Source organism: Mesoplodon bidens, assembly GCF_964165515.1.
Source record: "Mesoplodon bidens genome assembly, chromosome: X".
Taxonomy (NCBI): Eukaryota; Metazoa; Chordata; class Mammalia; order Artiodactyla; family Ziphiidae; genus Mesoplodon; species Mesoplodon bidens.
Genome location: NC_138163.1, coordinates 82,121,391 through 82,375,274, shown reverse-complemented (window position 1 = coordinate 82,375,274; position 253,884 = coordinate 82,121,391). Strand labels below are relative to the sequence as shown.

The window sequence follows — 253,884 nt, the reverse complement described above, 5'->3', positions numbered from 1 at the left end:
GGAGTTCCTGCTACTTCCTCTGGGATCTTGCTCCAATTATGACTCCTTTCCATCTCCAACTGTTTCCGCTCCTTTAGCTCCTCCCCCTTCTTTTCACTCTGCTGCCTGCTCACCAGGAACTGAACAGTCCCCCAGCTCTGCTCTCACTTACTGACCATTTGCTCGTTCAGCACAAGCTTATCCAGTGCCCGGAAGCTCTCAGGGTCAGCCAGGACCTCCCAAGCATGACTTTCAAAGACTCCTCTCTCAGCCATAGCGTCAGAGAAAGATGAACATGCCATGTCCCCCACTCCTCGCGGTGACTCCGTTCCTCCCTGGAGCCCTATGGCTGCAAGGAAGACTGCTTCACCCACTCTTCTCCCCCATCCTAAGTGCCACCATTTTCCTAGTCACCTAAGCTCAAAATCTGATTTCTCTCCTTTGGTCATCATAGCCAATCTCCTACCAAAACTTGATTCTTTACAGTGTCCGTTCAATTTAGCGCTTTGTTTTCATTATCACTGTCCCTATCCTTGCAGTAACAAGAGCCACAAATCAAACAAAGACAGTCCCTGCCCTCAGGGATCTTCCAGTCTAGGGGGGGGAGGCAACAAACAAGTAACTAAGGATATAATTAATTACCTGTTATACTAAACGCTGTGAAAGAAAGAAATAGGATGCAGCAATAGAGGGTAATATAGCGAGGGGCCCTGCTTAGAGACGGCTTCTCTGAGGAGGTGGATGTTCAGGTCAGACCTATAAGGTCAGCAGGGCTAGCCTGGTGGGGTAGGGGTGTGGGATGTAAGCAAGCGAAGTACTGAACACCCTCTGCAGGCCCCTGATCTGCTTTTCCCCATTATCTCCTGTATTTCTCTATAAACCAATCTAGACTACTTGCCTTTTCACCTGTGAGCAAAGCCTCTGTCTGGAACGTTTCCAGTCCCAATCTCTATGAAACCCTTCAGGTTTCAGCTTCAATGGCATTTTTCATGATGACGTCACTGGTCTCTCCAGAAGAGCCTCCCCCTCCCTTCCTTTGCACCACTTTAGCAGTTTATACGAACTTACTCTGTTCTTCCTCATCCATAACATACTTCAACTAGACAAAAAGCTTCTAGAAGGCTGGGATTGCGTCTGGTGTATCTTTGTATCCCTCACAGAAGCTACTACATGCTACATGCTCAATAAAGGACTGTTGAATGAGCTCCCCCTCTCTGGGCCTCACTATCTAAAACAGGAGGAAGTTGCACAGATGACCTCTACGGCCTCTTCTGGCCCTTAACGCTTATTGACAATGATAAAATAGAATTCTAAAGGACATGTACTGTGCGGAATCCCTCACAAAAAGAAAGTTCGTGCCTGTGTGGACTTGCAGTTGGAAAAAAACAAATGAACAGTGATGCAGGTGATGTGAACGGCTTAAATACAGCTGCCAAAGAACATGGCCCAAGGTTTACACATGATCACACGTTACACACAGAGGCTAGGTGCCTGCTGGAAAGGAGGGGGCAAAAGGAGCCACAGGAGATGTGTGGACTAGGACACGGGAAATTTCCTTTTCCCAGTTGGGTGGAGGCGCACGATCCCAGGACAGCTTTAAATAATAGAAAACTGTGGTAGAAGAGAGCGCTGCTTCCTATTACTTACCGTTGCACAAAGAAATGGCGCTAGGGAAATATGGGAATGGAGGTGTCAAACGTGCCACTAGATGCCCTCCTAAGGAGAGTGTAGGTGCCCCACGGTGGCAAACAGTAGTTCCTGGTGGTGATTCCCACAAGAGCATGAGGGCCGGCAGCTGTGAGACGCCAATCAGGAAGTACTTCCTGGTTCCGAGGCCCCTGCAGGCAGTGATGCACCAGGTTTGGCTTTTAGTCAGAACAATTGCTGGCTTTGTGTTTGTTAAATTAAATGTGAGCTTATCAACTTTCAACTTTTCTTGATGCATTAAAAAGGTTCCCAGGCCTTTGCCTTATCAGAGAGGTTGAAGTTTCCTAGGCCGAATGAGGGGAAAACTGCAACAAAAAACAAACAAACAAACAAACAAACAAACAAAAAAACAACTCAAAAGGTGAAGGTAAAAAGATCCTAAAAAAGCCAAGGGGGAACCCACCCTCCTTGCTGTTAAGTAGAGGAGACAAAAATGGTGCTTGCTCTCTGGGGTCTGCTAGAGTTCGCCCCACTATTTCTAGAGAAGAAATAACAACAGGCAATAGAGAAAGTAAAGGGGACTAAAAACCAGAGTCGAGACTCTGATGAGCAGAAGACTGCGAAACAACAGAAAAGAGTTAAAAACCCCACATCACTCTAGCTGCCCCATAAAGGTAGGAAGCCTTTCCTGGGGCTGGAAAATTCAGATCTCCTGGAGAAACAGAATGACAAGAGGGTGTCAAGAGTTAGTGGGTGGAGGGAAACACGTGACCCTGCTAGAGAGCAAGAGCGGAATAATAATTGCAAACCTTCAGAAGCACTTACTGGGTGTCAGGCATCGCTCTACCAGCTTTGCATGTATTTACTCTTATTTACTCTTTACAACAACTCTAGGATTGTTATGGAAGCTTTATAGACAAGAAACTGAGGCCTGGAGAGAGGTTAAGTACCTCACCAAAAGCCATCCCGCTAGTAAGTGGGAGAGCAAGGATTCGAACCTGGGCAGTTTGGTCCCGGGTTATGCCAGCATGCTGTGCTGCTTTGTCTATTTCTTACCACTTCCCACCTCGGTATTTCTTTGCAGTCTGGCTTTTGCCCTCACCACTCCATTGAAACTGCTCTCAAAAGTCATCATGGCTTCCAAGTCACCAGATCTGATACCTTCATAGAGGTATACAAAGCTCTCTGCCATATTTGATGCTGTTGAAACATCCTCTCCACCCAGACCTGAAACCTTTGCATCATCTCTATGTCTCTCTAATAGTCTTCACGTCCACCATCACTGTTTTCACTGCTATTACCCCAATCTGATTCTTCATTATTTTCATTCATTCGACAAACACATAATTCCACATGTCAGGCCCTGGGGATACAACGGTGAGCAAAGCAGATAAGTCTCTGCCCTTATAGAGCTCACTGTGGAGGAGAGAGACAGGCATCAGACAGTCACGCAAATAGATATTTACAAAGTGATAAGTGCTGTTCACAAAAAGTATGGGGCTTTATAAAAGGGTGAAATAGAGAAGTTACAATGACCTCAAAATTAGTCTACCTCTAGACTCTCCCTTCTCCAATCCACTGCACCCACTGTTGCCCTGATTAATGTTCCCAGAGTCTGTCTCTGACCACACCACTCCCCAGCTCAAATTCCTTCCATGGCTTACAGAATAAAGTTCAAACACCTTAGCCAGGTATTGGAGATGCTCCATAATCTGGTTCCAACCCACCTTTTAAAGCTTTCCCCCAGTACTCACCCTCAAGTACTCAATGCTGCAAGTAAACATTCATCGTTCCTTGTATGGAAAGACTACATGCCTTTGACATGCTGGTTTTTTGTTTGTTTGGTTTGGTTTGGTTTTTTGCCTAGAATACCCTTCCCCTTGTCCCCTTATGTTCAAGTACTATACATCTTTAAAGTCCAGTTCAACCTTCTCCACAAAGCATTTCCTGATCCCCTCCTTTGAAATCCCAGCACGTTTCCCCTACTTTTATAGCATTCACGTTCTGTCTTTAATATTATAAGCACTGTAATATAATAAGTGTAAGCCTAACCAGTTCCTTTCCTGTAAGCTCACTGAGGGTAGGATCTGGGTCTAAACCACAATTACTCATTGGCTGGATGGACAGATGAATGAATGAATGAATGAATAGTTGGTGGTTTCATGACTGACAATGTGGAGGGGCCATAAGTATGCAGACATAATACAAATATTTTCTTTGATCACGTATTTTCATTGCAGTTTAGCAGAGAGCCATGGGAAAGCTATCAAATCAAACAAATGCTGCCCATTTCCACCTTCCTCCACCTCTTGATCTAACATGTGGACCTCCTGTAGGTGGAGAAACCATCTCCAAGGACTATGAAGTTGTGCCCAGAAAATCCAAGGATGTGATGGACCAGGTGGTGTTTTGGGGTTTTTTTCTTGCAAGAGAAAACCGGTACTTTAGAAAAGAATAGATGGATGGATGGTGAAATAGTTGCCTGTAGAGATGGAACTGTAGAATAGGATTTGCTTTGTCTGGACCATTGTTTAAAATACTGGATTGCTGGGCTCTTGGCTAGGGACAGAGTTCTCTATGATAACTGGGAAAAATGTGTTTACCCAGAGCCTTGCTGATCTGATACAGAGAACTGTAAATTGAAAATGGAGGAGAAAGGAGAAAAATGACCTGATGATATTATAAAATCAATTACAATGGATGATATCAGATATGACAACAAGAACAGCACTGGAAGAGGTGCCTGTTCAGTCTTAGGAGAATACATCTGGGAAGAGTCATAAATAGAACTTACGGCTTAAGCTGTTTTCTGTATCAATACACAGCACGTGCATTGGGTTGAACCACATGAAATTGCCAATATTCCATGGTTTTGACCTACAAAAGTGGCAACTTCATATAGTTCAACCAAAGATTATGAGGTAAACTTGAAGTTTTAACTCAAGGAAGTAAATATCACCTAAGAGATATCATTAAGACTTGGAGGAATGAAACTTACAACTGGAATTTGGTATCAGGAGGAGCACATTGTAAAGAAGAAAGGTGCCCTTGAGAATGGGAGGTGGTATGGTGCTATGTGCATAGATATCCACAAACGTGAGGACAGAGTCCTCTACAGAGTTTTGGTGAAGTTGAAAGGAGAAAGGACCAGGAGTAATAGAGTGTAAGTATGTCACACAGCACTTTACAAAATGGGAGAAATGGATGATGTACTCCTGATGCAGATCACAAAAATGGCATTGGGCAAGATCTAGCAGCAGTGAGGGACTTTGTGCAGGGCTTCTCTTGCTTCATTTGCTTAAAAGAAGAACATTTCCAATTTTTTTACTTGTCTTGCTAACCATATTGCCCCTTAAAAAGTAAAGAAATCCACAAGAGAACTGTTTGTTCTCCATGACCTAATTCTGACCAATAACAAAGAACTGATTGGCGAAGTGGAAACTTAAAGAGCAACCGTATTAGCTCAGGGCTTGTGAGAGCATAAGGCTGGACATAGTAAGGTATTTTGCCCTAGAATTTAAGAAGGCAGACTTCAGATGTTTCAGAGAAAAGAAAGGTATCATGAGGGCAAAGAGCAGGGGTCCCGTAGATCTAGCTTTAAATCATGGCTCTGCCATTTACCTGCTGTGTGACCTTGATTAAGTGACGTAAACTCTCTGAGCCTCAGTTTCCCACAGGAATGACAGAGAAGGGAGGGACGAAGAAAGGAAAGAAGGAAGGAAGGAATGGCAACAATAGAATGACACCACCTCCTTCCTGGGGTTGTGACAACAGTTAGATGGGATGGCACACATGAAGGGCTCAGCTCTTAGTAGGGGTGCATCAACTGTTAGTTTTCTTGCACTTTCTACTTAACCGCCCTCCCAAAAGGGTTGAAAAGCTCTTAGAAACTAAATTCTGACCATATAATTGTGAAGTATTTTAATGAAGAAGTAAAAGTATGGAAAGAAAATGATGTAAATGAGGGAGTTCTTTGATGATGAGACATTAAAAAGGTGGAGAGAGGGCATCTGACCACAGATGAATATAAAGTAGTAACACGGAGCTGTCAGAATAATATCGGGGAGGCCTGACCCGAAATGAGCTAATTCTAAGAGTAAGAACAAGAGGCTGTTTTCAGGTTTTGTTTACGCCAAGAAGCAGATCGAGGAGGCCTTAAAAAGTCTGCAAGTTGGGGCAGATAGTATGTTTCGTTTTAATTAGAATTAGTTTTTAAGGACTTCCCTGGTGGCGCAGAGGTTAAGAATCCACCTGCCAATGCAGGGGACACGGGTTCGAGCCCTGGTCCAGGAAGATCCCACATGCCACGGAGCAACTAAGCCCGTGCGCCACAACTACTCAGCCTGCGCTCCAGAGCCCACAAGCCACAACTACTGAAGCCCACGTGCTGCAACTACTGAAGCCCGTGTGCCTAGAGCCCATGCTCCACAACAGGAGAAGTCGCCGCAATAAGTCCGTGCACTGCAACGAAGAGTAGCCCCTGCTCGCCACAACTAGAGAAAGCCCACGTACAGCAACAAAGACCCAACGCAGCCAAAAATAAAAATAAATAAAATATTAAAATTTTAAAAAGAATTAGTTTTTGAAATTATAAATGTAATATAAGCACATGTAAAAATAATTCCAGGGTATAAAATGAACAATGAAATGGTGTAATGTTGCCAGACAACAAAGATAAAGAGGACCTCTTTAATTCCTCCTTTGCTCTGGTCTTCTCCGCCATACAAACTCTGTCCATTAGACTGGAAAGGGTCAAGCAGACATTGGTAAGAGGGACCTGAGGATCACAGTAAATACGAAAATTGTAAGAAAGCCTCAGGGTGCTTTAAATGATTTTGAGTCTCCTGGCCCAGACAAATTGTATTCACGGTGTTGAGAGAACCTGTTGATGAGATCACTGCACTGGTGTTTGTAACCATGGGGAATAAGAAAGATGCTGGAAGCCTAGAGAGAAGGACATATGTTCCTTTTTAAAGGGAGGATGATAGGTTTCCCAGGCTTTAGACAGGTAGATTTCCTCTTAATCCCAGGCAAATTTCTATACGTTATGGGAAAGGATGGTTTGCACGAGACCCGGAAGGGAACTAGTGATCACAAAGGATTTATAAAGCCCTTTACCTAAGAATAGCGCAAGACAGACTAAGCTCATTTTCTTTTCTGAAATGAGGTGAGTATATGTAAGTGGGTAAAGCAGGGGAACATGGTAGACACAGTGTACCAGGATCCTAGCAAGGCATTGACAAAATCACTCGTGTGTGACTTTTTCCTTGTGAAAAAGTTGGGAAAATGTAGACAGTACAATTATGGAATGGGTGAGTAGTGATCATCCCAAAGTCTGCTAGTTAGAAGAACAAAGTTTATTTATATACTAATTTATTATCTGACACACCCACTCGGATGTAAGCTCCTCAAAGGAGAGACTTCGTCCTCTATTTTGCTCATGACTTTATCCCCAGTACCTATAACCGTGCCCAGTGCATAGTAGAAAGTACTCAGAAAGTGTTTGTTTGTTGCATGAATGCATGAACTTGTGGGTAGGACTGCAAGGCCTGTCACCAAGCTTTGTCTCAGCCCTCCCCTATTCAGTACGTCTTATCACCTATTTGGACAAAGACATTAGGTGGCACACTGATCAAATATGCAGATAATGTGGGTCTGAGTGGGATAACACTGTAATAGACGCTGTATCCAAAAAGAACAACTGGCGAGAGCAATTTAATAGTGATAAACGCACTTAAACAGACTGGAAGTAAAAGCTGAGACATCAGTTAATAGCAAGATGTATGAAAAGAAGACTTCGAAGTTTTCATTCATTCTTTTAACCAATATTTGTTGAAAGTGCCAGGCACTGTGCTAGACACTGGGATATACAGTGGTGAGGAAACATACTGTCTGCCCTTCTGCAGCTTAAAGACTATTGAGGGAGACAGATGTTAATCAAATCAGTCCACAAGGAAATATATGTTTATAAACTATGAAGAATACAACAGAGCACTAAGAGAGCACATGACAAGAGAACCTGACCTGGTGGAGGAAGGTTTCTCTGAGGAACTGACCCTTGAGCTGACTTCTCAAAACTAAATAGGAGAAACACCAAGGTGAAAGCAGGGGAGAGTAAACAGTAAGTCCCATGAGTCAACAATATGAAATGCCTGCTTGAATGGAATGTGGTTTCTTGGTCTTCCCCTTGGTGGGGGCTCAGCGGGGAACTCAGCTTGCTCACTCCCCTGGCTGGAAGCTCGGCTGATGACTTGGCCAGTGCTTGCCAGGGCTTCTCGGCTGAAGGGGCGGCGGCCCTCATGGTCACGACGGTGGGGTCAGGACTGAGGCATGACTGGGCGATTATTCTCAAGCAGGGAGATGATTGAGCAAATAAGTGAATATTTGAGGTTAATAGGAGCCAGATTTCTCAATGTTGGAAGAGATAGTTGCAAATATGGAAAGGGAGGAAGGCTAGAATGAACCCTCTGGTGTTGGACTGAAAATGGAGGTATCAGTATGAACTCGGTTTTATGTATACATATATGCACGTATAGGTATATACACATCCACACATTTATTTCCTAACTCGGTCCACTGAGAGGCTCTAGAAACAATGGCACCCCAGTAATAATGAGTACACCTAGCACCCAGATCTTGGATACTGCCATTCTCCATTAAAAGGAATGAGGGCTCCTTGGAGAAGTAACTGATTCCAGTGCAGGAGCAGGGAAAGTACAAGATGAGCCTGGAACATCTTACTATGTCACAAAGTAAGGAAGTGTTCAAAGAATGATGGGGACATGTCAAAAGGACACAGGAGCCAGCTTTGAGCATCAAAATAGTGGTAACAGTGGATTATAACTCATTGAATAAGATAGGAATCCATTAGTCTGTACTAAAACATATTTTAAAAATATGAATAAATAAGTAGGGGGGAAGAAAATGCTCTCCTTAACAAACGCCAATAAATGAAGACGGAATGACAGAAATTTAAAAATCAACATTTAGCAACCATCACAGTAAAAAGGAATTCCAGCAAGAGTCATCAATGGATGCTAAAACTAGTGAGTGGGAGTTCAATGAGGAACAGGGTATTTGGTCTCAAGGCGTCTTCCACAAAATACTTCCTAGTTACTTATGAATTACTAATATGGTAGACACCGTCTTAACTTTAACCATCAGTGGGACAAACTGACATTGTCTGTCTGTTGGTATGATGCACTGAGAACACATCTCTTCTGTGGTGTGCCTACCAAAAATGCATAAATTAATCATTAGGAAACACCAGACACACAGAACTTGAGGTTCATGTTACAAAGTAACTGGCCGGTACTCTTAAAAAATGTCAAGGTCATGAAAGATCAGGAAAGACTGAGAAACTGTTTCCATTTGCAGGAGACGAAAGAGACATGACATCTAAATGCAACTTATGATCCTGAACAACTTACGAAGGACTTTATTAGGACAATCAATGAAATTGGAATGGAGCCTGTAGATTAGATGGTAGACTTGTATTATTATTAATTTTCTAATTTTGATGGTTGTACTGTGGTCATTTAGGACAGCGGTCCCCAACCTTTTTGGCACCAGGGACCAGTTTCGTGGAAGACCATTTTTCCACGGATGGCGGTGGGGGCGCCGTGGGCGGGGAACGCGAGCGATGGGGAACGGCAGATGAACCTTCGCTCGCTCGCCCATTGCTCACCTCCTGTTGTGCAGCCCGGCTCCTAACAGGCCGCGGACCAGTTGTGGTCCGCGGCCCGGGGGTTGGGGACCCCTGACTTAGGAGAATAGTATCCTTGCTTTTAGGAAATACACAATGCGGCATTAAGGGGTAATGGAGCAAGAAGTCTGTAAATTAATCTCAAATGGTTCAGAAAGAAATACACAAAGAGAATGATAAGGCAATGTGGTAAAATGTTAACAAATGGGGAATCTGGGTAAAGGGTATGTGGCAATTTGCACCTTTTCTGTAAGTATGAAACTATTTCAAAATCAAAAGTTAAAAAATGTTAATATAAATCAACTGGGGGAAAAAAAGCCAGTGTAATCTTACGGTACACTAATGCAAGTCTAGCCAGAATGAGGCTGCTGAACTCTGTGTGGGTCAGACCTCACTGGAACGTGGGCCTTGGCTCTGGGAAAGGTGAGGTGACTACATCATATGAGGAACAGCTGAGGGGGTCTGAGGATGTTTAACCAGAAGACAAAAAAGTCAGGAGGATGGGGGACAGAGGAAACAAACTTGTTACAGGGAGACAAATTTCTGCTCAGTATGAGGAAGGGTATTTTACCAATTAGCAAAAAAAAAGGCAGATTGCGGTGTCTCGGGAGTTCATCACAGGCTATGTTCTGATACAGACTGCACAACCAAGTCTCAAGGATGTCATCGATTTCATGAAATCTGATCAATGCTGGGCCCAAAGACCACTAAGGTCCTTCCGATGAAGAGTCTATGGTTCTCTGTTATAACCTTCAGGTAATGTGAATTTGAGCACTACTCGAATAAAATGCAACCTGTGTGGGACTGGGATGAACATCCCCTTTTGTTCACATGGGGCATGAATCATCTTGCTCTCACATGGTGTGTGTGTGTGTGTGTGTGTGTGTGTGTGTGTGTGTGTGTGTGTGTGTGTGTGTGTGTGTGTGTGTGTGTGTGTGTGTGTGTGTGTGTGTGTGTGTGTGTGTGTGTGTGTGTGTGTGTGTGTGTGTGTGTGTGTGTGTGTGTATACACACACACATGTATATATAATGTTCCTTAGCTCCTTAGCACTTTGGAAAAAAATAATTTGTCCCCCAGAAATTAGCTGGTCACAGCAGTAAAAGTCACAATGCTTTTATTTTAGAAAATGTCATTTAACAACATGAAAATAGGGCAGGAGAAAACAGAAACAAAAACTCAAGAGTAACTTTGGCAAGAATTTAAATATTCAACATCTCAGGACCACAAATCTTCAAGTCACTGTCAGCTTGCTCTGTTCCAGCAGTTCTCACTCTTCATTAACAAGGGGGTCATATTTCTTTATTTAATGTTGCCACAAGCTCACGGTACAGAACATGCATCTGGGAAAGAGAACAGCAAATAGATTTCTTGAGAGGAAAGGAAATGTGGGAAATCTTCCCAGACCCATGGTGATGGCATGAGAGTCCAACCTTTACCTTCTGAGACCTGAGGCACCACTCTGGGAAGAACATACAGTACTCACCTGGGGCAAAGGGATCCCATGACACTAGGTCTGTTCACTACAGATAGGCAGAAGAAGGGAGGAAGTACTTAAAACATAAAAGATCCTTTGCTCTTATTTGATACAAAAACTTTTTCTCTATCAAGCTTCTCCTGGTTAGCTAAGGGCCCAGAAGTCTGCTACTCAAAATAGTTCCTGCAGAAAATGTCTTTTTAAACAGTCATTGTTTGCACAGAGGCTGGTCCTTCCCTACGTGCACTGGCATTGACAGGGATGCATCTTTCCAGAGCCCACTCTTGGCATTCTTCTTAATTAGATTCCCTTTTCTATTCCTAAGTTTGCCTTGTTCACCATTCTTCCTGGTTTTCACTATAAAAAAATACTGTTTATAGTCCCATAACTCTTGCACTTCTGTGGAACCACTGAGAGGAACAACGTCAAGATCCTTTCCTAGCCAAGGAAGGCAGGGTTGTGTCCTTAACGAGAGCTATGTAGAACCTCTCTGTCCCTGAGTCATACCATCCACCTGTAGCCCTCTCCCTCCTCACCTGAGTTTCATAGTTTCTCTTAAGGGAGCCAAGGTGGTCAAGGAAACACAGTGCCAGGCCACACCATTTTTCACTAGACATATACTTGTTGCTGCTGTACATAAATATTCCAATATTCCAGGACTTGATCATCAGCCAGACAATCTCCACTTCTGGGTAGCCGTTCTGAAATCCAAGGACAGTGGGTTTACAGTTATTACTGTCACAATCACTGTAGCCCTGACTCTATCAGGGCTGCATCCCAGTATTATTAAACAATGGGTGCTCTGCTGACACTGAGGAAGGAGCCCGCGGCCCCCACGAGCAATCCTGTGCTCCTGGAGAGTAGGAGGAGACCACCTTGAAAGTCTGTCAGCTGTAGGATGCTCCATAGCATGACCTCATGAAGTGACATATACACTAAAAAAGCAATGAAGCCCTCTTGGACTGAGTTCTGTCTTTCTGGAGCAGGAGAAAAACCTGTATCCTGTTTGGGGCTTCCCTTGTTGCTGTCCTCAGTCGATTATCTCCCCAATACCTATCTCTAATTTTCAGAGAAGGTTGTGAAGCAGCAGTTTTATTGAACCTCTTAATTTCCTTGACCTGAATCAGTCTGTGTTTGGAACAGAAATTATATTAATCTTTATTTTTTGCATATGCATAGAGAGATTTATTTTAAGGAACTGGCTCACACAATGTAGGGGCTGGCAAGTCTGAAATCTGCAGGGTAGTCCAGCAGGCTATAAAATCAGGTAAGACTTGATGTTGTGATCTTGAGTCTGAAATTTGTAGGGCAGGTCAGCAGGCTGGAAACTCAGGCAGAATTTCTGTTAGAATCTTGAGGCAGAATTCCTTCTCCGGGAAACCTCAGATTCCACTTTGAAGGCAAACACTGATTATGGGGTGTAATCTGTTTTATTGTACTTCAAGTCAACTGACTGTAATTTAAAAATGATCTTTAGTGTTGACGGTATCTACCTAGCTATGAACACAGGGCACATTTCTAAGTTGGTCCCTTTGTCTTTTAACATGGCTGATCACAAGATTTTGCGATAGCAAAAAGGATTAGTCTAAGGAGCTACTTTTGCCGTTCTTGTAGAGGAGATGGACCACAGAGGGAGCACTTGTGTGCTCATTCCATGTTAAAGTCCTTCATCTACACAAGAGGTCTCAGGCCCTTGAAGGGGGACATGTGACAGAAGACCTGGGCAGCAGGTTCTTGAGAGTGTCAATGACATTGTCTCAGCTGTCCTTTCACTCATGTGGATCTATAAAAAATTACTATGCATAAAACACTATGAGAATGAGCGTGCTAAGAGTGACAAGACAAAGCTCTTATCCTAAATGACACATAATGCCTCTGGGGAGACAAGGCATCCACGTATAAAGAGGACCACACCAGGAGTGTGATTAAAGGCTAGTCAGAGTGACACAGGCATTAGGTGCTCCAGCTCAGTCAAACAAATGAGCATTGGGCTGGCACAGTCAGAGGTCTAGTCTCTCTGCTTGAAATGCCAGCCCCCCACCCAATCTTTATCCACTTGGTAACTTCTACCTTTTCTTCAAATTAACAAACGGAGTTAGTTATTCCTTTCTCTCTGTTCCCACAGCAAGCTTTACATTCCTCTAATACAACTTATATCACATTGTTTTGAAACTGTGTATATATGTATCTCCTCCAGGCTGAGCTCCTTGAGTACAGGGAATTTTTCTTCTTCATCTTTGTATCTATCCTCAGAGTCCAACACTGTGCCTGACACATAATAAGGGCCCAACAGATATTTGCTGAATGAACAAATTAATTAATATCCAGTTATTAAAATGCTACCTCCTCAGTCAGGCTTTGCCTGACTCTCCACAATTTATTATCTGTACCACTTTGTTCCTATGGCACTTCGTTCACGGCACCTATTGTCTGTCTCCTTCACTAGGCTGGGAGTTCCTTAAAGGCAGAATGTCATCTACCTTTGCGTATTCACAGCCTGACACATGACCGTGTTGTGATTTTAACTGAATGACTTAACAAATGACTGAACAAATAGACATGATCTTAGAGTCGATGAGCAGGATATCTAGCTATAGAGAGGTTATATGAAATGTCCAGAACAGGCAATTCCAGAGACACAGCAGATTGGTAGTTGCCAGGGGCTGGGGGAGAGGGGAATGGGGAGTGACTGCTAATGGTTATGGGGTTTCTTTTTGGGGTGATGAAAATGTTCTGGATTTGGATACTGGTGATAGTTGCAGAATTTTGTGAATATACTAAAAACCACTGAATTGTATACCTTAAAACTGTGAATTTTATATATGAATTGATATATGAATTGTATTTCAACTTAAAAAATATATACAGAGAAAGAAAAGCGCATTCCATGTGGGCAGAACAGAATCAGTAAAGACTCAGATTGTGCTTGAGACTAAGCACGTCTCGGGGGACTAATAGTCATTTGGCCCAAGCAGACAATTGATGTAGGGAAATTAATGGGAAATAGGACTGGAAATGTAGGATGGGGCTACCTAAGCACTTCCTAGATGCTTTTCCTTAGAACATTAGTGTCATGAAAAATGTTAACAGATGGTGTATAAAAATAGGGTTCTTTAGTCAAATATATTTTGGAAATGCTGCATTCTATATACAACCTCTTGGAGAGTTTTAATGCACATTAGTTCATTAAAAGTTTTAGGAACTTTTACAGTGAAGAAACCATGTAACTTTGTTTAATCCAGAGTATGTAGATCATTTACTAACATCTTGTGGAATGTAATTTGTGAAACATCGGGCTGGAGTGTTAAGGGTTTTGCATAACAGGCCACAGATTTTGGGATTTATTCTGCTGGCAATGAGAAGTCACTGAAACTTTTTGAGAAGGAAAGTTGTATGATAAAACTGGAGTTTTAATAAGATTGAAATGCCAGTGGTGTTTAGAACAGACGTGAGTGTGAGAAAACACATACAGCGAGAACTGTTTAAATGGACTTGTAAGAAATGAAGAATGAAGTGGATGAGGGTCAGAAATAGTGACAATGGAAATGGAAAGATGTAAGAAACACTCTAAAGGAAGAATCAGTAGAACTTGGTAACTGATTTGGTATGGGGAATGGAAGATAGGTCAATTAAAAATGGCTCTGAAGTACATAGTTTGAGTGGCTGAGAGAATGCTGATACCACTGAAAGAAGAAATTGGAAGGAAATGTTTCTGGGGATAAAGGATCAAGATAATGTTAACTTCTATTTTAATCATGTTGAGATTGTGGTAACTTTGGCGATATCATGTGGGCTGTTGCAGATATGGACTGGAACTCAGGTAATAGTTGAAAAATACCAATCCACTTAAAGGACAGAGTATAGAATATGGAGAAGGAAAGAGTAGAGAATATTGGAAATGTTCATAGTTCGGTGGCAAGAGGGAAAAGATAACACAGAAGAGTGATGAGAACATAAAGGACAAAAGAAGAGACAATTTCAATAAGGAGGCAGTGGTCAATAATGAAGGCCAGGGTAAAGAAAGAGGGCATCAAATTTATCTAGGAGGTGGTAATTAGTGGAGTACTGTGTGGCTAGCAGTACAGAGAGTGATGGAAAGAGTGGCTCAAGATGAGGACACACAGGTACGCAGGACCTTGTAGGCCACGTTTAGGAATTTGGTTTTTAAGAGCAATGAGAAACTACTGAAGAAGATTAAGCAAGGTGACATATATTCGAAAATTTAAAAGATCACTCTGGTTGCTGGATGGAGAAATGAAGAAAGCAAGAGATGCAAGAAGACCAGCTAAAAGGTTCCTGCAGTAGCTGAGGTAAGAGATGATAACCTGAACTAGGTTGTTGATGGTGGAAGATGGGAAAAAGTAAATGAATATACGATATTTAGGAGGCAGAACTGACAGGACTTAGTGATAGATTAGAAATGGGAGTGAGGGAGGAATTGAGGATGACTCCGAGATGTTTGGCTTGGGCAACTGGAGGAATGATGGTGCCATTCAATGAGTTAGGGAACTGGAGGAGTTTTATTTTCATTTGTGTTAGCTACTCTCATGTCCAGCACTGCTCAGGAGAATCATTCATCTTCAACGAAGAAATGCAACCGTGCAGCTACTCACCCCAGTGCAACATAGGCTTGCCTGTGGTAACATACAAATCAATGCCAGCAAGTAGAGATGTTTGCGCTTATGATTTTCTGGGGCTCATATTTGAAGCCAGTTTTCTCTGTCTTCAACATCTTAATAAACATGGCAGTCTTACATATCTCTAACAAAACTGTACGTGTTTTGGAACACAAATACTGTCTTCTTAGGCTCTCTTCAGGGTTACTGAAGTGAATATTGTGTACATCAGCTTTACTGAGATATAATTCACATACCATACAATTTACCTACTTAAAAGTGTACAGGGCTTCCCTGGTGGTGCAGTGGTTTAGAGCCTGCCTGCCAATGCAGGGGACGCGGGTTCGAGCCCTGGTCTGGGAGGATCCCACATGCCGCGGAGCAACTAGGCCCGTGAGCCAGAACTACTGAGCCTGTGCGTCTGGAGCCTGTGCTACGCAACAGGAGAGGCTGCGATAGTGAGGGGCCCGCGCACCGCGATGAAGAGTGGCCCCTGCCTGCCACAAATAGAGAAAGCCCTCGCATAGAAACGAAGACCCAACACAGCCAAAAATAAATATAAATAAATAAATTTGAAAAAAAAGCATCCAAACCATGAAAGTTGCTAAAAAAAAAGTACAATTCAATGGCTTTTAGTACATTCACAGACTTCTGCCACCATCACCACAGTCAATTGTAGAATATTTTCATCCCCCTAAAAGGGAACCCCAATGCCCATTAGCAGTCACTCTCCATCTCCCCCAATAACCCCCATCTCTGTCTTTTATAGATTGGCCTATTCTGGACATTTCAGATAAATATCCAGAGCCACACAGTATGTAGTCCTTTATGACTGGCATCTTTCACTTAGCATAATGTTTTCAAGGTCCATCCATGTTGTAGCATGTGTCAATACTTCATTCTTTGTTATGGCCAATTAATATTCTATCGTATGGAAAAAAAATATTCTATCGTATGGAAATACCACATTTTGTTTATCCATTCATCAGTTGATAGACATTTGGGTTGCTCCCACTTTTGGCTGCTACGAACATTTGTGTACAAGTCTTTGTTTGGCATTTGTTTTCATTTCTTATGGGTATATACCTAGAAGTGAAATTGCTGGGTCATATGGTAACTTCTCGTTTAACTTTCTAAGGAACTTAGCCAGACTGTTTTCCAAAGCAGCTGTACCACTGTACAGTAACACGGTGTATGAGGGCACCAATTTCTCCACATCCTTGTCAATACTTGTTATTATCTGTCTTTTTGACTATAGTCATCTTAGTGGGTGTCAAGTGGTAGATCACTGTGTTTCAATTTGCCTATCTCTGATGACTAATGATGTCAAGAATCTTTCCATATGCTTACTGGTCATCTGAATATCTTTGGAGAATTGCCTACTCAGATCTTTGCCCATTAAAAAAAATTAGTTCTCTTTATATTATCGAGTTGTAAGAGCTCTTTATAGATTCTAAGTACAAGTTCTTTAACAAATATATGATTTCCAACATTTACTGCCATTCTGTGGGTTGTCTTTTCACTTCTTTGATGGTCCTTCACAGAAAGCTTTAGTTTTGCTGGTATCTAGTTAATTGATTTTTTATTTTATTGCTTGTTCTCTTGGTGTCATATCTAAGAAAACACTGTGTAACCCAGGGTTACAAAGATTTAAGCCTATACTTCTAAAAGTTTTATTATTTTAGCTTATATATAATTATAGTTTTATAATTTTAGCTCTTTCATTTAGGTCTTTGATCCATTTCGAGATAGGGGTCCAAACTTCATTCTTTACCATGTGGCTACACACTTGTCCCAGAACCATTGTTAGAAAGACTACTTTTTCACATAGAATAGTCTTCACAATCTGGTCAAAAATCAACTGACCATAAAGGTGAGGGTTTGTTTCTGGACTCTTAATTCTATTTCACTGATCTCTATGCCTATCCTTATGTCAGTACCACACTGTCTTGATTACTATAGGTTTGTGGTAAGTTTTGAAATAGACAATGCAACAATAATAGTTTTAATTACTTCATATAATTTTATGTGTTTTAAAGAAGCTAAGAGAAGTAAAGAATGAAAGCATATATTTATAATTTGTTATATTAACTTTCTTATTTACCATTTCTGGTTCTTTTCCTTTCTTCCCATGGCTTAGAGTTATTCTCTAGTGTCATTCCTTATTCCCAAACTGGCTCCCACCTTCCTTCTTTGTGCTGTTATTTTTATATTACATTTTATACAATAAAAGCCCAACAAACAATTATATGTTTTATACATTTGCTTTTTAAATAATACAAGAGAAGAAAGAAAAAGAAATATGCATTTATACTGTTGTATAATTACCTAATTACCAATGCTTTTTGTTTCACTTGCTATCAACCTAAAGAACTTCCTTTAGTATTTCTTGCAGGCAGGTCAGCTAGCAAGAAAATTCTCAGTTTTTCTTTATCTGTTAATATCTTCATTTTTGTGAGATAATTTTGCTGATTATAGGATTCCTGGTTAGCTGTTATTTTTTTCCTATCATTCTGAATATGCCACTGCCTTCTGGTCCCCACTGTTTCTGGTGAGAAGTCAACAGTTACTCTCATTGGGGTTCCTTTTATTTTTAACCATTTTAAAAAATTGAAGTGTAGTTAATTTACAATGTTGTGTTAGTTTCAGATGTACAGCAAAGTGATTCAGATTCTTTTACATTATAAGTTATTACAAGATTTTGAATACAGTAAGTCCCCTACATACGAATGAGTTCCATTCCGAGAGCACATTCCTAAGTCCAACAAAGTTAACCTAGGTACCCAACTAACACAATCAGCTATATAGTACTGTACTATTATAGGTTTATAATACTTTTCACACAAATAATACATAAAAAACAAACACACAAAATAAAGAAAACATTTTTAATCTTACAGTACAGTACCTTGAAAAGTACATTAGTACAGTACAACAGCTGGCATACAGGGGTTGGCATCGAGTGAACAGGCAAGAAGAGTTACTGACTGGAGGAGGGAGAGGAGGAGGGAGACGGCAGAGCTGAAGGATTATCAGCAGTAGGAGACGGAGGGCAAGCTGCAATTTCACTCACGCCTTACATGATTGGACATGCAAATGCACGTTTGCATCTTTGAAAGTTTGCAACTTGGAGGTTCGTATGTAGGGGACTTACTGTATAGTTCCCTGTGCTATATAGTAGGTCCTTGTTGTTTATCTATTTCATACCTAGTAGTGTGTATCTGTTAATCCCAAGCTCTTAATTTATCTCCCCTCACTCAACGCTATCCACTTTGGTAACCATAAGTTTGTTTTCTAGGTCTGTGAGTCTATCTCTGTTTTGTAAATAAGTTCATTTGTATCATTTTTTTAGATTCTACATATAAGTGATAACATAACATTTGTCTTTCTCTATCTGACTTACTTCACTTAATATGATAATCTCTTGGTCCATCCATGTTGCTGCAAATGGCATTATTTCATTTTTTCTTATAGCTGAGTAATATTCCATTGTGTGTGTATGTATGCAAATATATATTACACATACACACAAACACACCATATCTTCTTTATCCATTCATCTGTTGTTGAACATTTGGGTTGCTTCCATTTCTTGGCTATTGTAAATAGTGCTGCTATGAATACTGGGGTGCATGTACCTTTTCAAATTAGAATTTTCTCCAGATATATGCCTGGGAGTACAACTGCTGGATGATATGGTAACTCTTAGTTTTTTAAGGAACCCCCATACTGTTTTCCACAGTGGCTGCACCAATGTGCATTCCCACCAACAGTGTAGGAGGATTCCATTTTCTCCATACCCTCTCCTGCATTTATTACTTGTAGACTTCTTAATGATGGCCATTCTGACTGGTGTGAGTTGATACCCTGTTGTAGTTTTGATTTGAATTTTTTCCAATATTTAGTGATGTTAAGCATCTTTTTTTTTTGCTTAATAAATATTTTGAATGATTTAATGCATGAATATGGAGGAATGAATATACAAGAAAGTAAACATGACATTTTAATAAAGAAAAATGTGAAGAGACTGAAAAGAGAAACACACTAAAATAGCTATAAGTAGAATATATTACCCTATTGAGAGACAATGACTTTTATATTAATAGAAAAAAGTTCACATCTATTGTTTCCAAGACATGGCTCTTCAGACAAAATTGGAAAGCAGTGTTGTAAATATAGGATAGGACTGCTATCCCATGCCATGAAAAGCAACAGAAAAGAGAAAACATTAACTGGGAGAAAAGAATGTTACCTTTTTTCTTTTTTTTTTTTATATAGCAGGTTCTTACTAGTCATCAATTTTATACTCATCAGTGTATACATGTCAATCCCAATAGCCCAATTCATCACACCCCCCCATGGCTTTTCCCCCTTGGTGTCCATACATTTGTTCTATATATCTGTGTCTCAATTTCTGCCCTGAAAACTGGTTCATCTGTACCATTTTTCTAGTTTCCACAAATATGCGTTAATATACGATATTTGTTTTCCTCTTTCTTACATCATTTGGTATGGCAGTCTCTAGATCCATCCACATCTCAACAAATGACCCAATTTCGTTCCTTTTTATGGCTGAGTAATATTCCATTGTATATATGTACCACATTTTCTTTATCCATTCGTCTGAGGATAGGCATTTAGGTTCCATGACCTGGCTATCGTAAATAGTGCTGCAATGAACACTGGAGTGCATGTGTCTTTTTGAGTTGTGGTTTTCTCTGGGTATATGTCCAGTAGTGGGATTGCTGGATCATATGGTATTTCTATTTTTAGTTTTTTAAGGAACCTCCATACTGTTCTCCATAGTGGCTGTATCAGTTTACATTCCCACCAACAATGCAATGAGGGTTCCCAGCATTGTTTGTAGATTTTCTAATGAAGCCCATTCTAACTGATGTGAGGTGATACCTCATTGCAGTTTTGATTTGCATTTCTCTAATAATTAGTGATGTTGAGCAACTCTTCATGTGCTTCTTGGGCATCTGTATGTCTTGGAGAAATGTCTATTTAGGTCTTCTGCCCATTTTTGGATTGGGTTGTTTGTTTTTTTAGTATCAAGCTGCATGAGCTGTTTATATATTTTGGAGATTAATCCTTTGTCCATTGATTCGTTTGCAAATATTTTCTCCCATTCCGATGGTTGTCTTTTCATCCTGTTTATGGTTTCCTTGGATGTGCAAAAGCTTTTAAGTTTCATTAGGACCCATTTGTTTATTTTTGTTTTTATTTCCATTACTCTAGGAGGTGGATCAAAAAGATCTTGCTGAGGAGAGGGGAAGATGGCGGAAGAGTAAGACGCAGAGATCACCTTCCTCCCCACAGATACACCAGAAATTCATCTACGTGAGGAACAACTCCTACACAACACCCACTGAACGCTGGCAGAAGACCTCAGACCCCCCAAAAGGCAAGAAACTCCCCACGTACCTGGGTAGGGCAAAAGAAAAAAGAATAAACAGAGACAAAAGGATAGGGACAGGACCTGCACCAGTGGGAGGGAGCCGGGAAGGAGGAAAGGTTTCCACACACTAGGAAGCCCCTTCGCGGGTGGAGACTGTGGGTGGCAGAGGGGGGAAGCTTTGGAGCCGCGGAAGAGAGCACAGCAACAGGGGAGTGGAGGGCAAAGCGGAGAGATTCCCGCACAGAGGATCGGTGCCAACCGGCACTCACCAGCCCGAGAGGCTTGTCTGCTCACCCGCCGGGGAGGGCGGGGCTGGGAGCTGAGGCTCGGGTTTCGGGTTTCGGTTGGACCGCAGGGAGAGGACTGGGGTTGGCGGCGTGAACACAGCCTGCGGGGTTAGTGCACCACGGCTGGCCGGGAGGGAGTCCGGGAAAAAGTCTGGACCTGCCGAAGAGGCAAGAGACTTTTTCTTCCCTCTTTGTTCCCTGGTGCGCAAGGAGAGGGGATTAAGAGCGCTGCTTAAAGGAGCTCCAGAGATGGGTGCAAGCCGCGGCTAAAAGCGCGGAACCCAGAGACGGGCGTGGGATGCTGGGGCTGCTGCTGCTGCCGCCGCCAAGACGCCTGTGTGCGAGCGCAGGTCACTGTCCACGCCCCTTTTCCGGGGAGCCTGTGCAGCCCGCCACTGCCGGGGTCACGGGATCCGGGGACGGCTTCCCTGGGAGAGCGCACGGCGCACCTCAGGCTGGTGCAACATCACGCTGGCCTCTGCCGCCGCAGGCTCGCCCCGCACTCCGTACCCCTCCCTCCCCTCGGCCTGAGTGAGCCAGAGCCCCCGAAGCAGCTGCTCCTTTAACCCCGTCCTGTCTGAGTGAAGAACAGATGCCCTCCGGCGACCTACATGCAGAGGCGGGGCCAAATCCAAAGCTGAAACCCGGGAGCTGTGAGAATAAAGAAGAGAAAGGGAAATCTCTCCCAGCACCTTCAGAAGCAGCGGATTAAAGCTCCACAATCAACTTGATGTACCCTGCATCTGTGGAATACATGAATAGACAACGAATCATCCCAAATTGAGGAGGCGGACTTTGAGAGCAAGAATTATGATTTTTTCCCCTTTTCCTCTTTTTGTGAATGTGTATGTGTATGCTTCTGTGTGAGATTTTGTCTGTACAGCTTTGCTTCCACCATTTGTCCCAGGGTTCTTCTATCCGACCGTTTTTAAATTATTTTTTTTATTTTTATTTTTATTTTTCTTTTTGTGGTATGCGGGCCTCTCACTGTTGTGGCCTCTCCCGTTGCGGAGCACAGGCTCCGGACGCGCAGGCCCAGCGGCCACGGCTCACGGGCCCAGCCGCTCCGCGGCATATGGGATCCTCCCAGACCGGGGCACGAACCCGTATCCCCTGCATCGGCAGGCGGACTCTCAACCACTGCGCCACCAGGGAGGCCCTTAAATTATTTTTTAATTTTAATAACTATTATATTTTATCATACTTTATTCTATTTTACTTTATCTTCTCTCTTTCTTCCTACCTTCCATCCTTCCTCCCTCCCTCCCTTTTTCTTTCCTTCTTTCCTTCTTTCTTTCTTTCTCTCTCTCTCTCTCTCTCTTTCTTTCTTTCTTCTACTAATTTTTTCTTACTACTTTTTCTCCCTTTGATTCTGAGCCGGGTGGATGAAAGGCTCTTGGTGCTGCAGCCAGGAGTCTGTGCTGTGCCTCTGAGGTGGGAGAGCCAACTTCAGGACACGGGTCCACAAGAGACCTCCCAGGTCCACATAATAACAAACGGCGAAAATCTCCCAGAGATCTCCATCTCAACACCAGCACCCAGCTTCACTCAACGACCAGCAAGCTACAGTGCTGGACACCCTATGCCAAACAACTGGCAAGACAGGAACACAACCCCACCCATTAGCAGAGAGGCTGCCTAAAATCATAATAAGGCCACAGACACCCCAAAACACACCACCAAACGTGGACCTGTCCACCAGAAAGACAAGATCGAGCCTCATCCACCAGAACACAGGCAACAGTCCCCTCCAACAGGAAGCCTACACAACCCACGGAAACAACCTTAGCCACTGGGGACAGACACCAAAAACAACGGGAACTACAAACCTGCAGCCTGCAAAAAGGAGACCACAAACACAGTAAGATAAGCACAATGAGAAGACAGAAGAACACACAGCAGGTGAAGGAGCAAGATAAAAACCTACCAGACCTAACAAATGAAGAGGAAATAGGCAGTCTACCTGAAAAATAATTCAGAATAATGATAGTAAAGAGGATCCAAAATCTTGGAAATAGAATAGACAAAATGCAAGAAACAGTTAACAAGGACCTAGAAGAACTAAAGATGAATCAAGCAATGATTAGAAACACAATAAATGAAATTAAAAATACTCTAGATGGGATCAATAGCAGAAAAACTGAGGCAGAAGAATGGATAAGTGAGGTGGAAGATAAAATAGTGGAAATAACTGCTGCAGAGCAAAATAAAGAAAAAAGAATGAAAAGAACTGAGGACAGTCTCAGAGACCTCTGGAACAACATTAAAAACACCAACATTCGAATTATAGGGGTTCCAGAAGAAGAAGACAGAAGGAAAGGGACTGAGAAAATATTTGAAGAGATTATAGTTGAAAACTTCCCTAATATGGGAAAGGAAATAGTTAATCAAGTCCAGGAGGCATAGAGAGTCCCATACAGAATAAATCCAAGGAGAAATATGCCAAGACACATAATAATCAAACTGTCAAAAATTAAACACAAAGAAAACATATTAAAAGCAGCAAGGGAAAAACAACAAATAACACACAGGGAATCCCCATCAGGTTAACAGCTGATCTCTCAGCAGAAACTCTACAAGCCAGAAGGGAGTGGCAGGACATATTTAAAGTGATGAAGGAGAAAAACCAGCAACCAAGGTTACTCTACCCAGCAAGGATCTCATTCAGATTTGATGGAGAAATTAAAACCTTTACAGACAAGCAAAAGCTGAGAGAGTTCAGCACCACCAACAGCTTTACAACAAATGCTAAAGGAACTTCTCTAGGCAAGAAACACAACAGAAGGGAAATACCTACAATAACGAACCCCCAAAAATTAAGAAAATGGGAATAGGAACATACATATCGATAATTATCTTAAATATAAATGGACTAAATGCTCCCACCAAAAGACACAGACTGGCTGAATGGATACAAAAACAAGACCCATATATATGCTCTCTACAAGAGACCCACTTCAGACCTAGAGACACATACAGACTGAAAGAGAGGGGACAGAAAAAGATATTCCATGCAAAAGGAAATCAAAAGAAAGCTGGAATAGCAATCCTCATATCAGACAAAATAGACTTTAAAATAAAGACTATTAGAAGAGACAAAGAAGGACACTACATAATGATCAAGGGATCGATCCAAGAAGGTATAACAATTGTAAAAATTTATGCACCCAACATAGGAGCACCTCAATACATAAGGCAAACACTAACAGCCATAAAAGGGAAAATCGACAGTAACACACTCTTAGTAGGGGACTTCAACACCCCACTTTCACCAATGGACAGATCATGCAAAATGAAAATAAATAAGGAAACACAAGCTTTAAATGATACATTAAACAAGATGGACTTAATTGATATTTATAGGACATTCCATCCAAAACCAACAGAATACACATTCTTCTCAAGTGCTCATGGAACATTCTCCAGGAGAGATCATATCTTGGGTCACAAATCAAGCCTTGGTAAATTTAAGAAAATTGAAATTGTATCAAGTATCTTTTCAGACCACAATGCTATGAGACTAGACATTAATTACAGGAAAAGATCTGTAAAAAATACAAACACATGGAGGCTAAACAATACACTACTCAATAACGAAGTGATCACTGAAGAAATCAAAGAGGAAATAAAAAATAAAAAAATACCTAGAAACAAATGACAATGGAGACACGACGACCCAAAACCTATGGGACGCAGCAAAAGCAGTTCTAAGGGGGAAGTTTATAGCAATGCAATCCCACCTTAAGAAACAGGAAACATCTCGAGTAAACAACCTGACCCTGCACCTAAAGCAATTAGAGAAAGAAGAACAAAAAACCCCCAAAGCTAGCAGAAGGAAATAAATCATAAAGATCAGATCAGAAATAAATGAAAAAGAAATGACGGAAATGATAGCAAAGATCAATAAAACTAAAAGCTGGTTCTTTGAGAAGATAAACAAAATTGACAAACCATTAGCCAGGCTCATCAAGAAAAAAAGGGAGAAGACTCAAATCAATAGAATTAGAAATGAAAAAGGAGAAGTAACAACTGACACTGCAGAAATACAAAAGATCATGAGAGATTACTACAAGCAACTCTATGCCAATAAAATGGACAACCTGGAAGAAATAGACAAATTCTTAGAAACAGATAATTTGAACAGACCAATCACTAGAAGTGAAATAGAATCTGTAATAATAATAAAAAGTCCCTGCAAAAAAAAAGTCCAGGACTGGATGGCTTCACTGGGGAATTCTATCAAATAAACGAAGAACTTATACCTATCCTTCTCAAACTATTCCAAAAAACTGAGGAGGAGGGAACACTCCCAAATTCATTCTATGAAGCCACTATCACCCTGATACCAAAACCAAAGACACTACAATAAAAGAAAATTATAAGCCAATATCTTTGACAAATATAGAGGCAAATATCCTCAAAAAATATTTTTAGCAAACCCAATACAATAATACATAAAAAGGATCATACACCATGTTCAAGTTGGATTCAATCCAGGGTCGCCATGATGCTTCAATATATGCAAATCAATCAATGTGATACACCACATTAATAAAAGACAAAAACCACATGATTATCTCAATAGACACAGAAAAAGTGCTTGATAAAATTCAACATCCATTCATGATAAAAACTCTCACCCATCAAGGTGTGTATAGAGGGAACATATCTCTACACAATAAAAGCCATTTACAACAAACCAACAGCCACATAATACTCAACGGTGAAAAGATGAAAGCCTTCCCAATAAATTCAGGAACAAGACAAGGATGCCCACTCTCACTACTTCTATTCACCATAGTATTTGAAGTCCTAACCACAGCCATCAGAGAAGAAAAATAAATAAAAAGTATCCAAATTGGAAGGGAAGAAGTAAAACTGTGACTATTTGTAGATAACATGATACTCTATATAGAGCACCCTAAAGACTCCACACAAAAACTATTAGAAGTGATAAAAGAATTCAGAAAGGTAGCAGGCTACAAGATTAATATAGAGAAATCTGTTGCATTTTTTTGCACTAACAATAAAATATCAGAAAAAGAAAGTTTAAAATAATTCCTATTTAAAATTGCATCAAAAAATACCTAGGGATAAACTTAATCAAGGAGGTGAAAGACCTATATGCTGAAAACGATAAAACACTGATAAAGGAAACTGAATATGATTCAAAGAAATGGAAATATATCCCATGCTCTCGGACCGGAAGAATTAATATTGTTGAAATGGCCATGCCGCCCAGAGCAATCTACAGATTTAATGTCATCCCTATCAAAATACCCATGACATTTCCCACAGAACTAGAACAAACAATCCTAAAATTTATATGGAACCACAAAAAACCCAGAATTGCCAAAGCAAGCCTGGAGAAAAAGAACAAAGCTGGAGGCATAACCCTCCCAGACTTCAGACACTACTACAAAGCTACAGTAATAAAAATGGCATGGTACTGACAGAAAAAGACATACGGATCAATGGAACAGAATAGAGAGCTCAGAAATATACCCACACACTAACGTTTAATTAATCTATGACAAAGGAGGCAAGAATATACAATAGAGAAAAGACAGTCTCTTCAGCAAGTGGTGTTGGGAAAGCTGGACAGTTACATGTAATAAAATTAGAACACTTCCTCACACCATATACAAAAATAAACTCAATATGGTTTAAAGACCTAAATATAATATAAGACATGATGCCATAAAACTCCTAGAAGTGAACATAGGCAAAACATTCCCTGACATAAATCATAGCAATATTTTCTTATGTCAGTCTCCCAGGGCAAAAGAAATAAAAGCAAATTATAAGCTTTTGCACAGCAAAGGAAACAAACAACAAAACAAAAAGACAACCTACAGAATGGGAGAAAATATTTGCAAATGATGCAACCAACGGGGGTTTAATATCCAAAATATAAAAACAGCTTATAAAACTCAATATCAAAAAAAAACAATCAAAAAATGGGCAGAAGACTTAAACAGACATTTCTCCAAAGAAGACAGACAGATGGCCAATAGGCACAATGAAAAGATGCTCAAGATCGTTATTAGAGAAACACAAATCAAAACCACAACGAGTTATCATTGGTCAGAATGGCCATCATCAAAGAGTCTACAAATAATAAATTCTAGAAAGGATGTGGAGAAGAGGACCCTCCTACACTGTTGGTGGGAATGTAAATTGGTACAGCCACTATGGAAAACAGTATGGAGGTTCCTTAAAAAACTAAAAATAGAGCTACCATATGATCTAGCAGTCCCACTCCTAGGTATATATGTGGAAAAGATGAAAACTCTGTTTTGAAAAGATACATGTACCCCAATGTTCATAACAACATTATTTACAATAGCCAAAACATGGAAACAACTGAAATGCCCATCAACAGACAACTGGCTTAAGGAGATGTGATGTGTGTGTGTGTGTATATATATATATATATATATATATATATATACACACACACTCATATATGTGTATATATATATACACACAATGAAATATTAGCCATAAAAAAGAACGAAATATTGCCATTTGCAGCAACATGGATGGACCTAGCAAATATCATACTAAGTGAAGTAAGACAGAGAAAGACAAATATTATATGTGGAAGGTAAAAAATAACACAAGTGAATCTACATACAAAACAGAAACAGACTCACAGACATAGAAGACAAACTTATGGTTACCAAAGGGGAAGGGAAAGGGGAGGATAGATAAATTAGGAGTATTGGATTAACAGATACAGACTACTATACACAAAATAGATAAGTAACAAGGTCCTACTGTATAGCACAGGGAATGATATTCAGTATCTTACAATAACCTATAATGGAAATAATCTGAAAAAACATATATATAAAATAATCACTTTGCTGTATACCTGAAACTAACACAATATTTTAAGTCAACTAAACTTTAAGTTAAAAAAAAAGACACAGACTAAAGGTTGAGGTTCAAAATGGCAGCACAGGAAGACCATGAACACAGTTTCTCTCACAGACTCAACAAATTTTCAGCTATATTTGGAATGATTTTCCTTTGAAAAAGACCTGAAAACTAGATGAATAGCATGTCCACAAACAAAAGCTAAAAGATAAACTTTGAGACAGATAGAAGAGGCAGAGACATGGTCTTTCCTGGGATTCCACTCTAGGAGCAGTGACCCAAAGTGAGGAGGGATACCACAATATGGAATTTCCCCTTGAGATGTGAAGGGATTGAACCCCACATCAAGCACCCCAATCCCTGGGTCCAGCACCAGAAAGACAAGCTCCCAAAATGTCTGGTTTTGAAAATCAATGGGGATTAAGAGGTCAGGAGAACCACAGAACTACAGGGAACAAGGAACCTGCTCTTAAACAGCTCATGCACAATCCATTTCACACGGAGATCCAGAGGAAAAGCAACAGTTTGAAAAGTGCCTAAACTATAAGTAAGGGAGACCCACTTACTGATCTTAAAGCAACTGCTGGGGAGGCAGAAACCTCCTGAGACTTTTCCCAGGGACGGAAGCGTTGGCTGACACCATTTTTCTTTTCTTTTCTTTTCTTTTTGTTTTTCTTTGCGGTATGCAGGTCTCTCAGTGTTGTGACCTCTCCTGTTGTGGAGCACAGGCTCCGGACGCGCAGGCTCAGTGGCCATGGCTCATGGGCCTAGCTGCTCCGTGGCATGTGGGATCTTCCTGGACCGGGGCACAAACCCGTGGCCCCTGCATCAGCAGGCAGACTCTCAACCACTGCGCCACCAGGGAAGCCCCTCTCTTCTTTCTTTTAAATTTAATTTAATTTATTTTTTATACAGCAGGTTCTTATTAGTTATCCATTTTATACATATTAGTGTATATATGTCAATCCCCATCTCCCAATTCATCACACCACCACCCCCCTGCCACTTTTCCCCCTTGGTGTCTATACGTTTGTTCTCTACATCTGTGTCTCTATTTCTGCCCTGCAAACTGGTTCATCTGTACCATTTTTCTAGGTTCCACATATATGCGTTAATATACGATATTTGTTTTTCTTTTTCTGACTTACTTCACTCTGTATGACAGTCTCTAGGTCCATCCACGTCTCTACAAATGACCCGATTTCGTTCCTTTTTATGGCTGAGTAATATTTCATTGTATATATGTACCATATCTTCTTTATCCATTTGTCTGTCAATGGGCATTTAGGTTGCTTCCATGACCTGGCTATTGTAAATAGTGCTGCAATGAACATTGGGGTGCATGTGTCTTTTTGAATTGTGGTTTTCTCTGGGTATATGCCCAGTAGTGGGATTGCTGGGTCATATGGTAATTCTATTTCCAGTTTTTTAAGGAACCTCCATACTGTTCTCCATAGTGGCTGTATCAATTTACATTCCCACAAACAGTGCAAGAGGGTTCCCTTTTCTCCACACCCTCTCCAGCATTTATTGTTTGTAGATTTTCTGATGATGCCCATTCTAACTGGTGTGCGGTGATACCTCATTGTAGTTTTGATTTGCATTTCTCTAATAATTAGTGATGTTGAGCAACTCTTCATGTGCTTTTTGGCCATCTGTATGTCTTCTTTGGAGAAATGTCTATTCAGGTCTTCTGCCCATTTTTTGATGGGGTTGTTTGTTTTTTTAATATTGAGCTGCATGAGCTGTTTATATATTTTGGAGATTAATCCTTTGTCCACTGATTCGTTTGCAAATATTTTCTCCCATTCTGAGGGTTGTCTTTTCGTGGCTGACAACATTTTACAGTCATATCCTAACTTGCTGGTGACAGAGCTGGCAGGTGTCATTTTTGGTGCCCTCCCTCTAGCCTGGTTACACCATTGGGCATGCTCTGCACACCCTGCAAAACAGCCTGACTGGGTGAGCACCTTGAGCACCCACCCACTTCACACAACAGCTGCACCACACCTGGGCCAGGTGAGAGCACTACCCACCACCTGCCTAAGCACAGCAGTTACGATGCAATCAGACCAGGCGGGTACCCTGTGTACTGTACACCTGTGCAGCAATCTCACCACAACTGGGCCACGAGAGCACCCTGAGTCCACCCCCACGCCATGCAACAATTGTTCTGCAACCAGGCCAGGCATGTGCCTCATCCCCAACCTTCCATGAAACAGCTATGCTACAACCAAGGGGGTGGGCACACACACCTTGCCTCACCCTCCCCATTAGCAGCTGTGGCCCCACAAGAACCCACACAAGGGACACCTCTTGAGTGTCTGGCTCTGATGTCCAGGGGAGAATGTGTTTCCAGGCCCCATGGATCATGTGTTACACTAGAACCCTCCTTCAAGACCAGGCGAGGTAGCTGTTTTGCCTAATATACATAGACAAACATAGAGTCAGACAAAATGAAGAGACAGAAGAATATGTTCCAAACCTAAGAACAAATCCCCAGAAAAAAGACCTTAATGAAATGGACATAAACAACCTGCCTTATAAAGTGTTCAAAGTAATGGTCACAAAGATGCTCACCAAACTTGGGAGGATACTGGAAGAGAAAATATAAGAAAGAACCAAACAGAAGTAATATCTGAGCTAAAAAATACACTTGATGGGTTTAACAGCAGACTGGATGAAGTAGAAGAACAAATTAGTGAGCTGGAAGATAAAGCAATAGAAATCACTCAGACAGAGCAGCAAAATGAAAAAATAATTTAAAAAAAGTGAAGATATTTTAAGGGACCTCTTGGACAACATCAAGAGTATTAATATGCACATCAAAGGGGTCCCAGGAGAAGAGAGAGAAGAAGGGCTGGAAAAATTATTTGAAGAAATAATGGCTGAAAACATCCTCCATCTGGGGAAGGAAACAGACATCCAGGTCCAGGAAATCCAGAGAGTTCCAAATAAGATGAACCCAAAGAAAAACACACCAAGATATATTATACTTAAAATGGTAAAAGTTAAAGATAAAGAGACAACCTTAAAAGCAGCAAGAGAAAAACAACTTATTACATAACAAGGGAAACCACATAAGACTATCAGCAGAAAATTTACAGGTTAGAAGAGAGTGGCATGACATATTCAAAGTGCTGAAAGGAAAGAACTTCCAACCATAAATTCTCTACCCAGCAAGGTTATCACTCAGAATTGAAGGAGTGATTAAGAGTTTTCCAGATAAGCAAAAGCTTTAACTCCTTTAGGAGTTCATACCACTAAGAAGGCCTTTACAAGAAATGTTAAAGGGATTCTCTAAGCTGAAAAAAAAGGCAGTAATTAATAATAAGAAAACAGGGACTTCCCTGGTCGCACAGTGGTTAAGAATCCGCCTGCCAATGCAGGGGACACAGGTTCAAGCCCTGGTCTGGGAAGATCCCACAAGCCACGGAGCAACTAAGCCCATGCGCCACAACTACTGAGCCTGTGCTCTAGAGCCCGCGAGCCACAACTAGTGATCCTGCGTGCCACAAGTAGTGAAGCCCGTGTGCCTAGAGCCTGTGCTCCACAAGAGAAGCCAGTGCAATGAGAAGCCCACGCACCACAATGAAGAGTAGCCTCTGCTCACTGCAACTAGACAAAAGCCCGCGTGCAGCAACGAAGACCCAATGCAGCCATAAATAAATAAATAAATTTATTTAAAAAAAAAGATGGGCAGAGGACCTGAGTAGACATTTTTCCAAAGAATACATAGAGATGCCCAAGAGGCACATACATGAAGTGATGCTCAACATCATTAATTATTAGAGAAATGAAAATCAAAATCACAATGAGATACCACTTCACACCTGTTAGAATGGTTATTTTCAAAAAGACAAATAAGTGTTGACGAGCATGTGGAGAAAGGAAAAACCCTTGTGCACTGTTGTTTGGAATGTAAATTGGTACGCCACTATGGAAAGCATTATGGAGATTCTTTTAAAAATTTAGACTAGGACTACCATATTATCCAACTATTCCACTTTTGGGTATTTATCCAAAGAATATGAAACACTAATTCAAAAAGATATATGCACCCCTATGTTCATTGTAGCATTATTTATAATAGCTGAGATATGGGGAAATCTAAGTGTCCATGGATGGATAAATGGATAAAGATGTGGCATATATGTGTATGTGTGTGTGTGTGTATGTACACACACACACACACACACACACACAATGGAATGCTACTCGGTTATAAAAATGAATAAATCTTGCCATTTGTGACAGCATGGATTGAGGGCATTATGCTAAAAGAATCTGAAGAAAAAAGATAAATAGACTATGATTTCACTCATATGTAGAATCTAAAAAAAAAAAAACAAATGAAAAACAAAACAAATTGAAAACAAACTCATAGATACAGAGACTAGATTGGTGTTTACCAGAGGGGAAGAATGCTGGGGATTGGGCAAAAGTGGTAAAGGGAGCCAATTATATGGCGACAGATGGTAACTAGACTTTTTGGGGTGATCACTTTGTAGTGTATACCAATGTTGAATTATAAGGTTGTACACCTGAAACTTTTAATATAATTAAAAAAGAGAGAACATTAAAAAAGAGAGATTGGCAAAGTAGATTAAAAAATGTGTTGTCGGGCTTCCCTGGTGGCGCAGTGGTTGGGAGTCTGCCTGCTGATGCAGGGGATACGGGTTCGTGCCCCGGTCCGGGAAGATCCCACGTGCCGTGGAGCGGCTGGGCCCGTGAGCCATGGCCGCTGAGCCTGCGCGTCCGGAGCCTGTGCTCCGCAGCGGGAGAGGCCACAACAGTGAGAGGCCCGTGTACAGGAAAAAAAAAAAAAAAAAAAAAAAAAAAAAAAAAAAATGTGTTGTCTATATGCTGGCTACAAGAAATTTCCTTCAAATATAACATTATAGGCAGGTTGAAAGTAAAAGGATGGAAATAGGTATATTATATAAACAGTAATCAAAGAATAGCAAGAGTGGCAATATTGTATTAGTTATTGTAGATTTCAGAGCAAAGAAAATTACCTGAGACATAGAGGAACATTATACAATGATAAAAGGTGAAATCCACAAAGAAGACATAGCAATCATAAATGTGTATGCATCCAATAACAGAGTTACAAAATATGAAGCAAAAACCAATAGGAGTGAGAAGAGCTAGATAACTCCATAGTTATAGTTGAAGATTTCAATATGCCTGCTCAACAAATAATAGAACAATTAGCCAGAAAATAAGGAAAAGTACACAAGAACTTGGCAACACCATGAACCAGTGAGATCTAATCAACATTTATAGACTACTCCTCCCAACAACAGCAGAATACACATTCTTTGCAAGTGCCCATGGAACATTTACTAAGATCATATCCTGGGCCATAAAATAAATCTCAAAACGTTTAAATAACTGAAATTATACAAGTTGTGTTCTCTGACCACAATGGAATAAAACTAGAATTCAATAACAGAAAGATAATAGGAAAATCTGTATACACTTAGAAACTAAACAATACACTACGAAGTAATCTATGGGTCAAAGAGGAAGTCTCAAAGGAAATAAAAAAATACATTGAAGTAAATGAAAATGAAAATACAATATAGCAAAATTTGTGGGCTACAGCTAAAGCAGCTCGGTGAGGGAAATTTACAGCACTAACTGCATATATTAGAAAAGAGGAAAGGTCTCAATAATTTAAGTTCCCATCTCAAGGACCTAGAAAAGAAGAGCAAAGTAAATGCAAAGCAAGCAGAATGAAGTAAATAATAAAGAGCAGAAATCAACAACACTGAAAACACAAAGGCAATAGAGAAAATCAAGGGAGGAGATGGTTCTTTGAAAAGGTGGATAAAATCTACTAACTCTTGGCAAGAATGACAGAGAGAAAAGAAGGGAAGATGTAAATTATCAATATCAGGAATAAAACAGTAGATATCACTACAGACCCTGCGCACATCAAAAGAATAATAAGGGAGTAATAATACAAAGAACTCTATACACATAAATTTGACAACTTAGGGGACTTCCCTGGTGGTGCAGTGGTTAAGAATCCGCTTGCCAATGAAGGGGACACGGGTTCAAGCTCTGGTCTGGGATGATGCCACATGCCATGGAGCAACTAAGCCCATGCACCACAACTACTGAGCCTGCCCTCTATAGAGCCTGCATGCCACAACTACTGAAGCCCACGTGCCTAGAGCCCGTGCTCTGCAACAAGAGAAGCCACCACAGTAAGAAGCCCGTGTACCGCAACGAAGAGTAGCCCCTGCTCAGTAGCCCCTACTTGCTGCAACTAGAGAAAGCCCGCATGAAGTAATGAAGACCCAATGCAGACAAAAATAAATAAATAAAATAAATTTAAAAAAATAAAATGCTGATGTTGTCAGCCTTGGTCATACCAATTTATATATAAAATTTTTTTTGACAACTTAGATGAAACGGGTCAATTCACTGAAAAACACAAATTACCAGAAATCACCCAATATAAAATAGATAATGTGAACAGTCTATAACTATTAAGGAAATAGAATATGTAGTTTTAAACTCTTGAAAAAAATCTCCAGGCCCGGTTACACTGCAGAATTCTACCAAACATTAAGAAAAGAACTGATATAAATTCTACACAATCTTTTCCAAAAATATGAGGAAACACGCTGCAATTCATTTTATGAATCTAGTATTACCCTGATACCAAAACAAAGACTGTACAGAAAAAAAACTACTGACCAATGAATATAGATAAAAAATCTTTAACAATATGCTAGCAAACAGAGTTCAGCAATATATAAAAAGAATTATGGGAGGGAGGGAGATGCAAGAGGGAAGAGATATGGGGATATATGTATATGTATAACTGATTCACTTTGTTATAAAGCAGAAACTAACACACCATTGTAAAGCAATTATACTCCAATAAAAATGCTAAGAAAAAAAAAAGAATTATACACTATGACCATGTGGGGTTTATTCTAATGATGCAAGGCTGGTTCAATATTTGAAATCAGTCAATGTAATCCCCCATATTAACAGGTTAAAGAAGAAAAATCACACGATCATATCAACTGATGCAGGAAAAGCATGTGACAAAATTCAATACTCATTCATGAAACTCTCAGAAAGAAGGAATAGTGGGAACTTCCTCAAGTTGATAAAGAGCTTCTACAAAAATCCTATGGCTAACATTATACTTAATGGTGAAAGACTGAATGCTTTCCCCCTAAGAGAGTGAACAAGGCAAGAATATCCACTCTCATTACTCTTAACTAACATGGTGCTGAAAGTTCTAGTCTGCGCAGTAAGGCAAGAAAAGGAAAGAGAAGGCATACAGATTGGAAAAGAAGAAATAAAACTGTCCCTATTTGCAGATGACATGGTTGTTTACATAGGAAATCCTAAGGAATCTTCAAAGAAAATTCCTGAAATGAGTGAGTTCAGCAAGATTGTGGGATACAAAATAAACACAGAAATATCAACTGCATTTCTTTCTTTCTTTTTTTTTTTTTTTGCAGTACGCGGGCCTCTCACTGTTGTGGCCCCTCCCGTTGTGGAGCACAGGCTCCAGACGTGCAGGCTCAGTGGCCATGGCTCACGGGCCCAGCCGCTCCGCGGCATGTGGGATCTTCCCGGACTGGGGCACGAACCCGTGTCCCCTGCATCGGCAGGCGGACTCTCAACCACTGCGCCACCAGGGAAACCCTGCATTTCTTCATACTAGAAATTAACACGGGACACCACTTACAATCACTCAAAAAAAATAAAAAAACAACCCACAGCACTTAGATATAAATCTAACAATACATGTACAGGATTTGTATGCTGAAAACTACATAATACTGATGAAAGAAATAAAAAATCTAAATAAATGAAGAGACATACCCTGTTCATGGACTGGAAGATTCGATATAATAAAGATGTCAACTCTTTTTTAAAATTGAGATATAATTAAAGATGTCAATTCTTGATATACAGTGTACTAGGTTTGATGGAGTCCTCCCCCAAAATTCACGTCCTTCCTGGTACTTCATCATGTGACCATATTTGGAAATAGGGTCACTGCAGATGTAACTAAGATGAGATCATACCAAAGTAGAGTGGACCCTTAATCCAATAATGGCTGTGTACTTATAAGAAAAAGAGAAAGACAGAGGGAGAATGCCATGTGGTGACAGAGACTGGAGTTATGAATCTATAAGCTAAGGAATACCAAGGTTTGCCAACAACCATAAAAAGACAGGAAGACGCAAAGAAGGATCCTCCCCATAGAGCCTTCAGAAAGAGTATGGCCTACCGATACCTTGATTTCAGACTTCTACCCTCCAGAACTGTGAGAAAATAAATTTCTCTTGTTATAAGTCACCCAGTTTGTGCTAATTTGTTATCACAGTTCTAGGAAACAAATACAGTTTAATGCAATTCCTATCAAAATCCCAGGAGGAATTTTTGTAGATTTAGACAAGATTATTCTAAAATGAATACAGAAGGGCAAAGGAACTAGACAGCTAATAACAATAAAGTGGGTACAATCACTCTACTTGCCTTTAAGACTTATTATGTAGCTATAGTAATCAGGTACTGGCAGAGGGACTGACACATAGAGAAAATAGAGAACCCAGTAAGAGACTCACACAAATATGCCCAACTGATTTTTTGTCAAAAGTACAGAAGCAATTTAACGGAGGAAAGACAGCCTTGTCAACAAGTGGTGCTAGAGCAACTGGATATCATAGCAAAAATGAACCTCAACCTAAATCTCACACCTCATACAAAAATTAACTTAAAATGTATTATGAACTTAAATGTAAAATATAAAACTTAATAAAAAGAGGAGAAAATCTTTGGGATATAGGGCTAGGCAAAAAGTGTACTAGATACCAACTTGAGCCTCTCCTTTGAACTGAAATTCCTAGCAAGAGCAGGTAAATAAGACGTGTGTTCTGGTGGAAAGAGCTCTGGAACTGAGGTCAGATGGTTCTAGTTCTGATTTTCATTCATTAGCCATATGAACTTAGGCAAATTGGTAACTTGACTTTTTTGAATCTTAAAAATTTCCTCATTTGTATATCAAGGATAATACCAGCATTGCCTACTTCATAGAATTACTGGGGGGCGGGCTGTCAAATGAAATAATGGATGTAAGAATGCTTTATAAAATGTAAAGTATGATAGTGTGGGCTTGAGGTTTTATATTTGTGCAATAGCCATTTTGCCACTGTATGGAGGCACTTGATTATCTGCTTAATAAATAATGAATGAGTGACTGGTCATCAGAAAAGTCAAATAAGGGCAAATTTTTTTCCAAGTATTTAAAACAAAAGGGATGCATAGCACATTCAATCAAACAGTAAAAAGCAACATATACTATGTAAAGAGCCAAGAGGGTTATTAAATTAATCTCTGTATAGGAAAGCTAACTATCCCATCATGTTTCAGGGAATTAGCAATAACGGATGGGAGGCTGGTCAAAAAACTAAAAAAATATTAACCTCTCTAACAGGCAACCCAAGATTCGGAGAGATGGAACAGTAATACATTAGATAGAATAAAAGTGGCAAAACCAAAATGCTCAGAGCAGTTTTGGCCTTATATAGCGACTATGGAAATTGATCAATTTGAATTTATAGTACAATTTAATTTTAGTTTGTATTTGTTACTATGGCAAACACATCTGAAGGTCCAGATGAGGCTCATGGCTTAGAAATTTAATTTTCTCTTCTTCCCAAAAGAAAGTTGAGGGGAAAAAAAAGACGTATATGTCTCCAAAATGTTCAATGCTAAAGTTTTTTTTAAACTTAAATTTAAACAGGCCATAATTACATAGCTCCAGAATTCTGGGTTTCTGTAACATGATGCTAGTTTGTACCAGGTTGTCACCCTGCTATATTGTTCCACCATCTGTTGTGGTTTGCAGACGTTTGTATATGAAGAAGCAGTTGGGCAAGTCAGGAGCCTTGGATATTAACATGGACTCAAGTAATGACTTTTGTGTGACTTTAAGCAAGCCATTTGACCTTCTTAATATTTTATAGCTCCCTTATAATAACAATACTACCTTACCTTACCTGTGTATGAGTTGTTAAAGTTCACAACACATATCATTATTTTAACTGATCCTTAAAACCTCAGTGTGGGAGTCAGAAAGGGTATTATTTCCATTTTACAAATGAGAAAACTGAAGTCAAACAGCGGAGGAGGAATATCCATATGCAAAAACAAGCAAATGAGAAACCATTTAGACCCTTACCTCATACACCATAAACAAAAATTAACTCAAAATGAATCACAGACCTATATGTAAGAAATAAAAGTATAAAAGCTACAAGAAAACATAGAAGAAAATCTTTGTAAATTTGGAATAGGCAAAGACTTCTTATCATGACTAAAAACATGACCCATAAAAGAAAAAATAATAAATTGGTCTTCATCAAAATTCAGAATATTTGCTTTTTAAATGCTGCCATTAAGACAAGCCAGAGACTGGGAGAAAATATTTACAAATAGTATATTTGATAAAGGATTTATATCTAGAATACATAACACATAACTTACTGAGAATCCAATTTTAAAAATGGGAAAATAATTGAATAGATATCTTTCCAAAAAAGATAAACAAGTGGTCAATAAGCACAAGAAAAAATGATCAACAGTGTTAGCTATCAAGGAAATTCAAATCAAAACCACAATGAGCTACCATTACATACCCACTAGGATGGCTATAATAAAAAAGACAATAACATGTGTTAATAAGGATGTGGAGAAGTTGGAACCCTCATACACTGCTGGTAGGAATGTAAAAGGTGCAGCAACTTTGGAAAACAGATCGCAGTTCTTCAAAAAGTTAAATATAGAGTGTTACCATATGACCCATTAATTCATGTACTCAAGAAAATTGAAAACAAACCTTTGAAAACAAAGACTTAGACATAACTGTTCATAGCAGCATTATTTGTAATAGCCAAAAAGTAGAAACAAATAAAATATTTATCAACTAGTGAGTGGATAAACAAAATGTGACATACTAATTCAACAGCCTATAAAAATATTCTATTTATTCAGCAATAAAAAGGAATGAAATAGTGATACATGCTATAGCATGGGTGAACCTCAAAAACAGTAAGCTAAACTGAAAGAAACCAGACACAAGAGGTCACAAATATGATTCCGTTTATATGAAGTGTCTAGAATGAGAAAATCTATAGAGATAGAAAGCAGATCAGTGGTTCCCTGGGCCTGAAAATGGGAGCAGGGATTGACTGCAAATGGGCAATGGGAAAATTTTTGGGGTAATGAAAATATTCTAAAACTGGATTATGGTGACAGTTGCATGACTATACATTTACTAAAAATCACGCAATTATATACATATAATGGGTGAAATTATGGTATATAAATTACATCTTAATAAAGCTAATTTAAAAATTACTGAATAAACCTGCACTGAAAAGAAAAAAAAAGCAACACAGGAGGGACTAAAACACAGGTTTTCATTGTTCCTTCTACTCTGTTACCTGTCTCAGAAGTGGCAGGAATAATAATAAACTTTTTCAAAGGGTTAGTCTCATCACAGGGAAATAATAATTCTACCAGGTTTTGAAAATACAAAGTAATTCAAAATGCCAGATGGTACTGCTACTTTGACCTAATCCATAGTATACCTGTATAAGAAATTTTCTACTTTTTTTTTTTTTGTGGTACACGGGCCTCTCACTGTCGTGGCCTCTCCCCTTGTGGAGCACAGGCTCCGGACGCGCAGGCTCAGCGGCCATGGCTCACGGGCCCAGCCGCTCCGTGGCATGTGGGATCTTCCCGGACCGGGGCATGAACCCGTGTCCCCTGCATCAGCAGGTGAGCTCTCAACCACTGTGCCACCAGGGAAGCCCCAGAAATTTTCTACTTTTAACTATTTACATTTCACAAACCCAGGGAAATTTTATAGTGTGTAACCACATTTTAATACAAATTTATTTACATTAAAACTCATATCAAAAAGCATTATTCTATGTGATTTCTAATACATAAGATAATTTAGTTCTTTAAAATTAGCTTAAAGTTTAATATCATTGTTTGACTTACAGTGTGCCTAATAAAGCTCAGAGCATCTTCAAAATAGTGACAAATTTCTTCCAGGGGACAGAGTTCTTCTTTTGGCACCACATTTGGCACTAAGAGGTTAACCAAGCTGTGCATACATTTGCTGAAAATCAAAAAGAGAAAACGCATCCCATAAGGAAAGAAATCATTGACTTCATGGCTAAGATAAGTAAAATCTGGATCTCATCCCAGACTAAGAGCTTCAAAACACGTCTGTTCTTCCTTCAATTTTATCTGGCCTCCAAGCTCAGAAGACAGATTTTTGAAGATATAAAGGGGGCTGACCAATCCTTCCTTTTATTATGCCTACGGTTGTCTTTCACTTTTTTTTTTTTTTTTTTTTTTAGTTTCCTGAACTAAGGAGTTGTGTCTGTTTACTATATTTTATGAGCTGGTTTAATCTACAGATACTTTAAAGCATCTCGTTACATCCTCAAATGCGGAAGGGAACTGGGATTTAAATTGGGAGTAATTCCAGGAGAGCTCTCTCATGTCTCAGGAAAGGAAGACTGTAATGAAGTTTTCCAGAGAAAAATCACACAATATCTATTTTTCCCCCATGTCTAGGCATAGAGAACATAAAATCTTCAATAAATACTACTTTATATTATGTACAGCACTTACTGGTCCTTAAAGAAAGGTGCTTAGAAAAAAATATATGAGGCAAATGTAGCAAAATGTTAACATCTGTTAAATTTGAGCGGTGGATACACTGGTGTTTGTTATATTAATCTCTGTACTTTTCTGTATATTTGGCATATTCAGTAATGAAAGAAAGAAAGGTACTTAATTAGTAATTTTATTATATACACAGGCTCACACAAAGAAGTAACTTTCTCCCTCTTTTCTCCTTTGGGAAAACCAGACTCCTTTGCCTTGCCTCGGTCTATCACACAACTCTAAATATGGAGCTATTCTGAGGGCTTTTTAGTCCAGGAGTTACAGGAGTGGCCCAATCATCTTTTGAGTCAGTTGATTGATGACTTATCGGACACTGACTATAGCACTTTTGGCTATCAAAAACTAGGATTCAGTGTTGAATTATATTTACTAACCTGTATCTCAAAACATCAATTGATTCTTTCCTTTTGTAGAGAAGTAAAGCCTTTTTCAAGGCCTTTATAGCGACAGAAGGGTAGTGTGCAGGCATATCCATTGCTAATGCTACAGGAAGGGAAGCAAAAAGATTGTGAATACCATAATCTCATCCATCACAGTTTTCATCCCACATTACAACTGACTTTCTCTGATGAAACTGACCTGAGACAGATGAACAAAAACAAATAAATAAACAAACACAAAAACCCAAAAATGAATTTTATAAAATGATGAATCCATGGTGGCTTTCAGAGGTAGCTTCTACTTTCTGGGCAGAGTAACATGGTAGGATCACCAGGTTATATTTTTTCTTCAGCAAACATCAACAGAGAACCTACTGTTTCTGTGAGCCTGCGCATAGTCATACAGGTGAAGCAATAATCTTGGGAACCAAAGTGAAGGAGGGGCACACTAAGAAGGAAACAGAGAGCAGATAAGTAAAAGGGTACTAATCAAAAACAGATTTATACTAAATATACTGTTTCTGCCTAATATTAAAAACAGGAAACACTTGACGTAAGAGTAAGTATCAGAGATAAAACCCCTAAAACTTCTAGACGCATTTACCAGGCCTCTAGAATTGGAGTTCATTATACAAGGAACAGTGGTCACCATCACATGTCTATAAAGTATACGCCACCAGCTCCACGGGTCTAGAAATTCTGTCTTGGCAAGACAAGGAAAGGCAAATGTGACTCTTGTGCACTTGGGGCTACCTAATACCTTTATTAGCTACACATAGGTTCCCGAGGAGGGTGAAAGATATAATGAGGCCATTTCTTGCAGTATATCCCCATAGAGGCTCTGAGCCCCCAAATACTACTTATAGCCCAATGACAAATTTGAGGTTGGCAATTGTGTTAAAAATATCACCAATATTTCTCTGTACACTTTTATAAACGGCTAAGAGTGTATCACTTTTGATTAGTGAAGCAGCTGATTGTCTATTTCTAACTAGCTGAGCAAAACTAACTTTCTGAAGTTTGAACTACCTCTATTGTGTAGTTATATTATTCGATTCTACACATAAAATAAATATGAGCGCCTATTATGGGCAATTCACTTTGCTAGGGTTTATAAGTACAACAAATACAAGTAATTATTACTCATGACCCTAAGGAGCCTATAATCTCATATAAAGAAAAAGATAAATGCACAAACAATTATAATACAAAATAGTTCGAGAATGCCATTAGAGAAGGAGAAACAAAGTGCTATGAGGATACATTGCTTCCCACCTGGAGGAAAGAGAGAAGAGAGAGAAGAAAGAAAAAAGTAGTACGATTTAAATGGGTACCAGCCTTCCAAAAACATAAATACAGCTCTTACATGCGATTGTTTCCAATGCTTTAATTCCTAAATGAGGCAGTTCCCACACTGATTCCAGGAAGCTGTCCAGTAATGGGTCATTCATTTTGGCTTTAACTTCAAACTCATACAGCAGAAGCAATGTCTCACATGGATCTCTTGAGAAGTCCCCTAAGAAAGAGGCAAAAATGCAACATTCTCTGTGATTACATTTTATCATTCTCTTCTATTCTAATCTCTCTTCTGGGGAGATTTTCCTATTGAGGAAAATTAATTTTACTTATAATTTGAAGGTTATCCCAGCTCCTGTAGACAGATCTTTTACATTTTAAAATCTATAAACTCACCAATACTTTCACACCCTGAAACGCATTCACTAGAGTTGTCTACATTTCCTGAAATTATTACCATGATATTCCTAAATAGCCTGGAAAAGTCTTGTTGCTATCTAATTCAAATACGTTTACCTGCCTTACTTTAATGACTGAGTTAACCAGAAAATACAGTGCAATATAAACCAACTGTGGTTTTATTTTAAACAAAGCAAGGGAAAGTTTCCGAACTGTTTCATTTAGTCAGTCAACAATATTTCTTGGTTATCGCCATGGGCAGAATCTTGTATCAGGTGGCACCTACCATACTATGTGAGATGGTTTCCAATCACCCTTGTTACACTGAACGTTTTCAAAAGTTTGGAGGTATAGCATACATATAATAAACTGAGTGAAGTGCATTAATCTTAAACAAACAGGGTGATGAATTTTTATATATGTTCAAACCCATATAATCACTACCCAGATCATGATATAGAACACTTCCAACACTCCTGCTCCTTTCCAGTCAATATCACCTTTGCAGAGTTAACAACTATTTTGACTTCTATCACTACTGATGGGTATTTTTTGTTATTGAACTTCAGTGATAGCATGTAGAACTATAATCAACTTTTGAATATTGACCTGTATACTGTGACTTGCTTAACTTCATTTATTAGTTCACATAACTTTTTTGTAGATTCTTTGGACTTTTGATATAGAGAATCATGTGTCCTCTGCAAATACAGATAGTTTTATTTGATCTTTTTCACTCTATATATGTCTTTTCCCACTCTTTCGCTTGCCTTATTGCATTGGCTAGGACCACCAGGATGATGATGACCAGGAGTGGTGAGAGTAGACATCCTTGACTTGTTTATGTCCTTAGAGGGAAAGCATTCAGTCTTTCATCATTAAAAATGACATTAGCTGTAGGTTTCATTTTTGTGGATGGCCTTTATCAGCTTGAGGAACTTCCCTACTATTCCTGTTTAGCTGAGAGTTTCTATAATAAATGGATGCTGAGTCTTGTCACTTAATCTGTTGATATGGTGAATTAAATGATTGAGTTTACAATGCTGAACCCAGGATAAAACTTACTTGGTTATAATCTATTATCCTTTTCATGTTTTACTAGATTTTAAACTATGAATTCAATGGGTATAGGACAATTCAGGTTATCTATTTCTTTTTGTGGGAGCTTTGGTAGTTTGACTTTCAAGGAATTTGTCAATCTCATCTAACCCTTCAAATTAATGGGCATAAATTTCTTCAGAATATTCCCTTATCTTTTTTTTAATGTCTGTAGCATCTGTAGTGATGTCAACACTATCATGCTTGATATTGTTAATTTGTGTCTTGATCTGCCTGGCTAGAGTTTTCTCAACTGCACTGATCTTTTCAAACAACAACAACAATACAGCTTTTGGGTTCATCAATTTTATCTATTATTTTCTGTTTTAAATCTTACTGACTTCTGCTCTTATATTATTCCTTTCATTCTGCTTGATTTGGTTCAATTTGCTAATTTTTTCCCTAAGGTGGAGGCTTATTTAAGATCTTTCTTTTTCTAATAGAGGCATTTATTTCTACAAAGTTTTGTCTAAACACTGCTTTAGCTGTATCCTCCAAATTTTTATATGCTGTGTTTTCATTTACTTCCATTCAAATTATTTCTGATTTCCCTTGTGAATTTCTCTTCGACCCATTTGATTATTTAAAAGTATGTTTTTTAAATTGAAGCATAGTTGATTTACAATATTATATTAGTTTTGGGTATACAACATAGTGATTCAATATTTTTATAGCTTACACTCAGCTTAAAGTTATTACAAAACAATGGCTATATTTTGCTGTGCTGTACAATATACCCTTGTTGCTTATCTATTTTATACATAGTAGTTTGTATCTCTTAATCCCATACTCCTGTCCTGCCCCCTCCCCGCTTCACTCTCCCCAGTGGCAACCACTAGTTTGTCCTCTGTATCTGTGAATCTGTTTCTGCTTTGTTATGTACATTGGTTTGTTTTACTTTTTAGATTCCACATATAAGGGATAACATAGAGTATTTGTCTTTCTCTGTCTTACTTATTTCACTAAGGGTAATATTCTCTAAGTCCATCCAAGTTGTTGCAAATGGCAGAATTTCATTCTTTTATGGCTGAGTAATATTCCATTTTATATATTACACCACATCTTCTTTACCCATTCATCTGTTGACAGACACTTAGGTTGCTTCCATATCTTGGCTATTGTAAATAATCCTGCTATGAACATTGGGGTGCATGTATCTTTTTGAATTATTGTCTTCTTTTTTTGTAGATATATAACCAGGAGGGAATTGCATAATCACATGGTAGTTCTATTTTTAGTTTTTTGAGGAACCTTATACTGTTTTCCATAGTGGCTACACCAATTTACATTCCCACCAACAGTGTACAAGGGGTTCCCTTTTCTCCACATCCCCACCAACATTTGTTATTTGTAGACATTCTAACAGGTGTGAGATGATATCTCATTGTGGTTTTGATTTGCATTTCTCTAATGATTAGTCATGTTGAGCATCTTTTCATGTGCCTATTAGCCATCTGTATGTCTTCTTGGGGAAAATGTCTATTTAGGACTTCTGCCCATTTTCAATTGGGTTGTTGGTTTTTTTCTTGATGCTGAGTTGTATGAGCTCTTTATATATTTTGGATATTAACCCCTTATTGATCATATCATTTGCAAATACTTTCTCCCATTACATAGCTTGTCTCTTCGTTTTGTCAATGGTTTCCTTTGCTGTGCAAAAGTTTTTATGTTTAATTAGGTCCCATTTGTTTATTTTTGCTTTTATTTCTTTTGTTGTAGGAGACAGATCCAAAAAATATTGCTATGATTTATGTCAAAGAGTGTTCTGCCTATGTTCTCTTCTAGAAGTTTTATGGTTTTAGGTCTTGCATTTAGGTCTTTAATCCATTTTTAGTTTATTTTTGTGTATGGTGTGAGGAAATGTTCTAATCTCATTCTTTTACATGTGGCTGTACAGTTTTCCCAGCACCACTTATTGAAGAGACTGTCTTTTCTCCATTGTATATTCTTGCCTCCTTTGTCATAGATCAATTGACCGTAGGTGCATGGGTTTATTTCTGGGTTCTCTATTCTGTTCCACTGATCTATGTGTCTGTTTTTTTGCCAGTATCATGTTGTTTTGATTACAAAAAAATGTGTTGTTTTGATTACAATAAATGTGTATTCTGGTGTTGTTGGGTAGAGCATTCTATAAATATCCATTAGATCAAGTTGGTTGATAGTGTTATTCATGTCTTCTATACACTTGCTGAGTATCAGTAGCTTTGTAGTACAGTCTGAAGTCAGGGAGCATGATACCCCAGCTTTGTTCTTTTTTCTCAAGATTGCTTTGGCAGTTCGGGGTCTCTTGTGGTTCCATAAACATTTTAGGATTATTTGTTCAAGTTCTGTGAAAAATGTCATGGGTATTTTGATGAGGATTGCCTTAAATCTGTAGATCACTTTGGGTAGTATGGACATTTTAAACAATATTAATTCTCCCAATCCAAGAACATGGGATATCTTTCCATTTCTTTGTATCATTTTCAAATTCCTTCATCAATGTTTTATAGTTTTCAGAGTATAGGTCTTTCACCTCCTTGGTTAAGTTTATTCCTAGGTATTTTATTCTTTTTGATGTGATTTTATTCACGATTGTTTTCTTGCTTTATCTTCCTGATAGTCCATTATTAGTGTATAGAAAAGCAACAGATTTCTGTATATTAATCTTGTGTCTTGCAACTTTACTGAATTCATTTATTCTAATACTTTTTTGGTGGAGACTTTAGGGTTTCTTATATATAGTATCATGTCATCTGGAAATACTGAGTTTTATTTCTTCCCATCCAATTTGGATGCACTTTATTTCTTTGTCTTGTCTGATAGCAGTGCTAGGACTTCCATTGCTATGTTAAATAGAAGTAGCAAGAGAGGGCATCCTTGTCTTCTTCCTGATCTTAGAGGAAAGACTTTCAGTATTTCACCATTGAGTATGATGGTAGCTGTGAGTTCATCATAAATGGCCTTTAATATGTTGATATATGTTCCCTCTATATCAACTAGAAGTATGTTGTTTAATTTCCAAAAATATATTTGGAAAAATATAACTAAAATATATTTTACATATATTTTATAGATTTATCATTTAATTCCATTATGGGAAGAGAAAATACTTTGCATGATTTCAATCCTTTTAACTCTTTTCAGGTTTATTTTATGCTTCAGAATATGGCCTATGTTGAATGATCCACGTGCATTTGAAAATAAATGTGTATTCTGGTGGTGTTGGGTAGAGCATTCTATAAATGTCAATTAGATCAAGTTGGTTGATAGTGTTAGTTATGTCTTCTATATCCTTGTTCAGTATCTGTTGACTTATTCTATTGATTACTGTACTGGAGTCTCCAACCATAGGGTGGATTTGTCTATTCCTCCTTTCAGTTCTATCAGTTTTTGTTTCATGTATTTTGAAGCTCTGTTGTTTGGTACATTACAAATTTAGGAGAGTTATGTTGCCATGTTTAATTGACCACTTTTTCATTATATCCCTCTTTATCCTTAGTAATATTCCTTGTTTTAAAGTGTCTTCTCTGATATTTATATAGCCATTCCAGCTTTCTTTGGATTAGTGTTTGCATAGTGTACCTTTTTCAATTCCTTTTATTTTTAACCTATCTATGTATTCATATATAAGTGGGTTTCTTATAGACAGCATGTAGTTGGGTGTTGATTTTTTAGCCAATCTGACATTCTTAATTTCTTTTCTTGATCTTTTTTTTTTTTTTTTTTTTTTTTGCTGTATGCGGGCCTCTCACTGTTGTGGCCTCTCCCGTTGCGGAGCACAGGCTCCGGACGCGCAGGCCCAACGGCCATGGCTCACGGGCCCAACCGCTCCGCGGCATGTGGGATCTTCCCAGACCGGGGCACGAACCCGTGTCCCCTGCATTGGCAGGCGGACTCTCAACCACTGCGCCACCAGGGAAGCCCCTTTTCTTGATCTTTTAATTGGTGTGTTTAGACCAGGGGTGAGCAAACTACAATCTATGGGCTGGCCGCTTGTTTGCCAATAAAGTTTTCTGGGAACCCAGTCATGTTCATTTGTTTAAATATTATCTGTGCCTATTTTTCTGCCTATAATGGCAGAGTTGACTAGTTGTGCCTGAGACCCTACGGCCTATTAGCTGAAAATATTTACTATTGGGTGTTTAAGAAACGTGTCCTGACCTCTGATTTAGACCATTTATATTTAATGCAACTATTGATAGAGTTGGGTGTTCCTGAACTTTATTAAAATGAATTATACTTAGAACAATTAGAAGATCAAGAAGGAAACATGTCTTGAAAAACACTATAAGCCAACTAGACCTACCAGACCTTTAGAGAACACTCAACAGCAGCAGGATAGACATTCTTCTCAAATGCATATAGAATATTCTCTAGAATTAATGATATGCTAGGTCATAAAACAAACCTCCATAAATTTCAAAATATAAAATGATACAATGTATGTTCTGTGACCACAGTGGAATGAAATTAGAATAACAAAAAAGAAATTGGGAAACTCACAAATATATTGAAAGTAAACAAGACACTTTTAAACAACCAATGCGTGAAAAAACAAATCAAAAGAGAAATTAGAAAATATTTTGAAAATGAATGAAAATGAAGACACAATATAATAAAACTAATGGGATGCAGCTAAAGTGCTTAGATGAAAAATTATATCCATAAACATATAATTATATTGGTAAACATATAAACATATAATTAATTATATCTTTACAGAAAATATGTTGTACACCTTAAACTTATATAGTGCTGTATGTTAATTATACCTCAATAAACCTGGAAAAAAATAAAATAAAATGAAACTTAAAAAAAAGAAGGAAAAATAGATCTCAAATCAATAATATAACCCTCCACATTACTTAAGAGCAAACTAAACCCAAAGAAGTAGAAGGTAGAGAATAATAAAGACTGGAGTGGAAATGAATGAGAGAATAGGAAAACAATAGAGAAAATTAATGAAACCAGAAGCTGGTTCTTTAAAAAGACCAACAAAATTGACAAAACTTTAGCTAGACTAAGAAAAAAGGAGAGAAGCCTCATTGCTAGAATCAGAAATGAAAAAAAGAGACATCATTACCAACCTTAGAGAAATAAAAAGGATTATAAAGGAATGCAATGAAAAATGTATGCCAATAAACTGGACAACCTGAATAAAATAAACAATTTCCTAGAAAGACAAACTACTGAAACTGACTCAAGAAGAAACAGACAATCTGTATCGATGTATAATGAAGGAAGATATTGAATTAGTAATTTAAAATACAGGGACTTCCCTAGTGGTCCAGTGGGTAAGACACCACACTCCCAATGCAGGGGGCCTGGGTTTGATCCCTGGTTGGGGAACTAGATCCCACATGCATGCCACAACTAAGAGTCTGCATGCCACAACTATGAGCCTGCATGCCGCAACTAAAGATCCCGCATGCCACAAGTAAAAGATCCCACATGCCACAACTAAGACCCGGCACAGCCAAAATAAATAAATAAATATTTTTAAAAAACTACAGAAAAAGAAAAGGCCAGGCCTATACAGCTTCACCACAGGATTGGAGCAAACATTTAAAGAATAATTAATACTAAGTATTTACTAATTCTTTCAAAAATTGAAGGGGATGGAACATTTCACAACTTATGCTATAAGGCCAGATTACTACGATACCAAAACCAGACAAAGACATCACAAGTGAAGAAAATTAGACAAATGTCTCTTATGAATATAGACACAAAAATCCCCAACAAAATACTAGTATTCTGCATCCAGCAACATATAAAAGAATTATACAATGTGATCAAGTGGGATTTTTCCCAGGAATGTAAGGTTGCTTTAACAAGTGAAAACCAATTAATATAATACACCATATCAACAAAACAGAGACTACATGATGATCTCAGTAGAGGTGGAAAGTATTTGACAGAATCCAATAAGCCTGATAAAACACTGTCATGATAAAAACAATTAACAAACTAGGAGTGGAAGGGAGCTTCCTCAACCTGATAAAGGGCATCTATGAAAAAACCACAGCTAACAACATACTTAATGGTGAAAGACTGGATTCTTTCCCTCTAAGATGAAGAAAGACATGTATGCCCACCCCTACCATTACTATTCAACACTGTACTGTAAGTTCTACCTAAAGAAATTAGGCAAGGAAAAGAAATAAAAAACATCGAGACTGGAAATGAAGTAGTGAAACTATTAATACACAATGTGATCCTGTAAATAAAATTCCTAGGGATTCCAGTAAAATACCATTAGAACTAATAAAGAAGTTTAATAATATTAATGTACAAAAATCAATTCTATTTCTATACAATAGCCATGAGCAAAATGAGAATAAGATTAAGAAAACAATTCCATTTATAACAGCACCAAAAATAAACTATTTAGGATTAAAGAAGTAAAGGACTTGTACACTGAAAACTATAAAAAATCATTGAAAGAAATTAAGATGTAAATAAATGGAAAAATATTCCATGTTCATGGATTAGAAGGCTTGACATTGTTAAAATGGCAATACCCCTAAAAATGATCTATATATTCAACACAATCCCTACCAGAATCCCAGCTGGCTTTTTCTTTTTTCAGAAACTAACAGGCTGATCCTAAAATTCATGTGGAAATTCAAGGGATCCAGAATACCCAAAACAACCTTGAAAAAGAAGAGCACACACACACACACAAAAAAAAAAAAAAAAGAAGAAGAAGAAGAACACATTTGGAGACTAACATTTCCTGAAATAAAACCATGTGTCTATGGTCAACAGTTTTCCACAAGGAGACAAAGACCATCCAATGGGGAAAGAATAACTTCTTTTCTTTTCTTTTTGGCTGTGCCACATGGCTTTCAGGATCTTAGTTCCCTGACCAGGGATTGAACCCGCGCCCTCAGCAGTGAAAGCACAGAGTTCTAACCAATGGACCACCACGGAGTTCCCAAGAATAGCTTTTTCAAAAAAGTGGATCTGTATAGCCACATGGAAAATAATGAAACTGGACCTACTTCATACCACGTACAAAAGTTAACTCAAAATGGATCAAAGACCTACATGTAAGAACTAAAACTATAAAACTCTTTAGAAGAAACCACAGGAGTAAACCTTTATGACTTTGGATTGGCAGTTATTAGATATGATACCAGAAGCAGGAACAACAAAAGAAAAATAGATAAACTGTACCTCATGAAAGTTAAAAAAAAAAAAGTGCTTCAAAGGATGCTACTGAGAAAAGGAAAAAACCCACAGAATGGGAGAAAATATTTGCAAGTCATATATCTGATCAGGGACCTGCATCTAGAATATATAAAGGACTCTTATGACAATAATTTTTTTTTTTTTTTGCGGTACGCGGGCCTCTCACTGTTGTGGCCTCTTCTGTTGCAGAGGCTCTGGACGCACAGGCCCAGCAGCCATGGCTCACGGGCCCAGCTGCTCCGCGGCATGTGGGATCCTCCAAGACCGGGGCATGAACCAGTGTCCCCTGCATCAGCAGGCGGACTCTCACCCACTGTGCCACCAGGGAAGCCAATTAAAAATTGGGCAAACGACATTCCTCCAAAAAATACGTACAAATCACCAACAGGCATATGAAAAAATGCTCAATACCATTAGTTGTCAAGAAAACCAGTCATTGAGACTTCCCTGTTGGTGCAGTGGTTAAGAATGCACCTGCCAATGCAGGGAACAGGGGTTCGAGCCCTGCTCCGGGAAGATCCCACATGCCACGGAGCAACTTAGCCCGTACGCCACAACTACTGAGCCTGCGCTCTAGAGCTCCTGAGCTACAACTACTGAGTCCACGTGCCACAACTGCTGAAGCCCGAGTGCCTAGAGGCCATGCTCTGCAACAAGAGAAGCCACCACAATGAGAAGCCCGCACACCGCAACCAAGAGTAGCCCTCGCGTGCCGCAAGTACTGAAAGCCCACGTGTAGCAACGAAGACCCAACACGGCCAAAAATAAATAATAAATAAATAAAGTTTAAAAAAAAAGGAAAATCAGTCATCAGGAAATCAAAACCACAATGGGATATCACTCTACACAAAGAAGGGTGGCTAGAATCAAAAAGTCAGATAATACAAGTGTTGGCATGCTGGTGGAGAAATTAGAAGCCTTATACACTACTGGTGACAATATAAAATGGTGCAGCCAATTTGGAAAATGGTCTGGCAGGTCCTCAAACAGTTAAACAGAGTCACGGAGAGGGGAGCTTAAAGATGGTGGAAGAGTAAGACGTGGAGATCACCTTCCTCCCCACAAATACATCAGAAATACATCTACATGTGGAACAACTCCTAAAGAACACCTACTGAATGCTGGCAGAAGACCTCAGACCTACAAAAGGCAAGAAACTCCCCACATACCTGGGTAGGGCAAAACAAAAAAGAAAAAACAGAGACAAAAGAATACGGACGGGACCTGCACCAGTGGGAGGGAGCTATGATGGAGGAAAAGGTTCTACACACTAGGAAGCCCCTTTGCGGGTGGAGATGGGGGAGTGGACAGGGTGGGGGGGAAACTTTGGAGCCATGGAAGAGAGCACAGCAATAGGGGTGTGGAGGGCAAAGCGGAGGGATTCCCGCACAGAGGATCAGTGCCGACCAGCACTCACCAGCCCAAGAGGCTTGTCTGCTCACCCGCCAGAACCGGTGGGGGCGGGGAGCTGAGGCTCTGGCTTTGGTCGGATCCCAGGGAGAGGACTGGGGTTGGCTGCATGAACACAGCCTGGCTAGTGTGCCACGGCTAGCCGGGAGGGAGTCTGGGAAAAAGTCTGGAGCTGCCAAAGATATGAGAGACTTTTTCTTGCCTCTTTGTTTCCTGGTGCGCAACAAGAGGGGACTAAGAGCACCGCTTAAAGGAGCTCCAGAGACGGGCGCGAGCCACGGCTATCAGCGCGGACCCCAGAGACGGGCATGACACACTAATGTTGCTGCTGCCGCCACCAAGAAGCCTGTGTGCAAGCACAGGTCACTATCCACACCTCCCCTCACAGAAGCCTGTGCAGCCCGCCACTGCCAGGGTCCCGTGATCCAGGGACAAACTGCCCAGGAGAACACACGGTGCCTCAGGCTGGTTCAACGTCATGCAGGCCTCTGCCACTGCAGGCTTGCCCCGAACTCCATACCCTTCTCTCCCCCAGGCCTGAGTGAGCCAGAGCAGCAGAATAAGCTGCCACTTTAACCCTGTCCTGTCTGAGCAAAGAACAGACGCCCTCAGGAGACCTACACGCAGAGGCGGGTCCAAGTCCAAAGATGAACCCCAGGAGCTGTGTGAACAAAGAAGAGAAAGGGAAATTTCTCCTAGTAGCCTCAGAAGCAGCGGATTAAATCTCCACAATCAACTTGATGAACCCTGCAACTGTGGAATACCTGAATAGATAATGAATCATCCCAAATTGAGGAGGTGGACTTTGGGAGCAATGATATATATATTTTTTTCCTTTTTTCTCTTTTTGTGAGTGTGTATGTGTATGCTTCTGTGTTTTTGTCAGTATAGCTTTGCTTTTACCATCTGTCCTAGGGTTCTGTCTGTATTTTTTTATAGTGTGTTTTATTTTTTATTATTTTATTTTATTATTATTATTTTTTTGCGGTACGCAGGCCTCTACCTGTTGTGGCCTCTCCGGCTGCGGAGCACAGGCTCCGGACACGCAGGTTCAGCAGCCATGGCTCACGGACCCAGCCGCTCCACGGCACGTGGGATCTTCCCGGACTGGGGCACGAACCCGTCTCCCCTGCATCAGCAGGCGAACTCTCAACCACTGTGCCACCAGGGAAGCCCATTTATTATAGTTTTTAGCACTGTTATCATTGGTGGATTTGTTTTTTGGTTTGGTTGCTCTCTTCTTTCTTTCCTTTTAAAAATTTTTTTATTACTTTTTAAAAATGGTTTTTTAATAACCATTTTTAATTTTTATTTTAATAACTTTATTTTATTTTATCTTCTTTCTTTCTTCCTTTTTTTCCTCCCTTTTATTCTGAGCTGTGTGGATGACAGGCTCTTGGTGCTCCAGCCAGTCATCAGGGCTGTGCCTCTGAGATGGGAGAGCCAAGTTCAGGACACTGGTCCACAAGAGACCTCCCGGCTCCACGTAACATCAAACGGCGAAAATCTCCCAGAGATCTCCATCTCAGCGCAAAGACCCAGCTCCACTCAACGACCAGCAAGTTACAGTGCTGGACACCCTGTGCCAAACAACTAGCAAGACAGGAACACAACCCCATCCATTAGCAGAGAGGCTGCCTAAAACGATAATAAGGCCAAAGACGCCCCAAAACACACCACCAGACGTGGACCTGCCCACAAGAAGACAAGATGCAGAGTCATCCACCAGAACACAGGCACTAGTCCCCTCCACCAGGAAGCCTACACAACCCACTGAACCAACCTTAGCCACTGGGGACAGAGACCAAAAACAACGGGAACTACGAACCTGTAGCCTGTGAAAAGCAGACCTCAATCACAGTAAGTTAAGCAAAATGAGAAGACAAAGAAAGACACAGCAGATGAAGGAGCAATGCAAAAACTCACCAGACCTAAAAAATGAAGAGGAAACAGGCAGTCAAACTGAAAAAGAATTCAGAATAATGATAGTAAAGATGATCCAAAATCGTGGAAATACAATGGAGAAAATAAAAGAAACCTTTAACAAGGACCTAGAAGAATTAAAGAACAAACAAACAGTGATGAACAACACAATAAATGAAATTAAAAATGCTCTAGAAGGGATCAAGAGCAGAATAACTGAGGCAAAAGAACGGATAAGTGACCTGGACGATAAACTAGTGGAAAAAACTCCTGCAGAACAGAATTAAGAAAAAAGAATGAGGGCTTCCCTGGTGGCACAGTGGTTGAGAGTCCGCCTGCCGATGCAGGGGACACGGGTTCGTGCCCCGGTCCGGGAAGATCCCACGTGCCACGGAGCGGCTGGGCCCGTGAGCCATAGCCACTGAGCCTGCACGTCCAGGGCCTGTGCTCCGCAACAGGAGAGGCCATAGCAGTGAGGCCCGCGTACCACAGAAAAAAAAAACAAAAAAAACCCGAAAAGAATTGAGGACAGTCTCAGAGACCTCTGGGACAACACTGAATGCACCAACATTCGAATGACAGGGGTCCAAGAAGAAGAAGAGAAAAAGAAAGGGACTGAGAAAATATTTGAAGAGATTATAGTTGAAAACTTCCCTAATATGGAAAAGGAAATAGTTAATCAAGTCCAGGAAGCACAGAGAGAACCATACAGGATAAGTCCAAGGAGAAACACGCCAAGACACATATTAATCAAACTATCAAAAATTAAATACAAAGAACAAACATTAAAAGCAGCAAGGGAAAAACAATACATAACACATAAGGGAATCCCCATAAGGTTAACAGCTGATCTTTCAGCAGAAACTCTGCAAGCCAGAAGGGAGTGGCAGGATATGCTGAAAGTGATGAAGGGCAAAAACCTACAACCAAGACTACTCTACCCAGCAAGGATCTCATTCAGATTTGACGGAGAAATTAAGACCTTTACAGACAAGCAAAAGCTAAGAAAATTCAGCACCACCAAACCAGCTTTACCACAAATGCAAAAGGAATTCCCCTAGGCAGGAAACACAAGAGAAGGAAAAGACCTACAATAACAAATGCAAAACAATTAACAAAATGGTAATAGGAACATACATATCGATAATTACCTTGAATGTAAGTGGATTAAATGCTCCAACAAAAAGACATAGACTGGCTGAATGGATACAAAAACAAGACCCCTATGTATGCTGTCTACAAGAGACCCACCTCAGACCTAGGGACACATACAGACTGAAAGTGAGGGGATGGAAAAAGATATTCCATGCAAATGGAAATCAAAAGAAAGCCGGAGTAGCAATTCTCACATCAGACAAAACAGACTTTAAAAGAAATATTATTACAAGAGACAAAGAAGGACACTACATAATGATCAAGGGATCAATCCAAGAAGAAGATATAACAATTCTAAATATTTATGCACCCAACATAGGAGCACCTCAATACATAAGGCAAATACTAACAGCCATAAAAGGGAAATTGACAGTAACAAAATCATAGTAGGGGACTTTAACACCCCACTTTCACCAATGGACTGATCATCCAAAATGAAAAGAAATAAGGAAACACAAGCTTTAAATGATACATTAAACAAGATGGACTTTATTGATATTTATAGGACATTCCATCTAAAAACAACAGAATACACATTCTTTTCAAGTGCTCATGGAACACTCTCCAGGATAGATCATACCTTGGTTCACAATTCAAGTCTTGGTAAATTTAAGAAAACTGAAATCGTATCAAGTTATGTTTTCTGACCACAACGCTATGAGACTAGATATCAATTACAGGAAAAAAATCTGTAAAAAATACAAACACATGGAGGCTAAACAATACACTACTTAATAACCAAGAGATCACTGAAGAAATCAAAGAGGAAATCAAAAAATACCTAGAAACAAATGACAATGAAAACACGAAGACCCAAAATCTATAGGATGCACCAAAAGCAGTTCTAAGAGGGAAGTTTATAGCAATACAATCCTACCTCAAGAAACAAGGAACACCTCAAATAAACAACCTAACCTTACACCTAAACCAGTTAGAGAAAGAAGAACAAAAAACCCCCGAAGGTAGCAGAAGGAAATAAATCATAAAGATCAGACCAGAAATAAATGAAAAAGAAATGAAGGAAATGATAGCAAAGATCAATAAAACTAAAAGGTCGTTCTTTGAGATGGTAAACAAAATTGATAAACCATTAGCCAGACTCATCAAGAAAAAAAGGGAGAAGATTCAAATCAACAGAATTTGAAATGAAAAAGGAGAAGCAACAAATGACACTGCAGAAATACAAAGGATCATGAGAGATTACTACAAGCAACTCTATGCCAATAAAATGGACAACCTGGAAGAAATGGACAAATTCTTAGAAACGCACCACCTTCCAAGACTGAACCAGGAATAAATAGAAAATATGAACAGACCAATGACAAGCACTGAAATTGAAACTGTGATTAAAAATCTTCCAACAAACAAAAGCCCAGGACCAGAAGGCTTCACAGGAGAATTCTATCAAACATTTAGAGAAGAGCTAACACCTATCCTTCTCAAAATCTTCCAAAATACAGCAGAGGGAGGAACGCTCCCAAACTCATTCTACGAGGCCACCATCACCTTGATACCAAAACCAGACAAGGATGTCACAAAGAAAGGCCAATATCACTGATGAACATAGATGCAAAAATCCTCAACAAAATACTAGCAAACAGAATCCAACAGCCAGTACATTAAAAGGATCATACACCATGATCAAGTGGTGATCATCCCAGGAATGCAAGGATTCTTCAATATATGCAAATCAATCAACGTGATACACCATATTAACAAACTGAAGGACAAAAACCATATGATCATCTCAACAGATGCAGAGAAAGCTTCAACACCCATTTATGATAAAAACCCTGCAGAAAGTAGGCATAGAGGGAACTTTCCTCAACATAATAAAGGCCATATATGACAAACCCACAGGCAACATCGTCCTCAATGGTGAAAAACTGAAACCATTTCCACTAAGATCAGGAAAAAGACAAGGTTGCCCACTCGCACCACTATTATTCAACCTAGTTTTGGAAGTTTTAGCCACAACAATCAGAGAAGAAAAAGAAATAAAAAGAATCCAAATGGGAAAAGAAGAAGTAAAGCTGTCACTGTTTGCAGATGACATGATACTATACATAGAGAATCCTAAAGATGCTACCGAAAAACTGCTAGAGCTAATCAATGAATCTGGTAAAGTAGCAGGGTACAAAGTTAATGCACAGAAATCTCTTGCATTCCTATACACTAATGATGAAAAATCTGAAAGTGAAATTAAGAAAAGACTCCCATTTCCCATTGCAACAAAGAGAATAAAATACCTAGGGATAAACCTACATAAGGAGACAAAAGACCTGTATGCAGAAAATTACAGGACACTGATGAAGGGAATTAAAGATGATACAAATAGATGGAGAGATATACCGTGTTTTGGTTTGGAAGAATCAACATTATGAAAATGAATCTACTACCCAAAGCAATCTACAGATTCAATGCAATCCCTATCAAACTACCACTTGCATTTTTCACAGAACTACAACAAAAAATTTCACAATTTGTAATGGAAACACAAAAGACCCTGAATAGCCAAAGCAATCTTGAGAACGAAAAACGGAGCTGGAGGAATCAGGCTCCCTGACTTCAGACTATACTACAAAGCTACAGTAATCAAGATAGTATGGTAGTGGCACAAAAACAGAAATATAGATCAATGGAACAGGATAGAAAGCCCAGAGATAAACCCACACACCTATGGTCACCTTATCTTTGATAAAGGAGGCAGGAATGTACAGTGGAGAAAGGACAGCCTCTTCAATAAGTGATGCTGGGGAAACTGGACAGGTACATGTAGAAGTATGAGATTCGAATACTCCCTAACACCATATACAAAAATAAGCTCAAAATGGATTAAAGACCTAAATGTAAGGCCAGAAACTATCAAACTCTTAGAGGAAAACATAGGAAGAACACTCTATGACATAAATCACAGCAAGATCTTTTTTGACCCACCTCCTAGAGAAATGGAAATAAAACCAAAAATAAACAAATGGGACCTAATGAAACTTCAAAGCGTTTGCATAGCAAAGGAAACCATAAACAAGACGAATAAGATGACCCTCAGAACGGGAGAACATATTTGCAAATGAAGCAACTGACAAAGGATTAATCTCCAAAATTTACAAGCAGCTCATGCAGCTCAATATCAAAAAAAACAAAGAACCCAATCCAAAAATGGGCAGAAGACCTAACAGACATTTCTCCAAAGAAGATATACAGATTGCCAACAGACACATGAAAGAATGCTCACCGTCATTAATCATTAGAGAAATGCAAATCAAAACTACAATGAGATATCATCTCACACTGGTCAGAATGGCCATCATCAAAAAATCTAGAAACAATAAATGCTGGAGAGGGTGTGGAGAAAAGGGAACCCTCTTGCACTGTTGGTGGGAATGTAAATTGATACAGCCACTATGGAGAACAGTATGGAGGTTCCTTAAAAAACTAAAAATAGAACTACCATATGACCCAGTAATCCCACTACTGGGCATATACCCTGAGAAAACCATAATTCAAAAAGAGTCATGTACCAAAATGTTCACTGCAGCTCTACTTACAATAGCCAGGACATGGAAGCAACCTAAGTGTCCACTGAGAGATGAATGGATAAAGAAGATGTGGCACATATATACAATGGAATATTACTCAGCCATAAAAAGAAACGAAATTGGGCCTCCCTGGTGGCGCAGTGGTTGAGAGTCCGCCTGTCGATGCAGGGGACACGGGTTCGTGCCCAGGTCCGGGAAGATCCCACATGCCATGGAGCGGCTAGGTCTGTGAGCCATGGCCGCTGAATCTGCACGTCTAAGAGCCTGTGCTCTGCAACGGGAGAGGCCACAACAGTGAGAGGCCCGCATACCGCAAAAAAAAAAAAAAAAAAAAAGAAAGACGAAATTGAGTTATTTGTAGTGAGGTGGCTGGACCTAGAGTCTGTCATACAGAGTGAAGTCAGAAAGAGAAAAACAAATACTGTATGCTAACACATATATATGGAATCTAAAAAAAAAAGTGGTCATGAATAACCTAGGGTCAGAACGGGAATAAAGACGCAGACCTACTAGAGAATGGACTTGAGGACACAGGGAAGTGGAAGGGGAAGCTGGGACAAAGTGAGAGAGTGGCATGGACATATATACACTACCAAATATAAAACCTGTAGCTAGTGGGAAGCAGCCGCATAGCACAGGGAGATCAGCTCGGTGCATTGTGACCACCTAGAGGGGTGGGATAGGGAGGGTGGGAGGGAGGGAGATGCAGAAGAGAAGAGATATGGGGATATATGTATACGTATAGCTGATTCACTTTGTTATAAATCAGAAACTAATACACCAATATAAAGCAATTGTACTCCAATAAACATATTAGAAAAATTACTCATATGACAAAATAAATAGCTTTAAGAAATGTAATCACTAAGATTACTCTTAGCCCTAATGTGTGATGACTCTTCATGTAGAAAGTAACTCCAAGGATGTTCCTAGCAACATCCAAAAATTATGCTCTTAAGTGGAGATACTCAAAAGAAGCCAGAAAAATAGATTCAGAAGGTAGTGAGTTCCCTTGTGTTAGAAAGGTTTGGAGTGTCTTAAAATCATAAGCAGTCATGTGTGGTGCAATCCCTACTTCCCTTTAAATCTCCTTTTTCTTTTTCTGGAAACCTGATCTGCCTTTCTCTGTCCTATACCTATATCCCAAGTTGAATCTTTTTTAAGGTGTTTTTCTTAATGTTTCTCTCCCAAAGTGTAAACTGATAATGAGTGATAAATTGTAAGCTCTCCCAGGCATCTTTGCAAAGAGGGCTCTCAAAGACCAAAATGCTCTAATACTCAAACAAATGACTTTCTAATGATAGAATTTCTGGCACCATAGCAGCATTTCATTAGTAAATGTATTTTAAGCCCTAGTATATGCCAGATAGTTTTAGGAGGTAGGGATAAAGGATGAACAAGATAGACAACTTTTCTACCTGCATGGAACTTAGATTCTAGTTGGGAATAAAACTGATATACAATATATAATATAATGTCAAGTAGTGATGTGTGTTTTAAAGAAAAACTATAGGTTAAGGGAGTAGATAGTGATACAAGTTGATATTTTAGAAAGGGTGTGGGCAGAAAAGACCTCTCTGAAGGGGGTGATACTTGAGCAGAGGATGTGGAGGAGCAAGCCACATGAATATCCAGGAGAAGTGTTCTAGGCAAAGGGAATAGCAAATACAAAGAGCCAGAGGCAAGAAAGTATAAGGTATTATTATTAAGATATAGTAGAGCTAGATTATAGTGAGCTAAGGCAGAGTGATGAGAGATTAGGTCAGAGAGGAAACCAAAAGCTGGATAATCTATGGCCTTGTAGATCATGGTAAGGACTTTGGATTTTATTTTAAGTCCAACTAAATGGGAAGTACAAGAGGACTGACATGATCTGACTTATAATACTTTGGCTGCTGTGTGGCTACTGGATTTATAGAGGGGCAACTGTGGAAGCAGAGAGGATAGTTGAGAAGCTATTACAGTGGTCCAGGTGAGAAATGACATAGCTTGGACTAAGGTGATACTATTGGCCTGATTTACTGTTGAGAAGGGGCATACTACAGATCACACTACTTTCAGCCTTACCTCCCACTATATAACCACTGAATAAGAGACAATTCCAAAAGTAACAGTGCTCTCTTGTACTCCTGGCTTTTGTTTATTCAGTTCCCACAGCTTTTAATGCCTTCTACTTCCTTCTCTAACCATTAAAATCTTACTCATTCTTCAAGAGTAAGTTCAAATATTACCTTTTGGAAAGGATCATTTCTTCTTCTGTGGTCCCATACCCTCTATATTTCTATTAGTGAAGTTATTTCATTTAGCTTTGTATATGTGTAATAGATTGTTTCTGGTCTCCTTTCTTCACTGTAAATTTAAGGTTAGAGACCGCAACACATTTCCTTATGCTTTCGCAATACCTAGTAGCCCCTAAGAATTTAATAAAGACTCTGTAGACTGCGTGTGGTAAGCTGCTGTCCTTAGGTCACTGACATAATGGCACATCAGGGTTAATTCTTTTGTAAAAGCCAATTCCCATAGCACTAAGATTTCAGTCACTGTTTATACAGTTCTTAATTAACTTTGATTTGGAATAGATTTTTAAAAGGTTGGCGTTTTCCAATTTCCCCCCAGGAGCTTATGAGTCACCAGCTTTGCACTTTGCCTTAATTTGTCTATTTACAGTTGGTAGCTTAATGATTTATTTACATTATTCACATGGTGGGCTCATAATTTTAGGCATTATTTCATTGGAAATACCCAATCTTAAGAAATATAAACCTTTAACAAGACAGATTCATTTTTTCTAACTGAATTTTGTTTTATTATTAAAGTACTACATATTCATTGAAAAATTCAAACAATACAAATAATAAGTGACATAAAAAGTAAAAGTCTCACAAACTCACTAAATCCTAGCAAATGTTGAGTCTGGTGTGTAACCTTCCAAGGCTTTATATATGATATATGCATTCACATGTATGCATGCTTACAGTCAGCTCTCCCTATTAGCAGGTTCTACACGTGCAGATTCAACTAACCACAGATCAAAAATATTAAAAACAAACAAAGAAAAATTCCAGAAAGTTCCAAAAAGCAAAACTTGAATTTGCCATGTGCTAGCAACTATTTACATAGTATTTACATTGTATTTACAGCTATTTACATAGCATTTACTTTGTATTAAGTATTATAAATAACCTAGAGATGATTAAAGTATACAGGAGGAAATATGCAGGTTATTTGCAAATACTAAGCCATTTTATAAGGACTTGAGCATCCGGGGATTTTGGTATCCAGGGGGGGGCCCTGGAACCAAATCTCCCGCAGATATCGAGGGACGACTGTATACGTATATGTGTATGTGTATGTTTGTGTGTGTGTATTCTTTTGTTCATTCGTGCAATAATCAAATATCAAGTATTGGCTATACAAAGGTAAGCAAACGCAGATACAGTATTTGTCCTCTTGAAGCTTACAATCTAGTATATATGCATACAAACATATATACACATGTTTAAAAAATAAATATGGTATCAGAAAAGGCCAGCAAGAGTACAACAGTCCAAAGTTAGGGGCACACACCAAGATGCAAATCCTTTATCTACAATAACAAGAACAGTTTATAGGCTGGTGATGGGAACTTGTCTGAGTTTGGTTTGGTTTTGAGAAGCAGAGGAGAAAGGGCTGAAGAGTGAGCAGCTGGTCAGTGAGACAGTGGAGAAGAACCTTTGTGTTATGAGAAGCTCTACAGGTACCTATATCCACTGGCTGGGAAAACATAAAGACTACAAGAACTCATGTACGCAACAACCCTAGATCATAGGTATAAACTTCTGCTAGCCTGGATCATGGCCCTAGCCTCCTCTCCACATGAACTTCCTACAAATAGTTGGCCTAAGGAAAAAGTACCACAATTAAAGATAAGTTATCAAAACTCAATAGCGAAAAACTAGTAACTCGGTTTAAAAATGGGCTAAATACTTGAATAGACATTTCTCCAAAAAAGACATGCAAATGGCCAAGAGGTATATGAAAAGATGCTCAAAGTCATGAATCATCACATAAATGCAAATCAAAACCAAAAACATCATTTCACATCTGTCAGGATGGCTATTATCAAAAAAAAAAAAAGACAAGTATTGGCAAGGATGTGGAGAAACTGGAACCCTTGTACATTGTTGCTGGGAATGCAAAATGGTGCAACCGCTATAGAAAACAGTACAGAGGTTCTTTAAAAAATTAAAAATAGAATTACTGTACAGTCCAGCAATCCCACTTCTGGTATTTATCCAAAAGAACTGAAATCAGGATCTTGGAGAGATACTAGCACTCCCATGTTCACTGCAGAACTATTCACAATAACCAAATATAGAAACTAGCTAAATGTCCACTGAGGCATGAATGGATAAAGAAAGTGTGGTTTATACATATTATGGAATACTATTCAACCTTAAAAAAGGAAATTCTGCAATATGTGACAACATGGATGAACTCTGAGGACAGTATGCTAAGTGAAATAAGCCAGTCACAGAAGGACAAATATTGCATGATTCTACTTCTATGGGGTATCTAAAATAGTCAAAGTCATAGACTCAAAGAGTGGAATGGTGGTTGCTAGGAAGGGAAATGGAGAGTTGATAATCAACAGGCATAAATTTACAGTTAAACAAGATGAATCAGTTCTAGAGTTCTGCTGTAAAACACTGTACCTATAGTAAACATTCTATATTGTACACTTAAAACTTTGTTAAGAGGGTAGATCTCATGTTAAGTGTTCTTACCACAATAAAATAAAATTTTAGGGACTTCCCTGGTGGCACAGTGGTTAAGAATCTGCCTGCCAATGCAGGGGACACAGGTTCGAGCCCTGGTCTGGGAAGATCCACATGCTGTGTAGCAACTAAGCCTGTGTGCCACAACTACTGAGCCTGCACTCTAGAGCCATGGACAACTACTGAGCCCACGTGCCACAACTACTGAAGCCTGTGCGCCTAGAGCCCGTGCTCTGCAGCAAGAGAAGCCACCAGCCCCCACTCGCCACAACTAGAGAAAGCCTGTGTGCAGCAACGAAGACCCAACGCAGCCAAAAAAAAAAGAGATAAATATATTAAAAAAATAAATAAAACTGAATTAAAAAAATAGGTTATCCAAAGTATAGCACAGTATAAGATATTACATGAAAATGGGATGAGAAGAATAGGAAAAAAGAATGGTAGATGGAGAATTCTCACCAGAGGAATGCTGCCATAAAACAGATGAAAATTGTGACCAAACATGTCAGCATGAATTATAAAACATTAATTAGGTAATCATCTCTATAAAATAAAAATATAAAGTGGGCATTCAAGAGCTCAGGGAAGAGCTGGTAGACAAAAGGAAATGAAATATGAGCCATTTTAGAAGGAAATGGTAAGAGAAACAAAAATCATCGCAGAAATAAAGGTAAAACTGGAAGCAGCAAAAGTGAAGAGACACCACTGAATAAACAGAAAGGGATACAGAAAATAAGAGATAAGTAAGCAAAATGAAATGGAAATTGAAATTGATTCTAACATTATGTTTTCTCATCAATTAATGAGTTAAATAAAATCTTTAACACATGTTCGTTTTATATTTGTACGAGAGTAATGGATATATCTTTTAAAAAATTATCCACCAAAATGCCAAATGAATACACTTGACAGAACAGGGTAAATCGTGTTGCCAGAGAAGTGCAAGTCATGGACTGCTTAACCTCATCTTTTCTTGGCTCCCAGATTGAACCCCAAGTGCCAGTAGAACTTTGTTGAATCTCTTTTTTCTTTTCTATTGAGTTTATGTTTTGTTTTTGCTTCTGGTTTGGGTATAGCCAATAAGTTATTCTCCCTTGGTAGCAGCAATGACTGGGAATGTGGTTTTATGGTCTGATCATTTGGTGATTTCTGTAAATGGATGAACAGATTAACTAGTCTTTGACTGGGTAAAAAACAACAGACAATTTAATTTGTTAGTCTTTTTTGTTGTTCTATTTGTCCATTTTGAGCTCTAATTAATCAATTATTTCATGCCTGCTGGGAAGAACAGCACTATGATATCTGGACTGGTAAGTTTCTGTATTTATTCTTGACCCATAGCTGAAGTTGTAGATCTGAAGCTACAAGATCTATATCCCTGTGTCTATGTGCTGATAATTGAGAAAGACCTTGACTTCACATTGAGTAGGAAATGTTTTCCTATCTCTGGCAGGTATTCATAAATTAGATTATAAAGTCTCATATTAAAGGAGCTCTGTTCTAATTGGTTTATAGATATAAATAAGCACTTATATACAAATATTCTTAAAATTTCCATAAAAAGGAAACTGAACTTCTAATACTTTACATGTGATAAACTAAAAGTATTCTTATACAGAAATTCAACTAACTCAAACATTTTAGTAATCCAAAGTTAAGGTAAATCTTTGGCAAATGAGATTAGTGACTTTGGTTGAAAAGACAGACTTTTTTGGTGATTTATTTGTGTAAAGTAAAAAGGGAGGGAGGGAGGATGAGAGGGAGAAACAAGAGGGAGGGGATATGGGTATATATGTATACATATAGCTGATTCACTTTGTTATACAGCAGAAACTAACACAACATTGTAAAGCACCTATACTCCAATAAAGATGCTAAAAAATGTAAAAAAAAAAGAATGAAAAATGCAAGATTGAAATAAAGAGTAAATGAATTATTTAATTAAAAAGAAAACTAGCATACATTTTACTTAACTTGGGTCTGTTTTTCCTAAATGTACACATTTACTAATTAAATAATGTTATATATTACTCATATATAACATTTAAGATTATGAAAAATGTAAATTGTGTTCAACTAAAGTTGAATCATTGTTCTGACAGACTCTTAATTTCAGCAGTAACGGTTTGTAGAATGTTAGATTTAAGATAATTTTCAAGATATTTAGTTCGCTTAAAATGCTAGACTGATATTGAGTTAATAAATGGATAATCACTAGATACCAAGATAACGTTTAAGTAAAACTGAATACTTCAACATTGATTACTGAGCATAGTTTTAAGTTTATATACTATTGCTTCTTACTTTTTTTTTTTTTTTTTTTTTTGCGGTATGCGGGCCTCTCACTGCTGTGGCCTCTCCCGTTGCGGAGCACAGGCTCCGGACGTGCAGGCCCAGCAGCCATGGCTCACTGGCCCAGCCGCTCCGCGGCATGTGGGATCCTCCCGGACCGGGACACGAACCCGTGTCCCCTGCATTGGCAGGCGGACTCCCAACCACTGTGCCACCAGGGAAGCCCCTGCTTCTTACTTTTATATGCTATAGAGTGGCGATATTTTTGGGTTGTGTTAATGAATGTGTTCATTTTTCCTCTTTAAAAACTATGGGTGTGGCCATAGAAAGCTGTGCCGTGCATGTTTATGAACTCTGCTAGTCTGCTATATTGTTTGTGAGAGATGGTTCTCAATTACACCTCTCCAAGTTTTCTCTTTGAAATAAAAATAATTTTGGTTAAAAGTTACAATTAAAACAAGTGGTTGAGATTATATATGAGCAATAGTGTCAAATGGATAGGTGCCTTTGCTTTTATTATTTATTTATTTTTAATCGATTGTAACCGACTTTTTAAAAATATTTATTTATTTATTTAATTTGGCTGCGTCAGGTCTTTGTTGCAGCATGCAGGATCCTTAGCTGTGGCATGCATGCAGGATCTAGTTCCCCAACCAGGGATCAAACCCAGGCCCCTTGCATTGGGAGCATGGGGTCTGACCCACTGGACCACCAGGAAAGTCCCTGTGCTTTTTGTTTTTAAAGGAAAATGTAGTTTACTCCTAAATCAGTGGTTCTCAAACTTTCTGTTCTCAGGTCCCCCTTGCACTCTGAAAAAATTACCAAAGAGATTTTTCATATGTACATTATAACTATTGATATTTACCATATTAAAAATTAAAACAGAAAATTTAAATTTATTTCCTGATTGAATTTAGACGAACCCACTGCATGTTAATGTCAATTAAAAAGTAATTATATTTTAAAAATGAATGAGAAGATTGTTTCACAGTTTTGCAAAGCTCCTTAATGCCTGACTTAATAGAAATAGCTAGATTCTTATATCTGCTTCTGTATCTAATCTATTACAATATCACACATCATGTAGCCTCTGGAAAACTATGTCTTAGTATTATCATAAAAATAGTTTTGACTAGGCAGATCCTCTAAAAGGTTGTCAGTTTGTTCCAGAATATAAAAGCGCATAATGAAGGACAAACCTGGAAAGTAAATTTTATTTGCCCTGGTATAAACCTGAGTCTGAAATAAAGCTCTGTAATGTATTAAAATGGAGCAAAGTTATCTTGATTTTTTGATGGGCTTGCTTCCTTAGTTTACTAATTAATGGTTTCACTTACAATATGAAAGGCTGTTCTTTACCTTGTATGTAATCTGCCTAGATAGTAGATTCTGTGTTTTATCAGAATAATTTTGTGATCTTTATTGTATTTGTTATGTCTTTACTCTTGATCATTTAATGGCAAACAAACAAAGAACAAAGTTTCCTAATTTACTGAAGAGCTAAAGTTCTTTAGAATTGTGTTACTTCCTATGCTTATTTGTAAATGTTTTATTGTCATTTTGCTTGAACAGGTAACCAAGTACTGTTTTTCAGGCACCCATGATCCTATTTTAATCAAGCGCCCAAACTGCCTCTAATAACTCTTGATTTTGCCTTCTGAAAAGTCGCATCCCATATATAGAAGATATAAAATAAAGTTTTCAGGTTATCTTTTAAAGCTAAAATTATCTTTGAGATTTTCAAAAGGGCCCCTGGAAAACTGCAAAGATTTATTCTTTCTCCTCATAAAGAGAGAAATATAAGAAGTAATTAGGTTTGTATGATGGGTTACTATTGTAAGAGTTGCATGAGAAGAGCTGCAAAATCAGAACAGATACTCAGATTTCTCTATGTTAAATTTTTATAGGTAAAACGTTATTAATATAAAAATTTCAAATATTTTATACTTTATGAGAAGTTCCTGGAGATTTCTGACAGTCTTCTCTGTTCCTAGTGTATTTTTACCTTCAAGAGAAACACTTATGAATCATTTTCAATAATGGATAGAATATCTAGATAGAGGATCAACAAGGAAACAGAGGATGCCAACAACACTATAAACCAATTAAACCTAACAGACATTATGTAGAATACTCCATCCAACAACACCAGAAAACACTTTATGCTCAAGTGCTCATGGAATATTCTCCAGTAGAGACCATATGTTTGGCTACAAAACAAGTCTCAATAAATTTAATAAGACTGAAATAGAGTATATTCTCTGACCATAATGGAATGAAGCTAGAAATCCACAACAGAAATAAAACTGGAAAATTCAGAAGTATGTGGAAATTAAGCAATAACCAATGGGTCAAAGAAAAGAATCACAAGAGAAGTTAGAAAATACCTAGAGATGGAAGAAAACAAAAACACGACACACCGAAATTTATGGGATGCAATGAAGGCAGTACTCAGAGGGAAGTTTATAGCTATAAATACCTACATTAAAAAATTGGAGGGGGCTTCCCTGGTGGCGCAGTGGTTGAGAGTCCGCCTGTCGATGCAGGGGATGCAGGCTCGTGCCCCGGTCCGGGAAGATCCCACATGCCGCGGAGCAGCTGGGCCCATGAGCCATGGCCGCTGAGCCTGCGTGTCCGGAGCCTGTGCTCCACAACGGGAGAGGCCACAGCAGTGAGAGGCCTGCGTACAGCACACACACACAAAAAAAAAAAAGAAGAGGAGGAGGGACTTCCCTGGTGGTCCAGTGGTTAAGACTCTATGCTTCCAATGCAGGGGGCATGGGTTCGATCCCTGGTCAGGGAACCAAAATCCCACATGCCATGCGGCACAGCCAAATAAAATAAAATAAAATATACTTTTTTTTTAAAAAAAGAAAAAATTTAAAGCAAGAACATAACTGTAAACCTTGAGAAACTAGAAAAACAAGAGCAAAATAAACTCAAAGCTACTAGAGGAGGGAAATAATAAAGAGCGGAGAAAAATGAAATAGAGAATAGAAAAACAATAGAAAGAATCAATGAAACCAAGAATTTGAAGAGATTAACAAAATTGATAAAACTTTAGCTACACTGACAATAAAAGAGGAAAGACTCATTACTAGAATCAGATTCTTGTAATTCAAAAGAGGGGATATCACTACTGACCTTACAGAAATAAAAAGGATTACTATGATCTATTGTATGCCAACAAATTAGATTTCCTAGATGAAACAACAAATTCCTAGAAGCACACACATTACTTAAACTGACTTAAGAAGAAACAGAAAATCTCAACAGACCTAAAAATATTAAAAGAGAATCAGTAACCAAAACCCTCCTAATAAAAAAGTCCAGGATGACAAGGCTTTAGTGATGAATTCTATCAAACACTTAAAGAATTAACACCAACATTTTTCAAATTCTTCCAAAAAACTGAAGAGTAGGGAATATTTCCCAACTCATTCTATGAAGCCAGCATTACTCTGGCAGCAAGCCAATTTAAGATATCATAAGGAAAGAACATTACAGACCAATATACTATATGAGTAATGATTCAAAACTCTTCAACAAACTACTAGTAAGCCAAATCCTACAACATATGAAAAGATTATACACTGTGACCAGGTGGGATTTAACCTAGGAATGCAAGATTGGTTCAGCATAAGCAAATCAATCGATGATATATTAATATATCATTAATAGAACAAAAGAAAAAACCCCATGTGATCATCTCAATTGATGCAGAAAAATCATTTGATAAAATCCAAGACGTTTTCATGATAAAGAAAAATAACACTCAGAAAACTAGGAATAGAAGGGAATATACCCAGCCTGATACAGGATATTTACAAAAACTCACAGGTAACATAATCAATGGAGAAAGATTGAAAGCTTTCTTCCTAAAATCAGGAACAAAAAAAGGATGCTTGTGTTCACTGCTGCTACTGTACTGGAAGTTCTAGCCAGAGAAATCAGGCAAGAAAAAGGAATAAAAGGCATCCACATTAAAAAGGAAAAAATAAAACTATTGGTGATGACAGATGAGATGATCATATATATATATATATATAAATCCCAATGAATCCACAAGAAATGTATGAATTCAACAAAGTTGCAGTGTACAAGAGCAACATGCAAAAATCAGCTGTGTTTCCATACACCAGCAATGAACAACCCAAAAAGGAAATTAAGGAAACAATTCCATTTACAATAGCATCCAAAAGAATAAAATACCTAGGAGTAAATTTAGCCAAGGAGGTGAAAGACTTATATACTGATAATTATAAAACATTGATGAAAGAAACTAAACAAGACCTAAATAATGGAAAGGCATCCCATGTTCATGGACTGGAAGACTTAATATTGGTAAGATATCAAAACTACCTTAAGCAATACCTACCAAATTCTGACAGCCTTTTTTGCAGAAATAGAAAAGCCAATCCTCAAATTCATATGGAATTGTAAGGGCCCCCAAAAGTCAACATAATCTCAAAAAAGAAGAACAAAGTTGGAGGAGTCACACTTCCCTATTTCAAAACTTACAGCAAAGCAACAGTAATCAGAGCAGTGTGGTACTGCCTTAAGGACAAACATACAGACGAATAAAACAGAACTGAGAATCCAGAAATAAACATCTATGGCCAACTGATTTTCAACAAGAGTGTCAATACTCCTCAACGAGGAAAAGAAGTCTCTTCAAAAAAATACTGCTTGGGCAAATGGATTTCCACACACAAAAGAATGACGCTGGATGTTTACCTCATACCATATACAAAAATTAACTCAAAATGGACCAATGACCTAAATATAAGAGCTAAAACTATAAAGCTCTTAGAAGAAAATATAGGGGCAAATCTTCAGGACCTTGGATTTGGCAATAGATTCTTAAATATGACACTAAAATCATGAGCAACAAAAGAAAAGGTGGATAAACTGGACTTCATCAAAATTAAAATCTGTTGTGCATCAAAGGACATTATCAAGAAAGTGAAAAGACAACCTACAGAATAGGAGAAAATACTTGCAAATGATGTACCTGATAAGGGTTTTGTGAGATAATAGAAAATATATATATTGGTCTCTGCCTCTTGTTCCTGGTACAGAGCTCCTAAAACTCCTATAATTTCCCAAGTGATAAGAACACTAGAGGCATCTCTTGTTCTAATATTGGTCTTTGATCGTTGTTCCTGATACATAGCTCCTGAAACCCTTGTAATTTCCTGGGTGATAGGAGTATCTTTTGTTCTAGTGAGGTGACTCTGTGTGGGCTCCTGGATGAGGACTAGTCACTGGAAAGACCAAGCCATGATTATAAGCTTGAAATTTTAAGCCCAGTCCCCCACTCTCTTAAGAAGGGATAAGGGCTGAAAACGGAGTTAATGATTAATCATGCCTACGTAATGAAGCATCCATAAAAATCCCCAAAGTACAGGGTACAGAGAGCTTCCGGGTTGATGAAGTCATGAAGGTGCTGGGAAAGTGGCATGTCTGGAGAGGGCATGGAAGATCTGCATCCCTTCTCACAAACCTTGTCCTACTCATCTCTTCCATCTGGATGTTCATCTGTATCCTGTATCACCTCCGTTTATAATAAACTGGTAACCATAAGTAAATGTTTCCTTGAGCTCCATGAGCCTCTCTAGCAAATTAATTGAACCCAAGGCGAGAGCTGTTGGGATCTCTGACCTATAGCCATTTGTCAGAAGCCCAGGTAAATTGCAGCACACTCAGCTGGTGTCACAGAAAATTGCTTCGTGTGGGGGAAAATCTCCACACGTTTGGTGACCAGAAGTGTTCTCTGTGAAGGTAAAGGAGATATACAGGAAAGAAAAACACAGGAGGGGGAAGAAACTTTAGGTTTTTCTTTTTTAGGCTTAATACAAGCAACAATAAAAAGACAGCTAACCCAATTAAATGGGCAAAGGACTTGACAGACAAGTCTTTTTTTTCCCAAAGAAGATATATAAATGGACAATAAACACATGAAAAGACACTCAACATCATTAGTCATTAGGAAAATGCAAATAAAACCATGGGATACCACTTCATACTCACTAGGATGGCTACAAGGAGGTGGAGAAATTAGAAATTTCATTCAGTGCTTGTGGGAATGTAAAATGGTGTAGTGCTATGGAAAACAGTTTGGCAGTTCTGCAAAAAGCTAAATGTAGAATTATCGTATGACCCAGCAATTCCACTCCTAGATATAGATCCAAAAGATTGATAGCAGGGACTCAAACAGATATTTGCTTTGTATATTTGTACACCAATGCTCATAGCAGCATTATTCATAATAGCTAAAAGGTGATAACAACCCAAGAGTCTGTCAACAGATGAACTGATAAACAAAATATGGTATATCCATACAATAGAATATTATTCAGGCATAAAAAGGAATGAAGTACTAATATGTCACAACATGGGTGAACCTTAAAAACATTATGCTAAGTGAAATAAGCCAGTCTCAAAAGTATAAATATCGTATGATTGCCCTTAAATGAAATATCTAGAATAGGCAAAATCATACAGACATAAAGAACATTAGAGGTTACAGGGGCTGGGAGAAGGGGGAATAGGGAGGTATTTTTTAATGGGTACAGAGCTTCTGTTTGGGGTGATGAAAAAGTTTTGGAAATAAGTAGCACTAATGGTTGCACAACATTGTGAATGTAATTAATGCCATTGAATTTGTATATGTAAAAATGGTTAAAATGGCAAATTTATGTTATATACTTTTTACAATAAAAACTCTTATGAAATAGTTAGGTACTGTACCCCAATAGAGAAGTTTGCCTTCCTCCATTCTGATATTATTGGTTACTTACTAAATTAACCACAGCTATTAACTCTCTGTAGTATACAGTTTTTGTTTTACTCTATTGCTGGCTTGAAGACTGCTATAAGTTACAGGCCAGAGTCTGTGTCTCCAACAAAGGACAGGCTCAGAGACTCACAGAAAAGGACTGCACCAGGTTTTTCAAACTACTGACCAGGTTCTTCAAACTACTGATATATCAGAATAGACTCTCAGGTACATGTTTCTAAGTTAACACTGCATAGACAATTTTGAGGATTTCCAGGGCTTTTTTTTTTTTTTTTTTTAAGTTTAGAAGCATACAGCTTCATGAAAGCAGACTACTAACCAAAGATGTAGCACTAATGATATAGGACTGAATAAACTGATGAGGGAAATTTTATTGTGGTTATTTATTTGGAATATCATTGATTATGTTTTAATGTTCTGTTTTCTGAATTTACGAGACAGTCCTTTTTCTTTGTAAGTTATTTGTAACTCAAAACAATTTAGTAGATGCTGCTTCTGTAAACTAAATTAAAATATTTTAAAATGATATGATTTTCACTTACCTCCTCCCCATCCTACCCCTCCGTTATGAATTCAGAAACTGTTCCTAAGTCTCCCTATTTTTCATGGCAATATAGTTATTTGCATTGGCTTTGTAAAAATTTTCCACTTTTTAAACCAGGATATACATGGACTCATTGTGCAACAAAGGCCTTGCATGAACTATCCATATTTAAGAAAGATAGCCACTTAACCAGGTATGATAAGATACTTTTAAGGAATAAGGTTGATCTTACCTCAGCTGTATAGAGTAAATGCCTACAAGTCCTCTCAGGGAATTGTCCTGGTACCTGACTTATAGGGAGGGTTCCCAGTCTAAATGTGATAAAAAAGTTCACTTTCCACAAGGCCAGGAACCTTAGTAAATTTGAAGGGCCTTGAAAAAAGATGATTTTCCTCGCATTTATAAGTACTACAGGTAAATCTGGTGGAGAGAGTTTCTTGGCCTTTGTATCCTAGCTTTGGAATAGCAAAGGATAACATACCCATGCACATTCACACACACCTAAGGGCAATTCAGTTTTGAATATACTTGTAAATCCATTTCCTAATTGCCTCTGTGTGTGTGTGTGTGTGTGTGTGTTTTACTCATCTTTTGAAACAGCTGTAACATCTTACTGTTTCCTTTATTAATTAACGACTTAAATCTTTAACGTGTTCAAAAAATGAGAACGGAAATTAAAACTCTAAAAAGAGAGAAGATGGTAGATTTGGAAACAAGCAAAGGAGATCCAAAACATACCTAAAGTTCCTGAAGAAGAAAATTGAAAAAAATAAAACCAAATGTTTAAAAACAGTTCTAGAAAAATTTCTAGAGAAAGAGGAACTCTTGAATTTACAAATTGGAAAAACATACTATATTCCAGAAAAACTAAGAATCGTCAACACTAAGAAATTTCCTATTATAGTCTTTTCTGCTACCACATTTATTTGTTTTTTAATTAATAGATTTATTTTTTACACTAAAATAAAATCCATATTTAATAACATTTTACAACCCATCATCCTTGGAGCTGTACATAATAGTACATACAGACATACATATATATATGTATGTATGTCACATTTTCTTTATCCATTCATCCTTCAACGGATACTTAAGACTATTTCCATGTCTTGACTATTGTGAATAATGCTGCAGTGAACATGGTGCTGCAGCTATCTCTTTGCAATAGTGATTTCATTTCCTTCGGATATATACTCAGTAGCGGGATTTCTGGATCATATGGTGGTTCTATTTTTAATTTTCTGAGGAACCTCCACATTGTTTTCCATAGTAGCTGTACCAATTTACAGTCGCATCAACAGTGCACAAGGATTCCCTTTTCTCCACATCCTCCCTTGCCTTTTTAGTTTTTTAATTAATTAATTTTTGGAGGTGTTGGGACTTCGTTGCTGCATGCAGGCTTTTCTCTACTTGCTGAGAGCACGGGCTACTCTTTCTTGCGGTGCGTGGGCTTCTCATTGTGGTGGCTTCTCCAGTTGCGTTAGACAGGCTCTAGGCATGCGGGCTTCAGTAGTTGTGGCTTGCGGGCTTAGTTGCTCTGCGGCACATAGGATCTTCACGGACCAGGGCTCAAACCCATGTCCCCTGCATCGGCAGGCAGATTCTCAATCACTACACCACCAGGGAAGCCCTCTCCCTTGCCTTTTTGATAATAGCCATTCTTTTTTTTTAAAACATCTTTATTGGAGTATAATTGCTTTACAATGGTGTGTTAGTTTCTGCTTTATAACAAAGTGAATCAGTTATACATATACATGTTCCCATACCTCTTCCCTCTTGCATCTCTCTCCCTCCCACCCTCCCTAACCGACTCCTCTAGGTGGGCACAAACCACCGAGCTGATCTCCGTGTGCTATACGGCTGCTTCCCACTAGCTGTCTATTTTACATTTGGTAGTGTATATATGTCCATGCCACTCTCTCACTTTGTCCCAGGTTACCTTTCCCCCTCCCTATATCCTCAAGTTAATTCTCTAGTAGGTCTGCATCTTTATTCCCGTCTTGCCCCTAGGTTCCTCATGATCATTTTTTTTTTAGATTCCATATATATGTGTTAGCATACGGTATTTGGTTTTCTCTTTCTGACTTACTTCACTCTGAATGACAGTCTCTAGGTCTCACCCACCTCACTACAAATAACTCAGTTTCATTCCTTTTTATGGCTGCGTAATATTCCATTGTATATATGTGGCACATCTCCTTTATCCATTCATCTGTCGAAGGACACTTAGGTTGCTTCCATGTCCTGGCTATCGTACGTAGAGCTGCAATGAACATTTTGGTACACGACTCTTTTTGAATTATGGTTTTCTCAGGGTATATGCCCAGTAGTGGGATTGCTAGTTCTATTTTTAGTTTTTTAAGGAATGTCCATACTGTTCTCCATAGCGACTGTATCAATTTACATTCCTACCAAGAGTGCAAGAGGGTTTCCTTTTCTCCACACCCTCTCCAGCATTTACTGTTTCTAGATTTTTTGATGATGGCCATTCTGACCAGTGTGACATGATATCTCATTGTAGTTTTGATTTGCATTTCTCTAATGATTAATGATGGTGAGCATTCTTTCATGTGTCTGTTGGCAATCTGTATATCTTCTTTGGAGAAATGTCTGTTAAGGTCTTCTGCCCAGTTTTGGATTGGGTTGTTCTTTTTTTTTTTTTAATATTGAGCTGCATGAGCTGCTTGTAAATTTTGGAGGTTAATCCTTTTTCAGTTGCTTCATTTGCAAATATTTTCTCCCGTTCTGAGGGTTGTCTTTTGGTCTTGTTTATGGTTTCCTTTGCTGTGCAAAAGCTTTGAAGTTTTATTAGGTCCCATTTGTTTATTTTTGTTTTTATTTCCATTTCTCGAGGAGGTGGGTCAAAAAGGATCTTGCTGTGATTTATGTCATAGTGTTCTGCCTATGTTTTCCTCTAAGAGTCTGATGGTGTCTGGCTTACATTGAGGTCTTTAATCCATTTTGAGTTTATTTTTGTGTATGGTGTTAGGGAATGTTCTAATTTCATTCGTTTACATGTAGCTGCCCAGTTTTCCCAGCACCACTTATTGAAGAGGCTGTCTTTTCCCCACTGTATATTCTTGCCTCGTTTATCAAAGATAAGGTGACCATATGTGCGTGGGTTTATCTCTGGGCTTTCTATCCTGTTCCATTGATCTATATTTCTGTTTTTGTGCCAGTACCATACTGTCTTGATTACTGTAGCTTTGTAGTATAGTCTAAAGTCAGGAAGCCTGATACCTCCAGCTCCGTTTTACTTTCTCTAGATTGCTTTGGCTATTCGGGGTCTTTTGTGTTTCCATACAAATTGTGAAATTTTTTGTTCTAGTTCTGTGAAAAATGCAAGTGGTAGTTTGATAGGGATTGCATTGAATATGTACATTGCTTTGGGTATAGAGTCATTCTCACAATGTTGATTCTTCCTACCCAAGAACATGGTATATCTCTCCATCTATTTGTATCATCTTTAATTTCTTACATCAGTGTCTTATAATTTTCTGCACACAGGTCTTTTGTCTCCTTACGTAGGTTTATTCCTAGGTATTTTATTCTCTTTGTTGCAATGGTAAATGGGAGTGTTTTCTTAATTTCACTTTCAGATATTTCATCTTCAGTGTATAGGAATGCAAGAGATTTCTGTGCATTAATTTGGTATCCTGCTCCTTTACCAAATTCATTGATTAGCTCTAGTAGTTTTCTGGTAGCATCTTTAGGATTCTCTATGTATAGTATCATGTCATCTACAAACAGTGACAGCTTTACTTCTTTTCCAACTGAGATTCCTTTTATTTCTTTTTCTTCTCTGATTGCTGTGGCTAAAACTTCCAAAACTATGTTGAGTAACAGTGGTGAGAGTGGGCAACCTTGTCTTGTTCCTGAACTTAGTGGAAATGGTTTCAGTTTTTCACCATTTAGGATGATGTTGGCTGTGGGTTTGTCATATATGGCCTTTATTATGTTGAGGAAAGTTCCCTCTATGCCTATATTCTGGAGGATTTTTATCATAAATAGGTGTTGAGTTTTGTCAAAAGCTTTCTGTTCATCTATTGAGATGATCATGTGTTTTTTCTCCTTCAGTCTGTTAATATGGTGTATCACGTTGACTGATTTGCATATATTGAAGAAGCCTTGCATTCCTGGGATAAACCCCACATGATCATAGTGTATGATCCTTTTAATGTGTTGCTGGATTCTGTTTGCTAGTATTTTGCTGAGGATTTTGCATCTATGTTCATCAGGGATATTGGCCTGTAGTTTTCTTTCTTTGTGATATCTTTGTCTGGTTTGGTATCATACTGATGGTGGCCTCATAGAAGGAGTTTGGGAGTGTTCCTCCCTCTGCTATACTTTGGAAGAGTTTGAGAAGGATAGGTGCTAGGTCTTCTCTAAATGTTTTTTTTTTTTTTTTTTTTTTCCTTTTTGCGGTATGCGGGCCTCTCACTGTTGTGGCCTCTCCCGTTGCGGAGCACAGGCTCCGGATGCGCAGGCCCAGCGGCCATGGCTCACGGGCCCAGCCGCTCCGCGGCATATGGGATCCTCCCAGACCGGGGCACGAACCCGTATCCCCTGCATCGGCAGGCGGACTCTCAACCACTGCGCCACCAGGGAGGCCCCTCTAAATGTTTTATAGAATTCACCTGTGAAGCCAGCCGGTCCTGTGCTTTTGTTTGTTGGAAGATTTTTTAAAATTAATTATTTATTTTTTTGGCTGTGTTGGGTCGTTTCTGTGCGAGGGCTTTCTCTAGTTGCAGCGAGGGGGCCACTCTACATCGTGGTACGTGGGCCTCTCACTATCACGGCCTCTCTTGTTGTGGAGCACAGGCTCCAGATACGCAGGCTCAGTAGCTGTGGCTCACCGGCCCAGTTGTTCCGCGGCATGTGGGATCTTCCCGGACCAGGGCTCGAACCCGTGTCCCGTGCATTGGCAGGCAGATTCTCAACCACTGCACCCCCAGGGAAGCCCCCTGTTGGAAGATTTTGAATCACAGTTTCAATTGCAGTGCTTGTGATTGGTCTGTTCATATTTTCTACTTCTTCCTGGTTCAGTCACGGAAGGTTGTGCATTTCTAAGAATTTGTCCATTTCTTCCAGGTTGTCCATTTTATTGGCATAGAGCTCCTTGTAGTAATCTCTCATAATCCTTCGTATTTCTGCAGGGTCAGTTGTTACTTCTTCTTCATTTGTAATTCTATTGATTTGAGTCTTCTCCCGGTTTTTCTTGATAAGTCTGGCTAATGGTTTATCAATACTGTTTATCTTCTCAAAGAACCAGCTTTTAGTTTTATTGATCTTTGCTACCGTTTCCTTCATTTCTTTTCAATTTATTTCTGATCTGATCTTTATGATTTATTTCCTTCTGCTAACTCTGGGGTTTTCCTGTTCTTCTTTCTGTAACTGCTTTAGGTGTAAGGTTAGGTTGTTTATTTGAGATGTTTCTTGTTTCTTAAGGTAGGATTGTATTACTATAAACTTCCCTCTTAGAAATGCTTTTGCTGCATCCCATAGGTTTTGGGTCATCGTGTTTTCATTGTCATTTGTTTCTAGATATTTTTTGATTTCCTCTTTGATTTCTTCAGTGATCTGTTCGTTATTAAGTAGTGTGTTGTTCAGCCTCCATGTGTTTGTATTTCTTACAGATTTTTTCCTGTAATTGATATCTAGTCTCATAGCGCTGTGGTCAGAAAAGATACTTGAAACAATTTCAATTTTCTTAAATTTACCAAGGCTTGATTTGTGACCCCAGATATGATCTATCCCGGAGAATGTTCCATGAGCACTTGAGAAGAATGTGTATTCTGTTGGTTTTGGATGGAATGTCCTATAAATATCAATTAAGTCCATCTTGTTTAATGTATCATTTAAAGCTTGTGTTTCCTTATTTATTTTCATTTTGCATGATCTGTCCATTGGTGAAAAGGGGGTGTTAAAGTCCCCTACTATGATGTTGTTACTGTCGATTTCCCCTTTTATGGCTGTTAGTGTTTGCCTTATATATTGAGGTGCTCCTATGTTGGGTGCATAAATATTTACAATTGTTATATCTTCTTCTTAGATTGATCACTTGATCATTATGTAGTATCCTTCTTCGTCTCTTGTAATAGTCTTTGTTTTACAGTCTATTTTGTCTGATATGAGAACAGCTACTTCAGCATTATTTTGATTTCCATTTGTATGGAATATCATTTTCCATCCCCTTACTTTCAGTCTGTATGCGTCCCGACGTCTGAGGTGGGTCTCTTGTAGACAGCATATATACAGGTCTTGTTTTTGTATCCATTCAGACAGTCTATGTCTTTTCATTGGAGCATTTAATCCATTTACATTTAAGGTAATTATCGCTATGTATGTTCCTATTACCATCTTCTTAATTGTTTTGGGTTTGTTATTGTAGGTCTTTTCCTTCTCTTGTGTTTCCTGCCTAGAGAAGTTCCTCTGGCATTTTTTGTAAAGCTGGTTTGGTGGTGTTGAATTCTCTTAGCTTTTGCTTGTCTGTAAAGGTTTTAATTTCTCTGTCAGAGCTGAATGAGATCCTTGCTGGGTAGAGTAATCTTGGTGTAGGTTTTTCTCTTTCATCACTTTAAATATGTCCTGCCACTCCCTTCTGGCTTGCAGAGTTTCTGCTGAAAGTTCAGCTGTTAACCTTATGGGGATTCCCTTATGTGTTATGTGTTGTTTTTCCCTTGCTGCTTTTAATGTTTGTTCTTTGTATTTAATTTTTGATAGTTTGATTAATATGTGTCTTGGCGAGTTTCTCCTTGGATTTATCCTATATGGTACTCTCTGTGCTTCCTGGACTTGATTAACTATTTCCTTTTCTATATTAGGGAAGTTTTCAACTATAATCTCTTCAAATATTTTCTCAGTCCCTTTCTTTTTCTCTTCTTCTTCTTGGACCCCTGTCATTCGAATGTTGGTGCATTCAATGTTGTCCCAGAGTTCTCTGAGACTGTCCTCAATTCTTTTCATTCTTTTTTCTTTATTCTGCTCTGCAGTTTTTTCCATTATTTTATCTTCTAGGTCACTTATCCGTTCTCCTGCCTTAGTTATTCTGCTATTGATCCCTTCTAGAGAATTGTAAATTTCATTTATTGTGTTGTTCATCACTGTTTGTTTGCTCTTTAGTTCTTCTAGGTCCTTGTTAAACGTTTCTTGTATTTTCTCTGTTCTATTTCCAAGATTTTGGATCTTTACTACCATTATTCTGAATTCTTTTTCAGGTAGACTGCCTATTTCGTCTTCATTTGTTAGGTCTGGTAGGTTTTTGCTTTGCTCCTTCATCTGCTGTGTGTTTCTGTGTCTTCTCATTTTGCTTAACTTACTCTGTTTGGGGTCTCCTTTTCACAGGCTGCAGGTTCTTAGTTCCCATTGTTTTTGGTGACTGTCCCCAGTGGCTAAGGTTGGTTCAGTGGGTTGTGCAGGCTTCCTGGTGGAGGGGACTAGTGCCTGTGTTCTGGTGGATGACGCTGGATCTTGTCTTTCTGGTGGGCAGGTCCACGTTTGGTGGTGTGTTTTGGGGTGTCTGTGGCCTTGTTATGGTTTTAGGCAGCCTCTCTGCTAATGGGTGGGGTTGCGTTCCTGTCTTGCTAGTTGTTTGGCATAGGGTGTCCAGCACTGTAGCTTGATGGTCGTTGAGTGGAGCTGGGTCTTGGCGCTGAGATGGAGATCTCTGGGAGATTTTCGCCGTTTGATGTTATGTGGAGCCGGGAGGTCTCTTGTGGACCAGTGTCCTGAACTTGGCTCTCCCATCTCAGTGGCACAGCCCTGACACCTGGCTGGAGCACCAAGAGCCTGTCCTCCACATGGCTTTTGCAGCTTAAAGTTCTTTATCACCTTGTAAATCACCCAACAGCAAAGATTAATTTCTCCCAGGTTGGTCTGTGGGTTGGCTGCAGTGGAATTTAGGTTTGATTCACGTGCTTTTCATTTCCAGGGCTCAGGTGGAAGAGCATCGGCACAGGGGCACGCTTTTCTCCTGGTGCAGGAAGGAGCACCGATGATAGCCATTCTTCAAAGCAGTTTTAGGTTCACAGCAAAATTGAGTGGAAAGTACTGAGTGTTCCCATATATACCCTATCCCCCACTGCATACAACCTCCCCCACTATTGACATCCTGTACCATAGTAGTACATTTGCTACAATCAATGAATCTACAGTGACATATCATTTTTACCCAAATTCCATAGGTTACATTAGGATTCACTCTTGGTGTTGTACATTCTATGGATTTTGACAAATGTATAATAACATGTATCCACCATTGTAGTATCATACATAATAGTTTCACTGCCCTAAAAACTTTCTGTGTTCTATGTATTCAACCCTCCTTCCACAACTCACCCTTGGCAACCAATGACCCTTTTATTGTCTCCATAGTTTTGTCTTTTCTGGAATGTCATATAGTTGGAATCATATAGTATGTGGCGTTTTCAGATTGGCTTCCTTCACTTAGTGATGTGCATTTAAGTTTCCTTCATGTCTTTTAATGGCTTAATAGTTCGTTTCTTCTTAACCCTGAATAATATTTCATTGTTTGGACATTCAACAGTTTATCCATTCACCTACTGAAGGATATCTTGGTTGCTTCCAAATTTTAGCAATTGTGAATAAAGCTGCTATAAACATCCATGTGCAGGTCTTTTCATGGACATAAGTTTTCAATTTATTTGAGTAAATACCAGGGAGAACAGCTGCTGGACTGTATAGCAAGAGTACGCTTAGTTTTGTAAATTGCCAAGCTGTCTTTCAACGTGGCTAAACCATTTTGCATTCCTGTCAGCAATGAATGAGCATCCCTGTTGCTGCACATACTTACCAGCATTTGGTGTTTTCAGTGTTTTAAATTTTTCCATTGTAACAGGTGTGTAGTCGCATTTCATTGTTGTTTAAATTTGCAAGTCTCTAATGACATAGATAGATAGATGATAGATAGATATAGATAGATAGATAGATAGATAGATAAGAGTCTAGCTGTGTTCCTAGAAAGAAGAAATTGATTCTTCATTAGACAGCTAGCATTCTGATATACGTTGTAAATAAAAGGCACTGAAGGTATGAATTTCACACTGAGCACTGCTTTAGCAATTCAGATTCTGTTATGAGGTATTCTTGTTATCATGATTTTCTGGATTTTCCATTATTACTGTTGTTTAAAATGTCCAACTGGTCAAGGGTTTTGTTTCCTGATTCCATTATTAATTTCTAGTTTTACTGCATTGTGATCAGATAATGTTGTCTGTTTTATTTCTGTCTTAGAATTTATTCATGTTTTCTTTTTTTTATTCAAGTTTTTCTTGTGATCAATTTTGTAAATGTTCAAAGGGCACATGAAGAGAAAATGAGTTTTCTATTCTCAGGCTATAAAGTATGTTTTCAGGCTATAGAGTACATTTCTATTACATCTTCCATACTAAGAATGTTATTTAGGTATTCTCTATCCTTTCTTTTTATTGTTTGTATTCTTTTAAATTCCTGCCATAGATTGAGAGAGGTGAGCTAAATTTTATGTGTTAATGTTTTTCCTTACAATTCCTATAGTTTGATATCAAAATCCATCAAAGATATCATGCATGAACACACACAAAATGACAGACCAATAATTTCTAAATATTAGGAAACCAAATTCATCACCCTTTTAAAAAATAATAATACACCATGACCAAATAGGGGTTATTCCAGAAATGCAACAATGACTCAATTTTAGGAAATATATTATTATTATAATTCAATATATTAATACTTCAAAAGAGAAAAACCATATGATTATCTCTATAGAAGCTTAAAAGGCATGTAATTCAATTCAATATCTATTGATTTCTTTAAAAATTCTAACTAAAACAGAAACAGATGGACACAAAAAAGTCTATCTAATAATACCATTCTTAATCAGGGAACAGTAGCAAGCTACTATGTAACTTCAAAAGGTTTACTATTATTTTGATTATTTCATAACAAAATGTTAGCAGTATCCGATATTGTAATTTTGGTTTGGAAGACTCTGTACCCTACATTTAGTCAAAGTTAAAACTTGATTAAATTAGACATCAAATCTTGTGACCTAGGAGCAATAAAGTCATGTTGAACAATTATGGTCCTATTTTTATACTCAATACTATACTTCAATAAAAATCAAGGTAAAAAATGTTCTTACTCTAAGTAGTATATCAAAGAGTCAAAATACAGACATACCATGGGGAAAAGCTAGCTCTTAAAGAATCATTTGACTGGTTATCAAGTATTGCAGTGGGACAAATTTCTGGTGATAAAGACTAGGTTATTAAGATTTGAAACCCCTTTTATAACTGTGTTACCAAACTCCCAGTCCCACTGTACCTGTTTCTTTCATGAGATTCCAGATGTCTCTGCATTTATGGATCTGATCAAGTGCACGGTTCAGTAACATGGCCTATTTGGTAAGAAAGCCATGAGAAAATTAGTCTCAACAAAACCAAACTTTAAGCAAATAAAAATATCATTTTCACTAAAAACAGTTAAAAGTAAAACTATAGAAAAATGAAAGTATAAAGTGAATATTTGGAATTTATATATAAATATTAGCCTCTCTCTATATTTTTTTTACTTTTCCTTAATGCTCCAGGAAAATGAGGATTATATAGAAAATCTTGAACATTATCAATTTCTTTAATAACCTCGGATAGAAGAGAAGCACTTCCAGAATGGTGGTATGAGGAGAGCCATGGATCCTCTCACCAGCAAAATTACCATAACTGGTGAAAATTTTAAAACACAATCATGTAAAGTCTCAGGAAATTGCCCTGGGGGCATATAGCAAAATGGGGAAACATCTATTCCAGGAAATCTACTAAGTCTCAGTAAGAACAGTGAGTACCTGTAGCAGTTGAGCCATGATCTGCTCACTCTCCCCCAAGCTCAGTGTGATGTAAGTGCACTTTAGGTGGGTGTGGCCAAGAAGATGGGGCTCACTCTATCTTTAGTTTCCAGGCTAGGGATGACCAGAATGGGCATGCTGCCAGTATCTCTCATCCCCCTCCCCAAGATCTGTATTGCATGAGTTCTATTATAAACAAGCACAACTGGGAAGACTTGAGCTCTCTTCTTCTACCCAGTCCCCATACGAGACATTGCAAATTGAGACTACTGGGTCTCAGTTGCCCTCACCTCAGCTTGCTTATAAGATAGAGTTTCCACGCTGGAAGAGGCAAGCCAAGAATGCTAGGGACTACGACTTTTGCCTAGCCCTGACTCATAGAGATGTATTGTCACTCTGATACAAATGGGTCACTGTCCCTGCCTCTAGTTTCAAAGCAGTGGTATAGAGTTTCTGCTCAGGAGGAGAGGAAGGTCATTAGAAGAGTGAGCTCTGTAGTCACCCTAAGGAGACTGACTTTTATTGAAATAGAACTTGAGGAGTTCAAGTCTAAGGGCACTATAAAAAAACGTGGAGATTTTGGTGTGGGCAATTAAAGAGGAGGCTGGTAACTAATGATATCGACAAGCTAAACAGTAGACCAGCTAGAAGTTTACAGAGAGAACCAGGGGAAGAGAAAGCTAAGAAGATTCCCTATCCCTTCAAAGGGGCCTTACTTTAATTGGATCAGACTGTGGAGCAATTTATGCCAAAGAGCATTTTCAAACACTCACATGCATGTGCGTGTGCATGCGCACGCACGCACACACACGCACACACAGCAGTCACCTAATAATTAGTCAAGACTTACATCTGTGTGTGATACCAATAAAAGAAGCCCATTCAGAAGCTTAACAGGGAGATCACAGAAAGAGATAGTCAAAAATAACCCTGCTAAAACATCTTTCATCCCTTTTCAGGGGAGGGGTCAGGGTAACTGCAAAGGCAAAGACTGTAATCTCTGATAAGTAGTATCAGAAGGTGTATACTACTATACAGCTGTGGGAAATAGACTGCACTGAGCTAGCCCAGCCAAGTCACTAAACAAATAAACAAGCAAATATTAACAGCAAGTCCCAGATGGGGGGGAATCAGTATCCAAAGATGTTCCAACATATTATGCAAACTGTCCAGTTTTCAACAAAAAATTATAAGATATGCAAAGAAACAAGAAGTATGACCCATACACAGGAATAAAGTAGGCAACAGGAACTGACTTTGGAAAGGTCCAATGTTGGAACTTAGCAGACGCAGATTTCAAAGTAGCTATTCTAAATATGTTCAAACAACTAAAGGAAACCACACTTAAAGAAGGAAGGTATGATGACAATGTCAGGAAATGCAGAATCTTGATTAAAAAGGCAGTGGGATAACATATTCAATGTAATGAAATAAAATATCAGTCATCCAAGAATCTAATATCCAGCAAAACTATCTTTCAGAGCTGAAAGCAAAATAAATTCTCAGATTAAAAAAAGCTGAGAGAATCTTTTTGCTAGCAGAACCATTTTATAAAAATGCTAAGAGAGGTTCTTCAGGCTGAAAGCAAGTGACACCAGATAGTAATCTGAATCCAAATGAAAAAACAAAGTGTACTGATAAAGGTAATTATGTAACTGTAAAAGAAAGTGTAAATATATATTTCTTCTTTCTTCACATTTTAAAAAAACAACTGTATAAAACTATATATAGTTTTTTTTATACCATTTCACCAACCCAAGAAGAAAATACATTCTTTCTCAAGCACACATGGCACCTTATCCAGGACAGACCATTTGTTAGGCCACAACACAGACTTCAAATAAATGTAAAATAACTTGAAGTCGGGCTTCCCTGGTGGCGCAGTGGTTGAGAGTCTGCCTGCCGATGCAGGGGACACGGGTTCGTGCCCTGGTCCAGGAAGATCCCACATGACGCGGAGCGGCTAGGCCCGTGAGCCATGGCTGCTGAGCCTGCACGTCTGGAGCCTGTGCTCCGCAACGGGAGAGGCCACAACAGTGAGAGGCCCGCATACCACACACACACACACACAAAACCAACTTGAAGTCACACAAAGTATGTACTCTGTCCACAGTGGAACAATATTAGAAATCAGTAAGATAATAATAAATTTGGGAAACAAACATGTGGATATTAAACAATAGATTCCTAAATAAACAATGGGTCAAAGAAGAAATCAGAATGAAAATTAGAAAATATTTTGCAATGAATGAAAAGAGAAAAACAAACAAACCAATACTTATGGGATGCTGCTCAAGCTATGATGCTATGGTCTGAATGTATGCCTCCAAATTCATATGTTAAAATCATACCCCAAAGGTGAAGGTATTAGCAGGTGGGGCCTTTGAGAGATGCTAAAGTCATAAGGATGGAGCCCTCATACATGAGATTTGTGCTTTTTATAAGAAGGTTCCAAAGAGATCCTTGGCACTTTCCATCATGGGAGGACACAGCAAAAAGGTGTCAGCTATAAAGGAGGAAGAGAGACCTCATCAGAGAACACAACCATGCTGGCACCTTGTTCTTGGGACTTCCAGCATCCAGAACTGTGAGAAATAAATTTCTGTTGTTTATAAGCTACCCAGTCTATTGTGTTTTGTTATAGCAGCTTGAATGGACTGAGACAGAAGATTGGTACTGATTGGTGGGGTGCTGCTGTAACAAATACCTAAAAATATGGAAGCAGCTTTGGAACTGGGTAATGGGCAGAGTCTGGAAGAGTTTGGAGGTGCATGCTAGAAAGTCTACATTGCCGTGAATGGACTGTTAAGGGAAATTCTCTTGAGGACCAAGAAAGAGAAGAGGAGAGCTGTAGAGAAAGCCTCAGTTTTCTTAGAGAATATCTAAGTGGTTGTGAACTGAATGTTGGTAGAAATATGGACAGTAAATGTCATTCTGATGAGGTCTCAGATGGAAATGAGGAACATTGGAAACTAGAGGAAAGGAGGAAAGGCCATCCTTGCTATAAAGTGGCAAAGAGCTTGGCTGAATTGTGTTTGTGTTCCTAGTGTTTTATAGAAGGTAGTGCTTGTGAGTGATGAAATTGATATTTGGCTGAAGAAATTTCTAAGCAAAGTGTTGACGAGTGGCTTGGTTTCTCTTGAATGCTTATAGTAAAATGTGAGGAGAGAAATGATTTAAAGGTGGAATTGTTAATCAAAAATTAAGCAGAGGGGCTTCCCTAGTGGCGCAGTGGTTGAGAGTCCGCCTGCCGATGCAGGGGACATGGATTCGTGCCTCAGTCCAGGAAGATCCCACATGCCACGGAGCAGCTGGGCCCGTGAGCCATGGCCACTGAGCCTGCGCATCCAGAGCCTGTGTTCCGCAACGGGAGAGGCCACAACAGTGAGAGGCCCGCGTACCGCCAAAAAAAAAAAAAAATTAAGCAGAATTTTAAAATGTGGAAAATTCTTAGCCCATTAATATTGAAATAAATAAGAAAGCGTCAAAGGGAGAGAACACCAAGGGTGTGGCTGAATTGATAAGGAGATAGCTGTGGATGAACCTTCTCAACAGAAGCTAGGAGCTATTCATCAAGACAATGGGGAGATTGGTCAGCCATCTAAACAGAAGCCAGGACCTATTGTCCAAGGCAAAGGAAGAATAACCTCAACAGCAAATCAGAGATCTTTGGGGCTGGCCCTCCCATCACGGGCCCAGAGTGCAAGGGCCTGCAGGGCAGAAGGATTTCAAAGGAGGGGCCCACTGTGGCCCAGAGCCATCTCATTTCCTGGGCTGTGCTCCTCAAATTCCCACACCATGCTCCTCAGACACCCCAAGTGCAGCACAGGCTGCTGTGGTTGTCCCTCCAGAAGGCACAGGTTGCAAACCTCTGGAAGGCATCAGCTTGGTGTTTTCTCCCCAGTATTCAGAGTGCAAGAGCTGGGGGGCACTGCTGCCCTCTCCTAAATTTCAAAAGATGCCCCAGAGACCGTCAGGGCCCAGGCAAAGAACCTCTGTAGGGGAGAACCACTGCAGAAAGCCCTCACTAGGGCAATGCCCCACAGAGCCTTCTACCCCAGACCAGTAGAGCCACCTTGTGGAATTCCAGCCTGAACCCTAACTTGTGAGAGCTGCAGCATGTACTGCACCTGGCAGAGCCATGCAGGTGGGGTCTAGAGGCTTGGGGGCCCAACTGTAGCCCCAGTGGGTTCAAAATGTGGGGCACCAAGACAAGGAGGATTGTTTTTAAGCCTTGGGGTTTAATGTTGTTTTCCCCATTAGGTTTTGGGCTTACCTTTGTAAGCAGCTCTTTGTAGGAAACTGCCCTCAGCAGGAAACCCCTTTTCTTGTCAATTTAGCAAAGCTATATTGTAACTAACTTTTAAATCAGGCATCCCCATGCTCTACTCATCTTTGGCCCAAGCACACCTTTCAAATCTTTTGATCACACAATACCTTGCCTAACCTGTTGGTTCTTTCCTTAGATCAAAGAAGTAGAAATGAAGGATAAGTAATTAACAGAAGACCAGATCTCTTCCCTAGCTTCCCCTTCAGTAACAAATTGTCCTGTTCTAGGAAAAAGATGTGGTTCCTTGGTAACTTACAATTACTATATATATTTTAAAGCATCCCTCACTTTTCCCAGCTCATACTCAGGAGACTAGATGCAAAGTTGATAGGATTATGCAGTCTATCTATATTGCTTCATAATATACTTATCTGGAAATACTTCAGTTGATGAGGATTTAGAGAACAAGGAACAGATGTAAATAATAGAATCCAACAAATCTTCATTAGAGAAAGAGCACCATAGTCTAACTCGTAGGGGCCAGACTAACAAGGGGAAAGGCAGAAGTACATCTTCAATTATCTAAACAGATATCCTTTCAAAAGCAAAGAAGATTATAGAAAGGTTACTAGGTTAGAGAGTTCTTAGGAAACATAAGTGTGTGCAAGAGAAAGAACACAGGAAAAAAAGAACAGTGTTAGAAACAAACAAAATAATTAAGGATCATACTTAAGAGTTTGTGAAATTTCCCTCACGTCAATTTGATCTCTATTCACTGAGATACAAATTTAACAGACTCAGGACTACCAACTTAAGAGGGAAAGCTTTTAAAAAGTTAAAACCTCTATGTGAAAACAAGATGTTATTGTTTTCTTAGTAAAGCAAAAGACCTTATTTTGAGAATACCACTGAAACAGAGCTCGACCCTGTGGGGCCCTCCTGGGGAATAAAAACCTTTCCATTCCCCCATTTCTTGTTTGTAGAATAAAGGCTTTCAGCCTCCTAGACTTTCCCTGAGTTCCAAAGGGCAGATTCAAATAGTTACTAATTAGAAGAGTGAGGGAATGCAGAAAAAAAAAAAAACAATAGTGCAGGATGGTGGTCCTGGTTCCTCCTTGGGGGATGTGGATAAAGTTTGATATATATCTCTGAGTTCTTCTACAGGAACTAAGGCCCCCACCCAGGTGGAGGATGATAACTTTAGGCTGAGCACAAGTATTTGGACCCCAGACTGGTTGGAACCAGAAGGCTGATGATTGAGATTCCTGGAACACCATCCTGTTGCCTCACCACCAACCAGTCAGAGGAGGGTTACACACTCTGCATCACCTCCCCCCCAAATTTTACATATAAAAACTTCTTCCCACGGGCTTCCCTGGTGGCGCAGTGGTTGAGAGTCCGCCTGCCGATGCAGGGGACACGGGTTCGTGCCCCTATCCCGGAAGATCCCACATGCCGCGCAGCGGCTGGGCCCGCGAGCCATGGCCGCGGAGCCTGTGTGTCCGGAGCCTGTGCTCCGCAACGGGAGAGGCCACAGCAGTGAGAGGCCCGCGTACAGCAAAAAAAAAAAAAAAAAAAAAAAAAAAACTTCTTCCCTGAAATCCATTGGGGAGTTTGGGTCTTTTGAGAATGAGCCACCCGTTCTCCTTGCATGGCCCTTGCAATAAGGCTTTCTCTGCTCCAAACTCTGACATTTCAGTTTGTTTGGCCTCACTGTGTGTGGGGCATACGAACTTGAGTTCGACAACATCCTTACTTGTTAAGAAGCAAAATGTTTGTTTTGGTTTTGCTCTGAGGCTCGTAGCTTCGTTTTTTCATCTTCTTTTACAATGGAGAGGTTTCTAAAAAGAGGCCCCTTTACTCCTCAGGACAACGACTTTATCTTCTTTATCCCCAGTACCTAGCAGAGTGCTTGGTACTCGTATGTTTTTCGAGTTGAACTCAACAAGGAAGAGAAAGGAAAGAAAATATGTTGGCAGAGATCTGCTAAGAGTTTGTTCCAGATGTGAAGAATCATATAAAAGAACAGATTAACAGAAGGAAGAGAATAAGCACCAAGAAGGATTTTATACCAACTGGAAAGAAAAGAAGCTGGTAGGTATGGGAAATTGGGATGTTTTCTTTGTCTAGGGAAGAGAAAAAAGCAGAGAGACCTACAACTTAAAACCATACAAAAATGCTAGTGGTCCAACTTGGTGACAACTTTCTTAGCTTGAAAGAAGGAAGGTAAAGAACTAAAGGCAAACCAAAGAATACTCTGGTAGATGGGAGAGCAAGATGTTGATGTTGGTATCTCCTAAAAGGGGTAAGGTTTAAGCTGAGAGTGGAATTCAGGCCAAAGTAGGAATTCTGTCTTCTTCTTGTTAAAATGGAGTTAATGATAAAATATTTAAGAATGTGGGCCAAAGAAAGCAAATGCAATTGAGAGACGAAAAACAAGCCAACTAAATAATTTCAGATGGCTATCAAAGCTGTGGAAGTAAATGAGTGCTTCCTTAGAGGATGTGTGAAAGGAAACAGAAATAGAGAAAACACTCCTATGGACCACATGTGATCACAGGGAGATGATGAAGATAAAGAATATTTCAATAGAACTACCATATGACCCAGCAATCCCACTACTGGGCATATACCCTGAGAAAACCATAATTCAAAAGAGACATGTACCAAAATGTTCATTGCAGCTCTATTTACAATAGCCCGGAGATGGAAACAACCTAAGTGTCCATCATCGAATGAATGGATAAAGATGTGGCACATATATACAATGGAATATTACTCAGCCATAAAAAGAAACGAAACTGAGCTATTTGTAATGAGGTGGATAGACCTAGAGTCTGTCATACAGAGTGAAGTCAGAAAGAGAAAGACAAATACTGTATGATAATACATATATATGGAATTTAAGAAAAAAAATGTCATGAAGAACCTAGGGGTAAAACAGGAATAAAGACACAGACCTACTTGAGAATGGACTTGAGGATATGGGGAGGGGGAAGGGTAAGCTGTGACAAAACGAAAGAGAGGCATGGACATATATACACTACCAAACGTAAGGTAGATAGCTAGTGGGAAGCAGCCGCATAGCACAGGGAGATCAGGTCGGTGCTTTGCGACCTCCTGGAGGGGTGGGATAGGGAGGGTGGGAGGGAGGGAGGGAGACACAAGAGGGAAGGGATATGGGAACAGATGTATATGTATAACTGATTCACTTTGTTATAAAGCAGAAACTAAAAAAAAAAAAAGAATATTTCAAAACAGATTCAGAAAAAATGGTCCATGGCAAGGGGCATTTTAAAAAAAGGAAGAGGCCAAGCCAAATGTGACCTTTCCTTAGGAAGGAAGTAGCCATTACAAATCTTTGAAATCAAGATGTCGCTAGAATGGAGGGAAGGATTCTTTAAAGAGAATCAAAAAAATTGCATCAGGGAAAGCAAACATACCAAACAGCACACTGAATGCTTGTGTTTTCCCTGAAGGTTGCACATTACCTGTTCGGAAATTGTTGAAGCTTTTCTCCCTTGCTCTAGATCAACTGCAGATGCCACAAGTAAACATGTTTTCTGTGCAATCAGAACTGCTTGATCAGAAGGACAAAACTGGGACAGCTGATAAGAAATAACCAGAACATCAATGAATAGTGAGAATTCTGCCAGGTGAACACAAACAATCAGAATGAAAATCAGCAAAATCCTGTCTGAATGACAAAATTCAGCTGGAAAAGCACATCTCACCTTAAAAATGATATAGACTATAACACTGATTTATGGTTTTAATTTTCTATTACTTTCTATTGTTTTTTAGCACCTTTCTAGAGATTAAAAAGCTTCATTTCTTCACAATTTTCCTATCTTTCCCAGTGACAAGTACTGTCATTTGGCCCTGTATTTCTATCTAGTGATTTACTTCTTGGTTTACGTTGTAATTTCTAAGTGATTTTCCCCCTGGCAAATAGATTTCCCCTTTGCATTGAATAGAGCTGAAATTAGTACCTATATTGCTCATGGTTGAAAGAGACAATGTCAAATCTTGACAGGCATTAGTCATAACCTCATCATTAAACCTTGTCCTCCAGCTTTAGAAAAAAATCCCATGGGGTGTGCTCAGAGCAGGGGGCCTGAAGAAATGGCTCCTCTGTTTACAACACACCCAACAGAAATCTGAGTTCATTGTGACAAGGGGCACAAACTTGTGGCCTTCCTATGAACAAATACCCAACACATACCCCCTGTAGCTCCACATGGCTTCTGGGTAGGACCAGTGGGACAGGTCTCAATATTGGAAGAAAAGCTACAGTATTTAGTGGGGAAGTTTGCCACCTAGAGCCAGTGAGGTCCACATATGAGTGGGCCGTAAGTGGTCTTATAGACATAAAGACTTTGAATTTTTTTATTCAAGGGAAAAAAAAATAGATTCCAACTATATGCCATTCTGGAAAAGGCAAAACTATGGAAACAATAAAAAGATCAATGGTTGCCAGGAGTTTAGGGGGGAGAGGGGAGCTGAATACACAGAGTACAGAAGTTTTTACTGAGCAGTGAAATACTTTGTATGACATTATAATGATGGATATATGTCATTATACTTTTGTCCAAACCCACAGAACGTGCAACACTACTCACTTCAATAAAGTGAACCCTAAGGTGAACTGTGGACTTTGGTTGCAGTTTGTCCTTGGTTTAAAAAAGGAAAGGGGGCTTCCCTGGTGGCGCAGTGGTTTAGAGTCCGCCTGCCGATGCAGGGGACACGGGTTCGTGCCCCGGTCCGGGAGGATCCCACATGCCGCAGAGCGGCTGGGCCCGTGAGCCATGGCTGCTGAGCCTGTGCGTCCGGAGCCCGTGTTCCACAACGGGAGAGGCCACAGCAGTGAGAGGCCCGCGTACCGCAAAAAAAAAAAAAAAAAGGTACGACTCTGTTGATAATGGCTACGCATGTGTCGGTACGGGGTATATGGGGGAATTTCTGTACCATCCTGTCAATTTTGTTGTAAACCTAAAACTGCTTTAAAAAAAAGTCTCAAAAAAAAAAAAGAGAATTAACACTCAGGGTAGACATTTTTGGCAAAACTTTTGTTTCACTTATATATGTATGCATATTATATATGTGTGTGTGTTTGTTGGACTGTAATGTAAAAGGTATTTTTTAGATCAAAAGAGTTTGCAGGCCACTGTAGTTAAGTTATACCAGCAAATAAAAGCACAAATTAACCTCAAAAAAACCCCCCAAACCTCCCAGCTTTGTAGTACAGTAAAATTCTAAGCTACTTGATTCTAACATGGAATCCGACTAGTGCTATCATGAATGTCAAAACTAAAGCTAATTTCTTTCACCTAATTAAAATGGCAATTATACCTAAACTTTCAAACATTATTTCTTAATCTCCCCAAATATTTAGTGATCATAATCATCACCATCATTTAACTAATAGCATTTCAAGACACCCAAGCTCTGTACATCTCAGGTGACTCGTATATAAAATGAGGGAGTTGTGCTAGATTATCTCTATAGTTCTTTCCAGTTCTAAAACATTTAATCTACCTCATCAGACTGCATACTCCTGAATGTGTATGAGGGATATTCTTTGCCACCTCTCTTTTCATCCTCTAATCAATACTTGATCCTCCTTCTGGCATTTAACCTCTACCTTGGAGGATAACAACTATTTTAAAAGGCTTGTAACTGCAAAACAAGCTCACAAATCCTTACACACAAAACCTGTTGGAAAAATTATAAAGTAGGTCCAAGCTTCGTAGCATCCTTTTAACCTCCTGTTGTCCCCAGATACCTATTCAATATTCCTATAGACTTATACCCATAACCCTTCCTAATGTTTTGGTAATTGACAACTTCTTAGAGTATTCCCTCCTAAAGACAGTTATATATATATATATATTTATTTATTTATTGCGGTACACGGGCCTCTCACTGCTGTGGCCTCTCCCATTGCGGAGCACAGGCTCTGGACGCGCAGGCTCAGCGGCCATGGCTCACAGGCCCAGCCGCTCCGCGGCATGTGGGATCCTCCCGGACCGGGACACGAACCTGCGTTCCATGCATCGGCAGGCAGACTCTCAACCACTGCGCCACCAGGGAAGCCCAAGACAGTTATATTTTGATATAGGTTCTGAGAGACTGAAATTCCTTCAAAGATAAAGGAATAAGTCTCTTATGGTAGAACTTTAGGCTCCATGATGGTTGTTTGTGATATTTCGGTATGGGGAGACCTGCCTCATGTTCTCATATTATACCCTATAGGGATCAAATTCTCCTTAGGTCATTCCTGCTTAAACATATATTAAAAGTTCCTAGATTAAAAGCCAATCTCACTCTATACTTAGTCATTGACTATACCCATAGTGGTCATATCCTTGTTGTGATCCATATGTGAGATACTTGTTGGAAGAGACTTACCTTATAAGAAATTATGAAAAACTCTCTCATTGTCACTGGGTCTTTGTCACATTGCACAGCCAAGTTCCAAGCTGAAAGTTAACATGAAATAACATAATTATGAAAATTTACTGTTTAAATCTGTACCATTATAATCTCCACTACCTACATCTTTAATATTAACACACTAATGAGTGGTTTCTCAGTGGTTAAAAGAAGTAAATTTAGGTTTTCAGAGAAATTTTTTCCAGGTAAATTTAGAGACTTCTATCACTTCCAATCTTTAATTCTAGGACAGTGGCCAATGGAGATAGTGTTGGATTTTTTTAAATTGGGGACGTATGATAAATTCTTAGTTGGCACAAATCCATCTAAAAAAATGAGGATCACACTGAGGAGTTCACCGACTTCAGTTGGTGGAGCCCCCAGTAGGCAACATTCAGTATGATCTTTACCTTGGAAAATCAAAATTAAAATTCAGTAAAACAACTACTAGAAAATAACTTTTCAAACTTCCAAAAGGTCAAAGTCATTAAACCTTTCTATAGTTTAAATGTTTGTTATTTTCCATTATTTGCATGTTTCCCAGAAGCCAGATTGCTGTATTTATTCCCTTTTCTCCTAGATTAGAGCCCCAGTAAACCCCATAAAGCAGAAAAAGGTCCATGTAGAACCAGTTTACTTTGTGACACTGATGCTTAATTGCTCTTGCTTACTTATCACTGTAGTAACTACCTCCACAATTTCGTAAACATTTTTATTGAAATAGAACCTACATAAAGTAAATTACACAACTCATAATTGTACAGCTTGACGAATTTTCACAAAGTGTATATATCCATGTAACCAATCCAGATCAAGGAAAATCTTGATCATTACCAGAAACCCAGAAGCACTCTCACTTACCCTCTTCAAGTACGACTCCCTTCAAGGGTAATCACTATCCTAAGTTCTAACAGCGCCAATTAGTTTTGCCTGTGTTTTTGTTTTTGTTTTTTACTATATATAAATGGAACCATGCAGTATATACTCAACATCTGGCTTCTTTTGCTCAACATTATTTTTGGGAGATTCACTCATATTGTTGCATGTAGTTTATTTTTCATGAATCACATTTAGAGACAAATTGGGCATTCTAGACCAAGTTTAGAAGCATAACCTTGGGGACCTGTAGTTCTAATTCATCATTTTATTCTTAGATCCATTTCTACGGAAAAGGAAGAAAACTAGTATTTAGTGAGTACACAGTATGCCCCAGGTAAATACACTGTTTCTTTTAAAACCCATAATAACCCTATGAAGTATGTATAATTGTCCCCATTTTTATAAATAGTGAAACTGAGATTAAGCAAGTTATCCTTGTACCCATAGCTACAAATGGAAGATCCAGAATTTGAATCCACATCTGTCTGATTCTACCACCCCACAATGTTTCCCATAGCCACAGAATTTCCTTTTACCCATTTTTCGAAACCAATGAGCTTCATTAGTCCTTGAGCCTGAAGTCGAGACTTCTCCATCAAAATACTGAACAAGTTTCGGGAGTGCTGCAGTCAAACAGGAAAATCTGATATTGAGGTCTTTTACTTTATACTCTAGCAAAGTTGTTAATCCTGCTTTAAAAACAGTCAAACATGAGCTTGAATTTAGAAAGTTCTTTTTCTATGCGTGTGCATGGGTGCATACCAAAAGTAATTTAAATGACAAAAAGCATTACCAAGCTCCAAGAAACTGTTAACTCAAACTCTGGGGAACAAACACACCTTTGGAGAGATTTAGAATTTTAATTAGAGCAATCATTCACCACCTGAGGTAGAAAGATATGATTTACGTGTAAGGAAACAAAGAAGAGGAATAATCATTTAAAACACTGAAAAGGAGATTGAGGATTGGAAGAGTATTGATAGGTTGGCATAATATTTACTGTGCTCCTACAGCAAGCACAGTATGGAACCAGAATGTGCCGTCATCATCAGAAAGCATTTATTACATACTCATGTGCCCTTCTGAGAGATAAGAATGCCAACAGAAAACGTTTTCTCTTTTGAAAAGCTGTGGTTTCTAAACCACTTTGCTACATTTACACCCTGTTGACAGGTATTTGAGGTATAAAATTGAACTACTGCAATAAATGGAACAGAATTTCTAAGATATGGAGTTTTTGGTGTGTTTTAGACATAAGGAAATAGGTACACGGGCAGTAGAAATTGGAAGACCTATTAGGCAAAAGGGACACTAAGAAAGAAAGCATGGAGTTGGAAAAAGGAATGCAATGTAGCTAGGAAGTTAGCTGAATGAAGTGGATAGGGAGGAATTAGTAGATAGAGGAGATGACACAGACTTGGATAGACAGATGGACAGCTTCAAAACAACAGAGTAAACAATCTGAATTTGATTCAGAGAACATGAAAATTAGCAGAGCTCAGAATATTTTTATTTGTCTTGACCCTTTTTCACCTGTTCAATTTCTAGGTTAGGACCAAGTGGCAATAGACATGGAAGGGAAGGAGGGAGGGAGAGAGAGAGAGAGAGGGAGGGAGGGAGAGAGGGAGGGAGGGAGGAAGGAAGGAAGGAAGGAAGGGGAATGTCTTTTAAAAAACTGGAATAAAAACAGAGGTGAAATCACATTTGGAGATGAATGCTAATGATGACAAACTTTTCTCTGCTTGTGAATAAATAAACAGGTATACTGCTGTGACAAGTGTTAGTAAAAGCATGAAGCTTAACTCAAACACGAAGCCCGAGTCAGTGTGCTCAATGTAATTGGAGAATTTAATAGAGGATAGAGGCAAAATGAAGGAGTGAAAATAACCAAGGAGATATTTACCTGTATTCAAGCAAGTCAAAAGTCTATCCATTTCTTTCTTTCTAAAAAATAAAGAAAAGAGTATTTTCATACTGTTCCAAAGCTTTACTACAGAAAAGTACCAAAAAGAGACTCTATATTTGCCTGAGAGCAGCTCAAGGAAAATGTAAAATTGTGAAGTTTGTTGTTCAAGGCTCCAACCTATCATTTCAACACTGTTTTTCCTCATTATAGGATACTGTTCCTCATCTCCAATGTCCTCATATTTTTTTTCTCTCTTCCCCTTCTACACCTACTCTCAAGCAAAGGATTTCAATGACTGATAAGGTTTTATATTACAGGGTCACAGAATTTGAGAGCAGGTAGTGATCTCTGTGGTTTTCAAGCTTTGGTTTTTTTTCAAGAGGGGGAACTGGAACCTGTGTTTCAAATAAAATTTTATAAAAGTCTAATATACAAGAAGAGACAAAAGTGTACCTGCTCTGGTTGAACCAGTGGTAGGTGGAGGCCTAGAGCCTCAGCTTCCTGGAAGCCCCTGAGGCAGTACCACAGAATTTCCAGGTTTCTAAGGAATATAGTTTAAAAACCACTTATCCATACCCTTCATTTTACAGATGAGGAAACAGATCTGGAAATGCGGGATGATCTGTCTAAGGTTATGCAATGACAATGTCAAGACTGCTACTACCTAGGTCTCTTGACCCTTTGTTAAGCTTCTTTAGGGGGAATATACATTTTAACAGAGAAAAACATCCCACTATGCTTAAACAAAGGATTGAATATGGAAGTATCGGCAAACTCAACTAAGGAAGTTTATAGTAAGTAGGGTAGAACACACTACAAGACTGGCCTTATCAGGAGAATGTCTAGTATTATACAATACAGACTGTGCTTCAGGAAAAGTAGCAGCTTTTTTAGGGATAAACATTAAACATCTGCTTTATATAAAGTAACTTCTAACAGTAAATTTTATTAATCTGAATTTCAGCTGAGCTAAAGTTGACTTCACTATTTAATTCAGTGACTATATAAAATAATCTAGGGAGGGTCCATTAATGCAAATAAATAGTACAAATAAGAATGAGGACATGGAAAGGGATGTATAATCTACTTGAGACAAACTGCTTTCAAAAATTGCAGCACACAAATTGTTAATACTTAGGTAGATACTGTAATTCAAAAACATAAGATTTTTAGAAGAGGACAGAACTTTAGAAATTTTCCAGTTCACCTTCTTTTATCTAATAGGTGAAGAAAATAAAGCTTAGAGAAGTTAAATAAGTTGTTATTGTCTAAGGTAAATCAGAAGTTAGTGAAACAGCTGAAACTAGAACTCAATTCTCTGACTGTTCCCATTGAATTAGGCTTTTTTTTTCTTTTATAAGTTAGTCTAATCTATTTGTTAAATCAGGTCCTGACCTCTACTTGAAAACACTGCTAGTAAATGTGCTTTATTACTATATTTACTTGAGAACAATAAAGGTATATTTATAAAATATTCTGTAATTAAAGTTTGTCATTAATTTGAACAAGATCCCTTTCCTTTTCCCCATCTTTAAATTAGTTTTAATGAGTGGGATTTGACTGTGCATCACAATTACATGGAATATGAAGCACCTTTTAAATCCAATATAAGATCTTCTTGTAAAGAACTGATATTCAGCCATTTAAATAAATTGAGTGGCTATTATGTGTTAGATACTGTCCTAGGTTCCAGAGATACAGAGATAAATACACATAGTCCTAGCCTTTGAGGAGCTCTTTCAATCTATTAGCTATCAAGATTTAGTCTCTGAGTTTATTTCATTTTTTAACTTTTTATTGTTGAAAATTTCAAAGATGCTTAAATTTAACAGATGAATGAATCCCCATGTATGCATGGCCCAGCTTCAATAATTATTAACTCATCATCAATCTTATTTTAATGATACCTCCACCTACCCCCTCTTCTCCCATATTATTATTTTTTAACATCTTTATTGGAGTATAATTGCTTTACAATGGTGTGTTAGTTTCTGCTTTATAACAAAGTGAATCAGTTATACATATACATATGTCCCCAAATCTCTTCCCTCTTGCCTCTCCTTCCCTCCCACTCTCCCTATCCCACCCCTCTAGGTGGTCACAAAGCACCGAGCTGATCTCCCTGTGCTATGCGGCTGCTTCCCACTAGCTATCTATTTTACGTTTGGTAGTGTATATATGTCCATGCCACTCTCTCTCTTTGTCCCAGCTTACCCTTCCCCCTCCCCGTATCCTCAAGTCCATTCTCTAGTAGGTCTGTGTCTTTATTCCCGTCTTGCCCCTAGGTTCTTAAGAACTTTTTTAAAAAAAATATTCCATATATGTGTGTTAGCATACAGTATTTGTTTTTCTCTCTCTGACTTACTTCACTCTGTATGACAGACTCAAAGTCCATCCACCTCACTACAAATAACTCAATTTTGTTTCTTTTTATGGCTGAGTAATATTCCATTGTATGTATGTGCCACATCTTTTTTATCCATTATCTGTTGATGGACACTTAGGTTGCTTCCATGTCCTGACTATTGTAAATAGAGCTGCAATGAACATTTTGGTGCATGACCTTTCTGAATTATGGTTTTCTCAGTGTATATGCCCAGTAGTGGGATTGCTGGGTTATATGGTAGTTCTATTTTTAGTTTAAGGAACACCCATACTGTTCTCCATAGTGGTTGTATCAATTTACATTCCCACCAACAGTGCAAGAGAGTTCCCTTTTCTCCAAACCCTCTCAAGCATTTATTGTTTGTAGAAGCAAATTCCAGACATCACATCATTTCATCCATAAATATTTTAGGATGTATCTGTAAGATATAAGGATCCTTTTAAAAACATAGCTATACTACCATTATATGCCTAAAAGTTAATAATTTCTTAATATCAAATATTTGGTCATTACTCAAGTTTTCAATTATCTCAATATGGCTTTTTTTTTTTTAGTTAGTTTGAGTGCCCTTCAAATGGATTCATAGAGCCTGTAAAGAAGGGGCAAAACTTACCATATATGTCTGGGTAAAATTTGTATTATGAAAAAAGTTATGTCATCAATCTAATATTTTCTCAGTCATAGATAGTTCCCAAAGAATTTAGCTAAAAAAATATATTGCCTCCAGGTATAAATATACAAAGCAAAAATGAAGTAGTGATACACTATTACAGAGTTTTTGTCCAAGTAGAGAAAATAGAGATAGGTGGTATTTCTCTGAAAGTTATCCCTAGTCAAGACCTTGAATAGAGTTTTCTTTTAAATCATTAGGAGGAAGTGAATTTTGTGAATGAAATATGGGTGACCCGATTCTCCCATGAATTGTTAAGTTCTTTATATCTTATGCCATAGAAACTGTGAGCAGAAAGATATTTGAATACTCCCAGATGAGCTGATATAGAATCAGAATCAACAAGCCAACCCAGTTATTTATGTTTCTGTGGGAAAGTAAGAGCTAAGAGCTATGTCTATATTTAAGTCTCCTGTTAAGAAAGGGGGAAACACACACAATATCATAATGAAATCATAATGAACATTATTGAGGGCGTGGTAAATGCCTGGTACTATTCTAAGTGTTTTACACGTATTTATTCCTCAGGTCATCACAGCAACCTCATAAGGTAGGTACTATTATTATACCCATTTTACAGATCTGGAACCAGAGCCCAGGTTACATATCTAGTAAGTGGCAGAGCCAAAATATGAACCCAGGAAGACTGGCCCCAGAGCCTATATTGACCTTACCCAGTATACTATATATCTCTCAATACAAGGTTTCTAGTGAAAGTTGTTATATTTTTTCTAACGGTGAATACATCATTTCTGTTGAATTATAACTTACTTGTTTTCAGATTCTGGCATTTGAGAAACTTGTGGAAAAACAAGACGAAGCAAACACCTGTATGATAAATATAAAAAGTGATGCTTAGGAAGAAATATGTGAAAGAATATATACCAAGTTATTAATCTTGATTAGCCCAGGAGGCAGAAGTGAGAAAAGAGAGGTAAAAAAGGAGATTATTTTATTTATAGGTCTTTGTATGTCTTAATGGTTGCAATGAAAACATACCAACTTTGTAATTTTGGAAGAGTAATTTAATAAAATAATTTTAAAACGAAAGTGTTGCTTATGACAAATTCTTAAATAGTTCCACAGTTTATATAATTGCCCCAAATCACCTGCCAGAACATCAGATATAGTGTACAAGTCTTTTATATTTTTCTTTCTATAAAGGAACCTGGAACTGGCCTTTGGGTTCCACATAAACTAGGATGAATATTTTTTGAAGGGATCTGGCGGCATGATGACAAACTGACAAAATAAGGTAGTTTGTAAAGTTTCAAATCCTAAAAATCTTTAAAAAGAAAAAAACACCATCAATCATCCAGAATAATTTTAGATATTTATCTGACTAAACGTATGTATCTCAAGACTCCTTCTGATACTTTTATATCTGTGACTCCATTTCCCTCCAGAAGTGTGGCCTCAAGTATAGTTGACCAATGGGAGAATCACTATAGAACCCTCCTGGTTTATTTTTCCCACTGGCATATTCTCAGTTACATCATTAGGAGTTACTATGTCCTAACCCCACCCTCCTCTGTCTCATTATTGTATGTAAAATTTCCCTTTTGATAAACCATTTTCCTTCATACAAACAGAGAAAGGGAAAGATCAGTTTCAACTGATATCTTTTCTTACCTTAAGAATCCCTATCAAATTTCCAATAGCATTTTTCACATAAATAGAAAAAAAAATCCTAAAATTCAAATGGAACCACAAAAGACCCTGAACAACAAAAGCAAGCTTGAAAAAGAACAAAGCTAGAGCCATCACATTTCTTGTTTTCAAACTATACTACAAAGCTATAGTAATCAGAACAGCATGGTATTGGCATAAAAGTAGTCACATAGACTGACAGAACAGAACAGAGAGCCCAGAAATAAACCCATATATATACTGTCAACTAACATTTGACAAGGGAGACAAGAATATTTAATGGAGGAAAGATAACCTTTTCAATAAGTGGTACTGGGAAAACTGGATATCCACATACCAAAGAATGAAATTGGACCCCTATCTTTCACTATTCAGAAAAATTAACTCAAAATGGATTAAAGACTTAAATATAAAACTTGAAATCATAGAAGTCCTAGAAGAAAACACAGGGAAAAAGCTCTTTGACAATGATTTTTTGGATGTGACACCCAAAGCACAAGCAACAAAAGCAAAAATGAATAAGTGGGGCTACATCAAAGTAAAAAGCTTCTGCACAGCAAAGGAAACTATCAAAAAAATGAAAAGGCAACCTATGGAATGGGAGAAAATGTCTGCAAACAATATATCTGATAAGGGGTTAATATCCAAAATATATAAGGAACTCCTACAACTCCACAGCAAAAAACAAATAATCTTATTAAAAAATGGGCAGAGCCCCTGAATATTTTACCAAAGAAGACATCCAAATGGCCAACAGGTACATGAAAAGATGCTGAACATTACTAATCATCAGGGAAATGCAAATCAAAACCCCAATGGAATATCACCTCACACCTGTTAGAATGGCTATTATCAAAAAGATGAGACATAACAAGTGCTGTAGAGAAAAGGGAGCCCTAGTGCGTTGTTGATGGGAATGCGAACTGGTACAGCCACTGTGGAAAACAGCATGGAGGTTCCTTAAAAAGTAAAGATAAAACTACTATACAATCTAGCAATCCCACTTCTGGGTATATATCCAAAGGAAAGGAAATCACTATCTTGAAGAGATAGCTGCACCCCCATGTTCACTGTAGCATTATCCACAATAGCCAAGACATGGAAACAACCTAAGTGTCCATCAGTGGAGGAATAAAGAAAATGTGGTATATGTACACACACACAAACAGGAATATTATTCAACCAAATAAAAGAAGAAAATCCTGCCTTTTGTGACAACACAGATGGAACTTGAAGGCATTGTACTAAGTGAAATAAGTCAGACAGAGAAAGACAAAAACTGTATTGTCTCACTTATATGTGGAATCTCTAGAAAAAAAAACAAAAGAAAAAAAAAGAAAGAAAGAAAGAAAGAAAATCCAAACACATAGAAATAGAGTAGAATGATGTTTGCCAGGGCCTGTGGGTGGAGAAAATGGGGAGATGTTGGTCAAAGGGTATAAACTTCCAGTTATAAGATGAATACATTCCAAAGATCTAATGTACAGCATGGTGACTATAGTTAACCATACTGTATTATACACTTGAAAGTTGCTAAGAGAGTCAATCTTAAATGTTCTCACCACACACAGTGTGTAATTTTGTGAGGTGATGGATGTATTAACTAATCTTACTGTGCTAACCATTTCATAATACGAATGTGTATTAAATCACCAGGTTACATACCTTAACTTACACAATGCCACCATTTGTCATTTACATCTCAATAAAGCTGGAAAAAAACCCACTTGGTATTGTAGGCATTGACTCAGCTTGATCCCATCAGTACTGTTTTGGCAAAGTTTATAGACCAAGAGTAACATGTACAGAGGAGATCCTTTCACATCCACAGGATGTGGATTACTTACTTTAAAGCTGTAACGACTTGTTGTCCGTCTTTTGAACATTGAGCTAAATATTCCAAAACTTTTCCTGCCACGATTTGCTGTTCATTCTAAAAAGGACAAATATAATATGTTAAATTACATCTCAAAGTGATACTTACAAAATGTTATCTATATTCCTGTCCATTAAGGGGAAGACAAAATCTGAACTTGTTTGTTTTGTATTCTCAAAAGAGCTACTGCAAGATGGTAGAATGAAGATACAACTCATTGACAAAAATGGAACAGGTTCATATTGGCCCCAGAAAGCCACTCCTCCCTATCCACAAACACTCATAGCCTTGCCAACACTGCCTTGAATTCACTAGGACTAATCTTACTGTGCTCTTTATTCCTGTTTGTCAGCAGTAGCCAAAAGAACCCTGGACTCTGAGGCCACCCTCATTTCCAGCACCTTAATCCACATAAGGCTATGTAAATCCCTTTTGTCCTCTTTTCTCATTTCTCCCCAACTCCTCCAAACCTTCCACTATGCTTTCTGAAATTCAGTCCATTATCTGTAAAGTCTCCTCTATGAGCAACCTCTTCCCAGAAAGTTCCCTCTACAATCTTTCTCTAATGGAAATCTAGGTTTCTCCAAGGACACTGCTTCCAGTGAAGCCCTCTCAAGTAGTGGCTGTTTTTCTTTCATCTCCCTAGACCTGGAGATGGTGTAGGCATCATTTTTGCTCTTCATTGCTGTTTTAAAATTATTCTCCCTCTTGCTCCCTAAAACCCCCAGCTTTGAATTTCCTGTCACCAGACTGTATCACCCATTATCCTTCACTGTTACGGTGAACTGCTCTCAGACCATTTCTTCTCACTTCTTAATGATTTATCTACTACTCACAGTTATTTTTTCCAAAATATACTCCTGTCAATTTTTGGCATTTTCATTATACAGATTGATGATCCTTTTAATATCCTAGTCTCTTATTTCCTTGAATTCCACTCTGCCAATTATATTAGCCATTCACTAGTACAGTCCATTCACTAGACACTGTCATCACTAAAAGCCAGGTGATGCAAGTGAGGCTCCTAGGGTACACAATTTATGGATACACTCATTCTCAGGGTTGTGCATGGACCAATTCTAGGTGCCTCACTCCCTCACTCTAGTCTTGTACCCTGCTCTATTTCATGTATTCTACCATCTCCTACCTTTCTAATTCACTCCCTCTACCACTCAAGCAATCCTTCAAATGCATTAAGATCTCCAATACATTGATACTACTAATATTTCACCATCCCTCATCCCCTTAAAGTCCTCCTCGGTATCCAGTTTAAATTCCATGGGGATTAATTATAATCACTCCCTTGTTCCTTGATTTTCCTGCCCCTCTTTTGCTTCATTGTATTCATCTGGCAAAACCATGAGCCTGGTTAAATTCAACTTTCTAGTGACTTTTGTGCCTGCATCCATGCAGCTGAAAGTAGCTGGGTAAAAACCTGTACAACCTTTTGTTTTGTTTTTAAAACTTCATCAAATGGACCTTACTGCTACAAGGCAAGCATACCACACTACCCTTGCCATTCACTTTCTTGATTTTCTGGATGATTAGTTGATATCTTATCCTCTTTTCTCAACACCCAACACCTCCTCTCCTATTCTCACTCTCAGGTGATGACCTTGTTTTCTACTTCACTGAGAAAATTGAAGCAGTCAGAAAGAGAACTTCCACAGATTCCCACTACCACATCTATTCACACACCAGGAAACACACCACATACTCTGCCTTCTCAACTGCTATCATAAATGAACTATCCATGTTTCTTCCTAGAGCCAAACCCTAAACTTATACACTTGCATCCATCACCTCTTGCCCATTTAATGACATTACTCTAACAATTTTCATTTTTCTCTCTCACATTGTCAATTTTTGTTCTCTTAACTGGGTCATTCCTATTAGCAATAAACATTCTCACTCATCCCATTTCAAGTAAACAAACAAACCTCTTGATCCTACTTCTCTCACCAACTACTGCCCAACTTTAAAACAAATTTTGTTTTCTTGCCCAACTTCTTTTCTTCCCTTTGTAGTAAACTCTTCTAAAGAATTGTCTATACTTATTGTATCCAATTCTTTTCCTTCAATTCTCTCTTGAGCCTAATCAGGTGATTGTCCTACCTCTAACAAAACTGCTCTTGTCAAACTCACTGATGACCTCCATATTATAAATTCCAATGGTCAGTTCTCAGTCCTCACTGTATTTGACCTATCAGCAACATTCAACATAGTTGATCACTCTTTCCTCCTTGAAACACATTTGGCTTCCAAGATACCACATCATCCTTGTTTTCTCCTACCTCATGGATTACTCCCTTTCATTATCCTTTACTGGTTCCTCTTCTTTTCTCCAAACCATTAATGTTTGAGGGTTTCAGGCTCAGTCTCTGGTCCTCTTCTCTACTGCATATATACTCACTCCCTTGGTGATGGCACCCCAGTCTCATAGCTTTATATACCATCTATATATTAATGACTCTTATTAAACTTTTATCTTCAGCCCAAACCTCTTTCACAACTCTAGAGTCATATATACAACTGACTATTCAGATCTTTACCTGGATAGTCTAATAGACATCTCAAATGCATCATGTCCAAACTGAACTCCTGATTTTCCCCCCAACCATACTCTATTTGCAGCCTTTCCTAGTTCAACTGATGGCAACTCCATTTGATGACTCAGTCTCTTTCTCTTATACCCTTAATCCAATCTGTCAGCAAATTCTGTTATAATTTACCTCCACTGTTATCTCCCTTATCTGAGTCACCTTAATCTTTTCCCTGGATTACTCTGAAAACTTCCTAACAGGTCTCCTTGCTTGGTTCTTTTATGGTCTATTCTCAATATAACAGCCAAGAGTATTTCTGTCAAAATGGAACTCAAATCATGTCACTGCTCTGTTAAAAACCTTCCAATGGTTCCCCATGTCATTCAGAGTAAAAGTCAAAGTCCTTTCACTGGTCTACAAGGATCTACATAATCCGGGCTATCACCTCTCCGACTTCATCTCTCACTAATCCCACCCTTTATTCACTCTAGCTATGCTGGCTTCCTTGACATATACCTTAGGGCCTTTGTATTGGCTGTTACCTCTGCCTTTAATACTCTTCCTCTTCACTCCCCCCATATATCTACAGGGCTAACTCCCTCAACAATTTCAAGTCTTTGTACAAATGTCATCTCCTCGATGAGACCTCTCCTCACCACCCTATTAAAAAAAATAACTCACACAAATCCCAGACCACTCCCATCCCTGATCCTTGTTATCCTGCTCTATTCTTCTATATTACTATCAACTTCTAACATATTATATAATTTCTTATTTATTATGCTTATTATTATCTTCTCTCCTCCTGCTTGAATGTTAGCTCCAAGAAGGTGTATCACTGTTTTCTATACTAATTTATCCCAAGAGACTAGAACAGTGCCTGGCACTTAGCAGGTGCTCAATAAATATTTGCTGAATGAATGATAGTCTCACTAGCACTTGAAAGCCTTTTGCAAAGCAATTGCAGTAAGTAAAAACTGGATTCCACCCTTGTTCTTTTGTAGAGATATATTCAGTTTCCTGCATTTGGCTCATCCATCCTTCCTTCCATCTTCTAATTCAAACTACTTGAGGCTTTTTTTTTCTGATTCTTTCTCCTCTATTAAAATGATTTTCCTTTTCAGAAATATAGTTCCATAATTCTCCCATTGGCTTTCTTCTGATTTCCATCAAATGTAACTTTATAAACCTTCCTTTAAAAAGATATTTGCCTTTGGGTTCCCCATTATAGATTTTTCTCTCATTTCCTGCACAAGCACATCATGTATCTACATCTGCCAAATATTTTTCCTCTGCCAGGACGTCTATTATCCTATTCATTAACATCAAAACACATATCATTCAAAACTGTATTCAGCTACTACTTTGGGCAAGATATTGGGCTAGGTACTAGAAATATGGCCCTGAAGGATCTTATAGTCAAGTTAGACAGACAAATCCATGCATTAGCAACATAAGGCAGTATATAGGATACAGACCAAATAACTAGCATACACGTTAAAAATTACTGAAACTTAGAGTAGAAAGAGAGCAATGAGGACTGGAATTGATTTGGGAAGTCTCTACAGCGGAAGGAAATCTTAAGTTGGACTTTGAAAAGGTGGCATTTAAATAAGAACATTTCTTAAAAGATGGGATGGTATAAACCAGACACAGAAAAAGGAATGTGACTGGCCTGTTTGAGAGACACTGTATTTGCTTGGAGTTATAGAGGGCCTGTGCCTCCACCATTCTAGATCCTGTGCCTAACGTAACGGTGGCTTATATCACTATAATGATGCTACAGGGGAGTAATATGAGATAAAGTAGAAGAGACGGCTGTGGCCAGATTGTATATCATTAATAAGAACAGAAACACTATATGTGTAGATCAAGCTTCTTTCATTACAAATCACATTTTCAGCCATACTCTTAGTTAATTTTCACAATAACACTGGAGTTAGGTATTATGTTTATTTTACAAATGATGAAATTAAGATTCAAAGAAGGGAAGCACTTAAGTGGCAGAACCAGAATTCAAACCCGGTCTATCACCTAGTCCAAGAGCTACACAGTTGCTACAATGCTTTTCCTAATCCTGTATATTACTAAGACCAGAATTTTGCAAGTAAACAAAGGAGGTGCAAGTATTTATTACCTCTAAACTAAAGTCGCTTTCTGGTTACAAACTAAAAAGGTCCATTAAGATTTAAACTGGTTTTTTTTTTTTTTGCAAACTAATGAGAAAGATAAGTTTCCAAATAGATGACTATTTTTTTGCATGGTATAGTACTTTAAATCTCAAGTTTCTAATAAAAGTTAATGTTTTGTTATGCTTATTTTTTCTGTTGTTTTAAGCTCAAAACTATTACCTCACTTTGTTTTATTTACTTTTCTCTACATCATAAAGCAATGGAGAGAAATAAAGCAATTCTGCAACAAAGCTTGGTGTGAAAATAACGAGGCAAAATAGAGGGTAAAGAAAGGCCTCTCCTGCGCCTAACTGATGATGATTCCATTCTAATTGTCTCTGAAAATGGAAAAGAAGTAAAAATCTCACAGATGGGTACATAAGAATTACCTGTAGAGCAAACTCAGCAGCTGAACTGAGGAGCGTGACAACTAAACGTCTATTTTTAAGTACATCATTCTCTTCTTGTTCTTCAGCTCTTAATAAATTCTCTGAAGGAGTAATTGCCTGCAAAGCTGAAAAACAAGGAAACAATTAAAAAATGAGATACTCTTATCAAAGATAATAGCTATCTATGGTTAATTATATCCCAATGACTTTGGAATTTAAGAGTATTAATATCTTTAAAATATTAATTAATTTTCATAAAATCATCTAAATTGCTGAACTGTCAAGAAGTCTTTTTTTTTTTTTTTGCGGTACGCGGGCCTCTCACCGCTGTGGCCTCTCCCATTGCGGAGCACAGGCTCCGGACCTCAGGCTCAGTGGCCATGGCTCACAGGCTCAACCGCTCCGCGGCATGTGGGATCCTCCCAGACCGGGGCACGAACCCATGTCCCCTGCATCGGCAGGCGGACTTCCAACCACTGCGCCACCAGGGAAGCCCTGGATGAATGGATAAAAAAATAAGACCCATATATATGCTGTCTACAAGAGACCCACTTTAGACCTAGGGACAGGTACAGACTGAAAGTGAGGGGGTGGAAAAAGATACTCCACACAATTGGAAATCAAAAGAAAGCTGGGGGCTTCCCTGGTGGCACAGTGGCTGAGAGTCTGCCTGCCGATGCAGGGGACATGGGTTTGTGCCCCAGTCCGGGAGGATCCCACGTGCCGTGGAGCAGCTGGGCCCGTGAGCCATGGCCGCTGAGCCTGTGCCCCGCGATGGAAAAGGCCATGGCAGTGAGAGGCCCGCATACCACACACACAAAAAAAAGAAAGCTGGAGTAGCAATTCTCATATCAGACAACATAGACTTTAAAATAAAGACTATAAAAAGAGACAAAGAAGGACGCTACATAATGATCAAGGGATCAATCCAAGAAGAACATATAACAATTGTAAATATTTATGCTCCTAACAGCAAATGCTAACAGCCATAAAAGGGGAAATCGACAGTAACACAGTCATAGCAGGGGACTTTAACACACCACTTTCGCCAATGGACAGATCATCCAAAATGAAAATAAATAAGGAAACACAAGCTTTAAATAATATATTAAACAAGATGGACTTAACTGATATTTACAGCATTATTGCATCCAAAAACAACAGAATACATTTTCTTCTCAAGTGCTCATGCAACATTCTCCAGGACAGATCATATTGTGGGTCACAAATCAAGCCTTGCTCAATTTAAGAAAACTGAAATTGTATCAAGTATCTTTTCTGACCACAGAGCTATGAAACTAGATATCAATTACAGGAAAAAATCTGTAAAAAAAAATACAAACATATGGAAACTAAAAAATACACCATTAAATAACCAGGAGGTCACTGAAGAAATAAAAGAGGAAATGAAAAAATGCCTAAAGACAAATGACAATGAAAACACGATGACCCAAAACCTATGGGATGCACCAAAAGCAGTTCTAAGAGGGAAGTTCACAGCAATACAATCCTACCTCAAGAAACCAGAAACATCTCATATAAACAACCTAACTTTACACCTAAAGCAGTTAGAGAAAGAAGAAAAAAACACCAAAGTTAGCAGAAGGAAATAAATCATAAAGATCAGATCAGAAATAAATGAAGAAGAAATGAAGGAAATGATAGCAAAGATCAATAAAACTAAAAGTTGGTTCTCTGAGAAGATAAACAAAATTGATAAACTATTAGGCAGACTCATCAAGAAAAGGGAGAAGACTCAAATCAATAGATTTAAAAATGAAAAAGAAGTAACAACTGACACTGCAGAAATACAAAGGATCATGAGAGACTACTACAAGCAACAATATGCCAATAAAATGGAAACCTGGAAGAAATGGACAAATTCTCAGAAATGCACAACCTTCCGAGACTGAACCAGGAAGAAACAGGAAATATAAACAGACCAACACAAGCACTGAAATTGAGACTGTGATTAAAAATCTTCTAACATAAAAAGCCCAGGACCAGATGGCTTCACAGGTGAATTCTGACAAATATTTAGAGAAGAGCAATACCTATCCTACTCAAACTCTTCCAAAATACTGCAGAAGGAGGAACTCTCCCAAACTCATTCTACAAGGCCAACATCACCCTGATACCAAAACCAGGCAAAGATGTCACAAAGAAAGAAAACTAAGGGTCAATATCACTGATGAACATAGATTTAAAAATCCTCAACAAAATACTTGCAAGAAGAATCCAACAGCAAATTAAAAGGATCATACACCATGATCAAGTGGGGTTTATCTCAGAAATGCAAGGATTCTTCAATACATGTAAATCAATCAATGTGATAAACCATATTAACAAATTCAAGGAGAAAAACCATATGATCATCTCAATAGATGCAGAAAAAGCTTTTGACAAAATTCAACACACATTTATGATAAAAACCCTCCAGAAAGTAGGCACAGAGTGAACTTACCTCAACATAATAAAGGCCATATATGACAAACCCACAGCCAACATCGTTCTCAATGGTGAAAAACTGAAACCATTTCCTCTACGATCAGGAACAAAAAAGGTTGTCCACTCTCACCATCATTATGCAACATAGTTTTGGAAGTTTTAGCCACAGCAATCAGAGAAGAAAAAGAAATAAAAGGAATCCAAATGGGAAAAGAAGAAGTAAAGCTGTCACTGTTTGCAGATGACATGATACTATACATAGAGAATCCTAAAGATGCTATCACAAAACTACTAGAGCTTATGAACTAATTTGGTAAAATAGCAGGACACAAAATTAATTAATGCAGAGAAATCGCTTGCATTCCTATACACTAAGGATGAAAAATCTCAAAGAGAAATTCAGGAAACACTCCCATTTACCACTGCAACAAAAAGAATAAAATACCTAGGAATAAACCTACCTAGGGAGACAACAGACCTGTATGCAGAAAACTATAAGACACTGATGAAAGATACTAAAGATGATACACACAGATGGAGAGAAATACCATGTTCTTAGATTGGAAGAATCAACATTGTGAAAATGACTATACTACCCAAAGCAATGTACAGATTGAATGCAATTCCTATCCAACTACCAATGGCAGTTTTCGTAGAACTAGAAGAAAAACTTTCACAACTTCTAGGGAAACAGAAAAGACCCTGAATAGCCAAAGCAATCTTGAGAAAGAAAAACGGAGCTAGAGGACAGGCTCTGGACTTCAGAAAATACTACCAGGATACAATAATCAAGACAGTATGGTACTGGCACAAAAACAGAAACATAGATGAATGGAACAGGATAGAAAGCCCAGAGGTAAACCCACATACATATGGTCACCTTATCTTTGATAAAGGAGGCAAGAATATACAATGGAGAAAAGACAGACTCTTCAATAAGTGGTGCTGGGAAAACTGGACAGTACATGTAAAAGAATGAAATTCGAACACTCCCTAACACCATACACAAAAATAAACTCAAAATGGATCACCATACACAAAAATAAACTCAAAATGGATTAAAGACCTAAATGTAAGGCCAGACACACTCAAACTCTTAGAGGAAAACATAGGAAGAACACTCGCTGACATAAATCACAGTAAGATCCTTTTTGACCCACCTCCCAGAGAAATGGAAATAAAAATAAAAATAAACAACTGGGACCTAATGAAACTTAAAATCTTTTGCATAGCAAAGGAAAAAGGAAAACACAAACAAGACGGAAAGAGAACCCTCAGAATGGGAGGACATGTTTGCAAATGAAGCAACTGACAAAGGATTAATCTCCAAAATATACAAGCAGCAAATGCAGCTCAGTATAAAAAAACACAAACAACCCAATTCAAAAATGGGCAGAAGACCTAAATAGACATTTCCCCAAAGAAGATATACAGATTGCCAAGAAACACATGAAAGGATGCTCAGCATCACTAATCATGAGAGAAATGCAAATCAAAACTACAATGAGGTATCAGCTCACAGCAGTCAGAATGGCCAGCATCAAAAAATCGACAAACAGTAAACGTTGGAGAGGGTGTGGAGAAAAGAGAACCCTCTTGCACTGTTGGTGGGAATGTAAATTGATACAGCCACTATGGAGGTTCCTTATAAAACTAAAATGAGAACTACCATATGAACCAGCAATCCCACTACTGGGCACATACCCTGAGAAAACCATAATTCAAAAACAGTCATGTACCACAATGTTCATTGCAGCTCTATCTACAGTAGCTAGGACATGGAAGTAACCTAAGTGTCCACTGACAGATGAATGGATAAAGAAGATGTGGCACATATATACAATGGAATATTACTCAGCCATAAAAAGAAACGAAATTGAGTTATTTGTAGTGAGGTGGATGGACCTAGAGTCTGTCATACAGAGTGAAATAAGTCAGAAAGGGAAACAAATACTGTATGCTAACACATATATATGGAATCTGAAAAAAAAGAAAAATGATTCCGAAGTTCCTAGGGGCAGGACAGGAATAAAGATGCAGATGTAGAGAATGGACTTGAGGACATGGGGATTTGGAAGGGTAAGCTGGTACGCAGTGAGAGAGTGGCATGGACAATATATACACTACCAAATGTAAAATAGATAGCTAGTGGGAAGCAGCCACATAGCACAGGAAGATAAGCTTGGTGCTTTCTGACCCCCAGAGGGGTGGGAAAGGGAGGGTGGGAGCGAGACACAAGAGAGCGGAGATATGGGGATATATGTATATGTATAGCTGATTAATTTTGTTATAAAGCAGAAAGTAACACACCATTTTAAAGCAGTTATACTCCAATAAAGATGTAAAAAAAAAGAGACAGAGATAGATTGAATTAAAGAAAGCAACTTTAAACTATATGCTACCTACAAGAAACACACTTTAAATATAAAGCCAAAATTGGTTAAAAGAAAATGATGGGATAATATATACTATAGTAGAGGTAATCAAAAGAAAGCTGGAGGGGTTATATCAATAGCAGACAAAATAGACTTCAGAGCAAAGATTATTACCAGTGGTAGTAGGTTATTTCATGATGATAAAGGAATCAATTCATTATGAGGACATAATCCTAAATGCTTATGCATCCAATAACAAAATTTCAAAATACAAGAAGCAAAAACTGATAGAACTATGAGGAGTAATGAACAAATCCATAATTATTGTCAAAGATTTCAATAACCTCTCTCAAATAACTGACAGGAGAAGTAGACAGAAAATCAGCAAGGATATTTAACACTATTAATCAACTTGACCTGACTGACCTTTATAGAACACTTGACCTTACACCAGCAAAATACACATTTCTCACTGGTGCACATGGAACATTTACCAAGAAAGAGAATATTCTGAGCCATATAAAAAGCATCAACATATTTTAAAATAATCAAGTCATACAAACTTATGATCTTACACTAAAACAATTAAATTAAATTAATAAAAAAGTTCTCTGGAAATCTGCAAATGTTTGGAAAATAAATAGCATACTTCTAAATAATCCATGGGTTTACACTGGAGTCAAAGGTCATATTGCAAAGTATTTTGAAATGAATTAAAATGAAAACACAATATATCAAAATGTGTGTATTGTCACTAAAGCAATACTTAGAAGGTAATTTACAGCATTAACTGTTTATGTTAAACCAGAATAAAGGTCTTAAATCAATGACGTCAGCTTTCACCTTTGGAAACCAGAAAAGAAAGAGCAAATGAAACTCAAAGTAAGTAGAAGAATGGAAATGATAAAGATCAGAACATTAATAAATGAAAAAGAAAACAGAAAATAAAATAGAGAAAAATTAATGAAACCAAAAGCTGGTTCTTTGAGAGCAATAAAATTGATCAACTTGTAGCCACTCTGACAGGGAGAAAAAGAGAGAAGACACAAATTACAAATATGAGGAATGAGAAAGGTGACATCACTAAAGATTTTACAGATGTCAAAAGGATAATATGGATGATATAATGAATGACTTTAGGCCAATAATTTCAACAACTTAGATGAAACACACAAATTTCTTGAAAGACACAAACTACCAAAGTTCAGTTTGGAAATAATAGATAACCTGAAGAAACCTATTGTCTATTGAAGAAATTGAGTTTATAATTAAAAACCTTCTCATAAAGAAAACTCCAGCCCCAGATGGCTTCACCTGTGAACTCTAGCAAACATTTAACAAAGAAATAATACCAACTGAGCATCTTCTAGAAGATGGAAAAAGAGGGTGTATTTTCCAATTCATTGTATGTAGTAAGCATTACCCTAATTGCAAAACCAAAAACATTACAGGAAAACTAGAGACCAGTATCACTCATGGACACAGGTACAAATATTCTTAAATAGACTGTTAGCAAATCAAATCTAACATTATATTTTAAAAAGGAACACATCATGACTAAGTGGAGCTTATCCCAGGAATGCAGCATTGGTTTATCTGTTAAAAAATTAATGTAACTGACCATATTAACAACAATAAAAAAAATTGATCATTTCATTTCCAAATGTTTTCTCCCATTCTGAGGATTGTCTTTTTGTTGTGTTTATGGTTTCCTTTGCTGTGCAAAAGCTTTTAAGTTTAATTAGGTTCCATTTGTTTATTTTTGTTTTTTACTTTCATTACTCTAGGAGGTGGATCGAGAAAGATGTTACTGTGGGGCTTCCCTAGTGGCGCAGTGGTTGAGAGTCCGCCTGCCAATGCAGGGGACACGGGTTCGTGCCCCGGTCCGGGAGGATCCCACATGCCGCAGAGCGGCTGGGCCTGTGAGCCATGGCCGCTAGGCCTGCATGTCCAGAACCTGTGCTCCGCAACGGGAGAGGCCACAAGAGCGAGAGGCCCACGTACCGCAAAACAAATAAACAAACAAATAAACAACAACAAAAAAGATGTTACTGTGAGTTATGTCAAAGAGTGCTCTCCTATGTTTTACTCTAGGAGTTTTATAGTATCCAGCCTTATATTTAGGTCTTTAATACATTTTGAGTTTATTTTTCTGTATGGTGTTAGGGAGTGTTCTAACTTCATTCTTTTACATATAGCTGTCCAGTTTTCCCAGCACCACTTACTGAAGAGACTGTGTTTTCTCCATTGTATATTCTTGCCTACTTTGTCATAGATTAGGTGACCACAGGTGTGTGGGTTTATCTCTGGACTTTCTATCCTGTTCCATTGATGTGTACTTCTGTTTTTGTGCCAGTACACGTTAATCTCTCCAAAATATACAAACAGCTCATGAAGCTCAGTATCAAAAAAAAAAAAAAAAACCCAGTCAAAAAATGGGCAGAAGGGCTTCCCTGGCGGCGCAGTGGTTGAGAATCCGCCTGCCGATGCAGGGGACACGGGTTCGTGTCCCGGTCTGGGAAGATCCCACATGCCGTGGAGCGGCTACACCCGTGAGCCACGGCTGCTAAGCCTGTGCGTCCGGAGCCTGTGCTCCGCAACGGGAGAGGCCACAACAGTGAGAAGCCCATGTACCGCAAAAATAAAAAAAAAGGCAGAAGATCTAAATAAACATTTCTCCAAAGAAGACATACAGATGGCTACAAAGCACATGAAAAGATGCTCAACATCACTAATTATTAGAGAAATGCAAATCAAAACTACAGTGAGGGGCTTCCCTGGTGGCGCAGTGGTTGAGAGTCTGCCTGCCGATGCAGGGGACACGGGTTCGTGCCCCGGTCCGGGAAGATCCCACATGCTGTGGAGCGGCTGGGTCCGTGAGCCATGGCCGCTGAGCCTGTGCATCCGGAGCCTGTGCTCCGCAAGGGGAGAGGCCACAGCAGTGAGAGGCCCGCGTACTGAAAAAAAAAAAAAAGAAAAGAAAAAAAAAAAGAAACTACAGTGAGGTATCACCTCACACTGGTCAGAATGGCCATCATCAAAAAGTCTACAAACTATAAATGCTGGAGAGGGTGTGGAGAAAAGGGAACACTATTACACTCTTGGTGGGAATGTCAACTGGTACAGCCACTATGGAGGACAGTATGCAGGTTCCTTAAAAAACTAAAAATAGAGCTAACATATGATCCAGCATTCCCACTCCTGGGCATATATCTGGAGAAAACCATAATTCGAAAAGATACATGCACCCCAGTGTTCACTGTAGCACTATTTACAATAGCCAGGACATGGAAGTAACCTAAATGTCCATCAACAAAGGAATGGATAAAGAAGATGTGGTACATATATACAATGGAGTATTACTCAGCTATAAAGAAGAATGAAATAGTTCCATTGGCAGCAACATGGATGGACCTAGAGATTGTCATACTGAATGAAGTAAGTCAAAGACAAATATCATATGATATCATTTATATGTGGAATCTAAAAAAAAGGTTACAAATGAACTTATCTACAAAACTGAAATAGAGTTACAGATGTAGAAAACAAACTTATGGTTCGGGGGTGTGGGGGAGGGGTAAATTGGAAGACTGGGACTGACATACACACACTACTATATATAAAATAGATAACTAGTAAGGACCTGCTGTATAGCACAGGGAACTCTACTCAATACTCTGTAATGGCCTATATGGGAAAAGAATCTAAAAAAAGAGTGGATATATGTATAACAGGTTCACTTTGCTATACACCTGAAGCTAACACAACACTGTAAATCAACTGTACTCCAAACAATTTTTTAAAAACTTGATTATTTCAATAGATGTAGAAAAACCATATGACCAAATTCAACATCCATTCCTGATTAAAAACTCCCTGGAAACTGGAAACAGGAAACAGGAGGGAACTTCCTCAACCTGATAAAAGTTACCTATGAAAAACCTACAGCTAACATCATACTTAATAATTGAAAACTGGATGCTTTCCCTCTAAAATCAGGAAAAAGTCAAGGATGTCTGCTTTTTCCCAATTTTACTGGAGATTCTAACAAGTACAATAAGGCATGAAAAACTGTACCCAGATTGGACAGGAAGTAGTAAAATTGTCTTTATTCACAGACAACATAATCATCTACAAGAAAGCTATTGGAACTAGTAAGTGAGTTTAGCAACTCTGTAGGATAAAAGATCAATATACAAAAGTCAATTATATTTCTACATACTGGCAATGAACAATCAGAAACTGAAGGATTTTTAAAAATGCCATTTGAAATAGCATAAAATATGGTATACTTAGTGATAAATCTGACAAAAGGTGCACATGTTGAAAGACAGAAAAGATTGCTGAGAGAAATTAAAGACCTAAATATAACTTGTTTACAGATTGGAAGATGTCAATTCTCTCCAAACTGATCTATAGAGTCAGTGTAATCCCAATCAATATTTCCTTTTGTGGAAACTGAAAAACTTCTTTAAAATTTAAAATTCACAGAGATATACAAAGGACTTAGAGTAGCCCAAACAATTTGAAAGAGAAGAATAAAGCTGGAGGACTAACACTACATGATTTCAAATTTACTACACAGCTACATTAATCAAGACAGTGTGGGAATGGGGTAAAGAGGAGTAGTTCAGTGGAACAGAATGAAGAGTCCAGAAAGAGACCCATGCACATATGACAACTGATTTTCATTAAAGGTACAAAGGCAATCAGTTGGGAAAGGACAGAATTTTTAAATAAATGAAGCTGGAATGATTAGGTAACCACGTGCAAAAAAAATGAACTTTAATCCATACCTTAAGTCAAATATAAAAAATTAATGCAAAATGGATCACAGAACTAACCACAAACTTAAACCTAAAACTGTAAAATTTCTTGAAGAAAACACGGGGAAAATTTTTTGTGACCATGGATTAAGTAAAGATTTCTTAGATACAATACCAAAAAAACAATCCATAAAAGAAGAAAAAAGATAAATTAGACTTCATCATCTTGTCATGATGAGAAAATAAAAAGAAAAATTTGTAAAACACATATCTGATAAATAACTTGTGTCTAGAATATATAAAGAACTTCAAAACTCAATAAAAACACAAAGTTCCTTATAGAAAACTGGGCAAAAGATTTGTACAAACACTCCACCAAAGAAGATATATGGATGTCAAATATTGGACACTATGAAAATGCTAATTATAATCACAGTACTATATCTCTACCTTATTATTAGAATGGCTAAATAAATTTTTCAGTGGACAATTCCAAGTGCTGATGAGGCTGTAGATCAACTGGAACTTTCATACATAGCTAGTTAGAACATAAAACTGTATGGCCACTTTAGAAAAGAGTTTGGCAGTTTCTAACAAAGTTAAACATATACTTACAACCCAGCAAACCCATTCCTCGATATTTACCCTAGAGAAGTGAAATCTTGTCATCACACAAAATCTGTAAACAGATGTTTATAGCACCTTTATTTATAATCACCCAAACTGGAAACCATCCAAATATCCTTCAACTGGTAAATGTATAAATTTTGGTACATCTATACTTATGAAATACTACTTAGCAATAAAAAAGAACAAACTATGGGAACACACACAGTATGAATGAGTTTCAAATGTATTATGCTAAGTGAAAGAAGGCTCAAAAAGCTTCATACTATATGATTCCATTTATATGACATTCTGGAAAAGGCAAAATTATAGGGATAGAAATGAGATTAGTAGGAATCAGCGCTTGAAGTGGTGGGAAGGAGTGACAACAAAGGGGCCTGAGTTAATTTTTTGTTCTATATCTTGATTGTGGTGCTAGTTACATGACTGTAAGCAATTGTCAAAACTCATAGAATTACTAATATAAATAAACCTTACAAAATCATACACTAGGCAAGAGTAAATTTTATTGTATGTATTTTCAATAAACATGACTAAAAAGTGGACACAGATAACTGGGGAAGAAATGAAAATACTGAGCTAATGCTATGCTTAAAAAGTAAAATAATTTTATTTTAATAGAATGTTAAAAGAAAAGCCTTAATAGGAAATCTGGTTGTGTGGGGTTATTTTTTTTTTGCCATTTCTACTGGCAAAAGTTTCAAGTTTTTCTATACTTCAGCATAATATATCAAGAAAAACAAATGCCCAGAAGTCTCTAGTAAAAACCCTGATGATGGACATAACAGCAATATTAACCTTGATAAAGAGCTGATTCCTATTTGTTACTCCTTAATTAATATACAGATATACTTTACTACCATGGAACATTTCTTTTTCAAAGCAGAATAAATCATCTTTCTTTTTCTTACAGAGTGAATAACAGACTCCACTGCACATTTAGTAGGTATTCACAAATAGTTGCTTAATTGGACTAGTATAAATTCTGTTTGAACCCATTAACTCAAGCTTCTCAATTTCTCTACTTGTGCCCTTCACAAAGGGCAACACCAGTCTGAAGCTCAAACTGCTCCAGGATTTGCTCAGCTACCCAGAGCTGAGCAGGAATAATATCACAGCACAGGTGAATCTGTGACCAAGTCAAGATACACGTGTGTGCAGACAACGAGCTAGGAAACTACGCTTAACTTAATGGAAAGGACAAAGCACTAATGGGATAAGGTTCATGTGAGCAACTGTACCATTGTCAACCCTGTGGAGAGAAACTACATTTCAGGGCCAGATATCTCACCGATAACTTCGCAAATAAGTACAAACAATCAAAAGGTATCCTGGAGACTTCTATTCTCTAATGACAATTCTTAACTGACTGCATTATAACTTCTTCCTGCTCCCACAGTTTTTTAAAGTTAATTTTTAATAGGCTGGTTCCAATGACAAAGTACAAAAAAGTATACAGGAACAAGACTTTCCCCCAATTCTTGCCCCACATCTGCCTAGTTCCTACTCCTTCAATAGGCAAACCCTGTTCTTTTATTTTTATGCAACCTTCCATAGTTTCTTTTTGTATGGTTGTATCATCTTTACATAGGAAAGCTAGCATATATATTCAACTCCATTGTGTTAAAAGCTATTTTTCTCTATTACGGTCAAAGAGGATTATTCTTTGTGTTAACAGTCAAATATAACTCATAAATAACATTTATACCTCTGTAAGAGTTGCCCTCTAGGACTGCAATCTTGAATATACAAAATTTAGTGAAAATATTTGTAGGATCACATCGTTCAGCTTCGGTCACTGCCTCTTTAGCCTGAAAAAAGAAATATTGGGTTTCTTTTACAAAGCATATAAGGAAGACCTTACCATATTTTACTAATACTATGAACATAGTCACAATGGCTGAGGGATACTCATAATGAAAAGACATGAATCTAAGAAAAATCTTTGAAGAACTGTTCTATTAAAATGCTATGGAAGGGCTTCCCTGGTGGTACAGTGGTTGAGAGTCCGCCTGCTGACACAGGGGATACAGGTTCATGCCCCAGTCCGGGAAGATCCCACATGCCGTGGAGTGGCTGGGCCCGTGAGCCATGGCCGCTGAGCCTGTGCATCCGGAGCCTGTGCTCCGCAACGGGAGAGGCCCGTGTACCGCAAAAAAAAAAAAAAATCTATGGAAATAGTGAACTCTGCTTCTGAAAATAGGGCACATTATATATGTCAAACCAACCCTCCTACTGAAAACAACCAAAAATGTTGGATAACGTTTTTTTTTTTAATTCCAAAAGCAAGTGACTAGTAAAGCAATTACCAAGCAATATCTAAGGAAAAGTGAGGTCCCAGAGAAGTAAATGGAGAATTAAAGCTACTTTTTTTTTTCCCCTGGTGGGCATTTGTAAACCTAGGCAAATTTTAACTTTAGTTTTAATGTACCTTACTAGGTCAGGAAAATAGACATCAAGGCTCAAGGGATCACACTCTCAGGCTAAGGGCAAACCAGAAGTAAACCCACTTTTATCCACATCCTCAGGGGACTGCAATGAAAGATAAGATACCTTGGTTCTGAGAAGAATACAACAAAATGGGGTAAGGAAAACCAGTCCCTAAGGTATAATACAAACAGACTTTCTCATGTATTTACAGCCCCAAATTACATTATATGGGAGGCCAAAAGATGTCAAGCTATGAATTTAGTTTTCATTGGTCCCAAACATAGGAAGAAGCAAATGTAAATCCTCTCTGGGGGAAGACACCTTCATCTTAGGCTTCAAAATATTTCCATAAATAATGTTTCAAGAATCTTGAGTAGAAACATAAAAAAATCAAGCACAGTAGGAAACAAGACACCATAAATGAGAATCAGCAGAAACAGATTCTCAGGATGTAAATAAAAGAAGTATCAAAAACTGCCTATAAAACACCTCTGTTTTCAAAGTTTAAGGAAATAAAAGATACGCTCAAAAATTATATAACTAGGCTGATATTCAATAATACATATTGATACACTTACAGTGGTTGTTTCCAGCTGGTATCCATTTTGACTGATTATTGCCCAAGCCATATCAGTTGTTAAACACTTTGCACATCACACAAGTTTATAAGAAACAGAAACTATAAAATGTGGCCTTGCTGATTTGAGCAAAAGGAACTACTTGAAATGAAAGATACAATAATCCAAAGGGCAACATAATGGATAGGCTTATTAAGAGCAAGTTATAAGCAGATGAAGAGAAAATTAGTGAACTGAAAGATAAGACATAATAAATATGCAGCTAAAGTGCAGCAGAGAGAGACTACAAACATGGTGGACAGTTAAGTAAGTATTCTATTCTTTTAGGACAATCATTAAAAAAATAGAAACTAATTAATTTCTACTCTAGTAGAAGGGTGAAACCAGGAAGTACAAAAAAATGAGGATAGTCTTTTTAAAACAATTGGTGCTGGAACAACTGGACATCCACATGCAAAAAAGAAAAAAAAAATCTGACGACAGACCTGAAACATCTCACAAAAATTAATTCAAAAACAATCGTAAATCTAAATGTAAGACCTCAAACTACAGAACTCTTAGAGGTAACACAGGAGAAAACTAAGTGACATTTGGTTTACTGATGACTTTTTAAACAACACTGAAAGCACAATTCATGAAAGAAAAAAGAAGCTGGACTTCATTAAAATTAGAAATTTCTGCTCTGTGAAAGACACTGTTAAGAGAATGAAAAGGCAAGCCACACAATGGGAGAAAATATTTGCAAAACACATGTATGATAAACGAATTAGGACACACCATTATAAAAATAAATCAAAAAGGAAAAAAGCAAGAGAGGAACTAAAAACTCAAACAATTAACAAGATGGGAATAGTAAGCCCTTAACTATCAATATTTAAATGTAAATGGACTAAAACTATCCAATCAAAGACACAGAGTGGCTGAATGGATAAAAAACAAACAAAACCAAGATCCAACAATGTGCTATCTACAAGAGACTAACTTTAGCTTTAAGGACACACATAAGCTGAAAGTGAAGGGATGGAAAAAGATATTCCATGCAAATGGTAACAAAAAGAGAGCAAAAGTGGCTATAATTATCAGACAAAATAGACTTTAGTCAAAATCGGTCACAAGAGACAAAGAAGTACACCACATAGTGACAAAGGAGTCAATTCATCAAGAGGATATAACAACTGTATATACATACACATTCAACACTAGAGCAACTAAATATTTAAAGCAAACATTAACTGAACTGAAGGGAGTAACAGAAATAAATAACAGTAGGGAACATTTCAAAACCCACTTTCAACAATACATAGGTATCCAAACAGAAAATTAATCAATAGTGGACCTAACACTATAGACAAAATTGACCTAATAGACACATACAGAACATTCCATTCAACAGCACCAGAATATATATTCCTCTCACATACACATGGAACAATTTCTAGGATAAATCATATGTTGGGCCAGAAAGCAGCCTTAACAAATTCAAGAAGATTGTAATCATATCAAGTATCTTTTCCCACTGCAATGGCATGAAACTAGAAAAAATAATATGAAGAAAAATGAAAAATTTACAAATGCATGGAAATTAAACCACACTCCTGAATAATCAATGGATCAAAGAAGAAATCAAAAGGCAAATTAGAAAGTATTTTGAGAACAAAAACAACAAAGAAAACATATCAAAACTTAGGAAATGCAGCAAAGATAGTTCTAAGAAGGAAGTTTACAGCAATAAATGCCTACATTAACAAAAGATCTCAAACAACCTAACTTTACTTCTCAAGGAACTATAAAGAAAAAACTAAGCCCAAATTTAGCAGGAGGAAATTAAAGATTAGAGCAGAAATAAATGAAATAGAGACTAGAAAGATAATAGAAAAAATTAATGAAACTAAGGTAAACAGACAACCCACTAAGACTGAAACAGGAAGAAACAGAAAATCAGAACAGACCAATAATGAGTAAGGAGACTGGATCAGTAATCAAAAACGGCCCAACAAAGAAAATACCAGGACCAGATGGTTTTAGTGGTGATTTATATCAAACATTTGAAGAAGAATTAATGCCAATCTTTCTCAAACTCTTCCAATTGAAGAGGGAACACTCCAAAACGCATATCACGAGGCCAGCATTACCCTGATACCAAAGTCAGATAAAAATACCACAAGAAAAAAGCAACAGGCCAATATCCCTGATGAATACAGATGCGAACATTCCCAACAAAATACTAGCAAACAGAATACAACAGCCCATTAAAAAGATCATACACCATGATCAAGTGGGATTTATTCCTGGGATGCAAAGATGGTTCAACATACACAAATCAATAAAAATAATGCATTACAGTAATAGAATGAAAAATAAAAATACTATGATTCTCTCAATAGATACAGATAAAGCATTTGACAAAATTCAACACTCTTTCATAACAAAATCTCTCAAAAAACTGGGTATAAAAGGAACATATCTCAAAATAACAAAGGCCATATGACAAAACAACAGCTAACAACATACTCAGTGGTGAAATGTGAAAGGTTTTCCTCTAAACTCAGGAATAAGATAAGGATGTTCATTCTCACGACTTCTATTCAACATAGTACTTTTTTTTAGACCTAAGTAATTTATTTTTTACTTAAGTTCTTTTTATTCAATTTAATTTTTATTTTATATTGGGGTATAGTTGATTTACAATGTGTTGTGAGTTTCAGGTGTACAGCGAAGTGGTTCACTTATACATATACATATATCCATTCTTCTTCAGATTCTTTTCCCATATAGATGATTAGAGAATACTGAGTAGAGTTCCCTGTGCTATACAGTAGGTCCTTGTTGATTATCTATTTTATATATAGTAGTGTGCATATGTTAATCCAAAACTCCTAATTTATATCTCCCCCCACCTTTCCCCTTTGATAACCATAAGTTTGTTTTCAAAGTCTGTGAGTTGGTTTATGTTTTGTAAATAAGTTCATTTGTATCATCTTTTTAGATTCCACATATAAGTGATCTCATATGATATTTGTCTTTCTCTTAGTTCACTTAGTATGATCATCTCTAGGTCCATCCATGTTGCTGCAACATGGATGGCATTACTTCACTCTTTTTTATGGCTGGGTAATACTCCACTGTACATATGTACAACATCGTCTTTATCCATTCCTCTGTCAATGGACATTTAGGTTCTTTCCATGTCTTGGCTGTTGTAAATAGTGCTGCAATGAATACTGGGGTGCATGTATCTTTTCAAATTATGGTTTTCTCCAGATATATGTCCAGGAGTGGGACTGCTGGATCATATGGTAGTTCTATTTTTAGTTTATTAAGAAAACTCCATACTGTTCTCCATAGTGGTTGTATCAATTTATATTCCCTCCAAGAGCGTAGGAGTGTTCCCTTTTCTCCACACCCTCTCCAGCATTTATTGTTTGTAGCTTTTTGATGATGGCCATTCTGACAGGTGTGAGGTGATACCTCATTGTACTTCTGATTTGCATTTCTCTAATAATTAGTGATGTTGAGCATCTTTTCATGTGCTTTTTGGCCATCTGTATGTCTTCTTTGAAGAAATGTCTATTCAGGTCTTCGGCCCCTTTTTTGATTGGGTTGTCTGTTTTTTTTGTTGTTGTTGTTATTGAGCTGCATGAGCTATTTGTACATTTTGGAGATTAATTCCCTGTTGGTCACTTTGTTTGCAAACATTTTCTCCCATTCTGTGGTTATCTTTTCGTTTTGTTGATGGTTTCCTTTACTGTGCAAAAGTTTTTAAGTTTAATTAGGTCCCATTTGTTTATTTTCGTTTTTATTTTCATTATTCTAGGGGTGGATCCAAAAAGACATTGCTGCAATTTATGTCAAAGAGTGTTCTGTCTATGTTTTCCTCTAAGAGTTTTATAGTATCTGCTCTTACATTTAGATTGTAAGTCCCCTACATACGAACAAGTTCCATTGCAAGAGCGTGCTCCTAAGTCCAATTTGTTTCTAAGTCCAACAAAGTTAGCCTAGGTACCCAACTAACAAAATTGGCTATATAGTACTGTACTGTAATAGATTTATAATACTTTTCACACAAATAATACATAAAAACAAGCAAACACAAAAAATAAAACATTTTAATCTTATAGTACAGTACCCTGAAAAGTACAGTAGTACACTACAACAGCTGGCATACAGGGGCTGGCATCAAGTGAACAGGCAAAAAGAGTTACTGACTGGAGGAGGCAGGGGAGGTGGGAGATGGTATAGCTTAAGGATCATCAGCCATAGGTGACGGAGGGCAAGTTGCAATTTCACTCATGCCTGACGCTGATGGCACAGGTTTTGGGTCCTTGCTGGATTCAATTCTATCTACTCTCTTGAAAAAAACAATGTCTGGGTAGTAGCTCTTTTATTCTCATCATATATGACATGGTAGCACTGGATGGCATTCTGAACGGCTGCTGCAACCTTTGGGTACTGTTCTATGTTCGGGTCCTGTGCCTCAAAAACTAACAGGGCCTCCTCAAATAAAGAAAAACCCCTTGCCATTTCCTGCATCATGAATTTCTTTGCTTCTTCAGTTACTTTTTCTTCCTCTTGTCTCTCCTCATCCTTTCTCTGGGCCTCCAATTCCATCAGGTCTTCATTAGTAAGCTCCTCATGTTGCACAGCAAGGAGTTCAGTGAAGCTGTCCTCTTGCAGATCTAGCTCCAGCTTCTTGCTGAGGGTCACTAAGTTGCTGAAGACCTCTTTGGACTCCACATCCACATTCTCAAATCCACAAAAATTGTGCACTGCGGCCAAAGGTTCTTCCAAACCCCATTCATGGTGACAGCCATAACCTTACACCAAGAAAAGTCAATGTTTTTTATGGCCTTATAGATATTATAGTCCTTCCAAAATTGTCACAAGGTTGTTCCTGATTGATCACTAACCTTCACTGTCTGATGAAAAGTGTGACGTAAATGATATTTCTTGAAAGTTGCTATAACTCCCTGGTCCAAAGGTTGGATGAGCAATGTACTGAATAGCATTCAGTGGTAGATGCACTACTCTGACGCTGGGATGAAAGTCATCCATGAATGGGGAGTGGCCTGGAGCACTGTCGAGCAGCAAAGAATGTTGAATGGGACGTCTTTCTCCAATCAATATTTCTCTACCTCCAGGATAAAGTGGTGGAAAAACCAGTCCTGGAAAATGGCCTGTGTAATCCAGGCTTTGGGGTTACTCTTCCACACAACAGGAAGAGAGCCCTTGGCTATGTTTTTAAGGGCTCTTTGGTTCTCTGAATGATAAACTAAGGAAGGCTTCAGCTTCAGATCACCAGAAGCATTGTCAACAAACAGAGTTAGCCTATTCTTTGCTGATTTATAGCCAGGCATCAACTTTTCCTTCTTACTGATGTAACTTTGGTCTGGCATCCTCTTCCAGTACAGTCTTATCTCACCCACATTAAAACCCTGCTCAGGTAAATACGTGCCTTCATCAATAATTTCTCAAAGTGTTTCAGGAAATTTCCAGGCAACTACCATATATGCACTCGCTGCCTCGCCACTTACTTTTATGTTGTGAAGGTTGGCTCTAGCCTTGAACCGATGAAACCACCCATGGCTGGCGTTAAAAGATGTTCCCTCTGATTCTTCACCATGTTTCTTTTTCAAGTCTTTTAGGTTTCTCTTGAAGGCTTTTAGCTTTCTCTTGAATCAGCATTAAGCTAAACAGGACTCGATGCTGTTGCTGATCCTGCATCCACACACTGAAAAGTTTCTTCATCTCCTCCATCACTTTTACACATTTCTTCGATATTACTGCCAACATCATTGGCACAGCAGACTTCACATGTTCCATGATCTTGTCCTTGTTTTTTAGAATTGTGCCGATGGTTGAATGACTCATGTTATAAGAATGAGCAACGTCTACCATCTTTCTGCCTCGCTCCACTCTCTCAATTGTTTTCACTTTCGTTTCCATTGTTATTGCTTGGCACTTCTTAGCAATATCAGCTACATCACTGCTGCTTTTACACTTGCTTCCAGACATCCTGGGCTTGAAATAAAGATACTGTACTACTGTACTCTATACAGTATGGTACAGTAGAGTACACAAAAGCACAACTTGTAGAGGATACACACGGGACAATGTACGCCAGACACATGAACTAACTTAATGTGATTGGACATGCAAACGCATGTTCGCATCTGTGAAAGTTGGCAAGTTGAAGGTTCATATGTAGGGGACTTACTGTAATCTATTCTGAGTTTATTTTTGTGTGTGGTGTTAGAGAATGTTCTAATTTCATTCTTTTCCAAGTAGCTGTACAGTTTTCCAAGCACCACTTATTGAAGAGACTGTCTTTTCTCCATTGTATATTCTTGCCTCCTTTGTCATAGTTTAGGTGACCATACGTGTGCAGGTTTATTTATGGGCTTTCTATCCTGTTCCATTGATCTATATTTCTACTTTTGTGCCAGTATCATATTGTCTTGATTACTGTAGCTTTGTAGTATAGTCTGAAGTCAGGGAGCCTAATTCCTCCAGCTCCGTTTTTCTTTCTCAAGATTGCTTTGGCTATTCAGGGTCTTTTGTGTTTCCATACAAATTGTAAAATTCTTTTGTTCTAGTTCTGGTAAAAAAGGCCATTGGTAATTTGATAGGGATTGCATTGAATCTGTAGATTGCTTTGGGTAGTATAGTCATTTTCACAATGTTGATTCTTCCAACCCAAGATCATGGTATATCTTTCCATCTGGTTCTGTCATCTTTGATTTCTTTATCAGTGTCTTATAGTTTTCAGAGTACAGGTCTTTCGCCTCCTTAGGTACATTTATTCCTAGGTATTTTATTGTTTTTGTTGTGATGGTAAACGGGATTGTTTCCTTAATATCTCTTTCTGAACTTTCGTTGTTAGTGTATAGAAATGCAACAGGTTTCTGTGTATTAATTTTGTATTCTGCAACCTCACCGAATTCATTGATGAGCTCTAGTAGTTTTCCAGTAGCATCTTTAGGATTTTCTATGTATAGTATCATGTCATCTGCAAACAGTGATGGTTTTACTTCTTCTGTTCCAATTTGGATTCCTTTTATTTTTTTCCTTCTCTGATTGCCATGGCTAGGACTTCCAAAACTATGTGGAATAAAAGTGGTGACTGTAGATATCCTTGTCTTGTTCACGATCTTAGAGGAAATGCTTTCAGCTTTTCACTGCTGAGTATGATATTAGCTGTGGGTTTTTCATAAAGGCCTTTATTATGTTGAGGTAGGTTCCCTCTATGCCTACTTTCTGGAGAGTTTTTATCAAGAATTGGTGTTGGATTTTGTCAAAAGCTTTTTCTGCATCTATTGAGATAATCATATGCTTTTTATTCTTCAATTTGTTAATGTGGTGTATCACACTGATTTGCAGATATTGAAAAATCCTTGCGTCCCTGGGATAAATCTCACTTGATCGGGTGTATGATCCTTTTAATGTATTGTTGGATTCAGTTTGCTAGCATTTTGTTGAGTATTTTTGCACCTATGTTCATCAGTGATATTGGCCTATTATTTTTTTTGTGGTATCTTTGTCTGGTTTTGGTATTAGGATAATGGTGGCCTCATAGAATGAGTTTGGGAGTGTTCCTTCCTCTGCAATTTTTTGGAATAATTTCAGAAGGATAGGTGTTAACTCTTCTCTAAATGTTGGAGAGAATTCACCTGTGAAGCCATCTGGTCCTGGACTTTTGTTTGTTGTAAGTTTTAAAATCACAGTTTCAATTTCAGTACTTGTGACTGGTCTGTTCATATTTTCTGTTTCTTCCGGGTTCAGTCTGGGAAGATTGTCCCTTTCTTAGAATTTTTCCATTTCTTCTAGGTTGTCCATTTTATTGGTGTATAGTTGCTTCTAGTAGTTGCTTATTATCCTTTGTGCTTCTGTGGTGTCAGTTGTAACTTCTCATTTCTTACTTCTAACTTTATTGATTTGAGCCCTTTCCCATTGTTTCTTGATGAGTGTGGATAAAGGTTTATCAGTTTTGTTTATCTTCTCAAAGAACCAGATTTTAGTGGCATTGATCTTTGCTACTGTTTTCTTCGTCTCTATTTCATTTCTTTCTTCTCTGATCTTTATGTTTTTTTTTCCTTCTACTAACTTTGGGTTTTGTTTGTTCTTCTTTGTCTAGTTGCTTTAGGTGTAAGGTTAGGTTGTTTATTTGAGATTTTTCTTATTTCCTGTGGTAAGACTGTATTGCTATAAACTTCTCTCCTAGAACTGCTTTTTTTGCATCCCATGCTGCATCATGTTTTCATTTTCACTTGTCTCTAGGTAATTTTGTAAACTTCCTCTTTGATTCCTTCAGTGATACATTGGTTGTTCCATAATATGTTGTTTAGCTTCCATGTGTTTGTGTTTTTTACAGTTTTTTTCTTGTAGTTGATTTCTAATCACATAGCGTTGTGCTCAGAAAAGATGCTTGATATGATTTCAATTTTCTTAAATTCACTGAGGTTTGCTTTGTGGCCCAGCATGTGATCTATCTTGGAGAATGTCCATGCGCACTTGAGAAGAATGTGTATTCTGCTGCTTTCGGATGGAATGTTCTATAAATATGAATTAAGTCCCTCTGGTCTAATGTGTCATTTAAGGCTTGTGTTTCCTTATTGATTTTCTGCCTAGATGATCTGTTCATTGATGTAAGTCTGGTGTTAATGTCCCCCACTATTATTGCATTACTGTTGATTTCTCCTTTTATGGATGTTAACATTTGCCTTATATATTGAGATGTTCCTATATTGGATGCATATATATTTATGATTGTTGTATCTTCTTGGATTGATCTCTTGATCATTATGTAGTGTCCTTCTTTGTCTCCTGTAACAGTCTTTATTTTAAAGTCTATTTTGTCTTATATGAGTATTGCTACTCCAGCTTTCTTTTGATTTCCATTTCCATGGAATGACTTTTTCCATCCCCTCACTATCAGTCTGTATGCATCCCTAGATCTGAAGTGGGTCTCTTGCAGACAGCATATGTACAGGTCTTGTTTTTGTATCCATTCAGCCAGTCTATATCTTTGGTTGGAGCATTTAATCCATTTACATCTAAGGTAATTATCAATATGTATGTTCTTACTGCCATTTTATTAATCGTTCAGAATTTGTCTTTCTAGATATTTTTTCTTCTCTTCCTCTTTTGTTCTCTTCTCTTCTGATTAGATGAGTATCTTTAGAGTTGTGCTTAGATTGCTTTCTTTTTTGTGTATGTATCTACTGTATGTTTTTGGTTTGTGGTTACCATGAGGTTTTGATATACCAGTATACACACACACAGACACACAAAGATTGCTTTAAGTTGCTGGTCTCTTAATTTCAAATGCATTTCCAATATCCCTCCTCACAATTGCTGATTTTGATATCATATTTGTGTGTTGATGATTTCCTACCTTTACTGTATGTTTGCCTTTACCAGTGAGCTTTCCCTTTCATAATTTTTTTTTCCAGTTGTGGCACTTTCTCTTCTGCCTAGAGAAGTTCCTTTAGCATTTGTTGTAAAGCTGGTTTGGTGGTGTTGATCATGCCACTCCCCTTTGGCCTGCAGAGTTTCTGCTGAAAAATCAGCATATAACCATATGAGCATTCCCTTGTATGTTATTTGTTGCTTTTCCCCTTCTTCCTTTTAATATTTCCTATTTGTCTTTAATTTTTGTCAATTTGATTAATATGTGTCTTGGCATGTTCCTCCTTGGGTTTATCCCATAGGGGACTCTCTGTGCTTCCTGGACTTGAGTGTTTCCTTTCCAATGTTAGGGAAGTTTTCAGCTATTATCTCTTCAAATAGTTTCTCAGGCTCTTTCTCTCTCTCTTTTCCTTCTGGGACTGCTATAATGCGAATGTTGGTGTGTTTAGTGTTGCCCCAGAGGTCTCAGACTGTCCTCATTTCTTTTCATTCTTTTTTTTTTTATTGTTTCACAGCAGTGATTTCCACAAATCTGTCTTCCAGCTCACTTATTCATTCTTCTGCCTCATTTATTCTGCTACTGATTCCTTCTAGTGCATTTTTCATTTCAGTTATTGTATCATTTATCTCTGTGTGTTCTTTGAAACTTATATCTTCTTGGTCTGTGCCGCCATTCTTTTTTTTTCTTAACGTCTTTACTGGAGTATAACGGCTTTACAATGTTGTGTTAGTTTCTGCTGTATAACAAAATGAATCAGCTGTATGTATACATATATCCTCATATCCCCTCCCTCTAGTGTCTCCCTCCTACCCTCCCTATCCCACCACTCTAGGTGGTCACAAAGCACCGAGCTGATCTCCCTGTGCCACCATTCTTTTTTTGAGATCCTGGATCATCTTTACTCTCATTACTCTGAATATTTTTTCAGGCAGATTGCCCATCTCCACTTCACTTAGTTGTTGTTCTGGGGTTTTGTCTTGTTTCTTCTTCTGGAACATATTCTCTGCCGTCTAATTTTGTCAACTTTCTGTGCTTGTGATCTCCATTTCTCAAGGTAAAGGTTTGTAGTTCCTCTTCTGGTGTTGCCTGCCATCTGCTGAGTGAGTTTGCTCCAGGAGCTTGTGCAGGCTTCCTGGTGGGAGGGACTGGTGCCTGTCCACTGGTAGGTGGAGCTTGTTCTTGTCCCTCTGGCGGGCAGGGCCATGTCAAGGGGTGTGTCTAGAGGCGGTTGTGTGAGCTCAGGACAATTTTAGGCAGCCTGTCTGCTGATGGGTGAAGCTTTATTCCCACTCTGTTAGTTGTTTGGCCTGAGGTGTACCAGCACTGGAGCCTGCAGGCTGTTAGGTAGGGCCAGGCCTCATTAACAAAATGGCGACCTCTGGGAGAGCTCACACCAATGAATATTCCCTGGGGCCACTTCCACCAGTGTCCCTGCCCCCACAGTGAGCCACAACCAATCCCCGCCTCCCCAGGAGACCCTCCAAGATCCGCAGGTAGGTCTGGTCCAGGCGCCGATGGAGTCACTGCTTTGCCCTGGATCCCAGTGTACATGAAACATTCTGTGTGCCCTGTCAGCATGGAGTCTCTGTTTCTCCCAGTCCTGTGCAGCTCCTGCACTTAAGCCCTGCTGGCCTTAAAAGCCAAATGTTCTGAGCACTCTCCCTCCCAATGCCAGACCCCCCGGCTGGGGAGCCTGATGTGGGACTCAGAACTCTCACTAATCTGGGAGAACCTCTGCAATATAATTATTTCCCAGTTTGTGGGTCGCCCACCCAGTAGGCATGGGATTTGATTATACAGCAAAAGTGCCCCTCCTACTATCCCACTGTGGATTCTTCTTTGTCCCTGGATGTAGAATATGTTTTTTGGTAGGTTCCAGTGTTTCTTGTTGATGGTTGTTCAGCAATTAGTTGTGATTTTGATGTTTTCTTGAAAGGAGGTGAGTTTTCAACATAGTACTTTAAGTCCTAACCAGACCAATTAGGCAAACAAGGAAAATAAAAAGAAAAGCATCCAAATTGGAAAGGAAGAAGAAAAATTGCCTGTTTTCAGATGACAGGATCTTATATATAGAAAACCCTAAAGACTCCATCAAAAAAAAACTGTTAAAATAAACAAATTCAGTGAGGTTGCAGGATATAAAATCTACGTAGAAAAATCAGTTGTGTTTCTATATACTAACAATGAATTATGTTAGAGAAATAAAGAAAACAATCCCATTTACAATAGCATTAAAAACAGTAAATTTAAAGAAACACATTTAACCAAGGAGGAGAAATTTCTGTACACTTAAAACTATGAGACTGATAAAAGAAACTGAAGAAGACACCTTTATATGGAAAGATACACATCATGCATCTGATTAATATTGTTAAATTGTCCATCTATCCAAAGATATCTAGAGATTCAACTCAAATTCTACCAAAATTCCAATGGCATATTTTACAGAAGTAGAAAAGAACTATCTTGAAATTCCTGTGGAACCACAAATGACCCCAAAATTCAATTTTGTGAAAGACAAAGAAAGATAAAGGCATCACTGATTTCAAACTACATTACAAAGCCACAGTAATCAAAACAGTATGGTATTAGTATAAAAACAGACACATAGACCAAAGGAACAGAATTGAGAGCCCAGAAATAAACTCAGGCATATATGGTCAATTATATGATAAGGGAGCCCTCCGGTGGGGGATATTCTTCTTAATAAACGGTGTTCATCACTCCCAAAGTCATTCTATGAGGCCACCATCACCCTGATAAAAAACCAGACACAGATGTCACAAAAAAAGAAAACTACAGGCCAGTATCACTGATGAACATAGATGCAAAAATCCTCAACCAAATACTAGCAGACAGAATCCAACAGCACATTAAAAGAATCATACACCATGATGAAGTGGGGTTTATTCCAGGAATGCAAGGATTCTTCAATATACGCAAATCAATCAATGTGATACACCATATTAACAAACTGAAGGATAAAAAACATATGATCATCTCGACAGATGCAGAAAAAGCTTTCGACAAAATTCAACACCCATTTATGATAAAAACTCTCCAGAAAGTAGGCACAGAGAGAATTTACCTCAACATAATAAAGGCAATATACGACAAACCCACAGCCAACACTGTCCTCAATGGTGAAAAACTGAAAGCATTTCCTCTAAGACCAGAAACAAGACAAGGTTGTCCACTCTCACCACTATTATTCAACATAGTTTTGGAAGTTTTAGCCACAGTACTCAGAGAAGAAAAAGAAATAAAAGGAACCTAAATCGGAAAAGAAGAAGTAAAGCTGTCACTGTTTGCAGATGACATGATACTATACATAGAGAATCTTAAAGATGCTACCAGAAAACTACTAGATCTAATAAATGAATTTGGTAAAGTAGCAGGATACAAAAGTAATACACAGAAATCTCTGGCATTCCTATACGCTAAGGATGAAAAATCTGAAAGAGAAATTAAGGAAACACTCTCATTTACCACTGCGACAAAAAGAATAAAATACCTAGGAATAAACCTACCTAAGGAGACAAAAGACCTGTATGCAGAAAACTATAAGACACTGATAAAAGATATCAAAGATAATACAAACAGATGGAGAGATATACCATGTTCTTGGATTGGAAGAATCAATATTGTGAAAATGACTCTACTACCCAAAGCAATCTACAGATTCAATGCAATCCCTATCAAACTACCAATGGCATTTTTCACAAAAGTAGAACAAAAAATTTCACAATTTGTATGCAAACACAAAAGACCCTGAATAGCCAAAGCAATCTTGAGAAAGAACAACGGAGCTGGAGGAATCAGACTCCAGACTTCAGATGATACTACAAAGCTACAGTAATCAAGACAGTACGGTATTGGCACAAAAACAGAAATATAGATCAACGGAACAGGATAAAAGCCCAGAGATAAACCCATGCACATATGGTCACCTTATCTTTGATAAAGGAGGCAAGAATATACAGTGGAGAAAAGACAGCCTCTTCAATAAGTGGTGCTGGGAAAACTGGACAGCTACATGTAAAAGAATGAAATTAGAACACTTCCTAACACCATACACAAAAATAAACTCATAATGGATTAAAGATCTAAATGTAAGGCCAGAAACTATAGAACTCTTAGAGGAAAACATAGGAAGAACACTCTATGACATAAATCACAGCAAGATCCTTTTTGACCCACCTCCTAGAGTAATGGAAATAAAAACAAAAATAAACAATTGGGACCTAATGAAACTTAAAAGCTTTTTTGCACAGCAAAGGAAACCATAAACAAGATGAAAAGACAACCCTCAGAATGGGAGAAAATATTTTCAAGCGAATCAATGGACAAAGGATTAATCTCCAAAATATTCAAGCAGTTCATGCAGCCCAATATCAAAACAACAAACAACCCAATCCAAAAATGGTCAGAAGACCTCAACAGACATTTCTCCAAAGAAGATATACAGATTGCCAACAAACGCATGAAAGGATGTTCAACATCGCTAATCATTAGAGAAATGCAAATCAATACTACAGTGAGGTATCACCTCACACCGGTCAGAATGGCCATCATCAAAAAATCTAGAAACAATAAATGCTGGAGAGGGTGTGGAGAAAAGGGAACCCTCTTGCACTGTTGGTGGGAATGTAAATTGATACAGACACTATGGAGAACAGTAAGGAGGTCACTTAAAAAACTAAAAATAGAACTACCATACAGCCCAGCAGTCCCACTCCTGGGCATATACTCTGGGAAAACCATAATTCAAAAAGAGACATGTACCACAATGTTTGTTGCAGTACTATTTACAATAGCCAGGGCATGGAAGCAACCTAAGTGTCCTTCAAAATATGAATGGATAAGGAAGATGTGGCACATATATATAATGGAATATTACTCAGCCATAAGAAGAAAGAAACAAAACTGAGTTATCTGTAGTGAGGTGGATGGACGTAGAGTCATACAGAGTGAAGTAAGTCAGAAAGAGAAAAACAAATACCGTATGCTAACACATATATATGGAATCTAAAAAAAAATGGTTCTGAAGAACCTAGAGGCAGGACAGAAATAAAGACACAGATGTAGAGAATGGACTTGAGGACATGTGGAGGGGAAAGGGTAAGCTGGGATGAAGTAAGACAGTGGCATGGACATATACACTACCAAATGTAAAATAGATAGCTAGTGGGAAGCAGCAGCATAGCACAGGGAGATCAGCTCGGTGCTTTGTGACCACCCAGAGGGGTGGGATAGGGAGGGTGGGAGGGAGAAGCAAGAGGGAGCGGATATAGTAATATATGTATATGTATAGCTGATTCACTTTGTTATACGGCAGAAACTAACACAGCATTGTAAAGCAATTATACTCCAATAATGGTGTTAAAAGAAATGGTGTTCACTCACCAAAGAATGAAATTGGATCCCTGTCTTATACCACTCAGAAAAATTAACACAAAATGGATTAAAGATTTAAATGTAAGAGCTGAAATTGTAAAACTCCTAGAAGAAAACACAGGGGAAAAGCTCCTTGACATTGATCTTAACTATGACTTTTTAATATAACATCAAAAGCAGAAGCAACAAAAGCAAAAATAAACAAGTAGTACTATATCAAACTAAAAAGCTTCTGCACAGCAAAACAATCAATTAACAAAATGAAGAGGCAACCTATGGAATGGGAGAAAATGTTTTCAAACTATAAATCTGATAAAGGGCTACTATCCAAAATACATAAGGAACCTGTATAACTCAACAGCAAAACCCCAAATAATCAGATTAATGAATGGGCAGAGGACCTAACAGACATTTTTCCAAAGAAGATATCCAAATGACCAACAAATACATGAAAAGATGCTCCACATCACTAATCATCAGGAAAATGAAAATCAAAACAACAATAAAGTATCATCTCACACCTGTCAGAATAGCTACTATCAAAAAGACAACAGATAACAAGTGTTAGGGATGGTGTGGAGGAAAAAGAACTCTAGTACACTGCTGGTGAGAAGGTAAATTGGTGCAGCCACTATGAAAAACAGTATGGAGCTTCCTCAAAAAATTAAAAATAGAGCCACATATGATTTAGCAATTCCACGTCTGGGCATATATACAAAGGAAATGAAATCACTATCTTGAGGAGATATCTGCACCCCCATGTTCATGGCAGCATTATTCACAATATTCAAGACATGGAAACAACAGATGAATGGAAAAAGTGTGGTATATATACAATGAAATATTCTGCCATAAAAAAAGAAGGAAATCCTGCCATTTGTGGCAACATGGATGGACCTTGTGGGCATTGTGTTCAGTGAAATAAGTCAGACAGGGAAAGACAAATACTGTATGATCTCATTTACATGTGGAATCCACAAAAAGCCGAACTCATAGAAAAAGAGAGTAGAGTGGTGGTTGCCACAGGCTGGGGGATGAAGGAAATGAACAGTTGGTCAAACGTATAAACTTCCAGTTATAAAATGAGTAGGTCCTGGAGATCTAATATATAGCATGGTGACTGTAGTTAACAATACTGTATTATATATTCGAATGCTGCTAAGAGTGTAGGTCTTAAGTGTTTTTTACCACAATAAAAAGGTAATTACGTGAGGTGATGGATGTATTATCTAACTTTATTGTGGTAATCATTTCACAGTATGTGCGTGTATCAAACTGAGTTGTACACCTTAAACTTATACAGTATGATATGTTCATTATATTTCAATAAACCTGGATAAAAAGAGATGCCCTTCAATAAGTGAATGGGCAAACAAACTGTAGTGATTCCTTACAATATTATTTGGTGATACAAGAAATGAGCTATGAAGCCATGAAAAGACATGGAGGAATCTTAAATGCTTATTGCTAGGGGAAAGAAACCAGTCTGCAAAGGCTACATCCTCTATGATTCCAACTACACGACATTCTGGAAAAAGCAAAACTATGGCAAAAGTAAAACAACCTGTGGTTGCCAGGAGTTCAGTGGGAGGGAACAAGGGATGAATAGGAAAGCACAGGGGATTGAAACTATTCTCTAAGATACAGTAATGGCACACGGATGTCATTATACATTGGTCAAGACCCATAGGATGTACAATACAAAGAGCGAACCCTAATGTAATCTATGGACCTTAGTTCAAAATAAAATATCAGTATTGGCTCAATGTTTTAACAAATATACCACAGTAATGCAGGATGTTAACATAGGAGAAACTGAGTATGTGCAGGGGTGGTGGTGGTGAGGAAGTATATGAGAACTCTACTTTCCACTCAATTTTCCTATAAATCTAAAAGTAACGTCTATTAATTTTTTTAAATGTTTCTAAAGAAAGGAAGAAAGGAGAGAGAAAGAAACAGGATGGAGGGGACAAGTATAAAGCACACAGATGTATATTTAACCTCAAATACATCAATTATCACATTAAATGTATAAGAAGTGCTCCAGTTAAAAAACAAAAATGGTGAAGACTGAATTAAAAATATTTAACTATATGCTATTCACAACTTGCATACCTAAAACATAAGGATACAGAAAAGTTAAAAGTAAAAGGATTAAGGAAGATATACCTGGAAAATACTAATCAAAGAAAGTTAGTGTGGACGTATTAATATCAGACAGCAATGACATTAAGGCAAAAAGCAATACTAGAAATAGAGAGGATTATTTCATACCAATAAAAACTGTAATTAATGAGAATATATTACAGTGCTAAATCTGTATGCATGAAAAGTACAGTCTTAGATATATAACACAAAAAAGACAAAATTAGATGGAGAAATGCAGAAATTCATAATTTCAAGAGGACATTTTAACACTTCACCTCAGTAATTGATAGAGTAATCACACAAAATTTGGATATAGAAGATTCAAATGAAATGAACAATAAACTTTATCTTTCTATCTCCCCTATAATTGCAGAGAACACATTTCTATCAAGAATACACAGAATATTTTTTAAAAATGGAACATATTCATAGCAAATCTCAACCTATTTCAAAGGTCCAAAATCAATTACAATGCAGTCAAAGTACAAAAGAATCACTAAGTAGATACCAAGAAAATCCCTATGTTTTTCAAATTTTATATATACCATTTATACATAATTCATGGGTTAAAGAAGAAACTATAAGAACTGAAAAATACTTTCAATAGTAAAGCAAAGATACTACATATCAAAACTTGTAAACTAGGTATAAGCAATATTCAGGGATGCTGTTAATGTTCTAATTATTCTCTGGGTAGTGGCTAAATGAGTTTGTTCACTTTGTGATAATTCATTAGACCATACACTTATAATTTGTGTGTTTTTCTCTCTGTAGGTTATACATCAATAAAAATTTACTTAAAATATCATGGGCTACAGCTAAAGCAGCACTTAGATGAAAATGTATTCAATACATTAGGTAATAAATATATTTTGAGAAGAACATTGTAAATTAATAAGCTAAGGATCCATCTTAAGAAGTTAGAAAAAGAATTGCAAGATAAATCCAAAGAAAGTATAAAGAAGAAAACAATAAAGATACTAGCAGAAATTGCTGAAATATAAAGCAAACATACAATAGAAAGGACGTACAAAGCCAAAACTTTGTTCTTTCAGAATCCTAATAAAATGAACAAATCTCTGGTAAGACAACAAACAACGAGAGAAGGTAGAAGTTACCAAGAAGATATCTGAAAACTTTATGCCAATAAAGTTGAGAATTTAGACAGCATAAATGCATTTCTAGAAAAATATAATTTACTAAAACTTAATGATTAAACAAGAACCAGAAATACTTGAATAGTCCTATAACTATTAATGTAATTAATTAATAGTCTAAAATCTTCCCATAAAAAGTCAAATCCCAGATAGCATCCCATTTTAGGGAAGAAATAATTCAAGTCCTACAAACTTTTCTAGAGAATAGAAAAAAAAGGAACCCTCTGCAACTTTTTAAAAAAATTATTATTATTTTTTGGCTGCACCATGTGGATTGCAGGGATCTTAGTTCTCCGACCAGCGATTAACCCGGGCCCCTCAGTAGTGAAAGTGTGGTGTCCTAACCACTGGACTGCCAGGGAATTCCCTGCAACTTATTTTGTGAGGCTAGCATAACCTTCATATCAAAATGTAACACAGGCAAAATGAGAAAGAAATATTAGAGCTCAATTTCACTCACAAAGACTGATGCAAATATCCTCAACAAATACTGAAAAACAAGACCTAGTAAAATAGAAAAAGAATAACATCATGATAGGGTTGGGTTGCTCCTGGGAATGCAAGGTTTATTTAACACTAGAAGATCCATTAATCAGGACATAAATGACATAAAGGAGAAAAAAATCATATGACCGCCTTAAAAGAAATCAGAAAATCTCTCTGCAAATGAGAGACAAGTAAGGATCCTCCACTAGAGACTTCAGAGAGCGCATGACTTTGGACATCTAACCCCAAGAAGAATAAATTTCTGTTGTTTTAAGCCAACCAGCTTGTGACCCTTTGCTATAGCAACCCGAGGAAACCAATACCTATATTTATATTTAAATAACAAAAAAAACAAGAAACACCCTAAAGCAAATATCATACTTAATGGCAATTTATGGCAACTTTCCATTTTAGATCAGGAACACCAGTTTTATTCCACATGATACTGGAAGCATTAGCCAACACAATAAGGCAAGAAATATACAAGGTATAAGGACTGAAAAGGAAGAAACATAACTGTCATTATTCACATTTGATATAATTGGATATGTAGAAAACCCAAAAGAATTTATAAGTGAATTATTGTTAATTATTAAAAGAGTCTAGAAAGGAAACTGTATGGAAGGGGTCTGGAAATATGGTGGTGGTGGCAGTACAGTTTTTCAATTTCTCTGAATCCCCACATGATAAAAGACTGAGCAGGAATTCCCTGGTGGTCCAGTTGTTAGGACCCTGTGCTTCTACTGCAAGGGGCACGGGTTCACTCCCTGATTGGGGAACTAAGATCCTGCATGCCTCACAGTGTGGTGAAAACAAAAAACAACAAAAGAAAAAAGACTGAGCATGTAGATGGCAAACCAAAACCTGATAGACAACATTTACAACAAAACTGGATGACAAAGCATCCCCAAGAATTCCTAAATAAAAATGGGTGGTAACAAAACACCAACAACTAAAAGACCTGCATTATATCAGCATCTGTACAGGATGAAGAAGAAAAGGAGGTAACATGCAAGCATCTAATAGACTATAGAAAAGGAGAACTCCAAATAGCTCACAGAAATTCACTAAAAGTACGCTGGGGAAATTTAAGAACAGCAGTTCAAATTGGGAGGGAATTTGCCTTCCCCATTATTGAGCGAGTACAAGGGCTTCATATAAATAGACTAAAGAAGTTGAAGCAGTCTAGCTCCCATGAACCCTCAAACTTGACCCACCAGAGCTCTCTTCTAAGGCTCCACAGTGAGGAGAAACTGATAAGAGTACAATCAAAATTGAATAGGACAGAGACAATAGAGATGAAAGAAAGAAAAGGTATAGACCAGTTCTGCCCAACAGCACTTCTGTGATGATGGAAATATTCTACATCTGTGCTATTTAATACAGTAACCACTAGCCACATGTGGCTATTTAGCATTTGAAATGTGACTAGTGCAACTGAAGAACTAAATTTTTTGAATTTTAATTAATTTAAATTTAAACGTGCATAGCCGCATGTGGCTAGTGGCTATCATATTGAATAGTACAAGTCTACAACAAAAATGAAGTAGGCAGGGGGTGTAGAGCTAGGAAACCTCAAAAAGTAAGCTGCCTTATTTTAAAGCACTATAAAAACAAAAACAAAAAGCAAAATCAAAACAACCACCACACACAGAAAAAGGAGTTTTGTGAAGTTAGTAACACTTTTCAAAACCCCACCTCACTGTAAAAGTTAAGAAAAACTAATTTCACATTAAAATGAGAAACAGTAAAGTTTCAAGATAAATACCCCAAAAGTTGTTGTTAAAAAAAATAAAGAGCAGAAAAATACCTCCACAGAAAATGAAAGCATGCAAGAAAAATGTGCCCACAAAACAGATCAAAACTGTAACTATTTCAAAATGAGCCAGAAGACATTAAGAAAAATGATACTAGATATGAAAAAATAGCATAAAACAGAAAAACTCAGAAATGAGATGCTAGATGCTCAGGAAAAAAGAACATAGAATTACCATATGATCCAACAAGTCTACTCCTAGGTATATACCCAAAAAAATTGAAAGTAGGGACTCAGATACTTGCACACCCTTATTCATAGCAACATTATTCACAATAGCCAAAAGGTGGAAGCAACCCAAGTGTCCATCAACAGATAAATGGATAAACAAAAAGGGGTATATAAATTCAACGGAATATTATTCAGTCTTAAAAAGGTAGGGAATTCTGACACATGCTACGGCATGGATAAAAATGGAGGACATTATGCTATATAGAATAAGCCAATCACAAATAGACAAATTGCATAATTCTATTTCTATGAGGTACTTAAAGTAGTCAGAGTCACAGAGACACAACACAGAATTGTGTTGCCAGGGGCTGAGGAATAGGGGGTGTGGGGAGTTATTGTTTAATGGGCACAGAGTTTAGTTTTGTGTGATGAAGAGTTCTAGAAATGGGTAGTGGTGGTGGTTGCACAATACTGTGTACAGTATGTACTTAATGCCAGTGAACTGTACACTTAAAAATAGTTAAGATGGTAAATTTTACCATAATTTTAAAAAATCAATTTTATTTCTATATACTAGCAATGAACAACTGGAAATTAAAATTAATAGAGTAATACCATTTGCAACTTCATCAAAACATGAATTCTTTGGGATAAAGTTAACAAAATATGTGCAAGATTTTTTTTTTTTTTTTTTTTTTTTTTATTTTTTGCTGTACGCGGGCCTCTCACTGCTGTGGCCTCTCCCGTTGCGGAGCACAGGCTCCGGACACACAGGCTCCGCGGCCATGGCTCGCGGGCCCAGCCGCTCCGCGGCATGTGGGATCCTCCGGGATAGGGGCACGAACCCGTGTCCCCTGCATCGGCAGGCGGACTCTCAACCACTGCGCCACCAGGGAAGCCCCGTGTGCAAGATTTTTATGCTGAAAAGTATAAGCTATTGATGAGAGAAATTATAGACGACCTAAATAGAGAGCTACGCTGTGTTAATGGGTTAGAACACAAAAGTATTATGATGTTAACTGTTCTCAAAATGACCTATAGATTCAATGCAATCCCAGTAAAAACCCCACCAGGCACTTTTGGAGTAATTAACAGGCTGCTTTTACAATTCGTGTAAAAATATAAAGGACTTAGAGTAGCCAAAAGATTATGAAAAAGAACAAAGTCAAGGACTTACACAGCTTGATTTTAAGACTTACTATAAAACTATAATAATCAAGAAAGTGAGGTATTAGCATAAGGATGGACACATAGAAGCAACAGAACAGAGTACAGAGGCAGAGCCAAATACTTATCAATTACTGATTTTTGACATAAGTACCAAGTAATTCAACTGGGTAAGAATAGTCTTTCAACACTGGGGCTAGAACAACATATCTATATGGGAAAAAATGAACCTTTATCTTTATCTTTTTCTTTCTCTCTCTCTGTCACACACACACACACTCAAAATGGATCATAGGCCAAAACATAAAAGCTAAAAACTGTAAAATTTATAGAAGAAAGCATAGAAGAAAAAATTTGCCATCTTTGGACAGACAAAGATTTCTTAGGACACAATAAACATAAACCATAAAAGAAAAGTACAATAAATTTGATGTTATTAAAAGAAATCCCACAACACACCTACTAAGATTCTTAAGGTAAGACAAAAGATACCATACATTGACAAAGATGTGAATGAACTGGAACTCTCATTCATTGCTGGCAAGAATGTAAAATGGCATAATTCCTTTGGAAAACAGCTGGATGGCTTCTTATAAACTTAGAAATACACTTACCATATGACCCAGCAACTCTACTTCTAGATATTTCCCCAAGAGAAATCAAAACAAATATCCATACAGACTTTTACCTTGATAGTTCATAGTAGTTTCATTCATAATAGCCTCAAAGTGGGAACAGTCAAAATGTCCATCAACAGATGAGTGACTCTCCAAAACATTATCTTGAGTGAAAGCAGCCAGATCCCCACTCCCAAAAAACCCCTACGTAGTGTATGATTCCATTTATATGAAAATCTAGAAAATATAATCTAATCAATAGTAATAGAAAGCATATCAGTCATTGCCTGGGGCTGGGAGTAGAGATGGGGATTGACTGGGAAGGAGCACAAGGAAATCTTTTAGGGTAATGAAAGTATTCTATATATAGATTGGTGAACTGTGTCCACTGGGATATATATACGTCAAAATCATCTAACAGTATATTTAAAATTAGTGTTTTAAATGTAAATTATACTTCAATAAATTTGATTTTTAAAAGAAATTAAAATGATTTCTAAAGGTCTCTTTAGTTCTAAAATTCAATGATCTATGAACTTATAAACCTACAAAATCTTCTTTGACTATTATAGATTTTCATCATATTATCTGATATCTTAAGGCAATATGGTTGGAAAAGACCTCAAAGTTCTCTCAGTCAAAAATTCTTCTGATGCCTGAATCTTCTCTTTAACATTCACACCAAGTAGTCATTCAATCTCTGCTTAAATACCTTGATCCCATTTCAGTTTTTGGACAGGTCTAATTATTAGACAGAGTTTCCTTATAATTACCTGAAATCTCACTCCTTGTAGGTCTCACCTATGGACACATACATGGAATAAATCGAATTCTTTTCTCCCTGACAGCCATTCAAATATTAGGAGGGAGCTATCATGTTCTTCCTAAATCTTCCATTTTCCAAGTTTAACATCCATATTTCCTTTAACTATTCTTCAAATAAGATGGTTTTGGGTTTCTCACCATCCTGAGTGCCTTCCCCTGACACATTAGGGTTTGTCAACATCCTCCTTCAAGAGTGTTGCCCCCCACCCCGTCCAACACAATACTTCAGGTATGCTGCAACCAGAGCAGAATACAGGGTGATGACCACTCTTCTATATATTATATTTCTACTGATGCTACTTAATTTCAATGAACGTTCTTAGCATTATTGGCTTATGTTGAGCTTACAGTCAACCAATAAACCCAAATGTTCCACGTATGCTGCTATTAAGCCACATTTCATCTATTCTGTTCTTATACAGTTGGTTTTAGGGATCCAAGTATAAGGTGTTTTGTTGTTCCCTGTTGGTCTTCATCTTTTTAAAAGGGGCTCATCATTTCAGCCTGTTGAGGTGCCTTCAGATCTGACTTTGTTTTCTAACACATTACTTACTCAGTTTTAGGTCATATGTACATTCAATCAATATTCACAAAAGGTCCTCATCTACATATTATTATTCTAAATTCATATGGTATATACCACACAATTTGATATTCAATTGCAAACTTCTTACTTTCTAACTATTTCACACGTGTAAATCTTGTTTTAACAAAAATATTTTAAGCTTATCTATAGAAAGGATCATGTCTTCTACTTGTTCTATAGTACGAGGCATAGATTAGGTATTCAATAAATATTTGTTGACTTAAAAGCTAAATTAGAGTGTTTTTACACTATGGCTGTACCAAGAATGAGTCACAGTTGACCTTCATCTCATGGTTACGTAAGTGCTAATTTTCTTTTACATCCATACAGAAACATTTGTGGGAAAGGCTATAACAGCCAAAGCATCACAAAATCACTTCAAAATCATCAATGAGCTATTATAGTGCAAACAGAGGCCACAGTGCCATCTAGTGAACATTACTAGTTTACTTCTGCTGATCACAAGCTCATTTTCACTCCTGCAATGGAAAGGCATGATTTTTAGAACTTCATATAGCAAACAGAACCAATATAAAACCAGCACATGAGTCGTGGTTGTTTTCATTTTAAGCCATATAAATATTCTATTAAATAGTCGAATCTTAGGGCTGTTGTAGATCTTATGACCATACTGTGCTTTGAGGTTATGCTTTAGTTTTATCAATCTATAGTAATACCAATGACATCCATGTACCTAAACTGCAGCTGCAAGCTGAGGATGGAATTTCTGTACTGAGTTAAAGAGTACCCCATTGTGTATTACTATTAACTTACAGACTATCACCAAAACAATCCATTATCTCTCTCTTAACAAAAATTAAACTTTATTATGATTTGCAGCAAATCCCATTATATCAAGTTGTGATAAATTGCTCCTATACTTGTAACCCGAGTTCATTTCTTCCATGTTAAGTCTGTCCATGCAAACCTATGACTTTCACAAATGAAACACTTTAAATTCTTCAAAAATAATATAATAAAATCAGGTTATTGGGCTTAAGGTGCTATAAATTCCTCAAAGGTAGAGTTGATGTCTATGAAACTATGTAGTCTAATATTGCCTCATAAAATGTACTGGAGATACTCAAGAGGTGGGATACTCTGAGGTGGGATACTCAACAGATAATGGCAATTAAAAATTTACATTTATATGGATTAGAAAATAAACTAAAGAAGTTAGCTAAATTTAGCATTGTTATCTCAAAATGATGTCACCAAATGCATGAAATGATGAATCTGTAACATAATCTACTAAGAGTTCAGAGGAAGATATTCTCCAAATTCTTTAACCCACCCAAATTAACTTCTCACCTATGATTCAGTATTTCATGTTGAAAAGAAAGGAACTGAGCTAGAGAAAGGAATAATGGGGTGACTTTTAAAATAACATAATCTCATTCAGTTCTGGTAATCAAAGATCTTGATCACTTTTAATTTCCAATTATCCACAGTAGCAAGGATATTCCTAATTCCTGTATTAGGGAACCTGATTCACAGGTATTTATGGAGTCTCCATGACTATTTTTTTGATGTAATGAGTGCTTACTATGCATTAGGCTCTATGCTAGACATCAGACAAAATAAAGATAAGATATGGTCCCATCTTCAAGGAGAAAGCGATTTAATAGGGAGCTAAGACAGGTATAAAAACAACTAGAATACAAGGCAGAACATAAGTACCAAGGTATAAATAGAAGTGTTACAAATTCTTAGAGGAAGACCAAGACTCAGAAATTTCCTTAGACTCTCATTAGGATCTAAGCTTTCAAAAAGGAATTTCAAAAGGTAGGGATGCATGGAAGACGTAATTTGCAATAGAGAAGCATGGATGAAGTTACAGAGGTAGAAAAGCATAGATCATGGTTAGGAAGCAGCAGGTACTCCAGTTGGGAACAAACATAGTACACGTGTAGAGGAAATAAAAGAGGATTATTTTATTTAAAGATTATGGAGGAGGGGACCTTCAAGATGGAAGAGGAGTAAGATGTGGAGATAACCCTCCTCCTCACAAATACATCAAAAATACATCTACAGGGCTTCCCTGGTGGCGCAGTGGTTGAGAGTCCGCCTGCTGATGCAGGGGACACGGGTTCGTGCCCTGGTCCAGGAAGATCCCACATGCTGCGGAGCGGCTAGGCCCGTGAGCCATGGCCGCTGGGCCTGCACGTCTGGAGCCTGTGCTCCGCAACGGGAGAGGCCACAACAGTGAGAGGCCCGCGTACCGCAAAAAAAATAAAAAAGAAAAAAAAACCCATCTACATGTGTAACAGCTCCCACAGAACACCTATTGAATGCTGGTAGAAGACCTCAGACTTCTCAAAAGGCAAGAAACTCCCCACATACCTGGGTAGGACAAAAGAAAAAAGAAAAAACAGAGACAAAAGAATAGGGACAGGACCTGCACCTCTGGGAGGGAGCCATGAAGGAGGAAAAGTTTCCACACACTAGGAAGCCCCTTCACTGGCGGAGATGGGGGATGGGCGGGGGGGGGCTTCAGAGCCACAGAGAAGAACACAGCAACAGGGGTGCAGAGGGCAAAGCAGAGAGATTCCCGCACAGAACATTGGTGCCGACCAGCACTCATCAGCCTGACAGGCTTGTCTGCTCAACCACCGGGGTGGGGTGGGGCGGGTGGGGGCTGGGAGCTAAGGCTCAGGCTTTGGAGGTCAGACCCCAGGAAGAGGACTGGGGAAGGCTGCGTGAACACAGCCTGAAGGGGGCTAGTGCACCACAGCTAGCCGAGAGGGAATCTGGGAAAAACTCCAGTCCTGAATAAGAGGCAAGAAACCATTGTTTCGGGGAGCACAAGGAGAAGGGATTCCTTCCCTGTGTGACCACAGACGGCGAGCACCACATAAATGAGCTCCAGAGACAGGCGCGAGCTGCAGCTATCAGCTCAGACACCAGACATGGGCATGAAACGCTAACATTGCTGCTGAAGCCACCAAGAAGCCTGTGTGCAAGCACACAGGTCACTATCCACACCGCCCCCCAAGAGCCTGTGCAACCCAACACTGCCAGGGTCCCATGATCCAGGGACAACTTCCCCAGGAGAACACACGGCATGCCTCAGGCTGTTGTAACGTCACACTGGCCTCTGCTGCCACAGGCTCGCCCTGCATTCCAATTAAAACTACTGTACCCCTCCCTCCCCCACCATGAGTGAGCCAGAGCACCTTAATCAGCCGCTGCTTTAACATCGTCCTGTCTGGGCAGGAAGAGGAGCCTGAGGACAACTTACAGGCAGAGGTGGAGCCAAAACCAAAGCTAAACTCAAGGAACTGTGTGAACAAAGAAGAAAAAGGAAAATTTCTCCGTGCAGCATCAGGAACAGCAGACTAAATCCCCACAATCAACTTGAGGTGCCTTGCATCGGTGGAATACCTGAAGAGACAACAAATCAACCCAAAACTGAGGTGGTAGACTTTGGGAGCAACTGTAGACTTGCGGTTTGCTGTCTGCGGCTGACTTGTTTCTGATTTTTACGTTTATGTTAGTATAGTTTTTAGCATTTCTCTTCATTGACAGATTTGTTTATTGGTTTGGTTGTTCCTTTTTTAAAAAAAATTATTGTAATAATTTTATTTTATTTTTAATTATTTTTTTCTTTCTTTTTTCCCCTCCCTTTTCTTCTGAGCTGTGTGGCTGACAGGGTCTTGGTGCTCCAGCCTGGGGTCAGGCCTGAGTCTCTGAGGTGGGAGAGCCGAGTTCAGGACACTGGACAACCAGAGACCTCCCGGCCCCACATAATATCAGTTGGTGAGAGCTCTCCCAGAGATCTCCTTCTCAATGCTAAAACCCAGCTCCACCCAGCGTCCAGCAAGCTCCAGTGCTGGATGCCCCATGACAAACAACTAGCAAGACAGGAACACAACCCCACCCATTAGCAGACAGGCTGCTTAAAATCATACTAAGTTCACAGACACCCCAAAACATACCACGAGATGCAGCCCTGCCCACTGGAAAGACAAGAGCCAGCCCCACCCAGCAGAACACAAGCACCAGCCCCCTCACCAGGAAGCCTACAGAAGCCACTGAACAAACCTCACCCACTAGGGGCAGACACCAAAAACAACAGGAATTAAGAACCTTCAGCCTCCGAAAAGGAGACCCCAAACACAGTAAATTAAACAAAATAAGAAGACAGAGAAACACACAGCAGAAGAAGCAGCAACGTAAAAACCCACCAGACCAAACAAATGAAGAGGAAATAGGCAGTCTACCTGAAAAACAATTCAGAGCAATGATAGTAAAGTTGATCCAAGATCTTGGATATCGAATGGAGAAAATTTAAAAAAAGTTTAACAAGGACCTAAAAGAACCAAAGACCAAGCCAACAATGATGAACAACACAATACATGAAATTAAAAATTCTCTAGAAGGAAGCAATACCAGAATAACTGAGGCAGAAGAACAGGTAAGTGACCTGGAAGATAAAATAGTGGAAATACCTACCACAGAGCAGAATAAAGAAAAAATAATGAAAAGAATTGAGGACAGTCTTAGAGACTTCTGGGACAACATTAAACGTACAAACATTTGAATTATACGGGTCCCAGAAGAAGAAGAGAAAAAGAAAGGGAGTGAGAAAATATTTGAAAAGACTACAGTTGAAAACTTCACTAATATGAGAAAGGAAAGAGTCAACCAAGTTCCGAAAGCACAGAAATCCCATACATGATAAATCCAAGGAGAAATACGTCAAGACAAATATTAATCAAACTATCAAAAATTAAATACAAGGAAAATATATTAAAAGCAGCAAGGGAAAAGCAACAAATAATATACAAGGGAATCCCCATAAGGAAAACAGCTGATATTTCAGCAGAAACTCTGCAAGCCAGAAGGGAGTGGCAGGACATATTTAAAGTGATGAGAGGGAAAAACCTACAACCAAGATTACTCTACCCAGCAAGGATCTCATTCAGATGTGATGGAGAAATTGAAACACTAACAGACAAAGCAAAAGTTAAGAGAATTCAGCACCACCAAACCAGCTTTACAACAAATCCTAAAGGCAGGAAACACAAGAGAAGGAAAAGACTTACAAAAACAAACCCAAAACAATTAAGAAAATGGTAATAGGAACATACATATCAATAATTACCTTAAATGTAAATGGATCAAATGCTCCAACCAAAGCACATAGACTGGCTGAATGGATAAAAAACAAGGCCTGTATATATGCTGTCTACAAGTGACTTACTTCAGACCTAGGGACACATGAAGACTGAAAGTGAGGGGATGGAAAAAGATATTCCAGGCAAATGGAAAGCAAAAGAAAGCTGGAGTAGCAATTCTCATATCAGACAAAATAGACTTTAAAACAAAGACTATTAGAAGAGACAAAGAAGGACACTACATAATGATGAAGGGATCAATCCAAGAAGAAGATATAACAATTGTAAATATTTATGCACCCAACATAGGAGCATCTCAATACATAAGGCAAATGCTAACAGCCAAAAAAGGAGAAATAGACAGTAACACAGTAATCGTAGGGGACATTAACACCCCACTTTCACCAATGAATAGATCATCCAAAATGAAAAAAATATGGCAACACAAACTTTAAATGACACATTAAACAAAATGGACTTAATTGATATTTATAGGACATTCCATCCAAAAACAACAGAATACACTTTCTTCTCAAGTGCCCATGGAACATTCTCCAGGATAGATCACATCTTGGGTCACAAATCAAGCCTTGGTAAATTCAAAAAAATGAAATTGTATCAAGTATCTTTCCCGATCACAAAGCAATGAAACTAGATATCAATTACAGTAAAAAAAAATCTGTAGAAAATACAAACACATGGAGGCTAAACAATACACTACTAAATAACCAAGAGATCACTGAATAAATCAAAGAGGAAATCAGAAAATACCTAGAAACAAATGACAATGAAAACACGACTTCCCAAAACCTATGGGATGCAGCAAAAGCAGTTCTAAGAGGGAAGTTTATAGCAATACAATCCTACCACAAGAAACAAGAAACATCTCAAATAAACAACCTAACCTTACACCTAAAGCAATTACAGAAAGAAGAACAAAAAAAAACCCAAAGTTAGTAGAAGGAAAGAAATCATAAAGATCACATCAGAAAGAAATGAAAAAGAAATGAAGGACACTATAGCACAGATCAATAAAACTAAAAGCTGGTTCTTTAAGAACATAAACAAAATTGATAAATCATTTGGCAGACTCATGAAGAAAAAAAGGGAGAAGACTCAAATCAGTAGAATTAGAAATGAAAAAGGAGAAGTAACAACTGACACTGCAGAAATACAAAGGATCATGAGAGATTATTACAAGCAACAATATGCCAATAAAATGGAAAACCTGGAAGAAATGGACAAATTCTCAGAAATGCACAACCTTCCGAGACTGAACCAGGAAGAAACAGAAAATATGAACAGACCAATCAGAAGCACTGAAATTGAAACTGTGATTAAAAATCTTCCAGCAAACAAAAGCCCAGGACTAGATGGCTTCACAGGTGAATTCTATCAAACATTTAGAGAAGAGCTAACACCTATCCTTCTCAAACTCTTCCAAAAAATTGCAGAAGGAGGAACACTCCCAAATTCATTCTATGAGGCCAATATCACTCTGATACCAAAACCAGACAAAGAGGTCATTAGGAAAACTACAGGACAATATCACTGATGAACATAGATGCAAAAATCCTCAACGAAATACTAGCAAACAGAATCCAACAGCACATTAAAAGGATCATACACCATGATCAAGTGGGGTTTATCCCAGGAATGCAAGGATTCTTCAGTATATAGAAATCAATCAATGTGATACACCATATTAATAAAGTGAAGGACAAATCCATATGATCATCTCAATAGATGCAGAAAAAGATTTTGACAAAATTCAACACCAATTTATGATAAAAACTCTCCAGAAAGTAGGCATAGAGGGAACCTACCGGAACATAATAAAGGCAATATGACAAACCCACAACCAACATCATTCTCAGTGGTGAAAAACTGAAACCATTTCCTCTAAAATCAGGAACAAGACAAGGATGTCCACTCTCACCACTATTATTCAACACAGCTTTGGAAGTTTTAGCCACAGCAATCAGAGAAGAAAAAGAAATTAAAGGAATCCAAATTGGAAAGAAGAAGTAAAGCTGTCACTGTTTGCAGATGACATGATACTATACATAGAGAATTCTAAAGATGCTACCAGAAAACTACTAGAGCTAATCAATGAATTTGGTAAAGTAGCAGGATACAAAATTAATGCACAGAAATATCTTGCATTTCTATACACTAAGGATGAAAAATCTGCAAGAGTAAATAAGGAAACACTCCCATTTGCCATTGCCATGAAAAGAATAAAACACCTAGGAGCAAACCTAACTAAGGAGACAAAAGACCTGTATGCAGAAAATTATAAGACTGATGAAAGAAATCAAAGATGATACAAACAGATGTAGAGATATACCATGTTTCTGGATTGGAAGAATCAACATTGTGAAAATGACTAATACCCAAAGCAATCTACAGATTCAATGCAATCCCTATCAAACTACCATGGGCATTTTCCACAGAACTAGAAGAAAAAATTTCACAATTTGTTGAAAACACAAAATACTCCAAATAGCCAGAGCAATCTTGAGAAACAAAAATGGAGCTGGAGGAATCAGACTCCCAGACATCAGACTATACTACAAAGCTACAGTGATCAAGACAGTACGGTACTGGCACAAAAACACAAATATAGATCAATGGAACAGGTTAGAAAGCCCAGAGGTAAACCCATGCACATATGGTCACCTTATCTTTGATAAAGGAAGCAAGAATATACAATGGAGAATAGACAGCCTCTTCAGTAAGTGGTGCTTGGAAAACTGGACAGCCACTTGTAAAAGAATGAAATTAGAACACTTCCTAACACCATACAAAAAATAAACTCAAAATGGATAAAGACCTAAATGTAAGGCCAGACACTATAAAACTCTTGGAGGAAAACAAAGGAAGAACACTCTTTGACATAAATCACAGCAAGATCCTTTTTGACCCACCTCCTAGAGAAATGGAAATAAAAAGAAAAATAAACAACTGGGACCTAATGAAACTTAAAAGCATTTGCACAGCAAAGGAAACCATAAGGAAGACGAAAAGACAACCCTCAGAATGGGAGAAAATATTTGCAAATGAGGCAACTGACAAAGGATTAATCTCCAAAATATTCAAGCAGCTCATGTACCTCTGTAACAAAAAAACAAACAACCCAATCCAAAAATGGGCAGAGGACCTAAACAGACATTTCCCCAAAGAAGACATACAGATTGCCAACAAACGCATGAAAGGATGCTCAACATCACTAATCATTAGAGAAATGCAAATCAAAACTACAATGAGATATCACCTCACACTGGTCAGAATCGCCATCATCAAAAAATCTAGAAACAGTAAATGCTGGAGTGGGTGTGGATAAAAGGGAGCCCTCTTGCACTGTTGGTGGGAATGTAAATTGATACAGCCACTATGGAGAACCTTATGGAGATTCCTTAAAAAACTAAAAATGGAACTACCACATGACCTAGCAATCCCATTCCTGGGCATATACCGTGAGAAAACCATAATTCAAAAAGAGTCATGTACCGAAATATTCATTGCAGCTCTATTTACAATAGCCAGGACGTGGAAGCAACCTAAGTGTCCACTGACAGATGAATGGATAAAGAAGATGTAGCATATATATATATATATACAATGGAATATTACTCAGCCATAAAAAGAAACGAAATTGAGTTATTTGTGTGAGGTGGATGGACCCAGAGACTGTCATACAGAATGAAGTAAGTCAGAAACAGAAAAACTAATACCATATGCTAACACATATATATGGAATATAAAAAAATGGTTCTGATGAATCTAACGGCAGGACAGGAATAAATATGCAGACACAGGAATGGACTTGAGGACACAGAGAAAGGGAAGGGTAAGCTGGGACGAAGTGAGAGAGTAGCACTGACATATACACACTACCAAATGTAAAATAAATAGCTAGTGGGAAGCAGCTACATCGCACAGGGAGATCAGCTGTGTGCTTTGTGACCACCTAGAGGGGTGGGAGGGAGATGCAAGAGGGAGCGGATATAGTAATATATGTATATGTATAGCTGATTCACTTTGTTATACGGCAGAAACTAACACAACACTGTAAAGCAATTATACTACAATAGTTTTTTTAAGTTTAAAAATAAATACATAAAGATTATGGAGGACCTTAAGTCTAAGGAATTTGGTCTTTATTTACAGGGTGCCACTGAAAATTATTGAGCAAGATACAATAATCAGTTAGATTATTCCAGCAGTCTTAGAGGTAATGAGGGCTTGGACTAGGGTAGTGAGGTAAAGATGGAAGGGGAGACAGCTGGCAAAAATACTGCAGAGGTAGAATTGACCAGATGTGGCACACGACTGAATATAGGGGGAGAAGAAGGAATCCATGAATATAAGATTTCAGTTTTAGATAGCTGTATATACCCAAAGACAGTAGAAAAGTGGATGTGGGCTATGAGAGAGATCAGGGCTAGAGATATAGATTTGCGTATGGAGAGCTGAAGCTAAGAAAACAGTTGATGAATTTCTGAGGGGATAGTGTACAACAGAAATAAAAGAAGGGAGCAGAGAATAAATTCTACAGATGTTTACTGAAAACTTACCATGTACCAAGCATGTTCATGGGTGTTAAGGATAAAATGGAGAATGAGATAAACAGTACCTGCCCTCATCCAACATTTATTTGGGAAAAGAGACTACCAAGAACATAAATAAAAAAGGAACAGTCAGAGCAATAGGATTAAGAGAGTATGTCATACACAGAAAACAAACTAACAATTACCAAAGAGGAAGGGAGGTGGGGGAGGGATAAATTAGGAGTTTGAGATTAGCAGATACAAACTACTATACATAGAACAGATAAAACAACAAGGTCCTACTGTATAATGCAGGGAACTATATTCAATACCTTGTAATAAACCATAATGGAAAAGAATATGATAAAGATATATATATAGAGAGATATATCTGAATCACTTTGCTGTACACCAGAAACTAACAACACAACACTGTAAATCATCTATACTTCAATAAAAAAAAAAGTATGTCATTAGAAGCCAAAGAGAAAGTTTCTAGAAGGAAAAAGTAGTGTTATATTCTCTCATGCTAGAGAGACCAGAGGAAAAAATGGACTGAGGGAAAAAATCATGACTTAATCATTAAAAGGTCACTAGCGGGGCTTCCCTGGTGGTTTAGTGGTCAAGAATCCGCCTGCCAATGCAGGGGACATGGGTTCGAGCCCTGGTCCAGGAAGATCCCACATGCCGTGGAGCAACTAAGCCCGTGCGCCACAACTACTGAGCCTGCGCTCTAGAGCCCGTTAGCCACAACTACTGAAGCCCACATGCCTAGAGCCCGTGCTCCGCAACAAGAGAAGCCACCCCAACGAGAAGCCCGCGCACCGCAATGAAGAGTAGCCCCTGCTCGCCGCAACTAGAGAAAGCCCGTGCTCAGCAACAAAGACCCAATGCAGCCAAAAATAAATACATTTATTTAAAAAAAAAGGTCACTAGTGATATTCAAAAGAGCAGTTTATAGAATCAGATGCAAAAATCATCAAGAGGGAAGTAGGTGGTGAGGCCAAAAACCTTAGAGTCATTCTTGTCTCTTTTTTTCTCTCTTATCCTACATCTGGTTTGTCAGAGAATTCTGTCAGCTTTATTTTCATATTCTATACAGAATCTGACCACTTCTCACCAACCATACTTCCTTCATCCTGGTCCATGCCACCATCATCTCTTGCCCAGATTATTTCAGTGGCCTCCTAACTGGTCTCCCTACTTCCACCCTTGCATCCAGCTCAGTCTATTCAACACAGTGGCCGAGTGATTTTATTAAAATGCAAGTCAGATCTTGACACTCCTGTGCCCCAAACCCTCCCACTGGCTCCCCATCTCACTCAGACTTGATGACACAAATCTTTACAATGAACTACAATGTCTTTCTCACGTGATCTGTTTCCCCACTACTTCCTTGATCACATCTCCTGTTTTCCCTAATACTCCCTCTGCTCCAGCCATACTAGTCTCTTTGCTGTTCCTCAAACACCACATATATGCTCCTACCCCACACACCAGAGCCTTTGCATTTGCTGCTCCCTCTGTCTGGAATGCTCTTTTTAAAGGTATCCTCATAGCCATATCCCTCATTTCCTCAGGTCTGTACTCAAAAACTACCTTCTCACTGAGGCCCCCTCTGGCCACCTTGTCTAGAATTCCAACCCTTCATTCCTCCTCTATAACATTTAATACTACCCTTTCCTACTTAGTTTTCTCTTTAACACTTATCAATATCTAATATAACAGGGTCAGCAAACTATGGCCTTTGGGCTCCATCCAGCCTACCATCTATCAAGCTAAGTTTTACTTTTTTAAAAGGCTGAAAAAAATTAAAAAAAAGGATACTTTATGACACAAAAAATTATATGAAATTCAAATTTCAGTGTTCCTAAATATAAAGTTTTGTTGGAACAAAGCCATGCCAATTTGTTTACATATGGTCTACGCCTACTTTCATGGTACAACAGCAGAGTTGAGTAGCTGCAAGAGAGACTGTATGGTCTAGAAAATCTAAAATATTTACTATGTGGTTCTGTATAGAAAATTTGCTGACCTCTCTAATATACCATAATATTTATCTTTTTATTGTCTGTCTCTCCTAGTAGAATATAAACTCTGTGGGGGTAGGGGGTTTTGTCTATTTGCCTAGGACAGTATTTAACATGTAGTAGACAGTTAATAAATATTTTTTGAATGAATGAATACTAAAAAAAATATAGGCAGTGATTTTAGGTTATAAAGTTTGGTGATGAAAGGAAGGACAAACTATAATTTGGGGAGGATGACAAGGTTGAAGAAAGGTTTTTGAATAAAGAAGGCCTAAAAATAATTGTAGTGACAGGGGAAAGAAACAGTAGAGAGAGAAAGATGAAAGAGTTAGGGTTGAGATTTGTAGGGAAGGTCCCCTGGGAAAGTAACTTCTTTCTCAGAGATAAGGGAGAAGAATGGATAAACAGAGAAGGTGAAGTTCATGTCAGTGGCTACAAGCCCAGGAAATTAGAAGATACGGTTTTCTGCTAAAAGGAAGGATAAGGCATAGGGGCTTAGGGATAAAAAAAATGTTTCGGAATCACCAAGGATTGGTGAGGAGTATGACAGAAAGTCAACAAGAGTCAGTTTTACTTAGTGCTTATATGAAAACTAAGAAATTTTAGCAGATTCAATAAATATGGTTTCACAACATTTCTGAACAGTACTCAAGTAAATCAAGGGAAGGAGTGAAAAAAGCAGACAATAAAAATTAACAAGACTAGGTGGCAATAGCAAAATAGTAAAATATGATGAACTGTGTAACTGTTTCACCTTTCTTCATCTGTCTTAGTGCACAGTAGAGTATTCCTTACATATGGAGGTATCAAATCAATGTCTGCTAAGTTTAAGACAGGAAGGATGAAATGGAGAAATATACTAACAGTAATCAACAAGGCAATCTGGCCTTAAATGATATAATCACAAACTGAGTATACATATTAGGACCTGCCTGATTGCCTGCTCTCTTCTTCTTCCCCTCCTTACTACTAATACCATTTGAACTCCCAATTATAGGTTCAGTCCTACACTAGGCTCTAGGACTAAACTTCACATTAGTTAGAGGAAATTTAAGAAGCAGTGCTTCAAGTCTTAGAAGACTGTATCATCTATTCACTTTGTATTCTTTTTCCAGTAATTGCATCCCAGTCTGGCTCCCTATGCCTGAGCTCCACTCTTAAAAAGAGCCTCATGTTCCTTTCACTTTAGGTTTGGAGCTCAACCTTGCTCTTTCTAGACTATCTACACATACCCCCAGTGATGCAAAGATTTGAGCCCTGCATCTGAGTCCAAATCTCTATGAGTGAAGACCTGTTCCCTGCTGATGTGCTTATGTGATGCCAACTACCTATGTGCCTAACTTATGGAATCTTTCCAATACTTAAATTTCCCCCATTGCCATAATCTTCTGATCTGCCCATTAGGATACCCTGATGCCAGCTGCTTGGCTGAGTCAAAAGGCAACTTGTTAATCTCTGTAACTTCAGAGACTATCACAGTATCTCATACTATGTTCTTTCTATCTTGACTAGGTGATTAGATATCCTTCCTTGGCCTGCAGATGTATCCACCCACCCAGTTGGCATGTCTAGCTCCAGGTCCAGGTCCTTCCCAATCTGCCAGGTTAACATAAATCATAGAGTTACAAAAGCTTTGTGATTACCTTCTTTACAGGTCTGTAAGTAAGCAGTAGGAAACTACCTTTCTGAAATAGGTAACGGTATTCTGAGCAGAAATATAATGAATTAGGTAACAAAATCTATGTGACATCTTCTTCTCAGGTCTTTAAATAAACAGCAGTCAACCATCTTTCTGAAACACTTAAATGCTGGCCTGTGTAGAAATACGATGAATTAAGTAACCTTTCAACTTCTCTTTCAGGACTGTGAATTTATAACAAACAAACTAAGTGGTAAATATTCTTTTGAAATAAAATCTGAAGTATTTATTAAGGTAAACAACCCTTCAAAGTAAACAAATCTTCAAAGAAAATGTCTAAAATTACAACCCTTAATCACATATTTTCCCCTAAATTTGTTATTAAAACTTAAAAAGCAACAAAAACCTTCATATTTTATCTGGATCCATACTTGTACTTCTTGTTTTTCGTCTTACCACAAGACAATACGCCCCACCCCATTATGTGCATACTATATGATAACCAAAGGAAGAAATGTCCCAAATGCTTTGGGGAGCATGAATGGCTCTATCCTCAAGCAAGTTTTATCCCTTTTACCTCTAGAATTTTGTCCTGATAAGAAATCAAATGCTGAACATTTTTTTAGATTGGTTGGAAAGGCAAAAGATAACCCAGAAAGTAAAAGAACAAATTTCATCCAAGTGTTTGCTCTCACTGAATGCTTGACCCAAAAACATGTGTACCTTAAAATTTATTCTGCTTCAAAGGACAATACTGCAGATGGTTAGCAGCAGATAAGTTTGTTCATGAATTGCAATGATATATTACCTTTCAGAACAGGGTGTTAAAAATAAACAGTAAGTAATGAAATTAAGAGTCTCCAAATTTTCTCACCTTTTGGGAAGTTCCATTCATTAATGTTTATAGTGTGCAAGTCAGGAAAATATCAATTTGACTTTGTTCTGTATGAAGTAACTCTCAGACATCCTAACCTAACAGCCAAGAAGTCACACCACTACAACCATCTCTCTGCCATTGCGCATAACAACATTTGCTGCCTTTGAAAAACAGATAAATCAAAGGACCTTGTCAAGTTGTTCCAAATGCATGTAACAAGAAGCCACGTGCCTCTGTAGCTTGGCAACGTCCAGGTACGTTTGATCATGTGCATAAAATCTCAGAGAACAGCAGTACCAGTATAGGGCATCAGCATAATCTTGTACCTAAAGTTTAAAAAGAAATAACAAAATCACAGAGATATCTCTATATTTGACCCTAATTGTTCCAAGTCACCTTTAGAAACAAAAAAAAATGGCACTGCTTACATTTTTAGGCAACCAAAACACAACATCCTCTTTAGTTGAATGCTAAGTGCATTTTACTATCAGCCTTGATCAATATAAAGTTATAAACTGGCAATCAATATTCTCTCCTCTTCCCTCACATTAGAGATTTCACGGAAACCAACAAAATTAAAAGGCAACCTATGAAATCAGAGAAAATATTTGCAGTATTTTTGGGGGGTTAATATCCAAAATATATAAGGAAATACTACAACTCAGTAGCAAAAAATAAAAACAAAAACAAGAACAAAAACAAAACCTGATTAAAAATGGGCAAAGGATCTGGACTGACTTTTCCAAAGAAGACATACAAATGGCCAATAGGTACATGATAAGGTGCTCAACATCACTTATCATCAGGAAAATGCAAATCAAACCACAATGAGATATCACTTCACATCTGCTACAATGGCTAACATCAGAAAGACAAGAGATAACAAATGGTAGTGAGGATGTAGAGAAAAGGGAAACCTTGTACACTGTTGGTGGGAATGTAAACTGGTACAGCCACTATGGAAAACAGTTGGAGGTTTCCCAAGAAATTAAAAATAGAACTACCATACAATCCAGTAATCCCACTTCTCTGTGGGATACCCAAAGAAAATGAAATCATTATCTCAAAGAGATAATTGTACTACCATGTCCATTGCAGCAAGCCAAGGTATGGAAACAACCAAAGTTGTTGTTTACTGATGAATGTGGGTAAAGAAAGTACAGTCTATGTATACAATGGAATATTAGCCTTAAAAAAGAATGAAATCCTGCCATTTGTGACAACATGGATGAACTTGGAGGACATTATGCTAAATTATATAAGCCAGAAAGAGAAAGACAAACACTGCATGGTATCACTTATATGTAGAATCTGAAGTAAAGAAAGAAAAGTCAAACTCATAGAAACACAGAGTAGAATCGTGTTTTCCAGGGGTTTGAGGGTGGGGGAAATGGAGAATGGTTGGTAAAATGGTACAAACTTTCAGTTATAAGATGAAAAAGGTTCGAGGATCTAATATATACATTAGATATATGGTGACTATAGTTGGTAATACTCGATTGTATAACTGAATTTTGCTAAGAGAGCAGAACTTAAATGTTCTCACCAAAAAGAAAAAAGGTGAATATGTGAGGTGATGGACATGTTAAATAAATCATTAGAAACCTTTCACAATGTATATGTATATCAAATCAAATCATCACATTGTACACTTTAATCATAATTTTGTCAATTATACCTCAATAAAGCTGAAAAAATGAAATTTCACATATGGGATGAAGAGTCTGAGAGGGTGGTGAGCCACCCTAGAAAACTCAGAATATGATTTATAAGTTATTAAAACAACAATGATAAAAATTTTAAAAGAGAACACCCATAATTTACCATTCGAATACAGCTCTTCTCATTTTTCCACATTCCATTTTAATTTTACCCTTCTGTATTTTTATATAGTTGTAATCATACCTTATATTACAATTTCATTTTCTATTCTTTCCATTTAACTTCATTTTGTAAATATTAATCTATGTTGCTATGTAGGATAAGAAAATGTAAGATATTTAGTAAATTTCCAGGTTTTTCACTATTTTAATTAAATGCTATGTTTTTGTACAAAAATATTTTCTTACTTTTGAGGCACTTTAAAATTTTCAATGGTAAGAAGCTATTAGGAAAAATCTAATACAAATGACCTGGATAACTTTTTTTAAGATAAGAAAATTAAGATCGCTCGTGCACACCAAGGTAAGGTAGATGAGTCCCCTGTACCCTACCAAGAAACTTCACATTTTTCAATGAAAGACAGGAGCCATTAGTACCTAAAAGGAATAAAACTCACTCCCTACTAGAAACAACAGTGCTGAGGAGGTATAACACTGTCTTTGACTATTTAAAATTAAGATTACATTCTTTGGGCTTCCCTGGTGGCACAGTGGTTGAGAATCTGCCTGCTAATGCAGGGGACACGGGTTCGAGCCCTGGTCTGGGAGGATCCCACATGCCGCGGAGCAACTAGGTCTGTGAGCCACAACTACTGGGCCTGCGCGTCTGGAGCCTGTGCTTCGTAACAAGAGAGGCCACGATAGTGAGAGGCCCATGCAACGCGATGAAGACTGGCCCCCACTTGCCACAACTAGAGAAAGCCCTCGCACAGAAACGAAGACCCAACACAGCAAAAATAAATTAATAAATTACTAAACTCCTACCCCCAACATCTTAAAAAAAAAAAGATTACATTCTTCTACAGTGTTGGAAGTGGGAGTTAAAAAAATTATCCTGCAAGACTGGAAAATGAGAGAAAAAAATATTCAATATGAGAAGGGAATTCTGAAATAATTTTTTACTTGCTCAGTAAAGAAACAGACACCCTCTAAAAGAAAGTAAGAATATATATCATTCTATTTTGCAGCATCTTAATGTATAAAACAAGATGTTTTGATATATGTATACACTGTGAAATGACCACAATTAACATATCCATCCTTCTGCAATGTCTAATCTGATGTTAATACTATGCAGTATATTTTTGATCCTAGACATACTTTTCATCTCTGGAAGTTTGATTTGGGTCTTTTATATGTTCTATGTCTCTACCTAACTTTTTGAATATATGGAATACAATTATAAGAGCTATTTTAATGTCCTCTGTTAATGTTAACTTCTATGTTAGTTTCAACTGTTGCTTCTTTTCTTCATTATAGGTTGTATTTTCCTGCCTGTTTGTATGCTTGGTAATTTATTATCAGATGCCAGATGTTATAAACTTTACCTTGTTGGGTGCTGGATAGTTCTGCATTCTGGTAAATATCCTTGACCTCTACTCTGGCAAGCACTTAAATTCCTTGGGATCAATTTGATCCTTTCAGGTCATACTTTTATGATTTTTCAGGTAGGTCTGGAACAGTGCTCAGTTTACGACTAATTACTCCCCACTACCAAAACAAGACCTTTCTGAATTCTCTACCTAATGCCCCATGAATTAGAAGTTTTCCAGTCTGGCTCGTATGAACAGGTTCTATTCCCAGATCTGTGTGAGTGCCAGGCACTGTTCTAATACTTTTAGATGGGGACTCCTCTGGCTTTAGGTATTTTCATCCCATATTATCTTGATCAGTACTCTGCTAAACACTTGAGAAAGATTCTCTGATTGTTGGAGTTCTCTTTCTTGTTCTGTTCTCCTCTCTGATACTCTGTCCTATGAATTCTAGCTACCTTGGTCTTCCCAGACTCTCAGCTCCAACTCCTCAAATTAGAAAGCCTGCTAGGATCCACTTCAGTTTTTCCTTTTTTTTCTTTTAACATATTTATTGGAGTATAACTGCTTTACAATGGTTATAGTTTCTGCTGTATAACAAAGTGAATCAGCTATATGTAAACATACATCCCCATATGCCCTCCCTCTTGCAACTCTATCCCACCCCTCTCGGTGGTTACATAGCACCGAGCTGATCTCCCCGAGTGATGTAGCTGCTTCCCACTAGCTATCTATTTTACATTTAGTAGTGTATATATGTCAATGCCACTCTCTCACTTCGTCCCAGCTTACCCTTCCCCGTCCCTGTGTCCTCAAGTCCATTCTCTACATCTGTGTCTTTATTCCTGTCCCACCCCTAGGTTCTTCAGAATCATTTTTTTTTTAGATTCCATATATATGTGTTAGCATATGGTATTTGTTTTTCTCCTTCTGACTTACTTCACTCTGTATGACAGACTCCAGGTCCATCCACATCACTACAAATAACTCAATTTCTTTCTTTTTATGGCTAATATTACATTGTATATATGAGCCACATCTTCTTTATCCATTCAACTGTCAGTGGACACTTAGGTTGTTTCCATGTCCTGGCTATTGTAAATAGACCTGCAACGAACATTGTGGTACATGACTCTTTTTGAATTATGGTTTTCTCAGCGTATATGCCCAGGAGTGGGATTGCTGGGTCATATGGTAGTTCCATTTTTAGTTTAAGCAACCTCCATACGGTTCTCCATAGTGGCTTTATCAATTTACACTCCCACCAACAGTGCAAGGGGGTTCCCTTTTCTCCACACCCTCTCCAGCATTTATTGTTTGTAGATATTTTGATGATGGCCATTCTGACCGGTGTGAGGTGATACCTCACTGTAGCTTTCATTGGCATTTCTCTAATGATTAGTGGTGTTGAGCTTGCTTTCATGTGTTTGTCGGCAATCTGTACATCTTCTTTGGAGAAATGTCTATTTAGGTCTTCTGCCCCTTTTTAGATTGGGCTGTTTGTTTTTTTGATATTGAGGTGCATGAGCTACGTGTACATTTTGGAGATTAACCCTTTGTCAGTTGCCTCATTTGCAAATATTTTCTCCCATTCTAAGGGTTGTCTTTTCATCTTGTTTATGGTTTCCTTTGCTGTGCAAAAGCTTTTAAGTTTCATTAGGTCCCATTTGTTTATTTTTGTTCTTATTTCCATTTCTCTAGGAGGTGGGTCAAAAAGGATCTTGCTGTGATTTATGTCATAGTTCACTTCAGTTTCTATTCCTATGCTACAGCCTGGAAACTCAAGGTAGTAAGCTGAACAACTGCAGTGCTCACCTTGTTTATTTCCTATCTACCAGAGATCATTCTCCATTGCCTAATGTCCAGTGTCTTGAAAACCATTTTTTCATGTATTTTGTCTTGCTTTTTTGGACGTAGGGAGAGGGAGCAAGGTGTTATTCAGGCAAGGACATCAACCAGGTCTCTTACATTTTGGTTGGAAGTGGAAATCCACTAAAACAGTACGTCCTTTCTTACACACACAAATGCATATGGATTAGAACGCAATATATAAAATTTTAAGAGTGATTGGATTAAGAATGACTATTCTTTTTAAAAAACTTATCTGTGGTTTCAAATTTTCTACAGTAAACCTGGACTGTTTTGTAAGAAGAAAAAATATTACTACTTTGTTTTGCGTATTTATTATACCACAATGTTTTGAAAAGGTTTTTTTTAAGAGCAGTTTTGGGATCACAGCAAAATTGAGAGGAATGTACAGATATCTGCTAGATACCTCCTGACCCAACACATGTAGAGCCTCCCCCATCATCAACATCCTCTACCAAAATGGTGTATTTGTTACAACTGATGAACTTACATTAGGGTTCACTCTTGGTGTTGTACATTCTATGGGTTTAGACAAATGGATAATGACATGCGTCCATCCTTATAGTATCATTCAAAGTATTTTCACTGCCCTAAAAATCCTCTGTGCTCCATACCTCAATTTTTAAAGGAAATAAAACCCTCTGACTTTCTTGCTCCTCATGTTAAAATAAATTATACTTTCCTATATCTTAATATCAGTGATGTCATTTCCCTAAACTGTAAACTCCCAATGGGGATGAATCACATCTTGGTATCTTTATTTTTAGTTTATTTCTTAAAAAATAAACAAATTACTTTATTTATTTTGGGCTGTGGTGGGTCTTCGTTGCTACATGTGGGCTTTCTCTAGTTGTGGTGAGTGGGGGCTACTCTTCATTGTGGTGCGCGGACTTCTCATTGTGGTGGCTTCTCTTGTTGCAGAGCACGGGCTCTAGGCACATGGGCTCAGTAGTTGTGGCTCACGGGCTCTAGAGTGCAGGCTCAGTAGTTGAGGCTCATGGGCTTAGTTGCTTCCGCGGCATGTGGAATCTTCCTGGACAAGGACTCAAACCCATGTCCCCTACATTGGCAGGCGGATTCTTAACCACTGTGCCACCAGGGAAGTCCACATCTTAGTATTTTTAAATAAATTCTTGTCCAATGCCCATTAAAATTCTACATTACAAATATTTAATAAATAGACAGTACCTAAGCAGAAAGAGATTATTAAAGTACTTGATGCTCTATGATTTTTATAGTGAATACATTGTTTTATTTGTTGGGGTGAAGAAAGAATATAAAGAATGAAAATAGATTATTCCCAAACCTCAAAACTTTTGGTAGCTTTTTTCCATAGAATGTTCTGTAAACAGCGTACTAATTCTTTTGTCAGTTGTCTTCCTGTTTGGTGACCTGAAAAAAAACAAAACCAAGTTCTAAAAACAAGAATCAAGATCTATTACATTAAATAAAGAGCACTAACTGTGCTCTTCAGAACCTATAATCTTTAAGTAATGGCTACAAACACAATCACATTCAGGCAGGTTTTCATCATCAATTTCAGATTTACTAGCAAAATTGATTATGTAATACAATCAGAGTTTGCTAGAATCACTGTAATTCGCCCATCAATCAGTAATAGTTTTCCAGCCTAGTCTCTTTTTAACGTATTTTCTAAGTTCCAAATTTGATCATCATCTGGTGCCTTAATGTTATTATCAATGAACAAACAGCAATGCTAGAAATCATTAATGAGAAGTGTTTATACTATTATGTACTAACTAGATCAGATCAAGTTCCCAAGAAAGGCCAATTATACCTTAAAGCCTTTGTAAAATACTTTAAGACCATGTTTACACATAAACTCTATTACTTTAAATTGTAACTCATGTTTGATTGTTTCTGGTCTAGACATTTACCGGGTTCAAATACATTATCACACACTAAGGTAAAGTTTAAGCTATAATAGAATTCTATACCCCTTTCACTTCCACCCCTTTGGCACTATCAATTTCCATGAAAGTCTTGATTAGAAAACTGAGAGTCTCTGACCCCTCAGCAGACATAGTTTGTTCCATGACTTAGTTAAAAACACTCACATGAGAGTAAAAAGCCACATAAAGCATCTACTTAAAATATTACCATACTTTGAAAGTGTAAGTGTATAATTAGATATCACAATATAACTTGGGTTAACTGTAATCTTAGAAAATTAGTTATTCTGGATAGCAAAGTTTTCTAGTTACCTGACAGTTTACTTTCATTAAACATAAAATAATTTTTTATTTTAAAAAGTCTAAATCATTTAAAGTTCTTAATTTTTCTAAAAATTATGTTTTATGAATTATGTTTTTCTAAACATACATTCTAGTTTTCTGAAGCACAATTTAACTTTTGCTTGACTATTCAAGGTCAACACTAACAACTATTGTATTTTATTGTACTGATAGTATATCATAATGATGCCTTCAGTAATTATTATGTAGTACAGATTATTATACTTTTTTAAATACTTAAAATTGTTTTATATAATTTATAAGGTTTTTCCCTCCCTTGTGATCGGGTTATCTGTATATTTCCCTGTAGGTCCTTTCTCCCTTTATAATATGCTACCATTAAAATGCTAAGGGTTGGAAAACCAGATAACCAAGCTTAACAACACTGGGTCTAAAAATAACTGGATTCTTAGTGAGGATATGGAGGAAGGGTGTCATCAGTAAAATACAGTTCATAGAATCTAGAGTTCAAAAGACTCTTAGAGATTATCTAGTCAAAAGATTTCCTTTAAAAAAATCAATGACTTTGTTTTTATAAAAACATGATACATACTTACAAAAATTCAAGCAATCTGGTAAAAAACAAGGAAAGCAATAAATCACCTAAACTGCCACCACTCAGAATAATTCCAGTGTTAACATTAGTGACTATCATTCCAGTTATATCTCTATATATGTATAGAGTAGGAAAGACAGATCAGGGCAAGAATTTTCTAATAAAGGGATCATACTCTCTGTGTTCTTCAGGGTATAGGGTTCTACAGAGAGATGGGGGATTAATGGAATGCTGAGATCTGGCTCTACATCTCTGCTTTAACCACAGCAACTCTACTCTATTGTACTGGGGGCAGGGTTCATATACAATTGCATCACAAAAGGATGCTGCTGCTGTTGCTGCTAAAAATAAGTTAAAAAGTAGGAATGTAATTCACGACCTTCATTTTATAGTTGGAAAAAGCCAAGAACCAGAGATATTACTGACTTGCCTGAAGGTACACAGCTAATTTGAGATCAAACTGAAACATGAAATTAGGCTTATAATCTCACAATTTTCCATTACACATGAGGTTTAAGCTCAGAGGTCTGTCTGTTTTTGTTGATGTTTTGTTATCTTTGTTTAGCTTTCATTCTAGCTTGCCAAATATGTGGAATCTGGATAGGTGAGTTGTTATAGTCAAAGGGTATTAAGGAGAAAAAAAAGGAAGTGAGAGAAAGGAAAATATCTGTTGACCTGAGGATTCTGCTACTTTTCTGACCTCCATCTTAGAACTACATGCGTATTAACACCTTTCTAAAACACCTGCAGAAATCCTACTGACCTATAATGATTTCTTCAATCTTCTCCTTGGCAAGCAATTCTTCCTTCCTTTGTAAAAGCATGTCAAAATGGAGCAGTAGAGCTTTACCAATATTTTCTGATGACTTAAAATGTTCACAGATAATCTTCAGGAAATGAAACCCAAGCGATTCTCTGTTCAATGAGACACAATTTTAAGTGGTGTGAATAAAATAACATTTTTAATTAACAAGGCGAAAGTCTGTTTGAGTATGAGCAAAACAGACAAGATAAAACTATATCTGAACTTAGTTAATATCATTAAATGTCTAAATAAGCCTATTGGTCAACAATAAATAATTTAATTTAATTTGTTTAATTTATCAAGCCACAAACATTTTCTTTTTATGAACACATAGAGTCAGATAATCATTTCTCTACTAATATCTAATTGGTTCTTTTTCTCCAAAACTTATGTCAGTTTATAAATATTGGAACATGAGATCCATAAAGTGAAGATACATGAACTGACATTACAAATTTACCAGTCCCTGTTCATGAGAACTTTTATGATATACTTCCTTAGCAACTTTCAAATATACCATACAGCACTGTTTACTATAGTCATCATGTACATTACATCCCCAGTATTTATTTATCTTATAACTGGAAGTTTCTACCTTTTGACCACCATCTCAAGTCATTATGCTGTATAGCTGAAACTTATACAGTGCTGAATGTCAATTATATCTCAATAAAACTGAAGGAAGAAAAAGAAATTTACCAATTCCCTCTGCCAACAATTCCTTTAAAAATTTATTTATGCTTATTACACAAATAATAGACCAGTAGATAATGATTATTTTAAATGCAAACAGTTCATGGATTGGAAGACTTAATATTGTTTAGATGGTAATACTCCCAAAGTGATCTACAGATGTAATGCAATCCCTATGAAAATCCCACTGACATTTTTTGCAGAAATGAAAAACTCCATCCTAAAAATCAAACAGAATATCAAGGTACCCAGAAAAGCCAAAACAATCCTGAAACAGAAGAACAAAGCTGGAGGACTCATACTTCATGACTTCAAAATTTACTACAAAGATTCAATAATCAAAATAATGTGGTACTGGCATAAAGACACAAATACACCAACGGAATAGAATAGAGTCTAGAAATAAATTCTCACATATATGGTCAAATGATTTTCGACAAAGGTGCCAAGAGCATTCCATGGAGGAAAAAAAAACATCTTGTCAATAAACGGTGCAGGGACAACAGGATATCCATAAGCAAAAGAATGAAATTGGACCTTTACCTTACACCATATACAAAAATGAACTCCAAACGGATCAAAGACCTAAATGGAAGAGCTAAAATATAAAACTTCTAGAAGAAAATATGAGGGAAAAATCTTTACAACACTGGATTTGGCAATGATTTCTTTGATATAACACCAAAAGCACAAGTAACAAAAGTAAAAATAAACTGGACTACATCAAAATTTTTAAATTTTGTGTATCAAAGAACACAATCAACAGAGTTGAAAAGGCAACCTATGAAATGGGAGAAAATATTTGCAAATCATACGTAAGATACACAGTTAATATCCATATATATAAAGAACTCCTAAAACTCAACAACAAAAAATCAACTGACTTAAAAATGGGCAAAGGGCTTGAATAGACATTTTTCCAAAGAAGATATACAAGTGGCAAAAATCACATGAAATACTTGACATCACTAATCATTAGGGAAATGCAAATCAAAGCCACAATGAGATACACCTCACACCCATTAGAATGGCCACTGTCACAAAAACAAAAAATAACAAGTGTTGGCAAGAATGTGGGAATACTGGAGACCTGTGCACTGTTGCTGGGAATGTAAAATGGTGCAACCACTATGGAAAACAGTATGGTGATTCCTTTAAAAAATTAAAAACAGAATTTCCATATGATCTACTAATTCTACTTCTGGGTATAAACCCAAAATAACTGAATGCAGGGTCTCAAAGAAATATTTTTACACCCACTTGCATAGCAGTATTATTCACGATAGCCAAAAGGTGCAAGTAATACAAGTCTCCGTCGACAGATGAATGGATAAACAAAATGAAGTATATACACACAGTGGAATGTTATTCAGCCTTTCAAAAGGAGGAAATTCTGACACATGCTACAACACGGATGAACCTTGAGGACACTATGCTAAATGAAATACAATAGTAACAAAAGGAAAACTAGTGTATGATTTCACTAATATGAGGTACTTACAGTAGTCAAATTCATAGAGACGGAAAGTACAATGGTGTATGCCAGGGACTGGGAAAGGGGAGGATAGGGACTTGCTGCTTAATGGGTACAAAGTTTTAAATGTGCAAGACGAAAAGAGCTCTGGAGTTTGGTTAATGTACTTAACACTATGAATGTTAATTGTAACAAACTTAACAATGTGAATGTACTTAACACTGATGAACTGTACACTTAAAAATAGTTAACATGGTATGTTTCATGCTTTGTGTATTTTACCACAATTTAAAATTTCAAAAAAATTTTAATTAAAAAATGAAAATATCATAAATCGGTGTTGAGCTTTTCTGCATCTATTGAAATGATCATATGGTTTTTATTCTTCAATTTGTTAATGTGGTGTATCACACTGATTCATTTGCATATACTGAAGAATCCTTGCATCCCTGAGATAAATCCCACTTGATCAAGGTGCATGATCCTTTTAATGTGTTGTTGGATTCAGTTTGCTAGTATTTTGTTGAGGATTTTAGCATCTCTGTTCATCAGTGATACTGGCCTGTAATTTCCTTTTTGGGGGATATCTTTGTCTCATTTTGGTATCAGGGTGATGGTGGCCTCATAAAATGAGCTTGCGAGTGTTCCTTCCTCTGCAAATTTTTGGAAGAGTTTCAGAAGAGTAGGTGTTAACTCTTCTATTAATGTCTCACAGACTTCACCTGTGAAGCCATCTGGTCTTGGACTTTTGTTGGTTGTAAGACTTTTAATCACAGTTTCAATTTCAGTACTTCTGACTGGTCTGTTCATATTTTCTATTTATTCCTGGCTCAGACCTGGAAGGTTGTATCTTTCTAAGAATTTGTCCATTTCTTCTGGTTGTCCATTTTACTGGCATATAGTTGCTTGTAGTAATCTCTCATGATCCTTTGTATTTCTGTGGTATCTGATATAACACTTCCTTTTTCGTCTCTAATTTTATTGATTTAATTCCTCTCCCTCTTTTTCTTGATGAGTCCGGCTAAAGGTTTATAAATTTTGTTCATCTTCTCAAAAAACCAGCTTTCAGTTTCATTGATCTTTGCTGCTATTGTCTTCATCTCCATTTCATTTATTTCTGCTGTGATTTTTATGATTTCTTTCCTTCTACTAACTATGGGTTTTGTTTGTCTTCTTTCTCTGGTTGCTTTAGGTGTGAGGATAGGTGGTTTATTTGAGATTTTTCTTGTTTCTTGAAGTAAGATTGTATTGCTATAAACTTCTCTCTTAGAACTGCTTTTGCAGTGTCCCATAGGTTTTGGATTGCTGTGTTTGTCTCTAGGTATTTTTTGATTTTGACTTCTTTCTTCAGTGAGCCATTGAATACGTAACAACATATTGTTAGCCTCCATGGGTTTGTGGTTTCTTACAGTCTTTTTTTCCTGTAACTGATTTCTAATCTCATAGTGCTGTCCAGAAAGTGGGCTTAGAGGGAAACTACCTCAACATAATAAAGGCCATATATGACAAACGTACAGCTAACACAATACTTAATGGTAAAAAGGTGAAAGCATTTCCTCTAGGATCAGTAACAAGACAAGGAGGTCCACTCTTGCCACTTGTATTGAACATAGTTTTGGAAGTCCTAGCCATGGCTATCAGAGAAGAAGAAGAAATAAAAGGAATCCAAACTGGAAAAGAAGTAAAACTGTCACTGTTTGCAGATGACATGATACTATACATAGAAAAATCCTAAAGATGCTACTAGAAAACTACTAGAGTTCATCAATGAATTTGGTAAAGTTTCACAATAGAAAACTAATACACAGAAATCTCTTGCATTCCTATACACTAACAATGAAAGATCAGAAAGATAGATTAAGGAAACAATCCCATTTACCACTGCAACAAAAAGAATAAAATACCTATGAATAAACCTACTTAAAGAGGCAAAAGACCTGTACTCAGAGAACTACAAGATACTGATGAAAGAAATCAAGGTGACACAGATGGAGAGATATACCATGTTCTTGGATTGGAAGAATCAACACTGTGAAAATGACTCTACTACCCAAAGCAATCTACAGATTCAATGCAATCCCTATCGAACTACCAATGGCATTTTTCACAGAACAAGAACAAAAAATTTCACAATTTGTTGGAAACACAAAAGACCCCAAAGAGCCAAAGCAATCTTGAGAAAGAAAAACGGAGCTGGAGGAAGCAGGCTCCCTGACTTCAGACTATACTACAAAGCTACAGTAATCAGGACAGTATGGTACTGGCACAAAAACAGAAATATAGATCAATGGAACAGGATAAAAGTCCAGAGATAAATCCATGCACTTATGGTCACCAAATCTATGACAAAGGAGGTAAGAATATACAATGGAGAAAAGACAGTCTCTCCAATAAGTGGTGCTGTGAAAACTGGGCGGCTATATGTAAAAGAATGAAATTAGAACACATGCTAACACTGTACACAAAAATAAAATCAAAATGGATTAAAGACCTAAATGTAAGGCTGGATACTATAAAAGTCTTAGAGGAAAACATAGGCAGAAGACTCTTTGACATAAATAGTAGCAGGATCTTTTTTGATCCACCTCCTAGAGGAATGAAAATAAAAACAAAAATAAACATATGTGATCTTACTAAACTTAAAAGGTTTTGCACAGCAAAGGAAACCATGAACAAAATGAAAAGACAACCCTCAGAATGGGAGAAAATATTTGAAAACAAAACAACTGACAAGGGATTAATCTCCAAAATATACAGACAGCTCATACAGCTCAATATCAGAAAAACAAACTACCCAATCAAAAAATGGGTGGAAGATCTAAATAGACATTTCTCCAAGGAAAACATACAGATGGCTAAAAACCACATGAAAAGATGCTCAACATCACTAATTATTAGAGAAATGAAAATCAAAACTACAGTGAGGTATCACCTCACACCAGTCAAAATGGCCATCATCAAAAAGTCTACAAGTAATAAATGCTGGAGAGGATGTGCCTAAAAGGGAACCCTCCTACACTGTTGGTGGGAATGTAAACTGGTACAGCCACTATGGAGAACAGTATGGAGGATCCTTAAAAAATGGAAAACAGAGCTACCATATGATCCAGCAATCCCACTCCTGGGCATATAACCTGAGAAAACCATAATTCAAGAAGAGTCATGTGGGGCTTCCCTGGTGGCACAATGGTTGAGAGTCCACCTGCCGATGCAGGGGACATGGGTTCGTGCCCCGGTCTGGGAGGATCCCACGTGCCGCAGAGCAGCTGGGCCCGTGAGCCATGGCTGCTGAGCCTGTGCATCCGGAGCGTGTGCTCCACAATGGGAGAGACCACAGCAGTGAGAGGCCTGCGTACCGCAAAAAAAAAAAAAAGAGTCATGTACCACAATGTTCACTGCAGCACTATTTACAACAGCCAAGACATGGAAGCAACCTTATTGTCCACTGACAGATAAATGGATAAAGAAGATGTGGTACATATATACAATGGAATATTACTCAGCCATAAAAAGAAACAAAATTGAGTTATTTGTATTGAGGTGGATAGACCTAGAGTGTGTCATACAGAGTGAAGTAAGTCAGAAAGAGAAAAACAAATACCGTATTTTAACACATATATATGGAATCTAAAAAAACAAACAAACATGGTTTTGAAGAACCTAGGGGCGGGAAAGGAATAAAGATGCAGATGTAGAGAATGGACTTGAGGACTTGGGGAGGGGAAGGGGAAGCTGGGATGAAGTGAGAGATTGGCATGGACATATATAGACTACCTAATGTAAAACAGATAGCTAGTGGGAAATAGCCGCATAGTACAGGGAGATCAGCTCAGTGCTTTGTGCTCGCCTAGAGGAGTGGGATAGGTACGGTGGGAGGGAGATGCAAGAGGGAGGAGATATGGGGATGTATGTATACATATAGCTGATTCACTTTGTTATACAGCAGAAACTAACACACCATTGTAAACCAATTATATTCCAATAAAGATGTTAAAAAAAGACTGCCAGATATGTAATCAAGCTTTATTATTAACTGAATGATTGTACAAGCATGCTAACATAGTACAAACCTGTAAAAAATAGAAGCTGTATTTTAAATTTGAAATCTAAAAATATAAACACTTAATTTATCAAATTTTCCTTTTGAAACTGATTATCTTCTTGATTTGGAAATAGAAAACTGAAACTTTTTCTTCTACACCAATATGTCAGTGTCCACACATACTGATAGGGAAGAAGTAGATACCTAAATGGAAATTTGGATAATGTTATCAATAAGAAAGTAGATGAATGAGTGATGACTGACCAAAAGCAGTAAATGTCTACTACATCTGATATTCCATATTTGTCTAATTAGAATTTAGTACCACACTATAGTGCAGGTCAATTTGTAGTTCTTTATTCACATTAGTAATATTAATTAAGAAAGGCAAAATAAACAATATTTTTCACTATTATAATGTTGGAAATCAGAAAACATATTCTTAAGAATTCAATCTTCAAGTCTAAAACTTTGGGTATGTAGTTCAGGTAATCACTTCCATCTTTGGAAATCAATTTCAGCAGAGAAAAGTGAGTCAGATTAGTCCCTGCCAAATGAGTTTCCCAAAGAAACGACTTCACTAAGAACATGTGAATTTAAATTTACATTCATTTACTTACTGCATTTGTAGAGACATTCAGAGTGTTTACATGAGTTGTCATATTCACCACAAAGGTCAAGTCTTTGAGCTGAGGCAGAGGTTTTTCCCATAGATGACGCGAGTAAGTTTAATTATTTCAACAGTTCAAAAAGATCTCTTTAGCACCTGTCATGGATGCTGTGTTGCATCACCCAGATTTTCCCTTCAACACTAAAATATTTATTTCCAGGTTGCTCTTTAGGAATTACCTAGGCTGAAGAGAGCTACCTCATCCAAGGTTATGCTCCCTTCCCAAGGCAGCTGGCATCCAATGACTAGTAAACACTGGGCTAGATCTGGTTTTCTCACCCTAACTGAGGACAATTCTGAATGGCCATTCCAGCTTCAGAGCATCCCATGGGGGAAAGCTGAAGTCTTATGGTGACTTTACATCAGCCCAACTTCTCCCTTTACCTAGTCCTGCCTCCTTTCCTTTCCCTCATAGGTGTTGATCCTGAGACCACCCCTTAACAAATGATCTGTACACTAATCTCCATCTTTAAAATCCGCTTCTAGGGTAACCCAACATGTGACAGCACCACATCCAACTAAGCCCCTTAAGCTCCAAGAAGTAGAGGCAACTACTCTACTGTGCATCGAATTCACCCAGCAAAGCAATCATCTCTGTTGAAGCCACAGAAGAATATCCAGTATACATGTGTTATTACTACATCCACATGTTTCATTTTTAGCTTTTTAGCACAGTGTTTCCTGGTAAATTATACAATTAATAGACTTGTCTTATATTCTGAAAAAATACTTCCACCTTGGATTTAACTTCCAAATCAAGATTTATCCTAATAACTAACCACTGCAGAAATATATCCTGTAGTCACACACAAATTGTTTTCATCAATCTACATTAAACTTATACGACACAGGTACTATGTTCAAAAGTTCTGTCTTATCAAAATTTTCATTGACACAAGTAAATATGCTTTACTGTGCAGTATTACATATGTCCATGCAACAGAAACACCACAAATAACTCTTTTAAAGCAACCTATCTAATAAATTATCAGTCATACCTTCAACATGCCAAACAGCAGCATTTCTGGTTAGATTTACACTTGAAACTTAAGAATACATTTTATGACTCACTCAGTAGATGCACTTTTGTAACTTGTCATCTTTAAAAGGGTTTAACGCCTGGGCAATTGTTTTCCTTAATATAAAACTATATAGGGCTTCCCTGGTGGCGCAGTGGTTGAGAGTCCACCTGCCAATGCAGGGGACACGGGTTCGTGCCCCGGTCTGGGAAGATCCCACATGCCGCGGAGCGGCTGGGCCCGTGAGCCATGGCCGCTGAGCCTGCGCATCCGGAGCCTGTGCTCCACAATGGGAGAGGCCACAACAGTGACAGGCCCACGTACCGCAAAAACAAACAAACAAACAAACAAACTATATAACTGCATTTCACAACAGGATAGCTTATTTTATTAACTTTCCAAAATAAACCTGGTTGAAATTTCAGTCCTGTTATTGAATTTGATAAGTTTTCATTACATTGCTTTTGTGTATACTAGCCACAGTTTCTACTTTATTTCATTTCATAATGAGCTATTAAGTTGTACTTATTTGATACCAACACACTTCTTTGCATATTAAACACAGGAATATATTTTTTCCTTTCAGTCTAGCTTTCATTCCCTCACTTTTGATGGAGATATGGATACCATGAACATTTATTTTCCTCTTATATCTGCTATAAGAATAATGACACAAAGAAGATGATAAATGACAACTTGACACACAGGATATGGGAGAAAATAAGGCATTGTGGGGACTATGTCAAACTGGAGAATACATGTCCCACGTCTGAAGGTAACAACTGCCACTTGGTTCCAACTTATTATTGCTTAGTGGGAATATTGACCATGTGTTTCCAGATTTTTTTCAATTTTTTCAAGAGAACTCAAAAATCCAAATTTTTATGTGAAATTATTAAATGTTGGCAATTAATGCATCCCTATGCAACACATCTGTGGTCATACCCAGGTCATAGGTCCACTTATTTGCAAACTCACTCTTATGTGATAAATTCCTTTTGAATGTAGTATTGGGGGGATAAGTTTCTCAGTCTTGAAGTCTGGAAAATTCAGAATCTGCAGAAATTAAACAAGCCTTAAGCAACCAATGAATCAAAGAAGAAATCACAAGGGAGATTAGAAAATACTTAAGGAAGAATAAAAATGAAAATACAACATACCAAAACCTAAGGGACACAGAAAAAGCAGTGCTATGGGAGAAATTTATAACTATAAAAGCTTACATTAAAACAAGAAAAGTCTCAAATCAACAACCTAACTTTAGAACTTAAGGAATTAGGAGAAGAACTAAACCAAAAGCTAGCAGAAGGGAGGAAATAATGAAATTAGAGCAGAAATAAATGAAATAGAGGCCAGAAAAAAACAATAAAATACTCAATGAAACTAAGAGTTGGTTTTTTAAAATGATAAAACTGACAAACCTTTAGCTAGATAGTTAACTAAGAAAAAAAGCGAGAAGACTCAAATAAATAAAATCAAAGATGAAAGAGGAGACATTAGGACTGATGCCACAGAAATCAAAAGGATTATAAAAGACTACTAAAACGTATACACTAATAAATTAGATAACCTAGAAGAAATAAGTGCATGAATTCCTAGAAATATATCATGTACCAAGCCTGAATCATGAAGAAATAGAAAACCTGACAGACATATAACTAGTAAAGAGATTGAAGCAGTAATCAAACACCTTCTAACACAGAAAAGCCCAGGATCTGATGGCTTCACTCATAAATTCTACCAAATATTTAAAGAAGAATTAATGGCAATTCTTCTCAAACTCTTCCAAAAAATTGAAGAGGGAACACTTCCATACTTATTTTATGATGCCAGCATTACCCTGATACAAAAACAGAAAAAGACACTATGAGAAAAGAAAACAACAGGCCAATATCACTGATGAATATAGTGTAAAGATCCTCAACAAAATTCTACCAAACCAAGTTCAACAGTATATTAAAAAGATCATACACCATGACCAAGTGGGACTTATTCCTGGGATGTAAAGATGGTTCAAAATATAAAAATCAGTAAATGTTATATACCACGTTAACAGGATGAAAGATAAAAATCACATGATCATCTCAACAAATGCAGAAGAATCATCTGAAAATTTCAACACCCTTTGATAATAACCACACTCAACAAGCTAAGGGTAGGAAACTACCTCAACATAATAAAAGCCATATGTGGGACTTCCCTGGTGGTCCAGTGGTAAAGAATTCGCCTTCCAATGCAGGGGACACGAGTTCGATCCCTAGTCAGTGAACTAAGATCCCACATGCCACAGGTCAACTAAGCCCACGTGCCACAACTACTGAGCTTGCACACCTCAACGAGAGAGCCTGCGTGCCATAAACTACAGAGCCCATGAGCTCTGGAGCCTGCACTAGAGACAGAAAAACCTGTACCCCACAACTAGAGAGAAGCCCTGCACATCACAACAAGGTGCCCATGTGCTGCAACAAAAAGATCTTGCATGCCTCAACGCAGATCCTGCATGCCGCAACTAAGACCCAATGCAGCCAAGAAAGAGAGGGAGAGAGAGAAGGAAGGAAGGAAGGAAGGAAGGAAGGAAGGAAGGAAGGAAGGAAGGAAGAAAATAAATTTTTAAAAAAAGCCATATTGGAAAAACCCATAGTGAACATCATACTCAATGGTGAAAGGCTGAAACTTTTTCCTCTAAGATCAGGAACAAGGCAAGGAGGCCTGCTTTAGCCACTTTTGTTCAACATAGTATTGGACATCCTAGCCAGAGAAATTAAGCAAGGAAAAGAAATAAAAGCCATCCATTCAAATTGGAAGGGAAGAAGTAAAATTATCTTTGTTCATAGATGATTATGATCTTATACGTAAAAAACCCTAAAGATTCCACAAAAAAACTTATTAAAACTAATAAGTGAATTCAACGAAGTAGCAGGACACAAAGTCAACATGCAAAAATCAGTTGCATTTCTATAAGCAGACAATAAACAATCTGAAAAGAGAATTAAGAAAATAATCTCATATACAATAGCATAAAAAATACTTAAGCATTAACTTAACCAAGGAAGTGAAGGACTTGTTTGATAAAATCTGCAAGATAGGGCCTCCCTGGTGGCGCAGTGGTTGAGAGTCCGCCTGCCGATGCAGGGGATACGGGTTCGTGCCCCGGTCTGGGAGGATCCCATATGCCGCGGAGCGGCTGGGCCCGTGAGCCATGGCCGCTGGGCCTGCGCATCCGGAGCCTGTGCTCCGCAACGGGAGAGGCCACAAGAGTGAGAGGCCCGCATACCGCAAAAAGAAAAAGAAAAAAAAAAAAAAAAAAAAAATCTGCAAGATATTTCTAAACAAAATTAGAGGACACATAAATAAATGGAAAGAAATTCCATGTTCATGAATTGGAAGACAGTATTGTTAAGATGCCAATACTATTCAAAGTGATCTACAGATTAAATGAAGCCCCTATCAAAATCCCAATGATTTTTTTTGAAGAAATAGAAAAATTCATCCTAAAATTCATCTGCAATCTCAAGGAACTCTGAAGAATCAAAATGATTCTGAGGGCTTCCCTGGTGGCGCAGTGGTTGAGAGTCCGCCTGCCGATGCAGGGGACACAGGTTCGTGCCCCGGTCCGGGAAGATCCCACATGCCGCAGAGCGGCTGGGCCCGTGAGCCATGGCCGCTGAGCCTGCGAATCCAGAGCCTGTGCTCCGCAGCAGGAGAGGCCACAGCAGTGAGAGGCCCGCGTACCGCAAAAAAAAAAAAAAAAAAAAAGATTCTGAAAAAGAAGAACAAAGCTGGAGAACTCATATTAACTGATTTCAAAACTTACTACAAAATAACAGTTAAAAAAAAGCAATGGAAGAGAACAGAATACACAGAAATAAACTCACATATATATTCAAATGATTTTTGACAAGAGTGCCAAGACCATTCAATGGGGAAAAGACAGTCTTCTCAACAAATGATGCTGAGAAAACTAGTATCACATGCAAAAGAATGAAGTTGGACCCTTACTTTACACCATGTACAAAAATTAACTCAAAATGGATCCATGACCTAAATGTTAAGACCTAAAACTATAAAACTCCTAGAAGAAAACAAAGGGGGAAATCTTCATGTCATTGGATTTGTTAATGATTTCTTAGATATGACACCAAAAGAACAGGAAACAAACAAACAAAAAAACCACAAATTGGATTTTATGAAAAATTTTGCATCAGCAGGCACTATCAACAGAGTAAAAAGGCAACCCACAGAATGGAAGAAGATATTTGCAAGTGATTTATGTGATAAAGGATTGATATCCAGAATACATAGAGAACTCCTAAAACTCAACATTAAAAACCAAACGACTTGATTAAAAAATAGGCAGAGGACTAAAACAGACATTTCTCCAAAGAAGATACACAAATGGCCAAAAATGACATGAAAAGATGGTCAACATGACTAGTCATTAAGGAAATGCAAATCAAAACTACATGATACCACCACCTCACACTCATTAGGATGGCTACTAATATATTTTTTTAAAAAGTTGATAAGAATGTAGAGAAATTGGAACTCTTGGGTACTGTTGGTGGGAATGCACAATGGTACATCCACTGTGGAAGCAGTATGACAGTTCCTCAAAAAATTTAAAGACAGAATTACATTATCCAGCAGTTCCACTTCTGGGCATATAACCAAAAGAATCGAAAGCATGTTCTCAAAGAAATATTTTTACACCCACATTCACAGCAGCATTAGTCATAATAGCTAAAACATGGAAGTTTTATCTTCCATCAGTAAATAAATGGATAAGCAAAATGTGGTACATACATACAATGGAATATTCTTAAGCCTTAAAAAGGAACAAAATTCTGACACATGCTACAACATGGGTGAAACTTGAGGACATTATGTTAAGTGAAATGAGTCAGTCACAAAAAGACAAATACTATATGATTCCACTTAAATAATGTACCTAGAGTAGTCAAATTCATAGAGATGAAAAGTAGAAAGGTGGTTGCCAAGGACTGGGAGAAGTGGGGAACAGAATTTATTGTTTAATGGGTAAAGTTTCAGTTTTGCAAGATGAAAAGAGTTCTGGAGATGGACTGTGGTGATGTTTGCAGAATATAAATGTACTTGTTACCAATGAAGTGTACACTTTATGATTAGTATAGTAAGTTATGTGTATTTTACCACAATAAAAGAAACTGGGAAATAGTTTTATTGGGACACAGCCACCCACATTTGTTTATATATTGTCTATAGCCGCTTTTGCACTATAATGGCAGAGTTGAGGAGTTGTGACAGAAACTGTGTGGCCCGAAAATCTAAAATATATACTATCTTGTCCTTTAAGAAGAAGTTTGCTAATCTGAATTAAATGAAGACAGGTGGGCATGCCTATGAAATCTGAGGATGACATAAACTGGGAGGAGTAGTTAATATACTGCATGACAGAATCAAAATTCACAAAAATCAGAACGGAAAAAAAATAGGCTGCAACAATCAGGTTGAAACTTAACAGCTTATGAAGTATGTATGAGATAACAGAAAATATATGTTGGTCTCTGCCCCCGATTCTTAGAACTGAGCTTCTACAGCCCTTGTAATTTCCTAAAGTGATAAGAACACTAGGAGCATTGTTAAAATGTCCATACTGCCCAAAGCAATCTACAGATTTAATGCAATCCCTATCAAAATACCCATGATATTTTTCACAGAACTGGAACAAAAAATCCTAAAATTTATATGGAACCACAAAAGACTGCAAACAGTCAAAACAATCTTGAGAAAAAAGAATAAAGTTGGAGGTATCACACTCCCTGACTTCAGGCTATACTACAAAGCTACAGTAATCAAAACAGTATGGTACTGGCACAAACACAGACACATAGATCAATGCAACAGAATAGAGAGCCCAGAAATAAACCCACGCACCTGTGGTCAATTAATCTACAACAAAGGAGGCAAAACTATACAACGGAGAAAAGACAGTCTCTTCAACAACTGGTGCTGGGAAAACTGGATAGCTACATGTAAAAGAATGGAATTAGAACATTTTCTCAGACAATATACAAAAATAAATTCAACATGGATTAAAGACCTAAGCGTTAAGACTGGAAATTATAAAACTCCTAGAAGAAAATATAGGCAGAACACTCTTTGACATAAATAGTAGCAGTTATTTTTTTGGATCTGTCTCCTAAGGCAAAGGAAACAGAAGCAAAAATAAACAAATGGGACCTAATTAAGTAAAAGCTCTTGCACAGCAAAGGAAACCATCAACAAAATGAAAAGATAACCTACTGAACAGGAGAAAATATTCGCAAATGATATGACCAATAGGGGTTAAGATGCAAAATATATCAACAGCTCATACAACTCAATATCAAGAAAACAAACAACCTGATTAAAAAAAGGGCAGAGGACCTGAACAGACATTTTTCCAAAGAAGACACACAGATGGCCAACAGGCACATGAAAGATGCCCAACATCACTAATCATCAGAGAAATGCAAATCAAAACCACACTGAGATGTCACCTCACACCCGTCGGAATGGCTATGATCAAAAAGACCACAAATAACAAATGTTGGTGAGGATGTAGAGAAAAGGGAACCCTCCTGCACTGTTGGTGGGAATGTAAATTGGTGCAGCCACTGTGAAAAACAGTATGGAGGTTCCTCAAAAAACGAAAAATAGAACTACCATATGATCCAGAAATTCCACTCCTAGGTATATATTCAAAACAAACAAAAACACTAATTTGAAAAGATACATGCATCCCAATGTTCATAGCAGCATTATTTACAGCTGCCAAGATATAGAAGCAACCCATCAACAGATAAATGGATAAAGAAGATGTGGTATATATATAAAATGGAATGTTTCTCAGCCATAAAAAAGAATGAAATCTTGCCATTGCAACAACATAGATGGACTTAGAGGGTATTATGCTTAATGAAATAGGTCAGACATAGAAAGACCAATACTGTATGTTATCACTTACATGTGGAATCTAAAAACTAAAATGAATGAATGTAACAAAACAGAAATAGACTCACATATATAGAAAACAGAGTAGTGGTTACCAATGAGGAGAGGGAAGTGGGTAGTGGCAAACAGGGGTAGGGGATTAAGAGGCACGAACTACTATGTATGAAATAAATAAGCTACAAGGATATATTGTACACCACAGGGAATATAGTCAGTATTTTATAATAACTTTAAATGGAGTATAGTCTATAAAAATATTGGATCACTATGTTGTACACCTGACACTAATATTGTAAATCAACTATACTTCAATTTAAAAAATTAAAAAATTAAACAAAACAGTGGTTCTCAGAACTACCTGGGGGACTAATATAGAATACAGAGGTCTGGGCTTGTTGGAGTAAGGTAGGGCCTGATCTCTCTGTTTTTACCACATTCCCAAGTGATTATTTTTTAATAAGCTTTATTGAGGTATAATTCACATACCATACAATTCATCCATTTAAAGTATATGATTCAATGGTTTTTAGTATATTCCCAGAGTTGTGCAACCATTATACAATTTTAGAACATTTTCATTAGACCAAAAAGAGACCCTATGCCCATTAGTAGTTACTCCCCATATCCGCCCAGTTCTCAAAGCCCTAGGCAACTACAAATCTACTATCTGCTTCTATAAATGTGCCTGTTCTGGAAATACCATATAAATGGAATGATACAATATGTGGTCTTTGTGACTGGCTTCTTTCACTTAGCATGTTTTTAAGGTTCATCCATGTTATAACATGTATCAGTACTCTGTTTCTTTTTATTGCCAAATGAGTATACTACATTTTGTTTATCTTTTCATCAGTTGATAGACATTTTGGTTGTTTCCACATTTGATTATTTAAAATAATGCTGTTATGAACACTCATATGCACGTGTTTATATGGACACGTTTCCTGTTTAACTTAGGAGTGGAACTGCTGGGTCATATGGTAACTCTATTTAACTTATTGAGGAACTAACAGGCTGTTTCCAAAGTGGCTGCACCATTTTACATTCCCACCACCAGTGTATGAGGGTTACAATTTTTCCACATCCTTGTCAATTTCTGTTATTATCTATCGTTTTGATTACAGCCATCCTAGTAGTGTGAAGCAGTTTCTCATTGTGGTTTTGATTTGCATTTCCCTGATAGCTAACAATGTTGAGCATCTTTTCAAGTGATTCCCCAGTAACTGTGATCAACACTGAAGTCTGAAAACCACTAAGAGGTCTGCAAGTACATTAAGGTCCCTTTTGACATTAATGATCCCATGAGGATAGAGCCAGAGAGGTATATCATTTGCAGAACTACACTTGCACATGCCTTCCTGTTCCACATGCCACTGGCCTACAAGTTAACCTAGTCAACTCCTGTTTTATAAAACCCTATCTTACACCTTTCTTATTTATTTAAAAAAATTTTAATATAAATTTTAAAATTGACTTGACTATGGATGGTTTAAGTCATTTAAGCAAGCAGTTCCATCTTCTAATTTGATTAGCACAATGGCAAATATTATGCTCTGCAAATATGGATGGAGGGAGATAGATAGATAGATATAGACAGATATAATTCAATATATGTTAATGGAAACCTTAGAAAAATGTTAGTCTTTAAAGAAAAGAAAATCATTTCTTCTATACCTTTCATGATACATCAGCAGTTTAGCAATGTTCAGACAGAAGTCTAAAGACATGTCACGATGTAGTATTTCCATGACAGCTAACAAATAGAACAAAGGAAATAATCACATTAGTTTCACTTTTTAGGAACCTTACCTATTTTCAATAATTTTCCTCTGTTCAAAATCTACTTTCTAAATGTTTGCCATATACCATGTCTTGCCTAACAATTTACCAAAGTCTTTTTATATAGCAATAATATCCAATGCTAGAGAGAGTGCAGTAAAACAGGCAAAGTTAACTTTTTGAAAAGCAATTTGACTACTATCTGCTAAGAACACAGTGGATAAAAGCTTGGGATCTGAAGTCAGACAGATCCATATTTGAAACCACTTTCCACTTTCATGGCCATAGGCAAGTTACTTAGTTTTTCTGCACCGTAGTTTTGTCATCTGTAAAGTGGGGAACAAATCACCAACCTCTCAGGGCTGATGAGAGAGTTACATGAGATAATGTATGTAAATTACATAGCAAAGGACCTAGCACTTAGTAAGCATTCAGTAAATGAAAGTTGCTATTATTATTATTCCCTTTACTTCAGAAAGTGTACTTCTGAAAATGCATCTGAAATAAATGTGGGGAAATGTAATGAACAGGATATTAAAAGCAATATAAGTTGTAACAACAATAAAAAGGACATATACTGAATGTCCACTGTAGGGTAGTGATAAACTACTATGCAACCATTAAAATTGTTAAGTATGAAATAAAACTGTTTTGCATTTAAAAAAATGAATAGGCACCAATATGAAAAATGGTTATAAGATTAGTAAAAAAACAAAATTGGAAAACAAAGGCTGTCTGTACTATATAGTCACAATTCTATAAAACAAGCAAATTAATATAGAAAAATACTGAAAATAAATCATCAAATTTTTAAAAGTGATTGTGTTTAGATTATTTATTCGAAAAATAACTGATGAGTGTATTCTCTGTGCCAGGAACTGTGCTTGGTGCTGGGAATCCAGAAGTGGACAAAACACACAAAAATCTCTGCTGCCAAGGAGGTGATATTCCAGTGGATGGTGGACAATGGATATTTTTAATATTTTCCAAAAACTTCCTTAATGGGTATGTGCTACCTTTTCATAATAAAAAATATTTTTAATTTCTACTTTTCCTACTATAAAAAATACCAGTGAAGTTCTAATGAAAAACAACAGTTAGGTTGACCATTCTTTTTTTTAAAAAAAAAATAAATGTATTTATTTTTGGCTATGTTGGGTCTTTGTTGTTGTGCACGGGCTTTCTCTAGTTGTGGCGAGTGGGGACTACTCGCTGCAGTGCACAGGCTTCTCATTGTGGTGGCCTCTCTTGGTGCAGAGCACGAGCTCTAGGCACGTGGGCTTCAGTAGTTGTGGCTCGCAGGCTCAGTAGCTGTGGCTCACAGGCTCTAGAGCGCAGGCTCAGTAGTTGTGGCACACGGGCTTAGTTACTCCACGGCATGTGGGATCTTCCCAGACCAGGGCTCGAATCCGTGTCCCCTGCATTGGCAGGTGGATTCTTAACCACTGCACCACCAGGGAAGCCCAGGCTGACCATTCTTAAAGTATTTTCATTAGCAAAGAAATGAACAGATTATAAAAATGCAAGTTTCATATATACTTTTTTCTAATTAATTTATTTATTTTTGGCTGCGTTGGGTCTTTGTTGCTGCGCGTGGGCTTTCTCTAGTTGTGGCAAGTGGGGGCTACTCTTCATTGTGATATGTAGGCTTCTCAGTGCAATGGCTTCTCTTGTTGCAGAGCATGGGCTCTAGGCGCGGGTTTCAGTAGCTCTGGCTTGTGGGCTTAACAGCTGTGGCTCATGGGCTCTAGAGCACAGGCTCAGTAGTTGTGGCACACGGGCTTAGTTGCTTCAGGGCATGTGGGATCTTCCTAGACCAGGGCTCGAACCCGTGTCCCCTTCATTGGCAGGCAGATTCTTAACCACTGCGCCACCAGGGAAGTCCCCATATATACTTTTAATACAAAGTGAAAAATAATTTTATTATTTTCAACTATAGAAAACTTAAATTCATGAAGTTTCCTAGTTTGTAATCTGATGTTGCAACTCTATCATGAGCATCTAGATTGGGTTAAGTAAAAACAATCTGGAAATAAAGAAAAATTTCATTTTAAACTCTGTTTCTTTTCTACATTTTGATAAAAAAACTGTAATGGGGAATTCTAGTCCAAAATTAATCAACTTCAAACTAGGTGACTCCAATAATCTCTCTGATCTTCCCATATTATATTAGCTTGAGTGACTATTCCTTTAATTAGTTTGTTGGTTTGTTTATTCCTGTACTGCAAAAAAAGAGGAGTTGTCTTTCTGGCTCCTAATAAATTTCAACCTGTGTATATCTGAGCTGATACTATTACCTAGAGATGTAGAATCCTCTATATATTTCAGCTTCTGAGGTCTCTTAGTGATTGGCTAACATTCTAGAAGTCACAGAAAGTTTCAGCAGTACTAAATTGGCACTAAATTTAGAGCAACTTCCAAATCTGATTACTGTCCTACTTATTATAAATTGTTATTATTTATTGGATAATCAGTTATTATACTAACAAATAATTTTATATAGTAAAAATGCAGCTCTATAGTACAATTAAATTTTTATGCAGTAAAAAAATAAAGCATGTATACATTAAAAAAATTTAGAGTAAATTATTTTTATGACTAAACATAACTGAAATGCTGTTAAGGGGCCAGTGTGCATAGAGATATTATGCCTCACTTAATTCATCTATATAGTACTAATAACAACAATAATAATAACTACAAGAACAGGTAATATTTATTGCACACTAACTACGTACCAGGCATGGAACTAAATGCTTTACATGCTTTTTCTCATAGGATTCTCAAAACAACACAGTGAGGTAGACATTAATATTACATTTCTTTTAAAGATGAAGAAACTGAAGCACAGAAAAGTTAAGTCACTTGCCAAATGACCCACAGCTGTGTATCAGGATGTTTATGTTGTGATGTGTACATTCTAGTCCCTTGAGAATTTTGAAAAGCAAATAGCAATATTTATACAAGTAATTATAAAAAGGCACAGCATTACAAAGGCTTTTTCTATCAAGAGGTTATCTTTCTTCATGGTGGGCAGGTTGGGCAGCTGCAATTTTCTGCTAGACTAAAGGAAAACTGATAGCTTTTATTCAGCTCTTTTTTACTACTTGTTAAATTTGCTACTATTCTCTCTTCCTTCTCCTTTTCTTCCTGACTGACAGTCTTATGTGCTCAATTTCCTTCTCAGTCACCATCAAATTATACCTATGCTAGTATACTACAGAAGATCTTACATTGAACAAATTGGTGTTAATATTTCAAAATTGTGTACTCTTCACACACAAAGATGTTACTTACCTCCAAGAAATTCTTCATTAGCTGTTTCATACTTCAAGAGGATTTTCATCTTTAAGAAAAGCCCACTTGGAGTTAAATGTTCCTATTTTAAACAAAGAAATCACAATGATATTAACACTGTGAAATGTTAAAGACAATTTTCAAGTAATTGCCTGTTTTATTCAACCACAGCAAGATGTATCATGATCAAAGGAAATCAAAATTATAAAAAATCAAATCATAACATCCGGTCTATTCCTGAGGATATTTTCTGGTATTCTATTCAATCTAAATGAAATAGTAAAAGGAAAAGAACATGTAAACATTTCTATTGAGTGACAAGCATTTAATGGCAAGGTCAATACTTAAACTGTGAGAATGTTAAGACCATATTTTTGTCTTGGTAAGCAAAGCTCCAAACATCAATTAGGTTTGTTTTCTTTTGAGAATTTAATAACAACGAAGGTCCTTTGCAAACAATGGCTGAATGAAATAGAAAACATATTGTCTTTCCTATAGGATACACCTATCATATTTACTATTAATAACAATGTACTCTGAATGGTTTTTCCAAGTCCTTGTTAGTTGGACCTGCTTCCACTTTTGCCTGACAGTGTACATCTTTAAACAGCAGTCTATGATTAAAAGTGCAGTCTAGGCTCACAGAATAGAATTTTTCTCTCTACAATGTCAATTAACCTCTACATGAACATTGTACTCATTAGCTCCAAGCTCTGCAAAAAATTACAGCGATTCATGGGTGAGATGCCTGAAGAATGGAAAGTTAGGGAAAAAGTAACTACTGGTATTAAAAGCATTTGCAAATAAAGATAACATCAGTACAAAGAATAAACTAAGATTGCATTATAATTATAACTTATTGCATTACCACCTTTCCTAACGGGCATGTTGGAATATCTCTTCGGCTCAAGACATATTCCACATATTAGCAATGAACAATCCAAAAGTGAAGTTAAGAAAATAATTCCATTTATAATAGCATCAAAAAGAATAAAATACATAGGAATAAATTTTAAAAATAAGGGCAAGACTTCTATACTGAAAACTACAAAACATTACTGAAAGAAATTAAAGACCTAAATAAATAAAAATACATCCCATATTCCTGATTGGAAAACTTAATATTGTTCAGATAGCAGTAATCCCCCAATTGACCTACAGATTCAATGCAATCAAATTTCCAGCTGGTTTCTTTGTAGAAATTGACAGGCTGACCCCAAAATTCACATGAAAATGCAAGGGATGCCGAAAAAATCTTGAAATAGAACAAAGCAGGAGGACTCATACTTGCAATTCCAAAGTGGTATACCACTTTACACTAACATCAGCTGTGGATGAGAATTCCCAGTGTTCCACATCCTTGTCAACACTTGGAATTATCGGACTTCTAAGTTTTTTCCAATCTACTGGGTATTTTACCTACTTTAAGGTGTTCTTCTTATCTTCCTAGCCCCTTACTGTGAGGCTTTCCTAAGGTTTAGCTTCTATGAAACTACTCCTTTTCCTACATTCTCTCCTTCAGAAATCTTACCCATTTTTCAGGCTACAAATATCATTTTAGGTTAAAAAAAATCTGTTGCAAGACTTTTTTGGGGGGTAACAGCTTTAATGGGCTATAATAAACATACCATACAATTCACCCATTTAAAGTACACAACTCGGAGGGCTTCCCTGATGGCACAGTGGTTAAGAATCCGCCTGCCAATGCAGGGGACATGGGTTTGAGCCCTGGTCCGGGAAGATCCCACATGCCGTGGAGCAACTAAGCCAGCGAGCCACAACTACTGAAGCCCGTGCACCTAGAACCTGTGCTCTGCAACAAGAGAAGCCACTGCAATGAGAGGCCCATGCACTGCAACAAAGAGTGGCCCCCCTCACTGCAACTAGAGAAAAGCCCACACACAGCAACGAAGACCCAACACAGCCCAAAATAAATTTAAAAAATACCCATGACATTAAAAATAATAATAATAATAATGAAGTATACAACTCAGGACTTTCCTGGTGGTCCAGTGGTTTAGAATCCACCTTCCAATGTAGGAAACGTGGGTTCGATCCCTGGCTGGGGAATTAAGATCCCACATGCTGCAGGGCATCTAGGCCCTCGTGCTACAACTACAGAGCCCATGTGCTCTGGAGCCCGCGTGCCACAACTAGAGAGCCCGCATGCCGCAACTACTGAGCCTGCACACCGTAACTAGAGAGAAGCCCGCGTACTGCAACAAAGAGCCAGTGTGCTGCAATGAAAGATCCTGCATGCCGCAACTAAGATCCGATGCAATTATGAATAAAGCTGCTATAAACAACCATGTGTAGGTTTTGTGTGTACACAAGTTTTCAACTCCTTTGGGCAAATAGCATGGAGTGCAATTACTGGACTATATAGTAAAAGTATGTTTAGTTTTGTAAGAAATTGCCCAACTGTCTTCCAAAGTGGCTGTACCAGTTCATGTCTTTTTAATATCCAATATGATGAAATGAGAAGCATGCATAAAGCATTTTTCCTGCACGTTGAAGTACTGTAGTAGCTGTTTCCAGGAAAAAAAACACTTGTGTGATTATTTGAACTGCAAGCTGAACAAGCCATTTTTGTCACGGAATACCATTTTAGACAAACCTCAGTTATTCCAACATGGGTATTTGGCAGACATTTTCACAAAAATGAAAGAAATAGGTCTGTCGCTTCAAGGAAAACAGCTGGTGGTATTTTATTCATAATTGACAAAACTTGGAAGCAACCAAGACGTCCTTGAGTAGGTGAATAGATAAATAAACTATGGAACATCCAGACAATGGAACATTGTTCAAAGTTACAAAGAAATGAGCTATCAAGCTATGAAAAGACATGGAGGAATCTTAAATGCATATTACTAACTGAAAGAAGCTAATCTGAAAAGGCTACATACTACAGGATTCCAATTATATGACACTATGGAAAAGGCAAAACTACAGAGTCAGTAAAAAGATCAGTGGTTGGCAAGGGTTAGGGGAAAGGGAGGGATGAATAGGTGGACCACAGAGGAGTTCTAGGGTGGTGAAACTACTCTGTATGATAGTATAGATGGATACATGCCATTACACATTTTTCCAAACCCTTAGAACATACAACACTAAGAGTGAACTCTAACGTACACAGTGGACTTTGGGTGATAATGATGTGTCAATGCAGGCTCATCAGTTGTAACAAACGCACTACTTTGGTGGGTTGATAGCTAGGAAGGCTGTGCACGACTAGGGGCAGGATGTGTATGGGAAATCTCTGTACCTTCTGCTTAATTTTGCTGTGAACTTAAACTGCTCTAAAAAATTCTCAAAAAAAAAAGAACACTCCAATTAAAATCAGAACAAAGGGGGTGCTGTGGCCTGCCAGCTTCTCCTCCCCCGGGCACATCGATGCCTTCTGGTACAAGAGACAGAGGAGGAGGATGGCGAGGCCATGGCCGCAGCTCTGGACACATGTGCCGTGTCTGCGAACCCACACCACCAGAGCATCACGACAGAGCCATGAAAAGGCAAATAAGGGGACTGTCAGGTACCATCCAATACTCCATCTAGGACTGGATGCTCACCCCACACTCCTCTCTGTGAATCCCTATTCCCGCTCCATTCCCCCCAAAGATCTAATGTATTTTATGCTTGGAATTATTTTATAGATCCCCGATCATGTGTCCCTGCAATAGAAATGTGCTCCAGAATTGACCACAAGGCTCTAAGTGTTCAAAAATAATAATCTTCTGGATTGAGAAATCAGTACAATTATTGGTATGCAAGTAATCAAAATGACACAAGTGTATTACAGTTATGATAAATAATTACTAAATATAAAAAGTAAAATTTAATAGATGGAGAGGGCTAATCTGTTTTCTTCAGTTAGTTCCTATGTCCACAAGGCTCAGCGTCAACTCTATTCTTATTTTTCCAATTTATAAATCAAAACACTGAAAAAATCCCATTCCCATAAATAAATTGATGGCACCAGAAAGAAAGAAAAACAAAATCAGAACAAAATAAAGACATGCACTCAAGAGTTGTGATTTAAAAAAAAAAACACAACGATGCAGCCATAAATAAATAAATATTTTTAAAAAATAAAGTACACAACTCAATGAGTTTTAGTATATTCACAAAGTTGTTTATCAGTTTTAGAACATTTTCATCACCACAAAAAGAAACCTTGTACCCTTTAATAGTCATTCTCCATTCCTTCCAGTGCCACCTCACCCCAAAACCCAGGCAAACACTATTCTACTTTCTGTATCTATATATTTGCCTATTTGGGAAATTTCATGTAAATGGAATGATACAATATGTGTTCTTCTGTGGCTGGTTTTCTTCAACTGGCATAATGTTTCCAGGGTTCATTAATGTTGTACCATGTATCAGCACTACATTCATTTTTATGGCCAAATAATATTCTTTAGTGTGGATATACCATATTTTGTTTATCTGTTCATCAATTGATGGACATATGGGCTGTTTCCATATTTTGGCTGTTGTAAATAGTGGTGCTATAAACATTCATGCACGAGTTTTTATGTGGACACGTTTTCTGTTCTCTTGAGTATACACCTAGGAGTGGAATTGCTGGGTCATATGGTATCTCTATGTTTAACTTTTAGAGGAACTGCCAAACTGTCTTCCAAAGTGGTTGTACCATTTAACATTCGCACCAGCAGTGTATAAATGTTGTAATTATTCCACATTCACATCAATAATTGTTTTTGTCCATTTAAAAAAATATAGTCATTTTAGGGCTTCCCTGGTGGTGCAGTGGTTGAGAGTCCACCTGCCGATGCGGGGGACATGGGTTCGTGCCCCGGTCCAGGAAGATCCCACATGCCGCAGAGCAGCTCGGCCCGTGAGCCACGGCCGCTGAGCTTGAGGCGTCCGGGGCCTGTGCTCTGCAACGGGAGAGGCCACAGCAGTGAGAAGCCCATGTACCGCAAAAAAAAAAAAAAAAAAAAAAAAAAAAAAAAATATATATATATATATATATATATATATATATATAGTCATTTTAGTGAGTGTGAAGTGGTCCCTCATTGTGCTTCTGATTTGCATTTTCCTGATAATTAGTGATACTGAGCATCTTTCCATGTTCTTATTATTGGCCTATGGTATACCTTCTTTGGAGAAATACCTATTCAAATCCTTTGCTCATTTTTAATTGGGTTGTCTTCTTACTACTGAGTAGTAAGAGATTTTTATAAAAATATATCCTGGACATCAGACACTTATCATACATAATTTGCAATTATTTTCTCCCATTCTTTTGGGAGGACCCCATGGGTTGTGGTTTTACTTTCCTCATGGTTTCACTTGAAGCAAAATTTTTTAACTATTTATTTATTTATTTGTTTATTTACTTACTTACTTACTTACTTATGGCTGTGTTGGGTCTTTGTTGCTGCATGCGGGCTTTCTCTAGTTGCGGCGGGCGGGGGCTAATCTTCGTTGTGGTGCACGGGCTTCTCATTGCGGTGGCTTCTCTTGTTGCAGAGCACGGGCTCTAGGGGCATGGGCTTCAGTAGCTGTGGTGCATGGGCTTAGTTGCTCTGTGGCATGTGGAATCTTCCCAGACAGGGGCTCGAACCCATGTCGCCTGCACTGGCAGGCAGATTCTTAACCACTGTGCAATCAGGGAAGTCCCAAAATTTTTAACTTTAATGAAGCCTGATATCATCTAATTTTCCTTTTTCTCTTGTGCTTTTGGTGTCTTATCTAAGCAACCAAGACTTCCAATTTCACTGTACTGACAAATTTTCAAAAACAACTTTGTGGAATAACATAAGGCTACCAAATTTTAATTTCCCCTCAAAAACTAATTTTTAAAAACATTACTATCTGTTCCAGTTCCAGCCAAGATGGAGCATGACAACTATAGTCTATATCCTCCACTAATTACAACTAAAAGCCCTGAACAAGATCTACAAAGCAACAACCTGAGGACTCTGAAAAGTAAACAAAAGCAGAAAGATTGTAGTAAGTCATCAAAACATGGAGAAGTGGACTGTATGGGAATGGTGAGTATCCTGGGTTTTTTATTTCTCTTTTATCTAATGGTATTGGAAGTTTGTCTGTCTTCTGCCAAATCTCTGAATGAGTCCAAAAAGAAATGTTTGTCTAGATGATTGGCGGACGTGGGGGAGGGGGGAGTCTGGAGGATTTTTTAACAAGCTCTACCTTCACATAGATATGGAGTTCAAATTTATACCACTCGGACTTCCCTGGTGGTGCAATGGTTAAGAATCCGCCTGCCAATGCTGGGGACACAGGTTTGAGCCCTGGTCCGGGAAGATCCCACATGCCACAGAGCAACTAAGCCTGTGTGCCACAACTACTAAGCCTGTGCTCTAGAGCCCACGAGCCGCAACTACGGAGCCCGCGTGCCACAGCTACTGAAGCCCGTGTGCCTAGAGCCCATGCTCCACAGCAAGAGAAGCCACCGCAATGAGAAGTCTGCGCACCACAACAAAGAGTAGTCCCTGCTCGCCGCAACTAGAGAAAGCCCGCGTGCAGCAACGAAGACCCAAAACAGCCAAAAATAAATAAATACATGTATTTAAAAAATTTATACTACTCATGTTGTCCAAGAACTGTAAAGCTGAAAATCAAAATAAAAGTCACCAAAAGAGTGTTATCTCTTAGATACCTGGTTAAAGCAAATAGATGTAGGGCCATGGACTTCCCTGGTGGTCCAGTGGTTAAGACTTTGCCTTCCAGTGCAGGGGGTGTGGGTTCAATCCCTTGTTGGGGAGCTAAGATCCCACATGCCTCGGGGCCAAAAAACCAAAACATAAAACAGAAACAATATTGTAATAAATTCAATAAAGACTTTAAAAATGGTCCACATCAAAAAAAAAAAAAGATATAGGGCCATGTCCTCAATCCAGGTTGTACAGGATTCTAAAAGATTAACGCTAAAGATAAACTAACAATCCCAAATTACAAAGCACATGAGGAAATGTTTCATACTTAGCAAGAGTTAGGAGTACTACTAACTGCAGGATCAAATTGTTTCCAAGTACAGGAATACCTCATTTTATTGCACTTCACTTTATTGCACTTTGCAGACACTGTGTTTTTTACATACTGAAGGTTTGTGGTAATCCTGCGTCAAGCAACTCTATCAGTACCATTTTTCCAGTAGCATTTACTCACTTTGTGTTTCTGTGTCACATTTTGGTCATTCTTGCAATATTTCAAATTTTATTATTATATTTGTTATGGTTACCAGTGCTCAGTGATTTTTGATGTTACTATTGTAATTGTTCTGGGATGCCATGAACTGTGTCCATATAAGATGGCAAACTTAAATGGTGTCTGTATTCTGACTGCTCCACCAACTGGGCAGCCCCCCATCTCTCTCCCTCTCCTTAGGCCTCCCTATTCCCTGAGACCCAACAGTATTGAAATTAGCCAATTAATATCCTTACAAAGGCCTCGAAGTGTTCACCTGAAGAGTCGTATGCCTCTCACTTTAAATCAAAGGCTAGAAATAATTAAGCTTAGTGAGGAAGGCATGCTGAAAGCCAAGATAAGCTGAAAGCTAGGCCTCTTGTACCAGCTAGCCAAGTTCTGAATGCAAAGGAAAAATTCTTGAAGGAAATTAGAAGTGCAACTCCAGTGCACACATGAATGATAAGACAGTGAAACAGTCTTATTACCGATACAGAAAGTTTTAGTGGTCTGGATAGAAGATCAAACCAGCCAAAACATTCCCTTAAGCCAAAGCCTAATCCAGAGCAAGGCCCTATCTCTCTTCAATTGTATGAAGGTTGAGAGAGGTGAGGAAGCTACAGAAAAAAAGTTTAAAGCTAGCAGAGATTAGTTCATGAGGTTTAAGGAAAGAAGCTGACTCCTTAACATAAAAGTGCAAGGTGAAGCAGCAAGTGCTAATATAACAGCTACAGCAAGTTTATCCACAAGATCTAGCTAAGATAATCAATGAAGGTAGCTACACTAAACAACAGATTTTCACTGTAGGCAAAACAGCCTTCTAATGGAAGAGGATGCCATCTAGGACTTTCATAGCTAGAGAGAAGTCAATGCTTGGCTTCAAAGCTTCCAAGGCCAGGCTAACTGTCTTGTTAGAGACTAATGTAGCTGGTGACATTCAGTTGAAGCCAATGCTCATTAACCACTCCTAAAATCCTAGGGCCCTTAAGAATTATGCTAAATCTACTCTTCTGTGCTCTGTAAATGGAACAACAAAGCCTGGATGACAGCACATCTGTTCACAACATGGTCTACTGAACATTTTAAGCCCACTGTTGAGGACTACTGCTCAGGAAAAAAGATTCCTTTCAAAATATTACTTTGACAATGCACTTGGTCACCCAAGAACTCTGATGGAGATGTACAATAAAATTAATGTTTTCATGCTTGCTAATACAACATCCATTCTGCAGCCTATGGATCAAGGAGCAATTTCAACTTTTGAGTTTTATTATTTAACAAATATATTTCGTAACACTATAGCTGCCATGGTAGTGATTTCCACTGATGGATCCAGACAAAGTAAATAGAAAATCTTCTGGAAAGGATTCGCCATTCTAGATGCCATTATAAACATTTGTGATTCATGGGGAAAGGTCAAAATATCAACATTAATAGGAGTTTGTAAGGAGTTGACTTCAACCCTCGTGGATGACTTTGAGGGGTTCAAGACTCCAGTGGAGGAAGTAACTGCAGATGTGGTAGAAAGAGCAAGAGAACTAGAACTGGAAGCAGAACCTAAAGATGGAACTGAACTGCTGCAATCTCATGATAAAACTTTAATGAATGAAGAGTTGCTTCTTATAGATGAGCAAAGAAAGTGGTTTCTGGAGAGGGAATCTACTCCTGGTGAAGATGCTGTGAAGACTGTTGAAATGACAACGAAAGATTTAGAATATTAAGCTTAGTTGATAAAGCAGCAGTAGGGTTTGAGAGGATTGACTCCAAATTTGAAAGAAGTTTTACTGTGGGTAAAATGCCATCAAAATAGGACTGCATGCTAAAGACAAATCGTTCGTAAAAGGAAGATTTAATTGATGGGACAAACTTCTTTCTCATCTTATTTTAAGAAAATGCCACAGCCACCCCAACCTTCAGCAACAACCTCCCTGATCAGTCTGGAGCCATCAAAATCGAGGCAAGACCCTCCACCAGCAAAGACATTATTATGATTTGCTGAAGGCTCAGACAATGGTTAGCATTTTTTAGCAATAAAGTATTTTTAATTAAGGTACTTATATTGTTTTTCAGACATAATGCTATTACACACTTAATAGACTACATTATAAACGTACTTTCATATGCACTGGGAAAACAAAAAATTTGTGTGATTCACGTTATTGTGATACTTGCTTTATTGTGATGGTCTGGAACTAACCTACAATATCTCTTTAGGTATGCCTATAACTTGCCTGCTTCCCGTAATAAAGCTCAACAAGATTTATACTATCATAAAAATATCTAGCACTCAACAATGTAAAATTCACAACACTTGGCATCCAATGAAAGACGATGAGGCCTGGAAAGAGGCAGGAAAACATGATCCATACGGGGGAGATAACCAACTGAAACTGACCCAGAAGTGACACAGATACAAGAATTAGCAGAGAAGGACATTAAAAGAGTGAGTAAAATTATATTTCATATGCTCAAAAAGCTAATCAGAGACACAGAAGACAAAAATGATCCAAATCAAACTTCCACAAATAAAAATTGCAAAATCAGACGTGAAAACTATACAAGATGGTGTCAGTCCATTTGGGCTGCTGTAACAAAAACAGCATAAACTGGGTGGCTTATAAACAACAAACATTTATTTCTCACAGTTCTGGAGGCTGGGAGGTCCAAAATCATAGCACCAGCATACTCAGTGTCTGGTAAGAGCCCACTTCCTCATAAATGGCTCCTTTCTCACTGGAATCTTAAATGGAAAGGGGTGAGGGAGTTCTCTCTCAGGCATCCTATATAAAGGCACTAATCCCAATCATCAGGACTCTGCCCTCATGATGTAATCACCTCCAAAGACCCCACCTCCTAATACCATCACCTTGGTGGTTAGAATTTCACTGTATGAATTTGGGGTCGCTGAACACAAATATTCAGCTTATAGCAGATGGGATTAACAGAAGATCAGACACTGCAGAACAAAAATTAATGAACTTGAAGTCATAGCAATACAAAACATTCCAAAATGAAACAAAGACCAAAAAAAGCTTTTTATTTTTTAAATTTAAAAAAATTTTTAACATCTTTATTGGAGTATAATTGCTGTACAATGGTGTGTTAGTTTCCGTTTACAACAAAGTGAATCAGTTATACATATACATATATGTTCATATCTCTTCCCTCTTGCATCCCCCTCCCTCCCACCCTCCTTATCCCAGCCCTCTAGGTGGTAACATAGCATCGAGCTGATCTCCCTGTACTATGCGGCTGCCTCCCACTAGCTATCTATTTTACATTCGGTAGTGTTTATATGTCCATGCCACTCTCGCACTTTGTCACAGCTAACCCTTCCCCCTCCCCGTATCCTCAAGTCCATTCTCTAGTAGGTCTGTGTCTTTATTCCTGTCTTGCCCTTAGGTTCTTCAGGACCTTTTTTTTTTTTTTCCTTTTCTTAGATTCCATATATATGTGTTAGCATACGGTATTTCTTTTTCTGATACTGACTTACTTCACTCTGTATGACAGACTCCAGGTCCATCCACTTTACCACAAATAACTCAATTTCGTTTCTTTTTATGGCTGAGTAATATTCCATTGTATATATGTGCAACATCTTCTTTATCCATTTATCTGTTGACAGACACTTAGGTTGGTTCCATGTTCTGGCTATTGTAAATAGAGCTGCAATGAATATTTTGGTACATGACTCTTCTTGAATTATGGTTTTCTCAAGGGTATATGCCCAGTAGTGGGTCGTACGGTAGTTCTATTTTTAGTTTTTTAAGGAACCTCCATACTGCTCTCCATAGTGGCTGTATCAATTTACATTCCCACCAACAGCGCAAAAGTGTTCCCTTTTCCCCACACCATCTCCAGCACTTATTGTTTGTAGATTTTTTGATGATGGCCATTCTGACCGATGTGAGATGATATCTCATTGTAGTTCTGATTTGCATTTCCCTAATGATTAATGATGGTGAGCATTCTTTCATGTGTTTGTTGGCAATCTGTATGTCTTCTTTGGAGAAATGTCCATTTAGGTCTTCTGCCCATTTTTGGATTGGGTTGTTTGTGTTTTTGATATTGGGCTGCATGAGCTGCTTGTACATTTTGGAAATTAATCCTTTGTCAGTTGCTTCATTTGCAAATATTTTCTCCGCTTCTGAGGGTGGTCTTTTGGTCTTGTTTATGGTTTCCTTTACTGTGCAAAAGCTTTGAAATTTCATTAGGTCTCATTTCTTTATTTTTGTTTTTATTTCCATTTCTCTAGGAAGTGGGTCAAAAAGGATCTTGCTCTGATTTATGTCACAGACTGTTCTATATTTTCCTCTAAGAGTTTGATAGTGTCTGGCCTTACATTTGGGTCTTTAATCCATTTTGAGTTTATTTTTGCGTATGGTGTTAGCAACTGTTCTAATTTCATTCTTTTACATGTAGCTGTACAGATTTCCCACCATTGCTTATCGAAGACGCTGTCTTTTCTCCATTGTATATTCTTGCCTCCTTTATCAAAGATAGGGTGACTGTATGTGTGTGGGTTTATTTCTGGGCTTTCTATACCATTCCAGTAATCTATATTTCTGTTTTTGTGCCAGTACCATACTGTCTCGATTACCGTAGCTTTGTAATATACTCTGAAGTCAGGGAGCCTGATTCCTCCAGCTCCGGTTTTCCTTCTCAAGATTGTTTTGGCTATTTGGGGTCTTTTGTGTTTTCATGCAGATTGTGAATTTTTTTGTTCTAGTTCTGCGAAAAATCCCATTGGTAGTTTGATAAGGATTGCACTGAATCTGTAGATTGCTTTGGGTAGTAGAGTCATTTTCACAATGTTGATTCTTCTAATCCAAGAACATGGTATATCTCTCCATCTATTTGTATCATCTTTAATTTCTTTCATCAGTGTCTTATAATTTTCTGCATACAGGTCTTTTGTCTCCTTAGGTAGGTTTATTCCTAGGTATTTTATTCTCTTCGTTGCAATGGTAAATGAGAGTGTTTTCTTAATTTCACTTTCAGATATTTCATCTTCAGTGTATAGGAATGCAAGAGATTTCTGTGCATTAATTTTGTATCCTGCTACTTTACCAAATTCATTGATTAGCTCTACTAGTTTTCTAGTAGCTTCTTTAGGATTCTCTGTGTATAGTGTATGTCATCTGCAAACAGTGACAGCTTTACTTCTTTTCTGATTTGGATTCCTTTTATTTCTTTTTCTCTTCTGATTGCTGTGGCCAAAATTTCCAAAACTATGTTAAATAATAGTGGTGAGAGTGGGTAACCTTGTCTTGTTTCTGATCTTATTGGAAATGGTTTCATATTTTCACCATTGAGGACGATGTTGGCTGTGGGTTTGTCATAACACAGCCTTTATTATGTTGAGGTAAGTTCCCTCTATGCCTATATTCTGGAGGGTTTTTATCATGAATCGGTGTTGAATTCTGACGAAAGCTTTCTCTGCATCTATTGAGATGATCATATGGTTTTTCTCCTTCAATTTGTTAATATGGTGTATCACATTGATTGATTTGCATACGTTGAAGAATCCTTGCATTCCTGGGATAAACCCCACTTGATCATGGTGTATGATCCTTTTAATGTGCTGCTGGATTCTGTTTGCTAGTATTTTGTTGAGGATTTTTGCATCTATGTTCATCAGCGATATTGGCCTGTAGTTTTCTTTCTTTGTGAAATCACTGTCTGGTTTTGGTATCAGGGTGATGGTGGCCTCATAGAATGAGTTTGGGAGTATTCCTCCCTCTGCTATATTTTGGAAGAGTTTGAGAAGGATAGGTGTTAGCTCTTCTCTAAATGTTCGATAGAATTCGTCTGTGAAGCCATCTGGTCCTGAGCTTTTGATTGTTGGAAGATTTTTAATTACAGTTTCAATTTCAGTGCTTGTGATTGGCCTGTTCATATTTTCTATTTCTTCCTGGTTCAGTCTCAGAAGGTGGTGCATTTGTACGAATTTGTCCATTTCTTCCAGGTTGTCCATTTTATTGGTATATAGTTGCTTCTAATCTCTCATGATCCTCTGTATTTCTGCGGTATCAGTTGTTACTTCTCCTTTTTCATTTCCAATTCAATTGATTTGAATGCTTCCTGGACTTGAATAACTATTTCCTGTCCCATATTAGGGAAGTTTTCAACTATAATCTCTTCAAATATCTTCTCAGTCCCTTTCTTTTTATCTTCTTCTTCTGGGACCCCTATCATTCGAATGTTGGTGCGTTTAATATTGTCCCAGAGGTCTCTGAGACTGTCCTCAATTCCTTTCATTCCTTCTTCTTTATTCTGGTCTGCAGTAGTTATTTCCACTATTTTATCTTCCAGGTCACTTATCTGTTCTTCTACCTCAGTTATTCTGCTATTGATCCCTTCTAGAGAGTTCTTAATTTCATTTATTGTGTTGTTCATCATTGTTTGTTTGCTCTTTAGTTCTTCTACGTCCTTGGTAAACATTTCTTGTATTTTCTCCATTCTGTATCCAAGATTTTGCATCATCTTTACTATCATTATTCTGAATTGTTTTTCAGGTAGACTGCCTATTTCCTCTTTATTTGTTAGGTCTGGTGGGTTTTTACCTTGCTCCTTCATCTGCTGTATGTTTCTCTATCTTCTCATTTTGCTTAATTACCGTATTTGGGGTCTCCTTTTCGTAGGCTGCAGGTTCGTAGTTCCCATTGTTTTTGTTGTCTGCCCTCAGTGGCTAAGGTTGGTTCCGTGGGTTGTGCAGGCTTCCTGGTGGAGGGGACTAGTGCCTGTGTTCTGGTGGATGAGGCTGCATCTTGTCTTTATGGTGGGCAAGTCCACACCTGGTGGTGTGTTTTGGGGTGTCTGTGACCTTATTATGATTTTAGGCAGCCTCTCTGCTAATGTGTGAGGTTGTGTTCCTGTCTTGCTAGTTGTTTGGCATAGGGTGTCCAGCACTGTAACTTGCTGGTCGTTGAGTGGAGCTGGATTTTGGCATTGAGATGGAGATCTCTGGGAGACTTTCGCTGTATGATATTACATGGAGCTGGGAGGTCTCTTGTGGACCAATGTCCCGAACTTGGCTCGCCCACCTCAGAGGCACAGCCCTGACACCTGGCTGGAGCACCAAGAACCTGTCATCCACATGGCTCAGAATAAAAGAGAGAAAGAAAGAATGAAAAAGATTTTTAAAAATGAAATAAAATAATATAAAGTTATTAAAATAAAAAATAAGTATTAAAAAAATTTTTAATAAAAAAAGAAAAGAGAGCAACCATACCAAAACACAAATCCACCAATAACAAGCGCTAAAAACGATATTAAAAAAAAGAGAGAGAATGGACAGCAGAACCCAAGGACAAATGTTAAAAGCAAAGCTATACAGACAAAATAACACACAGAAGCATACACATACACACTCACAAAAAGAGAAAAAGGGAAAAATATATATATATTGTTGCTCCCAAAGTCCACCTCCTCAATTTGGGATGATATGTTGTCTATTCAGGTATTCCACAGATGCAGGGTACATCAAGTTGATTGTGGAGATTTAATCCACTGCTCCTGAGGCTGCTGGGAGAAATTTCCCTTTCTCTTCTTTGTTCGCACAGTTCCTGGAGTTCAGCTTTGGATTTCGGCCCGTCTCTGCGTGTAGGTCGCCTCAGGGTGTCTGTTCTTCACTCAGACAGGACGGGGTTAAAAAAGCAGCTGATTCGGGGGCTCTGACTCACTCAGGTCGGGTGGAGGGAGGGGTACAGAATGCAGGGCAAGCCTGCGGCGGCAGAGGCCAGTGTGACATTTCACCAGCCTGAGCTGTGCTGTGTGTTCTCCCGGGGAAGTTGTCCCTGGATCATGGGACTCTGGCAGTGGCAGGCTGCACAGGCTCCTGGGAAGGGAGGTGTGGAGAATGACCTGTGCTTGCACACAGGCTTCTTGGTGGCTGCAGCAGCCTCAGTGTCTCATGCCCATCTCTGGGGTCTGCACTGACAGCCGCGGCTCACACCCGTCTCTGGAGCTCTTATAAGCGGCACTCTTAATCCTGTCTCCTCACGCAGCAGGAGACAAAGAGGCAAGAAAAAGTCTCTTGCCTCTTCAGCAGCTCCAGACTTTTTCCTGGCCTCCCTCCCGGCTAGCTCTGGTGCACTAGCCCCCTTCAGGCTGTGTTCACGCAGCCAACCCCAGTCTTCTCCCTGGGATTCAGTAAAGCCAGAGCCTCAGCTCTCAGCCACAACCCACCCTGGCGGGTGAGCAGACAAGCCTCTCGAGCTGGTGAGTGCTGTTGGCACTGATCCTCTGTGTGGGCTCCACTTTGCCTTCCGCACCACTTGCTGCGCTCTCCTCCGTGGCTCCAAAGCTTCCCCCCTCCGCCACCTGCAGTCTCCACCCAAGAAGGGTCTTCCAAGTATGTGGAAACCTTTCCTCCTTCACAGCTCCCTCCCACTGGTGCAGGTCCCATCCCTATTCTTTTGTCTCTGTTTTTTCTTGTTTCTTTTGCCCTACCCAGGTACATGGGGAGTTTCTTGCCTTTTGGGAGGTCTGAGGTCTACCAGCATTCAGTAGGTGTTCTGTAGGAGTTGTTCCACATGTAGATGTAATTCTGATGTATTTGTGGGGAGGAAGGTGATCTTCATGTCTTACTCTTCCGCCATCTTGAAGCCTGCCCCCCAAAATCTTTTTAAATGTAAACAGCATAAGTGAACTGTGGGAATGACTTCAAACAACCTAATATATGAGTAATTAGCATCTGTGGGTGAAGCAGAAAAAAATATTTCAAAAAATACTGGAACTTTCCAAACATGATGAAAGCCATGAGCCCAGAGATTCAAGATGCTCAAAGAGCCCCAAGCACAAGAAACAAAGAAAATTACTTCAAAGTACATCATCAACAAACTGCTCAAAACCAGTGATAAACAGAAAATCCAAATATTAGCCAGAGAAAAAGGACATGTTACATAGAGAACAAAAATAAGGATTGCATCATATTTATTATCAGAAACAATGTAACAGGAAAACTGTGAACAATATCTTTAAAATTCTCAAAGAAAGAAAAGCTCTCCATTTCAAATTCTATACCCAGAAAAAATATCATTCAAAAACAAACGGGGGACTTCCCTAGTGGGGCAGTGGTTAAGAATCCTCCTGCCAATGCACAGGACACGGGTTCGAGGCCTGGCCCAGGAAGATCCCACATGCCATGGAGCAACTAAGCCCATGTGCCACAACTACTGAGCCTGCGCTCTAGAGCCTGCTCGCCACAACTACTGCAGCCCGCATGCCTAGAGCCTGTGCTCCACAACAAAGAGAAGCCACTTCAGTGAGAAGCCTGCACACTGCAACAAAGTGTAGCCCCCGCTCGCCACAACTAGAGAAAGCCCACACACAGCAACGAAGACCGAACACAAGTCAAAAGAATAAAAAAATAAATGGTGTACCTTACACCCATTAGCATGTCTACTATCAAAAAATAATAAGTGTTTGCAAGGATGTGGAGAAATTGAAACCCTTGTATACTTTTGGCTGAAATTTAAAATGGTGCAGCTGTTACGGAAAAAACAGTAGTGTGTTTCCTCAAAAAAATTAAAAATAGAATTGCAATATGATCCGGAAGTTCCATTTCTGGGTTTATACCCCCCAAAAATTGAGATCAGGGAACCAAACAGCTATTTGTACACCCACATTCACAGCAGCATTATTCACAATAGCCAAAGGTGAAAACAACCAACATGTACATAAATGGCTGAATGTATAAGCAAAATGTGGTATATACATACAGTGGAATATTATTCAGTCTTAAAAAGAAAGGAAATTCTGACACATGTTATAACATGGACGAACCTTGAGGACATTATGCTATGTGAAATACACCAGTCACAGAAGTACAAATACTGTTTTATTTTACTTATATGAGATATCTAGAGTAGTCAAATTCATAGAGACTGAAAGTAGAATGGTGGTTTCCAGGAACTGGAAGAGAGAGGAATAGGGAGTTATTATATAATGGGTACAGAGTTTACATTTTACAAGATGAAGAGTTCTGGAGAAGAATGTTGGAGATGGTTTCACAATATGAATGTACTCAAGGCCACTATACTGTATAGTTAAAAACAGTTAAGATGGCAAATTATATGCTATGAAAAATTTAACAATATGAAAGTAGGAATAGCTATATTCATATCAGATAAAGTAGACTGTACATCAAAAAAATAATTACCAGGGACAGAAAGGGACATTATAGAATGATAAAAGGGTCAATCTACCATGAAGAAATAGTAACTCTAAATACGTATGCACCAAACAAAAGAGCTGTAAAATATCTGAAGTAAAAAATTACCGAAATAAAAGGGGAAATAGACAAATCCACAATTATAGTTGGAAATTTAAACATCCCTACCTTCAAAAATTCATAGAACTAGACAAAAACTCAGCAAAGATATAGAAGATCTCAACATTATCAATCAACAGGATCTACAGCTGATCCTTGAACAACAAGGGTTTGAATTGTGCAGGTCCACTTATATGTGGATTTTTTTTCTATAAATACTACAGTACTACATGATCCATGGATATGGAACTATGGATACGACTGGCCCACTATAAAGTTATACGTGGCTTTTCAACTGTGCAGGGTGTCGACCCATGTTGTTCAAGGGTCAACTGTAATTGACATTTATACAACACTCCACCCCAAAAGAGCTGAATACACTTTTTTTTCCCAAGTGTCCACAGGACATTTACCAAGATATATTATATCCTGGGCCATAAATCAAACCCTGTTAAGAAGATGAAAAGACAGCTTTCAGACAGGGAGAAAATATTTGCAATCCATATATGTGACAAACAACTCTTATCTAGAATATCTTATTTTATCAAACTCAACAGCAGAAGTTGAGCAATCCAAGTATGAAATGCACAAGCCTTACGAAGAGACATTTCACCAAAGAGTAGCACCTGCAAAGGTGTTCAACATCATTAGCCAGTAGTAAAGTATAAATTAAAATCACTACATACCTATTAGAACAGCTAAAATATGAAAACAGGGACAATGACAAATGCCAGCAAGAAGGAAAAGAAACTAAAACTCTCATACATTGTTGGTAGGAATGCAACATGGTACAGCCACTCTGGTAAACAGTTTGACAATTTCTTAAAAACAAAATAGCCCAACAACTGTACACCTAGTCATTTATCCAGGAAAATGAAAACTTACATCCAACACAAAAACCTATACACAAATACCATAGCAGCTTTACTCATAATAGCCAAAATCTGAAAACAACCAATATTTCCTTTAGTAGGTGAATGGTTAAACACACTGTGATACCATCCATACCACTCACCACTCAGTGATAAAAGAAACCAAGTATTAATACACACAAAAACTTGAATGGATTTCAAAGGCATTATGCTAAGTGAAAAAAGCTAATCTTCTAAAAGTCATAAACTGTATGATTTCATTTATATAATATTCTTGGAATGACAAAATTATAGAGATGAAGAATAGTGTTTGCAAGGGCTTAGGGATGGTGGGGGGTGGAGCAGGTATGGGTGTGCATATAAAGGGGTAGTATGAGGAAAATCTTTGGGGTGATGGGATAGTTCTGTATATTACTGCAGTGGTAGTTACATGCATTTACACATGGGATAAAATGGCATAAAGCTATACACATAAAATGTACCAATGACAATCTGCTGTTTTTGATGTATTATAGTAATGCAGCAGTTAACCATCAGAGGAAACTTCGTAAAGGGTACATGGGACTTCTTTGTACTATTTGGAGAGGGGAGGGGGGTGTTAAAATTTTCTTCTGAATCTATTGCTTTTATTTAATTTTAATTTTTTCCTTTGTACCATTTTTGCAACTTCCTGTTACTCTGTAAGTATTAAAAATAAAAAGTTTTTTTAAAAATAATGTGAAATAGGGACTTCCCTGGTGGTCCAGTGCCTGAGCCTCCACACTCCCAATGCAGGGTCCCTGGTTCAATCCCTGGTTGGGGAACTAGATCCCACATGCATGCCGCAACTAAGAGTTTGCATGCCGCAACTGAAGAACCCACATGCTGCAACAAAGATCGAAGATCCCGCGTGCCACGACTAAGACCCAGTGCAGCCAAATAAATATATATTTTTAATAATGTGAAATAAAGACATTTTCAAAGACACAAATGCTGAAATAAGTCATCACCAATAGACCAGCACTACAAAAAATGTTAAAAGGTGTCAATGATGGTTAATTTTATATATCAACTTGACTGGGCCACAGGGTACCCAGATATTTTGTCAAACATTATTCTGGTCTTCCTGTGAGAGTGTTTCTGGATGAGATTAACATTTAAATCAACAGACTGGGGCTTCCCTGGTGGTGCCGTGGTTAAGAATCCACCTGCCAATGCAGGGGAAACAGGTTCGAGCCCTGGTCCGGGAAGATCCCGCATGCCGCAGAGCAAATAAGCCCATGCCCCAGAGCTACTGAGCCTGTGCTCTAGAGTCCGTGAGCCACTAGGGAAAGCCTGCATGCAGCAACGAAGACCCAATGCAGCCAAAAATAAATAAGTAAGTAAATAAATTTATAAATAAATAAATAGACAGACAGACAGATAGACTGGGTAAAGCAGATTGCCCAGCATGTGGGTGGGCCTTATCCAATGAGTTGAAGGCCTGAACAGAACAAAAAAGCTGACCCTCCCCTGAGTCACAGAGAACTCTTCCTGACTGACTGCTTTTGAGCTGGACATCAGCCTTTTCCTGCATTCGGACTGGAACTGAAACACTGGCCCTTCTTGTGTTTCAGGCCTGCCAGCCTTTGGACTGAAACTACATCATTGGCTCTCCTGGTTCTCAGGCCTTTGGACTCAGACTGGAACCATACCATCAGCCTTCCTGAGTCTCTGTCTTGCCAACTCATCCTGCAGATCTTGAGACTCACCAGCCTCCATAACTGCATGAGCCAATTCTTCATAATAAGTCTCTTTGGATAATCCCAAAATAATGTTCTTCAGGCAGAAGAAAAATAACAAATGGAAATTTGGATGTATACAAAGGAATAACAATTACTTGAAATGGTAACTACATGTGTAAATGCATAAGTTTTTTTTCTTATTTGTATCTCTTTTAAAATAAAATTGACAATTTAAACAAAAATAATAACATAGTATTGTGGATTTTATAACATATATAAAAGTAAAACATATGACCACAGTAGCATAAAGGCCAGGCTGGGAGATATAAAAGTACACTATTATGACATATGAAGGTAGACCAAGATAAGGTATATAGTATAAGCCCTAAAGAAACCAGTAGAATAGCAAAACAAAGAGTTACAACTAATAAGCCAACAGAAGAAATAAAACTGAATCTAAAAAATTATTCAAATATGTAATGTGACAACAGCCTCTATGATCACTCTCCTTTTTCAGTATTTCCCTGAGTAGTCTCACTGTTTATTCCTCCAGATGATCCTGCAAATATTTTCATAATACTCCTCCTTTTTTTAATAAATAAATTATTTATTTATTTATTTTTGGCTGCATTGGGTCTTTGTTGCTGCATGCGGGCTTTTCTCTAGTTGCGGAGAGTGGGGGCTACTCTTTGTTGTGGTGCACAGTCTTACTGCAGTGGCTTCTCTTGTTGTGGAGCACGGGCTCTAGGCATGTGGGCTTCAGTAGTTGTGGCTCGCAGGCTCAGTAGTTGTGTCACAGGGCTTATTTGCTCCACGGCATGTGGGATCTTCCCAGACCAGAGCTCAAATCCTTGTCCCCTGCGTTGGCAGGCATATTCTTAACCACTGTGCCACCAGGGAAGTCCGTATTTTCATAATATTTCAATATGGATTCTTCAGGAGGTTAGAATAAAAACTACATTGGACTCATAAATTGTTTTGAAGAAAAACTTACTTAAATACAAACTTACAAAAGAAGGCAGAAAAAAAAGAAGAAAAGGGGAATAAAGAATATGCAGGACAAATAAACAATAACAAGGTGATAGACTCAAACTTAACCACATCAATAATCACATCAAATGTAAATATTCTAAACACCCCAGTCAAAAGACTGAGGTTGCCAGAGTGGATAAAAAAGCAAAACCCAACTGTATGCAGCTTACAAGAGATGCACTTTAAACATAAAGACGTAAATAGGAAAACAGAACAAGATACACCATGCTAACGCTAGTCAAAAGAAAGCTAAAGTAACTATATCAATAAAAGATAAAGTAGATTTAAGAGCAACTATGGTATATATCCATACAATAAGATATTACTGAACCCTGGGAATAAACTACGCACACACACAACATCTCAGAATAACTGTACTGAATGCTGAATGAAAGAAGCCATTCAAAACTAGAGTACATTCTCTATGATTCCATTGGTATAAAACTCTAGAAAATGCAAACTAATCTATGAAAGCAGATCAGCTGTTACCTAGGGAAGAGTGGGAAAGAGGGGTGACAAAAGGGTGTGAAGAAACTTTGAGGAATGATGTATATATTCAGTATCCTAGTTGTGGTGATTGTTTCATAGATATACACACATGTCAAAACTCATCAAATTTTTTACTTTAAATATGGGTAGTTTATTGTATGTTAATTATACCTAAACAAAACTGTTAAAAGATAATTAAGAGTAATGAATTATGTCAGTGGCAAAATAGGAATACAAAAACCCTGATAAATCCTGATAACAAATGAATAAATCAATAAGTAAATAAATAAATATTAAATAAATGGGAGAAGGGAGAGCTCTTGCTTACAGTAGAATGCTGAGTGCCAACTGGTAAATATGAAGGGAGTGCTACAGTTAGAAAATGATTGGCAACCATCGTAAGATTGATTCAGGCAAGAACACTAATTCTTAAGGAAATTTTTAATAAAAAGCAGGGTGTATGCATAATTTTAAAGTGTTTATTGGTTGCAAGGGAAAAAATGGTTAATATACAGTGAAGATATACACTTTTGAACAGGTGATCAGTATTATCACCAATGAGGAGCAGACGGACATCAGGGGCCTCCAAATGTGATGCCCTGAGAAGGGACACAATATCACTCATGCAGTATTCCAGTCACAAATGCATAATATGAGTCTAATCACAAGGAAACATCAGATAAATCTCAAATGAAGAATTTTCATTTAAAACAAGGTAAGGAGCTAATGTATTCTTCCAAAATATCAATGACACAAAAGTCAAAAGAAAGGCTACAGAAATGTTCCAGATTACAGGGGACTAAAGAGACATGTCACAAAAATGCAATACCTAATCCTAGACTGATTAATCCTATATTGGAGAGAAAAACATGCTATACAGTTCGTTACTGAGTGTATATAATATATATTATTATTATAGATATCAATATATATTACCCTCAATAAGATGAATGTATGAATTATATTTCCTCAATAATACAGAGAAAGAGAGAATGCACAAAATGTTAATAACAGGTGATTCTGGTTGAAGTAAATAGATGAGTATTTTTTGAACTATTCTTATTTTTTCAATCTTTCTCTAGGTTTGAAATTGTTTAAAAATAAAACTCTTTTAAGTGTATATTGCCACTGAAATCCTAATGCACCCAGTTCATTGATGTCCAGGGTCAATAATTACGCTATTAAATGTGATATGTCAGGAGTAATGCAGATGGACAATTATTGTTATAAAAACTGCAACTTCTGTATCCAGTGAACAAAGGGACATGCTGACAAGAAGCCATGTAGCTAGTATGCAGCCTCCTCCATTGTCTTGGATCCTATTTTTTATTTAGACTTGCATCTTAGCAAATGCAAAAAAAAGGATGCAGCTTTTGAAAATGTTCATGTGTATTAATATTTTAAAATTTAAACATTTAATATAAAAGAAGTTTTTCAGCATTAAAAAACCCCATCCACGTGACATAAATTTCACGAAAATATAATTCAAGTAAATGGTTTCTTTGGGCAATTTAATATTCTGATAAATTCAACTATTCACTTTCATGCTTCCCATCTTGTTGAAAAAAATCTTTTGAAAATGTATCAGGGACTTCCCTGGTGGTGCAGTGGTTAAGAATCCGCCTGCCAATGCAGGGGACAAGCGTTCCATCCATGGTCTGGGAAGATCCCACATGCCATGGAGCAATAAGCCCGTGTGCCACAACTACTGAGCCTGTACTCTAGAGCCCGCGAGCTACAACGACTGAGCCCACGTGCTACAACTACTGAAGCTGCGTGCCTAGAGCCCGTGCTCTACAACAAGAGAAGCCACAGCAATGAGAAGCCCGTGCACCACAACGAAGAGTAGCTCACCACAACTAGCGAAAGCCCACGCCCAGCAACGAAGACCCAATGCAGCCAAAATAAATAAAAATTTAAAAAAATGTATCACTATATTTAATCGCCTTATAGAGTAAAACACATTGATCCTAATTGAATCTCTTAAAACAGTCATCAGCCTATCAATATTCCTTATCCAGGAGTATAGAGGTATTGTATGTATGTATGTATGTATATGTGTATGTATGTATGTATGAGCATCAGCTGAAAGTGAACGACTGATGTTGGTTTTTTTAAACTAAATCCTATTATCTGCCTATTTTATCATTTCCTTCTTTATCCTAAAATTTACTCACATCAGAGAACCTTTTCTCTTTTGTGCGAAAGAAAATTTTTTTCAAAAATATCTGTTGTCAGAGGTATAGGTATACTTTATTCTTCCTTTCTGTGCTGCAGAAGAGACTGCAACAATCTTGTTTTAAAAAAAAAACAAACAGGAATACTGGAGCAAATGTCTACACTGGATTTCAAAATGTGAATCAATACTTCCAAAATTTCATTAAGCTAATTTTCAAAAGTAAAAACCTCTTATACCTTGTTTGCTAGGTTTACAGCGCTGAGAGCCTTATAATATTCTTTGCCGTCCCAATCCATATAAGCAGTGGCTAGTAACCGTAGAACTTTAGCCTACAATTAAAAATAGAAAAAACACACACACAGCTGAGGGTTAAACTGCAATACGACAGCTGACTAGCACTTACACAGTGACAGGCATTTCTCAAACCTCAGTCATAATTATGAAATAGCATTTCCTTAAGCAACCACATACTCTTGGGATATGTCTCATCATTATGCTACCCACACCAAATACCATCTGAGAATTTTACAGTAATAGCTTATTTAAATTTAATATAATTGTGTTAATATACTTATTTTCTTAACAGTGTTTTAGTGGTAAAGTACTTAATCATCACCACTTTAAAAATAAGGAAATTAAAGCACAGCAATATTTAATGTAATCATCTTACCACCTACTGTTTAGGTAGCATTATATTAGGCCTCCACCAAAAGAAATAAATTGAAAGACATAATCCCTCTCTCAAAGACTTTATAGCCTAGTTGAGATTAACCAATTGGACCAAGGGCACATATACCACCATTTCACTAGGAGCAGATATACTTTCCTATAGACAAGATTTCTCCCAACTCAACCAAGTTTTAAAATTAATAAAGTATTTAGTAATTAAGTCAGTTTCTCCAGCCAGATCTACATTGATAAGGGGAATAACTCCACGTAGCACAGACTTATTTAACTACAGATTCACATTTTGAAAGTAGGAGGCCTATTTCAATGAAGATTCTATTCTGCCTCTAAGTATAATGAGGACAGTAGGATCAGGCGAAGGTGTTCTTCTAACTTAAAAAAAATGTTAAGCACATTAGGGCTCTGCGAACCTTAGAGAAATGACATTTAGGGTGTGAGAGCTTTGAGATTTTAATTAAAAAACTAAGATGGATATAATGTACTTAATATCATTATTATTATTGTGGAGCAACTCTCAACTTATAAACTTCCCCAGAGGACTCTGATGGAGTAAATATGGCATCTCTGAGAAAGACTGTAGCTATTTCATAAGAGTAAAAGGGTCAAATAATCATAAAGATAAAACAAAATGGATGAACCTCAAAACTATTATGTTAAGCAAAAGAAGCCAGACATAAAACAGTACATACTGCATGATTTCATTTATACACAGTTCAAGATAAGCCAAAAATATTCTACAGCAATAAAAGTCAGAATAGTGGTTTTATCATGGGGGTATGAATGGCTATTAACTGGAAAGGGGCCAAGGTAACTTTTGAGGGTGATGGAAAGTTCTGTATCTTGATCTGTGTGGTAGTTACAAAACTATATAGATAAATTGAAACTCATCAGGCTGTACAATTTTAAGATTTGTGCAATTTAGTGTGTGTGTATATATATGTGTGTGTGTGTGTGTGTATATATATATATATATTTATTTATTTATTTATTTAAGTTATACCACAATAAAACACTTCTAGCATGAAAGAAAAACTATTTCATAATCTTCTCCATACCTTGCAATATGAATATTATATTTCAATCACGCTTAAATCCTATCTTCCATCCTCATTTCCTCCTCCAGACGTCTTCTCATCTAGATCCCTTGCCTCGTATTCCCTTCTCCCTCCCCTTTTAACTGTATGAACCCCATCTGCTTTTCGAAGCCTATCTCCTACCAAAAGTCTTCTTCAACTATTCTACTCAACATTAATATTCCCCTTTTCTGCATGCCCTTGCGTATACTTCAGTTTAGTACCACACAGTTTATCACTTATTTTTCCCCAACTGTCTCACTTGTACTCATTTGTTTTAATCTTTTTTTTGAAATTTTAATAAAAGTATAAAATATATACAAAAAAGTTCCAAAATCTCTATGGTACAACTCTGAATTTTCACACAGTGAGCACACATATGTTAACAACACAGAAATCAAGAAACAGAACATTAGTCTCACCTCATATCTCTTTTCAGACACTATTCCAAACAAGGGTAACCAATTATCTGACTTCCAACACCATGTATTAGTTCTACCTGCTTTTGGCATTCACATTTATGGAACCATACAGTATGTACTACTTTGTACTTTGCTCTGTTTGTTCAACATTATATGTGACAACATCCATATTGTTACAATTATTGCAGTCTGTTCTCATTGTTATATGGTATTTTATTATATGACACTATCATAATATATTTTCATTATTTTTACTTGTGATAAAGTACACATAACATAAAATTGACCATTTTAACCATTTTTAAGTGTATGGTTCAGTAGCATTAAGTATATTCACACTGTTGTGCAACCAGCGCCACCATACATCTCCAGAACTCTTTTAATCTCACAAAATTGGAACTCTCCACCCATTAAACAATAGCTCCCCATGTTCTCCTCCCTCCAAACCTCTGCAACCACCATTCTATTTTCCGTCTCTATGAATTTGACTACCCAACATATCTCACTGAACTGGAATCATACAGTATGTCTTTTTGTGAATGGCTTATTTCACTTAGCATAATGTCCTCAAGGTTCATCTATGTTGTAGCATGTGTCAGAATTTCCTTCTTTTCATGGCTGAATAATATTCCACTGTATTCACCTGTATTAGTTTCATCCTTTAAACATAAGCTATTTAAGGGTAGAGGCCACATTTTATATTTCTCTTTTTTTCCCCATCTACCACATTGTTAGATATATTGATATATATATATATACGTGTGTGTATATACATATAAATATATGTATACATGTGTGTCTGTGTGTATGTATTCAGTTACATTTTGAGTGATATACTGTAATAATGGTAAGAAGCAAAGACGGATATTCAAAAAAATTCCATTCTGCTATGGTATGTATTAAATTACTTTTATATCAGATTTATTTACATAATCACATTTTACTTGATTAAATATTAAAATTAACTTCCATACCAAGCATGTTCTATCTGGGTGGTTACAGAAACCGAGAATATAAGCTAAAACTTATAGAGCCAAACATTGTCCTAAGCACTTTACATGTATTAATTAATTCATGAGTACAAGAATCTACCTGGAGGATAGATTCTATAAATATATCAACTTTACAGAAACTAATGCACTGAGATATTAAATGATGTGCCCAGTGAATAATCTGCTCACAAATGGAGGGACAGACTATCATAATTTTATTACAATAACATAAACTGTATTTCTTCAACCTACTTCTGCAATATTTAACATATTCCTTACCAGCATGTGTGGCCGAACATACCGCTTATCCATCTTCCCAGTATCATAGCTTTGTCTATCATTAAAAAAGGAAAAAATACATATAAATACATATAAATAAATTTATTTCAAATTATATATATTTTTTCAAGACTACATATTACTAAGAAGACATGTTATAATTATACTTAATTACAACTTTTCTATTTTGCACTACAACATATTATTAGCCAATTTATACATAAAAATCAATTACATAAAGCAATACTTTCTAACTTCAGAAAACCACAGAGATAGCCTCCATCCACCAGAGGGCAGACAGCTGAAGCAAGAAGAACTACAATCCTGCAGCCTGTGGAACAAAAACCACATTCACAGAAAGACAGACAAGATGAAAAGGCAGAGGGCTATGTACCAGATGAAGGAACAAGATAAAACCCCAGAAAAACAACTAAATGAAGTGGAAATAGGCAAACTTCCAGAAAAAGAATTCAAAATAAAGATAGTGAAGATGATCCAGGACCTCGGAAAAACAATGGAGGTAAAGATCGAGAAGATGCAAGAAATGTTTAACAAAGACCTAGAAGAATTAAAGAACAAACAAACAGAGATAAACAATACAATAACTGAAATGAAAACTACACTAGAAGGAATCAATAGCAGAATAACTGAGGCAGAAGAACGGATAAGTAACCTGGAAGACAGAATGGTGGAATTCACTGCCATGGAACAGAATAAAGAAAAAAGAATAAAAAGAAATGAAGACAGCCTAAGAGACCTCTGGAACAACATTAAACGCAACGACATTCGCATTATAGGGGTCCCAGAAGGAGAAGAGAGAGAGAAAGGACCCGAGAAAATATTTGAAGAGATTATAGTCGAAAACTTCCCTAACATGGGAAAGGAAAGAGCCACCCAAGTCCAGGAAGTGCAGCGAGTCCCATACAGGATGAACACAAGGAGAAACAGGCTGAGACACATAGTAATCAAATTGGCAAAAATTAAGGACAAAGAAAAATTATTGAAAGCAGCAAGGGAAAAACGACAAATAACATACAAGGGAACTCCCATAAGGTTAACAACTGATTTCTCAGCAGAAACTCTACAAGCCAGAAGGGAGTGGCATGATATACTTAAAGTGATGAAAGGGAAGAACCTACAACCAACATTAATCTAACTGGCGAGGATCTCATTCAGATTCGATGGAGAAATCAAAAGCTTTACAGACAAGCAAAAGCTAAGAGAATTCAGCACCACCAAACCAGCTCTACAACAAATGCTAAAGGAACTTCTCTAAGTGGGAAACACAAGAGAAGAAAAGGACCTACAAACACAAACCCAAAACAATTAAGAAAATGGTCACAGGAACATACATATCGATAATTAACTTAAACATGAATGGATTAAATGCTCCAACCAAAAGACACAGGCTTGCTGAATGGATACAAAAACAAGACCCATTTATATGCTGTCTACAAGAGACCCATTTCAGACCTACGGACACATACAGACTGAAAGTGAGGGGATGGAAAAAGATATTCCATGCAAATGGAAATCAAAAGAAAGCTGGAGTAGCAATACTCATATCAGATAAAATAGACTTTAAAATAAAGAATGTTACAAGAGACAAGAAAGGACACTACATAATGATCAAGGGATCAATCCAAGAAGAAGACATAATAATTATAAATATATATGCACCCAACACAGGAGCACCTCAATACATAAGACAACTACTAACAGCTATAAAAGAGGATATCGACAGTAACACAGTAATAGTGGGGGACTTTAACACCTCAATTACACCAATGGACAGATCATCCAAAATGAAAATAAATAAGGATACAGAAGCTTTAAATGACACAATAGACCAGATAGATTTAATTGATATTAAAGGACATTCCATCCAAAAACATCAGATTACACTTTCTTCTCAAGTACGCACGGAACATTCTCCAGGACAGATCACATCTTGGGTCACAAATCAAGCCTCAGTAACTTTAAGAAAATTGAAATCATATCAAGCATCTTTTCTGACCACAACGCTATGAGATCAGAAATGAATTACAGGGGAAAAAAAGTAAAAAAAAAAAAACACATGGAAGCTAAACAATACGTTACTAAATAACTAAGAGATCACTGAAGAAATCAAAGAGGAAATCAAAAAATACCTAGAGACAAATGACAATGAAAACGCAACGATCCAAAACCTATGGGATATAGCAAAAGCAGTTCTAAGAGGCAAGTTTATAGCTATACAAGGCTACCTCAAGAAACAAGGAAAATCTCAAATAAATAATCTAACCTTACACCTGAAGGAACTAGAGAAAGAAGAACAAACAAAACCCAAAGTTAACAGAAGGAAAGAAATCATGAAGATCAGAGCAGAAATAAATGACATAGATACAAAGAAAACAATAGCAAAGATCAATAAAACCAAAGCTGGTTCTTTGAGAAGATAAAATTGATAAACCATTAGCCAGACTCATCAAGAAAAAGAGGGACCACGGCGGCGCAATTAAAGCGAGGAAGAAGCGAGAGCGGCCGCCGCTGCTTCTTATTCTTTTTTTTTTTTAATTAGTTTCTGCTTTATAACAAGGTGAATCAGTCATACATACACATCTGTTCCCACATCCGTTCCCTCATGCATCTCCCTCCCTCCCACCCTCCCCATCACACCCCTCCAGGCGGTCACAAAGCACCGAGCTCATCTCCCTGTGCTATGCGGCTGCTTCCCAATATCTATCTACCTTACGTTTGGTAGTGTATATATGTCCATGCCTCTCTTTCGCTTTGTCACAGCTTACCCTTCCCCCTCCCCATATCTTCAAGTCCATTCTCAAGTAGGTCTGTCTTTATTCCTGTTTTACCCCTAGGTTCTCCATGACATTTTTTTTTTAACTCCATATATATGTGTTAGCATACGGAATTTGTCTTTCTCCTTCTGACTTACTTTAATCTGTATGACAGACTCTAGGTCTATCCACCTCATTATAAATAGCTCAGTTTCGTTTCTTTTTATGGCTGAGTAATATTCCATTGTATATATGTGCCACATCTTCTTTATCCATTCATCCGATGATGGACACTTAGGTTGCTTCCATCTCCAGGCTATTGTGAATAGAGCTGCAATGAACATTTTGGTACTTGTCTCTTTTTGAATTATGGTTTTCTCAGGGTATACGCCTAGTAGTGGGATTGCTGGGTCATATGGTAGTTCTCTTTGTAGTTTTTTAAGGAACCTCCGTACTGTTCTCCATAGTGGCTGTACCAATTCACATTCCCACAAGTAGTGCAAGAGGGTTCCCTTTTCTCCACACCCTCTCCAGCATTTATTGTTTCTAGATTTCTTGATGATGGCCATTCTGACTGGTGTGAGATGATATCTCATTGTAGTTTTGATTTGCATTTCTCTAATGATTAATGATGTTGAGCATTCTTTCATGTGTTTGTTGGCAGTCTGTATATCTTCTTTGGAGAAAGGCCTATTTAAGTCTTCTGCCCATTTTTGGATTGGGTTGTTTGTTTTTCTGCTATTGAGCTGCATGAGCTGCTTATAAATTTTGGAGATTAATCCTTTGTCAGTTGCTTCATTTGCAAATATTTTCTCCCATTCTGAGGGTTGTCTTTTGGTCTTGTTTATGGTTTCCTTTGCTGTGCAAAAGCTTTGAAGTTTCATTAGGTCCCATTTGTTTATCTTTGTCTTTATTTCCATTTCTCTAGGAGGTGGGTCCAAAAGGATCTTGCTGTGATTTATGTCATAGAGTGTTCTGCCTATGTTTCCGTCTAAGAGTTTGATAGTTTCTGGCCTTACATTTAGGTCTTTAATCCATTTTGAGCTTATTTTTGTGTATGGTGTTAGGGAATGACCTAATCTCATACTTTTACATGTCCCTGTCCAGTTTTCCCAGCACCACTTATTGAAGAGGCTGTCCTTTCTCCACTGTACATTCCTGCCTCCTTTATCAAAGATAAGTGGACCATATGTGCGTGGGTTTATCTCTGGGCTTTCTATCCTGTTCCATTGATCTATCTTTCTGTTTTTGTGCCAGTACCACACTGTCTTGATTACTGTAGCTTTGTAGTATAGTCTGAACTCAGGGAGCCTGATTCCTCCAGCTCCGTTTTTCGTTCTCAAGATTGCTTTGGCTATTCGGGGTCTTCTGTGTTTCCAAACAAATTTTGAAATTTTTTGTTCTAGTTCTGTGAAAAATGCCAGTGGTAGTTTGATAGGGATTGCATTGAATCTGTAGATTGCTTTGGGTAGTACAGTCATTTTCACAAAATTGATTCTTCCAATCCAGGAGCATGGTATAAATCTCCATCTATTTGTATCATCTTTAATTTTTTCATCAGTGTCTTATAATTTTCTGCATACAGGTCGTTTGTCTCCTTAGGTAGGTTTATTCCTAGATATTTTACTCTTTTTGTTGCAGTGGTAAATGGGAGTGTTTTCTTGATTTCATTTTGAGATTTTTCATCATTAGAGTACAGGAATGCCAGAGGTTTCTGTGCATTAATTTTGTATCCTGCTACTTTACCAAATTCATTGGTTAGCTCTAGTAGTTTTCTGGTAGCATCTTTAGGATTCTCTATGTATAGTATCATGTCATCTGCAAACAGTGACAGCTTTACTTCTTCTTTTCCAATTTGGATTCCTTTTATTTCCTTTTCTTCTCTGATTGCTGTGGCTAAAACTTCCAAAACTAGGTTGAATAAGAGTGGTGAGAGTGGGCAGCCTTGTCTTGTTCCTGATCTTAGTGGAAATGGTTTCAGTTTTTCACCATTGAGGACAATGTTGGCTGTGGGTTTGTCATAACACAGCCTTTATTATGTTGAGGTAAGTTCCCTCTATGCCTACTTTCTGCAAGGTTTTTATCATAAATGGGTGTTGAATTTTGTTGAAACCTTTCTCTGCATCTATTGAGATGAGCATATGGTTTTTCTCCTTCAATTTGTTAATATGGTGTATCACGTTGATTGATTTGCATATATTGAAGAATCCTTGCACTCCTGGAATAAACCCCACTTGATCATGGTGTATGATCCTTTTAATGTGCTGTTGGATTCTGTTTGCTAGTATTCTGTTGAGGATTTTTGCATCTATGTTCATCAGTGATATTGGCCTGTAGTTTTCTTTCTTTGTGACATCCTTGCCTGGTTTTGGTATCAAGGTGATGGTGGCCTCGTAGAATGAGTTTGGGAGTGTTCCTCCCTCTGCTATATTTTGGAAGAGTTTGAGAAGGATAGCTGTTAGCTCTTCTCTAAATGTTTGATAGAATTCGCCTGTGAAGCCATCTGGTCCTGGGCTTTTGTTGGTGGAAGATTTTTAATCACAGTTTCAATTTCAGTGCTTGTGATTGGTCTATTCATATTTTCTATTTCTTCCTGATTCAGTCTTGGCAGGTTGTGCATTTCTAAGAATTTGTCCATTTCTTCCAGGTTGTCCATTTTATTGGCATAGAGTTTCTTGTAGTAATCTCTCATGATCTTTTGTATTTCTGCAGTGTCAATTGTTACTTCTCCTTTTTCATTTCTAATTCTATTGATTTGAGTCTTCTCCCTTTTTTTCTTGATGAGTCTGGCTAATGGTTTGTCAATTTTGTTTATCTTCTCAAAGCACCAGCTTTTAGTTTTATTGATCTTTGCTATCCTTTCCTTCATTTCTTTTTCATTTATTTCTGATCTGATCTTTATGATTTCTTTCCTTCTGCTAACTTTGGGGGTTTTTTGTTCTTCTTTCTCTAATTGCTTTAGGTGCAGGGTCAGGTTGTTTACTCGAGACGCTTCCTGTTTCTTAAGGTGGGATTGTATTGCTAGAAGCTTCCCCCTTAGAGCTGCTTTTGCTGCATCCCATAGGTTTTGGGTCGTCGTGTCTCCATTGTCATTTGTTTCTAGGTATTTTTTAATTTCCTCTTTGATTTCTTCAGTGATCACTTCGTTATTGAGTAGTGTATTGTTTAGCCTCCATGTGTTTGTACTTTTTACAGATCTTTTCCTGTAATTGATGTCTAGTCTCATAGCATTGTGGTCTGAAAAGATACTTGATACAAATTCAATTTTCTTAAATTTACCAAGGCTTGATTTGTGACCCAAGATATGATCTATCCTGGAGAATGTTCCATGAGCACTTGAGAAGAATGTGTATTCTGTTGGTTTTGGATGGAATGTCCTATAAATATCAATTAAGTCCATCTTGTTTAATGTATCATTTAAAGCTTGTGTTTCCTTATTTATTTTCATTTTGGATGATCTGTCCATTGGTGAAAGTGGGGTGTTCAAGTCCCCTACTATGAGTGTGTTACTGTCGATTTCCCCTTTTATGGCTGTTAGTATTTGCCTTATGTATTGAGGTGCTCCTATGTTGGGTGCATAAATATTTACAATTATTATATCTTCTTCTTGGATAGATCCCTTGATCATTATGTAGTGTCCTTCTTTGTCTCTTCTAATAGTCTTTACTTTAAAGTCTATTTTGTCTGATATAAGAATTGCTACTCCAGCTTTCTTTTGATTTCCATTTGCATGGAATATCTTTTTCCATCCCCTTACTTTCAGTCTGTATGTGTCTCTAGGTCTGAAGTGGGTCTCTTGTAGACAGCATATATATGGGTCTTGTTTTTGTATCCATTCAGCCACTCTGTGTCTTTTGGTGGGAGCATTTAGTCCACTTACATTTAAGGTAATTATTGATATGTATGTTCCTATTCCCATTTCCTTAATTGCTTTGGGTTCGTTATTGTAGGTATATTCCTTCTGTTGTGTTTCTTGCCTAGAGAAGTTCCTTTAGCATTTGTTGTAAAGCTGGTTTGGTGGTGCTGAACTCTCAGCTTTTGCTTGTCTGTAAAGGTTTTAATTTCTCCGTCAAATCTGAATGAGATCCTTGTTGGGTAGAGTAATCTTGGTTGCAGGTTTCTCTCCTTCATCACTTTAAGTATGTACGGCCACTCCCTTCTGGCTTGTAGAGTTTCTGCTGAGATATCAGCTGTTAACCTGACAGGGATTCCCTTGTGTGTTATTTGTTGTTTTTCCCTTGCTGCTTTTAATATGATTTCTTTGTGTTTAATTTTTGACAGTTTGATTAATATGTGTCTTGGTGTATTTCTCCTTGGATTTATTCTGTATGGGACTCTCTGTGCCTCCTGGACTTGATTAACTATTTCCTTTCCCATATTAGGGAAGTTTTCAACTATAATCTCTTCAAATATTTTCTCAGTCCCTTTCTTTTTCTCTTCTTCTTCTGGAACCCCTATAATTCGAATGTTGGTGTGTTTAATGTTGTCCCAGAGGTCTCTGAGACTGTCCTCTGTTCTTTTCATTCTTTTTTCTTTATTTTGCTCTGCAGCAGTTATTTCCACTATTTTATCTTCCACCTCACTTATCCGTTCTTCTGCCTCAGTTATTCTGCTATTGATCCCATCTAGAGTATTTTTCATTTCATTTATTGTGTTTTTAATCAATGCTTGATTCATCTTTCGTTCTTCTAGGTCCCTGTTAACTGTTTCTTGCATTTTGTCTATTCTATTTCCAAGGTTTTGGATCTTGGAAATAGAATCTTGGATCATCTTTACTATCATTATTCTGAATTCTTTTTCAGGTAGACTGCCTATTACCTCTTCATTTGTTAGGTCTGGTAGGTTTTTATCTTGCTCCTTCACCTGCTGTGTGTTTTTCTGTCTGCTCATTTTGCTTATCTTCCTGTGTTTGGGGTCTCCTTTTTGCAGGCTGCAGATTCGTAGTTCCCGTTGTTTTTGGTGTCTGTCCCCAATGGCTAAGGTTGTTTCAGTAGGTTGTGTAGGCTTCCTGGTGGGGGGGACTAGTGCCTGTGTTCTGGTGGTTGAGGCTCGACCTCGTCTTTCTGGTGGACAGGTCCACGTCGGGTGGTGTGTTTTGGGGTGCCTGTGGCCTTATTATGTTTTTAGGCAGCCTCTCTGCTAATGGGTGGGGTTGTGTTCCTGCCTTGCTAGTTGCTTAGCATAGGGTGACCAGCACTGTAGCTTGCTGGTCGTTGACTGAAGCTGGGTGCTGGTGTTGAGATGGAGATCTCTGGGAGATTTTTGCCGCTTGATATTATGTGGAGCTGGGAGGTCTCTTGTGGACCCGTGTCCTGAAGTTGGCTCTCCCACTTCAGAGGCACAGCATTGACTCCTGGCTGCAGCACCAAGAGCCTTTCATCTACCCGGCTCAGAATAAAAGGGAGAAAAAGTAGAAGGAAAGAATTAGTAGAAGAAAGAAAGAGAGAGAAAGAAAGGAAGAAGGAAAGAAAGGAAGGAGGGAAGGAAGAAAGAAAGAAAGGAGGGAGGGAGGGAGGAAGGACGGAAAGAAAGAAAGAAAGGGAGGAAAAGGGGAAAGAAAAAGGAAGAGTGAATGGAAGAAGGGAGGGAGGGAGGAAGGAAAGAAAGAAAGAAAGAAAGAAAGACAGGCGGGAAGGAGGAAGGAAAGAAAGACAGACAGGAGGGAGGGAGGGAGTAAGGAAAGAAAAAGAGAGAGTGAAAGGAAGAAGGGAGGGAGGGAGGAAGGAAAGAAAGAGAGAAAGAAGGAAAGGAGGGGCGGAGGGAAGGAGGGAGGAAGGGAAGGTAGGAAAAAAAGAAAGAGCAGGTAAAGTAAAATAGAACAAAGTATAAAATATAGTAGCGTTATTAAAATTAAAAAGTAATTATTAAAAAAAACGGACAGATAGAACCCTGGGACATATGGTGGAAGCAAAGCTATACAGAGAAAATTTCACACAGAAGCATACACATACACATTCACAAAAAGAGAGCAGGGGGAAAAATCGAAAATCTTGCTCCCAAAGTCCACCTCCTCAATTTGGGATAATTCGCTGTAAAAAGAGGAAAAGGGGGGAAAGTCTTAAATCTTGTCCTCAAAGCCCACTTTCTCAATTTGGGATGATTCGCTGTCCATTCATGCACTCCACAGACGCAGGGCACATCAAGTGGACCGTGGAGCTTTAATCCGCTGCCTCCAAGGCTGCACAGAGAGATTTCCCTGTCTCTTCTCTGCTCTCACAGCTCCCAGGTCTCAGCCTTGGACCTGGCCCCGCCTCTGTGCGTAGGTCGCAGGAGGGCGTCCGTTCTTCGCTCAGACAGGACGGGTTTAAAGGAGCCGCTGATGCGGGGGCTCTGGCTCACTCAGGCAGAGGGGAGGGAGGGGCGCGCAGTGTGGGGCGGGCCTGCGGCGGCAGAGGCCGGCGTGACGTTGCACCAGCCCGAGGCGCTCCGTGCGCTTTCCCAGGAAAGCTCTCCCTGGGTCCCGGGACCCCGGCAGTGGCGGGGTGCACAGGCTCCCCGGAAGGTGGGATGGACAGTGACCTGTGCTCGCACACAGGTCTTGTGGCGGCGGCAGCAGCAGCTCCAGCGTCCCACGCCCGTCTCCGGGGTCCGCACCTTTAGCTGCGGCTCGCGCCCGTCTCTGGTGCTTCTTTAAGCAGCGCTCTTAATGCCCTCTCCTCGCGCACCAGGAAACAAAAGGGAAGAAAACGTCTCTTGCCTCTTCGGCAGCTCCAGACTTTTTCCCTGGACTCCCTCCGGGCTAGCCGTGGTGCACTAACCCCCCCTTCAGGCTCTCTTCCTGCCGCCAGCCCCAGTCCTCTCCCTGCGCTCCGACTGAGATACTCGAGCCTCAGCTCCCAGCCCCGCCCGCCCCGGCGGCCGAGCAGACAAGCCTCTCGGGCTGGTGAGTGCCTGAGGGCACCGATCCTCTGTGCCGGAATCTCTCCGCTTTGCCCTCCACACCCCTGTTGCTGTGCTCTCCTCTGCTACTCTGAAGCTTTCCCCCTCTGCCACCTGCAGTCTCCGCCCGCGAAGGGGTTTCTAGTGTGTGGAAACCTTTCCTCCTTCACGGCTCCCTCCCACTGGTCCAGGTCCAGTCCCTATCCTTTTGTCTCTGTTTATTCTTTTTTCTTTTGTCCTACCCAGGTATGTGGGGAGTTTCTTGCCTTTTGGGGGGTCTGAGGTCTTCTGTCAGCGTTCAGTAGGTGTTCTGTAGTTGTTCCACGTGTAGTTGAATTTCTGATGTATCTGTGGTGAGGAAGGTGATCTCTGCATCTTACTCTTCCGCCATCTTCCTCCGGGGTCCTTCTTATTCTTTTTTAGTGTGGCAGACGAGGGTGGGAGTGCGCGCCACGTGAGAGTGGGAGGCAAGGGGGGCAGGCCGGGGAGAGGCGCAGGAGCCTTTGCAGCCACGCACGCCTCCTCTGTCTTGTGTGCTTCGCGCGGTAGAGCGGGCGCGTGGCAGCGGCAGGGATTACTTTGCTGCTAGTTTCAGTTCGCGGCAGCGGCGGAGGCAGTAGCACTATGTCGGCGGAGCAGTTTGGCGGGGACGGGGCGGCGGCGGCCGCAACAGTGGCGGTAGGCGGCTCGGCGGGCGAACAGGAGGGAGCCATGGTGGCGGCGGCGCAGGGGGCAGTGGCGGCGGTGGGAAGCGGAGCCAGGGCCGGGGGCGGAACCACGGCCGGAGGCACCGAAGGAGGCAGCACCGAGTCGGAGGGGGCGAAGATCGATGCCAGTAAGAACGAGGAGGATGAAGGCCATTCAAACTCCTCCCCACGACACTCTGAAGCAGCGACGGCACAGCGGGAAGAATGGAAAATGTTTATAGGAGGCCTTAGCTGGGACACTACAAAGAAAGATCTGAAGGACTACTTCTCCAAATTTGGTGAAGTCGTAGACTGCACTCTGAAGTTAGATCCTATCACAGGGCGATCAAGGGGTTTTGACTTTGCGCTATTTAAAGAGTCGGAGAGTGTAGATAAGGTCATGGATCAGAAAGAACATAAATTGAATGGGAAGGTGATTGATCCTAAGAGGGCCAAAGCCATGAAAACAAAAGAGCCTATTAAAAAATTTTTTGTTGGTGGCCTTTCTCCAGATACACCTGAAGAGAAAATAAGGGAGTACTTTGGTAGTTTTGGTGAGGTTGAATCCATAGAGCTCTCCATGGACAACAAGACCAATAAGAGGCGTGGATTCTGCTTTATTACCTTTAAGGAAGAGGAACCAGTGAAGAAGATAATGGAAAAGAAATACCACAATGTTGGTCTTAGTAAATGTGAAATAAAAGTAGCTATGTCAAAGGAACAGCATCAGCAACAGCAACAGTGGGGATCTAGAGGAGGATTTGCGGGAAGAGCTCATGGAAGAGGTGGTGACCAGCAGAGTGGTTATGGGAAAGTATCCAGGCGAGGTGGTCATCAAAATAGCTACGAACCATACTAAATTATTCCATTTGCAACTTATCCCCAACAGGTGGTGAAGCAGTATTTTCCAAATTGAAGAATCATTTGAAGGTGGCTCCTGCCACCTGCTAATAGCAGTTCAAACTAAATTTTTTGTATCAAGTCCCTGAATGGAAGTTTGACGTTGGGTCCCCCTGAAGTTTAATTCTGAGTTCTCATTAAAAGAAATTTGCTCTCATTGTTTTATTTCTTAATTGCTATGCTTCAGAATCAATTTGTGTTTTATGCCCCGCCCTCCCCAGTATTGTAGAGCAAGTCTCATGTTAAAAGCCCAGTGTGACAGTGTCATGATGTAGCAGTGTCTTACTGGTTTTTTAATAAATCCTTTTGTGTAAAAAAAAAAAAGAAAAAGAAAAAGAGGGAGAGGACTCAAATCAATAAAATTAGAAATGAAAAAGGAGAAGTTACAACAGACACCACAGAAATACAAAGCATCCTAAGAGACTACTACAAGCAACTCTATGCCAATAAAATGGACAACCTGGAAGAAATGGACAAATCTTAGAAAGGTGTAACCTTCCAAGAGTGAACCAGGAAGAAATTGAAAATATGAACAGAACAATCACAAGCACTGAAATTGAAACTGTGATTAAAAATCTTCCAACAAACAAAAGTCCAGGTCCAGATGGCTTCACAGGCGAATTCTATCAAACATTTAGAGAAGAGCTAACACCAATCTTTCTCAAACTCTTCCAAAAAATTGCAGAGGAAGGAACACTCCCAAACTCATTCTATGAGGCTACCATCACCAAAGATACTACAGAAAGATACTATACAAAGATACTATACAAAGAAAATTACAGACCAATACCACTGATGAATACAGATGCAAAAATCCTCAACAAAATACTAGCAAACAGAATCCAACAACACATTAAAAGGATCATACACCATGATCAAGTGGGATTTATCCCAGGGATGCAAGGATTCTTCGATATACACAAATCAATCAATGTGATACACCATATTAACAAACTGAAGAATAAAAACCATATGATCATCTCAACAGATGCAGAAAAAGCTTTTGACAAAATTCAACACCCATTAAAAAAGAAAAAAGAAAAGAAAACCACAATTTCCTCAGGATATATATCCAATAAATCAACACTATAGTTATATTACTGCTCTTTTCCATTTGGCTATATACACACTAGATTAAACTATTTTACATGTGTGTACAAGCCCTTACTTTATGGGTACATTTTAAAGTGTAAGAAATATATTTTTGAAATAAAACAAATACAGGAGTTTTCATGGAAACAAATGCTTTAGCAATATTTATTAAGCTTCACAACACCCTTGTGACACACAATATTAGTTCCATTTTGCAGCTGAATGAACCAATTTAGCAGTTAAGTGATTTCTAATATTTCCTAGATTGGTATTAAAAATGAGAGTAAGGGGATGGGGAGAAAAGAAATTTGACTTTCAGTTCTCTGCTTTAGTTACCATACCATATTATCTATGGGACATTCTGATAACCACAAATAATGTATTAATATGAGCCTCAGGTTTTCCAAAAAAAGCTTAAAAAGTAAAACAAAGATCACTCACCATAAAATTGGTATTCCAAGGGAGGAAGTCAATAAAATTTTGGTGAACTGGACTAAATTGAAGCCATTACTTTGAAGTACTCCTTTTACTTTTACTTTTTAAAAGACCCACAGCTACCAACTGAGTTTTCAGCTTGCTAACAAGGATATATTGCTGGCCTACATACATTATAATGGCCTCATTGTAAGCTCTATTTCATAGAGGTCTCTGTTGGTACATTAAACCTTCTACTTCCAGTTTTTAAAATAATCAATGAAAATGGAACTTCTGCAACAGTGGTATTAAGGAGCTCTTGGACCCCCTCTCCCCAGTGAAACAACCATTTGCCTGGAAAAACCATTAAAACAACCACTTAAGGTCTCTGGAAAGTGTCCTAAGGGCATACAGCAAATGGAAAAACATTTATTTTTAAAAAATCAACTGAATCTCAATAACAACAGTGGAAGTCTGTGGCATTTGAGCCATGACCTGTTCCTATCCACACCACCTCCATGTCATGGAAGCTACTCCAGATGAGTGCTGTCAAGAAAGTAGGAATTCGGGAGTGGGGTAGGGAGATGAGTGAAATATGTGATGGAGATAGAGAGGCACAAACTTCCAGTTATAAAATAAATAAGTCACGGGGACATAATATACAGTATAGGGAATATAGGCAATAATACTATAATAACTTTGTATGGTGAAAAGTGGTAACTAGACTTATCGTGGTGATCATTTTGTAATATACAAAAGTATCAAATCACGATGTTGTACACCTGAAACTGATATAATGTTGAAAGTCAACTTTAATTTAAAACAAAAATAAACTGGGAGTTCCCTCTCCCTCCAGGTCCTAGACTCAGGCTGCCAGCCACTCTCATCTTTCCCAGATCTGTGTTGCAGAAGTGCTATTATTGGCAGGCATAACGAGAGGACTGGGTCTTCCTTTCCCCACTCAGTTCTCACTCTTACGGTAAGGGCTCTACCCCAGGGGTAACAGCTCAAGAATACTGGGACCCTGATCCCCTTCACCCAGGCTGGCTCATTTGGCAGAGGATGCAGGACAGGAGGGCATGCTAAGTAGATTAGGGGTTACCATCTCCCCAACATCTACTCATATAGTAGGGGTGTCACTGCAAGAGTAGCTGTCATGCTCCTGCCCCCAGCTGCAGCAGTGTGCCAGTTTCCACCCAGGGGAAGAAGTGGGCAACAAAGAAGAGCTCAGCATTTCTGCCTAAGGGGAATGACTTTATTTGGAACAGAGCAAGGAGAGATTCCTACCTAAGGGCATAGTCAAAAACAATGGAGATCTTGCTGGTGAGCAATTAAGAAGGGGCTGGTACCTCCAAGATAGTAGTAGCAACAAGTGAAATAGCAGACAAGCCAGAAGTTTGAACAGAGAGAACCAGGGAAAGAGACAAGAAGAACAATCCTAGGGTCACACTCATCCCTGGGGATACAGAAGGCTATACATATGTTCTAGGCTGCACCCTCAGGAACAATCAGAGGGAAATGTGGGACTAGAAAGCATTCCTCAAGGCATACACAGATCCATCAGGAAAGAGCCTTGAGCCTGAGTGGCTCAAGGAGCTTATCAGAACCTCTGACCAAACATGGACTGAAAATTAAGCTATTCTGATCCAGGGGTGACAGTAAGGAAGCGAAGCTTAAAAATCAAATCACACTTCCAGTTTATGGCTCCACATGTAAGGAGCTTGGAAGTCACAACTCCATCCTAACAAGTAAAAAACTGGAAAGACTTTTAAAAATCAACAACTCTTCTTGGATCCAAAAGAGAGGTGAGGACACAAGGCAAACCACTACCCCCAAGATTGGGGAGATAGGCAAAAATACAAGGAGTTGACACTTAGCACAGGAGAGATTCACAAGTAAAAACTACCAAGGGCACCACTGCTAGGGCAGGAAATTGAGAACTGTAGTTGACAGACTGCTGGAGGTTCAGTGTGGACAAGTCTGAGAGTTAAAACTCCAAGAGGACATAGTTACAGGGGGACACCCACAATATCATCAGATTAATCTCCAGGAGCTCAACCAGATTCCCACAGTAAATATCATAGAAAAATCCCCTTGGGCTTTGGCAGGAAAAGGTAAAAAGGAACCATTTTGAAACAGCCCAAAGCGATCTGTTCTTAACAAGGCCTGCCCTAGTGAACCAGGGCCTAACCTCCTGGGGTATTATCAGAGACTAACTGACCTGGGGAAGAGAAATACTCAACCCCAGTCTACGCTAGCCATTTCTGTATCACCTAAGAGGGGAGGAGAAAAATGAGAAACGTGTGTGAAGTTCACAGTTCAGAGGCAGAGACTCACGAAAAGACTGAAAACTAGTCATAGGACTACTGGCCTCTCCCTCCTCCACACCTAGCCACCACATTACTAAAGGCCTATTTACAGTAGTTCCATTTACCAAGTATATCAAATCCCATTACCAAGAAAAAAGTACAAGGCATACCAAAAGGCAAAAAACACAATTTGAAGAGACAGTAAGCATCAGAACCAGACATGGCAGTGATGTTGGGATTATCAGGCCAGGAATTTAAAATAACTATGATTAATATGTTAAGGGTTCCAATGGATAAAGTAGACAGGCAACATAAGCAGAGAGCTGGAAAGGCTAAGAAAGAAGCAAAAAGAAATGCCAGAGATAAAAAACACTGTAACAAACATGAAGATTGTCTTTGATGGACTTTTTAATAAACTTGACATGGCTGAGGAAAGAATCTATAAGCTAGAGAATCCTTGAAAACAGAAAAGCAAAGAGAACAAAGACTGAAAAAAACAAGAAGAACAGAATGTCAACGGACTGTGGGACAACTGCAAAACGTATAATGTAAGTGTAATGGGAATACCAAAAGAAAAAAGAAAGGAACAGAAGACACATTTGAAACAATAATGACTGAGAATTTCCCCAAATTAATGTCCAATACCAAACCACAGACCCAGGAAGCTCTGAGAACACCAAGCAGGATAAATACCAAAAACTATACCTATGCATATAATTTTCCAATTACAGAAAATCAAAGATAAAGAAAAAAGTCCTGAAACAAGCCAGAGGAAAAAAACACCTTATCTTAAAAGGTGCAAAGATAAGAATTATATCCAACTTCTTAGAAGCCATACAAGCAAGAAGAGAGTGGAGTGAAATATTTAGTACTGAGAGAAAAACAGCATCAACTTACAATTCTGTACCCTGTGAAAATATCATTCAAAAGTAAAGGAGACATAAAGACTTTCTCAGATAAACAAAAATTGAGGCAATTTGTTGCCAACAGACTGGCCTTGCAAGAAATGGTAAAAGAAGTTCTCCAGAGAGAAGAGAAGTAATATAGGTCAGAAACTTGGATGTACATAAAGTAAGAGCATGGAAGAAGGAATAAGTGAACGTAAAATAAAAATTTACTTTTCTTGCCCATTGATCTAACAGATAACTGTTCAAAATAATAACAATAAAAATGTGTTCAATAATGTGTGTATATTTACGTATCTTCTCTGTGTGTGTATATATATGTATATATAGAGAGAATAAAGTGAAATAAATGACACTTAGAATAAAGTGAAATAAATGACAGCAATGATACTATGGGTGGGAGGGAGGAATTTTGATATTATAAGGTATTCACACTACTCATGAAGTGGTGCAGTGTTATTTGAAAGTGTACTTGGATTAGTGGTACATGTATATTGCAAACTCTAGAGCAACCACTAAGAAAAGTTTTTTAAAGTATAACCTATATGCTAAGAAAAGAGCGAAAATGGAATCATATAAAATACTCAACTAAAACCACAAAAGGCAGAAGAGTGGAAGACAACAGTAGGAAAAAAGAACAACAACAACAAATAGAAGACAGTAACAGTACAATATGGTAGATATTAATCCAACTGTATCTATCATCATTTTGAATTTCAATGGCCTAAGTGCACCAATTAAAAGAGACTGTCAGGGCCTCCCTGGTGGCGCAGTGGTTGAGAGTCCGCCTGCCGATGCAGGGGATACGGGTTCGTGCCCCGGTCTGGGAGGATCCCATATGCCGCGGAGCGGCTGGGCCCATGAGCCATGGCCGCTGGGCCTGCGCATCCGGAGCCTGTGCTCCGCAACGGGAGAGGCCACAACAGTGAGAGGCCCGCATACCGCAAAAAGAAAAAAAAAAAAAAAGAGACTGTCAGAACAGATTTTTTTAAATGCCTGAACTATACATTGTCTACAAGAAACCCACTTTAAATATAAAGACACATAGAGATAAAAAGTAAATGGATGGAGAAAAATATACCATGCTAACACTATCCTAAGAAAGCAGGAGTAGCTATATTAATTTCAGTTAGAGCACATTTCAATGTAAGGAAAATTATCAGGTATAAAGAAGGGCATTACATAATGATAAAGAGGTCAATTCTCCAAGAAAACATAACAATTCTTAACATGTATGAGCCTAACAACAGAGCATCAAACTATGTGAGGCAAAAACTGATAGAACAGCAAGGAGAAATAGATGAATCTACTATCATTGTTGAAGATTTCAACACCCCTCACTCAGAAATGGACAGACAGAGCAGGCACAAAAACAGTAAGAACATAGTTGAATGCAGCAACACCATCAATCAACGGGATATAATTGAAATGTACAGACTACTAGATCCATTCTTACCAAATTCATATGGAATATTCACCAAGATAGACCACATTCTGAGCCATAATACATACTTTAAGAAATCTGAAGTATAGAAATCATATAATATCTGCTGTCAGACCACAATGGAATTAAAATAGAAATCAATAATGGAAGGCTAACAGGAAAATTCCAAAATATGTAGAGATTAAACAATACTCTAAGTAAAACATGGGTCAAAGGAGAAATTTCAACAGAAATTTTAAAACAGTTTAAATGAAAATGAAAACACAACTATCAAAATGTGTGGGATGCAGCAAAAGCAGTACATAGAAGGAAATTTATAACATTCAATGCATATATTAGAAAATAAGAAATATCTAAAATCAGTAAGTTTCCACCTTAAGTAACTGGAAAAAAAGAGGAAATTAAATCAAAAGCAAGCAGAAAAAAAAGAAATAATAAGAATTAGAGCAGAAATCAATGAAATTAAAAACAGGAAGTCAATAGAGAAAATAAATGAAACCAAAAGCTGTTATTTAAACAACTGATAAAATTAATAAGCCTGTTAACCAGGCTAAGAAAAAAAGGAAGACACAAATTATTAACATCAGAAATGAAAGAGGGGACATCACTATAGACCCCTTGGAAAATTTAAAGAGTATTAAAAGGAATACTATGAACAACTCTATGTCCACAAATTTGAGAACCTAGATTAAATGGACCAATTCTTTGAAAGACCCAAGCAGCCAAAACTCACATGAAAAGAAATGACAGTCTGATTAGACCTGTATCTATTTTATAAATTGAATAAAAAATTATTAACCTTCCAGCTCTAGTCAAGTAAGAAGCAGGCATGGGGGAAGGTGCAGGAAGGAGGCTGGAGGGTGATGGAGACAAGACACGTGCTGCTCTAAGGAGTTTGCACTTGACCCTACAGGTCAGTGTTTCTGAACTTGTATGGATCAACATTAAAAGAAAGAGCTGATTTAAAAAAAAAATTATTAACCTTCCAAAGTAGAATGCACCAGGCCCAGATGGGTTCACGGCTGAATACTATCAAACTTTTCTTCCAGTTTTATTGAGATATAATTGACAAACAGCACTGTACAAGTTTAAGGTGTACAGCATAATGATTTGACTTACATACATCGTGAAATGATTATCACAATGATTTAGTGAGCATCCATCATCTCATATGGATATAAAATTAAATCAATAGAAAAAATTGTTTTCTTGTGATGAGAATTCTTAGGATTTATTATCTCAACAACTTTCATATATAACACACGGCACTGTTAGTCATATTTATCATGTTGTACATTAAAATCCTAGTACTTACTTATAACTGGAAGTTTGTACCTTTTAACTGCCTTCATCCAATCCTCCCTCTCCCTACTCCCCACCTGTAGTAACCACAAATCTGATTTCTTTTCCTATGAGTTTGTTTCTGAAGTATAATTGACCTGCAACACTATGTTAGTTCCCATTACAAAACACAGTGATTGGATATTCCCTATACATTTCAAAATGTTCACAATAAGTCTAGTTATGATATGTCACCATGCAGAGATATTAGATAGTTACTGACTGACTATATTCCCCATACCATTCATTTCATATCTCTGACATTTATTTTGCAACTGGAGGTGTGTACCTCCTAATCTCCCTCACCTATTTCTCTCCTCCCCCCCACCAAACCCTCCCCTTTGGCAACCACTTGTTTGTTCTCTGTATCTATAACTTCTGTTATATTTATTCATTTGTTTTCTTTCTAGATTCCACATAAAAGTGAAATCTTACAGTATTTGTCTTTCTCTGTCTAACTTTATTTCACTTGGCATAATACCCTCTAGGTTCATCCATGTTGTTGCAAATGGGAAGATTTCATTCTTTTTATGGCTGAGTAATATTCCACTATGTGTGTGTGTTTGTGTATGAATGCAAATCTCTTACCTCCTTAGATTTATTCCCAGATATTTTATTCTTTTTGATGTGATTGATAGGATAGTTTTCTTAATTTCTCTTTCTGATAATTCATTGTTAGTGTATAGAAATACAACAGAATTCAGAAATACAACTTTTCTGAATTCACTGATGAGTTCTAGTAGTTCTTTGGAATTCTACAAAATATTTAAGGATGAAATTATATAAATTCTCTATAATCTCTTTCAGAGGATAGAAGCAGAAGGAAAACTTCCTAACTCATTCTATGAGGCCAACATTACCCTAATACCCAAACCAGACAGACATTAAAAGAAAATGAACAGACCAATATCTGTCATAAACACAGATGCAAAAATCCTCAACAAAATATTAGCAAATTAAATCCAAAAACAAATTTTTAAAAATTATAGACAACCAAGTGGGATTTATCCCAAATATGCAAGGCTGGTTCAACATTCAAAAATCAGTTAATGTAATCTATCATATCAACAGACTAAAAAAAATCACATAATCATATCAGTAGATGCAGGAAAAGCATTTGAAAAAAATCAAATACCCATTCATGATCAAAAAATAAAAAACCTTTCATCAAAGTAGTAACAACTTGATAAAGACTACCTACAAATAATATACAGCTAACATACTTAATGGTGAGAAGATTGAAACTTTTCCAGTAATTCAGGAAAAAGACAAGGATGTCCCTTCTCACAACTCCTTTTCAACATCATACTGGAAGTCCTTGCTAATGCAGTAAGGCAAAAATGAGAAATCAAAGATATGCAGATTGAGAAAGAAGGTATAAAACTATCTTTGCTCACAAATGACATGATAATCTATGTAGAAAACTGACAAAGAGCTTCCCTGGGGGCGCAGTGGTTGAGAATCCACCTGCCAATGCAGGGGACACAGGTTCGAGCCCTGATCCGGGAAGATCCCACATGCCACGGGGCAACTAAGCCCGTGCGCCACAACTACTGAGCCTGCACTCTAGAGCCTGCAAGCCACAACTACTGAAGCCCATGTGCCTACAGCCCATACTCCACAACAAGAGAAGCCAGCCACCGCAATGAGAAGCACATGCACTGCAACAAAGAGTAGCCCCTGCTCGCCACAACTAGAGAAAAGCCCGCGTGCAGCAACGAAGACCCAACACAGCCAAAAATAAATAAATAAATTTTTAAAAAACAGAAAATTTACAAAAAAACTGAAAGAATCGACAAAAAAACTCCTGGAACTAATAAGTGATTATAGTAAGGTTTCAGGATACAAGGTTAACATACAAAATCAATAGCTTTCATATGTACCAGTAATGAACATGTGGAATTTAAAATTAAAAACACAATACTATTTATATTAGCACCTAAAAGATGAAATACTTAGATATAAATCTAACAAAATATGTACAAGATCTATTTCAATATATGAGGAAAACTATAAAACTCTGATAAATGAAATCAAAGAAAAACTAAACAAATTGAGAAAATTCCATGTTCATGGATAGAAAAATTCAAGATATCAATTCTTCCCAACTTGATCTATAGATCAGATGCAATCCCAATCAAAATCCTAGCAAGTTATATTAGAGACTGACAGAATGATCCTAAAGTTTCTATGAAGAGGCAGAAGACCAAATACCCAACACAATATGGAAGGAAAAGAACAAAATATAGGACTGCTGCTACTTGACTTCAATACTTACTATAAAGCTACAGCTATCAAAGACAGTTCCTTATTACAGTAATCAAGATATTGGCAAAAGAAAAGACAAATAGATCAGTGGAACAGAATAGAGAGCCCACCATAAATATAGTCAATTAATCTTTGGCAAAGGAGCATAAGCAATACAGTGGAGCAAAGTTAGTCTCTTCAACAAATGGTGCAGGAACAACTGGACATCTACATGCAAAAAAAAAACAAGGAATCTAGATACAGACCTTACATCTTTCACAAAAATTTTAAATTAGCTCAAAATGGATCACAGGCTGAAATGCAAAGTGCAAAACTATAAAACTTCTAGAAGATAACATAGGAGAAAACCTACATGACCTTGGATATGGTGATGCCTTTTTAGATATAACACCAAAGGACTTCCCGGGTGGCGCAGTGATTAAGAATCTGCCTGCCAATGCAGGGGACACAGTCTCGATCCCTAGTCTGGGAAGATCCCACATGCCATGGAGCAACTAAGCCCGTGAGCCACAACTACTGAGCCTGCGTGCCACAACCATTGAAGCCCGTGTGCCTAGAGCCCGTGCTCTGCAACAGAGAAGCCAACACAATGAGAAGCCTGCAAACCACAACAAAGAGTAGCCCCCACTCGCCGCAACTAGAGAAAGCCCACACGCAGCAATGAAGACCCAATGCAGCCAAAAATAAAATTAAAAATTAAAAAAAAGAATATAACATCAAAGACACAGACACAATCCATCAAAGAAATCATTGATAAGCCAGACTTCGTTAAAAATTAAAAACATTTGCTTTGTGAAAGACAATGTCAAGGGATTTAGAAGACAAGTCACAGACTCAGAGGAAAGATTTGCAAAAGACACATCTGATAAAAGACTGATGTCAAAAATGTACAGACTCTTAATAAAAAAACAAATAACCCAATTTAAAAATGGGCCAAAGTTCTTAACAGATATCTCACGAAAAAAGATATACAGATGGTAAATAAGCCTGTGAAAAGATGCTCCACGCATCATATGTCATCAGGAAATGCAAATTAAAACAATCATAAAATACCACTACACACCTATTAGAATGGCCAAAATCCAGAACACTGACAACACCAAATGCTGGTGAGAATGTGGGAGAACATAACTCATATACTGCTGGTGGGAATGCAAAATGGTACAGCCACTTTGCAAGACAGTTAGGTGGTTCCTTATAAAACTAAACACACTCTTAACATATAACCCAGCAATCATGCTCCTTGGAATTTACCCAAAGAAATTGAAAACTTATATCAAAAGCTGTCCATGGATGTTTATAGCAGCTTCATCCATAACTGACAAAACATGGAAACAACAAAGATGTCCTTCAGTAGGTGAATGTATAAACTGTGGTACATTCCAGATAATGGAATATTATTCAGCACGAAAAAGAAATGAGCTATCAAGCCAAGAAAAAACATGAAGGAACCCTAAATGTATTATTACTAAGTGAAAGAAGCCAACCTGAAAAGGCTACATACTGTATGACTCCAACCTATATGACATTCCAGAAAAGGCAAAACTTTGGAGACTAAAAAGGTCAGTGGTTGACAGGGGTTGGGGGGAGGGAGATATGAATAGGCAGAGCACAGAATATTTTTAGGGCAGTGAAACTATTCTGTATGATACTAAAATGCTATAATGATGGATACATATCATTATACACTTGTCCAAACCCACAGAATGTACAACAACAACAGTGAGCCCTAACGTAAGCTATGGACTTAGGTGATTATGATGTGTCAATGTAGGTTTACCCTTAGTTTAAAAAAAAAAAGCACCATTCTGGTGAGTGATATTGATTATGGGGGAGGCTATGCATGTGGTAGGGAAGGGAGTATGTGGGAAATCTCTGTACCTTCCTCTCAATTTTGCTGTAAACCTAAAACTGCTCTCAAAAATTCTGTCGTAAAAAAATCAAATCGCACTCGTAACTGGGGAGGGGGGTGTTGGAGACTGTGCACATGCTCAAGACTGCCCACTCAGGCATGACCAGAGAAAGGACCTACTAGCTACCACCCCCTGGATGAATACAGGGCAAGATGATAAATTCACTGAACTGTGAAGATAGTCGTTAAGCCAAACACACATCCAACAGGAAAGAGTGAAAGTTGAACTGGCTTAAAACAACCTTTGACCAACAAGGGGCTTGTGTATCCAGATGCAGGGGTGAACCCCAGAAAATCATGAAAAGATAAAAACAGGAGAAAAAACTCTCAGCAGGGACATTAGAGGTCACATACTGTGAGAAAAACAGACTTCACAGAATTAGTCCAGTCAAGTGACCAAACAAGTAGATGACCAAACAAGCAATAAAAAGAAAAATAAGTTCCTGAAAGTGGGGGAACTGGTATCCAAACTTACTACAATATATTACCCAAAATGTCTAGTTTTCAACAAAATATTACATGCAATAAAACAGTAAAATGTGACTCATACACAAGAAAAGGAGCAGGCAATAGAAACTGCCTTTGAGAGGTCCCAGACATTACACTTACTAGAAGAATACTTCAAAGAAGCTACTGGAGGGCTTCGCTGTTGGCACAGTGGTTGAGAGTCCGCCTGCCAATGCAGGGGACACGGGTTCGTGCCCCAGTCCGGGAAGATCCCACATGCCACAGAGCGGCTGGGCCCGTGAGCCATGGCCACTGAGCCTGCACGACCGGAGCCTGTGCTCCGCAGCGGGAGAGGCTGTGACAGTGAGAGGCCCGCGAACCGCAAAACAACAACAACAAAAAAAGAAGCTACTAGAATTATGTTCAAAAAACTTTAGGAAACCATGTTTAAATAATTAAAGGAAGGTAGGATAACAATGATTCATCAAATAGAGAATAAGAATATATTAAATGATAGAAATCATTTTTAAAAAAGTGGAAATTCTCGAGTTGAAAAGTACAATAACTGAAATGAAAAATTCACTAGAAGAGGCTCAAAGTTGATCTGAGCAGGTAAAAAGAGAAAACATAAACTTGAAGATAGACTGATAGTGATTATACAAATCTAAAGAATAAAAAAAGATGAGGAAAAAGAACAGTGCCTCAGAGAAATGTGGGACATCATTAAGCACACCAACATATGCACAATCAGAGTACCAAAAGGAGAGAAGTGAGAGAAAGGGATAGAAATAATGGTTGAAAATGTCCCAAATTTGATGAAAAAGAATAATCTACACATCGAGAAGCTTAAAAGGCTCCATGCAGTATAACACAAAGAAATCCATAACCAGACACATTATGGCCAAATTATGCAAAGTGAAAGAGAAAATACTGAAAGCAATAAGAGAAAAATGTTTCATCATGTAAAAGGGAATGATAGTAAGTAACAGCTGACTCCTCATCAGAAACAACGGGGGCCAGAAGGCAGGGATGACATATTCAAAAGGCTTAAAGAGAAAAAAAAAAACTATCAACTAAGAATCCTATATCTAGGAAAAGTATTTTTCAAAATGAAGACTAAATAAATTACATTCCCAGGCAAACAAAAACCGAGAATTTCTTGCTAGCTTACAAAAAAGACAAAAGGACAGTCTCCAGGCTGAAAGCATGTGGCATCAGATATCAATCTGAATTCATAAGAAAAAAAAGTATTAGTAATTAAGTAGATAAATATAAAAAACACAGCATGATTACATATTTCTTCTCTTTCCTTTCTTATTTAAAAAGCACCTATATAAAAATCCATAAAATTTTATTGTTGGGGCATTACATATGTAATATATTTGACAATAACAACACAAAGAAGCACAGGTTGGAATGAAATTATAATTAGAGTAAGGAAATGACACCGATGGTAATTCAAATCTATATGAATAAATGAAGAAAACCAAAACTGATAAGAAGGTCAATGTATTTTAAAATTCTGTAAATATACTTATGTTCTCCTTTTTTCTCTACTCTTCTTTAGAGTATATTAAGATTATATAAAGCAATAATTATAAGCATATATTGTTGAGTTTTAAAATATATACAAAACAAAGAGAGAAGGGAATAGAGTTATATAGAAGTAAAGTTCCTATATTTTACTGGAATAAAGTTAGCATACATCTAATAAATTAAGATGTATGTTGTAAGCCCCAGAACAATCAGAAAGAAAATAACTCAAAGAATATATAATTTTTAAAATTGCTCAATAAATTTAAATGATATAGTATAAAATACTCATTTCTGACCCAGCAATTCCACTTCTAGGTATATACACAAAATGGAAAGCAGGGACTCAAGCAGAGTTATATATCAATCTTCATAGTTGCATTATTCACGAAAGCAAAAAAGATGGAAACCCAAATGTTCATCACTTGATGAATGGATAAACAAAATGTGGTAAATCCATAAAACAGAATATTATTCATCCATAAAAGGCAACGAAATACTAATACATGCTACAACATGGATGAACCTGAAAACATTATGCTAGGTAAAATAAGCCAATCAAAAAAGAAAAATAGGGCTTCCCTGGTGGCGCTGTGGTTGAGAGTCCGCCTGCCGATGCAGGGGACACAGGTTCGTGCCCCAGTCCGGGAAGATCCCACATGCCGCGGAGTGCGTGGGCCCGTGAGCCATGGCCGCTGAGCCTGCGCGTCCGGAGCCTGTACTCCGCAACGGGAGAGGCCCGCGTACCACAAAAAAAAAAAAAGAAAAGAAAAAATAATATATGACTCCACTTATATGAGCAACCTAGAATATGCAAAGTCACAGAGACAAAGTAGAATAGAGGTTACCAGGGGCTGAGAGGAGTGCGAGGCGGTGAGTTATTGTTTAATGGGAACAGAATTTGATTGGAGTGATGAAAACATTGTGCTAATGGATGAACAACACTGTGAATGTAATTAAGTGCCACTGAATTGTACACTTAAAAATGGTTAAAATGGTAAACTTTATGTTATGTACATTCTACAACAGTAAAATAAGTCATTAGTTAAAAAAAAAAGGAGTGAAGTATTCATACATTATACAACATGGATGAAACTGGAAAATATCACATTAGGTGAAATAAGCCAGACACAAAAGGACAAATATTGTGTGATTCCACTTATATGAAGTACACAGAATAGGCAAACTCATAGAGACAGAAAGCAGATTAGCTTTCTGGGGATGAGGGGGAGGGAGGAAGGAGGAGCTGATGTTTAAAAGTCACAGAGTTGGGGCTTCCCTGGTGGCGCAGTGGTTGAGAGTCTGCCTGCTAATGCAGGAGACACGGGTTCGAGCCCTGGTCTGGGAAGATCCCACATGCCGCGGAGCAACTAGGCCCGTGAGCCACAGGTACTGAGCCTGCGCGTCTGGAGCCTGCGCTCCGCAAAAAGAGAGGCCGCGATAGTGAGAGGCCTGCGCACCGCGATGAAGAGTGGCCCCCGCTTGACACAACTGGAGAAAGCCCTCGCACAGAAACGAAGACCCAACACAGCAAAAATAAATAAATAAATCAATAAACTCCTACCCCCAACATAAAAAAAAAAAAAAAAAAGTCACAGAGTTTCTGTTTGGGTTGATGAAAAGGTTTTGGATATAGTGATGATAGGTGCATAACACAGCTAATGTAATTAATGTCACTGAATTATACACTTAGAATGATTAAAATGGCAAATTTTGTGATATATACATAACCACAATAAAAAATAAATTCATTACTTTTCAAAAAATATCCACTTTTAAGACAAAAGGAGGTACTAAAGGTGAAAAAGAGGGAGAAAGTAGTTATGAAACAAAACATGCAAACAAAAAGCAAAATATCAGGTATAAGTCCAACAATAATATTAACATGAGGAGGGTAGACAGCAGAAGCAAGAAGAATTACAATCCTGAAGCCTGTGGAATGAAAACCACATTCACGGAAAGACAGACAAAATGAAAAGGCAGAGGACTATGTACCAGATGAATGAACAAGATAAAACCCCAGAAAAACAACTAAATGTAGTAGAGACAGGCAACCTTCCAGAAAAAGAATCAGAATAATGACAGTGAAGATGATCCAGGACCTCAGAAAAGAATGGAGGCAGAGATCAACAAGATGCAAGAGATGCTTAACAAAGACCTAGAAGAATTAAAGAACAAACACCTAGAAGAATTAAAGAACAAACAGAGATGAACAATAAAATAATTGAAATGAAAAATACACTAGAAGGAACCAATAGCAGAATAACTGAGGCAGAAGAACGGATAGTGACCTAGAAGACAGAATGGTGGAATTCACTGCCATGGAACAAAATAAAGAAAAAAGAATGAAAAGAAATGAAGACAGCCTAAGAGACCTCTGGGACAACATTAAACGCACCAACATTCACATTATAGGGGTCCCAGAAAGAGAAGAGAGAGAGAAAGGACCAGAGAAAATATCTGAAGAGATTATATTCTAAACTTCCCTAAAATGGGAAAGGAAAGAGCCACCCAAGTCCAGGAAGCACAGAGAATCCCAGGCAGGATAAACCCAAGGAGAAACACACTGAGACACACAGTAATAAAATTAACAAAAATTAAAGACAAAGAAAAATTACTGAAAGCAACAAGGGAAAAATGACAAATAGCATACAAGGGAACTCCCATAAAGTTAACAGCAGACTTCTCAGCAGAAACTCTACAAGCCAGAAAGGACTGGCACGATATATTTAAAGTGATGAAAGGGAAGAACCTACAACCAAGATTACTCTAACCGGCAAGGATCTCATTCAGATTTGATGGAGAAATCAAAAGCTTTACAGACAAGCAAAAGCTAAGAGAATTCAGCACCATCAAACCAGCTCTACAACAAATGCTAAAGGAATGTCTCTAAGTGCGAAACACAAGAGAAGAAAAGGACCTACAAAAACAAACCCAAAACAATTAAGAAAATGTCAATAGGAATATACATATTGATAATTACCTTAAATGTGAATGGATTAAATGCTCCAACCAAAAGACACAGGCTCGCTGAATGGATCCAAAAACAAGACCCATATATATGCTGTCTACAGCAGACCCACTTCAGACCTAGGGACACATACAGACTGAAAGTGAGGGGATGGAAAAATACAGTCTATGCAAATGGAAATCAAAAGAAAGTTGGAGTAGCAATACTCATATCAGATAAAATGGAGCATAAAATAAAGAATGTTACAATAGACAAGGAAGGGCACGACATAATGATCAAGGGATCAAGCCAAGAAGAAGATATAAAAATTATAAATATATATGCAACCCAAGATAGGAGCACCTCAATACATAAGGCAACTGCTAACAGCTATAAAAGACGAAAACAACACTAACACAATAATAGTGGGGGACTTTACACCTCACTTACACCAATGGACAGATTAGCCAGACAGAAAATAAATAAGGAAACAGAAGCTTTAAATGACACAATAGACCAGGTAGATTTAATTGATATTTATAGAACATACCAACCAAAAACAGCAGATTACCCTTTCTTCTCAAGTGCACACAAAACGTTATCCAGGATAGATCACATCTTGGGTCACAAATCAAGCCTTGTTAAATTTAAGAAAACTGCAAGCATATCAAGCATTTTTTCTGACCACAATGCTATAAGATTAGAAATAAATTACAGGGAAAAAACGTAAAAAACACAAACATATGGAGACTAAAGGATATGTTACTAAATAACCAAGAGATCACTGAAGAAGTCAAAGAGGAAATCAAAACATATCTAGAGACAAATGACAATGAAAACACAATTATCCAAAACCTATGGGATGCAGCAAAAGCAGTTCTAAGAGAGAAGTTTATAGCGATACAAGCCTATCTCAAGAAACAAGAAAAATCTCAAATAAACAATCTAACCTTACACCTAAAGGAACTAGAGAAAGAAGAACAAAAAAAAAAACCCCAAAGTTAGCAGAAGGAAAGAAATCATAAAGATCAGAGCAGAAGTAAATGAAATAGAAAAAAAGAAAACAATAGCAAAGATCAATAAAACTAAAAGCTGGTTCTTTCAGAAGATAAACAAAATTGATAAACCTTTAGCCAGACTCATCAAGAAAAAGAGGAAGAGGACTCAAATCAATAAAATTATAAATGAAAAAGGAGAAGTTACAATGGACGCCCCCCAGAAATACAAAGCATCATAAGAGACTACGACAAGCAACTCTATGTCAATAAAATGGACAGCCTGGAAGAAATGGACAAATTCTTAGAAAGGTATAACTGGCCAAGGCTGAACCAGGAAGAAACAGAAAATATGAACAGACCAATCACAAGTAATGAAATTGAAACTGTGATTAAAAATATCCAAACAAACAAAAGTCCAGGGTGAGATGGCTTAACAGGTGAATTCTATCAAACATTTAGAGAAGAGCTAACACCCATTCTTCTCAAACTCTTCCACAAAATTGCAGAGGAAGGAACTCCAAACTCATTCTATGAGGCCACCATCATCCCGATACCAAAACCAGACAAAGATACTACAAAAAAAGAAAATTACTGATTAATATCACTGATGAAGATAGATGCAAAAATCCTCAACAAAATACTAGCAAACAGAATCCAACTACACATTAAAAGGATCATAAACCATGATCAAGTGGAATTTATCCCAGGGATGCAAGGATTCTTCAACATACGCAAATCAATCAATGCGACACACCATACTAACAAACTGAAGAATAAAAACCCTATGATCATCTCAATAGATGCAGAAAAAGCTTTTGACAAAATTCAACACCATTTATGATAAAAACTCCAGAAAGTGGGCAGAGAGGGAACCTACCTCAACATAATAAAGGCCATATACAACAAACCCACAGCAAACATCATTCTCAATGGTGAAAAACTGAAAGCATTTCCTGTAAGATCAGGAAGAAGACAAGGACGTCCACTCTTGCCACTATTACTCAACACAGTTTTGGATATCCTAACCACGGCAATCAGAGAAGGAAAAGAAATAAAATGAATTCAAATCGGAAAAGAAGAAGTAAAACTGTCAATGCAGATGACATGATACTATACATAGATAATCCTAAAGATGCCACCAGAAAACTCCTAGAGCCAATCAGTGAATTTGGTAAAGTTGCAGGATACAAAATTAATGCACAGAAATCTCTGGCATTCATATACACTAACAAAAGATCAGAATAAGAAGTTAAGGAAATAATCCCATTCACCATTGCAACAGAAAGAATAAAATACATAGGAATAAACCTACCACCTAAGGAGACAAAAGACCTATACTCACAAAAGTATAAGACACTGATGAAAGAAATCAAAGATGACACAAACAGATGGAGATATATACCATGTTCTTGGATTGGAAGAATCAATATTGTCAAAATGACTATTCTACCCAAGGCAATCTACAGATTCAATGCAATCCCTATCAAATTACTAATGGAATTTTTCACAGAACTAAACAAAAAACTTCTCAATTTGTATGGAAACACAGAAGTCCCAGAATAGCCAAAGCAATCTTATGAAAGAAAAATGGAGCTGGAGGAATCAGATTCCAGACTTCAGACGATACTACAAAGCTACAATTATCAAATCTGCATGGTACTGGCACAAAAACAGAAATAGAGATCAATGAAACAGGATAGAGAGAGGGAGGAAGATGGCGGAAGAGTAAGACGCGGAGATCACCTTCCTCACCACAGATACATCAGAAATTCATCTACACGTGGAACAACTCCTACAGAACACCTACTGAACGCTGACAGAAGACCTCAGACCCCCCCAAAAGGCAAGAAACTCCCCACATACCTGGGTAGGACAAAAGAAAAAAGAATAAACAGAGACAAAAGGACAGGGACGGGACCTGCACCAGTGGGAGGGAGCCGTGAAGGAGGAAAGGTTTCCACACACTAGAAGCCCCTTCGCGGGTGGAGACTGCAGGTGGCGGAGGGGGAAAGCTTCAGAGTAGCGGAGGAGAGCACAGCAACAGGGGTGTGGAGGGCAAAGCGGAGAGATTCCGGCACAGAGGATCGGTGCCCTCAGGCACAAACCAGCCCGAGAGGCTTGTCTGCTCGGAGCGACGGGGCGGGCGGGGCTGGGAGCTGGGGCTCGGGTATCTGGTTTCAGTCAGAGCGCAGGGAGAGGACTGGGGCTGGCGGCAGGAAGAGAGCCTGAAGGGGTTAGTGCACCACGGCTAGCCCGGAGGGAGTCCGGCGAAAAAGTCTGGAGCTGCCGAAGAGGCAAGAGACTTTTTCTTCCCTTTTGTTTCCTGCTGCGTGAGGAGAGGGCATTAAGAGCGCTGCTTAAATAAGCACTAGAGACGGGCGCGAGCCGCGGCTAAAGGTGGGGACCCTGGAGACGGGCGTGGGACGCTGGGGCTGCTGCCGCCGCCGCCACAAGACCTGTGTGCGAGCGCAGGTCACTGTCCACCACCCCCCTTCCGGGGAGCCTGTGCAGCCCGCCACTGCCGGGGTCCCGGGACCCAGGGATGGCTTCCCTGGGAAAGCGCACGGCGCGCCTTGGGCTGGTGCAACGTCACACCGGTCTCTGCTGCCGCAGGCTCGCCCCGCACTGCGTGCCCCTCCCTCCCCTCGGCCTGAGTGAGCCAGAGCCCCCGAATCAGCGGCTCCTTTAAACCCGTCCTGTCTGAGAGAAGAACGGACGCCCTCCACGACCTACGCGCAGAGGCGGGGCCAGGTCCAAGGCTGAGACCCGGGAGCTGCGAGAGCAGAGAAGAGACAGGGAAATCTCTCTGTGCGGCCTCGGAGGCAGCGGATTAAAGCTCCATGGTCCGCTTGATGCGCCCTGCAACTGTGGAGTGCAAGAATGGACAGCGAATCATCCCAAATTGAGAAGGTGGACTCTGAGGACAAGACTTAAGATTTTTTCCCCTTTTCCTCTTTTTACACGAATTATCCCAAATTAAGGAGGTGGACTTTGAGAGCAAGATTTGAGACTTTTTCCCCTTTTCCTCTTTTTACAACGAATTATACCAAATTGAGGAGGTGGACTTTGAGAGCAAGATTTTCGATATTTTTCCCATTGTTCTCTTTTTGTGAATGTGTATGTGTATCCTTTTGTGTGAGATTTTCTCTGTATAGCTTTGCTTCCACCATATGTCCCAGGGTTCTATCTCTCTGCTTTTTTTTCAATAATTACTTTTTAATTTTAATAACGCTACTATATTTTATACTTTATTCTATTTTACTTTATCTTCTCTTTTTTTCCTATCTTCCCTTCCTCCTTCCCTCCCTCCGCCCCCGCTTTCTTTCTCTCTTTCTTTCCTTCCTCCCTCCCTCCCTTCTTCCTTTCACTCTTTCTCTTTCCTTCCTCCCTTTCTTTCTTTCTGTCCTTCCTCCCTCCCTCCCTCCTTTCTTTCTTCCTTCCTTCCTTCGTTTCTTTCCTTCTTCCTTTCTTTCTCTCTTTCTTTCTTCTAATAATTCCTTCTTTCTACTTTTTCTCCCTTTTATTCTGAGCCGGGTACATGAAAGGCTCTTGGTGCTGTAGCCAGGAGTCAATGCTGTGCCTCTGAAGTGGGAGAGCCAACTTCAGGACACGGGTCCACAAGAGACCTCCCAGCTCCACATAATATCAAGCGGCAAAAATCTCCCAGAGATCTCCATCTCAACACCAGCACCCAGCTTCAGTCAACGACCAGCAAGCTACAGTGCTGGTCACCCTATGCTAAGCAACTAGCAAGGCAGGAACACAACCCCACCCATTAGCAGAGAGGCTGCCTAAAAACATAATAAGGCCACAGGCACCCCAAAACACACCACCCGACGTGGACCTGTCCACCAGAAAGACGAGGTCGAGCCTCAACCACCAGAACACAGGCACTAGTCCCCCCCACCAGGAAGCCTACACAACCTACTGAAACAACCTTAGCCATTGGGGACAGACACCAAAAACAACGGGAACTACGAATCTGCAGCCTGCAAAAAGGAGACCCCAAACACAGGAAGATAAGCAAAATGAGCAGACAGAAAAACACACAGCAGGTGAAGGAGCAAGATAAAAACCTACCAGACCTAACAAATGAAGAGGTAATAGGCAGTCTACCTGAAAAAGAATTCAGAATAATGATAGTAAAGATGATCCAAGATTCTATTTCCAAGATCCAAAACCTTGGAAATAGAATAGACAAAATGCAAGAAACAGTTAACAGGGACCTAGAAGAACGAAAGATGAATCAAGCATTGATTAAAAACACAATAAATGAAATGAAAAATACTCTAGATGGGATCAATAGCAGAATAACTGAGGCAGAAGAACGGATAAGTGAGGTGGAAGATAAAATAGTGGAAATAACTGCTGCAGAGCAAAATAAAGAAAAAAGAATGAAAAGAACAGAGGACAGTCTCAGAGACCTCTGGGACAACATTAAACACACCAACATTCGAATTATAGGGGTTCCAGAAGAAGAAGAGAAAAAGAAAGGGACTGAGAAAATATTTGAAGAGATTATAGTTGAAAACTTCCCTAATATGGGAAAGGAAATAGTTAATCAAGTCCAGGAGGCACAGAGAGTCCCATACAGAATAAATCCAAGGAGAAATACACCAAGACACATATTAATCAAACTGTCAAAAATTAAACACAAAGAAATCATATTAAAAGCAGCAAGGGAAAAACAACAAATAACACACAAGGGAATCCCTGTCAGGTTAACAGCTGATCTCTCAGCAGAAACTCTACAAGCCAGAAGGGAGTGGCAGGATATAATTAAAGTGATGAAGGAGAGAAACCTGCAACCAAGATTACTCTACCCAGCAAGGATCTCATTCAGATTTGACGGAGAAATTAAAACCTTTACAGACAAGCAAAAGCTGAGAGACTTCAGCACCACCAAACCAGCTTTACAACAAATGCTAAAGGAACTTCTCTAGGCAAGTAACACAACAGAAGGGAAATACCTACAATAACGAACCCAAAGCAATTAAGGAAATGGGAATAGGAACATACATATCAATAATTACCTTAAATGTAAATGGACTAAATGCTCCCACCAAAAGACACAGACTGGCTGAATGGATACAAAAACAAGACCCATATATATGCTCTCTACAAGAGACCCACTTCAGACCTAGAGACACATACAGATTGAAAGTAAGGGGATTGAAAAAGATATTCCATGCAAATGGAAATCAAAAGAAAGCTGGAGTAGCAATTCTTATATCAGACAAAATAGACTTTAAAATAAAGACTATTAGAAGAGACAAAGAAGGACACTACATAATGATCAAGGGATCGATCCAAGAAGAAGATACAGCAATTGTAAATATTTATGCACCCAACATAGGAGCACCTCAATACATAAGGCAAATACTAACAGCCATAAAAGGGGAAATCGACAGTAACACACTCATAGTAGGGGACTTGAACACCCCACTTTCACCAATGGACAGATCATCCAAAATGAAAATAAATAAGGAAACACAAGCTTTAAATGATACATTAAACAAGATGGACTTAATTGATATTTATAGGACATTCCATCCAAAACCAACAGAATACACATTCTTCTCAAGTGCTCATGGAACATTCTCCAGGATAGATCATATCTTGGGTCACAAATCAAGCCTTGGTAAATTTAAGAAAATTGAAATTGTATCAAGTATCTTTTCGGACCACAATGCTATGAGACTAGACATCAATTACAGGAAAAGATCTGTAAAAAGTACAAACACATGGAGGCTAAACAATACACTACTCAATAACGAAGTGATCACTGAAGAAATCAAAGAGGAAATTAAAAAATACCTAGAAACAAATGACAATGGAGACACGACGACTCAAAACCTATGGGATGCAGCAAAAGCAGTTCTAAGGGGGAAGTTTCTAGCAATACAATCCCACCTTAAGAAACAGGAAGCATCTCGAGTAAACAACCTGACCCTGCACCTAAAGCAATTAGAGAAAGAAGAACAAAAAAAAACGCCCCAAAGTTAGCAGAAGGAAAGAAATCATAAAGATCAGATCAGAAATAAATGAAAAAGAAATGAAGGAAACGACAGCAAAGATCAATAAAACTGAAAGCTGGTTCTTTGAGAAGATAAACAAAATTGACAAACCATTAGCCAGACTCATCAAGAAAAAAAGGGAGAAGACTCAAATCAATAGAATTAGAAATGAAAAAGGAGAAGTAACAACTGACACTGCAGAAATACAAAAGATCATGAGAGATTACTACAAGAAACTCTATGCCAATAAAATGGACAAACTGGAAGATATGGACAAATTCTTAGAAATGCACAACCTGCCAAGACTGAATCAGGAAGAAATAGAAAATATGAATAGACCAATCACAAGCACTGAAATTGAAACTGTGATTAAAAATCTTCCACCAAACAAAAGCCCAGGACCAGATGGCTTCACAGGCGAATTCTATCAAACATTTAGAGAAGAGCTAACACCTATCCTTCTCAAACTCTTCCAAAATATCAGAGGGAGGAACACTCCCAAACTCATTCTACGAGGCCACCATCACCTTGATACCAAAACCAGGCAAGGATGTCACAAAGAAAGAAAACCACAGGCCAATATCACTGATGAACACAGATGCAAAAATCCTCAACAAAATACTAGCAAACAGAATCCAACAGCACATTAAAAGGATCATACACCATGATCAAGTGGGGTTTATTCCAGGAATGCAAGGATTCTTCAATATACGCAAATCAATCAATGTGATACACCATATTAACAAATTGAAGAAGAAAAACCATATGATCATCTCAATAGATGCAGAGAAAGCTTTCGACAAAATTCAACACCCATTTATGATAAAAGCCCTGCAGAAAGTAGGCATAGTGGGAACTTTCCTCAACATAATAAAGGCCATATATGACAAACCCACAGCCAACATCGTCCTCAATGGTGAAAAACTGAAACCATTTCCACTAAGATCAGGAATAAGACAAGGCTGCCCACTCTCACCACTCTTATTCAACCTAGTTTTGGAAGTTTTAGCCACAGCAATCAGAGAAGAAAAGGAAATAAAAGGAATCCAAATTGGAAAAGAAGAAGTAAAGCTGTCACTGTTTGCAGATGACATGATACTATACATAGAGAATCCTAAAGATGCTACCAGAAAACTACTAGAGCTTATCAATGAATTTGGTAAAGTAGCAGGATACAAAATTAATGCACAGAAACCTCTGGCATTCCTGTACTCTAATGATGAAAAATCTGAAAGTGAAATCAAGAAAACACTCCCATTTACCACTGCAACAAAAAGAGTAAAATATCTAGGAATAAACCTACCTAAGGAGACAAAAGACCTGTATGCAGAAAACTATAAGACACTGATGAAAGAAATTAAAGATGATACAAATAGATGGAGAGATATACCATGCTCTTGGATTGGAAGAATCAATATTGTGAAAATGACTCTACTACCGGAAGCAATCTACAGATTCAATGCAATCCCTATCAAACTACCACGGGCATTTTTCACAGAACTAGAACAAAAAGTTTCAAAATTTGTTTGGAAAAAGAAAAGACCCCGAAGAGCCAAAGCAATCTTGAGAACGAAAAACGGAGCTGGAGGAATCAGGCTCCCTGACTTCTGACTATACTACAAAGCTACAGTAATCAAGACAGTGTGGTACTGGCACAAAAACAGAAAGATAGATCAATGGAACAGGATAGAAAGCCCAGAGATAAACCCACGCACATATGGTCCACTTATCTTTGATAAAGGAGGCAGGAATGTACAGTGGAGAAAGGACAGCCTCTTCAATAAGTGGTGCTGGGAAAACTGGACAGGGACATGTAAAAGTATGAGCTTAGATCATTCCCTAACACCATACACAAAAATAAGCTCAAAATGGATTAAAGACCTAAATGTAAGGCCAGAAACTATCAAACTCTTAGAGGAAAACATAGGCAGAACACTCTGTGACATAAATCACAGCAAGATCCTTTTGGACCCACCTCCTAGAGAAATGGAAATAAAGACAAAGATAAACAAATGGGACCTAATGAAACTTCAAAGCTTTTGCACAGCAAAGGAAACCATAAACAAGACCAAAAGACAACCCTCAGAATGGGAGAAAATATTTGCAAATGAAGCAACTGACAAAGGATTAATCTCCAAAATTTATAAACAGCTCATGCAGCTCAATAGCAAAAAAAACAAACAACCCAATCCAAAAATGGGCAGAAGACTTAAATAGGCATTTCTCCAAAGAAGATATACAGACTGCCAACAAACACATGAAAGAATGCTCAACATCATTAATCATTAGAGAAATGCAAATCAAAACTACAATGAGATATCTCACACCAGTCAGAATGGCCATCATCAAGAAATCTAGAAACAATAAATGCTGGAGAGGGTGTGGAGAAAAGGGAACACTCTTGCACTGCTGGTGGGAATGTGAATTGGTACAGCCACTAT

General features: G+C 38.0%; 2 protein-coding genes across 2 annotated transcripts; one reads left to right on the top strand and one right to left on the bottom strand.

Moving 5' to 3' along the window:
• Positions 1-10,455: 10,455 nt before the first annotated feature.
• TEX11 (testis expressed 11) lies at positions 10,456-161,113 on the bottom strand. Its single transcript, XM_081223067.1, has 15 exons — positions 160,956-161,113; positions 121,473-121,575; positions 109,549-109,673; positions 104,417-104,502; positions 101,691-101,747; positions 97,861-97,901; positions 96,494-96,646; positions 95,055-95,125; positions 92,135-92,251; positions 83,857-83,929; positions 42,497-42,646; positions 41,125-41,233; positions 40,052-40,172; positions 11,342-11,506; positions 10,456-10,671 (listed from the first exon to the last, which is right to left on the bottom strand). Exons 1-15 carry the CDS (start codon positions 160,977-160,979, stop codon positions 10,621-10,623), a joined length of 1,446 nt encoding a protein of 481 aa, XP_081079193.1. The 5' UTR covers positions 160,980-161,113; the 3' UTR covers positions 10,456-10,620.
• A 65,716-nt stretch (positions 161,114-226,829) lies between these two features.
• LOC308609599 (heterogeneous nuclear ribonucleoprotein D0-like) lies at positions 226,830-228,088 on the top strand. The gene has a single exon (XM_081223317.1). The coding sequence runs from the start codon at positions 226,852-226,854 to the stop codon at positions 227,770-227,772; it is 921 nt and encodes a 306-aa protein (XP_081079443.1). The 5' UTR covers positions 226,830-226,851; the 3' UTR covers positions 227,773-228,088.
• The last annotated feature ends 25,796 nt before the right edge of the window (positions 228,089-253,884 follow it).

Coding starts and splice junctions, on each gene's coding strand:
- TEX11 (XM_081223067.1), bottom strand. CDS start 160,979: ATGCATTTGGAACAACTTGACAAG. Junction 101,748..104,416: donor CAAGTCGTTACAGCTTTAAA/GTAAGTAATCCA, acceptor TTTATCATACAG/GTGTTTGCTTCGTCTTGTTT. Junction 96,647..97,860: donor TTTGACTTGCTTGAATACAG/GTAAATATCTCC, acceptor TTTTTAAAGCAG/GATTAACAACTTTGCTAGAG.
- LOC308609599 (XM_081223317.1), top strand. CDS start 226,852: ATGTCGGCGGAGCAGTTTGGCGGGGACGGGGCGGCGGCGGCCGCAACA.